This window comes from Tinamus guttatus, unplaced genomic scaffold (genome assembly GCF_059628265.1).
Source record: "Tinamus guttatus ecotype Peru unplaced genomic scaffold, ASM5962826v1 Tinamus_guttatus_pri_ptg000403l, whole genome shotgun sequence".
Classification (NCBI taxonomy): Eukaryota; Metazoa; Chordata; class Aves; order Tinamiformes; family Tinamidae; genus Tinamus; species Tinamus guttatus.
Genome location: NW_028288937.1, coordinates 283600 through 501908, shown reverse-complemented (window position 1 = coordinate 501908; position 218309 = coordinate 283600). Strand labels below are relative to the sequence as shown.

The 218309-nt window shown below is 48.5% G+C and overlaps 12 protein-coding genes across 15 annotated transcripts; 3 read left to right on the top strand and 9 right to left on the bottom strand.

Moving 5' to 3' along the window:
- The first annotated feature begins 3104 nt into the window (after positions 1-3104).
- ABHD12 (abhydrolase domain containing 12, lysophospholipase) lies at positions 3105-30029 on the top strand. The gene is made up of 13 exons (XM_010217688.2): positions 3105-3335; positions 17638-17762; positions 19496-19601; positions 21654-21773; positions 24037-24067; positions 25805-25850; positions 26631-26760; positions 26924-26961; positions 27116-27195; positions 27531-27613; positions 28755-28833; positions 29135-29262; positions 29415-30029. Exons 1-13 carry the CDS (start codon positions 3190-3192, stop codon positions 29452-29454), a joined length of 1152 nt encoding a protein of 383 aa, XP_010215990.2. The 5' UTR covers positions 3105-3189; the 3' UTR covers positions 29455-30029.
- A 2239-nt stretch (positions 30030-32268) lies between these two features.
- PYGB (glycogen phosphorylase B) lies at positions 32269-45377 on the bottom strand. The gene is made up of 20 exons (XM_088531259.1): positions 45108-45377; positions 43585-43686; positions 42428-42506; positions 41507-41610; positions 40217-40348; positions 38289-38400; positions 37526-37608; positions 36919-37062; positions 36492-36584; positions 36235-36381; positions 35948-36111; positions 35472-35586; positions 34656-34757; positions 34381-34528; positions 34066-34124; positions 33587-33728; positions 33167-33381; positions 32825-32952; positions 32675-32748; positions 32269-32450 (listed from the first exon to the last, which is right to left on the bottom strand). The coding sequence occupies exons 1-20, from the start codon at positions 45348-45350 to the stop codon at positions 32296-32298; spliced, it is 2541 nt and encodes an 846-aa protein (XP_088387385.1). The 5' UTR covers positions 45351-45377; the 3' UTR covers positions 32269-32295.
- A 1187-nt stretch (positions 45378-46564) lies between these two features.
- Positions 46565-57409, bottom strand: ENTPD6 (ectonucleoside triphosphate diphosphohydrolase 6). Of its 2 annotated transcripts, none has more exons than XM_088531258.1 (14): positions 57075-57409; positions 55644-55720; positions 54682-54825; positions 53915-53990; positions 52618-52653; positions 51351-51439; positions 50703-50782; positions 50190-50254; positions 49743-49844; positions 49114-49254; positions 48168-48224; positions 47302-47414; positions 46929-47071; positions 46565-46830 (listed from the first exon to the last, which is right to left on the bottom strand). In XM_088531258.1, the coding sequence occupies exons 1-13, from the start codon at positions 57331-57333 to the stop codon at positions 46967-46969; spliced, it is 1344 nt and encodes a 447-aa protein (XP_088387384.1). In that variant the 5' UTR covers positions 57334-57409; the 3' UTR covers positions 46565-46830; positions 46929-46966. The 2 variants fall into 2 exon arrangements, with proteins under 2 accessions (XP_088387384.1, XP_088387383.1); XM_088531257.1 differs by having other exon boundaries at positions 46565-46815.
- A 15587-nt stretch (positions 57410-72996) lies between these two features.
- Positions 72997-74960, top strand: VSX1 (visual system homeobox 1). Its single transcript, XM_088531261.1, has 5 exons — positions 72997-73351; positions 73443-73521; positions 73601-73724; positions 74399-74579; positions 74686-74960. Exons 1-5 carry the CDS (start codon positions 72997-72999, stop codon positions 74958-74960), a joined length of 1014 nt encoding a protein of 337 aa, XP_088387387.1.
- Positions 74961-77480: 2520 nt separating this feature from the next.
- PEX6 (peroxisomal biogenesis factor 6) lies at positions 77481-90474 on the top strand. The gene is given in 18 exon segments (XM_088531256.1): positions 77481-78332; positions 78864-79027; positions 79671-79754; positions 80831-80933; positions 81118-81254; positions 81349-81460; positions 82334-82542; positions 83129-83321; positions 83731-83807; positions 83918-84050; positions 86188-86393; positions 86484-86545; positions 87049-87157; positions 88204-88320; positions 88670-88747; positions 89811-89950; positions 90268-90344; positions 90346-90474. Coding segments are annotated over 18 exon segments (2913 nt in total). The 3' UTR covers positions 90406-90474.
- A 1458-nt stretch (positions 90475-91932) lies between these two features.
- Positions 91933-93558, bottom strand: GNMT (glycine N-methyltransferase). The gene is given in 10 exon segments (XM_088531255.1): positions 91933-92153; positions 92233-92338; positions 92474-92616; positions 92950-92998; positions 93000-93064; positions 93141-93268; positions 93343-93371; positions 93373-93417; positions 93419-93481; positions 93483-93558. Coding segments are annotated over 10 exon segments (885 nt in total). The 5' UTR covers positions 93552-93558; the 3' UTR covers positions 91933-91965.
- Positions 93559-94073: 515 nt separating this feature from the next.
- On the bottom strand, positions 94074-96159 carry CNPY3 (canopy FGF signaling regulator 3). The gene is given in 9 exon segments (XM_088531254.1): positions 94074-94295; positions 94377-94494; positions 94587-94642; positions 94645-94708; positions 94850-94946; positions 95134-95167; positions 95170-95239; positions 95241-95257; positions 96039-96159. Coding segments are annotated over 9 exon segments (774 nt in total). The 5' UTR covers positions 96145-96159; the 3' UTR covers positions 94074-94083.
- A 498-nt stretch (positions 96160-96657) lies between these two features.
- Positions 96658-97378, bottom strand: PTCRA (pre T cell antigen receptor alpha). The gene is made up of 4 exons (XM_088531240.1): positions 97327-97378; positions 96953-97261; positions 96834-96872; positions 96658-96770 (listed from the first exon to the last, which is right to left on the bottom strand). The coding sequence occupies exons 1-4, from the start codon at positions 97376-97378 to the stop codon at positions 96658-96660; spliced, it is 513 nt and encodes a 170-aa protein (XP_088387366.1).
- A 1592-nt stretch (positions 97379-98970) lies between these two features.
- Positions 98971-113192, bottom strand: POLR1B (RNA polymerase I subunit B). The gene is made up of 15 exons (XM_010217049.2): positions 113113-113192; positions 112681-112848; positions 110747-110893; positions 110293-110425; positions 109128-109264; positions 107856-108079; positions 106697-106868; positions 105699-105870; positions 104584-104865; positions 103808-103941; positions 103219-103389; positions 102510-102666; positions 101364-101560; positions 100734-100987; positions 98971-99970 (listed from the first exon to the last, which is right to left on the bottom strand). The coding sequence occupies exons 2-15, from the start codon at positions 112795-112797 to the stop codon at positions 99088-99090; spliced, it is 3180 nt and encodes a 1059-aa protein (XP_010215351.1). The 5' UTR covers positions 112798-112848; positions 113113-113192; the 3' UTR covers positions 98971-99087.
- Positions 113193-116610: 3418 nt separating this feature from the next.
- TTL (tubulin tyrosine ligase) lies at positions 116611-127734 on the bottom strand. The gene is made up of 7 exons (XM_088531276.1): positions 127500-127734; positions 124684-124762; positions 123139-123371; positions 120743-120878; positions 120377-120646; positions 119776-119919; positions 116611-117788 (listed from the first exon to the last, which is right to left on the bottom strand). The coding sequence occupies exons 1-7, from the start codon at positions 127654-127656 to the stop codon at positions 117674-117676; spliced, it is 1134 nt and encodes a 377-aa protein (XP_088387402.1). The 5' UTR covers positions 127657-127734; the 3' UTR covers positions 116611-117673.
- Positions 127735-129726: 1992 nt separating this feature from the next.
- Positions 129727-138777, bottom strand: SLC22A7 (solute carrier family 22 member 7). Its single transcript, XM_088531239.1, has 10 exons — positions 138347-138777; positions 136788-136891; positions 134862-135016; positions 133827-133995; positions 132629-132746; positions 131794-131900; positions 131493-131707; positions 130926-131034; positions 129868-130074; positions 129727-129790 (listed from the first exon to the last, which is right to left on the bottom strand). Exons 1-10 carry the CDS (start codon positions 138746-138748, stop codon positions 129727-129729), a joined length of 1650 nt encoding a protein of 549 aa, XP_088387365.1. The 5' UTR covers positions 138749-138777.
- A 9718-nt stretch (positions 138778-148495) lies between these two features.
- On the bottom strand, positions 148496-215402 carry TTBK1 (tau tubulin kinase 1). Of its 3 annotated transcripts, none has more exons than XM_010217440.2 (15): positions 215295-215402; positions 205339-205497; positions 200790-200937; positions 195126-195199; positions 192070-192210; positions 190573-190677; positions 180227-180292; positions 179431-179523; positions 178606-178731; positions 176908-177062; positions 175926-176145; positions 173631-173806; positions 171396-171954; positions 150033-151597; positions 148496-148931 (listed from the first exon to the last, which is right to left on the bottom strand). In XM_010217440.2, the coding sequence occupies exons 2-15, from the start codon at positions 205444-205446 to the stop codon at positions 148505-148507; spliced, it is 3963 nt and encodes a 1320-aa protein (XP_010215742.2). In that variant the 5' UTR covers positions 205447-205497; positions 215295-215402; the 3' UTR covers positions 148496-148504. The 3 variants fall into 3 exon arrangements, with proteins under 3 accessions (XP_010215742.2, XP_088387377.1, XP_088387378.1); XM_088531251.1 differs by lacking the exon at positions 215295-215402 and adding an exon at positions 205630-206111; XM_088531252.1 differs by lacking the exons at positions 190573-190677; positions 192070-192210; positions 195126-195199; ... (1 more) ...; positions 205339-205497; positions 215295-215402 and adding an exon at positions 183414-183549.
- Positions 215403-218309: the final 2907 nt, after the last annotated feature.

The following is a 218309-nucleotide window of genomic DNA, read 5'->3' as shown; positions in this document are numbered from 1 at the left end:
CATAGACCTGAAGGAAGGTATCCTTGCCCACAGGGATAGTTTCCACTTTTGCTCTACCCTATTCTTGGTTTATGCCTTGAGTTAGGGAATCTTATTTCATTTCTTAGCTTTTACTCTGACTGGACTTTCCTGTTCCGCCTGTAGTCATCCTCTTTGTCTAATCATACCAGCTTACTAACTGCTGTGAAAGCCTGTGGCAGCACCTTCCCCAGGCTGCTTTGCATTGCTTCGGTGATAACGGTTTTGGTGCATGCACATGGTAGAAGTACATCCTGCTTGGTCTCTAACAGCAGAACCCCAAGTTACGGGAGTTTCACCAAGTCCTGTGAGCTAAAATCACTGCGTGCTCAAGGTCTGGATTACTGGTGAAGCACTGAGCTGCTGCGGACAAATAGATCTAGGAAGCGGTTAATTTCCCACCTGGGATTCTGTTACAGTGACAGTGAACAGATGCAAGAGCAATGCTGGGAATCAAGTTCCCCTGCTCAAGTTTGATGACCTAGGAGAAGCTCACAAAGAAGGTTATGGTTTATGAATGACCCTCGCCTTGACAAACTTCTCCCATTAATTCCACCAGGATGCAAACATCACTAATTCTGCATTAGAAATGGATGATGTGCATTGATTTCTCTGAGTGGGCACATCTTTGATGCAGTATTCCTCTCTCGCAGCAACAACCACAAGTACTGATTCCAAATGGGAGAACCTCTTTTATAGCTTATAAATTATGTACTAACAGTACAGAGGCCATTTATAAGTCTTAAAAATCTGATGTGATGAGAGACACTAAACAAATACACGTTTATGTACCATTACAGAGTTAAGAAAGAAAAGCCTATAACAATGGTGAGATTGGCTTAAGATCACCACAAGTCTTCCTTTTAGAACAGAGAAAAAGGCAATCTGTCTTGGGACCTATGCTACAAAGGCAGAGTTTCAAGCAGCACTGCTAAGCTGTCCTTGCAAATAAACTTCCTCCAGAGGATTTATGATGCCTGGGAGCGTTCTCCTCCAAAGCATGCTAGGCAGCTGGCAACACCCTCCGCACAGGACTGCGCTGTCAGTGCTAAGGAGCCCAACACAGCCCTTGAGAAAAGGGGCAAAATCAAAGGAATGGGAACACTTTCCTCCACTGTTCAAAGACTGCAAGAGAACTAGCAGCGTTTCTGAAAGCCTGCTTGTAAATTTTAGGAATTACAATTTGGCAGAGAGAAAACCTCTGAGAGGTCTCAAATGTTAGGAGAAGCTTCCAGGGGCATGGCCAAGCACATGGTACACTAGAATCTGCCTTCTGCTAGCTATCCATAGTTGCCGAGATAATCAAGGCCCGTATTTTAACGGCGGCATCCTCCTTTCTGGTCTGCTGTCCCTTCTTTGCTCTTGCAAATAATTCATAATGCTACATTTATTTGGAATGTTTATGTTCCATCAAGTATGGGATTCAGTTTGCAGCAAGACAGAGGAGAAAGATGCAAGAAAGCTGAGATCACTTCTGGTTGAAGAAATAAATATATATGTTTAACAGTTTCTTCACTTTTTTATTTTTGAAGAACATGGGAGAACCCTGATATATCAATCCCATGTACTGCAATAGTGGCAGTAGGAAAGCACATGACCATGGCTGCTTTTTCCAATGCACTGCTATCCCGGGATAGTGTAATCCTCAGCCTTTGCTGCCACTGGAAGTGATGTTTTACTTATTCTGCCCCATTTCCCTCCACTTGTTTCCAGTGAGGATTTCCCACTTTGCTAGGGAAGTCACGTAGAAAGAGAGCCTTGCTAGTATGTGCCTGCAGAGACCCAGGGATGGGGATGATGCATTTTCCAAAGTGTTATGGTACCCTTCCCAAAAGACTATAGAGCAAATGGAGGTGTGTGCTGTATCCTTGAAAAGGTCATTTTCTGCTTTAGGAAAAGATTTTGAGCAGGACAAAGGAGCCTGTGTCTTTACAAATGTGCGAGTTACTCCACACTCACATTCTTTGGCAAACAGGACTAGGGAGTATAGGCAGAGAGGTCATGCTGTATGTATGCAACTGGGTACAGTTGACCTCTGGGGAAAATAGGAGGCAGGCAGAGATCCTTATCAACAAACGACTGCCTAAACAACCTTTGTAGAGTAGGCGAAAGTGTAATGAGCTAATGAATATTCACTTTTACACCCAGGGGAGGCATAAAGTCACTTTAATTAGACATGTGATGTCTGACCAGGAAGGGGGAACATATCAAGCAGCAACATAAGTTAGGTGGGAAGGCTGTAACTTCCGAGTACCTTACTCAGTGGGGAAAAGCATACCTTAGTCAGGGAAAATAGGATACAAGGATACAATTACTCCCGTAATTTGAGAGACCCCGCAGGGGTATGCCCTGGTGGAGTCTCCCTTTATTCGAATAAAGTTTCAGAACTCCTCTCTCTCCTTTGTGGAGATTTGGTTCTTGACAGCAAGATTTTCCACACAATTACCACTAATTTCCGCTAAAATATAGTGGAAGGTGATCTGCACCTCTGGCTGTGCAGAATCCCAGACTAGGATTAATGGTGTCATCCTTGTCCTTGTTGCTGGGTTGGACAGTCACGGTTCCTGCTAATTTTGCCTCTCTTTCCATCCTTGTGCCTGCCTGTTTCTCTGTGCTCCAGCTCTGGCAAAGCCTCATACCCAGCCTTGCAGGAACAGTCCTGCTTCTTGCATTTCCTTACAGGGAAGCTGTCTGCTATGCCTGGGTTCACCCCTCTTCCCTCATGCAGCAAGCTGGCGCCCACTCTGCAGCACTTGTTGCACTCTGCTTCCAGCTCTGCCGCGTTTCCAGTGGCCTCCACGCCCATGCCCACGCTCCTTCCCCTTCCGTTTCCCTCCCCTTCCCCTTCCTTCTCCCCCTTTTCCCCGTCTCCTTCTCCTTCCCCGACCTCCACAGCCTCGCCTCAAGTGACCAACAAAATGGCGGCGGGCCCTTTTGCCCGTTTCAAAGATGGCGCCGCAGCGTTCCGTGCCGGGGCGGGACGAAGGCGTGGCGCTCATCTTGAGTACGGGCAAGCAGTGGCTTTGTCCTGAGCCCTTTGCAGTGGGCGCGGGCTGGCGGGGGCGGGGCGCGGCTCCGGGCGAGCGGCCGCGGCGGGTGCGCGCGCGCGCGGCTCGGTCCCGCTCCGCTCCGGTCGCCTCGCGCCGTCTCCGCGGCTCCGCTCGGCCCGGCATGAGGAAGCGCAACGAGTCCGTCACGGTAGAGCATGAGCGCGCGGCCGCCGCGCCGGCGCCGCTCGACAAGGGCTGCAGCCTGAGGCACAGCCTGCGCCTGCCCCCCGCCGCCCCCGCCGCGGGCATGAAGCGACCGCTCGGCAGGTGAGGGCGGCCGTTACCGCGGGAGGGCCGGGGTGGGGGGGATGGTACTCCCGGGACGAAGTTAGTGGTCGCTAATAAACAGCATTTTATTTTAGTAATTTTATTCTTTATTTATTTGATTTGATTTAGCTGGGCTGTGTTCCTCCGCCTCAAAATAATAATAAAGCACCACACCGTCTGCAACGATGGGTGATGCTCGCCGGTAGGATCCCCACGGGTGCCAGGCCGCGGAGGGAGGTGGCGTGTCCTGCAGGGCCTCGGAGGGGTGTCGTGGAGAGGGGCCACGGCCGCGGTGTGTGCGATGCCGCTGGGTTGTGGATTTTTCCCAGATGGAAGGATCTTTGGTGACTGAGTTAGCACCGAGGTGGTAGCTGACGCCAACAGCATCCCCTGGAAATGTAAAGGTTGGTGCTGGGTGTCTAGAAAAGCAGCCAGCATGGCTGTTTGTCTGGTAAATTCTATGAGAATTCTACTGTTGTTGGACAAAATTAACATTTGAAAATAACTTTTTTTTTTTTTGTCTGATCCCATGTATTGTTGTTATTATTTCTCTGTCCAAGGAAAGTTCTCTTAAGATGCCGTTGTTTCCTAGTGAATAATAGCTATTATTCAAACCCGTGGCTCAGAGGTCAACCTTTGGGATGCTGTCAGCACCCTGCTTGTGTTACAATAAGCTTTTCCTAGTGGAAAATGATGCTGGGTCGATGCCTTGATTTTAATAATGACAATGGAGCAGACACTGCAAGCGTTCTGCTGTTACTTTTTTTTTTTTTTTTGGTAAGAATTGAGTGTATTTATTCCATATGATGAAGTATGTAACTTCTACGACCAGGGGTGTATTCAGATGATGGATTATTGAGTGTTTTGGCCTTACAAGCGGAGATCTGTGCTCTTGACCGATGCAGAGATGTCACTTTAGTCACGAGCATTGAATTGGTCCTGAGAGCACTCAGATGGAGCTGTCGGCCTCCATGTGTTTGATGGAAGCTTTCACCAAGCACAGCACAGGTATTAGATAATAGTGTGCTCAAAGGCAAATGAAAAAGTAAGGAGAATACACTCTCCCTGTGCAAATAGCTTTCTCCTCCTCTTTTCTCCTTCAGCACTCTTAAAAGAAATGGTCATGAGGCATTTTTTTTTTTCCTCACTCTCTTCCATGTTGAGCTTTTACAGCCTGTTTCAGGAGTCCCTGAAGTCCCGTGTTTTGTGCCTGGCACTGCCTTTCCTAGTGGAAAGGCACTGCTTGGCACTGGATAACATCTAGCAGTGCTTCTCAAACTCTTAAAATTAGAGGGAAAAAAAAACACTCAATTTGCAGTCCACTTTCCCTTTTACTTTAAAAACAAACCAAAAAACTATCTCGCCCCAAAGAACGTGCACATCCAAAATCCTATGGACTGTCCTGTGCCAAAATGGTGTTTGTCGTCAACAACAAAAGCGCAAAGTCAAAATGTGAATCTTAGTGTGTGTGAGTGGGAGTTACAAATGGAAGCACAAGTGCTGCTTGGAGATATGGGTGCTGCCCAGAACAGCCCCCTGAGTCTGGTGGGGCTGCTCTCTGCCTGCTCTGCTGCCTTTGGCGGTGGGAACCAGCTCTACTTGAGGAGGAACGTGAGGAAGGCAGCTGTGTGCTCACTTGTGACTGCCTTCCAGCAGTGTGTGGCCAGCAGCTTCTTGTGCAAGAGCTTAGATGCTCCTATTTTGACATGCCAAATAGTGCTGTTATCGCAGCGTTTCTTACTTCACTGGATATCCATCCATGCGTTACATTACTCTTCCTCTCCAGGTTGGTCCACTTCCAGAAAGCGGAAGGAGGAGAAAACGCTGGCAGCCGTGAGGTTGCTGCAATGGTGGAGGAGGTGTAATATCTGGAAGTGAGATTTAGTACCCTCAGCAAACTCTTTGTAGCTACGTGTTGGTGGGTGAAATAGCTGGAGTCAGCGCTTCTGGTGGCTGCGAGTTCCCGTTCGGGAGAGCGGGGCTAGCCGTCAGCATTCCTTGCTGGGGGTGGTGGGGCTCTCTGGGGCTTGGGAAAAGAGCACGTGTTTGACTCCAGCGTGTGGTTTTTCCATCTCTTTTAGGAAATGATGTCAGCCACCAGTTTAAAGCAAAGTGGGAGGCGGAGGGGGGCAGCCAGGCCTGCAGTAGCCTAAAGGGGTTGGTAGTTCCATGGCCAGGTGTGTGATCTAATGGCCTGGAACCCAGTGGGGATCTGTAGGGGCCATGATAATGATGCTTTTTTTGCAGTAGCGACAGGGGATTTAAAGTACTCTCAGGGTTTGTTGCCTTCTCAGGTAAGGTTAAATAACACTGTAATCGCAAACATAAGTAATGTTTGCAGAATACACATTGACTTACAGCAGGAACTAATTATTCCAGCAGTGGGTTTTTTGTTTTTTTGTTTTTGTTTTTTTGTTTTTTAAGTTTGACAACATCTGAACTGTCCCATCATTCTGGCTCAGTCATGTCATCACCCAGAGCTCTCTCATCCGAGAACTGCAGTTCATACTGTAGAGGTGGCTGTGCTCTTGAACTGTTCTGTTGTGTAAATTGTGCATGTGCGTATGTATGTATAATGGAGATGAATACCTGTGTGGGCTTTCCTTAAGTGGTGTTCAAACCGAAAGAATGAAATAGAGGTATTTCTGCCTTTATTCCATTCGGTGGTTGCTCTGAAACTCTCAGTTTGTTTCATATGGCAAATCATTCATTCTCGGATGTTTTTGTCTGCAACTGCTAAATGCAATATTGCAGTAATAAAGCATAATGTAGCGCAAAAATGGATTTCCAGATATACGTATTGTGTGGATGGCCATTCCTGTAACGTCTGAGTTATGATGTGTTTTCCATTGACGGTGTTAAACTAAGTGCTAGATGGTTATCGAGGTAGCAGTGCATTTTGTGCATAGCAATCACAGAAAATGAAAATTTGAAGAATGGCTGCATGGCTCATTTTTGCAGTACGTGACCAGGATGTTTTGAGGAAATGCACTTGAGCAAATGTGGGTATAGAAAAACTGTATGCGGGGGCACAGAGAATAAAGAAAACGGTGAGTTTAATGCTAGCTTTGCTGTCAGAGTAGATTCATTGCTCACTTTTTCTGAACCCTGGCCCCTGTGGCAAATGGACACATAATTATTACCATCTCTTCTGTGACCTAGTCCTGATCCAGGCTTTATTACCTGCAATCACTAGTCACACCTTAAACCTGAGAGGAACTGAGTATTATTTTAGCCGTTCCTTGCTTTCCTGCCAATCCCTGTTTGCAAATGCTGAAAGTTACTGCTCTCTTTGTCCGCCCTGTGAAGACCTGCACACACCAGGTGTGTAAGTGTGTGCCTAGGTCCTTGGCTGTCTGCGAAACCTGCTAGCCCCTGGCCTGTCTTTTCAGTTGCCTTGGCCATCTGCACTGTTGGCAACCCCTTAGTCTTGGCACAGGTCCGCGCAAGGTTTGTTTGTTTATTTCTTTTTGTCATCCTTCCTTTGGCCTTCAAATCTCTGTATCCCACAAGCTAGAGCTCGACTGTCTGAAAATGCTGCTCTCTGATGCACTTGCATCCTCCTACAGGTGTCTTTGTGATCAAAAGTTTCTCTCATTAGGTCTATTTTTCCTGTGAGCCTCTCCTGTTATTTCTGTAATAGACCAAAGTATGTTTTGGGGTGTGTCTGCTCTGTGCTATCACATTGTGATACCCAGGGCCCAGTGACTCTGCTTTGTTGCCTTGTGCCTGATTTGTAAATTACTGTATTATTAATAATAATAGTTGTTGCTTTTTAATTCCTATCAAGTCTTCTTCTGTATAGGAACTGCATGAATTGCAGACCTGTGCTTGTTTCACCATACCTAAACTTATCCATGTGGGTACTCCTGGGACCCAGATGGACTTTCATTCACTCACGGAAGGAAGATTCCTTTGTGGGGACCAGGATCTTCCTAGTCTTGTGGTGTTTTCTGAACCCCTCTACTATTTCCAACTGTTCTTGCTTTCACAGAGAATCTGTGACCTACTTATGGCAAGTTCATTTTTGAAGGTGACTGACTTTCTTGCTATAGATGGCATGCTGTTTCTAAGCAGTTTGGTTTGCTGAGAATCAAGTGCTCTGCAAAATGAGTCACAGGACATAGGTCCAAGTCCATAGGTTTCCTCCAGGGTGCAGTAATATGTATTTCTCTTTTTCAGGGCCCTAGGAAACTCTGAAGTGAAGCCTCAGGTGGCATCTATGCAATTTTAATGCTACGAGTCAATTTAGGGGTCAATGGAAGAAGCTTTGGCAGCTAAGTATATATTAATGACAGTAGATTTCCCCGTGGAAAGGTGGTCTGTGAGTGGAAAAAAAAAAGTGACTGGATTATCAAGACGACTGGGTTGATGAAAGCATGAGTGGTAAAATTGTTTCTCCAAAGCACTTGACTTTGTCCTGCCTCTTTTTATTCAAAGAGCTTGCACTGTTTATGGAGTACATATTAGCTGTATTGAAAACTGGCTCAGGGACAGGTCTTGAGAGTAGCTGTTAATGAAGAGATAACAACTGGGAATTTCTCTTGAGACTTTCTTGGTTCAGTGGTGAGTAATTTTGTCTCACTGGGATGGCAGACGTGCAGTTACTGCTGGTAAAACTGGAGGGGAAGCAGAGCAGCAAGGCAGTAAATAGGACGGTTTGGGGAGCTGCATCAGCTGGAGGAAAGTACAACAGAACGTGGGTTAAACGGAGCTGCAGGCAGGGCAGTGCACTTGAGGAGAGTGTGAATGCTGTAGCTGTAGGTTGGGAATCGTGTAGAAACAGAGGCAATGCATGAAGTCCCTCTAAACATTCTGCAAGCTGCCCGTGTGTCCTGGCACGTGGGCCTTGCCCAAGCTCCACACCTAGAACTAAAACCCTCATGTAGCCCTTGCACTTTTGCCTTGCTAGTGGCTGCTTTCCGTTTCTGAGCAGTCAAGTGTTGGTGAAACAACCCACCACTGAGCTTTGGAAACCTGTCCCTTCCTTAATGAAGGCAATTTAAACTTGCAAGAAGAGTTTTCTAATATTAGACTTAAAGTGCCTTGATGATTGAAATCTGATTATTGAACTGAGCTAACGGGAAGGGCTGGCTGTGTTTACTTCTGAAATCACAATGTTTGTTTAACTTGGATTTATATCCCTGCAAAATGATGCGAGAACTCTTGCTACATACTGCAGCAATAGAAAAGATGAGACAAGAAAATTAAATATTGTCAAATGTTTATTTTAAGAAAGATAAGTCCCACAGCTGCGTTCTCCTTGCCAATCTTGTTGAAAACAAGCTTTCAAATCCCAGAAGGAGAATTTTAGAAATTGAAAAGAAAAGCAAGGAAAATCTCAGCCATTGACATTTTCTTCCCCTGAAGCTAGCAAATACCTCCTTCACAGGAGGCCAGGGAAGATTGTGATGTGTAAATCACACTTTGTGGAATTTATTTTAAAAAATTCTGCCTTCGGAAAGACCGGTCTTGCTTTTTTGTTAAGTCCCTTCCGCATGCGAATGGATGCAAAACTGTGCTAAGCACCTGTAACAATACAGTATTCCTGAACTAACAACTCCTTCCAAGCCAAGGGGAAAATGTACTCTATCACAGCTGGGAAGACGAAAAGATGGTTTTCCATTGCCTTCCTCTTGATTTATTAGGAGTGGTGCTTGAATAGCAAAAACTGGTGTTTTTTTCCAGGCCTTTCTGGAGAGAAGTGATCTGCAGGCCAAACTGTGGGCCTTTTCCTTTCAATTGCAATACACGGTTTGTCCATCAAGCAGAGCGGATACAAACATTTGAAGTCTCCAATATCCTGCTTTCTTTTAATCTCTCTTCTGTTGTTCTGAACATGAGTAACAACATTAAATCAGGACTCGCCATCTGAAAATGCAGCTTAATTCATCTCGCAGAAGAGACTGGTGTTGAATACTAGTGAAATGGGGTCATAGGACCCCTATTTTGTGACCTCTTCTTGTCACTAAAGGCATGCAGAATAAAGCACTTGTGGTGTAATTGGGAAAAAAAAGTCTGAAAGAATTTTTTTTTTCAGTGGGATACATTTAAGCTCTGAGCAAAGAGCTGCAAATGCATTTCTGCTGTCTAGAGATTGCTTTGCCATTTGTTGGCAGCAGACCCTGGCCTGAGGCAATTTGTCTGAGATGCCTACACAATAGAGGGGCATAAATGAAGTTTGGAAGTCAGTGCTTCCAGCTGGCAGCATCCGGGGCTTGGGGATGGAAATGTGAGCCAGGTGTTAAGGATCTTGGCTGGATTTTTACGCGGCATTCTCCAGGTAGGGAAGTCTGTCTCCTCCCCTAAAGCAGTCTGGTGGGCCTACCTTGCTTTTTGCTTGGTCTCAGAGTAGCTGAAAAGTGTAGTGCTGCTGAATAGGAATGGGACACAGTTTGTGGAAATATCTGTTACATGGTGATTAACCTTTTCTTTCTGCTGGCAGTAGCTTTGTGTTGCCTCTGTGTTAGTGTCCTTTTTTCTCTCTCCCTTTACATACCAGAGTAGAGACTTGTGTTTTGAACTCCAACAGATTGCCTAGGATAGTGCTTGGAAATGTCCAGTTTCCAGGCAGCATCCAAGTAGGAAGGCTGCTTTTCCCCTTCCTGGCATACACTTGATTTGCGAGTTTGCTCTTCAACAAGCTGCTACCTAAAGCCACAATCCTTGAATAAAGGATAGGTTAAAGCAGGGATGGTTTAATCTTTCTGGATTAACTGTTTGTTCTGTATCTTTTGGTACATCTGTTCTTTAATTGAGGCTGTCACTTTATGGGCTGTGTACTGTTCATTAAGCCTCTTTTAACCAGGTCACAATTGCAGAGGGCATCAGTGACTGCCAGCTAAATGTAACTGTGCTCAGCTGACGGTCACCATATGTAATGTTGTGGCTCTGGTCAGTGTTGTGTTTGCTTGTGTGTGCATCCCTAAAAGAGAACTATTCACTCATTGGAATCAAAATGGTTTATGAGTGCTGTTCTGCATCTAAAAGGTGGCAGCACCACAGCTAATACAGTTTTTTTTTTTTTTTTTTCCCCTCCTTTTATTTGAACCTTTCAGGAAAGCATGGCTCCTGATCTCTGCTTCTGACCATCACGCCATGATGGTTACAATGGCCAACATGACCATCTTCATGCATTTAAAAGAAAAAATGACTACAGAAATCAAATGAGACTTCTGCCTAAGTGCTTAAAAGACAGCCAGCGTCTGCCAGTAGTGATAGATCTCAAGTTGTATCTCGATGGTTATCTCCAAATTCTTGCAGCCCTTATATGTTTACAAAGCTGTGCAGCTTGATCATATGTACCCGTTTATAAATGTGTATCCATAGTCATAAAGTCTCAGTGAATTCCTGTTTTGCTGCAGGGTTACAGGCATGCAAGTCCAGCAGGCTTCTAGCGTGTTAAGAGTGAGTTTAAGTTACGGTGGGGGAGGTGGCTTGGCTCTATTGTATGCTTTTCTGTTGTGCCATACATTCTGCAGGTTGAAACTGTGAAGCATGATATTTCGGAACTGATTTTGTTCTTGAAGCAACACTTTCGCAGCTTACTCCTACAGTGTGGCAGTGAAACACCATTGCTTCAATAAAGCAACATCTCAAGCTCCTGTTTTGTACTTTTGGCCCCGTGTAAGTCTTTTATGGTCTCTTTTTTTTTTCTCTCTTTCATTTGCAGACAGCCTTGTGTTACCCCAACTCGTGAGCTAGTGAGGGGGTTGTGCCTTAAATATAAAATAGCTGTCAGCTGTGAAATAAGGGGAAAACTTGATTTCAGTAAACACTAGAGCAAGTGTGATTTTTTGCATGCTGCTGCACAGGAGTACCTCAGTGCCAAACTTGACAGCAGTCTATTGTGGGTGATACCTGATTTGACCAACATCAGCTAGAAAATATTACTGGGACGTTCTGGAGAAATATATTCTGAGACTTTAAACAAAAGCATCATACTGCAAAAGTTCTGGCACAAACAAAACTACTGTTGCACAAGCTGCATTTTGAGCCAGCCAACAACTTTAAAATCCCAGTCTCCAAGGCTTCTTTTTTTTCTGTCCTTAATGCCAATTGTTCAATTGTCTAGGGGGTAATTATTCAGTGTTTGCTAAGTACTTAATTTAACAGAAGCCTTTGCTTCCTTCCTCCTGAAACTTAGCTTTCAGGTGAGTGTAGTTGCATACAATTCATGCTAATACCAGTTTACCAAAGTACTGAGTAAGAACATAGCTCTTGCTTACACTCTTAGGCTCTGCTGTCGGTATACATCTTAAATCAGTTCTGTATTGCTGAATGTTCAGTTCATTCCCCTTTCTCAGTCTGTGGTAAATACATAGGCTTCCTACAATTAGAATATAAGTTATATATGGGGCTAGAGTTGCAAACTTCTCTCCCTTGAGGAAGGTGCCAAAATTAGATAAGCTGTGGCATTACTGTCTTGCAAGAGAGTCAGTTTAGGCAGAGACACAAGGGAGAGGAGGACCTGAGGCACAAGGGAGAGTGCCCAGGGCAGGCAAGTGAGATGTAGCTCACGTAGCCCTGTCCTTCAGGGTATATAAATGCTTGCCAAACCTCTCCTTGCCTTGCGTCATTTGTTCTGCTTTTTGCAGACCTGTTTCCTTGCCAAAGGCCTATATGGTACCTGCAGGCTGCTCTTGTTGCTCCTGCTCATCCACGTTGTATGCCAAATAGCCTGCAATCACCTTATGGACTTCCTTTCCTCTTCTCCCAATTGCTTGCATGACTTTCTCTGGCCTTGCATTGCTCTCAGCTGATCATCAGTGTCTTTCTGTTCACCTGATCCCAAGCGCCGCTGCCTCATTCCTCCTTCTTGCTGCACCAGGATCTTGATTCTTACAGGTGCTGCCCGAGATGATTCTCTCTTCCACAAATTGAGCTGGTGTTAGAGTTTCCATAGCTGGAGCTCCCTTGCCCTTTCTGAATAACCCAAATTTACTGAGGTACCTCCTGCTTTTGTAGTCATACCATGTCTCTTGGAGAGGTGGATGCCAAGTTCCTGTAAATAGTTACCTAGAGGACCTCCTTCTTGCTGTTGATCTGTTTGGGTTAACGATTAATAATTTAATCCGAAGGAGCCACAGAAAGACTCTGAGAGTCTAGGCTGTAAGAGGGGACCTTGGTAAGGACATCAGCTGGACTGGGGAGTTGGGGAGCCTAAGAAATTTCGAACCTCTGCTGTGTTCATGGAGCAGCCCTGCCTGAAGCCTTTACCCCAGCCAAAAGGAGATGCCTTGTAGGCAATGTCTTGCTTTAGGGCAGAAAGCCTCTAAGAAGGCCTTAGGATTAAGTGGAAAGTTTGCCGTGAACAGAGGCATCATAGGGAAAGGATGGTGCTGAAGATGAGTATGTTTTAGGCCACAGTGCGTGGTCGCTGCAAGCCACTTCCAAAAGCAAAGATGGAGGTGACTTCTTGGCATGGGCATTGGGACCATGGCTGATAAAACCTACTACCCACTTGAGAAGCTCCGTGATGTGAAAAGCTGATGTTTCATGATATGCATTTGCTAAGGTGCAGTTCATGCCTTTGTCATGATGAACTCCTTTTTGTGGCCACGTGAATGTGTGGCAAAAATATCAGGCTGCACATAGGTATGGGCGAGAAGGGAAAATGGAATAGATGCTGTGGTTTACTCAAATAGAACTTAGCAAATGAATTTAGTTAACTTTTCTGATTTAGATGTGATGTGGAAGGATTTTTTTTTTCTTAGGATAATAGAAATCCATTAGGGCTAATGCAGCCAGTGTCATAGGCATAGGGTGCTGCATGGGACATGCTTAATGACAATAAGGGGGTTACAGAAAATGCTACTTAGCATATAGAGAAATTATTCTGGTTTCTGTTTGCTGGTACCACATTTCCCCAGAGCTGTGTACACAGCTTTTGCTTAGTCTTTGTGATTCTGCTGCAAACAGAGAAATAAGTTACTGCTTACCATGGCTTCCTGCTGTGCTTTAGAAACACAACATACAGTTTAGTAGAAAAAAATACCTTTTTTTTTTTTTAAATACACCACAATAATGGGAAAGAGTAAATTATAGTAGCTGGGGATATTTTCTTGTGGTTGGAACAATATGAAGTTGCCAAATGCTAACTTCTTTTTTTGGCTGGGCTAACACTTGGTCAAGGCTCATTTGAGCTGTTGTCTCTATTGGGGCACCTTTGCCTTCTGTCGCTGCTGGTGATGTCTCTGTTTAAGGTATCACTTATACTCTGAGGAATTAAAAAAGGATCATGTGCATTTGAAAGCATTCTTAAAAAGAAAAAAACTCATTTTCTTTTATGAAAACCTGCGGATTTTAAACTACTTGTCTTTCCATTGCTTTATTAAGGCCATTATTCCTGATCATTTGTCTTTTAATTAAAAGAGAAAGAGCAGAATATCCTAGCAGTTTGCTTCTGGATAAAATCAAACGAAGAAGGCTGCTGGAGCCTGGAGCACAGTTCATGGATGAGGTGGGCAGGTAGCCTTTTGCATGCCAGGCCTTTGAAGATGAAAGGCTTGCTCCATCCTGATGTTTTAAGGCCAATATTTAGGATGTATGGGTGGCATCTTGGATGCTGTAGTGACAAAAGCTATTGGATCAGACACGAATTTGCCTGCTGCATCTCCAGTACCTTTGATGACAGGGAATGGAAATTTTCCTCTGTTTAACTGGCTGATGCTTCACTGTAACCAGTCTACCAACTCTCGCTTTTATTGCTTGGTTTTGTATGGAGTTAGGTTTACACTTGTAACAGAGGCAGTCAGCAAACAGGACCAACCTTTCCTAGATCTTAATAGCTGAAATGTTTAGTTGCCTTCTGCAAGGTCAGTAACATTCCTTACAGTCTACCATGTCCTTCACGCACTTAGCATGTGGCAGGAACAATATATTCTCCGCCTGACTTCAGTTTCAGCTTGCCTTTCACTTGCTAGCTGGTTGTCTCTAGTGCAAAGGAAATGGCAATATAATATGCCAGTGAATTGCAGGTTTAGGGTTTTTTGTGCATGTGTGTTTGTGTTTGTGGCCTTGTTCAGAGCCTCTGGTTAAACAGTTTGTGGGAATGGGTGGTGTTTGACAAATTGTCATGCCGTTTTTCAACATATGTTCTGCATTCTTGTTCACAATGTCATATCTTCATTCTTTCTTGTTTGTTTGTTTGTTTTCCAGGAGTTTAAAGCCTTCAAAACTTCCACCACCCATAGAAATGGGTGCAAGAGTGGCGAAACTGCAGTTCAGTTTTTGAAAGGGGCTAAGTGCAGCAGTGGAATATTTTCTCAGAAAGTGCCAAAGTTCAAGAGTATAAGGAAGTGTTTTATTATTTTTTTAATTACTATTACTAAGCAGCAACAAATGAATCTGGTAGACTATTAATTTTCTCGTTTTTCAGGTCTTTCAAAAAGCGAAGATTTCTAGGAATTAAAATAAAGAGAGAACTCTAAAGATGCAGATTCAAGACAACCTCAGTCTGTGTGTTTTTTGTGTTGTTTTGTTTTATGAAAAAGGCTTGTGAGAACAAGTGCAATGCCATTGTATTTGTCTTGTTTCCAGCACTAGACTTTGCTTATGACCTTCGTAGATGGTTGCTCAACCCCAGATGTAGCAAGATGAGTTTGGAGCATTTGCTTTTGACTTCCGAGTTCTTTTGCAGTGAACTGATGTTGTTTAAATGGATCTTATTGCCAAAGGGAGAGGTTGGTTGCTCAGCTGTTCAGAATCACAGTACATATTGTTGTGTTCCCACTGGCTGGAGTGACTGTTTTGAACTGATGCGGGTGGTGGGCGGAGTGTGGAAAGTGTCTCGTTGCTTTTGTGTGAACACACCAGAGAAAAAAATCCTGTGCAGGACATTTATTTCATGGGATTGATTTTCTTCTGCAGAGCAAGAGGAATTTCATTTAGTTAAATTGCTCACTAAAGGTTTACCTGATAACTCACCAAAGTGCAGAAGTAAAATTTTCTTGGATTTGTCAGCAGAAGAGGAGATGGTTATTGATGGATCAAGAGTCTGTCCTGGTTGCATTTTAACCAGATATCTCTGTGGTGATGAGGTGTAAATGGCACGTTGCTGGTGAGCATTTGGCATACTTTAAGGGAGGGGTGTTTCAATCGAGTCCTCTGAAGAGAGAGGAAACTAAAATCATTCCTAAGGTCTGATGACGTTGCTTGGAGAACATTGCCTTCATCAGCAATTTCTGCTCCTGACTTTCGTAAATTTGTGTCCAAGTCATGCTAAGTGTTTTGCCACCTGGATATTCTCCAGACCTTTGTTTTGATGAGCTCTGATTGTGCCTAGAGGTGTCAGAGCGGATCCTGGTGATGTTCTGAAGAGTTTGAAAGGTTTATTTCTGTCTGATAGCCTTGATGCCCGACTGTAGGGCTAAATTCCTGTCTCGTGTACAAGTTCACTGCGTGGGTGCACTGGGCCCTAGAAGAGCTTGCTAGAAGCCACCGTTGCCCCTTCGTAGTGCAGAGCCATCGCAGGTGGTGAGGGCAGAGGTGGGAGGGCACGAGCAGGCTCTGAGTAACCAGCCAAACAAGAGGAAAAGGAGATTTTAGGAAAAGGCACTTTCTTATTGGAGAAAGCTAAAATATGTGCTGTGCTGAGAGGTCAGCCGCTGAGTGTGAGCTGCCCTCCAGTGATCCCTCCTGCCCTACTCTTCTGCCAACCTGATGCTCTTCACAAAAATGCGTGTTCTGTGCAAGTGTGTGGGTGCTTGTGGGTAGCTGGCTTGAATTTGAGACAGGAGAGTGCTACAGCTGTGGTTAGCCCCAGTGTAGCTTTGTGTATGTTTTGCCAAACCCTGTTTTTTGCCCACCTAGGGGTGGGCAGGCATGTTTGGCTGACCTTGCAGTATTTTGCAGCAGATTGCTTTCCCCACCAGGGCTTGCAAGGCCCTCAACATGGGGTGGATATGTCTGACAGGCTCCTCTCCAGGATGCCTGGACACCTGAGAGCACTGTGTCCAAGCTGCAGTCTGTGGAGGCAGAAGCATGTTGCTCTAAGGCTTTGATACTCACTACCTTTCTTCCAAAACGCCCAGTTTTGCACTGTTTCGCTGACAATCCCTTGTCTCTGCTTTCCTCAGGGAATCAGGACTTTTGGTGCAGGGACAAACCATAAGCATTAAAGTCTGTTGAACCTTTCAGCTTGGGCTCATTGCGGCTGGAGCTGGTATTTTAGTACTCTTTCTATCTATCTATTTAGTACTCTATCTATCTATCTATTCTACTCTATCTATTTAGTACTCTTTCTATCCCATCTCTGGCAGCGCACTGGTATTTCTTGGAGAAATGTTTACAGGGACCATCTACAAGCCCTCTATTTGATTCTTTGCAGTAGCTGACAGAGGTCAAGAATTCTTAAGTGCTGCCTTGGAGCAAGTTAAATGTGCTGGTACCCAAAATCACCAAATAGGAGATGAATGATTTCCTGCTTCTCGGAAAAACCCCTCTCTGCTCTCAGCTGCCAGCGATTCCACCTGCAGAGAACTGGTTGTCCGCTGACATAGAGCATGGCTGGCTTGTGTGTGTGTGTATGTAATTCTGCAGCAATAACATATATTTTGAGAGAAGTTACTTAGCTTCTGCTGTGTGATACTTTAATCACCTTTCATAGCTTACTCTTCCCAGTCAAAATACTTAGGAGAACACAGAAATAAAGTTTTGGAAGAATTGTGCCAAACTCGGTCCGGACTGCTAGCAAATGACGCCACAGATAAGAAATCTTTTGGTGTTTTGTTTCTTAGACTTGCTTTCCAAGGCATTGAAAGGTAGGAATCCTTTTAGTTGGACAAGGTATAACCTCTTCTGCAGTCTCTATGTGAAGTCCTGTGTGATTTTTATCAGCCTAGGTAAGGCAGGCTCATTACAAGCAGTTCATCAAAATTTATGAAGGTCTAACTTAAAATCTCCATTACAGTGATTTAAATGGGAAATGTTATCAGACTTGGTTTTGGAGACAAAGCTTAGGTCTTCATTTTATGATGCATTTTCCCAGAGATCCTGAAATCTGTAAAATCAGCAGAAAAAAAAAGAACTGTTACAAAGTATTTTTAAAATATCACTGGAGAGTTTCTGTTCCCTTTTTCTAAGCTGCATATCATCAGCTGACGGTTTCGTTGTTTCCCGTTCTCTCAAACAGCTGAGACTACATAAACAGTTCGAAAAATATTTTTTTTTTGGTTTTGCTTGTTTGTTTGTTTTTAAGAATAAATGAAATGACAAGTTTTCACATGCACCAAGCATTGTGCAAATTGCTTCCTCAAACTCCCGCTGTGCTGAGATTTTTTTTTTTCCCCCTTTTCCACAGGCGTTACGGTTTCTGGTTCCGACTGCGAAGGTTGCTCATCTGGTTGCTGGGGGTGTACATAGCCATTCCGTTTCTAGTAAAGCTCTGCCCTGCTATCCAGGCAAAGCTGGTCTTCCTAAACTTCGGTAAGTGCTTGAACCTGTCCGAATGGGTGAAGGGAGGAGTGTTTTAATCTGTCATTCGCTGTGGCTCTTTTCCCTTCTTTTGAAGAATGAAGCTTTCACGGGGTGCACGTTCCCCAGGTAACAGGCTGCATAGCATTTTCTGTGGCCCAAGTAGCTTTTGTTGTATGGCCTTGATCTAAATAAAGTGCTTAAACTTCAGGTAACTTTCAGCTGAAAGGGTTTCCTTCAGAAAGCTGTGCAATGTGTCAAATGCATTTTTTTCCTGAAGGGTTTAACAAAGATGTGTGAAGGGAGCAAGCAGGTGAAACTAAATCCAGTGTGCTGTTTTTCCAGGCAGTAGTTCTTCACCTGAAAACATTTTAGGAGACTGTTTTGTCTGGAACAGAAGAAAATCCCAAGTGGCCCCCTCAGAGTCACTTTTGGTGGTTTCCTGTTTCGCATTTATACTGGGTCAGAACATCCCTGTGGTTGATGTGTACTGGCTGAGAGGGTGGCCGGCTCCCAAGGAGATCTGGACATCCACAGGGTGTGAAATGAGGGAACCTGAGTATATGAGGGCCACTTTGCAGTCTAAACTTGTCTTCTGATCCTTACTCCCATTCTACAATGAAGTTTTGGAAAACCTCATCCTTGAATTGTTAAGGCTGCGGTGGACCTCTGTTTTATGGGAAAAGCCTAAATAAGTGGGAAAGCAGAGCCGTTAAAACTGCATAATCCTCTCAATAGGTGTCTAGCATCTCTCCCGTTACTTGCATGTGCTAGAGACTGCCTAGAAAAGCCGCATGGCAGCAGTGAATGGAAAACAGGCACTTGGATTAAGCCTTCATTTAACATGTTGCTCAGTATCTGTAAGATGTGGCTTGTGAGCCAAGCCATGGGAAACAAGATGCTGAGAGCTTAAAGCAGATGTTTGTCTTTCCTGATGCTGCTCGTGTGTCAGCCGTCGCATGTAACAAGCGATGAGCAACAGTGTGTTGCATAGGTTGGGAAAATAAAACATTTGGAAGAGTGGAAGAGCTGGATTCACCTTGTTTTCTGGGGTCTGTTCCCAAAGAGCTGATATTTCTGGCATAATATGAACTCTTTTAAATGCTGTGATGTCTAGAAGGTGGCCAGTTATGTGAGAGTCTCCAGACAGTGGGATAACAAGCTGCATCTCTTCCTTGAAGGCTGAGGAGGGCAGTATTTGACAGTTTATCTTACTCTTACATGCCAACAGCAATGTGCTGTCTGCTTCTGTAATGTAGTATTTACTTTAAACTGTAGTATTACAGAGGCTGTAAAACCACTTGTCATCTTGAAACACACCTCTGGGCAGTACTCTTTGTCCCAGATGACTTTGTCACATCGCTAAGTTGACTTGCAGCTCTGATGCAAAACGTTTGCTGAATCAATGAATCTGTCCCACTAATGCAGCAGGAGTGACTGACTGGCATTGGGAAGCTGTACAAAGCAGACAAGGCAGAGGGTTAAATTTGTGTTACAAAAAACTTTAGCCTGCTCCCTGTTTTGGAGTTGGTTGCTTCTGCTTTCTTACCTCACTTTCTTTGAGGTTTATATTCAAGTCCTAGCTGTTGCCTGTTTATATTTTCACACAGAAAGATCTTTCCAGTAGAGCAGAGCAGTTTGTAGAGCTTTTCAGTGCCTTAGTAAAGCTGTTTTTAAGGAAATAAAAGTAAAAATTAAAACATTTTAATCTTCTGTTTTTTTCTTTGTATCTGTTTTTTTTCCAGTGAGGGTCCCATATTTCATTGACTTGAAAAGACCACAGGATCAAGGTTTAAACCACACCTGTAACTATTACCTGCAGCCAGAGGAGGATGTAACTGTTGGAGTCTGGTAACGAAACCTGTTCTATGCAGCATGTGCTGTGAATCTTTAGTCATCCTTTTTGCTCTCACTGTTGCCTGCATATCAGCTCTTGCATGGTCACGCATGGTGGCAGTCATTGCTTGCTCTTGTTTGTGGATGACTGTTTTTCTCTAGCAAGTGACACAGTTGATGTTGACAGGTATGCAGATTTGTGGAGCTTCAAACTCAACTCACTGGCACGTAAACATGATTGGAAAATCTGTACGTTCAGAAAAACATCATAGTTTGGAATGGCAACAGTTGTTGCCCTTGGTTGCTAAAAAGATCATGCCTTTAGATCAGAGCAGACCCCATGAATTAGAAGTTTTGTCATTCAAGTGCTGTTCATATCATACTCTGTTCCACAAAATAAATATGTGGGAATATGGGGGAACAGGATCAAAGTGTTCAGAGTAGGAGGAAGATTAATCTGTGTATAAAATATATGCAAGGTTCTGGAGAGTGGGTAAGAAAGGAATGCTCTATTTGCTCTCTTTTAATGAAACAAGTGACATTGTTAGAGCCTCGCTTGTTATTTCCACCTCACAAAGAAGGATTTCTGGTCCAGGTCAGAGTAGTTCATCCTAGCTCCTTGTTACCAGGATCTGTAGCTCAGATGACAGGTTCTTTCTCCACTTTCAGTGCTTTCAGTATTACTAGGCCAGTTCAAACTAGTTTCCGCGTCTTTTTCTGTCAACCACTTTCTATTTAAAGCTCAACACCAGGAGTTTTAAAACCATGAAAAGTTCATGCTGCCTTTGAAGAGGAGATGCCTGCAATGTGAAGATGTATGTAAGGGCAGCAAACGGAGAAAAAAAAAAAAAGTTAGCCTGTCAGGTGTGGAGAGAAAGAGGCTGCTCCTTAATAAAGCCAGTGCAGTTAGATGTGTGAGCAGTGTGATTTGGAGTTTGCTGTTATGTGCTCATAGCTGTCTGTGTTCAGTAAATCTGTGGAGTTTTTCAATCTTGTCTTGACTTGAGGGTATGTGAGCTTTTGAGTGGGCCAGGGTAGCCTGCAATATAAAAGCAGTTCTTCCCTATAAGTGAATTTCACGGAAGGACTTTTTAGAAGTTGAAACTTCAGTCTTTCCTGTCTAGACTAGTAAATCATATTTTCACTTTGGCAATTTTATCTGCTAAGCTGTTGAGTAATTTTAGATTGCAAATCTTTATTTAGAGTCTGTGTGTGTGTGTGTGTGTGTGTGTATACGTATATATATATATACATATATACATATATATATATACACACACACACACACGTATACATATATATATATATATATATATATATATAATTTTGCTTTCTCTCCACACATATATTGAATACCTTTACCAAAACAGGTCTTCCTGCTTTTGGTGGCAATTCAGAGTTCATGTCACTTGTCTTCATGCTTATTAGAGAGGTTTTTATGAAAGCTGGGAGTTCGCCTTGACAGGGCGCTGTTGGGTTTTCTGTTCACTGTACTTCTGTAACAAAGTCATCAGTTTCTTCTGTCCTGTTTGAGCATGCAAATTTTTTGAGGCAGATCATTTAGTGAACCTGTGAGCCCCACGGCTATGGGGGATTTTGTCCTCCTCAAACTCCGTGTCTACTGGCTGCATGCACCCAGGTAGCCTTTCACACACATTCCTCCCAGTGGTGATTTGTCCTATGAACTTTAAATCTGGGAGAAAGGTGCTGTGGTAGATGGGGTTTGTCATCTTTCTAGAAGAAAGCCATACAAGTACTTCAGGAAAATAAAATGCCCGAGGCTATCATCACTTATTTTCCTCAAATTTCTACAGTCAGCCATGCATCCTACTCACCAAACATCCTGTCAAAAACAACTGGCTTAGGGGGTCATTCCAAACATCTGCTGACCTGGCTGGACCTAGGAGTGTATGTGCGTGAGCTTTGTCATTCTGGGTGTCACAAATGTGACACAAAACTAAGTGGCGCAAAACTAAGGACCTGCTAAGCTGACCAGAAAAACAGTATTTGTGGGGAAAACTCTGATCAACAACAGGGCAATACAGTTATTTTTATTTCTGTATCTAGGCACACAGTCCCTGCAGCCTTATGGAAGAATGCCCATGGGAAGGACCAAGTGTGGTTTGAAGATGCTCTGGGTTCCAGCCACCCCGTAGTCCTTTACTTGCATGGCAATGCAGGAACAAGGTGAGGCACAAACAGCGAGGCCTGTGTTATAGGCTGTCTTTTTTTGGCCTGCCACAGCTTCAGCACACCAATAAAATAACTTGAAAGCAGCTTGGTGTTCCTCCTGTCTTTTAAGAGAAAAGTATGTTTTAAGAAACTGAAACTCCATTCAGTGAATGTGGAAATAGATTTATTGCAGTTACTAGAGCTCTGGGGTTTGCTAATATATTACTGCTATATTTTCTCTATCTCCTGTGTTTCCTGTCTGCTGGAGTGACAGGAGGCTGTGACACTAACTGGGTCAAGTAGGGAGATACCTCTTTTCATTATAACGGTCTCTAAATCAAGATGTGGGAAGGTGGTAGTGCTTCCTTGCGTGGTTTAAGTGCATTGAATAAACTTTCTGTTCACTTTCATGAGCTTATTTTAGTAGTTAAGACATTTTGAGAATGCCAAATCAGAAGGAAAATCAGAAAGAAAGTGGGAGGTGTGCTGGATTTGTTTTATTTTGTGTACATACATGGCTTCTGTCTACAAGAGGAACAGCTTCCCTATATTTTGTTTGCAGACAGTAGAAAACAACGAGCACAGTGTAAAAACTGGATGTTTCCCCAAATCATGTTCTTACTGTCACATCCTGTCGGAGATGTGAGTGCTGTTGCTGAGTTCTTTTGAAGGAGATATCCTCTTGAATACCCTGCTGAAATGCTCCCACATCCTTTCTGTGCTACAGTCTCTGATGTAAGGCAAACAGGCTGTGTTTCACCTCTGCTGATAGTGAACATTCACTAGCGTTTACATCACAGGAACTTCACCCCTTTTCACCTAAATTCTTGCCTTAGCCGTGTTCTTCGGTACAACAGACATAACCTGGGAGATGCACGCTGTGAGTCAGGAAATGCACAAGCAGACTGGGCTTTGGAGCCTGGCCTTGTTGTCTTGTGCTGGTGTATTGCAAGGTTGAATTGAATGGTTGCATTATTTTTCAAATACTGCTTAGTTTATTTTTCTTGCCTTTACTGAGTGGAGCAAATGATACTAATGGAGGCTATTTGGCAGTTGTGATGGTGGTAGATTGGGACCAGCACTTTTATTACTTCTGTATTGATTACTTTTATCTTTTGGCTCTCTCACACGCTGCATATAGCTGACCAAGTGTTTAAGCAGTCCAGAGGTGTTTTGCAGTACTAGAATAAAGCTTGAGTGTGGATTAGCTACGTCATATGGCATCTAAATTTCAATTTATAGAGAAAAAGACATGAACACTGAATCTTCAACTCTGACCAGTTGTCTCTGTTCAGCCTTTTGCACGTGTACGTGCTTTTCGTCCCCGTGCTCAGGTGAGGAGACGGGTTGATGGTGGAGGCATCTCACCTCAGAGAGTTGCCTGCTGCAGCAGCGCTGCTGGTAGCAGCACAGGGGCTTCAAAGCCTACAGGGACAGACTGCTGGGTGTGTGTTGCAGGCTTTGGTAAAGGCAGATTCATTGAAAAAGGCATTTTTACCAACAATGAGAAAAGATTTATAGGGATGAATCTTTTATCTGGAGTACTGTGTCTGGTTCTGGACTCCCTTGTTCAAGAAGGGTGCGGAGCTAGTGGAGAGAGTCCAGCGCAGGGTTACAAGGATGATCAGGGCCCTGGAACATCTGCCCTGTGAGGAGAGGCTGAGGGAGCTGGGCCTGTTCAGCCTGGAGAAGAGAAGGCTGAGAGGGGACCTGATCAGTGTCTATAAATACCTCAAGGGAGGCAGTGAGGAGGATGGTGCTGGCCTCTTTTCAGTGGTGGCCACTGACAGAACTAGAGGAAACAGCCACAAACCGAAGCACCAAAGTTCCACAGAAACTTAAGGAAAAATTTCTTGACATCGAGGGTGACAGAGGCCTGGAACAGGTTGCCAAGCGAGGCTGTGGAACCTCCTTCTCTGGAGATCTTCCAAACCCGCTTGGACGCAGTCCTGTGCCACGTGCTCCTGTGTGTGCAGGGGGGTTGGACTAGGTGATTTGTAAAGGTCCCTTCCAACCTTAAGGATTCTATGATTCTATGGTAAGATTATATTGAAAGTCGTTTGGATGGAATTAGATAGGTCTTTTTTTGTCTTCTATTTTCCTGTTTAAGAGGGCAAATGGGGAGTAACGGGGAAGAAAATGGCAGATAGGACTTACAGTGATTATCTGGCGTATTTGTGTTTAACCAGAGATGTGGGGCAATGGGAAAGTCTGTCTTAGGAAATTTAATTTTTTTTTTTTTCTTCTTCATCCTCTCTTCACGAATCACTTTTGCCAGAGGAGGAGATCACCGTGTGGAGCTTTACAAGGTAAGTAGCGGCGTGTGCTGTCCAAGAAGCTGCATGAAGGCTTCTGAAATGTGCAGATTTTAGGCTGCCCGTGGCTGCTCACTGCCAACAGGCTTTGTGCCTCCTCTCTGCATGTCTGAAGACAAGGCAGAGGAAAAGGGGGCTGTGAGTAGTTAGTATCTCGCATCATGCCCTTCCCTGCCTTTCTCCTTATAACTTGTGTCAGTGTTGACACTTGAAAAGCTTTATTGCAATGCGACTTCTTATGCAAGATCTCCTGCAGCAAAGTCTTTTCAATTCAGGTCACTTAGGCAGCAGTGTTTGGCACCCCCAGGGAAGTAGGTGGCTGTTTCTTTTCCCCTCAGAACTAAGGAGCTGCTAAAGTGCAGGAAGTTGGCACCTGACAGTTGAGGTGAATGTCATATATATGGTGACCTAGTTAGGCATTTTTCTGGGGATGAGCATATGCCACACTGTGTTTTGTGCTGCCTAAGGCAAGCAGAGAATCGTTTCAGATTTTGTCTGGGCAAAAGCACGTTCCCAAAGGCTGAGCCCACATGTGTGGGTGCACGTGGTGCAACCTGGGGTGCCCAGTGACAGGATGAGGGGCGCAAACGGAAACACAGCAAGTCCTGCTTGAGCGTGAAGAAAAGCTTCTTAAATATATATGCATCGTCCAACGTATGTGAAAAGCACTGTGTGAGCTAACCTGGTGTGTAACACGGGAGGTGCAGGTCACTGAGGAGAGCATATGGTGCAGAGGTGCCAGAAATCTGGGGAAAAATGGCCCTAGACTGAGAAGCAGGAAACCATATCCATTGTAGTCCTCCAGCCAAGGACTTGGGAATCACAGCTTACCTAATCCCTTCTCTTTCCTGAATGTCCTCCCTTTCAGTCATCTGAGCTAATGAGATCTGAGCTAGCAATAACAACTTGAGCTGCAAATATTTCAGTTATGCTAAAAATAAATTTGTGGTATTACATCAGGTGTGTCTCCTTTGGTTCATTTGAAAATAAAGTACAATGTAATACTAATTTCTTTTTTAATCATTCTGAGGTCATTCTGAATCCATGAGAGCAAAAACACTTCAATCTTTTTGACTTTTTTAGCTGTAGATCTATTGGATTTTTACCATGCAATGGTACCTTGGAATAACATAATCATTTTTACTAAGGCTTTTTGCAAACAAGTTGGTGTAACGTGGGTATTTTTACATCCTTTCTTTTTTATTGTTGCTAGGGTTTTGTTAGGGTTGCCATCGATTGTGACATAAATCTTAAAGAAATTGTGTGTTTCCAGTGCATACATTTAAGCCTTTGGGACCTGAAACAGCCTCCTATACATAAGCCTGATATTCATGCATTTGTATATTCACCTGGGTAGTGTCCAGCTGCAAACTTCAACAATCTAAGTGAAGCCCCTGTTGTACTGTTTCAGTGGAAAACCTGAAGGAATGCGTATGGGAAAAGGACACAAGAAATGCACAAATCTTAAAGGCAAAACTGCGGAGGGGTGAATCTCCCTTCAATGTAATGTTGGCATCTAGGGTAGTCTGGCTTGAGGACCAGGAAAAAAACAGAGTAAAACTGTCAGTCTGACGTGCGTAGTAGCGATAAGTTGAAAGCTGCTGCTTTGCTATGCTGGACTGGTAATATAAATGTAATTTAAATTGGGTCTCTGCATCTTGGCTTGAGGCAAGTGCGTGCCTGCTGTGGACAGGTTTGTCATAGGTTTCTGCATCTTTCTCTCCCCTGCAGGTTCTCAGCTCCCTTGGTTACCATGTAGTCACATTTGATTATCGAGGTATGTAGAGTGCAGTGTGGGTTGGAGGATTTTTTTGTTGTTGTTATTATTATTATTATGAAAACCTTTTAGTGCTCTCTTTCTGTAGAAGCAAGTGCTTTGACCTCTGGCAGACCGTTGCTTTATAAACGCTTGCTGCCAGCTAATTGGATGTAGTTGGGTCATCTTTTTCCTCATGGGGCTTTGAAGGGCTTAAAAGATGCTTTCTTTCCAGGACCCATGCTTTGTTCTGCATAGCATTGGCATAGCTTTGAGGTCTTCCCTATTTTTTCTGTTGCTATCCACCTTCACTGCCCTTACCGTTGTATCTGGAGGCACTTGGCCTTTAGCTGCTGCTGTGGGAAGAGGTGAGGGGGTTCAGTTTCTTTTTGACAGGTGGAAGCTTTGCCCAGTTTTTGCCTAGCTGAGGCAGGTGGTACCTCATTGCTACCATCCTCAGCAGAAGCTGGGATCATTTTGCATCTCTGCTCCCTTAGTGTCTGCAGCTGTTTTTTTTTTTGTTGTTGTTGTTCTTAATATTTAAACCATGACTGCAGTTCAGTTCCGTTCAGGAAAGCAATTTCCCCCTTCTCATCTTTATTAAGAATTCAAGAAAAGTTTCTTTGTAGGAGCTTGCCTTGCAGGTTTTTTTTTTTTTTTTCTCCAGTCGTGCTGGCAATAACTTCTGCGGATGCTCATTAGATAGCAGAAAGAATACGGGTTGTTTGGTCCTCAGCAAAAAAGCTGGCTGGTTTTGCTGGGCCACACGTTCAACTCTTACAGGGACTGTTTGTGTTTCAGGCTGGGGCGACTCCATAGGTAGCCCGTCCGAGAGGGGAATGACCTACGATGCCCTGCACGTCTTTGACTGGATAAAAGCAAGAAGCGGCGACAACCCTGTCTATATCTGGGGGCACTCCCTGGGCACGGGGTAAGTGTCCGATCCTGGGGGGACGTAGCAACTCCTGAAAAACACTGAATGTTGGGACAAGGGCGCTGGTCAAGTTGTACATCTTTGAGGATCAGCGGGTGCCAGGTTTTGGTGCTTTGCAAAGGATCTGCACCAGATAAAAACCTGTTGTTCTTCTTTCCAGGGTTGCAACGAACCTAGTGAGGCGCCTCTGTGAGAGAGGTAAGTGTGGAGGGCAAACGTGCTTCGGTCCCAGCTTTGCAGTCGCAGTGCTGTCGCCTTCGGTGTGCGGTGGCGACGGGCGCTGTCCTGTGCTAGACCCCAGCCACGTTGGCCGTCTGCCCCATCGCGCTTCACGTTGCCTCTGGCTTTTCAGAAACGCCTCCGGATGCCCTGATACTGGAATCTCCCTTCACCAACATACGTGAGGAGGCGCGAAGTCACCCCTTTTCTGTGGCAAGTACACAGCGGTTCTCGTGCTAACAGCTTGTAGCTGTGCCCCTAGGTGACAGCTTCTGGTCAAGATGCGGCTGAGCTACCTGCGTGCCCGACGTGGCAGCAGTGGTAGCCATGAGAATCAGGAGCAGAGCCGCATGTCCGAGTGGCTGCTAGGAAGACCTGGGACCATGAGGGTGTTTTGGTGCTATAAGCAGTACCCAGGTTGTATGCGGAGGCTGGCAAAGAAGGGCAGAAGTTGGGACTAGAAAGGGCTGTAAGAGGAGGGAGGGGAAGAGGCTGTCTGTGTAATTGTCCTGTTCAGGCCTGCCACTGACACCGACTCTTTTTCTCAGATATACAGATACTTCCCTGGGTTTGACTGGTTCTTCCTTGACCCTATCACAACGAGTGGAATTAAATTTGCAAATGATGAGAAGTGAGTTCTCTGTTTATGGGGGGTTCAGTCCTGGCTGCAGTGAGCCAGGGTGTACACATGGATCCTGGAGGTGCATGGGACTGCCTGCTCCTTTCCTGTGCTGACGAAGCAGTAAACATCCTGAAGGGATTTCAGCAGCTCTTGTAGTCATGGCTGCAACATGGCTTTGCACAGGGGGCTCTTTCTCTTACTGTGATTTTTTGCGTTAATTGTTCTTTTTTTAATAAGGAGAGATTATGAAGGAGAGCACAGAAACTTCCCAGGGATGTGCTAATGCAATCCGTGATCTCCCACATTTGCCTTTCCTATGTACATTACACATCAAGCAGCAGCGTAAGGACATTGAAAGTGTGGGAAGATCTGTCTGTTGTGCATTTACCTAACTACTAATGTACACCCTGTGCACAGTAACAGCACGCTGAGGCTTTTTATTCGAGAGCCTGAGCACTTAGGAGTTTGGCTTCCTGTACCAAAATCAAGATGTTTGGTGACCTTGCTCTATAGTGGGGTGAGCCCCTTTTCCCTTGTCTGAAAAGCAAAGAGTTCTTCCAAGGATGCTCTTCGCTCATTGACTTTTTGTAGATTGAGATAACGGTGCCCAGGAAATAGCATTTGAGATCTAAACTGCAGTGAATGACCTGCAAGGAGGTTGTCACTGCAGTTTCTTTGAAAATCCAGCTGTGTTGGCGTTAGGGTCCTGGGAGCTCAATGAGGGCCAGCCTACTCTTCCTAGCTGTTCTGAAACCTTGCAGTTGTTTGCATGCTGTTTCTTTCAGCTAGATTTGACGCTGGTACAGAGATCTCTGTCGCAGAGGTAATTTTGGGAAGGGAGGAAAAGGCATCCAGGATGCCCGCGGCTGACTGCCTGAGCTCAGCGCTCGGTGTCACTCAGCAGCGCTTATACACGGTTGGGAAGCAGGCAGGGGTTGTAGGTTAGTCAGGGAAGGGGAGGAATTTGAGGCTTCCCTAAATAACAATTCCTTCTAGTTAAGTCCCACGGTTGAAGTCACTCACATGTAGCCGATTGACATAGGCCAGCTGTGCATTTCTCGCTCCAGAAAGCTAACCCCAGTGCTCTGCTTTGCGAGGTCTGACGGAATGGTTCTTCTGCGCTGTGGCAACATTTTCTTCTGTTTGACAGTGTGAAATACATTTCCTGCTCCCTGCTCATCCTTCATGCTGAGGATGACCCCGTGGTACCATTTCATCTGGGAAAAAAGGTATGTGACCGAACTGATGTGGTGGAAGGGATTGGTGTGGTGAGAACAGCATCCCTGGCGTGTTGCAGAAAGCCGGGGAAAAAGACTGCGGTGGGAGGACGTGCACAGAGGTGTGTGGCTCAAAGGGGTGCAAATTCTGTGGTGCTGGGAGTGGGAAATCATAGTGAAATTGAGCTTGAGCCAACAAGCCTGGTCAAGCCAGGGCTCGTAAGCCACTTGTAAGGAGGGAGCTGGCTGTGGGGAGTTCGCTGGCTTTGGAGTGATGTGTGCCCTTCCCCTGCCTCTTTGCGCCTGGCCTCAGCTTTACAACATCGCTGCGACATCGCGGAGTTTCCGAGACTACAAGGTGCAGTTCGTCCCGTTCCACACAGAGCTCGGCTACCGGCACAAGTACATCTACAGGAGCCCAGAGCTACCTCGAATACTGCGGTAAGGCCCCGGGCGCAGGGTCTCTGCCAGCACAGGGTGGGGGCCGGCGTTTGGGAAGTGCCTTTGCAAAGGGAAACCCTCAGACCTTTTATTTGCCTGTAGCTGTGAGTGCTCAGACCTTGAGAGTCACTGCTGTGTCCTTCCCTTTCCAGGGAATTCCTGGGAAAATCTGAACACGAGCATCAGCCCTGAAGACCAGCTGCTTGGCAGCATTGATTTTTTCCTTTCTTTCCCTTCCCTCTCCCTCCTTTTCTTTCCCCTCCTGCCTGTGGCTTGGTCTGCCGTTTTTCCATCCCTTGGCACGAAGGAGGCCAGGGATCCTGCTCTGGCCCTGGCCCGCACCTTTTGGCAACCCCAACTCCCAGCGTCCATGGTGGTAGAAGAAAGAAGTTGCAGGCTTTGATAGAAATGGAGGAGTAAAAACAACCCAGGAGCTGGTACCAAACAAGGGAAAACAAACAAACAAACAAACAAACAAAAAAGTGAGCACAACAGAGCCTTGTCAGTGTGGCATGGTGCTGCTGAGGACAGACATTCCTAGGACATGCGTGTCAGGACCAAGGGTGTTTTTCACCTTTAAATGCTGCTGTTTTGGGATCACATGGACTCATTTCCTGCAGACAAATGGCTTTTTCCATGTCTCCATGCCACAGCTGTCGTGCTTATTCTTCCTAGGAAATATGTGTTTAGCCTTTCCTTTTTGTTAAGTGGCTGTAATCGCAACATGCTGAAGATCTGAGTAGTGAGCAGGGTTTTTATTTGGCTCTTCAATGAGTGTGGAGCTAATTGCACACATTTGGAAATAAAAGTTTTTTTTTTCTTTTTTTTTCTCCCCTTCCATTTCAAACATATATTTAATGGAAAATATTAGCCCTCTTTTACCTTTTCTGGACGTGTTTCTTTCTGAACATTCCTGTTCCCATCCCTCATTGTCCTTTAGGAAACTCCTTCTTCACATACACTTCTTGATTTGGACCGAAGTGATTTTTTTTTTTTTGTAGACAAATTGTAAACTTGGGCATTCAAGGCAGAGAGTGGGGCGCTGCTTTCTGCCTCATCTCCCCTCTCCACAAATGTCCAGACCAGTTGTCTTCCATTCTCCCTGCACATGCGCAGACGGCGACGGGCTTCCTTGGACTGGGAAAGGGCCTTTTATTTTTTCCTCTTTATTTATTTTTTTTAAAAAAAACTTTGTCTGCCTTTTAATCCATTTTGACAGATTTTCCTCTTCCTAGTGGCTATGCTATTTGCTTGTAGCTAAAAGCAGGCCAGGGAGTGCAGTTCTTGGGTCTCGAGAGACCATCTTGCTGCTGTGTGTTGGAGTGCAGCGACCGGGAGGCGGCCGCGGACGAGAGCCCCCGTCTGCAGCGAGCGGCCCTGGGGACCCCCCGTTTTGCGCCACCGGTGAGCTCTGCGCAGAGACGGGAGAGGGCCCGGGTGCCGGCTCCTCAGTGTCCAGCTGGGCACTTGACCCTCAGCCCCTCGTCCGTCTGTCCGGGCAGCACCAGGGGCTGCAGCTTTAGTTGCTGGGGCTCACAGCAACTTGGGCCGCCTCGAGGGGCCGGGCGCTAGCGCAGGGTTGTGCAGCGTCGTAGAAGCCGCTCAGCATGCGCCAGGTTAGAGTTGCAAAGCAGGTAGTAGCTTGTTCTCGTACTGAGATTCTTCTGCTGTAGCGTGGTTATCCCTGAGGTTTCTGACCCCCGATACTTACAAGCTAACCGTGCCACTTAAATTATGTTTGATGCACTTATATTTATTGCACTGACGGAACAGAAACGCTGCCGTGGCGGCGCGGGGCAGCTGAGGCTGCTGCCAGTGCCCGGCCTGTGGCGGGACAGGGCCCGGGTGAGCCTGGCACGGCCGTTCCGCTTAGCCGGCTGGTGATGTGCTTGGAAAATGAACCTGAAATGTTTATCTTTACAGAAAGTGGTGTAGTTTTAATAAAAAGCATTGACTGCTGCTCACCATGGCTTCACTTTTGCCTTGCCTGAGATTGTCTGGGGGGGCCTGTTCACCCCATGAGCCGGGGCAGGACCCTGTCCCCCACGAAGCTGGCGCAGGGGACACAGCAGGAGACCAAAGCAAGGCCGGAGTAGTTGTTTTAATGAGTTGCCATCACACAGAGGTGCATGGGTGCACTACAGAGCACTAGACGTGTTAAACGCGGCCCTGGGGTGGGGAAGTGAGGCTTGGTCACTGCACCTGGGTGAGGATCTCACAGGGTCACCTACAGGGGGAAGGTGCATGACGAGCAGCACCAGCCCACCCACTGCATGTGCCTATGGCTGCTAAAACCAACAAACAAACAATAAAAACCCAGGGTGGTTTGGCCACTGGGCTTTTAATTAATTTTTTAAACAACCTAACTAGGTGACTAGCTGTGGGAGGAGGAAATGTGCCAGGTACCTTTTGAAGGGGCCATGCTGGCTCGAGGACCAATGCCCGGGGTGAGTAGACAGTGAGTTCACCGGGCTCTCGCCATGGAGCTGGGCCAGTGCGTGAGTTGCTGCTGCGCTGCGGCACCTCAATGCTCAAACGCCCTTGGGGGTACTATTTTTCAGTCAAGTATTGCCCCTGCTTTGCATTACCACGGTGAGCAGCCCTGTTCATGCTGGGGGTGCAAGAGGGAGCCACCCTCGCGCCCTTCTCCCCAGCCTCAGGGCTGGCACTTCCTGCTCAGAGGTGGGTGCAGGACACTGTCCCTTGCCTAAATCTGCTGGCGGGGAAGGGCCAAAGCTGCTGGCGGGCGAGGAGAAGGCCAGGGGAGCGCTCTCACCAAGCATGGGGCACAGCTCACCAAGACGTGGAGCCCTGGGCTCCCTAGAAGCGCTAGGCAGCACATGCGGGCTGGGTACAGGGGGGTTAATGCAAGTGCTTTAGCCTACGGCCCTGCTCCCATTCCTCCTGGCGGCCAAGGCTCCTCCTGGGAATGCCGTCCTCCCTTCCCCTTCCCCTGAAAGGCCTCCTTTCTCTCCGAGAAGGGCAGAGAGGGCCGCTCCGGCCGGGAGCCCTTCGCTCGGGCCTGCCCGCCGCTCACTCCCGGGGCAGGTCGGGGAGGGGTATTGGTTCCCTTGACGGCTCCACACCCCAGATCTCCTGGGCATACTCTGTGATGGTCCTGTCGCTGGAGAACTTGCCCGAGCACGCGATGTTCCTGATCACTTTCCTGGTCCCATTCCCGGGGGGTCCTGGGAAGAGCGGAGGGAAGTGTGTGCGGTCCGTCCTGCCCCCAGCTCTGCCTGGGCTCTCAGCCTTGCAGGGCATCAGCTGGGGTGCAGGGAGTACCACTGATTCCAAACCTGCAGCGCTCTCCCCAGGCTGACCCACCGCTGCAGTGGCTGCAAGGTGGCCTCCACAGAGCAAGCTCAGCCTAGCTCCTCCCTGCCACAGCCCAGGACCCCAGCCCTGGAGCTCCTTACCAGGAAGAGCTCGTCCACTCGGCCTTGGCATTTAATGTAAGCTTCATAGTCAGCGAACACCTTAAACCTGAAAGCCAACAAGGTAGAGTGAGGCCGTGTGGACGGCAGCCTGTAGGATGCGTTGGCTGCGCGCCAGGACTTACCTGTCGTCGTTCATGAGCATGTTGACGACGTCCTTGAAGCATCCAGGGTCTTGAGGGGAGAAGAAGCCACTGCTAATCTGGTCGATAGCCTGTCTCAACTCTGGCAAGCGCTCGTAGTACTCCCGTGCGTTTGTACCTGCGCCCAGGGGAGGCAGGGTCAGGAGGGAAGAGCATGTCTGCTGCCCCGAGGCCCAGAACCCACCAGGAACAGCCTCCAGCTACAGCTACACCCATCTCCATTCCCGGGGAGTCCCTCCAGAGTCCACTGCTTGCCATGGCCTGCGTCCATGCCCAGCATGGCCCTGTCTGACCGGCCTGCGCACACGTTACCCTCTTCCCCAGCACCAACCCGCGGCGACTCAGGGCCTCCACCTCCTCCACCCGCATGCCGAAGATGAAGAGGTTTTCTTCGCCCGCCTCCTCGGCCATCTCCACATTGGCCCCATCCATGGTGCCGATGGTGAGGGCCCCGTTCAGCATGAACTTCATGTTGCCAGTGCCTGAAGCCTCAGTGCCAGCTGTGGAGATCTGCTGGGAGAGATCAGCTGCCGGGATCGCTGCCAGGTGTAAGAGAGGTGGGAGTTAGCCCTCAACACACCACAGCTTTCCACAGCCTGGGCCCCAGGACAGCAAAGCAGCTCACAGCAGCTGCTAGACACCCTGCTAACTCATCAGCTCCAGCCCACACAGCTCAGGGATGGCGCTGACATAACCCCCATCTGTGTCCGCTGCCATCCCCTCCATGGGGAGCTATCGACATACCTTTCTCAGCCAAGGATACCCGATAATTCTCCAGGAAGATCACCTTGAGCTTGTCCCCCACGTAGGGATCATTGTTGACAACCTCGCCAATGGATGTGATGAGTTTGATGATCATCTTGGCCATGTGGTAGCCAGGGGCTGCCTGAAGAAGAGCAGCGCAAAAAGGGTGAAGCTTTTTAAGGAAGGGAGAACAGGAGAGGTGCCAGTGCAGGTCCTCCCTGCAGAGAGAATCTGGGCCTGCACCTCTGCTGCAAATCAGCAGAAAAACCCTCATGGAAGGAAAAATCCTGAGCCAGAGGGAGGGAAGCATGGGGCCTTGTTTTGCCCAACTGCCCATGCAGGACTTTCCTGAAGAGCCACCCAGCACCGAATGTGCTGGCTAACCCAATGGGAGGCCAGCAACGCCCCTGGCGTGGGGCAGCACCTTCCTCGCATCCCACCTGAGCCACGTGTCTACTGAGCCTGGGACACGGTTTTACCTTTCCTCCAATCATGATAGTCCTGGGCACGAAGGATTGGGATGGATTGCTTCTGATGCCTGAAAGAGCACAGATTCTACTGAAGCAATGATCAGCTGGGCAAAGCTCCCTGCTCTCACTGGAGATGAGCACTCCCCTTTAGAGCTCTGCATGACCTTTCAGGGCTTCCTCCTGGAGAGAAGCCCCTCATGGCAGGAGAACAGAGCCAGGCTCAGCAGCCTCCAGTGATCCACCCCCTCCTCACCACCCGTCAGCACCCAAGGTGGTGTCACAGAGGGATTTTTTGGGGAGTGGGGAGCCCTAGGCAGCACTTACGGTTGTAGAGGGTGATAGCATGGAGGCAATTCAGCAGCTGCCGCTTGTACTCATGGATTCGCTTCACCTGAACATCGAACATGGAGGAGGGGTTGATCTTCACCTTGTATTTCTCCTCCAAGTAGGCCGAAAACTTCAACTTGTTCTCCTGCCAAGGAAATCTGATAAGAAGCAGGCATGGGCTCCTAGGCATTGTATCAGACATGGGCACTCACTGCTGCGGTGTTCCTGGGAACATGCTCGTTCCCTATCTCCCCACCCGCACACCATGTTACCTGTTTGACTTTTGCCACGTCCCTGATAAAGCTCTCATTATCCACGAAATCTAGTAGCTTCCTCAGTTGGCTCAGATCCGTGATAAAATCTTCTCCGATTTGCTAAAAGAATAAAGCAAGATAGGAATGTCCCACCTTTAAGTCTTCTCACCTGGTCCACAATTATGTTTCCCTGACAGATGCCACTGTGAAGGGAATGAAGAGACACTCTGGGCAGGAAAAGGAACACAGCTTTTTTTTTTTTTTTTTTTTTTTGGTGAGGTTACTGCTCTCTGTCACCTGGAAGGTTCGGATGAAAAATGATACATGCAGAAACCCAAAGAAGTCCCTCTTTCTTGAAGAAATTTAGAGGAAGCATGTCTGCACACACCAGGGATTCCTGGTAGCTGGAGGAGCTGAACGGCAGAGCTTAAAAATATGTTCAATTGCAGGATGTTATTCAGCCATTGCATGTCTCGGTATGAGGGAAAAGCTGGTCCTCCAGAGCCTGGTTCACAAAGGACCCAAGGCTGTGGCTGGACTTCTCAGAGAGCCCTGTCCATCTGTGAAGCTGGATGCTTTTGTGGACACCTGTTTCCACAGAACATGGCGCTGCCCCACAGGTTGTTTCTAGACACCATGAGGGGACAGAAACAGGCTGAAATTTCTCTAATTCTCAGCCAATTCTTCATCTTTAAAGCTCATGACTTTAGAGCTCAAGTCCTACCAGCCTGTACTCACTCCCAGCTGCCAGGAGTTAGGCTTGGGCTCTGTTCAGGCTGACACGAAGAAACAAGCAGATGCAAAGAGCAAGAAGAACCTAAGCTTGTGACTCACCTCAGCAATAATGTCAGCTAGTCCTGGGTTGCAGAGCAGGAGCCAGCGCCTCGGTGTGATCCCATTCGTCTTATTCTGGAACTTCTCTGGCTCCAGCTCATGGAAATCCTTGAATCTGGAATACCAGGGAGCAGGAGCCACTCTGAACCAGGCCTCTCCACAACCCAGGACTTCAGCTGAGCCCAGCTTCCCCTACATATGCTCTTGCCTCAGGGCACTCTCTCTAACCTCTCTATACTACCCCCAATTCTCAGTATTGCATCTCACCTCCTCCCTCAGCCACAAGGACTAGGGTTTCTCCAAAAGGAGAGGAGTTAGATGTTGCAGGCACACAAATGAGTCCGTGTCACCCAGTCTGTCATGCAGAACAACCCAAGCAGACCTTGATATCCCTGGCGAGACCCTTAGACTTGCAGGCAAAGCTCACTGAGCGCAGAGGAGAGGTTTGCGCACACCTTGGACAGCCCCCGACTCACACTGAGCTCTTCACGATGTCCGAGTGGATACGGGCCACGCCGTTGACCGCATGGGAGCCGATGACGCAGAGGTTCGCCATGTTGATGCGCTTGCAGGCCCCTTCCTCAATCACCGACATCCTCCTGAGACGGTCATTGTCCCCCGGATGGAGAGCTGCCACACGCTGCCAGGATGCACAAAGCAAGAAAGGGAGATTAGCGACCCAGATGTAGGACCTGGAAACACTCCCATCCTAAGGAAAGGTATGTCAGACTCCCCCTGACCAGTGACCAGTCCAGGCCCTTACGTCCAGATGCTCTTGGTTGAGGGCATAAATGATCTCCAGATGACGTGGCAGCAGCTTTTCAAACATGGGGAGCGGCCAGCGCTCCAGGGCTTCGGGCAGCACGGTGTGGTTGGTGTACGCGCACGTGCGCTTGGTGATCTCCCAGGCCTGAGCGCAGACAGCAGGTTACCACGCGCCCGGAGGGGACGTGAAACCTTGTGTGCAGACAGGGCGGCAGCTCCTGCGCCCTAAGGTCTGGGGTGCATCTCACAGCTTACTTTGTCCCAGTCCACCTTCTCCACGTCCACCAGGATCCGCATGAGCTCCGGAATGGCCAGGGCTGGGTGGGTATCATTTAGCTGAATAGCTACCTGCAACATAGACAGGCCGGGCTTAGATCTCACAGGAACAAGACTCTGGTGGCTTCCTAGCACAGCATCCTTCAAAGACAGGGTTGGGGGTCAGCCCCAAGTCCATTCTATGGCTCACAAACCCCTCAACCATCCTAGTAACAGAGGGAGCTCTCAGAAATGGAGCTATTTGACCTTTGCAAGTTTTGCTCCAAACTGCAAATTTTCTCCTGGGGAGACCGAGAGATCACCCATTTTCCAACTCAAATGACCAAGATCTTTGTATACTTGACCCTGTCTGATCCTGAGCATCCTGTTCTCCATAACGATAGGCAGCTGTGGCCCACTAACTCACCTTGTCTGGGAAGGTCTCAAAGGACGTTCTTACAGGATCTCGGCAGCCAAATTTGGATGACTTGAAGCGGCGGATGATGTCCTGGAGGGTAGCAGCCACTACAAAGTACTCCTGTTTCAGCCGCAGCTCCTTGCCTTCGAAGAACTGCATGTGGAGGACACGGAGCCATCAGTGGGGCAGCAACCAGCCCCCTAGAGCTGCTCCTGCCCACTCTGAGGGGCTCCCGCCAGCCCTTACACGTTCAGCGCCTCTGCAGGGCTACTGCGTATGTTCCTGGGGCTGCATCTCACGGAACTGGACCAGGGACAGGGGCTTGAAATCCCCATGTTGGACTAGGAGCAGCCCAGCTCCAGGGGATGGTGCTGCTCATTCAAGATGTAGGTGTGTGGTCTCAGGTGCCTCCAGAGGGCATCAGAATCCGTCACATTTTGCAGCGACTCACACAGAGCAAGCACAGCTCCCTCGCTCTCTGCTAGAGCCTTTGCAGGGTTTTTGGACTTCAGACTCCCCCCAGTAGCCTGTGTAGTGTCCAGGTACTCCAGCAATAAAATGACAAGGAGGCAGATCCCAAGCAGCAGCACAGAGAGGAAGGAAGTCACTCACTCACATTGTCATTCGGGTACAGGACTCTGGAGATGTTTTCTGCCAGGTTTCTGTCCAACACAGCCTCGATGTAGTCACCCACATTGACTGCAGCACGGGAGAAGTACACACAGGACTGCAAAAGCTATAGCAATTCAGGCAGGTACCAGACCCTGTATCCTTCTCCCTGTTGTGCAGGTCCTGAGCAAAGAGCCCTCACCTCCTCCTAGTAACGACTGCAGAGATGTTGAGCAGGAACATTAAAGCCAGTTATAGGGAAGCATGAATGGGAATGTATGTGTGCACAGCAGGAAAGACAAGAGACAGGATTAGAGAATAGCACATCACCACACAGTTTCAGAAGATGCAGAGATTGGGAAGAACAGATGGAAACAGAAGACAGATGGAAGCCGGAGAAGCAGATGGAAGCACATCCTAGTGCTTGCAAGCCTAAGACAATGACTCAGATCAGTTTTGTCTAAAACCATCCCCCTTCAGTAATGACCTAGCCTCGATCTCTAGGGTAGCTGCCCTGCCTCTGCTTTGCATCACTCCAGTTAGAGCCTGGGTGCCAAGGCTGAGGCAGGCATGATAGGGATGGAAGGAGGACAGGTGGGTGTCCTGCTGCACGGGCGCTTTGGAGGTGCCGTGATCCGTGGATGCAGCCACAGCTCTGTGTTTTGGTGGGATCCAGGTGTTATGGAAGAAACAGGCCAGATGGGAAGAGCTGTGCACACAGAAGCAACCATGCCCCAGCCCAGAATAGAGGCAGCAGAGACAGCACTTACACTCCTGCAGATTGAAGTCGTTAGGTGCTTTCGCAGACCACAGCCTCATGGTGTTCACCGTGTTGTTCCTGTACCCTGGCACAGGCGTATCGTAAGGCATAGCAAGCACAACCTGCAAAATATTGCCCTCCAGTAAGCAATGTGGTGTCTTCACTGACACAGGAGGGGGAGACACCTCGCAGCACAGAGGAAGCCAGAGAACAGGCAATTCCTGGCTGCAGAAAAGATCTCATCCACACTAAAACCCATGTGCTGAGGTTCATGGGCTTGCTCGCTCTCATGGGCACTTACAACAGCTGCTGTGAATGGGCTAATAGAAGGACCAGAGCTGTTTGCATCTTTACAATGCAAACAGGAGCAAAGGTGCCATCCTCAAAAGGTAGCAGAGTTGCAAGCAAGCTGCTGACCTCCCTGTACCAACTGGAGTGCCTCCCATGCCAATGTTCCAGGACAGCTGCCACCTTTTTGTTTCCACCCAGGACAGACTCTGCTGCACAAATCCTACCCACTAGCCCCTCAGCACACACTGAAGGCACCGCTTCCCCCAGGCAGTGGCACGGGATGCGTCTGAGAGCAGAGGGAGACGGGCTTATGAGGCAGGCAGAACTGGGCAGATGATTGGCACACTGGCCCTAACAGCCTTTTTGTGTGTGTGTGCTGGCACCAACACTTCCCTTCTGGGGAAAAATCAGCAAGAGCTCAGCATCTGAAAGCTAATATTACCAGCTCTGAACATGGAAGGAATGCAAGCCCGCCCCATCTAAGCCCCGGGCCTGGGGCACCCATAGCATCAACAGAACGATGCTATATTTGGACATTGTTTCTTGGCCTTTTTTTTTTTTTTTTTGGTGAGCCCTTCCAGCTCATTTCCTACAAGGGCACCGGCTGAAAACATACTTTCTGGTACGAAGCAGCTGTTTTGCACTGCACAGCTTGGGCTGCCTGAAGCCTGGCAAGCAAAGACACCCCCCGCAGAAGGCTGTTTCTTGCCATTGACAGGGCTGTGACATTGGAGCTCACTAACACCACAGCTTTGGTCCCTTGGACTGGAGCTGGTTTCCTACTCTTCTGAACAGTGGCTCTGTAACCAGGCTCAGCTCTTGGCAGAGCGGCTGGCGCTGAAGGGTCTGGCTTGGCTTTATGACTGTGCATTCCTGAGACGGGCAAAACAGGCCCAACAGAGACCCTTGGTCAGTGTGGGAACACAGCTGGGCTGCGTCCCTAAATCTCCGAGAAATTCATGAAGCCCTTCCTTTCCCTAGGCAGTGGTTAAAGAGGAAAGGCCAACACACTTTCAGCCCTCTTCACAAATGTGTGCCTATTTAAAGCTTGCCTTCCTCAGCTGTAAGACTGGGATACATTTATTATGCAGGCAAGTGTTTGCCCTCCCTGGGTTTGCCCTGGCACCAAACAAGGCCTCCAGACTGACTGGGAACTTGAGCCTATGCTGCGAGCATCCCCTGTCAGCACTCCATCCATCAGGCTGAACCGAACAGGCAAGGGAGGAACTTGCTCCAGTGACAGAAGCACCCAACAGGTTGCTCCAAGGCTCTCCCAAACTGCAAACCTCTACCAGCAGCAGCAGAGCGACCTGCAAAATCACTGCGTTTGAGCAACGGGGGACAGGAGCAGCATGGAAGGTGCCTAATGCAGTTGGCAGGGATTCAGCTCTCTGCCAGCATAAATCAGGCTTTGATTCCACCCAAGGATGTGGGATTGCACCCAGGAAATCAATTGAGAATCAAGTGCTGACTGATGCGAAGTCACAACCACGACTAAATATTTAGATATTTAGATGAATCACGAAATCACAAGTCTTGCCAAACTGGGAGAAGAGCAGAGTCTGACAACAGCCCGCACAGGGGAAGCCTCTCCACCTTCGCACCGTCCTGTCCTCTTCAGGCCCGACACCAGGGCTGATCTCTTACCTGGGTATCGATCCACTTCGCTCCCTGCGGGGTGTGATCCACGCGGCCGTAGAAGTGCACGGGCAGCATGTATTCCGGGCGCGCCTTCTCCCAGGGATTGCCATAGCGCAGCCAGTCGTCAGCCTCCTCCACCTGAAAGCAGCCATTTAGGGCCAAACTAGGCCTTTCCGAAGAGAGCCTTGCCTTAAAAGCCAAGTCCTAGTAAGCTGACTTTGGAAAGGAAGATGCACAGGCCTCTAGAGGAGAGCTAGGCTCTCCAGAACACGAATGACTGCATAGATCAGCCTCTTACACTGGCTTTGCAGAGCTGCATTGGTTTATACTATCCCCACGGAACCCTACGCTCAGTGCATCTCAAGGACTTTGCATCCAGTTTGAGAGGGACAGCGAGTGGAAAATAAAAAAAAATGAATTCAGCAGCAGTCAGGGCTGATGTGCACCAGAAAACAGACAGGCTGAGGCACTCAGAAGAGATGCTCTGTGCCCACAGGCGTTTTTCTGACAGTGTAGGGCAGCCTGAGATATAGCTCAGCATTACCCTCCGTGTTCTTTTTAAAGTAACATCTAGCCAATGCAGTCGTCGCTATTCTCCACATCTGTTTTCACCATTTATGGAGCCCAACACTGCAAATTCTTTGTGGGGAAGAAAGAAAAAAAACTACCTCTCACCTGCACTGATTCATGCAGTGCTGTTTTAAGGAGAAAGAAGGTCCTTTATGTACATAATCAACCCAGGCCTCCTAAAGGAAATTATTTCCAGACATGCACTAGGGATAGCTGTCATTTGGGGCATAAATCCTAATTCGTATCATCAGGGTAAAGTGAAATCAATCCCAATTTTTCTTAGTGAATCCTTTGACTGTGCTGCAGTAGAGTCCCTGTTTGATCCCCTGCTGCTAGTCTCCTAGGGAATGGCAAGGAGCAGCAGCACCCGCTCCTTCATCCCATCACATTTCCCTTCAGTCCAGGCATCTTCAATTCGGTCCCACCACAGTGCCATTGCTGCCCTGACTCCTTGCCCAGGTCAGATGGGACTCTCAGGTTGTTGCATCCATGGAGTCTCGGGGAGGGACTTGGATTTCGGCTGTGCCACACAGGCACCACCTCGCCATGGGGGCCAGTTGGTGTTTGCCCCGGGTGGGAACCTGCTGCACCTCCAGAACCCCTCAGCTGATACACAGCCCACGTCACCACAGCACTGCCAAGGCGTTTTTTGTGGCCAGGCCTTGTCCACAGGCAGAGTTGACCACTGCAGGGAAGGGAAGGGGTGACTTTGCTTTCCTCATGTACCTGCCAGCCGTCAACAATCTTCTGATTGAAGATACCAAACTCATAGCGGATGCCGTAGCCGTAGGCTGCCAGCCCCAGCGTGGCCATGGAGTCCAGGAAGCAAGCTGGAAGAGCAGAGCATGATCACAACATGAGGGACCTCACGCCCAGCACACGCTGCGCAGAGGGGAGAAGAGCCACCACAACTGATGCCACTGAAATCTCGTATTAAACAGAGGAAACCTGCAGGTAGGAAGGGCCAGGCTGCAGCATGGCCTCAGTGCCAGGCACGCCGAGCTGCCACAAAGAGCCCCAAGGACAGGGCAGCTGCAAGTGGGGGCATCAGCACCAGGCTTGGTCTAAGGCAGCCTGGCAGATAAAGCAGGGCTTCTGCACCTGCCTGGCTGCAGCACCAACCACTTAACCATTATCTCTTTCCAATCATCATTGCAGGACTGCCCTAGCAAGGACCAGCCCTGGCATCTCCACTGTGTCAGAGAGGCCTTGTTCCCTTGTTTTCCTTGTTCACTTATGGGGCAGAGAGGCCTCGTTCCCTTGTTTTCCTTGTTCACTTATGGGGCAAGCAAATTGAAAGAGCAGCCAACATTTTGTCTACATGAGAGTTGTTTGGGTGCCTCAGGGTCGTGCGAGATTTTACAGGAGAGGCTTCAAGGAGCCTTCTGCAGCCCCATTCCAGAATGCCACGCTTCAGTTAGGCATGGATGCCTCTCTTTTGGAGAGCGGGACAACTTCTGGCAGGCTGGGAGCACAGAGGCTGGCCGCGACACATGGGGGCCACGGCCTGCGCGCTGTCCTGCAGCGGGCGAGCGACAGGGCGAAGGGTGGTCAGGGGGCTGCAATGAACACGCGACACGTTCGCCAGGAGGGCACAGCCCTTGTGCAGCTGGCGTTGAGGACAGGGCTCCCCTTTCCCCGTGTTACCTGCCAAGCGGCCCAAGCCTCCGTTTCCCAGCCCAGCATCTTCTTCAATCTCCTCCAGTTCCTCCAAGTCCAACCCCAGCTATTGGGAAAATAACCACAGAGGAACACACTGTCAGGATCTCACCCCTCACAGGCTAGGAGGCTGCTGTCCAAGAAGGGCAAACCCAAGCCCCCAAACAACCCATCTCACATAAAATAAAAAGCCACAAGGGGCTCGCTCTGTACGCACTCCTCCACATCTTGCCCATTGCTGGGCAGCCTAATTACTTGGAAAGTGACTTAGCTCATCATCAAACGTCACCTTCCCTTGAACTGGGAGGTTTCCTTAGAGACACGAAACAAAACACTTGTCTTCTGGCAGTCCTTCAAGCTGCGAGGCCTGTCCACTGAACTTGCCTTGCAAAAAGGATGGCAAACAGCCAGACGGAGCAAAAGGGGCTCCAGAATCCTGCCTGCTTATGCGGTCCTCCCTTCTCTTTACATCCACCCTGCCTTGAGCAACGCCACGGCCACGGCGGCAGCTTCTTCTTGCAGCTTTCACCATAACTCTGCATCTTCCCACACCACAGCCACTCTGCAGGAGAGCTTCTTGACTGGAATCCAGGGGTGAAGTGGTTGTCTCATCTTCTACATCTCTTGGGCAACCTGCTCTTCAACTCAACCGCTGGCAGCCTCTTTGGGGGCTGCATGCCCTTGGAGGCTGCAAGCCAGCAGCACGTTCGCAGAGCTGCTACCTCTCAGAGGACAGCAGTTGCTCACTTTGGCGTGAGGGTGAATGACAGGGAGTTGGGCAGAGAGCACAGTTGTTCCCCAAGCCCCTCCACCAGTGCTCCAGCTCTGTTCAACCAGGAAAGCCCCAGACACAGAGTGATAGGGGTGGCTAAAAGTGTAACACAGATCAAGCCAGGGTGGGGAAGGGAAAGATTTGGGATAGGAAAGCCCCAACATCATCTGTGACAAAGATCACTGTCCTCCTGCAAGCCTGAGTAAAAAGGCCCTTGTCTTTCTGGCTGACTTGGTGCTAACAGTGGCTAAGGTTTTTTTCTTTTTTCCAGTGTGAATCCCTCCAATGACACTTTAACGTAACAAAGATACCCAGGCATGGAAAAGTCTGCCTAAATCTCCGGTGGGGGGACAGTCCTGGGATAAGACTTCACCTGGTAAATGGCTTCATCACACGCGTTCTCCAAGCCCAGGTTCACCATCGTGTTCTGCAGAGTGCGGCCCATGTAGAACTCCAGGGACAGGTAGTAAATGCGCTGGGGAGGCAAAGGAAAACAGCAGCAAGTTACACACCGCTCCCTTCATTCGCTTGTAGGAGGATTGCTCATCAATTACTGCACCAAGTATTGTTACTAAAGTCAATTAAAACTAAAAAAAAAAAAAAAAAAAGAAAGAAAAAAGGAGACTTAAGAGCTTTCCTGAATAGGGATGTCTTGCTAAACAGGCCCTCGGCGCCTGTTTCTGAACAACACGCACCACAGCTTGTTTGTCGGGATGGTTGCATGGGACGCTGGCCAACTCTTTGCTGCACATCTCCCTGCCAACAGCCTTCTATAGAAAAATCTTGTTGCCTGTTAAGTGTTTCCCTAATTAACTTGGGGCAAGAATTATCTAGGATGCCAAGCAGTACATTTAAACATAGTTAGCTGGGCAGCTTGGTCCAAGTGATGCTTATGCTGGATTTTTAATATTTTCTCCTGTGGAAATCAAGCTGATCCCGAGCCAGCTGAAAACCGGGGAGAGCCTCCCACCCCTTGCATACTTGGCCAGATTTCAGGCCAGGCCTCTTCCTGCTAATGATTTTCCAATGCTGCTATCACATTTTTGGAGCTGTTGGAAGATAAATGAGTCAGGTCACCCGTGGCAGAAGGGCAGGAGGCGGCAAGGGAAGGGAAGGAAAGGGAGAATGCAGGGCTGGGCATTTCAGTGTCTCAGCTTAACATTTCCCAGGCCATTTTCAGCGCTCAGGGCTGAGAGTTTTGTCTCCGGCCAAACAGGACGTCTTGAGGGTTGGCATCTTTGGACACAGATGCTTCAAATCCACCTAAGCCTGTTAAGTGGCTCGAGCCCTAGGGCGATACAGCAGCAGATTTCCTTGAGTTCATCTCGCCATGAGCTGCACGCACACATCTTACTGTCAGACAAATAGGTGCTGGGGGTCAAAGCACAAGCAAGCAGCAAGACTGGTCTGCAGCGGCCTTTCCAGTTTCGGAGGACCGCAGCCTACGTTGTGAAAGCTAATCAAAGCTTATCTGTAGGGTGGACATCAGCAAGAAACACCAAACTTTTGTCCTTGCAGTGGGGATGCCCCATGGCGGTGAGGCAGTGCCGTGCGTGGGGAGACGGGGCCGTGGCGATGCCCACGCCAACGCGGCTCCGGTGATGGGCACGGAGAGAGGGGACGCTGCCACGGCCGCGCCAGGGACACAAGGTCATGGCAACGCCTGGCGTGGCGGCTGTGGCGGTGCCCACGGAGGGGGGAACGGCTGTGGTGATGCCCATGGACGGGAGATGCGCGGTGGCAATGGCCATGTAAGGGGATGTGGCCGTGACGATGCCCATGGCCATGTTGATGCCCGTGGAGGGGAACGTGGCCATGACGATGCCCATGGCTGCGATGATGCCCGTGGAGGGGGGGACACGGCCGCGGCAATGGCCGCGGAGGGGGGCCGCTCACCTTGGGGTCCTTCTCGTAGTAGTGCTGCTGGGTGCGGATCCAGCGGCCCACGAGGTGGTCGCGCACGGTGTGCGCCAGCGCGAAGTAGTAGTCGCGGGGGGTGGCCACGTTGCGGTCCTTGACGAGCGTGAAGTGGAGGTGGCGGTTGAAGCTCCTGCGCAGGTCGGCCACGTCGCCCACCCCCGCCAGGCCCCGCACGCTGATCTGCTTCCGCCGCTCGCCGTCGCTCCGCGGCGCCGCCATGGCCGAGGCGGCCCCGCTCCCGCTCCCGGTCCCTGCCCGCCGCCCGCCCGGCTCTGCCGCAGCCGCAGCCGGAGCGGCCCCGTCGCGCATGCGCGGGGCGGCCCCGCCGGGCAGGGCGCCCCCCCGGCGCCCCCCGCGGAGGCGGCAGAAGCGGCGGTCTGAGGAGGACAAGATGGCGCCGGGGGGCGCTGAGAGACCCGGCCGCCGCGCTGTCCCCCCTCCGGCACCAGCGTTTATAGGCAGGGAAGCGACCGCGGGTCTGTCCTCGGGCTTGGGGCGCTCCCTCCCACTCGTGGCCACCCAGCGCGGCAAGGGGCTGCTTCCCTGGGTGCCTCAGCAAGCACCCAAGAGCGCGTGGGTCTGCGCCAAGTACCCCCGCGAAGGCCACACGTGCGCCCAGGAAGATCCCTGCTGGCCCAGCAGGACAAGGACAGCTCCCCGGAGGTGCCCACAGTGCCTCGCGGGAACCACGCTACAGCTCGACGCAACCACAACCAAATTCGCTCCTCCAAGCAAGGAAGGGGCAGCCAAACACTGTGTCACTGTACACCTTGCCCAGGCAGGAAGCTGCACTCATGGTTTATTCTGGTGGCTGAATCTCATTTTTTGGTTATTACATCAATCCAGCATTGCCAAATCCATGCTCAGCCCCATACCAAACACCCAAGGTTTTTGTCTTTTGAGATCCAGCAAAGCCAGTGTTGTCTTCCTGCCCCTGTCTCCCAATCACCAGAACCGCAGGTGCTTCTGTACTCCATGGCCAACTGGTTTTCATTGCCACGTGTAAGTGAGCACTGACAGTCCCACAGAACAGGTAAGGCTGGAAGGGAGCATTGGAAATGCCCTGCATAAGCAGGGTCATGTTGCACATGATCACATCTAGGCAGGTTTTGAATGTCTCCAGAGAAGGAGACTCCACCACCTCTCTGGGCAGCCTGCTTCGGTGCTCAGTTACCCTCATAGTCAAGAAGTTTTTCCTCAAATCCACATGGATTCAGTTTGTGCCCACTGCCTCTTGTCCTGTTGCTGGCCTCCACCAAGAAGAGTGTGGCCCAGGTTCTCTTGAGCATTGCTAGTCTGGCAAGCGAAAAGCAGAGCTGAGACTTCCACATGGTGTTTCAGACACACACATCAATGCACTGTCTTCACATGTACACCTAAATTCATCTTCAAACAATCTAAGTAGTAAAACAAAAACAATCATCACTGAAAACTGATGTCAAAACGAAACACCCTGAAATGAAATCAGCATGGTGAAGAGCTCTCTCTGGAGTGACTGTTTCCTACACCAGCTTCAGCACATCACTAGCAAATATTACAGGCACATTCCACAAAGATTTTTTTTTTTCCTCTCATAGAGATCATAGATGTCCTGCAGAGAGTCCTAGTTTTCCTTCAAAGATGATGTGGGTTTACATCAAGTTGACTGAAGATGCCATATGGTCAAGGCTTATTCTTTTCTCCACTGTAAAATAAAGAGCTAGTGATGAAAGGGACTTGGCAAGGGCAGAAAAGGAAAGGCTCCCAGCTTATTATAACCTCGCAAAGAATGCGGGAAGCCAAAAGCAGGCCCTCTACCAGATTCCCCTGTGTCGGGCGTCTAAAAACTGGGGTTCTCAAAAGCTGCCTTCAAGGAGCTGCAGTCTGTTGAGTGAGTCAATGTAATGAAAAGTGGCTCCCAGAGCCCAGCTTGTTTCAACGTTGTCAATTTTCCGTGCAAGCTGCAGGGAGAGAAGTGGGAAAGAGAAGTTAAAATCTCTGGGAAAAGGAGATGCATGCAGGGTGAATATTGCACTGAAGGTTACTGCACTAGTTACCACCATGCTGGGGTTCCCCCATCCCAGCCGTAATCACAGGGCATATGCTGTAGCAGGAAATTAGGGACTGAGTGGCTAAAGTCACCTTGGCATCTTTCTGCCCAGTCTCCCCTGCAATCAGTTTTGTACATCACCTTGAAGACTTGGCTCTTGGCAAAGCCTAGTTCTTGCAGAAGCCAGGTGATGTATGTGAGGTCCATGCAGAGAAAAGGGCTGCTTCCTGGTGTGATTTCCATGGTCTTGCATACTGAGGAGGATGAAAACAGAGTAAATGCATAGTGTGGGCTCAACCCTAACATCAACCCAACTTTAGAAAACCTCAGACTGTTAAAACACCTCTCATTAGTTGGTTTCCACAGGGATAGAACCTATTTACCCTCTGTTTGGCCTTCCTTGAAGTATTAAAATGACATAGATGTGTTAGCACAAGCAGTAAAGCTCTGGCACAGTAAAAGACCAAGGTATTCTGTGTCTCCCTCAAGACAGCTGAGTTTTTTTATACTGCTCATGGAAAGACAGAAAAGGCCCCTATTTTTTCTAAACCTAAACTTTAAAAAAAAATCTAAGGAATTTCAGATGATGTTAAAACCTTGGAAAAACAAGAATTGGAAAAAGAAAAAAATATCAGCCTTGTCCTGAACAGTTTATGCGAAAATGATGAGAATGCCATACCTCTCTTGAAAGCATGATTTCACGAGAACTATTAACTGGCAAGTTTATTATTAGCTGTTCCCGAGGGATTTTTTTTTAAAGGTCAATATTGTAAAATGTAGCTGCAAAAAGCAAGAATTGATAGAAATAATAGTTAAGATTTTCCAAAATAAACAGAAATGTTGATTGAGATGCTGTGCAGACAGGTGGCCTCCAGAAGATGGCTGCTCAGTTTTTACTTAAAACCGTACAGAAAAAAAGCCCAGCTTCTTAGCATGTTACACATTTGCCACTTGAATATGAATTCCCATGTAATTACCAGTCCTGATTGATTTTATTCTCTACTCACCATATTTAGCTGCAGTTTCAAAGTCACTGAGAGTTAGGCTTCCTCCCTTTTCTTTATCTAAATACAAAGAAAAAAATCAGGATCTGTTTTATGGCTTGTTTATGAAAGCAATTGTAGATGCAGGTTGTAAAAACACTGGAAATTGAGCTGTGAGTCACGGAAATCAATGACAGAAATCACACTATTTTAAGGCACAAGAATGTTGATTTCAGGGCTCTAATATGCATTGAAAAGCCTCATAATAAGCAGAATTTCTCTAGTTTCCTAACAAAAATCCTACTGATTTTACAAGCTCTCTTGTTCTGTTGCAATGTCTGTGCTGTCCTGTTCTGTTGATGCCTCAACACAATAATCATATTTGATGAGATCTGAAAGGACAGTGATGCTCTGCAAGATTAAATATGAAATTCTTTGGGAAACAAAGTGATTTGAGTAGGGGTAAGTATATGCAGAGCAACCTAAGATCCTATCACCTGCTTTCTATCACTGAATATGACTAGTATAGCAGTGGAAGAGAGATTCTAAATAAATGTGGAAAATACACTCCCTTTAAAAAGCCATTGGAAGCAAAATACATAACACCCATGAGTGCAGGTTTTATGTGTTTTATCACCCAAGACAAGACCTGGTCACTTCTATTGGAGTCTTTTTTTTCCTCTTTTGGATGGTAGTGTTAATCAGACATCAGTGACTTCTAAAATGTGGCCAGTTTACTTAAAAAAAAAAAAAAAAAAAAAAAAAAAAGGGGCTTGCAAATCTTATTTCACAATCCCAAATCCCATCTCTAATGGAACTGAATAGCATTTGATATCCAGATAAGACCTGGACTACACTTTGGTGTAATAAAGGACTCGGTTCCCCGGCAGCTTAGCAGAGTACAAGTCATAGCTATCATTTTTTCCATTACTTGCCATTTAAAATGAAATGAAAACAGAAACAAGCCTACCTATGAGACCAACCTCTGCTGCAAGGTCATAGTAGTAGGAGAAAGCATAAAAATCCAGATTCTTCACTTCCTCAGTTTTATGTACTTTTTGGTAGAGCATCTTTGCCACTTTAGTGGAACAAGACTCGTACAAAGGTTCACCTGAAAGAAGGCAATTATAGGCAGGCAGTTAAACATACACACAATTTATTTAGACTCTGCAAGGAGACGGACTCCCTTTTGGACAACAGCACATCCTCAATTCTTACAGGCTCAGAGAGATCTGAAATAACAGGTCTGCATCTCTTTCCAGGGACAACATTTACCACCTTCGGAGTGGGGGATAAGCATGGAAGCATGGGGGATAAAAAGCACTGTTTCAGACAGGAGGATTTTGAAAGACCTGTTCAGGAAGCACTCAACTCCTGCTGTAATACTGCTAACAGCTTTATGGAGTGGACAGACATGCCAGGACACAGAGCAGGAAAAAACAGCACCATCTCTTTAACAGGTCAGGCCTGAGAGGAAAAAGTCATATACAATGACACACAGAGAATCAAGTGTCTTTCCAAGTACCCAAGAGTATTTACTTTATTCTGCAATAAACCTGTTTGCCTGGTAAGGAATAGAGAGGTGATAAGGCACTATACCTGCCTTCTGTCCTTTAATTTTGTACACTATCTCAGCGTGTTCCCACTCAGATTTGAAACCAGGTGATAAACAAGGGCTGATCAGCTCCTCACCTTCTCCTACTGCAGAAATAAAAGGAAGTAGCATTAGGAAAAAAAAATAGAAGTTAGTTTTAGATCCCTCCCCAGCCCTCTTCCACACTCCCACACCTTCAGCCATGATCCTTCCAAGCCCCAGTACTGGTTCAAGTGTCCCAAGTCCTGACAAGGCTGGCAAGAGTCCCTGCCTCCTGGGATGCAGCAGTGTCACCTTCTGCATCTGTCTCAAACGTGCCTGGGTTAAGTGACAGGAGTGCACGTACCACATTGACAGCTTGAGCTCCACAACAGGGCAAAACACCCTATTCCCAGGCAGCACCCAAAACGCACGAGCTCAAAGACAAGACTGCAGGAGTGCCCGTCACTTACAGGGTTTTACCTCAATTCCTCCTAAAATTGCGAGCCTTGCTGACATCAGTCCGAGTCCCAAGTAACTGCAAAGGAGAAAAGCATCCGTGAACATCCTCCCTCTGCTCCTGCACTGAGAGCTTGGGCAGGACATGGCTGTCTCCTCTGTATGATCCCAGCAAGATGGTTTGAGTCGGCAGCTAACACACATAAGAAGAACAGCGTGTGACAACCTACTGCCACATTAGCCCATCTCTGGCAAAGGCTGACACACCAGCAGGATAACCTCTCCTCGAGCAAAGCACAGGGAATAGTCTGTCAACTCTATACTGGCTCTTTAGAGCACATTTCCTCAACCCTTTTCTTAGCCCTCCCCATGCTCGGCTTGTAAAGATGGTTGCTCTGCTCAGGTCTCTCTGTTCTAAGGACTCGCTCGCACGAGACCCCAAAGACCCCACTTCAGCAAAACAGCTGCACCTCACTGGCTTCATTGTAAGCTTTTCTTTCCAGCATGCTCCCTTTCCCAAAACTAACCTGTATGAATACAGCTTATAGGTGGTGTTGAACATCTGAAATGAAGTTGCATGGCCGGCTGGTGATGCCTGCAGAGTTTCCTGGAAGGAGAAAAAGTCATCAGTGCAAAGTTTCTGCCTGCAAAAGTAAACAGCAACAACACAATCCTCCAAAACATTAGGAAATCCTCTAAAACAATCCTAGCCTGGTCCAGAGAGGAACGATGTATTTATGAATGGTTGGATTTGACCATGGATACATATGACATCACCAAAAGACAGCTAAAATAATAACTTCATGTGATGGAGTCCAATCTGGTTATATTTCTACTTCTATCCACACCAAACTAATTAAGAAGGAATCCTTATCTCACAGGATGCGAGAGTATAGTAAGAGGCTGAAGCTCAGGCCATGCTGCTGTTCTTGCCTAACTACTCATCCACTAACGCTATCTCTGTCAATTCAAAATTTCCACATTCACCGCACTATAGAGTTACAAATGCCCCTGGGACCACCCCAAGGCAGATGTGACAAAGTGACCTGGACTTTTCCATCAGAAGTGTGGCTTCATGTGCCAGTGACAAACTGTGTCTGCTTCCAAGGGAAATAAATCATAGCACTCACTGCTTTAGCAATGGCATTTCACTGCGATGAGCGTGTTCACATTACCTCAGTGCGTGGGAGGAAGGTGATCTGTGTTGATCCACCACCCAAATCCAGCATTCCTACACTTCTCTTCTGTGGATTATTTAAGCTGCCTGTAATGTGGGAAAGAACAGGAAACAAACAAACAAGCAAAAAACCCACAGTGGGCACTGTAAGAAGTAGGAAACTAGAAATGAATAAAACCATAAATGTGCAAATACCATAGTCTAACTCCATCCACCAGCTTCCTGTCAGTACTAGACTAGGGTCACCCAAAAGCCTTCCCAGTAAGAGTTTCTTTTCCTTCTGTGTTGACTGTTCATGCCCCAATTAGAGCAGCTTTGATTAGTGGATTCCTATGCATTTTTTTTCAATGAACATAAGGCTCCTTTCATGCATTTCACTCTGGTAACTGCTTTGTAACACAGAAGAATGTGGTTTTCTTGGCCACCTCGTGTGATCCTTTAGTGGTACTTTCCAGATTCCTATGGGTCTGGGAATAAGTGGCTGAAAAGAGCTGGCCTAAGACACCAGCTCTCTTCTCATTTAAATCCGGTTCTTCTCAGTTAGGCCCTTCAAGCATCACCTTTCTGACAAGACTGACACCAAACACCTCTGTGTACTTCATGAGAGCAGGTGTTTTAAGATCTCCAACCTTCCCGATATTTCCTGCAATCATAAAAAGTTCTAGGGTACTTGTGTAGTCCTCAGGACAATCCATGTGATAACAGAGTGCTTGGATAGAGACTGGTTTACTTTTTTTTTTTTTTCCCAGAAAAGCTTTCAGCTTTATTTTCTTCAGCTATCTTTAAAAACAAACACCAGTACAAACACTAGTGCTATTTTTGTGCTATAGAAGTACTTCCTTATAGATCTATAAGGAAGTACCACAGCACTTTCTCACAAGCACTCTGTGCACCTATCAAGCAGGTCCAAAATTTCTGCACTAAAGAGCAAGAGGCAAACTCTAAAAAGGAACAAAGTGTTCTGGTACCTTCCAGGGAAAGCTGAAAGAAAGACTACATGCAGGGAATTAATGAAAAGAAAGACTACAAAACTGGCTAGGAAAGGGGATTTAATTCCTCACCCTGGAATGGCCAAAACTGTAATGGCTTAACTGGACCAGGCCAAAAAATGGTTGTTTCCTTCCTACTCCTCCACCTGCTTTTTTTTTTTTTTTTTTCCCTCCCATTCCACCCCAAATAATGATCAAATCCCATACTGGAGCAGAAAACAGCATAAATCTCACAGAATCAGGCATACCTTTATGCACATGCTCAGGCAACCATACCTGTTAAAAAATTTATTGTGATCCAGGCTGAAATGCCTATTAAGGAAAAGAATCAAAAGACACACGGTTGTATCATGGCATTTCATTTCATCTGACAACAATATCAGATTAGATAAGCCATTATAAAAGGTCTTCCTGTTTAGGATATGTTTTGCTGGAGGCTTTTTTAAAGTTTCTCCAACAGTTTACATGGACCATATAAATAATATAACCCACAAATCAGAGCTTATCAAACACAGGAAAGGACATCAGAGACTGCCTGCCACAAAGTCCCTTCTCCTCCTTTCATAAATCGGCTATTACTAATTCAAAGTCTCAGAAGGGTGTCTGTCTGATGGACTTTGATTCATTGCAAGGCACTTCATTTTCCTTTTGAATATTCAGAATTCTTTTTCCTTTTTTCTTTCCAGCATTTTTGTGAATGTTCTGCTTTGTTAGACTGTTTCTGTCCTTTTCTTGTTTTACACATCTTTCCCCCATAAAGTGAATTAATGGGCCTTATATTAACAAATCTAAATATTTATCCATTTTGTTAAAACTAGAGGCCTGCTGGGGAACAAGCTCCAGTTCAATCTTTGGCTGAACCAAAGCTGTCGCATAAACTTAATGAACTATCAATGAACTTTAAACAAAACCTAAAGATCTACTTTCTTCTATTGAACAACAAAAAATAAACCCATAAACAGTTCCATAACAGCAATGAAGCATTTTGAAGCTTGGTTTCTAGGCAAATTAAAAACATATTTCAACATTTGCTTAGAATTTTGTTAGAATTTTGACATGTTTCTTCAAATTCTTTTAAGGCAAGACTGATTCTAGGTTCTATCCTCAGCATTTTTTTTTTTGACTGGCAATTTAATTCAATACATTTTCTTCTCTAGAGAACTTTTCTTTTCATGATCAGTTCACATTCATACTCATCAGACTAGTTAGAATTAACATTATGACCAATCACTTCCAGAGAAGTCAGGGGCGCATTGTCAAGCACATGGCATGAAAAATCAAGTGTTAAAGACAATCTCAATATGTAGATATTCAGAAAACTTTCCAGAAGTGCTGATTGTCTAGCAGCTTTCCAGCCATCCCACAGGAATTGTCAGACACTCATTGCTTTAGAAAACAGGCTAGAGTTGCAGACTTCCCATTGAAAAACACAGCACAAAATCTCTTTGTCAGGCACTGCCCAAAGAAATATAAAAAAGTAATCACATGTGGGTTCCCATAATAGCCAGTGAGGGTTCGTCACAGCGAGGCAGGAATGCAGGATTTCAGAAAAGGCCTCCAGAAGTTTACCTACCTTCATCTGTTCCATTCATTATGGACACACAGTTGTCCCTGACAAAGAAGGGGGAAGCCTGAAAAATCTCCTTTACCTGTAATGCACGTAAAAGATACACTCAAAGATTTTTTTTTTTTTAAGACATTGGTTTCAACATTTCCCTGATCAACACTGAAAACCTTTTCATTAGGCTACGGAGTCAGATCATCAGATTTCTTTCCAGTCATTGAGAGTTCAGTGAAATACAGAGAAAAAGGACTACAATTGGTGCACATCTAATGAACTTCTCCCACAGATTTAGGGCCTAGGACATCATATTTTATTTCTTTTTATATTAAAGATAAATTCTATTTTACATGCCTATAAATACAACATACATTAATTTTAATTGATTATAAAACAGCACAATCTCACAGCAACAAGCTGCTAACATGGTAAATCAAGTAGCAGTTTTTCCAAGAATAGCTAGGTCCTGGTCAAGGCCACCAACACTCACAGTAGGAACAAGCCTGTGATAAGTCACAAGTGTCTTATCACACTTGTGTTTCACAGGGAGGCTAATGTTTACTGCCATCCCAGGCTTACCAGGAGCTGTCGTCATTCTTCTGTGCTTGCACTACAATTTCTCACCCCATCTGAGATGAAGTAGCTCTGCATTTCTTGCAGAGTTAAACCGTAGCAATGACTCATATACCTTAACATAAAGGAGTTTCTGCATCTTACACGTGGCGGGGGGCAAATTTTGCTGTACAACTTATGGAAAGCAAAATGAAACAAAGCAGTACCTTATTCAGCAACTTCTGAGCCTTCTCTCCCGGCAACAACCGTAAGCCAGCAGTTGCTTTCAGGACCAGAGGAGTGAACTTCCACAGCTCCATGGGAACTTCATTCTTTGCTACTTCCAGGAGCTCTTTTATGCTCTGGCCACTCTGTGAGCGCAGAAAGAACAAAAAGTGCATCTTAGAAATTCTGAGGGGTTCTCTTTATAAGGGCGAAAGGGAGTTCAAAGGTAGGATTCACGGCAAATGTTGAACGTGGACAACTGAACATCACAAGGAGTCCAGAGAAGGTCAAGTCAATATCTCACACAGCATAAGAACTGAGGATACAACTGCAATGATTCAGAAACAAGTCAAAAACAAACAGGAAGTGCTACTTTTCTGAATGGTGTCATGCAACTCTTTGCCATTAAATGTTTTGGCTACCAAAGGCTCAAAACACTATGAGACAAATCCACAGAAAAGAAGGTCTTCAGAGCCAATAAAACACTATGAACCGGGAGCAAGCTTTGGCTCAGGAAGCACCAGATCGCTGCCAGCCGGAAAGGAAGGGAGGCAGGAGAGAAGTCACTTAACACTTGACCTGTTTTATAGACTGTTTCCTTGAGAATCTACTTTAGTTGCTCTTGGAGAAGGCTCTGCTCCAATCCAGCAAGACTCTTCTTTTTATATTCTTAAGTGCACAGTAAATCTTACAACAGAGATGGGAAAAAACATCTACTGTGCTTAATTTACAGCTTCATCTAGCAATCACCCAGCAGAACCAGACATACATGTATAGATAGGCTTCTTGACCTTCTGAGCACTGAGCAACTTTCTCTGTGGGACGGTATCATCTGGAGTCACCTTCTTGGAGCTTCCTGCACTGAGGCAGTTCAGTGCAGCAAGCACAGCAAGCAGTGATCTGCAGAGCATATCAAGAACAGGAGGATGGGCACACGTTTTGACAGAAGAAGATATGAAATTACCTTTTCAACATCATCAGCATATGCAGACAGACCTGGCTTCAGTGCTTTAAACGTCTCATGGTTTAACCTGGGAGTCTCTGTTCAAAATAAGCAACCGAACAAATCATTTTGCATTCACAAAAAAAAAAAAAAAAAACGCAACTTCATTATATGCTAATGGCAGTCATATGAAGCGTTTGTCTAAAGAATTAGCAAAGGCCACCCTGCCTTTCAAAGACAGGCTTTGTTGTGGAATCAGACCAATGCAAAAGCATTTTTTAAAATCACAATTATTTTCCAGGTACTGGTGCCCAATAAGCTTTTTTTTTTTTTTTTTTTTTTTTTTTTTTTTAAGTGCTCATCACACAAATCACCAGATGGTTGTGAATTCTCCTTTGCCTTTTACCTACCATGTGCACCTTCCCAAACCACATGGGTAACATGAACCAAACTTTCCAACAGGCTCCAACATGGCTGAATTCAACTTCAGCAAAAGCCATGGAAGTTTTATCACTGCTTTCAATGGTAGCGAAAGGAGCGAGGGCTAAATATTTCGGAAGCCTGAAGGACAGATAGCTCTGCAGGAAGATTCTGAGAGCTTGACAACAGCTTTCTCCTATACCCAAGCAATCTCCAGAAAGTCTCTTGCAATATTCTGGAATTATGGGAATTGTCTTTAAAGAGAATCAGGCATGCAAGAACCCAAATCTGTGAGTAAATGAAAAGAAGAATGAATTAAATCCATGTGTGGGCTGTTGTTTAACACCTTTTGTTGCTAGGCCTTATGCTCAGGTTATCCTGCAAAACTCAAGATGGTTTCCACAGACCAACACCACCACACACCATACTGCTAAACCCCAAAAATCATCCTCTGGATTTCCTATTTAATAGCATTCATATGGGTCATCTTTAAGTTTCACAGACAGGGATGGAAACAAACAAAGCTTGCAACTCCATCAGAAAACCAGAGCTTTTTTGTCCACTCGTATCTCGTACCTCAGCAATACTTTCTGTCCCAGTGCAAAACAGAACAATTTTAATTAAATGCCGAAATCCTACTGAATCCAAGACTGCACAAAGTCAGACAACACAGGGAGAAGCAACTCCCCACCAGAAAGTGGAGACAAAAAACAGCATTGTGTTGAAAACCTTGGGAATACGACATTTCAAACCTGCTCCTCTCTTCTACCAAATAATGTAATGGCAAACTGCTCCTCCTCAGGACACTGCTCTAGGGGCTGCTCTGAAGCTGCCATTTGGCTAGCTTTGTGGCATTACAGCCCTTCCTCCACTGTAGAATATCTTCATAATGGGATTTCATCTAGACTCATATACTTGAACCACAATGTTTGTCCTAATGGCTCTCTAGGAAGAGTTGGAGAACAGTTGTGCAAGCAATTCCTAGGAAAGAAGTATCAATAATCTGCTCCATTCTTTACGGAAGAATCTTACCTTTCGGTTGCTGTGTAAATTTAAAAATATGTATGCGAGTTCCAGTGCTTCCTGCATCAAACATAATCCCATAAAAGACTGAGAGATCTGTTGTCACTGCCTGATGGGTCGATTTGTCTCTCCTGCTTTCAGCAATGTCTTCCGTTGCTCCTAAGACTGGTTTAGAGTCCAAGTGCCATTTTATGTATGCAACATAAATAGCTATGCATGCCAAAATCCCAAAAGCAAAGAACCGCTTTGATATCTTCATGGCTTCCATTTACCAGGCGTATTGTTCCTCCCCTTTATCAGATGATTCATTCCTTCTCTTTCACGCAGAACAGGTGGTTCCCACACGACACCTAAAACCAGCAGAAAAGAAAGACATGTTTTTCTCCCTAAACCTGCAAAAGGCATTCTGAAAAGACGGATGTAAGAGCACGCTGGTTGTTTGATGAAGGCTCAGCAGTAAACTTGAGCACTCTGTAAACACTTACGTGCTAGTTGATTTATTACCTGTGCTGGAGATGTGATAAGAAGGCTTGGCACGACAGTGACAGTATGTGCGCAGCCCCTGCACCACAGCCAGGGAGCAAGGCTTACTCACAGGGAGTGACAGACCACAGCTTGCAAAGGAGGAGAGTTTCTGCCTGCAGCTCCTTCAGTATCTAGAATAAGATGGCCATCAGCCACCGTTTTCATTGCCCAAATCTATCTTGATTACTCCAGGGAAATTTGCAGTCAGGTGCTTAAATTTATTCCACTAGGACAAAGCAGACTATTGCATTCAAAACCCTGGGATGTGAATGCAATCCTACGGCTCCTTTCCAAACCTAGCAACAAAATCCCTTTCCCCCACGTTGCTTGTCCTACCAAGGAGTTGTCTCCACGGCTGGGCACCACTGCACATCGTCTTCCTAACAGCTCTGGAGGAACATATCTATCCTCTTCAGGAAGCAGCTTTCAGCACATCAGTGAGATCTACAGCTAGTTTCAAAACATGGAATTGCATTTCCCTCCCCCAGTCCACTGCTAATGATGCCTAAGAAAGAACAGAGCAAGGGGAGTTCAGAGGAGCTAAATAGAGTCAAGGTGGGAAGGGACCTTCCCTTAGTCCAACCTGCTGTGCAAAGCAAGGCAGACAGGGAGACCCGCCAGCCTGCTGGGGGCTTTATCCAAACGCATCTTGAAAATTTTTAAGGACGGGGATCCCATAACATTTTCACTGAGCTCTGAAGGGAAAAGGAAGGCCACCCCGGACCATGCTGGGGAAGCAGAGGAAGCAAGCTGCATGCCCCCGGCCAGTTCCTGCACCACGCTCCCAGGAGACAGCAGCAGGTTAATTTTAAATCCATCGGGAAGAGGAAGGAAAGGAGGAAGACCCTGAGGATTGGAAAAGCCCCTCTACCTTGGACACCAGGGAAGAAACCCCCAGCAAAGTCCCGCACCCCTGCACAGGTGAGCCGGGGCTGAGGAGATGGGGAGGAGAGCACCGTATCACTCCTTTCCTCACAGGGCCGCGAGGAAGGCAAAGCGACCATATTGCCAACATGACTTCAAGCGAGGTTGATGGCTTCATTATCTTTTATTTTCACACGTAAAACCTTTTCCCGACGCCCAGAGCAGAACCTGAATTTCAAGGTGAGGAACGGCGGCGCGAAGCCGGCGCAGCCCCGCACGCGCGGCCGTTAAACGGCTGCAACGGCCCCTTCCGCCATTCCCTCCCCCGCAACCGCCACGGGCCGCCCCCCCCGCCGCCCCGCACTCACGCCGCCGCCGCCGGCCCCGCCATGGCGCCGCCGCTCCTCCCGCGCGCCCAGTGCGCAGGCGCCGCCGCGCCGGCCGCTGCCGTTCGGGGCCGCCCTGCAAGGAAATCCCCTCCCCAAAACGCGGTCTCGTTCTCAGGGCAAATGCGGCTCTTCCGCGAGACAGGAGTTTTGTTATTATTATCATCTATTTATTTATTTATTTTGTTGCGTTTGCAGCCGAAGCGGGAGAGGATTGCGCAAGGGGAGTAGCGGGCTGGGCCGGCAGGGAGCAGCATTTGACCGGGATAGTGCAAACCAGTCCCATATAGCTGATATGTGAAGGCCCTTATATATATGAGTGTGCTCGCCGGCTCGGGGGACGTTTAGCTGCGCTGCAGATAGTGTGAGAGACTCTTTAAACAACAACAGCAACAACGAAAGAGTAGTACTCATTTTCTCCCACAAAACATAATATATGTGCACAGAGAACAGTCCTTAGTATGTTTTTGGACCAAAAAAAAAAGAGGAAAGAAGCCCCCAAACTTGTCCTGTCTGGGGCTCCTGGATATTTTACTATGGATGTTTACTAAGAACTATGATATTTTTAAACGTTTTGGATGATTTAAAAGGGTTTGCATTTGTTTTTGTGGTGTACACAGCCCTGTGCGCCTTCCTAGGATTAGCTCAGCTAATCTGAGGTAGTCTGAGGTTTGGGGCCCCCTTTCCTAATATAATGTCTCTGTATTGCATTAAGTGTCTGCAAGTTTACATTGAGGCCTCAGCATGTTTTACATTATATATGCACAAAATATGTATTTTTATAGATATAAATAAGTGTATACATATATAACGTGTCAGAATGTAATTTATTTAGAACTAGTTACTTGAGGAATGATCCTTGTTGCTCCAGTGTTGGGAGAACCAATGTGTTTCAGAGGAGTTTCTAGATGAGCAAAGTGTTTCTAGATGAGCATTAGTAAACAGAGCTCAAATGTAAATTGCACCAGTCTGAGAAACTGTATAAAGGAAAAGGTTGTGTCAGCAATTGAAGTCGTGACTATTGCAAACAGTAAGAAGATACTGTTGTAGCTGCCAGCATCAGACCAGGGTTTGGGTCCATGCACTGAACACGATGGGTGTGATGTGTTGTGCAAGCTAGGTAATGGCTTATAAACATGCCAAATTATGTGATGTGCTTTATTTCCTCACAGTATTGCAGGGGCACGCAGAAATTGAAGCAGCCTGATGTGCGGCCAATGATGGAGTTAACCTGATTGCCTGCAGTTACAATACCTGCATTAAAAAAATAAAAAGGTAATGTACCTTGGAGCATTTCTTTTGGCACATGGCTGCATCAGGTAAACATAGTTGCACGTGGATGACTTTGAGCATCTGTCTGAGAGCTCCTGTTGCTGTAGTAGCAGCTGCTCTTGCTAGGTGGCTCAGTCCCCTGGCAGTGTCCTGGATCCCAGATGCTCTTCACAAACCTATTATCATTAATATTATTACACATCAAAGTTATGAAAGAGTAACGGGCTGAAATACTTTGTTTAAAGATTTTGGAGCCAATTTGGAAACACACGAAGTAGGTAGCATTCCAGGAACTCAGTTTTAATGGTCTGAAGTTACGTCTTTTTGTCTTCTAGAATTCTTTTTATTTTTCATTTTTCCAAACCAGAAATATTGCCTAGCAATAAATTTGAAACTGACATACTCCTGGATTGTACCAAGTGTGCGGATATTCTGTGCTCGCTCTGCAGGCTGCCTATAATAGGGCTCAACAGGTGTTAGTAGATGAGCTCCACCATGTTTTGCGACTGCCTCTTGGAGGGTCTCTCCTGGAGGATGCCTTTGATATTTTCATTTGCGGCTGTGGCACCACAAAATAAGGAAAGCCAAGGAGGACTTCTTGGTGCTGCCTGGGCTCTGCAAGCCAGCCACAGGAATGAGCTGTAACTTTGCAAATGCTGCCTCAACGTGGTGTTTTAGGTGCCCTACAGGCTGAAGTTCTCCAGAAATTTTTCATGACCTACATAATTGACCTATATTATGCGTCCATGTCTTAAATAGGTTACACCAACTAGAAATATGAATGGAAATGGCCTAGTTGTTAGTCAGTTATACTGAGGTGAGTGCCTGTTGTCTGCAATGACATGAGAGGACCATTTCTAAATTTTGCCCCCCACCTCTGTGTTTGACCTGTGCCTTGGACAGTGGCAGTAAAACTTGAATTGATTCTTCTTTCAAAGAAAAGATGTAAAATTGTTGTTATTGCTTTTCTAGGCAGGGAAATACTTGCACATATGTGTTAATATGCAAAACAGTTAACTCTTTGGGAAAAAAAAAAAAAAAACACGAGGGAAAAAATACAATAAGATTTTCAAGCCCTTTACTAGTAGGGCAGCAGGTAGGACCCTGGTGTGCATTGCACTTGAGTTGCTCTGAATTTAGGCATTCTGGGGAAACAGCACTACCATGCCCCACTAGTACTTAAGCATCATCTGATATGTGGGTTTATTTTTCCTTGCACTTCTGCCCCGTTGCAGCTAGTCAATCCAGAAGGAATCGCTTGAAGCCTCGGCTGATGGTGAAATTTGGTGAATGACTGAGATTTTTGAAAAAAAGCTTCTGGATTTAATGGAATTGCCCCTGCTCCCAGCAAGGATACATGTGGCATTGTGCACATGTGGATATATGCCCAACGAGGTGCAAAGGCTGGCAGAATGGCCTTGAGGAGCAGATTTGGAAACCAAATGTCTGCTGCTACAACCCTACCAGTTACACCAACCCTGCTGTGGGACAGTTCCCACTACCATGTCCTCACTCACGCAGGCAGGACACAGAGAAGTATCATCTAACTCAGGAAAACTCCCATTTTTATTTTCTATGTTCTCCATGTATTTTGCACTTCACAAATAGGTTGTTTTCCTGGTTTCATGAGAAGGTGGGGAAAAAAGCACATGGCTTTAGAAAACATTTTGTGCACAGTGGGCCCAGGCTGTGGCAGCACAGCCTTTGTTCAGCTTGAGGAACGAGAGGAGCCGAAGAGACCAAAGACTGAGACGCAGCCTTATGGGTTTGCTCTGTGAAGCTGTCGTGTCTGCCAGACTTTGGCTTTTTAACTTTTAACACTCTTAGCTCTGACCTTAATTAAGCTTTGAGGAAGGAGACTTAAATAGCTGTCCACAGCTGCTGTCATCGTATTTATCTTGGCTGCTGATCAGTGTTGCAGAGGAAAACATCAGAGAAACACTGACTTTAATTTAGAGTAGCTTAAAAAAAAAAAGTGCAGCATTGTATCTAGAGAGTTACATTCAGTTTAAATGTCTGCATTCGATTTGGGTGCAGTATTTTTCCCTTCTTGGATGAAGGCCTCCCCTGAGGGCCTGCCAGCCGTCCTCGGGGTCCCTCCTTGTCCCAGTATTTCTTGGAGAGGAGGTCACTGCGTGTCCACTGCTGCTGCTCCGTGTGGTTTTGCATGACCCTGCTCATCAGTGACGAATGCTTAGAGCCTCCCAAGGGGGAATGATCCAGAATTTCGCTTTTCCTCTGACAAACAATGAATCTCTCGTTTATTAGGAGATGCCAAAAATTTAGTTGCAAAGTAAACATAATGCACCTTGAAAGAAAGGGAGTCTTTTCAGGGGTTTTGTTTGTTTGTTTTTGTAACCTGGGCCAACTGCTCATGACTAAATACAGTGACAGCCCAGTGTCGACCTTCAATCATTTATGCCTCAGGAGCTGGAGAAGGAATATTGTCTAGTATTTCTAATATCGGAGAAGGAATATTGTCTTCCTTGGACAAGCAAACTAAATCAAGGCCTGAAAACTTTAGGATAACTCTCAATTTATAAGCATTATTTTTTTGTCTTAGCTAGTGAACTCAGAAAGCTCATCAGTTGCAGAAGGGTAATTGAAATAGCCTGAAGGGGCCTGTACATGGAATTTTCTGAGCATAACTTTGTTGAGTAGTTTGCTCTGGCCACCAGCAGCTGCCGCCTGCCCCTAGAGCTGTTCTCTCTGGCCCATGAGGGAAGCAAAGCCCAGCCAAAGCAAGCTCAAAAGGACTTGCCCAAAGGTAGCAGAGGTTGCCTGGCTTAAGGACCAAAGAGCCAGAGAGTTGGATCTGCAGCCTCCTGCTTATTAGAGGTGCTGGGTGGCCTTCTACATCCGTGAGGGAAGCCCTTCCCAAAGGACATCTGGGCGTTCGGAGAGCATGGCATCCCAGCGGAGCGGCCAAAGCTGCGCTAAACCTTCCCTTGCCGTCCCGACATAAAGGAATGAGAAACGAGTTGGGTTTGACCCAGCACCAGCCCGTGTGCCGAAGCCACCTCGCCTCTCGCTTGTCCTCCTGAACGAGTGGGGTCTGCATTTACCAAACGAGATGGTCGGCCCTGCCGGGCTTCCCTGCGTTAGTCAGTTAACAGCCAGGAGCCTGAAAAATGGGCCAATCTGTTTCCTGGGAGAAAAGCCACGGGGCAAGCCAATTAGCATCCCGGCCCGCACTGCCTGGGGAATTTAATTTAGTTACATGAGTGACCTAAGTACCCAAATATTGCTGTTTTGTTATGGAGAATATAATGTTTGTTAAATGCCTGAAATTCCCTTGAGGCCCATATGCTGCCGCTCCTCGCTGCGTCCTCCCGAGCTGGCAGGAGCAATAAGGCAAAAGAAACGTTTTGTCCTGCACATGGCCCCGGCATTTTGCTGTCAGGACACGGCAGCTGGACGCGGGCAGAACAAACCTTCGCCGCCCGGAGTGGGCGGGAGAGCTGCCTTCCGCGATGGCCGAGATAGTCGCACACTTGAGCAAGCCCATTGTGTGCCCCGAAAACGTTGCAACCGCCTCTTGCCGGGCAGCCGTTCGCGGACAAAAACGTCGGCGGCGCCGGCGCGCGGCCGCCCCGTCTGCGCGGCATATTGCGGCGGGGAGGTGGGGGCGATTAGCTTGCAAATGGCCCCTTTGCAGCTCCGCACGCAAATTAGTTGCGTTACCCCCACGGGGTTTCTTATTATCGTTGCTATTCAGAAAGGGCCATGAATAAATAAGGTAATTTGGTCAAACGCCCTTCCCCCCCGATGTGCAGCTCTTGCTTCTCTTGAGGGCAGGGAAGCAACAGAGAGAGGCCCTGCATGGAAAAGAACAGTTCCTGGTGAGGTCTGTGTGGGGGTTTGAAGCCTCTGGGTAGTTACTGTTATAATGATGACATGTGGACATGCGTTGTACAAAATTTTTTGATCATTTAAGAGCTTTTTCTTTTTTGAAAAAAGAAAATGTATTAGAGCCACCAGCTCATCCTGCGCCACTGATGCATGTGTTCCACACTTTCTGATGTGTCCCCAGTTCTGCAACCAAACCATTCATTAATTTCTAAAGAAATCCCATGCTGGAATTTCAGAAGGTTCAGCAGCGTGTTCCATTCAGTTGCTAGGCAAAATATATTTGGGCTGGTTTCATGACATCAGTTTTATTCTGGTCCGAATTTGCTGGCTGAGTTGAACCAGTCTTGAGCTTGGAGAAGGTGATCCTTGAAGATCAGCCAGCTCTCTTGGACCCCTCTTCCTTCCAGGGCCATAACCCATGGGATTCTTCCAAGCAGGTCTATGAGCAGGATGAAGTCTGCTCTCCTGAAGCCGAGAGTTGCGATCCTGCTTTTGGCCCTACTCCCTCCTTGCAGATTCTTGAATTTGACGACCTCGCAGTCACTGCAACGGGACTTTCACGTCTTCAACCAGTTCTTCCTTGTTGATAAGGGTGGCCCAGCAGAGCCCCACTGCTCCTTGGCTTCTCAGCCGCCTGATGAGCTGAGGGAGTTGTCCTCAATGCTCAGATCAGGTTATCATCCTCACTAAGACCTCCTGGGGGCTTTTGAGTGACCCACAAGCCTGAGAGCAGGGAAGACAAGGCTACAGCTTCTGTATTGTGCAGGGCTTCCCAGCTGTCATAGTGTCTACCTTGGCTGTTCATAGCTATGATAACCAAGAGCAGCACATTATTTTGGCTGCTGTAAATTATATTGGAGAACACCTGGTGAAAAACGTGCCCCTTCTTCCTTATCCAGATGGATCTCACTTCAGAAGGAGAACATGTTCCAACCGCAACAGTTTTTTCAACATTTTCTTCAGTTATTTTCAGATAACATCCCAAGTGTTACCTCTCAGTCTTTTATTTCATTTTTTTCCCCACAAAGGTATAGACTTGCTGTAGCTTCTTTTTTTTTTTTTTTTAATATATATTCTAAAAAAATCCACTTCTGGACATGCGCAGATTTGTTTGCATATTTGAGCTGTCGCCTGTGCTGTTCAGTACTCAACTCATTTTTGAGTCTCCTGCAAATGCTGCTGCTGGTGATTTAATGCTTTTTTCTATACCTCATTGGTTAGCCCAGTACTTCTTGGCTGAGGAGACTGTGGAACTGCTGAATCATTTGGTGTTGATTTGAGGATTTAGCAGTTAAATAGATTAAAGCCCAGTTCATATGGGCACCATCAATGTTGTTTAATACTAATTTCTTTCTACAGCAGACTGCTTGACAAGATGAAATCAAATTCATTTGAGAAGTTGTATTATTTTATCAGTACAGTCACATTCTTTGAGCCAACTTGCGATGCCATGTAAAGGGCTTATTTGTTTTTCTTTAAGACAATGGTAAGCAGGATTTCCCTGGTGCTATGCTAGCTTTGCCAAATTCTTTACAAATTAAGTCCTATATGAGCAAAAATTTAGCAAATTATAAAACAAAGCCATATTCTGAACCATGAATGGTAGTTCAACAAGTAATATATTGCACTAAAGCTAACAGATAATATATTGCACTAAAACTAACGAGCAATATTTGTGTTTGGTGACGGTAAAAACACAGATTTCCTTCTTAAGTTCTTTGACTTTCTTATTCACATATTTCCATGGTATCTTTATATTCCAAAATGAGTGTTCTCCATTTCCTGCCTGCTGGTTTGTACTCATTCTTGCAATGATTTTGGTGAAGCTACTACAGCTTAGAGCAGGTAAGGATGCGATCCCACATCTCATACCTTTGAGAGTCCCAACATCTGAGGAGCTCAGGGGTAAAGAAGAAGCTTTCCCAATAAAGAGAATAAGGCCCAAATGCTTTGGAAGAACTGGTAACCGCTGCATTTTGTTAAGGACATGCAACCAAAACAATAATCGGATAAACGACTCCCTTTTTTTGTCGAATGATTATGGAGCTGCATTATGTGATTTGGTATCTTTTCCTCCAAAATCTCTTCATTTCAAACCAGCTTGCGATTTTACTCTGCGCCATTAACACCACCGTATTACACGGGAGTATATTTCACAGGGCAAAATGTGTGGAATATGGATTATGTTATCAGGAAATAAATACAAAATTTCTCAAGTTGGCCTTGACTCGGTGGTAATCAGGAAATTGTTTCCTCTTAAGCTACAAGGGAGGATTGGATTCTTAAAAACTGCATAGGGAAAAAAAATGCTTTCAGGGTGATTTCTTTACAGGGAAAACATGACAGTCTTAGAGCTAAACACTAATCTTCAGGAGTCTGTTCCACGTGAAGCGTGGGGGCGATGAGGTTCGCGGCCGCCGTAAGTCGGCGCAGTCCCATTAGCTGGCCCAGCTGAGACAGTTCACAAGAGCTGAGGACTCAGCCCTGCTGCTTGGAAAGAACCATCATTTCGCTCTCAAAACTGGGTGAAAGACCGTAACAGGATTTGGGGAGGGCAAATAATATCAGAGAGAAAATAGGATGGGCCGGGACCGAAGGCGGCGGCTGTTTCATCTGCCGTGTGTTAAGACCTTTTTATATGGGGACATCCACCACGGTGGCCATCTTGTCTTATAGTGCAGCCCGAGGCTGTGAACCCTTTTTATTACAATTTAGTATCTATTACTGTAGTGAGGTTAGACTCATGAGCAGTACACCTTTAAAAGCAAAACTCCTGAGTTAATCTCCTTTAAAGCTCTGTATGGCATTAATAGCTATAATCTAACCCTTCCAGGTTATTCTAGATGCACATACGGGCATAAAACCTTCTTTGGGAGAATTAGGTATTTTCTCATTGTGCACGCTAATATCTTTTCACTGAATGTCACCAAATTTCCATGAAAATCTATGTAAGTCCCCCCCGGCAAGGTGCAGTTTAGATGCTCTATAAAATGAGATCCTGCAACCAAGGAAGTGACCTCTCATCACAGCACTGATGCCTCCGAACTCTTTCCTTCTCCTGGAAGGTTGAGGCATTTGTGGGCAGCAGGATGGTGGAGTCATCCTGAGATGAGGACCTCTTCCCAGGACCAGCAACCTCGCGCTTTGACGTGAGGTGGATCGGGGTCCACCAGGGCAGGTTTGCAGCTCTGTTGTCTGCAGAAGACCTTGAGTGAATCCCATGCACGGAGTCAGCGAGACGCTGGGGCTGCCGGTGATTTTTGTCCCTTACGAAGGCCCTGGAGGACCCTGCGTGCAGGTGGTGTCCCCGGTCCATCCTGCGGTGTCTCAGCCCATCCGCAGCTGCAGATCAGTGCTGGCAGAGATGTAATCCCATGCAAACCTTGACAACACAGTAACTGGAACAAAGCTACCCCTTCCCTGTTTTCCAGTATGACTTGAGCATTAACATGGAGAAGGAGCAAGGCAGCTCCGTGATGCTCTCACCTGCTCTGGCTTCATCAGGTTTGTTCTCTGCAGCGTTGTAGGATGGGACGTGGCTTGGAGAGGAGCTAAACTTCCCCAAACACCCTGGATCTCTTGAGCGGCAGTGTAGTTCAGCCGCCTATATCTTAAAAGCGCCTTTGAGCAATCGGGGAGGGAAAGTCAGCGCAAGGGTTAAACACTTTATTTAGATAGCTTTGTTTGTTACGTTAGTGCTTTGCTTGTTCTGAGAATTAATGGAAGATAAGCTAAAAGTTCATTTATAAGAGTATTAAAGGATAATTATGATGGAGTAAATGCAGCAGGTCAAAAGGCATTACGATGAACAGATTCATAATATAGGGCTCGGGAAAATAAGCTAAAATGTGCAATGCCTAACAGCACTCCCCGAATGCCATGGAAAGCTCCTTCCTCGCTCTCCCCACGTCTTTGGTTTCAGGCTAAATTACAGCCACGCTCATATATAGGAGCACGGAACAGTAATCGATTGCAGCAACTTAAATTAAACTTTTGGGCCGGCACAAATATGTGACCTTTTAATATCAACAAAATGATAAAAAAAGATTTGGTAGGAAATCTGTTTCAATCAGATTAGAGGAGAAGTGGGTAAAGCTGATTACAAGGCCGCTAAACACAGTATTTGGGCAGTATTTGTTCAGGAACAATAGCGTTAATTCTACTTTAACAAGTATTATCTGAAAAATCAATAATTAATGGGAACCCATTATCAACTTGTAATTTAGCGCACAGATTAGGCTGGGGGGGAAGTGAAAGCAAGGGGGTAACCTGCTTTTACTTGACCTGGCGGGCTGAGGGATTAATTGGTGACAACAGGTTTCGTTTTTTGGGTTTTTTTTTTAAAGACGTGGGATAAATAAGTCAATTTTGGCTGCTTGCTGTTGGGCACCATCTCACCCTCCACAGCCCGAGTTGTTTCAGCTCCCGTGCCCAGCGCCGCTGCGGCGCCCGGCCTGGAGAGGAGATGTCATCAGGAACGCTCGTCCCGCGGGAGAGGGAGCGGGTGGATCTCCACGGAGCATCCCCGCTCCTTGCCCGTCTCCGAGTGCCCCCTTCCTTGCGGAGCAATGGGGCGCGCGGTGGCACGTGCGGGAGCACGTGAGCGGCCGCCTGGGCGCCGCCGTCGGCTCTGTGTGCAGGAACAGCCTGACGTGTCCCCGGCACGCGCCTCGGGAGCGCCGTGCGTGCGGCTCGGCACCGGAGCAGGGCGCTGCAGCAGATGCCGAGCAGATGAGGGGCTTGCAAAGACCGCGTGCGTCGCGGCGCTGCAGATGTCGGATCACCGCCCCGCACGCGGAGCTGCCTTTGGGAAGAGGCGCCTCGCCGCTCGCCGACCCTTCGCATGGACAGAAGCGAGCGGCGGTTGGGCCTCGTTCCCACTCGGCTGCCGGCCGGCCCGGCCTCTCCTCCCGGACAGCAGCTCCACTCCAAACACAGAGCGGCCCTATCTTGCTCCGACTTTGCACTGCAAAAAAGGGCCTGTCTGGTGCTTCCCTTCAGCTCCTGGGCCCCGGTTCAGCTGGGGACCGTGGTGCTGCAGCACCCCAAAGCTGACACCAAGCACAGCAACCCCCGCGATCGCATTTGCTGCCCAAGAGCAAACTTAACCTCAGGCGCCTGCTCCACCTAAACAGGTGCCCACACGTTGCCTGATCTTAGGTTGCCCCAAGACGTGGCCTGCAGCCCGGGTCACGGTGAGCACCGGCTCCATGGGATGATAGCAGCAGAGGGAACAGATTGAAGGCAGATTGTGTGGGTGAAGTTGCAGCAGGCTCCACGGCCAGGGAGTGGCTTCAGAAATGGCATTTAATCATTCAACATTAACACAAGACATCTGTCACCGTCCTCAGCAGTGACGGGGCTCCCCAGCAAAACAATATGTTCTGGCGCTCCTAATCACTGGAAAAACACTACTTTTTGCAGAGAGTTCTTTTAGTGCCCAGCACAAATCCTTCTATTTTATTATAGCAATCCCAGCCAAATCCTCCAATAAATGGAGTTTTTATTAATGTGCAGCTGTTAAACGAGAAAAAATAAAACTCAGAAATAAAAATGAATCCCTGAATAATCGGGCTGATCCAAAGCAGTAAGAACAAGCAGGCCGAACAAATACTTACAGCTTTTTGGTATTATTTAAAAACATGGTTGGGGCTTTTCTTCCCCCCTCTGTATTTTGTTTATTTGTTTGTTTTTTGCATAGGCCTGAATAGATTTTGCTCAGGAAAAAAAGGGGAAAAAAAAGGAAAAAAAGAAATCAGAGCCATTTCCACAGTCCTGTGGACCGGAAAAGCAGCAAGGAGGAGTGGGAATCCCTGAGAAGAGGGTCCCGTCCAGTGCATGTGTCCAGTCCAGTCAGACTTTGGCCACAGCCACCAGGATGGCTCCTGTCACCAGGGACAGAGCTGTTGTCACCTCAGGGTGCTGCCTGGTGACCCCAAGTGGCAGGGAATGCCCCGGGCCTCCTGCCTAGGAAAGGGCACCACCACCTCCGTTATTCCTTCTGATTAAACTGAAGGAAAGCCCCAGTTATTCTCCTTAAAGCCAAGAAGTTAAGCTCTTTGAGCGGGATGTGCCTCACCTCATGCTCTCCTAAACCACTTGGTCCACTCAACGACACCATAGTAATTATATGTCCCTATAGGGTATATAATTACATAAAATACATAACATATTATATATTATGCACAGGTATATATGTGTGTGTGTGTATATATATATATATACACACATATGCTTGGCCCTCTCCTTGTTGAGGTGAGCTTCTTCCATGGCTACCTGGATGAGTGGATATTCCCAGTGCCATGGTGTTTCCAGGACCTGGCAGCACCCACACAGACCCAGCTCCCGGCACTTGTTCCCGCTACTTTCAACCAGCTGTCAACAAACACCTAAGGGAATCGGGAAAACAACCCCAAAGTGGCGAGGGAGTGAAGAATAAGGAACCGCGGCAATCCCTAAAGGAGCAGCCACGGCCGCTGCTCCCCGCGTGGGGCGAGCGGTTAATGAGGAGCTGCGCGCCAGCTGTCGGCGCGCGGCACTTCCCAGCACTTTGATTAAATCTGTGGCACTCCAGATGTGCGGCCCTGGGCCTCCGTGCGCGCTCAGCTATCGCTTCCACTGCGACTGCTCTTCTTTTTAATCAAAGGCAAACGCCTCAAGGATGGAATCTATGCAGGGGAATTAGGGGAGCAGGACTCCAGGGGTGCTGCATGGTTTTCCCCTCTCTCTGGTCTTGCGGTGTCCGGGAGCATCTTCCAGACGGAACAGCCAGAAACTGTCAGATGGCAGCGACTTTCCTTTATGATTGACCTGATTCATATCTAAAGCAGGGGCTGGGAGGTGAAAGCTGCCTTATCCCATTACTAATCCCCTAACCCGGGGCCTGCGATACCTTTGCTGACGGTCCCACCTCACCGTGTCCCCTCCACGGTGCCGCGGAAGCCGGCGGGGAGCCGAGCGCGCGGGTGCAGGAGCACCCGGCATGGGGCAGCACCCAGGACGGGGCGAGCAGAGCCCTGGCCAGGAGCCTTCCCGGAGCCACTGGGTGCCACCTCCGCGTCCCAGCCTGGGCACGCGTGCGCCTTGCCCTTGGTGGCAGCAGCGGCTGGGGGAGGGACCCGGGGGAAATTAGAGCAGGGGCCGACGTTTGATGTTCTGCTCTTTAAGCGATTAATAATCTTTCGGCGTTGGAGAATCAGCGGAAAATCTTCCTCCCGGAAAAATAATGAGCAGAGAAACATTTACTGATTAGTCTAATCCCAGATCATCCTATCTGATGAGCGTATATCAAGATATCCTTTAACTGATTTATTGTCCCAAACCCTGCTGGAGGTGCCCATCTCCATCATGGCCGGGGAAGCTGAAGGGTGGCAGGGCATGTATCCCATCCCGGTCCAGGTCCTGGTCCCGGTCCTGGTGCCGGAGGGTTGTCTCTGGGCCTGGAGCATCCCTGGTGCCCATGGCATCCCCCGGGGCCGGGCACCGCTGCTGTATCCAGGCCAGCACGCGCAGATTTACCCGCTATTTCTGCATCTATCGGCTTTCTCCCCAGTTTGGGCTTTTATGTTTCATAAACTGATTAGGAGCAATTATGTCTGCTTTATCCCCAAACTTTCCAAATGACTAGGCCATATGCATATTTAAGGCTTCATCATCTCTCCCAACAGCTCAGCCTGAGCATAAACTGCTGAAATCAAGCTGATTCTGGGGCAACGTCAAAAATTAGGGTTTTATCCACTAATATCTGCTCAGGCAGGAAATTTGTTGTGGGTGGTGGCCGGATTAGGGCCTCTAATTACTGCGGCAGATCCTCCCCCGGGGGCAGCAGTGAAAGTCTACGGTTCCAGCGCTGCGGCGGCTGCAGCCAAAAACACCCAGGGAAAAAAAGTGAAGGTGCCCAAGGGGGACCCCGGGGTGTCCCGTCCTGACCCCCCCGCCGTGGCAGGGCAGCCCCAGGCGCTTGATGCTCTTGATGCTCTGAGCATCCCTGTGCCCAGGACACACGAGGTCCCCACCGAATCGCACAGGGGCGGGTGCAACCTCCCCCCTGCTTTCCCCTCCTCCGTCCCCCCTTGGCAGCTCCCGTTTGCCTTTCTCGGGGCAGATCCCCAAGCACCCCCCGCCACCCGCTGCCCTTAACGGAGCGCCCGGCAGCGGCCACGGCAATTATCCTAAATGAAAGTTATTGTTCCGCTAATCCCGGGAACAGCTTGCAAGGGGAGATTTGGGTCTTTCTTTAATAACGCAAAGTTAATGCAGAGTCCCCTTGTAATTATCTTTATCAGAGGGACCCTCGTTTAATCTGGCCGGACGGCGGGAAGGCCGGGATCAGGCGGCCCGTGTAAGCCCGTTGTAAGTCGCTTCCATAAACAGATGAAGGGAAGAGGATGGAGGGGGAGGGAGGGGTAAATAAATAAATAAATAGATAGATAAGAGGAAAAAAAAATGCAGTCCAGGTGCAAGAATCTGGGAGCAAAATGGAGCGAGGAGGCCAGGAGCCTCCCAGCAGTCCCCATGTCACCCCCTGGACCAGGACCTGGGTCAGGCAGGGTCCTGCCCCATGGACTCCCCATCCATCCCCGTCCCTGTGCCCAGGGTGCTTGACGGGGGGATGGAGCAGACAGGCGGGACGCCCCGTCTGGGTGCAGGACTGGCGGGGGGCACTGGGGAGGATGCAGCGGGGACAGAGAGGCCACGGGGAAGGGTCCTGGGAAGGGACCCAGGGTGACAGGTGCCAACTGGTGGGGGGGGGGTGTTGGATGGGACCCGGGGGACAGAGGGGAGGGCAGGGGAGGCGCGGGGAGGGACCCGGGGCAGGGCCCTGAGGGAGGGGATCGAGGGGACCGAGGAGCCCCGGGGGAGGGGACCGGCGGGGCGGGGGGGGCGCTGCTGGCCGCTAATCCGGGGGATTGGGAGTTCCCCCCGCGGCGGCCCCGGGGTGTGATTGGAGCCGGGGCCGGTGGCGGGCGGATAAAAGGGGCGGCGGGCGCCGGTGCCCGCCCGGCTCGGGCCAGGCGGCGGCGGCGGCGGCGATGCCGGGCCGGGCGGAGCCGTCGGGGGGCCGCGCGGCGGTGCCGGTGCCGGTTCGCAGCGCCCTCCCGGAGCGGGGGGCGCGGGCGGGCGGCGCGGGGCTGCGGGCCAAGGGCTTCGCCATCACCGACCTGCTGGGGCTCGAGGCGGAGCTGCAGCCGCCCCCCGGCCCCGCCGCCGCCGCCGGTGGCGGCGCCTACGAGGGCGGCGCGGCGCTGGGGCTGGGGCTGGGGCTGCTCTGCGGGCTGGCGGCGCCCGGCGGGCCCTGCCTGCTGCCCGCGCCGCTGCCGCTGCTGCCCGCCCGCGGGCCGGCCCCGCCGCCGCCCGCCGCCCGCCGCCGCCGCGAGCGCCTCTCCGGTAACCGGCGCGAGGGGGCGGGAGGGGAGGAGCGGGACGGGGCGGCCGAGGGCAGCCGGTGCCAACGCGCTTCCCCCCCGCACGCCGCCAGACGAGGACAGCCTGTCCGGGGACGGCGGCGAGCTGCGGCCCTCGACGGCGCCCGCCAAGAGGAAGAAGCGGCGCCACAGGTAGCGCCCGGGGGGGCGGGCGGGCGGGCGGCGCTGTCCCCGCGGGGCTGACCGGCCCGCTGCCCTCCGGCCCGTGCAGGACCGTGTTCACGGCGCACCAGCTGGAGGAGCTGGAGAAGGCGTTCAACGAGGCGCACTACCCCGACGTGTACGCGCGCGAGATGCTCGCCGTCAAGACGGAGCTCCCTGAGGACAGGATACAGGTAGGTGGCCGCTGAGGACCCCCGCCACGCACCCACAGACTGCCCGAGGGGGAGCTCCTTCTGCCCTGCCGCAAGCCCTGTCGTCAGGAGCAGCTCGGCTCCAACTCCCCGGGAGCCAGCAGCAGTGGGAGCTGCAGAGCTGTCTCCCTCACACCCCCTTGGAGGGCTCCGTGGCCTTGGGGGTCCCAAGCCTGCCCTGTGGAGCAGCTCCCAGGATGGATCGGGAGTGTTGGCAGGAAGGTGGGCAGAGGAGCACTGAGCATCAGCACCTGCTTGGTGGTCCCCTAGACTTGGGAGATGTAGGAGGGCTCCAGGATTAGGAGGTGTAGGGTGACCTCCTGTGCTCAGGAGATGCAGGTGACCCCACGAAGGGGCCCTGGGAGTGAGCACAGCAGTGGGGCCCCCTTGCAGTGCCCGTGGCTGGGAGGACCTTCTCACACCGTGAGCAGCCTCGTGTAATGTGTGCTCCCCTTCCCCTCTCCTCCTTCCCCTCTAACACCCACGTGTGTGCCCTTCCCGACCCCCTCTCCTCACGCACTGCCCTGGTGCCCCCTTCCCGCCCCCGGCCTGGACACGCGCTCCTCGCGCGCGCGCCGGGCCTGGCGTGCCGGCCGCGGGGGCCGTCTCCTCCACCTCTCCCACCCCTCCGTGCTCTCCTGGCGTTACCCCTGAAGGTTTGGTTTCAGAACCGAAGAGCCAAGTGGCGCAAGAGGGAGAAGTGCTGGGGCCGGAGCAGCGTGATGGCCGAGTACGGCCTCTACGGGGCCATGGTGAGGCACTCCATCCCTTTGCCCGAGTCCATCATCAACTCAGCCAAGAGCGGCCTGGTGGGATCCTGCGCCCCGTGGCTGCTGGGTGAGCGGGTGGCCGCGGTGGCCGAGGGACGGGGACGGGTGGGAATGGCCTGGAGCTCCCAAGGTGCTGAGGTGGTGCCCTCTGCTCTCCTCCTGCCCCGCGCAAGGCATGCACAAGAAGTCCATGGAGGTGACTCACAAGGCCGAGAGCCAAGAGAAGCCGACGGAGGGAGGCTGGCAAGAGCCGCGGCCCGGGGAGGAGCGCCAAGGGAAGGCGGCCGCTTCCCCGAGGGGCCGCGACGCGCTCGGCAGCCCGGCGGACGCTCCGGAGGACGCGGCCATCGACCTCTCCAGGACGGCCAAGCAGGAGAAGGGGAACGTGGTGCTGAGGCCGGGCCTCAACAGAGACCCCCCCGCAGAGCTGGAGGATGGGGACCACTGAGCCTGGACTGCCCCCGGGGAGCCAAGGCCTCCCAGCTCCCAGGGAAGATGAGAATACTTACTGATTTTATATATATATTTTTCATCAAATGACTGAACTTTTATCAGGATTCAGGGCATTCTCAAACTGCCCCCCACTCCATCCCTTCACTTCTCAGCAGAGCCGAGATGCAGCCAGGGAGGGTGTGAGGGGAGGCTGCATGTGGCCTGAGAAGCGGTGCGAAAACAGGACCACGGACAGGCTCTTGGAAAGAGCCTCCCTCTCCCTTCCTCCCGCTGGGATGCGAGCGCTTCCCAGCCGGCCACGCTGAGAGCGGCGACGTGATGGGAGCGGGTGCAAAGGGTGGGCACCTTCTCCAAGCACATCCAGCACCCCCAGGGCAGCTCCCTGTGCTCCTGGCGTGCGACTCTCCCACCCCAGGGAGCGACAGGGTTTTAAACACGGCAGAGTCCGCCCTCCAGCGGGTAGAAGCTGACGGACGTGTCGGTTCGTGTCTGCCGAGGATCCAGCCTCCACTACAGCCTTACCACTGGATTTACACTGTGTAGCTCCCTTAACTCGCGCCTGGGGGAAGAGGGAAGGACATTTCTATTTATGCAATGATTTTTTTGTACACGCCTGAATGTTTTCTGACATACTATGCATAAGAGAACTGACCTTTTATTGTAAAGCAAGCCATAGCACCCGGGATCAACTAAGTGACTTTGTGAACCGACATAGGATAATATTTTGTTACGTGTTTGTAAAAAAATGTAATGTCCGAGCCATTCCTTGGTGGTCTTATTTATGTCTAAAAGCACTTTAGTGATCTGGGTTTGTTTTATTTTTTTTTCCTGAATGTGGCTCTCCCTGTTTTGTCCATCACTTATTTATTACACGCCCGTCAATAAAACTGTGGTGTATCTTTGGTTTTCATGCTCTGCAGTGATTATTTTTATTGTTATTATTTTCCCCTGGCTCTGGGCAGATCATCTGCTGTTTCCCTCTGCCTGCTCGGAGGGCAAAGCAAAGCCCTTGTGCATCCTCAGGTCCAGTCAGTGGCCTCCACCTGCCAGAAAGTGACTGATTTGAGCCACTTTAAAGGTCCGAGCTACCACTGACAGGTTTGGAAACACTCCTGAACAGAGCAGCTGGCCCGTTCCTAGGGGCAGTCACTGGCAGAAAGTTGTTCTCTTCCCCCAGGGCTCCTGGAAAAGCTCCTTTGTACAATTCAAGGGCATGTTTAAGGCTGCTCACTGGGGCTAGGTGGATGCAGCAGGGGAGGTTTTGCTGACCCAGAGCCTGGGGAGGCCACCGTGACCACCCACCTGCCGGCGTGTCGCTGTCTGCATCGCTCCAGGGCCGAGCTGGCACATGTGTGTGCTCTGACAGCCAACCTGGACCCCCTCCAGTTTCATCTGCTGGCCAAAACATAGCGGGGAAACCGCTCAGGGGAAAAAAAAAAAGGTTTTATTAAAATCTGAGTAATCCCAATTTGGAAAAGTTCCTAATACCACTCAGTACGTGCACGGCCACGTAGTGATGCTGCTACCTGTCCCTGCCTTCATGGCCGGGCTCCTCGTGCACAAACGCACATTAGGCTCTGCATGAGGTAAAGAGTGGCTGGGAGTTTGCCGAGGCGAAAGCAGAGCTAAAGAAGTGGCACCTGCAGATTTCCTGCTTTTCTCTGCCCTCGCGCTGGTCAGGAAAACATGGCAAACACAAGCAGAAAACTCTGCGAGCTGGGAGCGTGTGGGGAGACCGGTTCAGGAAAGGACGAGCCAGGGCTTATTGCAGCAGCAATTACGCTCCGCGAGAGCCGAGACTTAGCACGTTGGAGGCCTAATCCTGCCTGAGCAGCATCTGCAAACCCTTTATTTGGGCTGCGCTGTGCTGGCACAGGAGGTCTGCTATCTTTTTTTTTCCCCTGTGCAGATGGCCTGGCTCTGTGCTCCGCTCCGGCCGCAGCGACGCACAAGCAGCGTCACTGCTGTGGGTGCAGCAGCCATGGGACCGACGCAGCCTCCTTCCCCGTGGAGGGAGCTGAGAGCTGCCCCCCAAGGAAGGGCAGCGATGCCGCTGTCCTTGGTGCATCATCACGTTTGCGGCAGCAGTAGGAAGTGGGCAAAACACGGTTCCTGCCTTCGCTTCGGATCCGATCTATCCTGAGATCCGGGGCAGATGAAGCCACCCGTGGTCCCTCCAGCAGCCTTCGGGTCATTGCGGCAGCACCGAAGAGCCCTGGATCGCGCCAGCGGCTGCAGCTTGCTGGGGCGGGGGGTGAGGCCACCTGCTAAACCAGAGCGAAGGGATGAGGAAAGGTGGGGGGAAGTAAAACGAGGTAATTTTGTCCCATTTCTTGGCATCAGGCTCGCAGGCCGGCGCTCGTGACGGGCTTCGCCCCGACCCTTGGCCCCGGGTCCTGCGCGGCGGGGGATCCCCGCAGCCCCCAGCCCGCCAGGGGCGCCCTCCCCCGGCCCGCCCTCTCTATGGTGCCGCCATAGAGCTCCGGGCGGAAGCGGCGCGGCGGCCCGGGGCTCCATGGCGGTGGCGGTGCTGCGGCCGCTGGAGGCGCCGGCGGCGGCGGCGGAGGCGGCGCTGCTGGAGGCGCCGGCCGCGCTGTGCGCGGCGCTGCGCGGCCGCGGGGCGCTCGTGCTGGCCGTGCGGCCGGCGGGGCGCGGCGGCGCGCAGGCCGTGCTGCTGGGCGCCGCACTGCGCGAGACGGCGGCGGCCGGCGGGGCGGCGCTGCGGCTGCGGCGGGCGCTGCTGCGGCGGCTGGGGCTGGCGCCGGGGCGGCGCGTGGCCGTGTGGCCGGTGCGGCGCCCGCCGCCGCTGGCCTGGGTGCTGCTGGCGGGCGGCGAGGCGGCGGCGGCGGCGGGCGGGCCCGCGGTGGTGGCGCGGCGCGGTGAGGCGCTGCCGGGCCCCGCGGCGGCGCCGCTCGTGCTGGAGGCGCGCCCGGCGCTGCAGGGCGTGCTGGGCAGCGGCACCCGCCGCGCCGCCGCGCCGCCCCTACCGGCCCCAGCGGCGGCGGGCGGCGCCCCGTGTCGCGCGGCGGCGGCGGCGGCGGCGGCTCCGCTCGTGTCGCGCTTCGCGGCGGCGGGGCGCCCGGCGCGGCTGCGGGCGGCGCGCGCGGCGGCGGGAGGCGGCGGCGGCGGCGCCGAGCTCTGGGTGAGCCGCGGGGCGCTGCTGGCGCTCGGCCTCTTCCACGGCGAGTGGGTGCGCGTGAGCGCGGCGGGGCGGCAGCACGTGGCGGCGCTGCGGGTCCGACCGCCGCCCTGGCGATACCCGCCCGCCGCCGCCGCCGAGGTCGCCGCCGAGGCCGCCCTGCTCGCCCCGGCGCTCGCCTTCAACCTGCGCTGCGAGCCGGCCGCCGCCGGGCACGTCTGCGTGCGGGTGAGCCCCCACCGGCCACACAGCACCTCCCGGGGGGTCCCGGCGAGGCACTGGGCGCTGGTCACAGCCCTGCGGCTTCGGGGACACCCGGGTGGCTCCAGGAGGATGGGCACGGTCGGCCCGGCGCATCCCCGTGGTGGCTGCTGGGTCCCCGTGGTGGCATCGGGAGCAGGGGGATGTTGCCCACCCCGCCTATGGCCTTTGGGCACCTGGGGATATGCTGGGCCTCCCGGTGGTGGCACTGGAAGCCATTGGCTCTCCAGCCGTGGCCTCTGGGCCCTCTGCAATGTCCCGTCTGTCCCCATGGTGGCACCGGGAGAAGGGGGCTGGTGGCCACCTCACTGTAACCTCTGGGTCCCCAGGGATGTGCCAGACCTGCCCTTGGTGGCGCTGGGCGGAGGGGGCTGGCGGCCACCCCGCCATGTCCTTTGGGTTCCTGGGCACGTGCTGGGGCTCCCTCCCCGTGGCGCTGGAGCCTGGCGGGGCAGGCTGGCCCTGACGCCTTCCGCTCCCGTGTTGTCCCCTCCGCAGAGGTACGAGGTGGAGAGCGGCCTTGACGAGGGCCAGGAGAGCTGCTCCCGGCTGGCCGTGCCGCCCTTCGCCAAGGAGCTGCACGTGGAGATGGTCTGCTCGCCAACGTACAGCGCCGCGGGCCGCTACGACCGCATCCTCTACAAGCACTTCGAAACGCCTCGGTAAGCCAGGAGCCCTCTCGCTGTGGCAGCCAGATCTGATACACATGGATCATATGTGTTAAGCTGCTGATAAATATATGCGTGCTGAACGCTTCTGAAATATTTACCTGCGCCGTTTCCTCCTCCTGAGCTGGACTTGCCTGCAGCATCTCTGCTCCCGTCCTTCACAAGATGTCCTTAAGTCTCCTTCCCTCTTTGTGATTAATGGTTCCAACACTGAGGTCTGCCAAATGCCCCAGGACACCCTCTGTGTCCTGTGGTGGGTTCATACGCCAGGATTCAACTCTGTATACATTGAATGGTTGGTCAGCCGGCTGTGTTAGAGGTCTTCTCTCGTGGCTTGTCCCCCGAGCTTCTTCAGAACTAGGTTTAGCTGTTCCAGGCCTAGGGAGGTGATGCTCTTTATAATTAATAGCATCGATCTTTTGTATCACTGGCAGATTTTTCATGGATTTACACTCTAAATCTTTATGTGGCAATTTATCATTTTGGAATACAGGAGAAGGAACAAAGCACCACGAATAGATACATTCTTTGTAAAAACATGTGTGGCATGGTGGGTTGTTTCTCATTGGTGAGACTCACTGTATGTATGTGTGTATGTGTATATATATACATATATATATATTTTTTTTTTCTGTAGGCTTGTCCAGGAGGGAGACATCATATGTATTCCAACATATGGATGTGCTGATTTTTTAGAAGAAAATTCAGACAAATTTCTTAGGTAGGTGGCAATAAAGTGTGGCTCTATTACATGGATAGAGAAAAGGTGTTTTTCCACTGTCGATGCTTTTGAAATGGGGCAATGGATTCACTATGACCTGAGGACAGTCAGTGCCTCATAAACCGAAATGGAAGCTAGGTTTGCTTATGCAGGACAAACCCTAAAGTGTGGACGTTTCTGCACTTTAGAATAACTTGGCCTTGAAACAGTTCTGTGTTGAATGAGAAAAATTACTTTTGTATCAGAGTAGGGTGTTTGCATTAGGGTTTGGATAGTGGCAATATAAATGCCTCAGTTTTTAGCCAGTGAGGTAACTGAAGAGTGTGATTTAAGTATTTGCCTTGAATGCTTCAGGATATACCAGCCACATGTTCATCTTCACTGCATATTCCAAACTTTCAGAATTTTGGTGTGCTACCATGCTACCATAACAAGTGTTTTCTGGGCTGTTTTTCTGAAGGAGAACGGACCACAGGAAGCACAAGTCTCCCATCTGTACGCTTAGGTATTTGCCCTATGGCAGACAAAAGGAGACAGCAGAGTTAATGGGGCCTAGAGAGTTTCAGACTATTGTAGGATGCACGTAGGACACTCAAGAGATAGAGGAAACTTTTGCAGGTCCTTTAACAATCTGTCCTGTGGGATGTTGGTGGAGGAAGCATTTTCCCAGCCAGGTGTCCAGGACAGGATCTGTGCTTGGGTTGGGGTCTGTTCTGCAGCTCAGAGGACTCTGCAGTACAGGGTTTATATGCAGCACACCGAGCTCTGTGCGCTTACAGTGAAGGAACTGATGGCAGAAGAGGAGCTCTGCTTTAGGCAAAGCAGACAAAATGGGAAGGTTGGGACACTAGTTCTTGTGAGCTAAAGCCAGCAGCAGAAGCTGTACCTGTTGGCAGTCACATTGGTCTCCCTAGCCAGTCGGTGCTATGGAATCTGCAAAGGATCTGTGGGGGTCTTGGCAGAGAGCAGGAGTGTCCATACTTACCTGTGCCTTTCAGCTGGCTTCTGGCAGTGAAAGGATTATTCTTGTTGTCCAGATTTGACTCAGTAATTTAGACTGCTTGCTCTTCCTTTAGATGGCCCGAGCTTTACTTCAAAGTGAGGAAGATTTTAGGCATGGTAGAAGGCGAGCAGTCTGAGGGTTACCTGGTGGACACCCAGAACACATCTCTGTACCTGGTAAGATGTCAGTGGAGAGCAGGGCGGGTGTTCATCTGAGGCTGAGGTTGCACTGTAGTGGTGGCAAAGGTGCGTTGGGGGACTTGTGTCTCCTGCACTTCAAAAAGGGCATTTGGGACACACTTTGTCGCTTGATGTCTTTTCGCTGTTGGTATTTCACAAGAGTTATATTCCTTCCTCGCAGGTGGGATCAACCAACAGTGCTGTCCCATCTTCCCCAGCCTATGGCAGCCATGAGCTGTGGAGCAGTTTGTCTCCTGCTGGACTCTCTGATGTTGTGAAGCAGCTCTGCAGTGCACTTCGGCCTCACCTGAACAGCTCGTGAGTTTAAGCTCCTCCTAGCAAGGCTCAGGAGAGCTGGGACCCTGCTCCACAGTCCGCAGAGAACTGCCTGTTCCCCTGCCCTGTGTTGCAGGGGAACTGCGCTGAGCGGGGCGGGCAGCATCCTCCTCTCGGGACCAAGCGGCAGCGGGAAGCTAACGGCTGTCAAAGTTGTGTGTAGCTGCCTTAACCTTCACCTCTTCAAGGTAATTCCTTGTAGGGACAAGTGGATTCCCTACAGTCACAGAAATAGCCTTTAAGATAACAAAAACAAAAAGTTCGCAGTCATGACAATGACCCTCCTTAGAAGCCATTCCTGTGCGTGCATGCAAATAAAGGGAGTGCACGTATGCTGAATTTGTGGATTCTGTTGGATATAACCTGAGAGCAACTCTGTGGATCAGTTCAAAGGTCTGTCTGATGGGATGAGGCTGTAGGTGCTCCCAGGGACGGCTCCTATGCAACCGCTTGGCACCAGGAGGCCAGCACTGCCAGTTCCCAGCAGCGCCGTGGCCGCTGTTCAGGGCTCAGCAGCTGCCTCTCCCTTCTGAGTGGCTCCATCCAGTGTTTGCCTTGTAAACAGTGTCTGGGCCTCCAGCCACCTTTTTTTTTTCCTAATAACCTTCTACCTTTCTCCTGCACGCTGAGCGCATGTCACAGATGACTGAACAGCTTCCTAAGCCTTCCCCTCTGCTCTTTGCACTGTTCCTCCAAAGCATCTTGTTCTCCTTGTGTTGACCTCTTGCATGGCTCTCCCATCCCTTCTGGATTATGTTGCTTGAGCAATTGCATCAGCTTTAGCAACTACTCCAATTCCTTGCTGTCACCTCTTTGAGACAGGAGCTGCCCTCACCCCTCATAGGGAAGCAGCCATTTGCCTGTGCTAGGAAATCTGGAATCCTTCCCTGTCTATTTTGTGCCTCATCAGCTGTTTCTGACAAAGTGTGTCTGGGGAATGCCCACCTTATCTCCCCTTTCAGAATTGTGTTGCTGATGGAAAATGCTACATAAGTGAGGGCTGCTCTCAGCCCCACGCTTGCCACCCTAACAAATTATGACTTGTGCGGCTTCTCTTGCAGGTCGATTGTGTTAGTTTGTGTGGTGACAGCAGTGGAGCCACGGAGGAGAAAGTGCAGGTGGCCTTCACCCGGGCCCAGCAGTATCACCCGTGTGTGCTTCTGCTGAAGGACATAGAGGTGCTTGGTAGAGACCGAGATGGGCTGGGAGAGGACTCCAGGGTCATTGCTACCCTGAGGCAGCTGCTCCTGGACACAGATCCTGCAGTGAGGTATGGACCCTGCACATTTGCTGTGGGTACCTGGTGTTGTTGTAAACCTGTGGGGTCTCTCCCATATTTGCTTTGCTTATTTCAGAGGCATCTTGCTCTTGCAGCTTAGGCGTTGCAGGAATCGAGAGATTTTATCCTCTAAAACTGTGCTGGTTCCTGACTTTACTCAGATGCATGTGCAGGGAGTTGAACTAGATGACCTCTAGAGGTTCCTTCCAACCTTAAGCATTCTATGAGCAAATATGGCATGTTTTAGTGGGGCTAAAATGAGAAGGGCTGCAGGACGTGCAAGGTTGCACTGGGTCTGTGAGGCCAGGCCCCAGGAGAGTCCTGCAGCAGATGGCAGGTACCAGAGAGGGAGGCATCGAGGGAGGAAATAAGATGTCTCTTGAGGGGACAGGACTTGCAAAGCAGCCCAGAAGTTAAACTGGAGGAGAGTGACTATATGAGAGAGCTTTGCTAGTGCATGCGGGTGTCACAGAGGAAAGGCTGCCCTTTGGAGAACAGGGTAGCGAGGGGGGTGGCCATGGGGAAAGGGGCCTTTTTGTAGAGCTGAGGCCATGGGCTGTCCCCCCTTTCTCTGCAGCCGCCCCGTCTCGGTGATTGGCACAACGTGCAAGCCCCGGGCTGTTCCCACAGACGTGCAGACTGCTTTCCTTCACGAGGTGAAAATCGAAGCCCCTTCTGAAGAGCACAGGAGGTTGATGCTGGGTGCGCTGACCGCCAGCCTTCCTCTGGGCAAGGAAGTGAGCCTCTCCAAGCTGGCCCGCAGGACCGCGGTGAGTGGGACCGTGCTGGGGAGCGGACGGGCAGCCCCGAGGCTCGGCAGGCCACGAGTGTTTGCCAACCTCCTCTGCCAGGCCATGGAGAAAAGGGGCAGTTCCCAAAGCCCCAGCAGCTTCGTTGGTGGATAACTGGTACTCAGACGTTGGGGTGCTGTCAGCTTTTGCTGCAGGGTTTCCAGTGCCAAAGGACTGGAGATCTTTAGCAGAGGTGCTGGTTGATGCTAGAAGGGTACTCATCACCCTGCAGACTGAGCTGAGTTAAATAAATTAAGCTAAAGACTTGAACATGGGCATAGAGGGGCAAGAATGCCTTTGCAAGAAGTCTCTCTGCGTTCACCTTGTGCGCCTTAGCTGGAGCAGCGGTCAGGGCCTGAGCTGATGCTGGTGGTTTTCTCATTCGCAGGGGTTTGTGCTGGGAGACTTGTGCGCCTTGCTGTCCCACAGCAGCCGTGCTGCTTGTGCCCGCATCCAAGCTCTGAGGTAGCGTAAGGGCAGGGCGGCAGGAGGAGGTGGCTTGGCAGCAGCAAATCTGATAACGCTGGGAGTGGAGCGGGCAGTGCCTCTGTCTCTCACTTGTTTTCCCTTGCCAGTTTTCCAGGTGGACTGAGCGAGGAAGTGGAGAGAGATTTTTGCACTGCTGGCTTCCCTGTGCTGGAGGAGGATTTCAGTGTAGCGCTGGACCAGCTACATGATGCCCATTCGCAGGCAGCGGGAGCCCCAAAGGTAGGTTCCTGGAGCAGAGGTGAGGATTTGAGTCTCTAGAGCTGTGTGGCTTCTCATCTCTCCCTTTTGCAGGCCTTGCCAAACCTGGGCTCTGCTCTAACACGTTGCCTGCTTATGTGTCCTCTCACATCCCCCACTTTGGAAAATAATCCTGCTGTGGTCTTCCCCCACTAGTGATTTTTTCCCACTGTTGACCTTTAGTCTGGGCAGGGAAGCACTTGTGGCTCTAATTGGAGACTGTTTAATTAGCTAGTGTGCTAGCAGTGCCAGACTGTATGGTGCCCCTCAAGGAGCAGAGGTGACTGGTGGACTGGCTGCCTTGTTCAGGTCTGTCCAGCCAGCCACAATATAGGCATAGAGAGGCTGGGGCACAAGCTGGTGAAGGAATTTCCACACGTACATGAGAGGCCTTAAATTTGATCCGTGGCCTTGGCTACTGCTAGAGCTGCTGCAGGCTCGTCTGACAGCTGGGCAGTTTGAAGAGCTGGGAATTCCTTAGGGAAATGGAAAAAGGGCTTGAGAGAAAACCAGTTGGGTCAGCTCCTCAAGGAGGGGCTCGATGCAGCTCTGAGCCGGTGAAACAGCATTTTCCTGCTAACGTGGTGTTGGGCCCAAGTGAGAGGATGAGAACCCCTTCTCCACACGCTCCAGTCCAGTCAGCTGAGCTCAGTGCAGGGCAGGAAATGCTGGTCTTGGAGCAGCATCTTCTCCCCAAAAACATTTGCAGTCCTGACCCGGGAAGGTGTCATCTTCCTGGTGTCATCATCCAGGTGCTTCTCTGGGACTGTTAATCTATTCATTAACTTACTAGAGGCTGAAATAAGCTGTACTTTGAGGCATGTTTGCTGTAGTAAAAATAACCATGAAGTCTGCTCTGCAGTGAGCTGGGTGAATGGGAGCTAATTTTGCTGGTATCTTAACAATTATTTATCAATTTCTTAGTAGTTGGCTGCAGTTCAGAAAGCCCGTTAGCAGGTTCCTGGATACTCTCACATATATAACTTTCAAATCCCCACTTGTATTTTCTTGTTAGTCCCACATTTGTTTGCCGTTAAAGGGATTATCAGCTTAAGTATCCTAGAAAAAGCTAATATCAAACCTCTGATTGCTAGCAGTACTTCCAGCACATCCTGGACTTCTGATATTCTCCTTTGAAAACAGCTTTTCTTTTTTTTTTTTTGAGTATTTTTCCATCTCCCATGTTGATGTTTATAGAGCTTTTTTTCTGGAGAGGAAGCATAAGCAGGAGTGTGAGTAAGAAGGCAACTCTTCTATTCATAAACATCGAAGAAAGACAGCCTGTGACCTTTTGCTTTAAAAGGTTTCTTTCTGGAAATACTTGCCTTGTCTGGCCTGATTTTCCTGGAGAACTTGCTGGACAGCTGGAGTAATCTCAAGTAGTGAAGGAATGAGAACCAGAATGGCTGCGGGGGAAGGAATTCTGCTCTGGCCTATTTTTAAACTCCTTGGTCATGCTGACACCTGTTCCACACCCGGCCAACAGCTGTGGGGAACTGTGTTCAGCCTTTGCTTTGTGTGCGTGCTCCAAGGGGGGCTGCTTTTGCTCTCTGGAGAGATACATCATGCAGACTCTGGTGTTCCTGCCATTTCTAAGTTTTGAGTCGGCCAGCATCCTCTAAGAATGTTTGACTCTGCAGAAACAACAAAAGTGGCAGTCGCTCACCCCCTTGCTGCCTTTGCTTTCTTTGCTTTCTTCTTTCTTTGCAGCTGTCCTCTCCCTTGCTTTCTTGTAAACATCTTTGAGTTTTGGTCCTATATTCCCTTCTTCAAAAGCAGGAAATTTTCCATCTGTAGAGGACATCTGTCCTCACATCCTCCCAGGACAGAGGTCCTACTAGCTCAGGGTCTGTCACTGGGGGGTGAATGCCCCTGTGCAGTCTTAGGGCAGCAGAACGTGGGCTGTGCAGCTCCTTGTGCCATGGCAGAGTGTGGGAGAGGGTGGCTACAGACACTGGGAGATGTCGTGACAGGGATGCTCAGGCCGTGCGGTGCAGGGCTGACTTGCTGCAGGCTGGATGCAGCTGATGACAGCAGGAGCACCAAGAGATTGATGCCCCACGAGCAAGAGCTCAACAGGCTCAAGAAGAAGTGCTAAGAGGGACTCTCTCTTGCGCAGATCCCCTCCGTGTCCTGGCAGGACGTTGGTGGGCTCCAAGAGGTGAAGAAGGAGATCCTGGACACTATCCAGTTGCCCCTGGATCACCCAGAGCTGCTGTTGCTGGGTCTGTGTCGTTCTGGCCTGCTGCTTTATGGCCCTCCTGGGACAGGGAAGACCTTACTGGCAAAAGCCGTGGCAACCACGTGCACCATGACCTTCCTCAGGTGAAAAGCTGGGGTATCGCGTGGTCAGAGTGACTTTCTCCTGGCAGCTCACAGTTCTCCTAACTGTTGTCTTTTCTCCCTGCCCTGTAGCGTGAAAGGGCCAGAGCTCATCAACATGTATGTTGGGCAAAGTGAGGAGAACGTGCGCAACGGTGAGCCCGAGTGCCCTGCTCCTGGCACAGTGGGATACGGGGACTTTTCTGGGGTGCTAGAGGGAAGGAGCTCGTAGTTCACCCCACCCCTTACCAATTCTTCCTCGTAGCTGCCACCGAGGGTGCAAACCCAACCGTCTCCTGCACCCCCTCTCTTCTCTGCCTTGCTGCAGCCACTGCTGCTGCTCTCTCTGTTCCTGCTGCTCATCCTTGGCCTTGCTGATGGGACAGCATCCCCTCTGAAACCCAATTCAAGCCTCGGGGGCCATCGTGTGAGGTGCTGCCCTTGGGGAGCTTCTGATTTGGCTGAGCCCTTTAAGCAGGAGCAGTGATTATTGGTAAAGTGGGATGCAGCTAGTTTCCCTTTAAGCAGGAGCAGTGATTATTGGTAAAGTGGGATGCAGCTGGTTTCCCTTCACAGCTCCTCTGTGCTGGTGACTTCGTGCGTCCTGGTGTTCTCACTCAGCTCTCACATCCTGCGTGCTCTCTCTCTCTCCTCCCAGTGTTTGCCAGAGCCCGAGCAGCTGCTCCCTGCATCATCTTCTTTGATGAACTGGATTCCCTGGCCCCAAATCGTGGGCAGAGTGGAGATTCAGGGGGTGTTATGGACAGGTAAGATAGCACAGAGCATCCTTAGGAGAGCAGATGTCCTTGCCTGAGCTAGGGGAGCATGGGATGGCCTAGTGAGGCAGAGTCCGTCTCGGCTCTCCTGCTGTCCCTCTTTGCTCCCTTCAACTCCCCTGCACAGCCTGTCTCCTCTGAGGCTGCCAGTACTGCTGTTTGCATTGCAGCAGATCCCTGATTGCCCAAGCCTGTTGTGCAAACATTTGGTTAAGACGGGGCCCCCTCCAATAGCTTCTGTGGCTGCTAGCTGTTCCCTTTGGCCTCTCCAAGGTCATTGCTCTCCTCGCTTTAGCTGCTGTTTCCCTGTAGTGGGAAACCTTTCAGCTGCCTTTGGTTGAAGGAAAGTTTGTGCAGCTTGGATGTACCCAGAAACAAGGCAGGTTCTTCCAGGTGTCTTTTGCTGAGCTCATGTCCCGTCCTCATCTCTATCCATGAGGATTTCCGCAGAATGGAGGATTTGCCAGTAATGCCGTGGGCCCCAGTGTCTATCTGCACGCCCAAAACAGCACAGAAGCTTTTTTAGGTGTGGGCCCAAAGTGGTCCCAGAACCTTGTGGAGCCATCCCCATGCCAGGAGGTCTGGGTGACGCTCTGAGGTCACTCTGCAGCAGCCCCCAGGTTTGAGGTGTGCACCACTCGCTGGCTGGCAGCATCCCTGGCAGAGACCGAAAGCGCAGAACGGCATAGCAAGGAGGGTTAGTGTCAGGGAATCCAAGGCACGGCCGTACGCACCTGCCTGTGGTTGGTCCTTGTTGCTGGTGTCCATGATAGCCCGGGTAAGCATGTGCAGCCATCCTGGAAGGGTTTAGGGCCAAGGAGAGGCTTTTAGGGCTGTCTTGGCACTAGGGGGTTGCACTCGCTCTGCAATGTGCCTCCGTGATCACTGGCTTCCCTGAGAGATGCGAGTAGCCGTAGCAGGGCAATTCCAAAGAAAAAAGGTAAGAGCTGGAAGTCAAGACAGGGACCCGTGGGTGGATGCGTGCCATAGTGGGCAATTTGCTGAGCCCTCGTTGTGTCTCCTCTCCTTCCTTGCAGAGTTGTCTCCCAGCTCCTGGCTGAGCTTGACGGACTTCATTCCACCAGAGGGGTGTTTGTCATCGGAGCTACAAACAGGCCCGACCTCCTGGACCCGTCGCTGCTCCGGCCGGGGAGGTGTGTTGCATGCTGCTCTTCCTTGCTTCAGGGTAGTTCCCTGGAGTTGCTCAGGCAGCGGTTGAGCTGAACTGGGCGCAGCCATAATCCTGATGTCTGCAGTTAGTCCATGCCGGGGCAGAACTTGCCCTTGTTGGATCTCATGAGGTTCCTGTGGGCCTGTTTCTCCAGCCTGGGTGGTGAGGTCCCTCTGAAGAGCTGCCCTGCCCTGCAGTGTGTCAGCTGCTTCCCCTCATCCTGGTGTCATCCACCTTGCTCTGACAGCAAAAGGTTTCTAGTGCACAGGACTGGGTCCTGGAGAAAAATTTATCTTGGCCCTTCTTTGACTGTCTTTTCTCTCTGCTGACAGATTTGACAAGTTGGTCTATGTGGGCATCAATGAAGACCGGGAGTCGCAGCTGCAGGTGCTGAGTGCTGTCACCAGGAAGTGAGTGACCTTGTCTTCTTGCAATCCTGCAATGGGCTGTGGCCTTCCTGGCTCACATGTGGGCTGCTGCAGCCTGGCCTTGTGTCTGGGCCCCGAGAACACCCAAGTCACTGTCAGGCAGCCAGTAGGAAGCGCAGGACAAGGGCAGGTTTTCTGCACAGTGGGAGCAGAAGCATCTCAGCCCCCTGAGTGAAGGCTGGAGGAGCTGGTAGAGTTCTCCAGTCACCGTTCCCATGTCTTCTACTCAGGGAGCTCAGCCAGCTCCTCTCAGTGTGTTGAGGCTGCAGGGCACTAGCGTAGCAGGAGTCCCCACTGGGGTCCTGCAAGGTTTCCTACACGTTTCCTACAGTTTCCAGGAGCAAGTGCACAGGTAGCTCTGTATGGAGGTCCCCCCAGGACAGCCGGGTGAGCAGCTGATCTGCCTCAGCAGGGACTTGTGAGCTGGGGTGCTGGGACTGCTCCTCCCTGCAAGGATAACCCGGTGGGAGAGGCTGGTCACGAGCGCCTTTCCACACCATGTGGTTTGGCAGCAGCACCCTCCGGCACGGCGTCTGCATCGTGGCTCTTGCGAGGCCGTTTGGTGGCAAGGTGGTTTGTACCAGCAGTAATTAAATGTGTTCTCATTCAGCCCTGGCTGCAGGCTGTTTCCAGGTGTGGAGAGCACTTAATTTCCCTGAGCCAGAGTAGAGAGCTGCTTTTGATCCTGCTCAGCAGGGACCAGGACCTTGCTGCAGGGATGTCTCGAACAGGAATTGGCCATATTAAAAGAAGAAAAAAAATAGGAAAGCTTTTTTTTTTCTCTCTCTCTTTCTGTTGCTGTTTTTTTTTTTTTTTTTTTTTTTTTTTTTTTTTCACACAGAGCACATCCCACCATGGAACATGACTCTAGTCTCCAGTTCCTCCTGTCCTATCACTGCCTGACACATTTCTCCCAGTCCCCAGTCTCCCCGCTCTTGCTTTCCCTCTCCCCGCTCTTGCTTTCCCTCTCCCCGCTCTTGCTTTCCCTCTCCCATTTTTTCTCTCCCCTGTGGCTCTCACACCTATTGTTATTTTTTCTTTGCAGGTTTAAACTGGATCCTTCCGTGAGTCTCCCCAGCATCCTAGAAAAATGCCCTGCTCGGCTGACAGGAGCAGACATCTATGCGCTGTGCTCGGATGCCATGATGAGCGCTGTCAAGCGCAAGGTGGAGTGGATTGAGGAAGGTGAGAGCCTGGCCCCAGCTTGGCCCATGTGTTGGCGGCTGCCCTGCGGAGGGGACACTCGCTGCTGCCACAGGAATTTGGCTGGAAAAGAAGAGGTTTTGGAGCGTGTCTTCATGCTGGGCTGTGTGTTGCTGGCAGGCAGTCGCTGCGTGTGGGGGGTCACCTTTCTCTCCAGTGCTTGGCCGCAGGGGAATGGGCAGAGGAACCTGTGACTCCCAGCCTGCTGGCAAATAAGAGCAGACTGGAGGGGGGCTCTTGGGACATGCTGCCCGGCCCTGCTCTTTGCTCTGAGCTTGCTCTTCCTCTCTCTCATGCAGGGCTGGATACAGAGAGTTCTGCTCTGGTGCTGACCATGGAGGACTTCCTGCAGGCTGCTGCAAGGCTGCAGCCTTCGGGTCTCTGAGCAGGAGCTGCTCAGGTACAGATTCATCCAGCAGAAGTTTGCTGCCTGCTAAGCCCCAGCAGAGCTAAGAGTGGAAGAGATGAAGCCGTAAAGGACTTGGGAGACATGAGACAGAAACAGGCACCTTCCTTCTATCACCTCTCTTGTGCCTGGCTGAGCGAGTCGCCATGCCCTGCAACGGTGCTCAGTGTGGTGGTGGGACCTGTCACCCCCTCGGACTCAGGGGAGCTCCCCACGGGTGCTTGGAAGCATGTGGGAAGCCGGGAGGTTTGAGGGCCTGGAGAGCATGGGAATAGCTGAGTGGCTGACAAGGCCACCCATGTGAGAGCAAGCCCAAACAGTACCAAGTTGGGCGCAGGAGAAGGGTTCTGGAGGTTGTCCCTCGTTGGGGCACTAGTCCCCAGTGAGGGGATGGTGGCCAGAGCGTGAAGGAACAGAGAGTGCTGCTGCCACAGGCAGCCTAGGCTTGATGTGGACTTTGAAAATAAACACAGGTTTCTCGTCCAGCTTCTGCCTCTGCACGGTCAGCGTGGGGCTTTGGGGCCTTTGCTCACCACAGGCCTCAGGAAAGGGCCCTTTGAACCCCCTGGGAAGGTCTGGGTTGTGCAAAGAAATGGCTGTCCTGGAGGAAGTGGGGGCATCTAGGAACAGGGCTGGAGTAGAGGCCACCGCGCCGTGGGCACTGGTTCCTCTGGGAGGTGCTCGCTGCCAGGACGAGACCCCATGGTGGCCTCCTCCCCTCCTCCATCCTCACCGAGGGACACACAGTGTGGGAGCCGCACGTGCACTGTGGCTGGGCCTGTGCTGAGAAAGCGAAATCAAGATCCCCAGGCAGAAGCGGCTGCCTCAGAGCCACCCCACCTGCCTGCAGGTGCGGCTGGTGGCAGCTGGAGGGTGAAGCCCAGGGCTGGTGCCCGCCGCACGAAGCCGGGTTGTGCTTGTAAGGAGCTCCCAGCTCTGCTAATACCTCCCGTGAGCTGTGCAGTGCCTGAGGACCAAGGCCGCGTCCTCCCGCGGTGAGGGCCGCGCTGCGGGTGCTGCGCCTGGCGGACACCGCTAGCCTTGTTTGCTTCGGCTCTGACGCCCGGAGCGTTGTCGGGGCAGGGCTGCCCGCGTCTGCAGCTGGGACACACCGCGGTGCTCAGCCACAGCAAACGGTGCCGCCTCGGCCTGCGGAGCCTGCAGGCCCTCGGGGCCCAGCAGGGTGACGCAGGGAGGTGCTGCGCAGCCCGGCACCCAGCGCGGCCAGAAAGGGTGAGGACGGCACGTGGTGAGTGGGGGGAGAGCCCTCCCGCAGGTGGCTCGGCGCGAGGGGGGACGTGCAGCAGCTGCCTCTGGCGGGGGTGCCCCAAAACCCCGCGCTGCAGGGAGGCCTGGCTCGTAGAGACAGAACCGCCAGCACCCGGCCATCCCCTTGCCCGCCACTGCTCCCCTGTCCCCCGCGGCCCTGCCCTACACGGACACACAGACCCAGGGCTGTGGTAGCTGGCACGAGCGCCCTTCATTAACAGGAAAGAGTCCTGGTCTTTGGTGGTGAAAGGCACCATGGGGGGTGGTGTCCCAGCCCTCGTTACGCTGAGGTCTCTGTGGCCGTTGCTGCAGCAGCCCAGCTTCAGGCCGTCTTCTTCACGACATGGATGAAGTAGCAGGGGATGTGGGCCTGCCCCGGCGTGTAGGGCTGGAAGTCGCCCAGGACGCTGTGCTGGCACTTCCCCTGGAAGGCACCTTTCAGCAGGGCTGTGAAGGCCTCCAGCTGGTGGGGGTAGTAGGAGAGCCGAAACTTGCTGAGCAAGGAGGCACCTTGTGTGAGGCTAGTGGTCATGGTGCTGGGGCCACCACTGGCCTCCTGAGCCCCCGCTCACCTCAGCTCTGGGGATGCCCCGGCACTCCTCGGCCGGGACCTGCACAGTGTAGTCCAGGGTCACCATGTGAGCCTTATTGTTCACCAGCAGCACCGACGTGGTGATGTCCTTGGTCAAGTCACTCTGGGGACCGCGGGAGAGGCCAGCTGGGTCCTGTGGGCGCGCAGCGTCCCTTCCCTCCCTCCCTCCCCTGGCCCAGGGGCGGGGGGGTGGCCGGAACTGGGCTGAGTCCCTCCCTGAGCCTGGTGCCACACCTACCTTGTAGTAGATGTTCTTGCCTGGTGGGGCACAGCCCGTGGCCAGGATGTGGTCGTAGTTGCGGTGGTCAATGACCAGGACCCCGCCGGGCCGCACCATGCTGGCAATGTTCCTCAGCGCCAGCTTGTGATCGCTCTGGTCCCCTGGGGAGCAGAACATGGAGGGGTGGGTGGGTGGGTGGTGTGTGTGTGTGTGTGTGTGTGTATATGTGTGTGTGTATAATACATATATACATATATATATATATTATATATATATATAATATTATATATATTATATATATATAATATATGCCCTCCCCCCCCCCCAAAAAAAAAGACACCTAAATGCTTGGCCTCAATGGGCCCAAGAGCTGGGGTACCTGCTCAAGTGCAGAAGCCACCTCCCTGCGTGCGCGCGCGGACACACACACACACACACACACACGCCATGAGTTCCGGTACAGTCTCAGCCCGCACCCTGCCCCTGCGGCTCACCTTTGAAGTCGGGCAGGTGGGCAAAGGAGTTTCCCAGGCAGATGACAGCGTTCGAAGCCGTCCCCCGGCTTCTCCAGGTCCCGCTCCAGGGTGAGCCAGTTGGCCTCCTCGATGACTGCGGCGCGGGGGGTGAGAGCGGGCCCGGCCCGTGCCCCCCCACCACGCCCGCGGTTCCCCCAATGCTGCCGCACCCCATCGGTCGAAGGGCTCCTCCTTGCGCCGCTCCCAGCGCTCCTTCAGCGCGTACTTGAGCATCTTGTCGCTCGCGTCGGCGCTCGTCACCTGGAAGCCCTCCTCCAGCAGCATGATGGAGTCCACCCTGCGGGCAGCGCGTGAGCCGGCCCCGCCGCGGGCCCCGCAGCCCCCCGCCCCGCCGCCGCCGCCGCCTCTCACCCGGTGCCGCAGGCCACGTCGAGCACGGATGCGGCAGCGGTGCTGGCGGAGCAGCGCCACGAGCCAGCTGCGGTACCTCGGCCGTGCGGCTCCGCGTGTCGCCGATGTAGAGCTGCCACACGCGGGCCGCCCGCCCGTCTCGCGTACTGGTCCGGCAGCCCCTCGGCCGCTACCCCCAGCGAGCGCGTCCGGTACACGCTGTCCACCATCCCGCCGCCGCCGGCCGCCGCCGCTCCGGGCCGCCTCCCGCCCCGCCGCGCCCGCGCGCCCGGCCCCGCCCCGCCGCGCCAATGGCCGCCGCCGCCCCCGCGCACACCCCCCGCCCGGCCCCGGGACCCGCCCGAGCGAGGCGGCCCGCCCCCGGGCCTTCCCGCTCGCCCCCCGCCCCACCGGCCCCGCGGGCAGCGAGTGGGGAGCGTCTCTCTGCACGGGCAGCACCGGGAGCCAGCGCCGCCCCCCGGCCCCGCCCCGGCCAGCTGGGCACAGGGCTCCGGAGGCGCCAGGCAGGCGCAGGTGGTGCCGGAGCGGCCGCGCTCGCCCTTGGCCGCAGCCACGCCGGGCCTGCGGTACGGGGCGCTCCGGGCCCGCCTCCCCTGCGGAGCCGGGTAAGGCCTGCACGGACACAGCGCAGCCACGCTGGCCCTTGGAGCAGTCAGGTACATGGCTCAGGCAGATCCCCTTTCCTTCAGCACTCGCGGGCCTCGCCGTGGCCCAGCAGCACGGAGCGCGCGGCCCCTCTGCCTACAGCTCGTCGGCGGGGCTGTGCGCGAGCGGAGCCTCCTCCTGAATCCCGCTCTCCTCGGCACTCTCTTTCCTGCCTGGGAGGCCGCTGGCTCCTGCGCTCTGCTCCTTGCTCCCTTTCTTCTTCTTCTTGCCGCTCTTTTTCTTGCTCTGCTTCTCCCCTAGCCTGGCCAGGTCGCCCTTCTTGCCCGTCCACGTCTCTGCCAGGCAGCCTGGAGGAGACAGGGGTGGAAGGAGGTGCCAGGCTCCCCTGGAGCCCAGGCAGCCGCTGGCAGGGGGAAGGTCCCACTTACTTGCATCCTTCCCTTTGAGTACACGATCAGCGCAGAGGAACTGCGAGAGGTCTTCCTGCTGGTGGTGCCGGTACCAGTCCTCGATGACGTCCTCGTACTCCTCCACCAGCACGTCGCACTAGCGGAGGGAGAGAGGGGCGCCCAGCTCCAGCACAGCGGGCCAGCGCAGCCCGTCCGCCCAGGCTGAGTGCCCCTGCCCTGGGACAGTACCTGCTTCTTGAGGTCGGCCACCTCCGCGGAGGTCTCGTTCCACAGCTCATAGGGATGTCCATCACCACCTTGACGCCCTTGTGCACCAGGTTGTGCAGCGTCTCGAACGTCTCCGACATGCCCTGCGAGAGCGGGGCAGCCTCCGTGAAGTCAGGGCTTCCCCCGCACTGACCTTGGAGCCGGTGTCAGCTCCTGACACACACACGGATGTGGGCATGGAGCAGGGGCGCTCTCGGGAGCGTGTCCCGGAGGACAACCCTCACCTTCGCAAACCTGTTGCTGCCACTCCGTTCCTTGTGCAGGTTGTAGTCCAGAAGCCTCTTGCAGATGTTCTCCGTTACCTCAATTAACCGCACGTCCCTGCACAGAGACAACAGGAGGGATGAGCTGGGTGCCATGACCGGAGCCGCAGGCACAGGAGACTGGAACGGTGCCTTGTGCTGCCCAGACACCCTGGGAAGCCACATGCAGCCATGCGGGATGTCCCCGTGCATGAGGGGTGGCAACAGAGACCCCCATTGCCTCTTGCCCCATCTGAGTCACTTACGACTGTGTGTACTTGACGGGCGAGCCCTTCCCTCCAGGAAGCCGTACTTCGTGTCGATCACTTCCTTCGTCTTGCCGGTCTCCTCGAAAGCGGATTTCAGCTCCAGCGGCCACGAACTTGCACACTGCGGGGCACAAAGCATAGCGGGGTGTCAGGTTTTACGCCTCTCGAGCCGGCGACCAGGGCTGCTTTGGAAGCAAAGAGCTGTCGTGCAAGGAGGAGACTCCTTTGCTACAAGACAAGGACAGCTCTGATTCCAAAGGAGATGCCTTGAGGTGTGAAGGCTGGAGTTGATGCTGCAGTACGAGCTGGGAAGGGAGGGAACTGCTCCCCATAACGTCACCCACGGGGTGCCTCCGGACAGCGTCACCTTCCATACACGAAGGCTTATCCCTTCTCCTGGCAGAGGATCTCTTCTGACAGCGACAGCGCTGCAGTGGCCGCACACTCCGAACATGGAGGTGTTGCGCCGAGAAGGGCCCTCCAGCGCCCGGGAAGGTGCCAAGGAGATGCAGGGCCAGGGCTGAGGACAGGATCCTGCCCTGGGGCTGTGTGTGCACCCAGCGCTCGACCCCGGGGCAGCCTGCAGGGCTGGCGGCCTGGGCCCAGGTTGAGACGGCGGCCGCAGGACGTGTTGCGAGGGGAGCTGTGAGCCCCGGTCGTCGCGCGCGGCACCGCTCGCGTCACACCAGTTCGTATCTCTCTTTACGAGCGGAAGAAACGCTTTATTTCCCCTGTAACAACCAGCCCAGCAGAGCCGCGGAGCCCGAGCGAGGCGCAGGCAGCGCGAAGCGGCCTGGGCGCCTTCCACAGCCGGGAGGCGGGAGCCGAGCGCGCCGCGGCCGGGCGGCTCGGCGAGGCCTGGGCCCGCGGCAGCGCGCCGGGCCCCGCGCGGCCCCGCTCACCCTCGCACTTGCTGGGCAGCCGCACCCAGTCCGCGTCGTCGCCGCCGCCCGCGCCCAGCAGCGCCGCCGCCGCCAGCACGGCCGCCGCCGCCGCCGCCGCCGCCATCGCGCCGCTTCCGGGGCCGCGCTTCCGGGAGCGACCCCCATCCATCCCCCCGCCGGGTAACCAGGGAAACCGGCGGCGCCGGCCAATAGGAGCGCGCCTCGCTTCGCTCGCGGCCAATCGCCGGCGAGCTGCGGGCAGCGCGCGCGCGCCCTCCCCGGAGCACTTCCGGCGCCGCTGAGGCGGGGGGAAGGAGGGGGAGGGGAGGGGCGGGAGGCGCCGGGGCGGAGCCTCCGCCCCGGCGCCTCCCGCCCCTCCCCTCCCCCTCAGTGGGACCCGCCCCTCCCCCACGTGGGGGTCCCCCAAAGGGGGCTCCCCCTCAACCCCCCACATAACTAGGGGTCCCCCGTCCCCAACCGAATGCGGGGTTCCCCGTGGAAATGGAAAGAATCAGAGGTTTCCCCCCAAAATGTGTGTGTCGCCCCCCACCAGCCCCGCCATAATCTCGGTTCCTTCCTGCCCCGCTCCCCGCTTTGCCCTGTGGCCAGCCATGCACGGCGGGCGTCCGTGGGGCCTTCACGCGGCGGCGAGGAGCAGGGCGGTGAGGAGGGCGTCGAAGAGCAGCACCTTGAGCAGCAGCAGCCGCATGGCCACGAGCAGCGCGACGGCGGCGCAGGCGCGCGGAGCCGCTGCAAGGGAGGAGGCCTCAGCGCGGCCCCGCGCCGCCCGCCCGGCCCCGTGGGGACACTCACCGGTGGTGGGGCCCGTGCACGGCTCTGCGGCCGCTGCCCCTGCGGGGGACAGAGAGCGGCTGGGGGTGCCCGCCACAACCCGCAGCCCCGTGCAGGCGGCAGCAGCGGCAGGGCCTTACCGGCGTCGTCAGCGAGGGGCTCGGAGCTGCGCCACGGCGCAGCCGGGTCGGTGCCCACGTGGCAGGCGAGCGGGCGGGCGGCGCCGTCGGGCAGCGCGGACACGGTGGCGGCGGTGCCGCCGCGGGCCGCGCCGCGGGCCAGCGCGCGCAGGGGGCGGCCGCCGGCGCCGATCCAGACGGCCGCGGCGGGGGCGCCGGGCGGCAGGTCGCTCGCCACGCAGGCCACCAGCCGCCGCCGCTGCCCGTTGGACGCTGACACCGTCAGCGGCGGCGACAGCGCTGCGAAGGGGCCCGAGGCTGCCCCACCACCTGTGGGACAGGGATGTTAGAGCCCCCCAGCGCTGCTGCCGTCGCCCCCCGGGCTGGATACTCACGGGGCAGGAGCAGGAGCAGCAGGGCGAGCAGCAGCAGCCCGGGCACCCCCATGGCGGCGGCAGCGCCTCTGCGGCTGCCCCGTAACCGTCGCCTGCACCTGTGCGCGGCGGGCGCCGCCGGGGCCCCGCTGCGGTCGGGCTGGCGGGGGGCAGGGGCGGCGCTGGGGGGATCGCGGTGCTGCAGCGCGGCCGGGCAGGCCGGCCCCTCGAGGAGTGACCCCAGAACGAGGGCACGGCCTGTCCCTGCAAACACGGGTTTTGTCCCCTCGACACCTGCGCTACCCCCATCAGTGACACCCCCCCCATCAGTGACACCCCCCGCAGCGGTGGTACCGCCCTTCCCCTCCCCCCCGCCGGTGGTACCTCCCGCCCCCCGCCGCGGCTCCGCCCCCCGCCGCGGCTCCGCCCCCCGCCGCGGCTCCGCCCCCCGCCGCGGCTCCGCCCCCCGCCGCGGCTCCGCCCCCCGCCGCGGCTCCGCCCCCCGCCGCGGCTCCGCCCCCCGCCGCGGTCCGTGTGGCAGCGCCATGGCGGGCGCCCCGGCGCCGGGAGAGCCGCCGCCGCCATCGCCGGCAGAGTCGCCGCCCGCCGCGCCGCTGACCGAGGTGCTGCGGCTGGTGCGGAGCGGGCAGGCGCCGCCGGGCGTGCGGCGGCCCGGGGCGGCGCCCACGCGCGAGCCCCCCACGGCCTCGCGCCTCTCGCGGCCGCTCAAGCCCTGGGAGCGCCGCGAGCCGCCCGCCGCAGCCCAGCACCGTAAGCAGCCGCCGCGGCCCCCGGCCCCACTCCCCACCCCGCCCCCGCGGCAACACTAGGCCCGAGACCAGCTTTAAACCAAACGTTTTTTTATATAGATATAGAAACATAGAAAACTCTGAACAGCAGGTACAAAAAGTCTCCCGCTGCTCCCAGCGCCTTGCCCTGTCCCCGCGGAGCAGGCGTGGGAGAGGGGACGAGGAGCACAAGGCCGGAGCACCGCCAGGGGCTGGGCTGCTCCACGGGACCCGGCGGGTATCGAGTGACTTGGGGGCTGCCACCTCCCCTCCCGACACAGGGCACCCCCGGCCGGGGGAGCCGCGGAGCCCACCAGAGCGGCCCCCCTCTTTTTAAATCGAAGTGGAAGGGGCACCGGGAGCAGGGCCACGCGCTGAGCTCACCGCCATGGCCCGCGCCGGGGACGGAGCTGCCTCGGGATCCCGCCTTGGCTTCCCGGCGGGCTGCGGCTTCCGGAGCTGCAGCTAGCGCCTTTCGGCCTCTGACCACCGTCCGAGGCACGTGTGACGAAATAAAAAAAGATAAGGCAGGTCCAATCACTTCAGCGCGTAACCATCATTAAGGCATTGGTTTTGCAAATTTCTTTTTCTTTAAAAAAAAAAAAAAAAGAAAAAAAAATCTTGCTTTGTTCTGCTTTGTTCCTTTCCAGCATTCACTTCATGCTGTTTTATGACCTTTTCATCCTCACAGCTGCAGCCCGTGCTGAGGAGCACGAAGAAGCCCCGCTGCTTTCCAGCCAGCAGCCTCCTGAGAGCAGCGAGGGCGCCGCGTGGGCTCCAGGCTCCGCGGCGCAGTAGCCCGCGCTCCTTTCCGAAAGCTGAACGGACTTTGCCGGCTCCTCCGTTCCAGCCCCGCAGCTTTGCAGAGTGCCCCCGTCCCAATGCAGTATCAAACTAACCTTGCAACTGTTTGAAGAACCCAAGAACTGTGTTAACGCTCAACACCCTCCAGGGCAGGAGGCAGGACTTGCAGCAGGTGCCCGCGCTGGCAGAACTACTCCACGTTGAGGGTTGTTTTTATGTTCATGGCTGCCAACTCGGCCACAAAGTAGCAGAAGACGTGCGGGACAGGGACAACCTCGATGCTGTCAGCCTCGCCGCAGAGGGAGCACGAGTATCGCCGGTTGCTGGCCACGGAGGAGAAAGGCGGAGGCTGCTCGAGCACAGGGGACGTCATGCTCCCGCAGCTCGCGCACACGTAGGCTACGGAGCCATCGGAGCAGTTGAAGAGACGGTCCTGCAGCAAGAACGACGTGCCGTGGGCGAGCAAAGCGTCGCGCTCCATCTCGCCAAAGCGGATGCCGCCTTCCACGTTCCTGCCTTTGATGGGCTGGTTGGTGACGCTGTCTCGGGGCCCTGTTGTCCTCACCTGGAACTTGTCGGAGACCATGTGGCGCAGGCGCTGATAATACACGACTCCCACGAAGATGTCCACCTCCAGCTCCAGGCCGCTCACGCCGCTGTACATCTTTTCAGTCCCGAAGAAGTTGTACCCTGCGCTCTGCAAGGTCTCCCCGAAGTATTTCAACGCGGAGTTCTTTTCCGTGAAGGTGAACGGGGTGGCGTCGTAGCAGACACCGTGCAGCGCTGCGGACTTCCCTGCCATGCTCTCGATTAACATCCCGATGGTCATACGGGAGGGAAACCCGTGAGGGTTGAAGAGGATGTCCGGAACCATCCCGTTCTCCGTGAAGGGCATATCCTCCACTGGCCAGAGCTGGCTCAGGATGCCTTTCTGCCCATGGCGGCTGGCAAACTTGTCTCCTACAGTTGGATTTCGGGGCACTCTCACGGTGATGCAAGCTTTCTTGAACTTCCCAGTGCCACGGTCATTGCTGCACAACCTGACGTTGTCTACGATGCCGATTTCCTTGTTCCTATGGGGAAAGGATCACAGCAAAGGTTGCAGGTGGGCTAGTGATTTTTTTAAGCTTGGAAAAGGAATTGAGGGAAAATTGCTTTGCAAGTTGCAATAAAACAACGTGGGACTGCTGGGGACCACTGCAATTCTAGAGAAAATACCATTCAGTAGTGAGGGAAATCGGACTGCTAAAGAAACAGAGCTGGAAAGCAACACATAGGTGTCACCTACATACCTTTGGTTTGCCATTTTTAAATACTAGAAGGAGAGCTTTGATTTTCAGGGAATCAAGTGTCATCCATGATAAATAAATAACTGAATAAACCTAGTACATCTGTACAGTCATCTGACATAGAATCCCAATGCCAACTTCTTTTGCTCTAAAGGTGGCTCTGTCCATCAGTAAATTCACTGTCTTGGTGGAATATTAAAATAAAAAACTGGGCTCAGAGCAAAGTAGGGAGGAAAGCTCAGAGGATGAAGGGAGGAGTTGACACAGCCTTTGCCAACAAGCTCCTCTGTTCAGTGAGGAGCAGTGGAATGTTTCTCTTTTGTGAAGCTTTCAGCACAAGCCATCTGCCCTTTTGGAGGACAATTAACAAATACGTAGACTTTGCCCAAATTCCGTGAGAGTTACTTTTTTTCCTTCTCTTCAAAGATCCCCATGACTACATTATTTGCAGGGCTGTACCTGGTTTATAGCTATTCCTTTGCAGGGTCCAAATGCAAGCAAGGTACAGACCATCACCAAAACTTAGCTGTTATGTGGCTGCACTTACTGATAATACACAGTGAAGGCTTCCCCAGTGCTGAGGTTCCTGAAGCTGTAGAATGGGTCCCCTGGCTGCAGGATGGAGCCAACATAAGGCAGTCCATCAGCATCCAGCTTCCCGGCGAGGTTCAGGTCACCAGGCTTGATACCAAACACTAAGTTGTCGCCTCCCCTGTTGGCTTTAAGGGAAAGGTCAATGCTCTCCACCTTGATAACGCTTCCATAGGCGAACCCTCTCTCCCAGGAAGATTTGTTCACAATCTAAAAAGGAAGGAGAAAAAAAAAAGACTTGCTAATAACTTCAACATAGAAATGTTTTCCCTTCTGCATTTGTAACATCACCTTCCTAAACTAAAGCTCCCAGTAAGTCAGCATTCCCACAGATGCAGACAACGTCCTGCAGCTTCCATTTTTTCCATTTCCTGGACGCCTACCACCTTGCACGAAGGAGCTCTGTTCTACTCTCATCATCTCTTGCACTACCTGCATTGGGCAAATGCTACTTACATTCCTTTATCTGCCCTAACAGAACCTGTGGAGTAGCAGAAACGGGCTCCCCTCAGCTAGATTCTGCCCTGCTTTGTAGTTTCCCACATCCCACTACAGAGCAGCAAAATTCAGTGGTTTGGCTCCTTACCATAGCGTCTTCCATGTCATAGCCACTGTAGGAGATGACAGCCACGACGGAATTGGTTCCAATCGGATAGCTGTCCATGTCATAGTAATCATACATGCTGGGCCTCACCAGGGGGCTCTGGGGGGTGTGGAGGTGGTACAGCTTGTTATCCGAGCGGTCCCTGTAGTTATAAACTGGAAATCCCATGGTTTGCTTTCCTATAAAGGAAGAAATCCAGCTGTACTTAGGATCAACTCAAAGGTAACCAGCGATTCATCCTTCAGGTATCTTGTTAAAAACAAAGCTGGAAACACAGGAGGATTGTCAGCCTTTATAATCCTTGGAATTTAACAATTGCCCTAAGACCTGCTACAAAACCATGTTGTAGCTGTTGTGTTTCTACAAACCACAATATTCAACTTTTTTCCAATCATTAAATAAATAATATTTGCAGTTTTGTGCCTCTTACAGAAATTCCAAAAACCCCAAATGGGTCTTGTTGAAAGTTTCACATAGTGAAGCAAAATTTACATATTCTCAGGCCAAAAAATAGCATTTGTTGCAGTATAAATATACTGGCAGAGAAAACAGATTTTGAACGTAGTGACATTGGAAAAAAAGGAAAAAGTGGTACTGTTTCAAGGCCACTTTTCTGTTGTATTACTGTCCTGCAACAAATGGTCTCCCCAAAGTTGCAGAGTCAAGGCAGCACAGTCGCTCACGGAAAACAGACAGCAAAGAAGCCCCACGCTACTGCAGAGCATTTACTCCAGCAACCAGTTAGAAATAGGTCAACCTACCTCACTCACAGGGAGAGGAGGACTGTTGGCAGTGCAGTTATCAGATATTAAAACCACCATAAAGTTGTAAGAGTGGTTCACCTTCCCTTGTTTGTATGGTCAACAACTATGAACCGAAGAAAGCTCCAACCCTCCAACTCACCCCCCCAAGAAAAAAAACAAGCAAGCATCAGTGCAGCAACTCTGTAATGCTTGCTGGAAAGCTGTCAGGATGATACACTTGATTTAATTTACTTTTTGAGACAACTGCTGGGGCGAGGGGCTGCTGTTTTGGAGTGTAAAGAGACACACTGAAACAGATACAGGAGAGATTTCTTCCCTTTCCCCTTGCTTGGGGACTCGCAGCGTTAGCTGCTACAGAACGTACCCATCTGGCACTGGTACATGTTTCGAGGGCTTTGGTTGTGGTCGGAGAAGGGGATGAGGTTGGCCACCACGCTCAGGATGCTGTGAGGGAAGAGCTCCTGGTGAGTGGTCACTCCGGGCACGACCTCCGACTCCAGGGCTGCAACGTTCATGAAGATCTGCAAGAGTCAAAACGGATGGTGCCCATCTGCCTTGTTCTTTTAAAGGGAGGAAAGCAAAACAAAGCTGCCTCGCACATCTACTCGTCCACTTTGGTTTTATAGCTGTGATCTTTGTCTGCACCTGACTGTATTAGCAGTCAAGAAAAATACCAGACAACTGTCAAACTGCCCATCACAGGGTAGAGCACAGGGAAAGCAACTCGCAGACGAGGAAACTGCTAGAACACATCGCTTTTCATATCTCCCACTTTAACTGAAGTACCAAGAGGTAACACATACGACAGCAACAACCCTCCTCAAAGGCTTCATAAAGTTAAAACCAAGAGTTTTCAGCTATCCAAAAGATACCTACAGTTCACATGTAAAGAAACACGCAAGGAATCAACATCGAGATAACCAAAACCCCACTTTGTCACCTATTCTAGCTCTTTGATTCAAATTTCCATGCCTCCTTCTCAGTTCCTTTCACAAGTATTTTGGAAGATACCCCTTTTGAAGCAGGATACCTATGCAATAGACAGTACTGCAAAGCAAACACGCATGCTCTACCTGTTCCAGGGTACCAATCCATTCCTTCCTTCCATAGGACAGATTTCTGACAGGCCGCACCATCCGGCAAGGGGTAGTAAAAATGAACAACCCAGGGTACAGGCTTGGTTTTCCTGTCTTTGGGATAAGAACCACTTCTGCCCGTGCAGGAAATCTCTTCTCTTGTGTAATCTGTTGGCACAAAGAAATACCAGTTTAGAAACACAAATCAGCACCATTTTAGCTCCCACAGTGAGAATACCAGCTGCAAATATAGCTACAATATAAAATGGACAAGAATAGATTTTTAAAAATCCTATTTTTAGAAAGATTTTCACCAAGGAGTTACAGAACATCTCTATCTTAAATCTTTCGAGGAAAAAAAAAAGTGCCTGTAACAATAAATAGTTCACAAACTGAGAGACCAAATATATGGACAAACTGAAATGCTCACTCCCATAACACCATCCAACCATATGCAACCTATAGAGTCAGTGGAAAAAAAAATCAATAACAGGAGGTTAAAAAACAACAAAAAGGTTCCAAGCGTGTATTTTTGACTAGCGTATCTTGAGATTGTTTAACTACATCATGTTTTAAACAAGACAACCTTGAAACGCCGGAGGGTTTCTGCAATCTGCGGAGCCAGCTCCTGCTCCACCCAGCCCACCACAGAGCCGTCCAGCACAACTCGGTAACACTCTGCGTAGGGCTTGCCTGGAGTGCCATCAATGGGAGTGACACCTGTGAGGGCAGGAACAGCCAGAAAAGCAAATGAAACCGGGAGGTTATTTCCACAAGAAGCCTCAATTGCACCAAAAAGCATTTCAAGGCATTAACAACCATTTATACCATTGTGCAACGTAAAAAGGCAGAGCTGTAGGTTACCTAATGGAAAACATCAAATATACACAACCAAGTAAGGCACTTCCCCTGCCCTTACTTTTCTGAATTAAACCATCTGACTACCACAATAATTAGCTATAATGTAATTCAGCAGTCACCAACAACACTAAAAAAGTGACTGTTTCGCCCAATATCTTTGCTTGTACTGTGCCCTTTCTTGGGTTTAGGTGAACGTTTTCACTCTACAGTATACAGCCTCAAGGCATAATTTTGAACATTGCATTCTCCAAAAAGTTTTAACACTTAATAAACACAAGCAGAAGTTTCCAAGCTACTTATTATGCTTACATATATAAGCATAAGTTTAATGGCCACTTGCCATTAGACAGAAGCACAATAAAAGCATGTTTACCTCAAATTCACTTTCTGATTTCAGTAATTTACAGTGACGGTACTTGGAGAACATTTCACAGATATGGGTTTAAAGGACAAAAATGAAAAAAAGAAGACTGCCAAAGGAAGAGAGCCAATAAAACATACCTAGGGAACACATCAAAGGTGGAAGGTCTATGACAGACACCATCTCTGTGACTATTTCACACACAGCTGTCATGTGGTTCATGAGACCACAGGGCTCTCCATCTGGGGTGTCCACAGGGCACAGGAACCCCCAGGATTCGGGCAGGAGTTTGCGCACAGTCGTAGTTCTCATCTGGGAAAACGCTGAGCCCCTGTGTATGCAGCGGAAGTGGGAAAGGTAGCGAACAAAATTCAGCTTGTCTCCTACCACACACAGACCGCTGTCCTGCAGCATGCCCAAGCCTTAGGGAAAAACAAACAAAAAAACAATTTGGGTCAGCATGTAATACTATACTTCTCTTGTCAAAGCTATATGTCATTTTAACATTTTTCACTTACAAGACCTAGAGAGGCTCACCCAGTTCCAGACACAGAGGTACTCAAGAGTCTCAGTGAACTGCAGTGGCCAAGAGACCTTTAAATTTCAAACTGCAGCTTAAAATCCAATTCCTTTTTTTAAAAAAATAAGTCGCTCCCATCTGCTCAATGAAACAATCTGGGAACTTGTACCTAGTATCCAAGACATTTTGAAGAACTCTGAGTGTCAAATGAGTGTTTCTGGTGGACAGCCAATTACTTCATCACACTAGATGGCCTAGGGAAGCATCATGTAATCTGAAATTTACAGTTTAAGTGCAGTTTCTCTGTTTGAGCTCACATGACAGATGGTGCAACTGTGAAAACATTTGTGTCTTAAATTGTACCTAAGGAAATAATCTTTGGGAGAACAAATGAAAACATTTGATGATTTTGCTGATGCTAAATTTAAGTTCATTTATTTATCTGGGAAGAGACACAATTCTAATAAGGAATGTTATGTTGTACCACGCAGAAAACCTATATTTGTGTAAAAATGTCACCTTTTTCTCTTAACAATCCTCTTCCCCCAACCACTATCTCCCTAAATTCATTTACAGAGTATAACATGTACATAAAAACAGTTACTTTTAATTAAGAGTTCTTCAGTTTTCTGTACTTTTTTTCTCCTCATTCTTCTTAGTAACAACAGGAGGGGAAAGAAAAAAAAAAAAAAAAGAAAAAAAGAAAAAAAAGGCTTCCTGAGCCTGAAGAGTTACCAGTTTTAGACCGCAGGTTACCCGTCGCAAGCAGATACTCAAATGGCTTGGTGAAGTCCGCTGCCAGGCCGAAAGCTTTCATCAAGTTGTCTGTATTCAGACTGATATCTGCCTTTTCTGCTCTCTTCTCCAAAACAAATCTAACAGAATGCAACCAGCTTTCAAGCCTCTCCTATGGTTTGAGAGTGAGAGATTTACATTTATAACAGGAAAATGATGGATCAAATTAGAACTTCACATTTCTTGTGTGCAGGGTTAAGTATATGGGACAGAAATCCTTTGAAATCAACAGGACGGACAATTTCAAGTGACTTAGCATTTTTTTCAACCTTCAACACTGCCTTCATCCTACCAGGGTATTCACAGGATCATACCAACAGAGACCTGCCAGCAAAACGCATATCCAGATTTCCTGTTTTCTGGTAGCAGGCCCATACAGTACTAAAATGCTTCACAGAAAATACATTTAATTTTATTTCTAAGTCACTGAGAAACCTCAGAGAGCGGCAGTTTTATTAGCCTTTCAACAAAACAATGCTAGAGAATATTTTAGTCAAATGGGTGAAACAAGATGCTGTTAAGAATGAGTTAGCTGGTAACTCTGGGAAATATCTTTCCTTGGAGATCACTACTACTTCACAATGTTTTTCATGGTTTACTCAAATTTTTCCTGAAAGAAAAGGGGCAGAGTATTTTCTTGCACACTTGCCACATGAAACAGCAGCAAGCCCACAATGAGACAGATTAACTGCTTTACCACTAATATATCACTTGATGCAACAGAAGTATGTTGCCTCCAAACCCTTTTTGAATACAAGAGGGATAAGATATTCCTTTTCCCCTGGACTCGCACCCTGTATGGGGCACTTTCATTTGTTCCAGAAAGCTCTGAGGCTGTTTCTTTCAGAATTTATACAGACTTTTATTTAGCAAATTTAGTATGCTATTGTACTAGTGTGACAGCCAAGTTGTCTGGTTTAAATCCCTCAAGATCTCACCTTTAAAAACATAAGGAAAAGCTGCCCTGGGGTAAGCACTTCTTGATTCATCAGACTATCTGGGTTATCCTCCATACACTCCCCTTTGGCAAAGGCATGGAGCTTCCGGGTCATCATACAAAGCAGGTAGAATTTTTCGGTTCTGTTTGTCAAGTGGATGCAGATACACTTGCTGCAGAAAGAGGAAAAGGACAATTAACACCATTCTTTCATACCAGCTGTTTTTCAAGCTCATCATAAATAATCTCAGACCAAATTCCTTAGTTGAAAAAAAAAAAAAAGCTTTCCCACGCATCCTTAATATTATGTGAAAATTTCACGAGAAACAGATTTAACATAGAAATGACCATCTTGTTGTTACAAGAGACTAGTTTTATCAGGAATACACCAAGGTCAGTTTTACACACATTAGACACCTTCACATGTAGGCAGTTTATGTATGCAATGCAGACAGGCAAACACAAGCAGGTTGCCTTGATATTTTCAGTCATCTGACCACTTCCTATTTACAAATATTTAAAAAGACCTGGGAATCACAAGTGATCCATTTTAAAAGCTTACTAAGATGTCAAAGAACAAATACACACCTTACTGGGAAAAAAAAAATACATAGTTTAACGCTTGTGATGCTCTAACAGCCTCAAAGCTAGCCCTTCCAATCCTACCCAACTTTTTCCGTGGAAAAAATGGGTTTTTAAAGCATCACCTTGTTTGTACTACATAAAAAATAAATGCAATTCTCCTAATAGTGGTCAATGGCTGCACGAAACAGCTGATATTAAGTGCTGCAAATTGCAGTATTTCCTTTCAACAAACTGAGCCTTGATCAGTCACAGACCTCGTTCTGTCTGCTCTTCTCTTTCTTCATCTGGAATATTTATGATTTTCATTAAATACACCATAAAATCATATCTAAATAAGAAATGGTAAGGTCTCCTGAAAGCAGACAGATCCATTTTGTGGATGCTCGTATCAGTCTGTAGAAAACCTATTTCTGAATACCACGGATCCAGATTATCATTAATATCTGGAAGTCTTGTCAAAACTGTCCGTCATTTTACAAGCACATGGGAAACTCTTAACAAATACAATTTGATACAACACAGCAGCTTTCTTAAAAGTTGCCTAAATGCACACACACTCCTAAACGCATACACACTTCAAAAGGAAGTCAGCAGCCTGCTCGTTGCTGTACCACTCAGGAAGGTTAAGTTTTACTCGGAAGCTCCTTCCCAGGTAATCGAGGACCTTTTGCTGTGTAAAGCAGCCTGCATCCAATACCGCTCTCATCATCTCAGCAACACAGTTCACATAAAAGGTGTCATCTTCCTTCTCTTTGACCAGCTCTTCAAATATCTGGTAGTCTGAGAAATTAACTAGTGCCTGAAAGACAGAAAAGTAACAAGTCAGGAAACAAAACAGTTGCAGCAATGTCTGGCCCTAAAATAAAGGAGCAGGAGCAAATCATCCCATTGATTTAGGTTTTCACTCCTCTAGAAATACCCTTCCACCATGCAAAGCGTAAAGCTACTGCGCGGCTGAAATTCAAGGGAAGGACAAGGCTGCACAGACCCTAATGATGATCATGTGTCCTCCAATCTACCCCTGGGAAAGACAAGTGTGCACCCAAAAAAAAAAAAAAAAACCTCAAACCAAACAGGCTTCTTCTGTTTAGGTATTGTCTTATATTTTTGTAGAACAACCTCACTTACAGTCATGAATTGACTATTGTCTCAAGCTACTCATTACGCTCATGCAAGTCAAAAAGAGATCAGTGTTTTACAATGAATTCTCTTTAGCTTCAGCACTTCACTACTAAAGCTCACTCTTAAATCCAGTATTCTTAGCTCTTAGTTTTATAAGTTTTCAAACCATTTCTTTAAGTCAAGGGGAAGGTGATTGCCTTGCCCACCAATGACTTCTGTATCTACTGACAATATTCACTCATCTTTTAAGTAAATTACTTCTCTACATAAAAGACAGAAATTTCAATATTTGGATGGAGTCAAACTTCTGCCTGCTGTCTGAAGAATATTTTAAATCTATCCACAGTACTCAGACAGACCTGTCTTTTTTTTGTTTGTTTTTGTCTCCCAATTCTTAATTCCTCACAGTTCCAACAAGAAACGGTACTTTTTTTTCCCTCAGAAGAGACAGTTCACCAATTTACATTTAGATGGGTCAACCTGACTGAACTGATTAACATTGCTTATTCAGTGAACACTTCAGCCATGATGGAGATTGACTGAACTGTTCCTTATTCTGCATGAATCATTCTTTTGAAGAAGGGGAAAAAAAGAAAAATGACTGAAAAGGATGACTGAAAATACCTTGTATGGAATTAGCTACTTAATCATTACTCAAAGAAAACAAGTGTTTAGCAAAACTTTTGTCTTTGCTCAACACAGAAAGCACAAGCATAGTTACTTACCTTCAGAGCAAACCCCAAAGGCAGGAAAAACAACTCTTTCTGGAAAATGAAGTTCAACATCACACAACCATTTTCCAAGTAGTGAAGGTTCATATTTATTGCAGTGTGCTCATCCTTAACACAGTGCAACACTACTCCTGTAAAAAATTAACACAAGCAAAGAGCAAGGTGAGCTGTACAGAGCCAACTGACCACATTCCTGTGACGTGTCCAGATAAGTAAGAGTTACAGGTTTCATTATAAAAATCTAGGCATTTCATGGTTTAGAACACAAGGCAGAGAACAGTCGTCCATCTCAAATAAATATGTCAGCTCAGATCAGTTTTTAATGGACATATGCCTACAGGGTAGCTGGCATACTTACTGAGAGGCTCAGAAAATGCATAAGGGTTTTAAGAAAGGGAAAGCCCCAAGTCTCAACTGTCCTGTCTATAATTTTAGGTTAAGATTACAGCAATATAACAAGAACTTCTCTTAAATTCACTCTGGCTCAAGTTTCATATCTCTTGGTAGGATGGTACCTTTGATGCAGTGTCTCTTGGTCCTACTATGTCCTGTTCACTACAGGGCAAAGGAAAAATAAAATGAATGGGAACTGTTCAAACTGGCACTGCCTCCAAACTCCCTCCTGTGGAACTGCACGTTTCAGTCAAATCAGCAGGTGATAACTTCTGATTTAGAAACATAGCTGATATGACTTAGCTGATTTTTAAACTTGCTTTACTGAGTATATGCGCAAAACCTGCAGGACAGCCAAGAGTCCGTCTAATCTGCTTTACATAGATAAAATCTGCCACCTTGAAATGCAAAAAAACAAATTCAGTTAAATGACTTTAACAGTTTATGCTGATTTTTACCACAGCTTTAGTTATACCTTCTCCATAACAAACGCTTTCATTTACTGCATGGTCTAGAACACAGTTTTCTGGCTCAGCACAGACAGTTCATGCAACTTCCAGAAGAAAAGAACATGCCTCATGCTTGCACTATTACAGTGTTTTTGATCCCTTATTTTTCTGTGTAGTAAAACTCATCTCAAAATAAAAACATTTTGCAAGAGCTGCACCAAAGCAAACTATCAGAATATCAGTTACAGTTAGTCAGTCACTCCTGTTTGTCCTCTAGGAGTTATTTGAAAGTTGCTGCCAGAAATTCTTCAGCTTACCGTACTCTGTGAAACCAGGGCCTCTGTTTTTCCACTTGTGTCTTGTCATGGCAAGAGGGAAATTCCGCCTGGGCATAATCAACATTCTAACAACTTTTTCTAAGCCATTAATTATAAAGTAGCCTCCCATTTCCTGGCAGAAAAAGAAAAATGCTCACTGTGTGTTTATAAACTCATAATCCAGCTTTTTATGAGAGAAAAAAAAAAAAGCTTGCATTATACAGTTCAAAATATATCTGAGCACCGTGTTTAGAAAGGCTGCACTTGCCACCACTGGCTATTAAATTTAAGTTTAGCATGTCCACTCTCAGCTACATGGTCTCAACTACTGGCAGCAGTAGAGAATTTATACAATGGAAATGTAGGTATTAGCTAAAGTCCTTTAAAGGAAAGCAGGCTTTACACATTACTCATACCAAGCACAGATTTTCTCATTTCACAAAAATACACTTACCTCTTCTTCCTCGTGGTGCTGGATGAGCTCTTGAGCAGAAAAATTATAGAGGTTGCACAATTTAGACTTCACCATGATTGGAATATACCCCAGGGGCTGTTTAATGGTCCCTTGTGGAATGTCATTCACCGACCAGCTGATGTCAGCCTAAAACACCACAACATAAAGGATTAAGGAAATTAAGTTGCCTGCTTTCTTTTCTGCTTTATTAATATTGTGCGCCTGATAAAACCCCAATAAGCACACTATCATTGTAGAGAAAACATGATAATCATAATAAAAAGCAGAATTAACGGATTTAGTGATAAATATTACGCTCTGGAAAACAGTCAACATTGGTTTGCGGACAGAAATCGGACAAATCTAGGTCTATGAAAAGAAACTACTAGAAAAAGTGGAAGAATACTGTAAATGCTCAAGGGGAGAAGATCAACAGCAGAGGCCTACAGAGCTTTTCCCTAAGATTCCAAAGATCTTTGTCTATTTAAAATGTTTTCTTAAGTGATTTAAAAAGAAGGAAAAGAGAAGAAAAAGATAGTTTGCTTAAGAAAGTAATTTATTTACAATAATAAGATGTAACAGAGAGCATATGGAAGGATCCCTTGTCTGTAAGGTGATAAAATGCAGAGTGAGAAAAAAAAATCTTCATTTTATTTGCAGAATGATGGGCTCTAAAGGAGCTACTGCCACTCAGGAAATAAATTTTGTCATTACAGTATGAAAATACCAACTCAAAAGAGTAAACAAGTCTTGGGAATTACCAGAAAAAGGAAAAGCAATGTCACTGTGCCTCTCTAAATCCATGGTGCACTCTACAGTGAATCCTCTGCACACTTCTAGTCTCAAGTATGACCAGAGGTTCCAGTGACTTCTGTGCAAGGAGCTGCTAGAAGACTTTTTAGCTTAGAAAAGTGGGGTCCAGAAGGATCTGCTTAAGATTAGCACAGTGAAAGCAAATAGGGAATGATTATTCCCCGATTCCTCCTGCACAAAAACAGGGAATGGGACAACTAATCCAAGCACGGTGCAATGCTTCCCCAAACAAGGTACAACAAACATGTTGTGCTGTGACTGTCCAACACACAGATTCAAAAAGCAAATAAACAAATAAAGTTAGGAAAGAAAGAGTGAACCGATTTGGATATATATATAAACATATATAAGTTATATATATATGAAGTGTCTGTGAAGAATCTGTGAATGCTGTACTATTATGTTTTGACAAGATACTGCATTTGCAGCTGCTCTTACCACAGTAAGTTACAATGCTTCAGAGAAAGAAAGTGACGTGAAATTGCACATAATCATTGTTTTGCAAAAGACTCACGTAAATCTACATCTTAGACAAAGTTACACAATTTTAGTGGCAAACAGCAAAAGTCTTCTGACGCTATCACAATGCAATAACTGATGAACATGTGATACAAGCAGGAGAAATTTATAACTCTAGAGCAATACTGATTCTGAAGCCTTGATTCCTACAGAAACAAGATTTGCTTTATCACATTCTCTAAGACTAGACAGGTCTCCTTCCAAGACCTTCTGAGCTGGCTAGCTGATTTTTTACAGAAATTAGACAGCAGAATAAGGAAAATGACTAAGGTCCTATTAAAAAAAAAAAGACAGAGAGGAAAGAGATTTTTCCAAAACGAAAAAGAAAATGCTTTTGCTGTGAGCTTATACTTCACCAGAAATCAAGACTCCATGCAGGACATAGTTCTTCAAAATACCTGCAAAGCAGGTGGAACCTGAAAATGACCTGTAGCTAAAGTTGGAGCAAATCTGAGGAGAAATGAGAAGTAAGCTTTAGTTAGCGTTGCTCTCATCGAAGCGGTGATGCTACGTAACTCTGTGTAACAGCATAATATGTACAAGACCCTGGAAAAGAGCGGTGGGCTCCCTACAATCCCAGGTCCCTTTCCCCCTCCACTCACGGTGACTTTCCCCCGATACGTGCTCCGCAGGCCCCTGCACTCCGCCGGGTAGACCTTCATGTCCTGGCAGATGGTCCCCTTTGGTACCATTGGGGGAGAGATGGAAATCCCAACCATGGCCAGCGAGACACGCTCGCCTCTGAGGGCGAACTCCACCGGGTGGAGATCCTGAAACAGAAAGGCGATCATGCTTAAGTATATATGTGTTATATATACATATATATATATATATATATACACACACACACACAGATATTAATAATGTATGTGTTAAATATGTATAAATATTTATTATACGTAGGTCAGAAGAAGAAGGGCTGCCACAGCGTCGTCTGCCGCTCTCTCAAACCACCCCCTCCCCACCGGCTTCCTTGACTTGCTCCCAGCCCAGACAGCCCCAAAATCCCCCATTTTGTCCCTCGCTCCCTCCACCTGCACGGCGCGGTAGACGCCCTCGCTGATGGCGTAGTTGAAGGAGTCGATGTGCGCCGCGGGCAGGTCGCGGCGGGCCTCGCCACGGGGCAGGTCGCGGCGGGCCTCGCCACGAGGCCGGTAGCGGGGCCGCGAGCACAGCCGATGGGGGTCACCGCCATCCCCACCGCCTGCCGCCATGTCCGCCGCCATGTCCGCCGCCATGACGCCTCCCGCACCGCCGCGCCGCGCGGCCTGCTGGGATGCGGGGGGCGGGGCTAGGAGGGGCGCGCAGGGCAACGTGCGCACGCCCCGCCCCCTCGCGGCGTTTGCTCCGCCCCCTTTTGCCCGCGCAGGCGCAGCAGCGCCCCGAGTAACGACCGCGTGTGCGCGCCCCGCCCCCTCGCGGCTTTTGCTCCGCCCCCTTTTGCCCGCGCAGGCGCAGCAGCGCCCCGAGTAACGGCCGCGTGTGCGCGCCCCGCCCCCTCGCGGCGTTTGCTCCGCCCCCCGCCTGCCCGCGCAGGCGCAGCAGCGCCCCGGGTAGTGCGCGTGGCCCGCCGCGCTTTGTGCACCTCAGAACTGGGTCCCTCCGGTGCTCTGTGCCCCCCAGCCATGTTCCTCCACGGCTATGTCCCTCGGTGCCGTGTCCTCCCCGGCCCTGCCACCCCCGGGCCATGTCCCCAAGGGCCACGTCTGTCGGAGCTGTGTCCCCCAGCCATGTCCATCTCAGGCCGTGTTCCCCCAGCGCCGTGTCTGCTGCAGCTGCGTCCCGCCAGCCGCGTCCTCCCCAGGCCATGACACCTGCAGGCCGGTTCCCCCAGGACCGTGTCTACCGGAGCGGCGTCGCCCAGCCGTGTCCCCCTCAGCTCATGACGCTTCCAGGCTGTTTCCCGCAGGGCCATGTCCGTGCCCCGCCTTGTCACGAGGTGCCAACGTCCCCTGGGTTGCCCTCCCCAAGCCGCGTCCCTCCCGTGTACCCCAGCGCTCCCACCACTGGGCGCAGGACACGTGGAGCCTTCCCGGCTCATGTGCCAGCCCCGGGCTCCCAGCAATGCAGTCTCTGAGATTTGCTCTTTTTTTTTTAATGGTGGTCGAGGACAGATTGGAATACAGATGCCCGAGGACCAGCCGCACTTGGAAAACACAGAGCAGAGCCCGGGCACCAGCAGCTCTGCGCATCCACCCCAGATTCGGCCTCCAACCCTCCCAAGGCCGTTGTTTTCCACGGACTATTGTAGCCAAAACTGATAACGACACACAGTTATTAACTTTAAACTTACAGCACAGCGCCGCTTTCCTGGCGGAGAGCAGCCCTCAAAGAACAAGAAATGTTTGGACCAGGGCATGCAAGCAGTTCCAAAGGTTTTGATTATAGTATAGAATGGGATGTGGGCTGCTTGGGCCAAGCTGCTTCCCAGTTTTCCAGACAGCCCTGGGGTTGTCTGCAGGCTGCAGCTGGCCATGGGATTTCGGGAACCATAGTTAAGCTGGGATGGGGGAAGCTGTATGGGAATTAAGTGTGACCCAGGCTCCAGCTGGACCAGACCCTGCTGGAAAACACAACTGGAGCATCTGGGTTTGAAATCCTCTTTGGACGGAGTAATGGGAGTAATGGGAGATAACTGCTAAACTGAGGCAGTTGAGCAGCACAAATACACTGTTTGGGGAAGTATCTTAGTGCACCCTGAGGTGAAAAAGGAGGAAAAAAGGCCTTGGGGCTGTGCAGAGGTTCCTCAGTCACTGCTCCTCCCGGCTCTATCTGCTGGGCTGGTAAAAGATGCTGCTTTCCTCTGTATCCAGGCTGCTTTCCTAGCCCAATCCCACCCATGTCATATACGCCAAGGAAAGAATGTTTTGGTTTTTGAATTCATGGCAAAGGGAAAATAGAGAGGGGTCTAGCACCCTAAGGATTTTTCATTTCTTTACAATCTTTCTTTCTTTGGAGACCTGGGAGCTTTACAAGTCACATTAAACACCTTTTACAGCCTACGTTTTACCTGGGGTTGTTAACACTAGGCTTCATCTGGTCTGCAGGGTAATTTTAACACCTGTGAGCTTCTATGAGGCCTTCCCTCGTACCCCTCTTCTCCTCGCTTATTGTCCACCATCTCCCCACTACATTCCAGCTCATAAACTGAAGAGTTCACAGTCCCTGCTCTGAAAACACAGAAGGTCCAGCAAAGCCAGAAACCGGACCTGGCATTTGGGGTGTTGCTGGCAAGAAAATCCCCAGCACGCAGCAACCGAACTGCTTTCCAGCTCCAGTGCACCTCGTGTCTGCCATGCACCACGAAGGCTCCAGTCCATGCAGCGCTTGGAGCACTTGTCTGGCCTTGTGGGATGCTTCTGCTCTGCAGCGCTTCTTCTTACAGGTTCGTAGCTAAGGGTTCATAGCACGTTGCAACGAAAGTCTGTCCAGCTACAGCACAAAAATCCATCACTCCGAGGAGAGGTGGGCGCTTCCATCCTGCTTACAGAGCAGGGCCGCTTGCGTACAGAGCTCTGCACTGGCAGGAAGAGCTGTGAAATCTCAGCCACGAACATAGATGAGTATGAGCAAAGATCTGGGATCATTTCAGGGAGGGAGATATCACACTTGCTTGATTCCCATTAAACACAGGCAGGCAGGAGCTTGTAACCTCCACAAATTCTTCTTGCTTGTTTGCTCTGGGTGACACGAACCAGGTCTGGTTTATTTCATTGCCAACCATCTCTCCTTGCCAGAGGCCCGACCTCAGCAGCACAGCCTGCTCTCCTGCTGCAGTCAATTAAAATACACCAAGCTGCATTTTTCCATGATGCTTTCCTATGCAGTGCTGGAGGGAAGTTCCATCGACTACCATCTCTTTCCCACCACGTTGGGCAGCAGCTCCGCGTTGCTTGCACAGGGGCTTATTTATAATCTGTGCATCACCATATTTAAAAACATGCTACCTCAGAGCGAAGGTACATCCTCACATCTCATGCAAAGCGTGTAAAGAAACCCCAAACTTGGTATCGCTGATGCACAACCCAAATTTTAATGCCTGTGAGCGCTCAGTTCTTTGCAGAGCTTGCTGCAGCCTCCCAAGACTGAACTGTTTAACTTTGTGCCTCGGTTTGGAAAATTTGGGACAGAGCGCAGGCCACGGAGTGCCCAGCAAAGCCAGCAGCTCCCACGCAGCCACTGCACTCTGCAGAGAGCCCTGACGTAGGAGGGATGCGCTCCCTGGGCTTAGGCTAAAGGTAAAACGAAAATGCCAGGAATTTAGGATACACTCAAAACAGATATGAGTTCTGAAATTCAGGGATCTTAAGGAATTCTACCCCCTTCCTCCCAAAAAACTGCCTTCCTGTCCCAGCTGTGTGGCAGACCTGTACGAAAGGGGTCTCTGGGTCTATAAGACCTTACACATCTTGCCCTCAGCTGGGACAAAGCAGCACACCCTGTCCAGGGTGGAAAAGCACAGTATTTGTTGAACAGAGGAAAGTGAAATGGTCTGGATCAAAAGGAATAAAAATTGGTTGGGTTTGAAGGCATATAGTTCAGTCTCAAATGTATTAGGGTGGAAGCTGAGAGAAGAGCCTGTATTCACTGTAGTGTCTCCAAATAAACTTTCTGAGACCATTTTCGGTTGAAATACTCCCAGCAAGACAGCGATGCCAGAAATCCTACAGCTTGCAGGTCAGCACTGAGGGGGACAGGCTACTTTTTTCATATGGGATCCAACTGCATTAGACTTGGATGGAAACAGATTCAAATCTTATTAGGAAAAGGGATAACTATAAATAAACAATAACTATAAATAAACAATAACTATAAATAAACAAAGTTGCCTTCCTTGTCTGGATTAGCTCACCATCCGCAGTTCAGCACCCTTTCAACCCGTCGTTGCCTGGGTGTTCAGCCAGCCAGCTTGGAAAATGACCTACGGAGACCAAATTCTCAATGTTCTGGTTTCATGAATCCTGTGACACAAGAGAGCTTGTTCCTGTCCACAAAATAGAGCAGGAACAAAGGAAAGGAGTCACCTATTTGGAGCTGAGCTAAGGCACTAAGGATGCAGTAGGTGAGGAAAGAAGAAACACGTGGGAGGAGAACAACTTCCCAGCCACAGCATCCCAGATGATCGTTGTACTCTTTGTTCAATTGCCTTAAAAAAACAAAACAAAACAAAACACAATGTTTCTCTATAGAAAAGGATGAGCTAATTAGAGTATTGTTGTCTCCCTGTTGGGGTTTCATTTTAAGGTAATTTTGCTGTTCTCCCAGAGAGATTTGTTTCAGATGTTGAAGTCACATGAGCTGCTTCTAAAGTGAATTTTGGTGAATGCAGACAGATTTGCCTGAGCAGTTTTGGCTCGTCATGTCACGGGAGCTCTGTCTTGTTGGTTTTCCCCATGATTTTCAAAAAAAAAAAAAAAAAAAAGAAAAAGCCACCTGTCTCTATCCCTTTTTGGCATGATACTGAAATAAGCCATCGAACTGCTCTGACCCAGTGGGTGCAGTCTCTCTGCAGTTGGACTCTATGATCTTGAAGGTCTTTTCCAACCATAATGATTCTATGATTCTCTGTACTCAGCAGAGATGCTCCTGTCTTCATCACAGTTTGATAAAGATTGATGGCTGGCTCATCTTCTGCCCGGTGTCACTGAGGGGAAAAACACTAGAGATGGCTACATCCACGATTCCTTGGCACAGCTCTGCATACAGCTTCCTAAGAGACAAGAGAGAAAGACAGTAAGATGCCCAAGCAGTGTAAACCAGCAGGACCACAACTTCTTTTTTTTTCACCCAGCATTTTCCCAGTGGGAGCCATAGAGAAATCTTTCATCTCTTCAATTTCCTCTCCTTCCACCCCAGGAACTGCCTTCTTTTTTTCAACAGTCTCCCATTCCCAACATTGCTTGCTGCCAGGTGGGATCACAAAACCTAAGTTTACTGTCAGAACAAGCTCCTAAGAAGAGTATTTAGCACCCCCAGGCCTCATCCTTGAACCACTATGGGATGCATGGCATGAGGTGGGTAGCCCCTCTGACCAGTCTCCCAGCTGAGGGACTCAGGAGCATCATGCCAGACCCCATACATGGGGGGACACCACCCAGATGGGCTGTTCTAAGCAAGCATGGTCTGAAAAAATGGTACACTGTCATGTAACTGCACTCATTAGCTTGTGGGCCAGGCACAGAGACTTTGCCGGGCCCTTAGGAAAGAGTTGGGTGTGTTTCATCACGGCAATGTGGATGAAAAGAAAGAGGCCATACAAGGTGTTTGAGAAATGAGTTAACAGCAGCTTTGTTTTCTGTTGAAGGAAATACTTGTGCAATCTCCCTGAAATGCTAGCATCTGGTATACTTTTAGTACCAAAGTTGCTCTTACTAGGATTAACAATGTTTTTCACCTTGTGCACCTGCCAGCGGGAGGGTTTTTTGACTTCCTTCTGCTTTCAACAGCCATTTTTTTTTCTCCATTTTGAGTACTGTGTGATATCAGTGTTATAAATTAGGATAGTTGCAAGAGATGGCGCTGCAGATAGTGCAGGCCTGGATCAGTTGCCTTCAATTACTTTCAAGTGCCCATGTAGCAAAAAGCAAACATGCATTTCTGCAACCAAAATACACATAGCAACAGCCCCTGCAACAATCTTTAATAAAATTCAAGAAGTATTTCAAAGGCTGCAACGATTTGGCATAGCAGGGTGAGTCTCCCCATCCTTTTTGATCCAGTCCATGTGCAGCTGCAGACTGTTGATGCTAACTAGATCTTGACAGATTTCGGAGAGGTGCTGGATGATCACCAGCTGCTTAAGCCTGAGCGCTAGGAAAACCACCCAAGAATTTGGACCACGTTTTCCTCAGCCTCAGCTTTCCAAAGTGCCTTTAACTGGGCGCTGATGCTAACACCCCAGTTATAAGCATGCATTATCCATATGCGTATGGAAGCCAAAAAGAATGACCTATAGGTAACACAGTGTTAACACTATACAAGATGACCCCTCAAGGAGATAAGAGAGAGAGTAGGGGAGGAAAAGAGAGAGTAATGAAGCAAGAGGGTGGGGGGAACAAAAGGAAAGGAAGAAGGATGGAGAGGAAAGGAGAGAAAAGAATTATCTGCCAAGATCCAGTATCTCCCACTGAAGCGACCATCACCTGCAGGTATATGAGCAGTGAGACATATCAGACCACGTACAGCTTTCGATGAGCTTGTACACAGTACAGATGCTCATTTAGCAAAGACTTCTAGTGTCCTTCTCTTCTGCAGTTGTCTCAATCACGGTGTAGCAGCTCCTGCTGGGTAAGTCTAGGTATGTTCATGGCCATGGTTGGTTGTCACAACCTCCCCGTTGCTGGTGGAGGCTTCGATCCAACATCTGCAGCATCCACAGAGTACCTGGAGTCCTCATCTCTACAGATTTATTCTCTGGCTTTCAACAAGTGCATTTAATGCTATTGATTTATCTAATATTCAGGTGAAGACCAGGGCTCATCTCATATTAGAAAGAAGCTGTATACCAAGCACAGAGGCAAGGACAACAAATCTATATTGACTGGCACTTAGAGCCATTTCTGGAATGGGTTAACCTGGAAACCCCCCTGCCATTCACTTTTTTTCTGCCCTTTTCTACCCAGGTGATACAGTTTTGGGTGAGCTGGGTGATACAGTATGGTCCTACTGCAGGTGTATTACAGAAACTGATTACTCACTGGGCACAAGCCGGAGCCCCATTGACCTCTATCAGCCAGACTTTCAGCTCCTCATCAACCATGAAGTCAAAGCCAAAGAGCTGGAAGCTCTGGTAGTGAAGATGCTTTGTGCTGATTGCAGGCTCTATACACATAAGGCAGCTTCTGTGAAGGGAGAAAAGGAAACCCAGGATTAAAAATCCTCCAAATGTATCAGTTGTACTGCAGCCTCCAAGGGTGCACTGTGCACAGCAGTGGAGCTTTTGCAGAGCAAATCCTGCTACGGAGGATCACATTGTCATGACCTGGTTTCTCAGTGGTGGCTGGTTTCTTGTCCCAGATGATAAATCCCCTCTCCCTCACCAAGTGAATTGACTTGTGGCAAAACAGAGACATCTTGTCATTAGCCTTCACAGCACCTTTAAAGCCCCTTTTCTCTCTTTCCATTGAGCAATGACAGTGGGGTGTTTATGGCCTTATCTTAAATCTCTCTCTGGCTCACAATCCCTGGCCCTTGCAACTGAAACACTTCTTTTGTCTGCCTACCTGTTAACTCAGCTGTTTCCATACATTGCTCGCTACTAAGGGGTTATCTTGCCATACCCACAAGGCAGCTGGTTACCTTATTATGTGTTTGATTTGCAGTAAGATGCTATTCTCAAGTGTGGTATTCAGGGCATCCATCAGGTACTGGTTGAACTCCTCGAAGAACATTTCGTTCCCTTCCTCATACCGCCCGTAGTTTTTGGAATATTCCTTTTGAATGCAGTGATTGGTCAAGTGGCAGGTTTTGTCCTGGAAATTAGCACTGTTATATGGTTCGGAAGAGGTCCGCAGGACACCCTCTCTGTAGAGGTAGATATTATATTGATGATCCACGAGAACCCAGCTCCTGGGGGCAGAAGAACAAGCCCAAGCCTCAGTGGCTTAAAAAGACACTACACAGAAACGCAAACCCATGTCACACAAGCCATGCAGAAAAGCCTACCTGATGTCAAACTTGCGATGCCCTGGCTCCAAAAGCAGAGGCTTCTCTAGGTATTTTTGAATCACATGCACTTGTCCCTGCTCATCTATGAAGTCCAGGAGTTCTGCAGCTTCTGAAGAAATCAGGATCCCTTCCCCTGGCACAGAAAGGTAAAGAAAAAATAGGCAGAGGATCCTCCTACCTTTGTTGCTTTTTTTGTGTAGCTTTTTCAAGGCTGAAACAGACCATGTTTCACTGTCCCCAGTTTGGGGGGCAAGATTTTTAGAAATTTGTTTGTGGGGTTTTTATTTTGTTTGTTTGAGGCAGGGGATTTGATTCTCAGTTCAGACTTTCTCCTCCCCTGAGCTGTCTTGCATCTTTCTCTGACACATAGTCACACATACACATGTGCAAACTGTTCCCCTGCTAAGTCCACTTAAGTCACTGTTAAAATGATCGCTGAATTAGGCAAAGGACTTTTTCAAAACACTTATCTGTGTTTTCAATAAAGAAGTTAGACCCATCCTTCAAATGCTGTCAGCTTTTGGTTGAAATTGTCATTGTTCATTTCTTGCAAAGTCCAAATATGAAACCACTCTTGCAAAGCAATAAAAACAGAGGAGATCCCTTCTGTGAACTGATAAAGGGATGGCATGGTGCCGCAGTAGGTATGAAGCAGCTTAGGTTAAATTGTTCAGTCCTTCATTTTCTGGAGGAAAAGTTAAGCAAAAAGAGACAAACGCTCTTCAAGGAGGCTCCAGTGAGACAGCACTGGTTTGGAGCACATGTAGGTAGGTTTTCACAGGCGCATCCCATGGGAGTCACATCTCCTAGCTGGGGCTTCCGAAGGTCACTGCTGAGACAGTCCCACAGTGACTTTCTGCATTTGCTGCTCTGTGCTTTGCATATGTGCTAGCAAGTTTTGGTTTGTTTTTCAATCATTCTTTGGAAAAATGTTTTAATCCCCTGATCACAGGGCCACGGAGGGCTGCAGGGCCAAGCAAATGCACAACCACAACCAAAATGTACAACCACAAGCCTAGACACTGGGAAAAGAACAGAACTAACATATTTTAAAACGAGTATGGCCTGCAAAATTTGCAATGGAAAATCAGCAGGCATCAGTCTGGCCCTTGAAAGACGGTGAATTGAGGAGGGAGGTTAACTTAACTGTGTACCTATCCAGCAGCCCAGAGAGGCAACAAAGTAGCTTATGTGGAGCCACTGTCTCTTTTCTCAAAAACCTCTAACCCTAGTTCAAAATTTCCCAACTCTTAAGTCAGGACATGCAAAACCTTTATTTTCCCTTTTACGTTTTTTAAGCTTCACTAGAACTGTCCTGAGCCAGGAGCTGTCTGAGCCAGATTTGCCTGGGCAGTTAATGGCAACAAGCTTTCTTCATTGTTGGAAGTAATCCTCAAATGTTTAAAGGTGCCATCTAGAAGATTAGGATAAGGCTCTGCTTTCCAGTTTAATTCCCAGCTTGGGTTCTGCAGCGCATTGATGAATACAAAGGGTTACTTACAAAGAAAAAAAAAGAAGAGGATGGCATCACACTTGATTAATGTCTGTGGAGAGTTTAAACCTCTTCCTGCTGCAGTGAACAACAGCAATGGCCTTTTCAATTGTTCAGACTGGTTCCTTGCCAGAGAACTAAACTATACAGACTCGTTCTCCCTCAGTGGAGTGATGAAAAGACTCATCTCTTCTGCCTCCTTGATGAAGATAAACATGCTCTTCTGATGCTTCTGCGTAGCAGAGCCAAGAGAGCAGAGAACCCTGCAAGAAGGACAGTTATAACATCCAGCCTCCTCAAAGCCCTCTCTGGCTTTCACATTCCCCGTTGATTTCTGTAAGATTTCATCAAAAGCGACTGCAAATATGCATCGCACTCGTAGGCTCGTTCCCTTTGAAAAGACAAGGTCATTATTCAGGCTTGGCTCTGCTCTGTGGGGTCTACACACACAGCAAGGCAAGTTTTATGCAGCAATCCTGACAATAGCCAAGAGACGTTAACAGTTTCTGCAGTATTACATCGATAGCTGTGTCCAGCTATAGCTCAATATTTCTGTGGAACAAGCAGTGTGATGACCCTAGAACAAGGAGGGACACAAGACTATGCAGATACCTATCGTCTCCTCCTCCCTGAAGGGAAATACAGATATGGCATTGCGTGTGTTTGCTCTCATACCTGCCCCAGAGGCTGGGAGGCAATTTGGATGCACTGAGTTCGTGGCCACCCCTCACCACGATCACGGCCAGGCCACTGAGTGCCAGACATTTGGGTTCTGCTGAGAAACTAGCAGTGGCATTTCTGCCCAGCTGAGATCAGCCTCAGATGCAGACCAAAGAGTAAAGTTGTCGAGTAAAAGAGTAAAGGGAAACAAGAAGGTGCCTTGTTTTGCTGCGGAACGAACCTTTGGCACCGGCCGAGGACTTGGCGATCCACACGTTGCCCTCCCCGCCTTCCCGCCGCCTGTTGTAAGCGGCCAGGAACACTTCCCGCTCATCTGTCCGGGTGTTGTTTATGAGATGACGAATCCCATTCTCTGCAGGAGCCACAGGGGTCTTCAGGTTTGTTGGGTAAATCACGTATGACTCAGGGAACCACGTGCAGGACTCGGATAGTTCAGGACTCGTCTTGATTAGCCTGGGTAAGGAGAGACAGGCAGTTAAGCTTCAGTGCATCCCCACCGGGAGGGTGAGATTTAGTAAGTACAAATGCTCCTTAACTGGGCCCTTCTGCTTTGTGATGAAGAGCAGACAACACAGAGTGTGTGATAACTTATTATATTTTTCTTAGACCCTTGAAATTAGGGTTTTCCTACAGAGACCATAGTATCCCCATGCTGCAGCCAAGCCTTGCGCTTTGAACCAGACCTGCACTCTTCTGTTAAATGTTTCTGGGGTATGATGGATATCAGGAAGCAATTGGCAGAGAAGCTTACAGGGAACTGGAGCTTGCGATGGCCTCCCTGTATCATCCCTGCACAAGGTCACTGGGAATGCTCCACATCCAAATGGGAAGTGAAGGTGAGGTATGCTGCAAAGTGCAACAACATATCGCAAGGGGAGCTGTAATCACAGCAGGGAAAAGCGGAGCCAGAGCAGTAACGTTCTCTGTTCTGCTGCTTAGCTCTTGATCCCATCCCTATTGCAACCAAGAGAGGTTTCCCAAGTGTGGATCAAGACCACTGGGAAATTACTGAAGGCAAGGACACATCTTAAGTGCTGAGATTTCTGGGATTCCCCTTGTACTGTGCAATCCTGGCTCCCTCTCACAGTTCTGCCTCAAGATGCCAGTGAACCCTCCTCGCTGGAGGCCAGACCTGTTTTCTTGCCTTTGTTTCGGAGCCGAGGGAGCTCCCTGTCTCTCCAAATGTTGGCCTAACAGCCAGGCAGAGCTGGCCCATGGGCTGTGGCCACCAGCAGTGTGAGCTCAGCCCCGCTTCCACAGGAGAGCCTGGCACAGCTGGTCCTGCAGAAATCCCTCCCAATGCCAATGGAGAGACCTCTGAGCATTTGTTTGGCTGATAAATCTGATTAGCCAAAGGCACATTAGTGCCTCATCTCTGTATGATATTAGAGAATAAAAGGAACAGACTTTAATTCACATTTTATCTCTCTATAAGGAAAAACACCAGATACTCTTTTTTTTTCTTTTTTGTTTTTGATTTGGCCCTTTCTTTTACTCCTATCTGACTGAATACACTCTAAGGTTTCAAGCAGATGTAATGCAGGAGAAATTGCTTGTCCCCTGAAGCTACCCACAGCTCTTTGTGCACGCAGGCAGCTGTAGAGACCAGCACAGGAGTCTGAAGACAGCACAAGCTACCACAATCCCAGGGCACATTTTGCCAGCTGTTCTTGGCAAAACGCCCTTAGAACAGGTTCAGCACTTGCCAATGGCTAGAAGAAAAATTCCTGCCAATCCCACCCAACATTGCAGGGATTTTTCTTACTTCACCAGAGACGCTTTGCGGCACAACTTGTCTGCTCCCCTGTAGTAATTCACCAGCTGAACAAGTCCGGGTTCATGGCCTACAAAGGGAAACAGAGTTGAGAGAGACTTCTTAGTTAACGAAGGAAATAAATCAGTTTGGTGCAAAGAACCCCAGTAGTTGGGAAGTGAGGCAATTTTCTCACCATTTTAAACATGACACTCCCATTTTCCACAGAACAACTTCCTAATTCATACTGGGAACTGACAGAATCACCCTGGCAATGTTCCCCGTTTGCTAGTTTTTAAAGGTCAGGATTTCCAGTTACTCTAAGTGCAGTGCAAAGATGCAGGGAAGTGCTCTGTGACACTAACACCTCAGCTTAGGAAACACCCTTGTTTTTCATTTACAGGTGAATTTCCTTCGCTGGGAGATGTTAGAAGAGTCTTGCTTCCCTATAGCAGTACGCAGCAAATTCCCCTCTGAATAGCTGGGGTGGGACGGGGCCTCTGGGGAATCTCCGCTCCAACCTCTGCTCCAAGGTTGGCCAGGTGAAGGCCTAGCAGGTCCAGGAATGGAGACCCCACCGGTTCTTGGGCCCTGTGCTCTTGGCTGCCATCCTGTGTTCCCCAGACTCTCCTCATGGCCTCTGCTAGAGTCACGTCAGGATGTCAATGTCTTTCTCACGCTGGGGAAACCCAAACTGGTCCCTGTACCCAGCCCAAAGTGCCAGTCGGATGGATATACCCCTGTTCCTACTGGACTCCACGCCACAGTCTGGCACCCTTCATGCTCTGCAGCTACATGAGCACCTGGCTCAGCTGGAAGCTCTCGAGGGACAGGATGGCAGCAGTCATTGAAAGGGTAGTGCAAGTCTAGGTGACACTTGTGAAGTCTCTAGCACACCACCAGTGAGGCTGAACATGTATGTGAGGAGTGAGTGACACAGCAGGCGACACCTGGGCCCCTGGTGACAAGAGGGGAAACATGATTAAAAAAAAAAAAAAAGTGTTTGGGTTTAAAATGATACCTGGGACTAGTGGCATCCCCCAAGCACAACAGCGTGCGCTGCTTCTTCACCTTCTCTTTTCAAACAAATGCTTGTGGGAGTGATTTAGACCCTGAAACGGGATCCAGAGTTTTAGTTACCCTCCTTGGTGCCTGCCTGGAGAAAAGGCCTGGAGCAAACGTTACCTTGAAGCACAGCTGGCTGCAAGATCTCAGGTATGACCATGTATTTCAGCCCCCAAATCATGGACCTGAACTGGGTCACTATTTTATTCTCCAGTCTTTAAATACAAGATAGCTGAAAAACACCTTCTAGCCAAAGTTCTGTAACTTCAGATATTTCCATATCCAACACTGCCAGACACTAATTTCCTGAAAGAAATTAGTACAAACCGCCAAATTTATTTCTGCTTATTGATTTTGCCTGGCTCCCAGGAGAACAGAGGCTCAAATGGGAAGAGCAGGGCTCTGAGTGTCTTCTGCCCCACAGAAACCAGCCCATCCTCTTAAGGGTGATGGAGCAACGGAGCTGCTGCAGGAAGGGGGATGGGAGAGGCGGAAAAGCTGCTTGGAACCCCCTGCTGCGGGATGAATCTGCTCCCTGTTGGTTTGCTGAGCACCTCCGTGGAGCAGGGACATGGGGCGGGCGGTGTCACAGCAGCGCGGGTCTCCCCGGGTCCCCGATGCCCACACGGAGCCCGGCTGCTCCGGCAGCTCCCGCTGGCACGTGCCCAGCGCCGGGCAGTGACAGTGCACGTCTGCGCGCCGCGGCGCGGGAAGCGCCCATGGCACCCGCGGAGCCCCCGCCGGCGGCGCCGCTGCTCCGGTCCCCGCGGGGACGCGCTCCCGGCCAGTCCCTGCTTGTCCCGGGGGGTGGCGGCTGCATGGAGACCCCGGGGCCAGCGCTTTGACCCGGGCCAGGGGGATGGAGCGGCCGGGGGCGCCCGCGTGACGGGCCCGGCGTGTAGCTGGGGACTGGTGTTCAGGGGAGGTGACAAGGCTGAGGGACCCCACTGTGTCACCCCGGGTTGCATGGGGGGTGACAAGTCATGGTGTAAAGCCTGGGGGACCCCGCTGTGTCACCACGGGTTGCATGGGGGGTGACAAGTCATGGTGACAAGCCTGGGGGACCCCACTATGTCACCCCGGGTACCATGGGGGGTGACGAGTCATGGTGACAAGCCTGGGGGACCCCGCTGTGTCACCCCCCAGGTACCATGGGGAGTGACGAGTCATGGTGACACTGTGTCACCTCGGGTCCCATGGTGGGGTGACAAGTCATGGTGACAAGCCTGGGGGACCCCACTATGTCACCACAGGTACCATGGGGGGTGACGAGTCATGGTGACAAGCCTGGGGGACCCCACTGTGTCACCCTCCGGGTACCATGGGGAGTGACGAGTCATGGTGACACTGTGTCACCTCGGGTCCCATGGGGGATGACAAGTCATGGTGACAAGTCTGGGGGACCCTGCTGTGTCACCCCGGGTCGCATGGGGGGTGACGAGTCATGGTGACAAGCCTGGGGGATGCCACCAATCGTAGGGGGGGGGGGTGATGGGGACAGTCCCTGCTCATGGTGGGGGCTGCCCCGGGCAGGTCACAGGACACGGTGACAAGCCCGGGGGACCCCACCGTGTCACGGGGGACGCCGATGCGGTTGGACCCTGCTCATGGTGGCGAGCAGCCCGGCCCCGGGGTCCCTGTGCGCGTGTGGGGGGTGACAGCGCACGGCGCCGAGCCCGGGGCCGCCACCGCGTCGCGGGGGACCCCGAGGGGGCCGCAGGGAACGGGGGGGCGGCTGGACATGGCGCCGGGGGGGTCCTTACCGAGGCGGCCGAAGGGCAGGCGGTTCCTCTCGCCCAGCATGAGGTTGAAGCGCGGGTTGTCCCTGCGGAGGCGCCGCCAGTGCCCGCTGGCCAGCAGCAGCCGCGACACCTCGGCGTACACGCTGCTGTTCTCGTCGCGCACCACGAAGGTGTACATGGCGGCGGGGCGGCCTCAGCGCCGCCGCCGGCCCGCGGGGCCCCGGCGCGGCCTAGGCAGGGCCCTGCGCCGCCACCGCCCTCGGCCCGGCCGCGCCGGGCTCCGCATGGCCGCCCCGGCCCGCCCCGCGCCGCCCCGCGCCGCAGCGCTGAGCTCATCGGGGCGGCGCCGCGCGGGAGCCCGGCGGGATCCGCCTGCCCGCGGCCGGGGCGGTGCGGGGATCGTGCCCCGAGGCGCGGGGAGAGCCTGCAGTGTGGGGAGATCCTGTGTGCGTGGGGTGATCCTGTGTGGGGGGCGATCCTGCCCCGTGCGTGGGGAGATCCTGTGTGTGTGGGGATCCTGTGTGTGTGGGGTGATCCTGTGTGGGGGGGGATCCTGCCCCGTTCGTGGGGGGATCCTGCCCCTAAGTGTGGGGAGATCCTGTGTGTGGGGGGATCCTGCCCCGTGCGTGGGGGGATCCTGCCCCTAAGTGTGGGGAGATCCTGTGTGTGGGGGGTGATCCTGTGTGTGGGGTGATCCTGTGTGTGTGGGGCGATCCTGCCCCGTGCGTGGGGGGATCCTGGCCCTAAGCGTGGAGGGGGATCCTGTGTCGGGGGTGATCCTGCCCTGATGTGGGGTGATCCTGTGTGTGTGGGATGATCCTGTGTGGGGGGTGATCCTGGCCCCGTGCGTGGGGGGATCCTGCCTCTAAGTGTGGGGAGATCCTGTGTGGGGGGTGATCCTGCCCTGATGTGGGGAGATCCTGTGTGTGTAGGAGGTGATCCTGTGTGTGTGGGGAGATCCTGGCCTCATGCGTGGGGGGATCCTGTGTGCGGGGGGATCCTGCCTCCGTGGGGCAGGTCGTGCCCCCGCGCGAGGAGGATCCTGCCGCGGGGGTGCGTGATCCTCCCTGGTGTGTGGGGAGATCCTGTATCCGGGGAGGTCCTGCCGCGGCGGGGGAACCTCTCGTCCCGGTGGGGCTGCCCGTGCCCCTGAGCGCGGCGGATCCTGCCCCGGGGAGGGGGGAACCTGCCCCGGGGGGGGGGGGAGGAACCTGCCCCGGGGGGGGGGAGGAACCTGCCCCGGGGGGGGGAACCTGCCCCGGGGGGGGGGGGGGGAACCTGCCCCGGGGGGGGGGGAGGAACCTGCCCCGGGGGGGGGGAGGAACCTGCCCCGCCCCCCCGCGGGGCCCCGCCCCTGCCGAGAAGCAGGAAGTGACGGAGCGGAAGCGGGCGGGGTGCCCGGGAGGAGTTGGGGAAGACTTGGGAGGACCCGGGAGGATCGGGGAGGACTTAGGAGACATGGAGGAACTCGGGGGGTCCCGGGAGACCCGGGAGGACTTAGGAGACATGGAGGAACCCGGGGGGCCCCGGGAGACCCGGGAGGACTTAGGAGACATGGAGGAACCCGGGGGGTCCCGGGAGACCCGGGAGGACTTAGGAGACATGGAGGAACCCGGGGGGTCCCGGGAGACCCGGGAGGACTTAGGAGACATGGAGGAACTCGGGGGTCCCGGGAGACCCGGGAGGACTTAGGAGACATGGAGGAACCCGGGGGGCCCCGGGAGACACTCGGGGACTTATCGTGAATTCCTCACGGCCCCGGGCCTTGTGGCGCGCACATGTTGAGGTCACTCCCTTTTCCCTCGTTAGAAACGGGGTCCGTTTTAGAGTCGCAAACTTATGAGTGTTTTTTATTGAGGCAGTCGTTGAGAGAGGTGCCTGCGGCTGTGATTGCCCCGGGGAAACCCTTTCCGCAGGCTCTGTGTGTGGTGGAAGGAGGAGATCTCTCCCTTCCCACTGCTGGTGGTGCCAGTCCAGCTGTTCCAGTTGATCCGTGCAGCACATGGAGCTCCAGAGACAACAGGAACCACCCGGGAGACTCTCAGATCCACACAGGACCCTGAGAACCGCCCAGGCCTTGGACCAGCCACCAGCCCTGCGATTGCCAGCTCTGTCCCCAGAGTCCCCTGAAGGAAGAGTCTATAGGACAGCAAAGACTCTTCGTTTTTGTTTATTTTTTATTGAAAGGTCAGAACTTGGCTCCGGTGTGCAGTCCTCTGTGGCATCGGTGGCCGTCCCACGTAGGCGCTCACTTGGGCTGAGCCTGTAGCGGCGTGCCTTCAAGAGCGGCGTCCTGCAGCGGCTGCTTCACCCTGGAAGCAGAGCGAGCGCGTCGGAACGACGCACGTAAACCCGGGAAGCCCCCGGCGCGGGGCCGGGGCTGCCTCACCGCGTCCCCTCCACGTCCTCGACGCCCTCGGGCAGGCGCGCGTGCAGCGTCTCCGGGAGCAGGAAGGCCGCGGAGCCGCAGCACGCCGCCGCGCCGCAGTACGTCGCCTCCGGCAGGGACGGCCACACGCTGTCCAGCAGGAACACGAGCGGGGCCAGCGCGCCGCCCAGGCGGGCCACGAAGGACGTGTAGCCCATCCCGCTCTGCCTGCAAAGGGAGAGGCTGCTGCTTTCGTGCCAGATCCGGGGCCCTCTGCTCCTACACTTCGATACGTACTGAGGCTTCCCCCCTCCAGGCTTTTCTTTTGCTCGATTTTTTTTTCTAGGCTTTTTTTTCCCATCACAGAATCATACTTCCCAAATAGCAAGAATATCTGCTCTGCGAAACAGATTTGCTCTGTTTATGCAGAAGCTGAAGTTCTGCACTAAAAATGTCTACTCTGAGATGATCTCGACTTTCAATGCCTAAAACCTCATGAGTATTTTCTGTCTGTCCCCTAGTACATCCTCGTGTGCTGAGGCTAAACTTATGTCCCTCTGTCTTTTAGGTGCTTCCAGGCAGGCAGCCAGCATGGAGACTCCTGTGAGCATCCTTGGTCCTGCTGTAGCTATAACTGAGGAGAACTCGGAGAGATGCCCAAAAATAAATCCTGGGACCTACTCCAGTCATTAATTTGCAGTAACAGAATGGCATTCTGCACTTGAAATGGGATTGCAGGACCTGCTTGTCCACATGCAGAAAATATATGGCAAAAAGAGCGTGTTTTTGCCTTTACCTGTCAACATCTTTCAGTGTTGGAAAGAATACCAACCTATCTGAGAAGAAAAGTAGCGGAGCAATGTGCCTACTGTGCTTTAAATATGCATCGTTCTGTGGCTACAACAGCCTAGTGAAAGGTAATTCCCTCCACGAGCCTCAGCGATATCCCAAACCATGCTCCAGCTAAAGCATCACTGTTACCTGAAGATCTTCTACATGAGCTGTCTTCTTTTCACCCTTTCAGTACATCTCCCCTTACGTGGGTCTGGCTGTGGGCTGGGGCGAGCAGCGTCCCTTACCTCAGTACGGTGGGGTAGAGCTCGGAGGTGTACAAGAAGACAGTAGTGAATGCAGCTTCAGAGAAGCCTTTGCCCATGATGGCTACTACGGAGCGCAGGGAGGTGAATGCTGGGAGGAAGGAGAAGACACTTAGGGCAGCGGTCAAAAAGCAGCCCCTAAAAGAGGCTTATGTGGCCTCATGTGGAAGGGGAGAAGATTCCGAGGTCCTAAAGGCAAAGTAGGGAGCTGCTGTCTCTGAAGCCTGGGGGAGTAAATCTAGTGACAAACTATTAGCCGAGTGGGAGCTGAACTGGTGAAAGGAGGGCTCCCAACATCTTCCCCAAGACGCTGTCTATAAGATGGGCACTGAATCACTAAACCCTGGCTAGCCTGCCTTGCAGTGACTGGAGACTGTTGCCACCAGGCATTTGGGCTGGCCCACATGAGCAACCTTGTCCCCCCATTGCCCTTGTCAGTAGGAGGTATCTCTGTAGAGAGTTGCCTGTGAGGAAGAACTCCCTTTCTCCTCTAGCAGTGCACTGAATGGAAGTCCCCTTTTTTAGCAAGTCAACAGACAAGGCTCTCACACTTGGGGATGATGATGTTGGCTCCTATGCAGAGTCCGGTCAGTATGAGGGTCCACGCCTGACTCCGCCGCCGTCCAACTCGGTTCACCAGCACATACATGATCAGCTTGGCTGGGATCTCAATGATGCCAAAAACAAATTGGGAGAGATACATGTTGAGCCCAAAACCAGTTAGGTTCATGCTCATGCCATAGTAAGAGAAGGCAACACCAAACCTGCGAGGAGAGTGTGGAGATGAGAATTAGGTAAATGGAGCCAGGGAAGGGAGGACAGATCCCTCACAGGGAGCGACCCTGCTTACCACACCGCGCCAGAGCAGAGCGAGATCTTGCGCAGGACCGGTGTCCTGAACAGGCTGAGGTAGGAGTAGCTGTGCCCTGACTTCTCCGTGGTCATCCTCTTGAGGGCCTGAGAAAGGTGGAAAGAAGAAGGAAGTGGTTCAGCTGCTGCACATGTAGGGTCTGGATGTGGAGCCCGGGGCAGGCTCGGGCTCCTGGCCTTCCCTGCTCCAACACTGTCTTATTTATTTATTTGTTTATTTTCCGCACACTCCCATTGCAATTCTCTGGACAGACATTTTCAGAGGCAAGTCGTCTTGTGTGTTTTTATAGATTCTCTCTCTCTTTTTTTTTTTTTTTTCAGACCTGTCCCTCTTCTCCTAGCCCCATCTCTTCTCCTACCCCAAATACCCCACACAGCGAGAGCGATCTCCTCACAACACTGACCATGGCATTAGCGGAGTCGAGCGTGGCCAGTTCCACTCTTACCCGCGTGGCTCCCTGCCACTTTTGTCACATCCTGGTAGGGTCACATTGACCACCTGATGATGTATCCCAGGACAAAAGCGCAAGCTGCTCACGAGCCTGCACGTCCTGCCCTCTGTTACAGGGGTGAGGCCTCTGCCTTGTTTTTCTGGGCTGTGCTTCTCTCTTGCTGGATGTTCAGGCCAGCATCCAGTGCAGTGAGGCTCATCATGGCAGCAGGAAATGGAGAAATGCTCCTTCTAGTGCAGGGGGAGCTCTGGCCAAGCTGATGCCTTCTCTTTAGGGATGGTTGTGAGTGGCTTTGGGTATCAGGGAAGTAAAATAGAGAAAATGGGAGAACAAAGATGTGTGTCTGGGTCTTCGGGCTCTCACCTCTGTCGAGATGGTGAAGTCTTTCCTTCCGTTCACCCTCGCACATCGAAGCAGGTGCCTGCGAGCCTGTTTCACGTTGCCGTTGGCTATGAGCCAGCGGGCCGACTCTGGGACCCACCTGGTATGGGGAGAGAAGGCAGCAACCCGTTGGCACTGAGTGTTGTCCAGCCCACACACACAGCCCTGGCCAAAGAGAGCGGGTCTTCTGTGTGGGGGAAACAACAACAACTTATATTATAAATGCACACACAAACACGTACATACGCGGTGCAGCCAGCCTGGAGGGGTGCGTGGGTGTCCACGGGGTGCTGAGCCCCACAGAGGCCGCAGTGGGGATACCCCACGGGTGTCTTGTTAGAGCAGCCCACATGAACCTCCTACCAGCCGAGTCTGTCCCCAGAGAGAAGGGAAAATCTGCTGCTTTCCAGGCAGGGAGGAGCGTGGAGGCCACACTCATCCCCCAAGCTGGTGCTGCTGCTCCTCTGGTCGCTGCTTTGCAGTTTCCAGGTGAAAACAGATGGGGAACTTAAAGCCTTGAAGGAATATGTAGGCAAAGTTTCTGCCAAAGCCATACGCTTGTCAAAATCTGTCATTTGCCATAGGGGACTTCTGCAGAGTTTTCAGTCACAGGAGCTTGCCATTTAATCCAGTTGGTGATTACAAAGAAGGAAAGATGGCATTTTGCACCCATTGTCATCATCTCCGGGATATAATATTATGTCCTGTGATTGCCTGATATCTCCATCAAATTTTAACGTACTGTCAACAATATTTGTAGAATGGGCTAAATTAGATTTTGACTCTGTACTTCAGGGAGTTTTAATTGTGCTGCAATCACTGCCCTTTTGGGTACCTAAATACGGATCAGACTGCAGTATAACTGCTGGGATAATTGGTCTCCGTGAAAGACCTTAACATAAACAAAAGAGAAAAAACCCACAGCTGCCATGGAAAGGAACGGGCCCAAATGTGCCTACGAAGTGCAATATTTCCCAAGATTCAGTTTTTATAGTTATGTTATAGTATATAGTTATAGTATAGTTGGTTGTCCTTGGGGGAAAAAAAAAAGAAAGTTCCCCAAAGTGAATGGAATTTAGTTGTCAGGAAGATGAAACCTGAACCACTCCAGTTTTCCAGAGCTGGAAAATACCTGGAAAATCACACCCAGCAGCGCCGCGGGCGCGTTTGACCCACTCACCACAGGCAGACGATGCTCAGGAGACAGGGCCCGGTCACGGCCACCAGGAGCCAGCGCCAGTCCCGCACCAGGTACGCGGCCATGGCCAGCAGGATGTTCCCGATGCTCCAGAAGATGCTGGTGAGGATCCCGGTGAGGGTGCGATGCTCCACGTCCACCCACTCCATCCCTGCAAGAGGGCCGCGGCGCTCAGCCGGGACACCAAGGAAAAGGCCTGCAGGGCTTTGTCACGGGGCAAAGGGAGGCAATTTGTTGGCTCTTTCTGTTTTTTTCCTCTCAGAGGCTTCCACTGCTTGGCTGATGTTTGCCACATTTAAAAACCATCAAAAAAGGGAGCCGCTGGCGAAGTCGTAAGCGACTAAAATACAGCCTTAAAAGAAGAAATACTGGACAAAATAATAAGCATCACAGTGCTGAAAACATCTTATGTGATACTTTTAAAATTCCATGCAATAACGTCCAAATGATTTTCTCCATCAGACTCATCCATTTCCCCTCTAATTATATCTTGCCTGCACAGTTTCTCTGCCTACCTGCTATGCAGGTTAAATAAATATATTAAGATATAACTGACTTACCTATGGAAGCTACCCAGATTCCATAGGTATGTAAAGCCAGAAGATTTTATTTTAGTTATATTGTTACTTTTTTTTTTCCCCCTTAGGTTTGGCTTTGCTTTGATTTTTGTGGTGCTTTTCCCTTCCTTTTGAAAAACACAGACGGAGCAGACGCACGGCTTTGGAGCCTACAAAAACCAAGCCCAAGCAAAGCCAAGGCTGGGAAGGGCGAAAAACCCCTTGAGCGGCACCATCCTCCTCCCGCTGAAGACACGGACACGCTAACGCGTTGCCCTAGGGGTGCTTGAAGGGTGAGGAGGCCGCATCGGAGGAAAGGGGTAAGCACTTTTGTCTGTGTTTTATTGTATTACTGATGGTCCTTAACTGAGATTAGGTGGTTATTACAGTGGATTTCGTGTTGTTTAGACTGAAAAGGGGGTCTGGGAAGGGGTGGAGGCCCCGCGAGCCGCGTACGCACCCAGGGGCAGCACGATGAGGGAGACGCCGCTGAGGGCCGCGCCGGTGAGCGTCCGCGTGGCGGCCAGCATGGCGTAGGAGACGGAGGCGGCGCTCAGCATCCCGAACGCCAGCGAGCCCAGCAGCGACAGCAGCAGCAGAGCTTTCCGGCCGTACCTGCCGCGAGCACGGCCCGCGTCACCGCGTCACCGGGACCGGCCCCGGAGCAGCGTCGGGAACGGGAGCCCCGTTGTGGCTCTCTCAGGGGCCAAATGATGAGCGAGCACCCAGTGACCAGACCCACCAATGCCGTATCTGGCTCCCAACAGAAACAAGCACATTTGTTTTTTTAAGAGTTTTTCCTAAGGAGCATGTCAAACATTGGATTCCCTGCAGGATACAGGACAGCGATTTATGGATTCATCACCAGTGGGTCTCAGCAAATGCAGCCACCTGGTAGGGAAAACAGGGAAGGCAGCAAAACTGAACTGCCGGCTACAGGAAGGCTGCAGCAAATGGTGGAGTTGAAATCACCTTTGAAGAGAGGGAGGGAAGAGCCCAGCTACTGAAAGATTAAATGTAAAAAAATAGAATAAAACGATAAATCACAGAAGCACAGCAGTAAATAAAATGATAATGCATGTGTTTGTAGAAGCGGTTTAGAACAAATAGCAAGATGAACTGTAACAAAAAGCCATGTGGGTTTTCAGACCTGGGCACTAGAGAACCAAAGGATGAAGTATCTAAATTACTTTTGTCTCAATGAAGTGGGACCTCTTCGTGCCTCTCTGTGAGAGAAAAGGAAGGTGGCAAGTGGGACATCAACTTATAAGAGGCCTTAGGGGAGATCTGAGGTCTCATAGATCTGGCACTGATACTTGATAAAATGAGTAAAAATCAGGTTAAGATTTAGAGTTCAGACGTGCATAAGCAAATAGTGGAGGAGTCTGCTTAGCTTCTGGAGGTGGTACGGTACCTTTGGCTCTAGCAGAGACATACTCCTCTGCCTTATTTTATCCTGCTGCTTTTCCTGGCTCTGAATTTCTTTTCCTCCAGCCGAGAACCTTTTTAGATATGCACTGAGGCGCAGAGTTTGGAAACCAGCCAGCTGCCTCAGGTAATCATACAAGAGTGTTGATAGATGCAGAGACATGGATGCAACAGCACTAAGTTGCTGGGGTGCAATATAAGAAAAACCCACAAACAAAACAAAAACCCCAATTTTTGTTTTCTGCCCTTTCTGAGCTGTTTGACTCTTCTGGCTTATGCTGTCACATTTTAACATTCAACAAGACCAATGGGAATCATTCGCACTTTCCTCCTGGGAATTCCTGAGCTCTTTCCAGAGGAATGCCACCCTGCCTGTAACTTCCTGGACTCTTAAAGCTTTCTTGTCTCTGCCTCTCTAGGAACGACAGAGCCAGTATTTGCTTTCTTGAGACTCTTTCTCAGATGTGGCATGCATTTACTCCAGGCCCCTTGTTTGGGTGTCCTAAACCAATTTCCATATAACTTTCAAAGATTGAACTGTTTTGGTGGGTTGTTTTGGGTTTGCTTTAACTAGCTTTCTCTGTTTCAGACAGGTCTCCTCTTTTGAACTCTTCCTCAAAGAGGACAGTGGATTTTGGGGTGGTTTGTTGACCAGAACCGTGTGGTCACTGCAGTGCAGATTACTCCAGCTGGGGCCAGAGTTGCTTTGCTGGTGGCCTCCCAACAGGCCACTCCACAGAGCAGGTAGGGACTGCACCTAACACAGTCTCTGTGTAGCTTCTCAGGAACACTTCGGTCTGGTTTTCACTGCAGGGGCTCAATTCTTGCTTCACAAATGTTTTTTCTTTCCCTGCCTGTCCAGTTATCCTCTGCAGGCTGCCAGTTTGTGAAGGTTTTATCACAAAACAAGCCCAGAGCTGTGGAGGGAGGAAGGGGAATAGCCCAGAAAATGTCAAACCTGTCCGAAAGGTGTCCAAAGATCACAGCCCCCACCGTGACACCGATGAAGAAGAACGTTGCAGTCGCCTGGTTCATTCCACGCTGCTCACACACCAGGTCCCACTGAAACAGAGGCCAAATAAACCCCGAGTGCCCAGCCCAGCCTCTGCCACCTTCTCCTACCCCTTCCCTGAGCAGTCAGCTCTGGTGTCTTGCAGCTTATACCTGCCAGGCTTGACTGAGCGAGAGGTAGGACCCCAACCTAAACTGTGCATAGGACACTGCCAAAGCCTCACAAAACTCAGAAGCCTCCCAGTTACTTAGCCCCACCGTGACCGCTCTGAAGCTCTGTGCTGAGGAGGAGGAGGGCGGAGGGGTGCTCAGACCAAATGGTCTGTGCTTCCCAATATGCACCTATCATATATATATATATTTTTTCCCCTGAGTGGTCTAGACATATTCCTTCAATAAATTAATGAGCATCATCTTACTTTCTTGGAGGCGCAAATGTTGTTAATCATTGCCATCCTCCCCGGTGAAGTTAATTTTCTGTGTGTGCATAACCCAGCAGCACTTATGCTAATCATCCACCAGCCTCATGGTGTCTGTGACAAAGCCAGACAGAATTTGAGCCTTCTCCCCCAAGGACACTTTGCCCCTTCTCCTTGATATGGCACAGAAATGTGATACAGATAATCAGATCGTGGAGAGGAGGCACCAACTCGAATTTAAGGTTTGGGCTTGGAAAATATCTCGAAGCAGTAGCAGTCCTGGTCTTATTTCCAACCCCGCTTTGCCTGAATTGTCCCTTTTCCCCAGATCCCCTGTGTGTTGGGCCACCTTCAGTGGAAGGAAAATCACAACCTGCAGGTAAAGTATTAACTCCCGGAGGGATGGCTGTCACACAGCCCTGGCTCGTGGTTAACGTTTGACCCGCGGGCGCCGGGGGCAGGCTCAAGGTTACAACCAGGCAGTGTGCTGGGTCTCAGAGGGAGTGTGTTTTTTGGTGAGGAACCTCCTATAACTGGACAGACAGTCTCCTAATCCTGTGAAATCTTCCAAGACGAGGAGAGCATGTGTTGGGGTCCTGATGTGGCAAAGCCCTCACCCTGCTCTGGCTCCACACACAGCGCCCTATAGGCTTGATGAGCACCTACTGCTGGGCTTCCCTGTACCTGTTTTCTGAGAAGAAAGGCACAGAAATCTGAGGTGAAGAGGTGCAGCCAAGGGAATAGGAGTTACAAAAGTGTCTGGAAAATCAGAAAGGCCACTCGTGCTCACATGAAATCCTTACAGTGCAAATGCTGTGTGACCCAAAACAAAAACCCCATGATCTCGTCTCACTATCTCTCCACCTGGAAAAACTGAGATGCTCATAATGAGAAATATTGGGTTCTAATTCTCATCTTCAGAGAGCTTCCCCATCCCAAGTTATCCTCTCTAAACAGGTAATTTCAAACAATTATTAAAATACAAAGATTCCCCTCTCATTTGGTGCGCTTAGGAGAGAGCTCTCCATCTGCTCCTCAAAACAATGAGCTAATTTCATTTTCACCCAGATCAAAGGCAAGGGATTACCTGGGTGGCTATGGTGGAGGCAAACTGCGAGTGGTCATAGACCCATCCGTGCTTGCAATGCTCAATAATCGAGTCATTTTCTGGTTGCAGAGAGGAATTGAGCAGGAGGTAAAACTGAGGCTGCGAGAACATCTCACAGGACCTGAAGGTGCCATCAGGCTCCCGGGGGATGCTGATGAGTAGAAGCTCCTCCGTGGTGAAGTTCACAAATGCCTCTTGGTGTGGAATTGCACAGTGATGAGAGGGAGTAGCAGCGAGAAAATTGTGCAGCAGGAAATGCATGGGAAGATTGATTCTTGGGAAGCAGAGTAGAAGCAAAATCAAGACCTGGAATCGGCCAAAGCCACCAATGTCCAGCAAGAGATCTTCGAATTTCATTTCTTTTCTGTGGGGTTTGCTCATTCAAAGCAGCTAAGTACCAAGGAGCAGCTACATGAGCTTGAAGAGTGGTCTCTGTCCTTGGAGCTTGACTCACACGGCTTTTTGTACAGCCGTTTCCTTGGACTTTGAGACCTTGCTGAAAGGTTGATATTCCCACGGTGACGCTCCACATCTGTGGTCGAGCCAGATAAATCCTCCCGAGTGCACAAGGCACAACCATATCAAGCGGACGCAGAACAAGGTGCCTTCTCTTTTTAGGGGTGTTTCTTTAGAGCCCTCCTGTTTTGTTTTTTGAGCAGGAGACCCACGGTAGGGAAGAAGGCCGGGGGAAGCTCTTTGTTGAAGCACCATCATTTCTCGCCACATCAAGACACAAGACAAGTGCTCTGGATAGGCTGGGCGCCTCGCACAGCTCGTACGTGCAAGGCAATGGAAGCCACGCTGGGACCCTAGATCTTGGCTCTTCTCAGCCATTCACATTTAACTAACACATTGCCCCATCTTTGCTATGAGCATCTTGGGACAAGTGGACGAGAAGGAAACAGGAGTGAGGGAGGCACCAGAAACCCTGTGCCTGCAGAGTTATAGTTTAAGCTGAAGTTGAACTAAAGGGCAAATTGCTTTTCTTCACCACTACTCTAAGAGCAAGGAATAAAAATGCTCGCTGATTCTCCATTACATATTCAAGCTTCAGAACAGCTCTAGCCTACCCATCAGAAATGCAGTTATATCTCAAAGCCCAGCAACTCCTGGGGCTGCAGTTCGTACTGCAATTTCTCAAAACGTATGTCAGTGGGTTGCATTTTTTTTCCAACCTAGATGTATTCATTTAACTAGTTTAGCTCATTTAAATTCATTTAACACATCCATTTAACTAGTTACCAGATTTAGTTAATGTCCAACGCGTGTGATGGCTGTGCAAGCGGTGTGATCCACCGTGCCCTGCTGCTTGGCTAGTTAGGCTCAGGACCTGACTCAAACTGCCAGGCTGTGGTGACAGCAGGCTGAGTTCCTGGCTGCTGTTTTCACATACAAAACCCTAAAGAATGGACTTTTTTTTTTTTTTTTTTTTTTTTTTTACTTTACCTATGTACAATTTTCTCCTGCAATTTATCGCCTCTCCTCTCTTTCCTTCTCTCTTTCCTTCTCTCTTTCCTTCTCTCTTGTTCTCTTTCCCTTTTCAGAATACTAGTTAAGGTAGAAGATTACTAAGGTATTTAGTCTATTTTCCTCATCATTTTTAATCCTTTTGCCAGTAACAGATGCTAGTTTTATAGAAAAGTTTTAACATAGAAGAATATCACTAAATAGACATCCCAGCTGCTCTATATCGCCCAAAGGTCACCTCTGGGATGTGAGGGACGTCGGGGCAATGATCCTGCCCTGAGCAGTGTGACACCAAACTGGGGAGAGGCATTTGGGTTCCCAGGAGTTATGGAGAGGGGGATCATCAAACACCACCTGTAGAGCCAGGGGGGCAGCAGCTCCTCTCAGCTCTCACTGCGGATCAGCTGGAAGGTGGACTAGTCTGTTGGCTGCTGGTGCTGACGTTGCATTTTCCTCCTCTGCAAAAGCTGCAGATTCTGAAAGTCCTCCCTTCAGTTATGCCTGACTGCCGTAAAAACGCGTGGACCCTGTTCCCAGCGCTCGGCTCTTCCCGCTGGGTTTGGACCCTACGGGACCGTCTGTTGGTGAGGACGGGACTGCAGCAGCGTCCCGGCACCGCGGGGCTGCCCTGCTCATCTGCTCCCCGGCCTGGTGCGGGGGTGTTCAGAGCTCATCCATCTTCGTTTCCTTGAGTAAAGGGGAAGGGGGGGTTTGCCCTTCCCTTAGTAAAACTGGGGCAAAAAGATTTCTCCCTAATACTTTGGACTGAATCATCGCCTTGCTAGGACAGCACCGGTGAGATAAAAAGAGAGAAAAATGGGTCCATAAATGACTCGAGAAAGGGGAGTGCCCAGGGAGGAGACAGCACGAGGGCTCCGGCTGCAGCCCCGGAGCCAAGCATGGAGAAGGCATGGAAGCGCCTTGCTCAGAGCCAGCCCCGTCCAGCCTTCCTGGACGTGCTCACTGGTGACCTCCTCAGCCTGTCACACTGCGGGGACGCAGCTCCAACACACTCACCTCGATACAGAGGAGGAAGGCCGCAAGAAAGATGGAAGAGCTGTGATAGCCTGAGAAAACATGAGGTACCCCACTCCAAAGCAGGGCTCCTTTTGATCAGGTTGCCCAGGGGCTTATCGGACATCTCACTGTCATCTCACTGTGTCTAGTAGCCATTTACCACTTCCAGGAAAGCATCAGCCTCTCACCTCAGTCCCCATCAGGATTCGTGGTTGTTCCAGCCACTTCTTGGCACCGCCAGCAATCCCAGTTTCACAGGAGATGCCCCTGGCTTTGAGCCTCATCTGCAGCCCCGCTGTGGCTCACCCTGTGCCGATGCCAACCCCGAGCCCGGGCATTCCTGGCCCCTGCTTGCTCTCCAGCCCTGCTCCAGGGAAAGGCCTGGCTTCTGAGCCAGGCTGAAGGGCTGGAAGCCTGAGATATTTTCACATTTTACTGCTTATTGCTCCCTCCTGTGAGCCCTTCCACAGGTGAGTGCAACCTCGTGCCCATCTCCCCGTGCTCTGGCCTCACCTTGCTTCAGGGCTGGCCAGCGGCACCGTCACACCGTGGCATGCAGGACATGGCCTGTCCTGGTTCAACCTTGTCCTTGATGCCACCTTTTTTTCCCTCTGCCACCACCCTGCCTTGCTCCAGAGTCAACCATGGAGCAAGACACTCTGGACTCTTCTGACTTGGTGGACACAGGGCACCTCCTCTGTTGGAGACCGGTCAGGAAGGAAGAAGACAGGCAGGAACCATCGTAACAAGCCCTCTTGCCACTAATTCATGTGGTCCTTCTGCTTCCCATGCTGACCCCCAATAAATGGGAGAAGACTCCAATGAAAAGGTAGACAGGCTTTTAATGGCATGATCGAGAATCCCCTTTTAATAACAAATCTAATGACAGCTGTGTCCGATATGAACAAAAAAATGGCATCATCATATATATATATTTTTAAGACATGATTTGAAATTATGACAAATGCCAGGTGGATCTGTACACAGACAGGGCCTCTGTGATGCATGCCAGACTTTATGGCCAATAAATTTGCCATGCATTTGAACCCGGTTTTGGCTCCTTGGTCGGAGTTGTACATTCGGTTTGCAGTGTGTAAACATTCTAGAGCTGCTTCCCTAAAGAATGAAATGTGGAGAGAGACGTAGCCTTGAGACCCAGTTGCATTGCCAGGCAGACAGTACCAAAGGGGCAAGAGTCCTGTCCCCGGGCCTAAAATCCTTGTGAGGCCGTCAGAGACGCTGTGCCAGGGGCGATGTCTCGAGTGTAGAGCCATGCTGTTTTGTTAACAGGAGATACGCAAAGCTATCTGCATTTCCAGCTCCAACTCCATTCGGAGAAGCAGCAGCCCAGGTCCCGTAAGAGCAGCGCCACCGACGCCGGGTTCCATACCTGGTCTTGCGCCCGTGTCCCGCAGAGCTCCTGCGCCCGCCGACGGGAGCCGCTGTCCGAGCACACAGGGAGCAGCAGCCCCTGCCTCCTCCGGCGGTGACGGCCGTGTCTCTGCGCGGTGACAAGGCCGGGCAGCCCCGAGACCCCGCAGCTGCCCTCTGATGCCACCAAAGCGGCACCCTCGCCAGCGTGGACATCCTGCCTTTGGAGCCACCTCTGGTTTTGAAGCTCGGGACGGGAGGTTTCTCACCATGCCTCCTCCTCACAGCCCACCCGTGGATTTGCTGTGGTAGCTCTTTTCCTCCTTCTAGCAGAGGGCACCAGCGCCCACCTTAAACCAGTTTTCCACATATTTGCACCTTCAGAAATAAGTGGAAATAAGTGTTCCTCCTTGTAACCCGCACAGCAGTCGGCACAGTGCCGGGCCTGCTCTGGATGTTGTGGCCAAGTCTGCCTCACACTTGGCAGAAATTCAGGGGGGACCATCCTGCAGGGAATAAACATGGACTTTGTAGGGAGAACTTGCTACAGGAGGGATGTTAAGAACATGGGGTTAGGAGAGTTATGGTGTAGAAACTGGTTTTGGTGGCTACACCAGTGTGGGCCCGTCAGGAGTGTTTCATGGGATCCTGGCTGTGTGATGGCACCACCACTGCCTGCAACTGGCCTAACCCTTGGCCCAACAAAGATGCAACCAGCAGAGCTCATGGAGATGCTGCCAAACTCTCCCCTCATCGTCTGGCTTTGCCATCACTAATAGTGTAATCCCAGCCCCACAAAGCTCAGCAACAGGCTGAAAGAAGAGAAGTAAAACCCCATGGAAGGGGCTGCAGAGAAGCCAGGGGCCAGCAAGCAGCCAGTTCACGTGCCCTCTCCCCACACAGTATGACACACCACAGTCAAGGCTGGCTGCAAACCCTGCGTTGTGACCCCAGTCTGTGGCTGTTTGAACGGGGACTCCTAATGAAGCCAGCAGCTCACTGGAGCCCAAACTTGCCACATCCACAAAGGGACTTTCACTGTGTTCACTGGGACATGATGAACTTGGCCACAGATGAGTGAGGTGTGCGGTAAGACCTTCAGTGGGCATCAATGTTTGTGCACACAGAACAGGGATGGGATCATGCCAGGGGGTCAGGAAACTGTACAGGGAGGAAAGGAATGTGCTAAGGAACCGACGAGCTGCTATGGGAGCTGGTCAGGCCATAAACAGATACTTATCCACCGTCTTATAGCGCATCTATGCTGAGAAAACACCTCTGTGCTGGAAAGGAAAAACATCATCATCTTGCCCTACCCCAGCTTGCTTTGGCGTTTCACCACGCACAGCCCCGCGCGCGGGCGGCCACCCGAGACGCGTCCCGCGCAGACACGCGCGTCACTGCAGCGGCTGCTGCAGCTCCGAGGGCTACACGGCCACTGCGGGTTACCCAAGGCCTGGGCTCATTCCCCGCCGAGGACCCGGCTGCTCCTGCGCGGCCTGGACGTCCCAGGGCATCGGGGCACTTCTTTGAAGGCAGCAGTCTCCTTTTCAACCTTTAGCCGCTACATACAGTGGGCACTACTTATATTATATTGTTATAATAATATATATATTATAATATTCTTTACTTATAAAGGGCAAGCAAAGCCTCCTGCCTCTCACAAATTTCAAGCACAACTGACTCAGAAGTGTCTCCTACTAAGACACCTTTTGCACCAAGACAAGCAGGAGCGTATGCGCTGCCGACAAGATGAATCAGTTCAGCATCTCCTGCCATATGTTCCAGTCCCTCCATGGCATTAGTGTGTCCAGCACCATTTCTCTTTCTGCTCCTTCTTATGGCTTCATGTTGAGAACTGCCTTCCCAAAACACCACTTGGCACAACCTCCTCTCATATCCCAGGTTCTTTGCATGCATCTCCTGGTCAGGCAATAGCCAGTGACTCTTTAAGCCAACCGGCATCCTGTCTTCTCAGCTGGCAGATGAGAAAGCAGGCTGGGTTTTTTAAGAGCAAAGCAAAGCATAACACAATGCAGAGCATTTGACAAATGCCATGATGTTAGTCTCAAGGACCCTCTTGCTCCCAGCACATGCACAAGGCCCCACAGTGCTGGACCCCGGGCATATCCCAGGAGAAATCCCATCTGTTCCTGCTACCCCTCCCTTTGCTGCACTCCAGAAGCAGCGTCTGAGCAGCCCTTGGGCTTGACAGAGCCCGTGCACCATGTTTCAAAGCTGTTTCTGAGAGGTGGCAACCCTTGTGTCCTGCCGTGCCGGAGGAAGACCGGATCTTCTGCCTTACCCCTCAAAGACCTAACTTCTCCCTAATAAGACAGACCTTCCTCCAAACAGCCTCCCATGGTTGCCCCAATAGGACAGGTGCCCTCCCAGGCTCCTTGTGGGATTAGGGCAGAAGACAAGACGCAGACGAGCTGCTGACCGTCTTGTGGGGCAGTTTTTCACAGCAGGAAATGTAACCTCTGCCTCTAGCTGTGTCAGAAATCCCTCCTGATGGCCACACGGCGGGACAAGGAGCTCTCCACGTAGTGTGCAGACCCAGCAGTGTCCCCGGGGCTGCACTCACTGCTGAGCAGCCAAAGGGCAGACCCTTGAAAATGAAAGCAAGGGGAGAGATCCAGAGCAGATCCGGAGCCACCTCCGGCCCTCCTGAGCACTCCGGCTGCTAACACAGGGCTGGAAATCCAGCCCTACATCAGGCAACACGGTGTGACTGGCTTTGCTGGGAAAACATGACTGTGTGGAGCCTCTCTGGATGGCAGCATGTTCCTGTGGGCAGCAAACTCTTTTTATCCACTTGACTGGCAAAGCCCAGCACCGAGGATCCTATTAACAAATAACTTCAGTGGAGGAATGAAAGAGACAATATGAAGCACTTCTGTGATATCCAGCCAAGATCACATCATCGCCTGCCACTGGGAAGGGGAACAGGTCCAGAGCTCCAAAACGGTGGGACACACTGGGACAGTCAGGCCTTGCAGGAATGCGAAACTTTGGAAACCTTTCAGGGACAGCATCCAGCAGCTCCTGTGCTGGATATGTGGGGAGAAGGCATTGCTGTGGCCAGACAACTTCTACTGCTCTCAGAGCTCGTGGTGCAGCCATCTCTCATCCAAAACGACCAGTGGAAGTTCCACGTCATGGACACTGTGTCCTCCTCCCGCTTCCACACGGAAGGGTGGATGGATGGATGGATGGATGGATGGATGGATGGATGGATGATGGCCACTCTCCCCGATGGCTGTGGGACCAGCTGCAGCCTCAGCCCAGCCCTGTCACACAACAGGGCACCTGAGGAAAGGCCGGTGTCTTCTGCCTTGGGAATCTTTCACCAGCTTTCAGAATCTGTAGGCCCTGTCCGGTGGCTCTCCACCATGCGACAGCTCTGGGGAGTGTCTTGCAGGAGCGTGAATCTTGGACACACCATCTACTGCATCCCACCAGGGGGATGGTACCGTGGTGTACCCACACCCTGCCTGCTCCCTGTGGCTGGGCTATGGCAGGAGGACATCTTAGAAGACATTCAGGTTTCTCAGAACATCTTTTCATATGAAAAAGTTCTCGCATTTCTTATGAGAGGTTTCACAGGCTAATTGCTTCACAAACAAAAATCTCTTCTATTCCTTAACTTGCTTTCATGTGCTAGACAGAAGAACCCCGTTCTGGGAGCTTCCTTCCTCATACAACACAGACAACTCTCTTCTAAACCTTCCCTTGAATAAATAACATTGGTTGTGCTTTATTAGCCCCCCATGAGGAGGCAGATTTGCTGATTGTGTAAAGAGCTGAATAGTTGAATATCTTTTTGGCATGTGCATACAAGACCTGGCTGGAGTGGCCTTCCCTGACCACGTCTGACTAGCTGAACACTCTAAAATGAATAATCCTCCAACAAATAAATACGACTGTCATTACGGTTTGTATATGTGGAAAAAACTGTGTTTGGGCTTACAGGGCCTTCTAGTTTCTAAACATGCAGGCCATATTTAGGGTGTAGTTTGACCTGCTCTTCAAAACCACATCAAGTCACGGTGCCCTCAGGAGTGGGCACATGTCCTGCCCTCTTCTTCCCCCGCTTCTGGCACAAGCATTTGTGCCATCTGGCCTCACGAGCTGACCCAGACTGTGCTGGGCCACACTGACAAACTGACCCTGCAAACCAAAGCGTTTGTTTTCACACCGAATCCACATTTTCCATCCTCTTCACCAAAGAGCTGACACAACGTAAGGGAGGCAGGGCTGTGCAGCAAAGCAGACGGAGCTTGGAGGAACTGCCTCTTCTGATGGCAAAGACAGTTCAACTCATCAAACCACAGCCTGGGCTCAGAAATTCCAACGCCCCTATGCAGTGATGAGGACTGGGATCTGTGCTAGATGCTGTGCTTCTTCCTCTACTCTCCAACTTCTATGCAAAGCAACAAACACCTTGACCTACACGAAATAAACTATTAGCATCGGCAACACTGGTACCGTCACATAGAGAGAGGTAATTCCCTTCATCTCTTTCCAGGTATTTCCCCACTGTGACGTCCAAGGAGGACACTCTTCTCCTAGCCACACCATCACAGCTCTCATACTCCAGAATAGCTCCTAAAGATGTGAACTGCTTCAGGATTCCCCAGGCACCATGACCGTGAGTATGGCTGCCTATAATAATATATACATATATGTTCAAATGAATCAAGTTTATTACTGTCCAGATTCCTCCATCATCATCTTCCTCTGTCATCTGCAATTACTTGCTGAGACTGATAGCTGCAGCTGCAGGAATGGCTAGATAGAGAAGCCATATTTTAATCCTGCCTTGTGCAAAGCCTTTTTTTAGGCATGACAATACACGATGCCCAGAGTATTTGGGTATTTGTTTTCTCTTATGAGACACATGGGAAATTTTGCTGCTACTTCGAGATCTCACCACACTCAGACAAGTATCTCAGTGTCAGTCCTCCTGCTTCACACTTGCAAACCCTCCGAATGAGTCTGGGGGCAGAAGAGCCAGGGCTGAGTTCTACGTGAGACCTACGTGTCTGGTAATGCTGTTTGAAGAGCACGGCCCTTCCTGCTCCGTTCACGTGCTCACGCAAGATGTGGAAGAGCTGAGCACTCAAAAAGAGAAAGACATAACCCCATGCCCCACCTCAGGCAGCGCTGTTCTAGGTCGGAGATGCTCAGGACACCCCAGGTGTGCCAGCAAACCTCTCTTGGCAAAGCAGCAGCTTTGAGGCATACTACAGAATAATTACTTCCCTCCCTGCTGTGCAGGGGAACTTTCAGCCACGGTGCCCAAATTCACAAACACCAAGAGTGTGACAACAAAACACAAGGAATTTAGGTGCAAGGGTTGCCCGAGGTAAAGGCATCCGGTGACTATTCCCATCTTCGGGCTGGAGCTGCGTGTGCCGGACTGCAGAACCACAGCACTAGCCGTGCTCAGGCCGGGAGGCCCCCAGGGAGATGCGGGCTGCACGGGCCACGGTTTGGTGCGGGAGGCAGAGGTGGCTCCATACGCGGGTGCCCTGATTGCCCGGCAAGTTGCAGCCCCTGCGTCCACCTAAATGCCCCCTCGCCCACGCGCCTGCTGCGAGCTGTGTTGGAGCAGGTAGGAGCTGGGAGCACCCCACAAGGCCTGTCTGTCTTCCTGAACCTGCCGGCAGAGACCCCCGAGGAAGGGCGAGCAGAGCCCCCCTGCAGCCCTGCCCTGCTCCCCGCAGCTCACGTGCCTTCCTCTTGGCCATGCTCGTGGTGATCCCCTGCGCACGCAGGCGGCAGGAGCTGAGCCAACACTCGGGGAGAACGTGGTGGCCGGGACTGGGGTTTTACTGGCAAGGAGAGAAGAGGGAGCTGCCTGGCGGACAGGAGCCTTCCTCTCCAGCAGGCCTCACCCTCGTCATCTCTGCTCCCGTTTCCAAAGCCCGGCTCGGCGCGTGGTATCAGCAACGGCTATTGCTAACGGAGAGAGGGGGATGGCAGGGAGGGAAGAGGGCCGGGCGCTAGGTAGGCGGCCCGGGTCGCTGCTGGGGGCTGTGCATTAGCAAGCGTCAGCCGGGGACGGGTGCTTCCCTCGAGGAAGGCTCCGTGGCTCAGAGGCGCTCAGGCCCGTGGGAGCTGCTGGCGACAGTGTGGGGTGAGAGTGAGTGAAGCGCTGAAGTACGGCTACTGCTATACACCTGTGGCGCCCGCGTGGAAGGCTGTGCTGCAGCATCTCGAGTGTATCCTATATGCAGAAGGTACCCAGTCTCTTGGGCTGGCAGAAGAAGATCATTATCTGGCCGCTGCCTTACTTTCTGGGGACGCCTGCTTTCCTTTGGTTGCTGGACTTTGAGTCTGTTTTTTTCCTCTTTGTCCCTTTTTGGCCACACCAGGCGAGGGCAGGGAGTCTCCTGTTGGCCCCAGGGCTTGTGCCTGGGGCTGAGGTCGGGGGGAAGGCGGGACTCGCTGAATACCAGTCCCCGGCTTACGCTGTCGACAAGGAGAAGGGCTTTCCTTCCTAGAGGGCAACTGGCTCCTGGGGGTAGCACTGGGGTTTCTTGAAGGAAGGATGGGACTCCGAGGAGGTGCACAAGGAGGCCTCCGCGAGCCGCTCCGTGGCGGAGGAGCAGTGGAACTCGGTGAAGAAGGAAGCCGGCTTTGCATCTGGGCCGGTCGGGAGTCGTTGGGGATACTTCCAGCTGGTCTCTGTGCCTGAAGCCTGCAGGGAAAGAGAAAACGATGAAGAATTGCTGCACTGGGCTATGGGCTACTGGTAGCATTGGCATGCAGGCTGCTGCGCAATCACAAGGTGCCTCCAGCAGTAGCAGAGCAAGATCTCTGCTTTGGGCACAAGCCAGGTCGCAGACGGATCGTTTGGCTTCTGATTGTATCTCTGCTGGCAAATACACTCACCCAAACAGGCCTTCTACCTCATGTCTCACAGAGGGCAGATTTGCTGAACCTGTGGCAGGGTCACAGCAGCACTTCTGCTCCTGGACTTGATGTCCAGCCACAAGGACAGGTGGAAAGTCAGACACTAGGGTGCACGGGGACAGGCTGAATTCAGAAGACCCAGCTATACCTACATTCCCATGCTTATTCAACAGTGAGATGGAAACCTCTGAGAAGAGCCAGACACAGGGACATGTAGGAAATTTAAACCACCTGAAGGTGGCCCACATTGTTCCAGGTCACCACCACTGCCCATATGTGTGTATGTATCTTTCTCTCTTGAGCTTTTCACATGCTGGTTGTCTTCTGAGGCAATCAGCTCTTTGGGACATCCACTGTCCACAGTGGGACAGTCAGCACAGGTGGATCAGCTCTGTTGAGGCCACTTGGAGCCATGCAGGCGTAACTCAGAGAAGGTTGAGGCCTATCTGTCATTCCTAGTTCTGTTCCCTGAAAGAATTCTCAATCATACAGAAGCAGACCCCAAAACAGACTGTGCTCTTCACTGAAAATCCAGGGCCCACCTATGAAATCTCTAGCCCTTGCAGTAGCCAGGACAGGTCTCCCTAGAGAGACAGGGTCATGCCAATTGTGCCACAGAGCTAAAAGCCGAACTCAGGAAGGATCTACTGTTAGCAGTACCAAACCATGAAAGGGTATGGATGAAAGGATGGAAGGATCATGGAAGAGAAGAGGGCCCCAAAGCCAGAACAGGTGAAGAGGGACTTGGCCAGATTGAGCTCAAGAAACTGTGTATTTCACTTGCAGATGAGCTGAAATGATTGCAGGAAACAGGACAGGTGAGAAAAGCCCTCACTGATTCCTGAGCAAGTCTAGCATTTTTCATTACTCAGAATCTTGGCCTTACCTGTAGGCAGCAGCTCCATCTTGCAGGGAGCTACAGAGCACTGGCACGGAAACAGGCATGGAGCCCTCAGACCTCATTGTCTCTAGTGGTGATTTCATCGGTGTGATGGGCCGAGGAATTCTGCTCTTTGTGCTTATGTGTTTCTCTGCTTTTCCCAGGAGGGCAGCCTTCTCCTTCCCTGCCTTTCTTGGGATGGAGTCATCGGAGTCGTGGGTATCCTCCTCAGAACCAGTGGCTGAAAGGGTTTCTGAGGCCCGCCGCCGCTCATCGCTGGAGGATGCTGAGGAGGAGGCCCCTGAGGCCAGCCTAAGGAGACGGTTTTGCCTCTTCTCCATCACTAGCCGAGCCAAATCAGGGTGCTTCGCCCTCTTATAGAGCCGGTCTTTGGCTGAGAGTGAAGTTGAAAGGTCTGAGCCAGTGTCCTCCTCAGAGAACAAAATGGGTATCCGACTCCGGTACCTGGATCCCAGAGGTCTCCTGGGGCCCTGCTGTGGTGCGTCCAGAGGGATTTCTGCTTGCTTAAGGTGTTCTGTTATGGGTTTAGTCTTCTCAAGCTCGTGCTCTCTGGGAATGGTCTTGCCAGGCTCTTCCAAATCTAGCAGGGGTGCCACTTTGTCCAAGAGCTCCAGCTTTTCCTCAGGAGGCTTTGCTATGCCTGCTGTCTCTGAGGTGATTTCAATGGGATTAGCTGAAAGTGCACAGCTTTCCGTCTCTGCCCCTTCTAGGCCGGAATGTATGCTCCCGTTCTCTACCAGCACCAGGTTTTCCTCCATCTCTTCTTCAATAATGATCTCTTCAAACGGACCAGGAGGGCAATAATCCTCATGCCTCATCAGTTGGCCACTGGAAGACATGACATTTAGGTGGGTCTTTTCAGCAATATGCACAAATGTGCGCTCAACTTTGGTGAAAGGGGAGGAAGTTGTAGCCACCGCCATAGGAGGCTTTGGTTCAGATTTAAGGACAGAAGACAGAGTTCCTGGCTCGGATACATCTAACTGGCTACCCATAGGTTGTGGCCGCTCGCTCTGAGGTGTTAGAGCAGCAAGAGTCCCCAGATCAACTTCTGGAGCCAAATCTGTGGTCACCGGAGACTTTTTCAGATCACCTGGTGAAAAGAGCACTAGTGTTTTTGAGCCTTCCTCCAGTTCCAGGTCCCCATCGGCAGTGGAAGCTCGACCCTTGGAGCCCTTCTGGTCATCAGCCAGGAGAGTGGATGGTGCACACTCCTGGCTGCGCTCCGTGCTCTTTTGACTCAGGTCACTGCTGGAGCCACTGTGCATGTCGATCTCATCCCCTACTTCCTCCTCTTCCTCCTCTTCCTCCTCCTCTTCTTCCTCCTCTTCTTCTTCTTCTTCCTCTTTCCCATTCATTTTGAGGTGAGATTCAAGGGGTTTGCAAGGAGCAGTCAAGACAACATTTGAGAAGTCAACCTTCTTGATCCGCTGGGGTGCCTTAGGCTTTTCCCAGTAGTCTGACAAATCTTTTTTGAAGTCTTGATAAGGCAAACTTAAAGGCACCGCCTTGGGCAGACCATTCATTTCAAACGACTTCAGTGAATATGCCTGGAAAAAGAAAAATAGGACAAAAGAGAACAGTTAGTAATCAGACTTTGCAAAAAACACATGAAACCGCAGTTTCATGTGTTGCCCCAGCATGTACTGGGAAGCACCAATGGAAAACATCTAGTCCATCAATCATTCGATCAGTGCCAAACTTAGGCACTGAGATTCACCAAGACGCTTCTCAGCACAGAACCTGCCAGAGGAGTTTCTTTGTTCGCAGTTCTTAACCTAGACCGAAAAGAGCTGTTTACAAACAGTTCTTGGCAGGGTTTGAGGGTTTCCCAATCTTCTGTATCGCATATTCTCTCTTTCCTTACTGGAGTCATTCTGCAACACTTTGTTATGCCCAGGCTGCATTGAACTGCTCGGAAAGTTGAAGGGGCCTCTCTACAATAACCTAGGTTATAACCTAGTGCTTCCTAACCACTTTCCAATACTCTTTCGTCCTGAGGGCAGTACTTTTTGTATGTATGTCTTTTGTGCTCCATCTCTACATTATTCATCTCTCCCTTCTGCTTCCCCTTCCCTCCAGGAACTCCTAGTTCTGTTTTCTATGGGTTTTACTCTTTGTTCTCTCCCCGATCCTTCACTAAAATGATCATTAGAGTAACTCATGAATGCTGACATTGAAAGTATCTTTATAACCTCTGGCATGTCAAGCCATTAGAGCAGGGTAAGGACAGAGGAGCTCCTTGTCTGTCTGAACCACTGACGGGAACGACATTTCTCCAGCTCTGGTCTGTGGAGCAGGGGCTGCCCACAGCACTTCAGCAGTAGCCTGCAACATGCTTGCAAATAACAGCAATAGAATAAACATCCATGTGTTCATCCATACGGACCCACACGACCAAACATGGGACAAAATAAAGAGCAAATGACCATCAAAGTTAACCTCATTCCTAATGGGTTGTAAATGACAACCGCAGTGGAAGCACTTCACAGGATGAATTTTTAGAAAAACATTTAGGTCACCCTTCAGTTAGGGAGCCTGGGAAATGGCAGCCTCTCCCTAAACTCCAGCAGGTGATGGATAATGCATCACATCTCATCTTTGGAAGGTCCTAATAACACATAGAAAGGCTCCAAACACCGTCTTTTGAAGTGATGTTTTACAGACTCAGAAGATGCTTAGACTATATATTAAATATTCCTGCAGTCCAAAGCCCTTAGTTTGTTAAAGCAGGAGTCAGGTTCTGAGGATGTTGGTCTATCAGCCTGAGCTGAACTTCCCCTGACTCCCTCTACTCTTTGCCTCAGGATTGCAGCTCTGCAGTTTGGCCTGCAAAAGAAACTACCCACTTGTCTTCCTCCCTCAGGCAGTTCTTGGAACCAATACTTGGCATTGCACTGAGCTCCCCACTGAAAAGATAACCCTTTGCCAACCACATTTTACCTGCTGCTCTACCTCACTCCATTTCCTAGATGCTGTGGCTGGTGGTACAGCTGCAGGGCCCCCCTTTCCTCCTTTTCCTTTCCTGAGGTTGCTCAAACTCACATATAAACCTTCAAACCTCCTCCCTTGCTCTTCGCTTGCGTCATCCCCGCTGCTTCCTAGTGCTCCGTGTACATCCTATGTTGGTTGGAACCATCAGGCATAAGACTGAGGTGCCCACGATTGAGCCTTGGCATCTTGGATGTTTTAGCATTTTTTAGGCTGCTTTTTCCTGACCAGCTCTTTTGCAACACATCAGAAATGTTTTTTTTTTTTTTTTTCTGAAAGGAAATAAAAGTTTTGGGTGTATATATAGCACTATGCAACGAGGTTCTGACCCTGGCTAGATAGCAGGCCACTGCTGTAATATAAATTAGTTTTCGCCTTCTGCTCCGGTTCCCCTTTGCTGCTGTTCACTCTTGCTGCAGGTGTTTTCCTAACCTCCATGTAACCCTGGCTGTACAAATTCCATACGGTACTTAGCACAGGGACTGCCTTTCCGTCTGTCATCCCATTTTCCCCATGGATATGCTTTTTCCCTGTCCAGATGCTGCACCCAAAGCATCATAGCAATGGCTTGGTTTACACCTACCTATAGGAGACTTGGAGTGTTTTGACAGTGCAAATGTGCCAAGGAGAGAATCAAAGTGCATAAATAGCCCCCAAAATGAAAAACAAAACAAGTTATTCACAAACCCACCTAAAAGAAACTTTACTGAAAAGACACCTAGGTCAAATACTTTTTTTAATGCATATTTTCTTACCTTAACTGCTATCATCATCTGAAAGTGTTAACAAGAAAGAGAGCCCCAGAGCATCAAAGCCTGAGACTGTCTTCACTGCTGACTTAACATGCCAACAGCTAAGGAGCAGAGTGATCTAGCCTGTTTCTCATGACCTGCAGAGATAGCAGAGCCGTAAGGAACCTCTGAGGTCTCTCATCCAACCACCGCTCAAGCAGGACCAACTTAGAGCTCATTGCTCAGGACCTTGTCCAGCTCAGCTTGAATATGTCCAAGGATGGAGGGGCCTCTGTCCTAGTGTTGGACCATCTTCACGGTGAAATATGTTTTTCTTGAATGTCTAATTTCTATGTCTAAACTTCCCTTCCACAACTTGTGTCCGTTGCATTTCATCCTTTCAGCATTCACCCCTGAGAAGAGTTTAGAATCACCCTCTTACTTGGTAGTTCAAGGAAGAAGTAGGATCCTGTCCTGATCCTTCTCTTTTTAAAGCTGGACAAACCCAGCTCTCTCCACCTATGTCTTATCCTTCTGGCCTCTATCACCTTGATGACCCTCTACTAAGCTCACTTCAGTAGGTCAAGCTCTTTCACCAAGGAGAGCACAACCAGACAGTGCGGCCCCTCCAGCGTGTGCCAAGAGCGTCTCCCAACACTCAGCGTCTGGTTTCCCTTCCCAGCCCAGTCTTAACTGCTGGCTCTCATTTATCACTTGAGCAAGTGCTCCCTGCACCGTGTTCCCACGTACCCAAGGATGAGCAGAGTCCACAGCAGACACCCCTTCCAGGAGCCAAGGAGCAAAGGGAGCGGAAAACCAGAGCAAGAAAACCAACAAAATAACCCAGCCATCACCAAGGTGCTGCCTTTGATTCTTTAATAAGGTTTTGGTAGTATACAAGCTTTTTTTTTTTTTTTTTTTCCTTTTTCTCCCGATTGTCTGGATTAACATACATGGATTTAAAAAAGGCACAAAATCCATTGCACAGCTTCTGTTTTGTTCATTTTTGATGACATTGCCTGTTCATTGTGATTTCAAGTGTAGGATTTTACAGTACTCTGCAGCATTTACAGCGTAGTCTACATACAGGTAATCAGTGCATGCTTTTATACAGGAGACAGAATTCCAATTCTCTCTCAGGATTTTTATATACACAATAATACAGTGGTTTTCTTCTGAAAAAAGCTTTTAACTGGTCTTGCATGCTCGGTGTGCAGAAGAATTAGTGCAAGCATATAATACAGTGTTATTGCAGTACAAAAAGGGGTTTCACCTTAGGCTCTAGAGGGATTACATACAGGAAGAATAAAAAGACTCTGGGAAAACAAGCTTTGGACCCCGTTAGTCATCTGTGTCCTTCCAAACCACCCCCTGCTCCCCATGGCCTTCAAAGCAGGCTGCTTCCCCTCCATCTCCCTGCTGCCCTCCTCCTGAGATGAGCTTCTCCTGGCCCACCAGTTGACGAGGACTTCTAGGCCACTCCAGGAAGCCCTTCTGCTGTGTCCCCTAATGCTGGAGACCTGCTCGAAGGGGACCTTCCTGAGAGCCACTGCTTCAAGCCAACTCAAGTCCCAGGGGATGTCGCTTCTCAGACAAAGCGCAGAGCAAGACCGGTTACCTACACTCGGGTCTCCTCTCAAGAGAAATAACTTTCTAGTTGAACAGTGATGGTTAAATGTGGTTTGGACTCTCTCCTGCTTGGCAGCAAGGGAAGTGCAGCAGGTGACACAAGGTAATGCAAAGGAAGGATATGCTGGTCCCTGAGATTCTTCATGGGAGCTGGAAAGTCCAAGAAGCAGAAGTCAAGTTCCCAACATGACTTTAATCACTCCGTTACGTATGGGAAGAGGCCTTAGTCCTGAGAGATGCAGATGGCAAACAGACTGCAAGAGCTGTAGTCCAGTCTTCTCAATAACAGCTTCACTTTGGATACTATCAGGACCTTAGCATATCCTGGAAGTGACATTATCCTCTGCCAACACAGACTAAGCTTATTTGGGACCGGGAGACCTGGCAGGATTTACAGTAGTGACTGGAAAAACGAGAATCTGAGTTTCTGAAGCAGCCTTTTTCTTCAAACTAGCATCAGATGAGGTAAAAGTAGCAGGGGTCTTAGAGCTGCCAGGCTTGCTTTCGGGATCTCCATGTTCCAGGAATCAGCACCATAAATGTCAGAGAGACGTTCTTCTTTCTAGCATCTTACCATCAAATGCTTCAGAAGCTTTCTCTTGTTTTTTCCCTTGGTGAACATGACAGTCCAGTCCAATGGTGGATTAAGTGCTCTGTTCCTCTCTATTTGTGCTCTTCATGTGTTGTTGGGCTTGTGCCACTTTTCCTAGCATCTTGGATGGAAGCAACAGGGCGGTAGAGGTGCTACATCTGCCATTTACCTTCCTAAATTTGCACCCACCAGTCTCTCCGGCCAGTGTCGGCACAGAGCTACTTGTCTGAGGAGACTGATGGGTCACCTCATCTTTGTCACTCAGAAGAGACTCAGAAAATGGCCAGCGATGTGGAAGGAAACGATAACCTAAAGGTAGTTCTAGCCCCTAATTGTAAAGGCAACTTAATAGCAGCAAGAAAGGAGAAAAATTCTGAAAGCCAAATGTCTTCCTTAGTCATAAAAATAGCCATAGAGCAGCGGTGCTGAACAGGAACCTGATCTGGCTTTTCTTAGGAAGGACCAAGCTCAGAGAAATCCTCCTCCTTCGACTCATGGTTCGGAAGAGATTTGCAATTGCTGTGTTTCACGTTGCCAGATCAGCTAACTGCGCTCATAATTAAACTGATGATGGGGTTGTTGGAGGAAGCCCTGGGGATTCGTATGAGGCAAGTGAGGTAACCAACCTGAAGCACTTTGTGTATGAAAAAATAAAACCTCCAAACATAAAGCCATTTTCTTCTTAAACGCTAGAAAACATGCAAGTGAATGTAAAATGGGGATTGCTCTCAATCCCCAGGTTACATGGTTAGCAGCTTGTTCAAAATGTACATTCATTGTAATATTATTTCCTCCACGGTATGAGTAATATAAAGGATTTGCAATACATGAAATAATATTTAGGACATTTCCCATAAATTAATCTTTGTGCCGTCCTGTGGAACTGCAAATGCAGATCTGTGTTACAGTGACCCAGACACAAAGCACATGTTACAAAAATGCAACAAAAAGGAAGATAGTATAGCAATGATCAGCCTTTACACATTTATTTAATATCTTGACATTACCCAAAATATATGTTTGCATACTAGTAAATTAGGTCCCAAGTGGCAGCACCGTTCCTATGACCAGAATGCTCTGCCACCAGCTGGTGGCAAGCAGGGGTGTGCGGATGCTACAAGACACTGCGCTGAGTGGGACGGGGCAGCTCGCGGGAATCGTTTGCTCAAGTCTCCGTCATGCAAAGGAGGCCGGCGGTGCCACCCAAGGCAGCGCTGCGACGCCGTCTTTCCAGCAGCCCTCGGAGCACGCGGGTGTCTGCGGAGCGGCCCATGACCGCGGCTAGCACAGAAAGGCTTCTCCAAGGCCTGACCAGGCATGGCCATTTGGACTGCACGTGGGCATCAGGAGCAACCACGGGACACACGTCCAGCTAGAAAGGGAAGCTCCACCAAAACCCATCCCAATGCCATGGGCGCAAGAAGCTTGGCTCTCTTTGGGCAGCCTCTACAGTGACTGTCATCTCCAGTCACTCTGGGAAGGGAAGGCAACTACACGGTAACCAGAGCAGGAAGAAGGACACCCCTTGTTCTCAAGTTGAGAAATATCTAGGGCAATTTGTTCACTAGCAACACCAACGGGAGTTTAGAGATTTGCAAATTATTCATGCTTTGCAGGAAATGCAACTTAATTTTTCTTCATCCAGCCTCTTGGAGCCCTTCTGTTACTGCAAAGCAGAACTAGACAAATGCATGACAGCTACTCCACACAGTCCTTACATACATCAAAGGCAAAGAAGAAAAATAAGAAAGAAAAGGTTCTCTTCCAAATACTCTGGAATAGCAGGACATTTTCTTATTCCATGTGGGAGAATCTCAGAATGATCTCTGTTCCAGGGAAAGCTCTGGGGTTGGCATGAAGAAACCTTAACTAATAAAAGGGGTCATTCACCCAATACTCTGGCTTCTATAACAAATCAGGTTGTCAGCAAAGAACTATGTGGCTGTAACGCCAGCGTGATGGGAGACCATGGAGACCTCCACTTAGGCTAAAGGAAGAGATGCCAGACGCACTCGACAGGCCTTGTGGATATGCCCCAGCAATCCCTCCATGTGAGCAGTGGGAAAATCTCCCTCTATTTTCAATCTTGTGCCACTACTAAGCACCTAAATCCCAAACACACAATAGCGCTGAACATTAATTGATGGAGGCAAGAGAAGGACGTGCATTAGAAAACAGGGAAAGGACAACTCACGTTTTCAGTGCTCATTTCTAATCTTCAGTCCAACAGAACATCCTGTTCGTAAGCTACAAGCTAGCAGAGGACTAAACTTGAAATGATTATGTTTTCTTTCATTCATTTGTTTACACAAGATCACAGTGCCAAATTCAAATAATGCTTTTTTTTTTTTTTTTTGAGAAGAGACCAAGTGGAATTCCTGTTTTTTGGGGGGTCAAAGAAATGCGTCAGCAATCTGTTATATTTGGACTACAGGTCCCAACATCCTGAAAAGTTCCAGTTCAAGAAACAGTGTTCTGTCTCCTGAATTTCTCCCCAGAAAATCAAATTCTCTTGTCTGGCTTCATCCTATGAATCCCCTGAAGAGGATTTATGTGCTGCTCTCGCGCTCCAGAGGGCCTCGCGTGGCAAAGAGCAGAACTATCATCTCATGTGGAAAATACAGCGCTTGGGGGATCTCTTGGGTTAGAGGCTATGGTACTATGACTATTAGTCATAAATATATATATATATAGCATCAGTACTATGGCTTTTAGTATCCTTTCTGAATAAACTCCGGGAAGGCTGAGATGTTATGAAAGCAAAAGACAAATGAGGTAGTTAAATGCTCTGCAGTGAACTCTTTGGAAGAAATGCTTGAAGCACAGAGCAGAGCCATCTGCCAAACAGCATTTTTGTTTTTCCCCTCTAAGCGCTCACAGAGCAGAGAGCTTAGAAAAGGAGATGTGTATTAACTGGCTTTAGAGTCATCTTTGGGAAAGAAATACCATCCAAGCATTGAAGAGTCAACCTCTGTGCCTCGGGAGGAGGATGGGAGAGCTGCTGAGGAGGACATTACTTGTCATCACCAATCGATCTGAAACAATCTAGCTCTTTCCAGAAGTCCTGCGTGCGAGAATTACATGTAAAAATCGAGATTTTTCACACCAAAAAGGAAAAAAAACAAAAAAGGCTTGACAAGTTCTTAAAAAACATCTCACATAAGACTCAGTTTCTGACTGCTGCAGAAGCTACTAGAGAGCAAACTCTTGGAGCAAGCTGCCAAAAAGGGAATATCTGGATAATGGAAGAAATGTGAGTCTTGTTTAAACCAAGATGCTTTGATGGCTTAATGCCAGCGGCACAGTCTAAGGAAGGGGAATATCTGTCATTTTCTGTGCCAAACTGAGGAATATAAATCCTTAGGTAAAATATTCATCACTCTGGGATTTCAACATAAGATAGGGCATAAGAGGAAACCCTAGTCTGTTAAAGTTTAGAATTAGTGAACCAAGTGACACCTCTGTTGCACTTGAGTTATCCTTCTGTTTTGACTGCTGGAAATATCCCTATTTATGTCTATTTTTATTTGGATCCTCCTCTCCACTCCCAGGTGCGGGAATGCCAACAGACATTTTTTTTCCACCCCAGAAACTGTGCAGATGAAGAACTTTAGGGAGTTTGCTAAATCCCAAGGAATCCAGGTTTCATGAAACTCCTGTCCTGGAAGTGGAGGGTATCTTCCATGATCATCTTTGAAATCCAAGTGCCTTCAACCAACAGCACCCCCGTTCCTCACATGGTTTACGTGTAGAGCTCAGGCTGCTCCAAGCCAAGACGGGCACCATTTTTCACAGTTTCCTCCAAGGAAATCTGGCAGAGGAAATGCAAGAGGCTGGCCAAAGTGCAACAGGGAATGTGTGGTGCAACATGAGATCAGAATGAGGTTCCAGAGACAAATCTGGCAAATATGTGGGAACAGCAAAGGCAGGGACCCTGGAGGAGCAAATAAGAAGGTGAAACAGGGGATACCACAAATGGCAAAGGTGAGTGTGTGGAGTGGGACACCAGAAGATGCAGGAAAAGAGAAGATCCCAGAGGAGAGCATTAGTCAGGTCTGGGGTCAACTGCCTCATCTCAAGCCAGTCTGGAGCCTAACGCCCGAGGCCGGCGTTCCTCCCTGCGCTGCGGAGGTCATGACTAGCAAAGCCCCTCGAAGCGCAGAGAGTCCCTGCCGCCTCCCCGGCCTCAGGAGGGGACCTGCACTGGAGCTCTCGTCCTCAGCAGAGACCCTAGGAAAACAAAGGCACCTAGAGCAGCTTCCCAAACTCTCCCCAAAAGTCATGCGGATGCAGGGTTTGGAGACATGAGCTGAGCTGCCTCTGGCCTTGAGGAATCACCACGGGAACAGCAGCAGCTACCAAGTCTTCCCTTGCAGTCAACATCTTTCGTGCTGAAAGAAAACAGCAGCCCAGCTGGAAGGCTGTAGGCTTCCACAAGGGCACTTAGTCCGAGGAACACAACTCTCGGATCAGTTTGTCCCTTTTAGAGCAACGATCTTGCAGCAGTCTGGGCCATTAAAACGCCCAGGTTCAGAGCCACCACACAGAGAGGGGGACAGAAAGCAAGAGGGACTTTTCATGATGAAGAGATGCAGAGATGGGACTGCATCACCCCTGTGGCTCTCCCAGCATGCTTCTATTTCACACGCTACCAACACTTTAATCAGAGGGTCTTTAAACAGTGAAAGAGGTGATGCAGTGTAACTCTTCCACTTACCTGCCCCTCAACACTGGTAAGGAAAGAGCTTGGCAATGATGAACACGGCTGCTGCCACACATGAAGGAGCGGAAGGGGACGGATGGGATGGCACGGGCACAGGACGGTGTCGTTGGGAGAGTCGGCACTTCTCTCTCCTCCCCTTGCACACAGGCCTGGAGCCTTCTGTGTAAAAGGGCTGCGTGACAATTGCTTTGTGCTTTCTATTTTTTTTTTGATAACTGATTTTTGGATATTTTTACATTTATCATCGAAATCATCGTGAAAGACAATCAATAAAAGGCATAAAATACAAACCGAAGAGGGTTTTTAGACTTGCGCTGTAACTGCATTTCGTATTAATTTATTACACTTCCGTCAGTATAAAAAGAAAGCTATTTTCACATTTCTTTAATTTTCCAGCTGCTGCTTAGTCATATGTGGATTCCAGAGTACTTGTTACAGCATTAGATGAAGATGATAAAAAACCTTGCAAACTGACTATTTATAAAGCCCTTTTCAAACTAATGTAACAAAAGGATTCTGTTCATTAGCACTAATTATTTTGCTTGGAATTAATTTTCAGAAGCCATACAGACCATTTGTGTCCCAAGGTCCTAGCAGAGAACCCACATGATGTTTTAAGCAGTTTGCTTTAGAAATACGCACCCTAACCGAGAGAACCTACGCAGGGGAGGGTATTCAGTGCATCTTTTACTAAGGCATTTCAGTGAATCATCACCTACCTATGTCTTTTGAATGAGCATCGTGTTTCCAGTTGGAGCTTAGCTAACTTATCTGCTATTTTCTCTTCCAGCAATTCAATCTCTACCTTTGCCGAGCAGATTAAAAACTCTTTCCTGTTCTCTGCAGGCTGGTGTCTCTAAACAGTGAGCATGTCACTTGGTAGTGTTGTCTTTAAGGACAGTCTTCTGCAAGCTCATCCCACAAGGTCGGTTTTGCAAAAACTCCTATTTCTTTTCCTTTTCCAGGTGATAAAAATCTTTTTAATTTTTTTTTCCATATGGACCCTACTATTGATCTCACCAGTACAGAAGATTTCCCTCTCCTTGATACCCACGAAAGACTTGGACTAGCGCTGAGAGAAAGCCAGGAAATAAGCAGCCCTAACAAAAAACATCCCCTTTTGTAAGTGATACTGGGATCTAAACATGCTTTGTCTGGTTAGCTAGTTTTCAACTTATTTATAATTTTCATGAGACAGAAGCTTTACTGAAGTCTGTGCCAGTCAATTATCAGTCAGACGTTTGATCTTGTCAGAAGAACAGTACCAAGTTTATTTGGAAGAAGTTTTATATATAATCATGAGTAGTATTAGGTAACTTACTGCCCTTCAGGGTTTTGGACAGAGCTACATGTGAGCTATTTATTGTATTGGCCAAAACTGTCCGGTTAGAGTTTATTATCCTGTCCTGATATCCAATTACCTAGTTTTATCCTGTTTATTCCCCTCTTCTTTCTGGAAAACTACTTTTTTTTTTTCTATTTCTACAAAATTTCCTTCCTAAAATTGATCTTGCAAAGCAAACATCATTTTTCTTTTTTTTTTTTGGAGACTACCAGCCGAAAATTAGTAAGTGCTACTGATTTCAAATCTCCTTCCTCCAGATCCTGCTGTTGCAGCCAGGTCAACTCTACTGACCATGGGAAAAACGTCCTCCTCGTTTCCGCAGCGTGTCCGCTCACCTTCGGAGAGCAAATTGGAAGGAATTAATGTAACAAGAATGAGCGTGGGAAGCGGCAGCTGTGACTATCTGATGTTAGCAGGTAAGGTGAGGCAGGCGGATGCCTGCCTGAGCGTGTCCTGGGAGATGCTCAACGACCACGCCAGGTCCTACGAGCTCCAGAAAGCACCATCTCACCCTGCCTGGAACTGCACTTCTAGATTTGCTCAGAGAAGCACGAATTTGAGGTTAGGAGATGTTGGGCAGAACTGCTACACCTCCAGAAATCAGAAGCTAGAGGGACGCATTCACCATAACTCTGCTGGAAACATCCTACCTACTCAATCTGCTGCTACTCGTGAGCTTCCTCTCGACACCCAGCCCGGTCTCATGTTGCTCTCACAGCTGCCAAAGTTTTCCATCTGCTTTGCTGCCTGCATCCTGGGCTCACCTACTTTCCATAAAGTATTTTCCCTTTGACTCGCGCTCTCCTAAAGCCCTAAGCACCAGGACTGTCTTCTTTAAGCTTAGCACCCGTAACACCTCTTCTCCTGGAACCCCAGACCAATAGATCTGTTCAACGGAAGACAGCGGCTACATTAACTTAAATACAGAAGATCTCCACACAACCCAGTGCTTTACGCAGCAACTATACTGAGAAGGGTGATATATCCCTTCGGATCAGGGAAATAAGGATGCTTAGACCAATTTAAATCAAATTTGATGTCCCTTGGCCTCTGAGATTCAAGGCATTTTCAGAGAAGAGCTCCAGGGGCTCTGAATACAACATGCTGAGGCCAATGCTCCACCACCACGGGTGACCTAATTAGTACAAAACAAAACCAAAAAAACAAAAAACCCAGAAAGTTGGTGTTGCTCCAGTGTAAACCAAAACCCTTCTCTGGACCAAATTGGTTATCCTGGGACAACGTAAGGCTTTGCCAGCCTTCTGAGGTTCTAGAGAAATGGCAGAAAAATACTTTAAATTCCTGAAAATTCCTTTTTTGTTTGTTTGTCTGTCTGTCTGTCTGCTAAGAACAGTTATTCTGGGCTCAGTGTAATTGCCAGGTTATTTCTCAAGTGAGATCAGTTATAACGGGCATTTCCAAGCAAGGCCAAGAAGCAAGGAGGCCAAAAGCCAGAGGTGCCTAAAATTTCTGGAATTTAGAAATAGCATCATATACAGCTGGATCAGTAAGAAAATCCTTGCTATCCAAACTCGTGACAGTCTGAGCCTCTGGGGGAAGGCAGGTAGATTGGGAGCAGCTTAGGCATGGCAAACAGACAACCTGGTTCATGGAGTAGAGGTAAAGCCAGAGATGGAATAATGTGGTTGGGAACAAAACTGCAACAAAAACAAGGCAGAGGGAGGGTTGGATCCAGAGCCAAAGCAACCAAGAGATGCATGAATGTAACTCCACAAGAGGGACGAATCCTGAGGTCCTGCCTCAGGTGAGCTTCCAGTGCGAGTCTGCCTGTATGGAGATGGAGTAAAACGGCCTACGGCTTTGGCCCAGGGGAGACGCCACCAAAGAAGCTTGAACCGAGCGGCACGGGGAAGGCAGCGCTCGGGCCCCTCCGCTCCCGTCGCCAGCACGCGGGGCTCCCGTCCCGTGCGAGCATCCGGCGAGGCAGCCCCGGGGCTGCGGGACGCGGCGGCGACGAGCCCTGCGCTCCAGCTCTGCCACCGCGGACGGGTTCACCACACGCATTCGCATCTTCGGGGAGGCCGCAGCCCCCAGGCCAGGCTGCCGGGAGGTTTAGAAAGGCAGATGGTTGCAGTCTCGGTGGGGTCTGGTTGCAGGGGCTTTGGACGTTACAGTACCTCAGGCCAGTGTTGTCTGGGATTCAATATTGCATTAAGTGGAAACACGTTTGTGGGCAGGTGGGCTCTATTATTGCATTATGGAGGCTGCTGCTTCCCTGAACGGACTATGTTTTGTGTGTGAAGCGGGCCCACACCTGCTGGAGCTGGGACCTGGAAATGCGCAGGACGGAAGGCATGAGTCTGTGGTTTCCTGCCGTGAGGGGCATGTGCCTGCGGTGGGGCATGCGCACGGGGCTGCTCTCCGCCGAACGGCTGCGCTGTATGAAAGTACCACCAACGTGAGGGTAGTGTTCTGTCTCCAGGGTTGAGGAGGAGAAAACGGAGGACGCCAGTCTTCTCAGGGGGCTGTACCTCGGGAGGGAGTGCTGAGAAGGCCTGTCCTCCTCCAACTGAAAAAGACCAAGAAGAGTGGAGGAAAAGGTGTCAGGCAAAGACTTGACTCGCCCCTGGTTTGCGCTGCGCATGCTGCAGACATCTTCGCTGGCGGATGGAAAACGCTTTTGCTCTACGCTGGGCCTTACTTACTGTCCTGGGTCTATATATTCCCAAAGATCCTACGGACACCAGCCTGCAGTTACAGCGGGCCTGCCTTGCCTTCCCCAGCCACACGGGAGCGTGAACGGCACCGGGAGCACCAGTCCCCTCTGGCTACTGGGAAAGGTCTCTTCAGGCCACACACCTCTCTGCTCCTCTGGCATCGCTTATCTCGACATGCCCTTAGGCTAATCACACCTCTTCCCTGCAGGTAACTGTCAAACTCACAACTTAACTTGGAAACCACGTGTACGAGAACGCAAAAACCCTGTCACTAAAATCATTACGTTTATTTAATACAGAGGGATTCCCAGAGGCCCTCTCATGGCTCTTACTAAAAGCTGCCCCAGGGCAAAAGCAACTTTGGGGGCTCTTAGTGGACGTTCCTGCTCTTACACTTGTGCTGACTTCCCAATTTCTCTTACAGTGAGTACCTGCAGGGGGAGTGTTGTTGCTTCCAGGTTTTGTTTTTTGCAGGGGCAACTGGAGGACAGGCAACATGTGAACAAGCAGGCAGGGTGTAATTACCTGCACTAATTTCAGAGCCACAGGAGGGCAAAAGCAGAAGATAAAGGCTTAGATCCCCTTTCTGCGATGCTGGCATGGCAAGGGAAGGGAAAGCACACTCAGAGCTCAAGGTCTGAGTTTGTAGCATGATGAGATCCCAGGGCCAAACTTCCCTCTACACAGTGAATGAGAGAGAGAGAGGCAGGACAGGAGTGATTTGCAAAAATGCTAAGCTCTTCTACAGCCTTTCACCTGTGCTATGCAAAGGGCACCTTCACGAGGATGCACAGGCCTCTGCCTCCAAGACAGATCTTGTTCTTGGAATTACTTTTTTTTCCCCCCCTCTCAAATCCATCTCCTCCCTTGTAATATACATTTATTTTGGGAAGTCTCCGTCACATTTCAAGATGTAACTGGGAAACATGAAAAGGCAACATGGCCTTTTCTTGAACTAATACTGCTCTGACTGAAAAGTCACCCTTGAAAACAAATCCTATGAGGAGAAGAACTGGGCTTTATCCTCATCACTCATCTACAGCCTCCAGGATCTTTGCAGCATTTTGAGGCAGGTACCTTGTCTTCCAAAGTACCCAGGTGTTTCTAAGTGTCCAAGAACTACTCAGCTTGCAATGGGCATTAAATGTGAAGAGCAATTATCCACATAGTCCTAAATGTATCCCACTACACAGAACAGATTCACAGCAAAAAAAACATGTAACGCTGTGACTCAGAGTACGAGACACAAATTCTGGAGAACAACTGTAATTGCTCATTAAGGCAGGCATCTCCGTGCTTGCACGGTGTAGAAATTTGATCCTGGGTGTATATTATTTGCAAGCTGCATGGACAAGTATAATGGCTTTCATATTATTTGATTTTGCATAATCTAATGCATAGATTAGACGTATTAGGGCTGCAGCATAACTGTCTGATAAATTAGAGTCAGAGCTGGAAGGGCTGCCCTCCTTTAGTCCTGCTGCTGGCAGCCACAAGCCTAGACCTCCTGCATCAGATCCATCCTGCTCTGTTTGGACAGGAACCATATGACAGCTCTCATGTGAAATCCTAGAGAACTGTGATGTTGATAGGGCTCAATAGGTCTTAAAGAAAATATTAAGTGTACTTAAGAATTACTGCTGAGCTTAAGCTTTTGACTTTTGTATGCTGTGCATTTAATATGCATGCACTAGCTTTATTTCTGCTCTAGCATCATCCTTTCACTGAGCCTATATTCTTAACACGTGCAAGAATACAAACCCCAAAGGGAAAGAGCATAAGGGCAGGCGGGCAGCTCTGCAAACATCCTTCATCATGAGCTGGCAAGCTCTTCTCCTTGGCAGGGAAACGGGAGGAGGTGCATGCCAGGGAATGGCCTTGGCTACAACTGGTAAAAAGTGCAGTTTTATGGGAATTAAACTCAAGTGATGGCCAATGTGAATCTATCTCCTTTTTCACAAATGCTCATTTCTCACCACTGCAAAATGGCCCCTCAGGTCCCTTTGGATTAGCTCACAGAAGGTGCTGTAGAAGGGAAAGGAAACCAAGACACTTAGCCCCCTTTTGCACCTCATTCTCCCCTCCTGCCTTCTTACCTTAACTGACCTGTTCTGCCCAGTGTTGTGCATCTGCTGGGCTACCTTCTTCTGCTTCTATCCATTGCTTCATTGCTTCAGCCCCCCTCTTTGTTTTCTCTCCCACCTCAGAGCCAGTAAAGTGCTTGTTTTTGCCTTCTCCTCCTCCTTTCTACTTTAGGAGTACTCTGGGAGGGCCAAGTACTTCACTCCTCACTGCTCCAGGGTCTGCAAATACCATCAACTGAAATCCTTCTCACCTTTCCCTTTTCAGTGCAAATCAAACAAAATTCTAACAGGCCTGGGGCAATCCCAGAGCTCTACACCACCTAAGTCAAAAAGGTGGTACAGATCATCTGAAAAAATAGAGCCCTGGCCTTGTTGTGAGACATTTTCCTCTTTCTCCTTGCCCTGGTGTGAGGACCCAACATCAACAGAGGGAGGCAGCAACATACTGGGGCCACTGAAGTGGTCACTCCCTGAAAAAAAAACACGGCTAAATAGCACTGAGGAAGATTTTTTTTAAGGGTGATTCAAAATACACCTTTAAGTTGGTGAGGAGCCATAATCATGTCCCTCCACACTGTTCTTGATGCTGGGAGATGGGAATGGAGGCTCGGGAGAGACCTTACCCCTCTCTACATCTACCTGAGAGGAGACTGTAGTGAGGTCGGGGTCGATCTCTTTCCCCTATAAATAACCACCTATAGGACAAAAGGAAATGGCCTCAAGTTGCACTAGGGAAGGTCAGGTTAGATGGTAGGAAAAATTTCTACATGGAAGGAGTGGTGAAGCACCGGAACAGGCTGCCCAAGTGGTGGAGTCACCGTCCCTGGCAGCGTCCAGGAAACCTGCAGATGAGGCACTTAGGGACAGGGCCGTGATGGCTTTACAGCTGGACCTGATGATCTTGAAGGTCTTTTCCAACCAAAACAATTCTACGGCTCTATGAAAGCAAAACAAGCTCTGCACTTTGCAGAATATATCCAAGGATAGACAAGGATCTCCCCAAGTTCCTTCACTTTTTTTTTTTTAGATGGAATAACGTTTAAGTAGTCAAGTTTAGACAGGCAAGTTTTTTTTTTCTCCAAAAGTTTTCTACAACACCAATAAGCACTAGCAGTAAGAGAGAATCAGAGCCAGGAAATACCTGTGTTCACAGACCCATAATTGGAAGAAATGGCTGAAAATCCTAAGTTTACGTGCATTTGTGTTTCATTACAACACAGAAGCTAGAATCAAGTTGCCATCACCTCGAGTTTACTCAGCATATTTGAGAACTTCAATAAATACTTGAATCCTATTTCTAGCTGTAGATATATTTTTGATAGCAGCAGGAATCCTATGCCAGGATAAATACGTAAACAGAAGTTCTGGCTCAAGATTTCCTTTACTTATTTTTAACTATACAGTTTTATCTGCATGTTACTTGCATAAACATCAGGAGAGATTGGTTACTATGTTACCAAAATATATGTGAAGATTAAAGTAGAGTCTAAGAGGTCTGCTAAATGGTGTTGCTGCATGCTGAGCTGGTGAGCATCCCAACACCTCGAGCCAGCTGTAACCCTCTGCCTTGGATGGGAGCAGGTCAGGCCCCAGCAGAACTGCTCAGTGATCAACAACCTCCTGATCAAAGGGCTCAGCTTGCTGCCTTTGCTGAGCAGTGCACAGAGGGGAGGGCTTGCACTGGACTGAGTTTCTTCACAGTCCTGACACCCTCCACACCTGCGTTTCCCGTGAGGGCAGCGTTCCACTGCTGTTCTCTTATTGTCAATTGAAACTGGAAGACAGCTAACCTGTGAGAGTATTCCAGACAGAAATTTACCCAGGCCATTCAAAGCTCTCCATCAATCTCTTCTATGCGTCATTTTCCCTACAGCAGTGCCCACAACAATTTCACCAGGTCACCACCACCTGTCACACCTGCACTACAGCATCCTTCTGTGATCTGCCTGACCCCAACAAATCCAGACATCTGCACAAACTGCTGACATCAAAGTGAGGATAATCTGGGGAGCTACCGGCCCCTCAACCTCTCCTCAATCCCTGGGAAAGCTGCGAAGCAAATCCTCAGGAAAGCCATTTCCAGATACATTCACAACAGGAAGATGGTTGGGAGCAGTCAGCACGGACTCGTGAAGGAGACCATGCCTGACCAAGGCTGACAGGACTCATGAAGTCCAACAGAAGTTCAAAGCCCTGCCCTGAGGAGGAATCACTCTGTGCACCAGGGACTGACCAGCTTGGCAGAGAAGGAGCTGGGGGTCGCGATGGGCAGTAAGTTGAACATGATCCATCCATGGGCCTTAAAGTAGAGAAGGTCAAGTGCATCCTGGGCTGTAGGAGGATGCAGGCTGATGAAGGGGATCATTCCCCTCTATTCAGCACTGGTGAGACCGTACCTGTGTCCAGTTCTGGGCTATCCAGTACATGAAAAACACAGACATCCTGGAGCGAGGCCAGTGAAGAGCCACAATGCTAACTGTGGGATGTCGTGTCTCATACAAGGAGAGGAAGAGAAAGCTGAGCCTGGCTAGCTTGAGAAAGCTCAGTGGAGATTTCATTAATATGTATAAATACCTGAGAGGAGAGACTAAAGATGATGATGGAGCCAGACTCCTCTCAGTAGTGCCCAGTGAAGGGATCAGGGCCACTAGACACTGGGACAGGTTGCCCAGTGGCAAAGGAGTCCCCATCCCTGGGGACATTCAAAAATCCAACTGGAAACAGCACCGAGCAACCTGCTGTTGTAGACCCTGCTCTGAGCAAAGGGGTTGGACCAGATGATTTCCTGATATTCTGCCAGCCTGAACCATTCTGGGATTCTATGATAATCCAGCAGTTGCTGTCTTTTTCCAAGGAACAAGTAATGGCTCACATACTGCAGGAACAGAGGAAATCCTCAAAGCAGGGATTACGCAGTTGCTAAGTACTGACACCGAAGCATGTCCACCGATTTTAGCGAGAACAGAGAGATCCCAAACCCATACAAGCAGGTCCATGGCCTTAGGCATGGTAATTCTGCATTCAAGTGGCATTTTCACCTATCTTAAAACTCAGTAAGGATTCAAAGAAGAGAAAGACTTACTCATGAACACACTGTCTAGTCACAGTTTCGCACAGACCCAGAGCAACCTGCCAGCAGACACTGAGGCTTTCAATATTTTCATTAACCCTTGGTCAGCTGCTCTTTTCCCTCATCAAAATGCTGGTTCTTACCAACTGTCCCCCCATCTCTGCTCTCCTGAAGGAGGTTTTTGCACTCCCTTATAGACCCACACAAATTCAGTGTTAATCCAACTAAGTACAAAGCTACGCACAGGAGTAACTAGACCATGTTCCAGAACACAAAACAATTCAATTGCCTGCTGGAAAACTGAAGCTGCCTAATATATTAACAGCAACCACCCATTATCTTTGTTTACTGACAGGAAATTAATTTACTGTTTGCCTGTGTAGATGATGTTTTTAGGTGACTTTTTTTTTTTTTAATGCTCAATATATCAGTGAAGTGTCCCTGCTCCTTCTTACAGTAGGTCAGTGCATCTTGAATTTGGTTTGATTCTTTTCAATAGTTTCTTGCATCATTCATGCTTTGCTGCCAAAACTAACAGTCTTTGCTTTCTTGTATCTCTCTGGGATCCAGAGGACAGAAGAGTCAAACAAGGATGGAGAGAAGACGTTTTTTTACTATGGTCCATCCAGTTTTGGTACCACTCGTGTTACCAGTCTAAATGTTCTGCTGAAGAACAAGCTGGTGAAGGAGAGCACAGAAGGGAACAAGCAAACTGCAAAGGCTCCTGCAGGAGGTGGGTATCGCTGTGTGCTGTCCCTAACACAAATGCGCCCCAAGACCCAACTTGGTTTGCTGGATCACATGTACATGGGATTATATGTACATGGGAAATCTTCACTAACATATAAATTTCAGCCCTTAGCAAAAACAAAATCAAAAAAGTTGTCTACGACTCCTGGAAAAAAATGAAGGAGCTAGTGAACATTTCTATGAGTAAATACCTGGTAACAGCAATGCCAGTCCCTGAAGTAAGATCAATGGTGTGTGTGTGCACACTGGTTACCCTGAGCTTTGCATTAGGTATTCCAAAGAAAGTTTGACTTGGGAGTTATTTTGTGCTCTGCATCACACCAGGCCTGCTCACTGCTGACAAGTGATTAGATTCGAGGGCGCTCTCTTGCTATAGATCCTGCTATTGCTCACTAAGAAACTAGGTGGAGAAGACTTGGTAGCAACATCTCCATGCAACCAAATCACTGTGGGACAGCAATAAGAGAACTCATTCAAGATATCCACAATCAGATCTATGCTCTCCTCCTGCCCCTGTGCCAAAATGGCTGAACAATCTTGATAACATTATGTCCTTAGTAGAGGATAACATTACTAGTTGTAGGGAGCACCTCTGAGGTGTTCACAACACTTGCAGAAAGGGTTTCACACAACAACATCCATGCTGGAAATCACAGCTTTCTCCAGCAGAGCTGAGGTCTCCCAAGACAATGATCATGCTATGCTAGGCAATGTGATACAGATCGGAGCAAAGGAGACTTTGTTAAGGATCTTACCTGTCTCTGAGGACCAGTAGGTTCGGACTCCCGTCTCCTTTGTCGGGTGGCTGGTGCTGAGTGCAGGGGGGAGTGGGCTGGACTTCCAGTCTGCTGTTCATGTTTACTGTCAGATACTGTTTGAGAAGGTCCTTCGTGTCTGTGGGAACTGTCCTCCTCAGTCACGGGCTGCATACCCCGACTTCGCCCATCGTGCATCTTCGGCCTGACTGCAAGGTCTGCCCCCAAGCGCCTCCTCTCCTCACCCTCTTCAATAGGTCTTAGTTCCTCAGGTTCCTCATCTGTGGTTCCAGAGGTGCTTGGCTCTGCACCGGGATGAAAGTCCTTCAGTTCTGTCTCCTTATCAATGATAACCCACTCCTTGCTATCAAAGTCCTCTTCCTCTGCCAGGGGTACTGAGCGGAAAGCATTGCTGAGGGCTTCATGTTCCACTGAAGCAGACACATCCATCCTACCACTTGCCTGCCGGTCTGCTTGGCCAGTGTCAATGGACAACATCTGGGCTGGCTGGGAGGAACACACCAGCCGCGATGGGGAGCCAGGCAAATCCATTCGAGACCTGCAGCCAGAACAAGACACCGTCAAAAATGCATCAGGTTTGTGGTTAAAATTGGGGGTCGTAAGGCAGAAACCCTCTATAGTTCTCGCTCATTTCTTGCTATGCTTCAGACAGACAGACTTAAAACATTTCTTTAGAATCTACATAAAGACATTGCCCCTTAAATGCTTCAATTTCAGCATCTTCCTTGTAAATGACAGTACAAACCAGTGCTACCCCACAACACCAATATGCTCTTCCTTCTTGGAATGCTCTTTATTTTTAATTAAAACAACAACAAAAAGAAAGCTACTCCCCGACTAGATGTCCCTGCTGGAGCAGGGCAGTTGGACTAGATGACCTCTAGAGATTCCTTCCAACCTCAATCATCCTGTGATTCTATCTCTTAGCAGTTTCTTTACTGGGTTTCAGCAGTTCCTTTACTGGATTCCTATAGGATCTTCAGCTCTGCTGCACTCCCACTAAAGTGGCTGTTGAGGCCTCCACAGTGGTAATAAGTGTCCTTTGAAGAGAGTAAGAATATTTGATCTCTACTGTGCAGCAGGAATTTCACTGAACTGCTCAACAGGCATAGGCGATCCCAGGAGAATTTGAGTAACAGGAAGGAAATATGGCAAATAGCCTTTGTCAAAGGTTATCAAGATAGTGCAATGTTCACTGACACAGTTTAAATAGCAACAACTTCCAGAGCCATGCAGAAATATTTTTCAAGCACTCCCTAAGCCCTGATGGCCAAGACAGCCCCTCAGCTAGAAAAGGCAGTTGCAAAGATCGTAGCTGCGCCCAGAGGGGCTTTTTGATCCTGATTCATTCCCAAACACTGTCCCTCTTTGTCAGACCTTGTCCCAGAAGAAGGCCTGTATCTTCCCCACCTCATTTAGACGGGCCATTTCACCACTAAATCATACAACTGCAGTCCATGCCCTTATTTTCAGTGGGAAAAGGAAGAGAGAAGAGCAAAGGCTGTGAAGGGGGTGCCCAACAGAGCAGTTGCACCTGCACTTCCAGTTGCCCTATGTCTTGTAACACCTGTATTTCCCAGCATACAGTACTGTAAACAACTTATTTTCATTGCTATTTTTGCTGTCTTTGGTTTCTTGTTCTTTTCCTTGCTGTGAATTTGAGTTAAGATATTCCTATAACCCTCAAAATCAGAGTTTGCCTTTTAGGTATAATACGTATTTTGTGCATCCAAGCAATTACAATACTTTATACTGAAATATGGTTATTATTCATTAAAAATAATAGAATAATGGAACCACCTTATCAGGGTCTGTCATCTAGCTCCCAGAACATGTGCATCCCAATATGTATCCTAAGAAAATACATTCTTATCTCCCACCTAAATGACTTTGGTCAGTGACAGCCTAGTGATTATGTAATTTCTTTCTCAACCCTCTCTTTGCCTTCACAGATGTCTCTCCCCCTCCATTCTTGGGGTCTTTCCCATTCAGTGACATCTTTCCTACTGACTCTCCTTACGATCAAACATTTAGCTGCTCTGGGAGATCAGTGCTTCATCACTGAGGTCATAAGCCAAACCCAGGACTTTTCCACCCAGAATTGATTTTTCAGTGACTGCTGATTTAATGAATGGCTTGGTGTCAAGCGTCAATCCTCAAGATGCTATTAGAAGCAAGGAGCAGAAAAGAGGAGGATACAGAGGGCGAGCAAACCTTCTTTCGTGTAGATCTGCTTTGCCATCAGCGGTGGAGAGGCGCTCGGACTCGGGGCTGTTCACGCGGCGGTACCTCAGGGAACGCGCTTGGGCGGTGGGGGACTCGGGAGGCACTCGGACAGGGGAGCTGGGACACACACCATTTCTCTGCTCCTCTTCTACCATGCACTGAGTCTGCAAGGGATAAGCACAGGAAGTCTCAAAACCTGATCACACACATTGATTTCCCATCCTTCACCATCGCTCCATGCTTTCCTCCAGGACACACCTGCACAGCTGATCCAAAACAGCCAACCTCCCACCCACCTTTCCCTACGTGACCCCTAACTGCTTACCCAAGATCTGCTGTATGAAAAAACCCTTGTCTGTTTATACCTGTCTAAGTCCAGACAAAGCAAGGTGCATAGTTTTACTGCTGATGAACAGAGTATAACTAAGTCAACTCCTAATTACCAGGGGCTAAAAGCAAAAGCCTCCAGGCAAAATCCACCACAAGCTGCAACATCTCTTAGAGTTTTGCACAGACCCAAGGTCAGCAATTTGGAGAAACAGGAACCTGAACACGCTCTTAGACACTGAGAGTTCATAGAGAGCTTATACTCTATGTGCTTTCTATTTTCATATGATCTGAGTGAATTTGATTTTTTAATTTGGCAGCAGCCAAAGGAGCAGAGTAGGTGGCTGCAGCACAGTCTTCCTCTGCTCTCCACAGTGATGCTTCCTCCTGGGAGAGGAGACCTTGGTTAGACACAAGTGCCAGGTAGATCAGTCCAAAGTGCAGCAGTAGTCTAGGGCTTGTGCTCAAGCCAAGCTGTGAAACTTTGGTGGCTACAAGCTGCTTCTGTGCAGAGGTGTGGAGCGAGGTGCTGGTGCAAGCTCCTAGCGTGGAGAACATTTACCTTTCGCATGCCCTACTCAGTTGACCTCTGCTAATGCCCACAGGATCTGAACGTAAACAGAATTTCCAGTCCAACATTGCTAACCAAGAGCTGCTGTTAGTGGTAGGTCACACCTCTGTGTCGGTACAGGATGTACAGCAAGTCAGTGCCCATCATTTAGCATGTTTAAACCATTCAGGCTGGGTTTGGACTGTGTAACTAAGTGCCCTGTGTAGCTGTGGGGAGCTGGGAGAGCTTTCAGGCATTCCTGCAGCAGTACAATAGATTATAGGGATTTAATGTGTAATCCATGGAGGACAAAATACACAAGAAGGGAAGTGATAAAGAAAGAAAAAATGGGTTTGGGAGAGAAGCAGAATGCTGATGTTTTAACTGTTGAGAAACAGGTTACTTTTAATATCTAAGACCAGAGAACGGGGTGAGGGTATGAGAGAGAAGAAAGGGACTTACGGAAAAACACTGAATGAGAACCTTGAACGAGAACCAGCAGAAGAACCTCCATTAGATGGGAGATGCCCTGATACTACAAGTCAGTTTTAGACAGGTTTCTCTGCTAACAGTATTAAGATGAATGCCACAAATACCAAATTACTTAAAACATGTAACTGAGCTAATATATAATCTTACTTGAGGATTCTCACAGTTACCATTTAATATGGAATCATTCAACTGAGATGCTTTCAAGAAATTACATCCCATTTACAAGAAAGGACAGAAACAGCTTGAAGATTATGAGGAAAATTATGACAAGCTAAGAAGTCTAACATAATCTTTGAATACAGAAGTACAAGAAGATTAAGTGATGCTTCTCTCTCCTCAGAAAGACAAAGCTTGATTGCTGGTGCTAGATGCACCAGCTGATCTAACCTTTCATTTTGTAAGGGTAAAATCAGATGCTGTTTATAAGACTGTGCTAATCCTGGACAGTTAAAAAGCTGGAAGAGAAGATCACAGTGCTTATGATGCTAGGTGTAGAAAAATGTGGCTTTAAAGACATCTCAGGCTGAATTTACTTGCCCAAGAGTTTAAGAGACAATAAGATTTTGGCTTATAACCTCCAATATTGGAGTATTTCTGATGTCATATCAGTTTCAAAGACCAGGATTCCATTGCTTACAGTATCAAAATACTATATGATGACATAAAATTGTATGAAAGATTCACTCTAGCATTATTGGGTCCAAAATGGCATTTGTGTCATATGAAACTCAAATTTATTCCCAATGCCTTTCGTTCTACCAAAAATTTTTGGGCATTCCCCATTTCCACCAGGAGAGACTCTCTGGTCTGCAGTATGTTGGATGCTACAACAGTGCTTCCAGGTGGCTTTTAGAGGTCTATGAGCCCCCTGCCCTAAGTCCAGCAGCCACAGGAGGTAAATAAATGTTCTTTACTTTGCTGATGCTGATCCTGAGTTTGTTGCGATTCACATCGGTCTCTTCCCAAACTTCAGCCTCATTGAAAGCAGTGTTTGGAGCCTGGCCAAGACCTTCTGTTGGCCGGCCTGACAGGATGGGAGGCGCATTCTCTTGATCACTCAGATGTTCACCCTGTAGGACATCCTCAGTGTTTTCACGAAGCAAGTCCCCAGGTACAGGAGTGACATTAACCACCCTAGAGAAGAGACAAGAAGAAAGGTAAATTTATTAGTATTTGAAGAAACAGACCCATCATGCTGTCACACAGCATTTCCTCAATAGTTTTTAGCATTGAGCAGAACAGGTGATTCAGTGTTATCCAGGGTAGCACAGTCTTAAACTGAAGCATGAGAGGATCCTTACAACACCCTGGCACAAAGACAGTGAGATGGATCAGCCAAAGAGTCTTGGAGATCTCAGGCTTCACATGTCTTTAGAAGAACTCTCCAGGAGTGCCTGTTATACAGTGCTTAATTTAAAAGAACCTTCCCCCCGTTTACATGAGGCTTAATAAGCTTTACAGTGTTTAGCTTCTGTAATATTAAGGTAATTTTATTCCTTAATGCCAGCCCCAACAAAAAGCAACAACATTGACCAAATTGCTAAACCTCCTCAATTTTTAATTGGACTTGTTTCACTAGACACCAACGTACTTAATGCACCTCTAGTCCAGCACATGAAACACTGTGAAGGACTGGGACATATTTTAGGTGTGACCAGCACACACACACACTCCAGAACTCAGTATCACTAACTCACCCCACCACGAGGCACTCTCAGAGAAGTTCCAACCATCTGTGTCATGTAATATGCTAAATATATAGAAAAATATGGGCTTCATAATCCTGGCCAAAAGCAGATCTTCCTTCTCAGGACCATAATAGACCTTGAACCTTTTCAAAAATTAACTTGTCACTGAGCACATGCACAGTCTCACCAACATGATAGCAATACTCACCCAAACATGGCTGCTGTTTGCCTAGTGTTTTGCTGCGGAGGAGTAGAGGTGCTAGTGGACAGCAAGATATCTGTACCAGCCTTCTCCCAGTCAAAGGCTTCATTTTCAGTAATGCCTCTTTCTTTCATGCTATTCTCAAACACGGACATGATTAGCTAGAATAAATTGACAAGCACGAGTTATGTTAAATAGCAGAGTGTCTTTCACAAAAAGCTAAAGCATGAGCACTAGGGCCAACGGCAGTTTATCATGTCTATCTTGTCTATGAAAGGTACCAACAAACAAAGAGCAAATGTCACAAAATCATACTGGTTGTTTCCCAGGCTGGTTTTGGCTTGGTAACTGCAATTTCTTTAAATCTGCAGAAGTGCATGCAACATTTTGACACTGATTTGATTAAACCATGCAGTTGACTTCTTACTGTAGGCTTTACTCTAAAGCCTGAAATTCAGCTCAGCCTTCCTGCAGATGGATCTTCCGTTTGATGTGCATAGCCCGAGAGAGAACAAAACTCCTGCCAACACTGTTGTTACCAACAGCACTGGACACCTGGGGTACATCACTTGTTACTGGCCTCCAATTAGATTTTGTGCCACTGAGCACAACCCTCTGAGATCAGCTCAGTGTTCAGTACACTGATCATCTGGCCTGTACGTTACCAGCTTGTCTATGAGGAGGTAATGGGAGAGAGATTCAAAAAAGCCTTGCTGAAATCAAGGCAGACACTGCTCTCCCCTAATCTACGAAGTCATCTCACTGTAGAAGGTTATCAGGATGGCTCTGCCTGATTTTCCCTTTGTGAATCCATACTGTCTACTCCCACTCATCTTCCCGCCCTTCATGTGCCTGGATTTTTTCGCCAAGATTTATTGCTCCATCATGTTTGCAGTGATCGAGGTGAGGCTGGATATCTCACAGCTTCCCTAGGTACCTGTTCCTTACGTAACATATTTTATCTGGAAAGTGTATTTTTTTATTCATTTAAGAGTAACAGTTGCTATGCAGCAACTCATAAGCAGCTAACATGCAGAAGTGCTGCTGGAAAGCTTTGGGATAGGTTTGTTGGAACACCTCCTACCATCCTCCCATTCATCTGATGCATTATCAACAGGATCAGGCACTCAAATAAGACTGCACAGATGTTGTTTTCAGCTCTTTGGCTATAAAGCACAGTGTAAACCACTGTGATATTAAAAAATAATAAAAAAAAAAGTTGCCACAGTTAAATTGTGTTAGTTGAGCTGATAACTGATCATACATGCGCTGATAATTAATAGCAAATGGGAGACAATAAAAGATATATTAAGGTGAATGTTGATGGAAAAAAAAAGCCAGCAGAACTAAGGCCCATGCTAGTGTGCAAGAAAGCAAAAACAACAGTGTGCACTGCTGAGCTGTTGGCAAAGGCGCCTTGCAGACTTTGGCAAGTTGTGCTAAAATTCCGTCCCATTTAGTGTAACTCGCAACCGTATTTTTTAATAAAAGCTAAAAAGTATTCTGGTCATTGGGAAAAGCTTACCCAAACAATTTGGGTAGAGTCAGGGAGAGGAAGAAGAAACACTGAGATGTTGAAGTAATGGGATTATACAGTCCAACCTCTTACTCCCGATTCCTCAGCATGCATGGAAAAAACCCATAAAATCCAACTGCCAGTGCAGGGTGCCTTGCATCACCTTGGGAACAAATTAAAGCTCCTACCTGATAGTCTGGCTTGGTGAAGTAGTCTAGGCTTGCAATATGATCCAGAAATAGGTGGAACTCTGAAGGCATGTGTTTTAGCAGCATGCGGTGTTCATACTTCTCTTTTATCATGCCAACTTGCTCCTGGAAAAGAGAAAACCACCCGAGTCAAAATCTTTCATTGCTTCTTATTCATACTTCCTCAAGTCTTATGGTTCCTAGAGTACCATCCAGCCTCATCACTCCTAGAGCACAGCCTCTCCTCGGATCCAGCACTTCCATTACACTTTCTCCTATTTTAGTGCCTCCAGCAAATTTAAGCTGATTATTGCAGGGAACTCCTGAGTCAAACTCACTTCAGAAGCTGTCCCTCTGTCCCTTCAGAAGAGCTTTCTGCACTTCTGTCCCACAGGCTTCCAGGGGTTGCTGTTTTGTCGCACAAGGCTCTTTCAAGATAACAAATACTTTAATTCATTTAAAACTTACCAGGTGCAAAAGGGTGGGCTTGGGGATGTGGGAAGGAAGAGTTCTATCCTCTTTCCATTGACTCTGTTTCTTTGTGAAATCTCATCTTAGATCTATCTAGATTTCCCACTTTTGTTGTTTGCTTTGTACCAACAGAGTCACTTGACGTGCATATGAAAATACTCAGGTATTCTCAATAAGGTAAGCTCCACACTATGCATCAGCACACACAAAAGCCAGTTAGCATCTAGCAGCAAGTCTGGATGAAAAACAGCCTTTTTACTTCCAGAAAAAATTGCACTGAGCTGCAGAAGGTGGATTAGTAAGAGCCACAATAACGCAGGACCCTACCTTAAGTGCAGGCACTAGGTTTCCTACCTTATCTTTGATCTTTCGCCAGGGGAGCTGACCAACTGCAAATTCTACCAACATGTAAAAGAGGGACCACAGGTCATCGTGTCTACCCATCTCCTGGAGAAAAGAGAGATAAAGACTGAGCAGCAAAGTTCCACACTGCTCAGCAGAGCAGATGTGCTTTCTACAAGAGCAACCTCATTTTAAGAGGCAGGAGGAGAGGTCACACAATCCTTCATACCATTGCAGAACCCAGACTGAAAACCAAAGATGCAAAATCAAGCATTAAGTGATATCATGTATGCACTTGAGTAACCTCCAAAAACACAAACATACAAAAAAACACAATATGTAGAGAGCCTTTCAGATATTGTTATTTTTTTAAGCTAAATATCAAATTATTTTCCCAAGACAGCAGTAATTTACAAGGACTTTTGTAAAACACTCATCATCAAGCACCACAATATTTTACAGATCTCTAACACCTCCTTCCAAAAAGGTTAAATCCCTTGCAGATTCCTCCAAAGAAAAATAACAATTTAAACAACGCAATTCCAGGAAAGTTACAGAAAGAGGCTCTTACAACAGGAAAAACTTACAGCAGTGCTTTGTGAGCAGCAAGAGGATTCTCTAGACAATCATTGTAACAAAGGAATCAGTAGCACAGAGTTCCTGAGGAACCCTGACTAAACTATTTGGAGAAGCTTTCCCTTTATTTTTTAAATCCAAAACTTCTACTTTATACCTCTGCTTCTGAGAACAGCTTTCTGGAAAGAAATAGCCTTGCTCTGTTCACCCCTTATTACCCCAAAATACTCACTCTGTTTTTGTGTGCATTCACCGACGCGTAGCGGACTGTTCCCCGAAACCCAGCAACGTTGCGAGGCTGAAGGAAGATAAGAGGGAATCTCAGAGACAGAGCAGGATACTGCAAAAATCCCCCACACAGATAACCCTGAGGACTTCCTATCTATGTCTATGTTGTGTCATCCGAGAGACACCAAGCTGCTCTTGATACCTTCACTTGTTCTGTCAGTCATGCTTCCAACTCGGTTGCCTCACAAGGGCATTTGACCATACAAGTTCACTCACTGAAGATATCATTTTTCTGAGCAAGGAGTTAAATAAAATCCAACCAATCCTTTTAGCTTTGCTAAAAGGACTTCGTTAACAGAAGTGCTTGCAGCAAAGTTAGGGTTCAGCCCAGGCATCTTCCATCACTATGCTACATTTGGGCAGAATAAACATATCATTAAGAGCCTACACTTACAGAAATTTAAATGCATTCATAACAACTCTGTATAGCCCCACTTAGGTCAGTTGATTCTTTTTTATTCTTTGAGCTGTGCCTCTACTTTTAGAGTTCAACCTTCAATTCTACAGCTTCATTCCAAGCTGTTCTTCTCGCAACTCAGATACATACAAACCAGTCGCTTCCTTTTGGGTGCTGGAAAGTTGCTGAGAGTTTCCAGACACTCTTCGCATGAAGCTCTGAATGTTTTAGAGACAAGTTCATCAACACTTTGCCACTAAAGTACAGCCCTAGCGGTGTATAATGCTGTTCTTAAACTACAGTGACTCTGAGCAATAAAAGTCAGAAGTCTGCGTTATAACTCTAGTACGTTACTCAAATTATCCTCAAAGAGAACCCATACACGTCCCATGCAGAATTTAATCTTGAGCTATAGCTACTCATTTAGCAGCATGTAACAGCTGAGATATTTTCCAGATAATGCATCTGTTTCTTCTCAGAGCATTCACTGAGAATTCCCCCTGGCAAGTGACTGCAAAATATTCTTCAGCCCTCCACTGGAGGGTGAGAGTTTCTGAAAAGTAGAAAAATTCAACCATGGGAAGGTATCTGTTGGAAGTGACCATCGGTGGAGACCTTCTCTAGCCTTTCCAAGGCAAGAAAATAATCTTCTTTTCCATTGTGGAAGTTGGTCTGTTTGGAAATTTTTTGTGAGACATGGGATAACAGCATATTATAATTCTAGTGTGCAATCTGTAACACTTTCAGAGCAAATACCTTGCAGTGTTTGTAATTCAGGGGATGTCCTCTTTCAGGTTCCTTACCCACCTCAGTGGCTTCAGCTGTCAAATGTGAATTTTTATGTACTGAAGCCATTGCCACAAGTGGTGGCTTCAGTATGGGTAGGACCATCTTTGAAAGTCTTTAAATCAATTATTTTTTGCGGTGTTTCTAGACTCTAAATGGGATGCGTTCTGAAAACAACTTCTAGATGGTTTCAAACGTATTCTGCTCCCCTTTCAGAAAAGGAAAAAAAATGCCCTGCCATCTTTTAACGTGCCTGTGGCCCATGGCCGTTGGGAAAGGGTTCATCACCCCAGCTCTGTGGCTGGATCCAGCTGCCTCTCTCCGATCCCGGGCGACGTGCGGAAGAGAGCACCGCGGCTGAGCAAGGTGTAACACTTTGCCATGAAACCCTCACACAACACAGGCCTTGACATCGTAGCTTTCCAATTATTTTGGCAGGATGTTTAGATCTTTAAACAAAACAGGCAGATGCTAGCTGCATGAGCAGCATCTTTTCCTTGGAAAGATTGCCTCTCCTTGGCTGCCCTGCCAGTCACAAGGCAATAGCTCATGCCTTATGTCTGTGCCACTAATCACTGCAGTCAAATGGAGAGCAGGAGGCACCACACTCTTCATCCAAACAGGCTGCCCTGCCTCAGCACTCGCCGTGGCTCACACTGAATCCAGAAGAAACGTTGGTGCCAGTTGGATATGCATCAATGTTCATTTTCCAGATCGTTTCTTCACACGTTTCAATTCTTAATAAATTTCAACCCACTCCTGTGTAGCTTCGACAGCAGAGAAGGGCTTGGATAAACCATTCCAACTTCCCTGACATACCCACATTCAACACAGTGTGGGCTACACAACAAAAAATGTTACATCTTCATGCCCGAGAACTGAAAATCTAGCAGTTAGGAACTTCAAACTATTGAATCATGTGTAATCCAACGGATTTGAATCCCTGATAAGATGGTAAAGAGCTAGAAACCAGAAATGCTACATGCACATTTTTTTTTCCTCCATCAGCATTACTATCAAAAATGCTGATCAGGGTAAAAAGAAAAAAAAAAGAAAAAAAAAAGAAAAAAAAAAAAAGGCTCTTCCTGCATGGGGATTGCACCCAGCGCATAAGCCAAGGGCCACATTATACAGAACTGTCAGGGAGACTCCAGATCACTTGTGTGAGGCACCTTGCCTTGTGTGAGAAGTTAGGTTTAAAATGAGTTTTAGCCTTGGAGAATGTGTTAGAACAGCCCCACAGAGCAAAAAGCTCTGTGGTCCTTCCAATATACATTGGCTGTATGCATTATCACCAGGCAGGGCAGAATTAGCTAACAAAATACTGCGCATGGGGGATGCATCATTCCAAACTGGGAGCTTTTTTGCACCCATCAGCTTTTCCCCACTGTTCAGGTCAAACACTCACGATGGTCTGTGTTTTAGGTGCCTCACTGCTAGGCTTTTCCTGCGTAGGAAGTTAAGTTAGTTAGGCTTTTACAGGGGATACACGTCTCCACCTCTGCTGTAGTGTTGGTCACATCACAGACAAATTCTGCACTTCTCGTGCACATTTTGAGTTGTTAATTTGAGCAGCAATGCTTTCCAGCATCATTAATGACAGCATTTTTTTTATCCCAAGAATGAGTCAGAAATTAATAAACAGAGGAAGTCTCTCCTTGACTTTGCAGCTACAAAAGGCACAAAAGAAATCACAGTCTCCGGCACCCTCCCAAACATCTCCCAGCCCTTTGGGCAGAATCCCAAGTGTTCCTGGCCTCTGCATCACATTTAGGCAGCTGTCACGATCCGGCTGAAAAACAAACATATCATGAGGGAGGGAAAAAAAAAAAAGAACAAAAAAGGAAAAACAACAAAAAAAAGAAAACCAGGTGTAATTTGGAATCCCATATATAACAAAAGCACAAAACAAAATGAAAACCCAGAAGCATGATGATGGCTCACTCACAACTCATAGCAGAGATGGTTACGAGCAGCGGATGGGAAGTCAACGCATCAAACACAGCCTCAAAAGAGCCCAAAAGAACTGTAAAACAGAGAGAAACCCAAAGAAAAACATGATAAAAAATAACAAAATGAAAACAAACAAACAAAACAAAAAAGAAATTAATAAAAAACAACCAAAAGACACAATTCAATATTACACCCCTCCTGACGCTTGAGCCTCTTATTTTGTTGCTGTCCTTGCCCGGTGCATCTCCTTGGCCTGGGGTGGTTGCTGCCCGTGCTGTATTTGGTTCTAGTTAGATGCAGAGCCTGAGGAGGCCTCGGTGCTTTGTGAATTCTCTGGAAAGCGGTGAGAGGGGTCCCTCTAGAGCCCAGCTTCCCCATCGCTCGCTCCTACCGCGAGCCACAAAAATAAAACCCCAGAGCTGCAACAGGCACGGGCCAACTGCAGGCCGGTCCTCTAGTTCTGTCATGGTTTGGGAAAAATACCTGTCACCTAAACCTCCCCAGCTCAGCCTCAAAAGCCAAACTGATTAAAAACAGAGTGAGTGGATTCGCTCCTCACAAACACATCCTGGCCCTTAATAATTTGCTAACCTGAAGAAAGACCTTGGCTCAGAGATAGCTAATCCAGCAGAAATCAAGCAACCCCAAGCAAATCAACCCAGTTCTCATCTGAATTTCAATATCCCTCTAACCTCAAAACGTGCAAGCTCTAAGATACCTGCACATTTTACAACTCTGTTCAGTTTTGAGAAGATTACTTGACAGTCCTGTACTAATCTTTCCAAAGTCAGAGACATCCCAGGGATGAAACTTTAAGCAAAGCCATCTGAAAAGGATCCATTTTGCACTGATATCTGAATATTTATTAGCTAAAGAGAGAAAATGGGTGACAATTACTCTGCAAGCTGTCAGCAAGGGCACTTGCCTGGTGGAGAGGGATTTGACGTCCACATCAAGTCAATAGTGACTTGCCCAGGCGTTGAAGCCCCTGTTCCCTCTCCACCAGACAGGAATAATTCTGTTCATCTCTGTGCAGCCCAGCAGGAAACATAATCAGAGCTTCGTGTTGAACAGCTTTAACCAGAAGGAATGACACAGTGAGACGCAGCCTATCCCTGCTGCCGCTTGGCAATATAGGAGCTCTGAAATGGAAAATGGGAGCTTGGCACTCAATTTCTTCAGGGGATTTTAGCCTGGATCTTCCTTCCCTCTGTAGTAGTCTTACGAGCGACTTCTCTGCGTTTTTCTACATGTTGCTGTTAATGCATGTGGTGAAAATGTTGCTCTTCTGAGATAGCTACTACCAGCTCACACAGGGAACATACATTTGTCTTGTTTTCTGCCTTAACTCCTGGGGCATCTTCAGAGCTGCCACCTTGCACAGACCATCCCATAAACGGCTGTTTCCTGCATGCCCAAACCTGCACAGCTGACTGCCTTAAACTCAGCTGAACCTTATTTATTTTGCTACACGTCAGCTCATCTGTATGGTGGCATCTACATGCTTTCCCATAAAAGAATTTGCTTTTCCCTCATTCATGCTATCAAATAGTACTTCATTGAAATCAGGACAATATAACCCAATATACATCCGATGCAAAGGTCCCTACTTGCTAATATATTCATCAGCTAGCTGCTTTCCATACATTTCATTTTAGCTGCACTGATTTTGTGTAGTTGTAATGTTTTAAAGTAGAATGTCAGCTCTCTTCTCAAGTCCTAGTTTGCTCCTCCTGTTTATTCTGTTGTAAAAACATTAATCTTATCAGTAACATTACACACACGTTTCAAGTGCAATGCAAAAAAGCAACTGGGCTTCCAAGTTCGAAGAATTGGGGGTCTTAGGATGCAGGTGTTCATATACTTCTTCTTCTCTCATAGCTCATTTCCCAGAGGGGAAAAACTACTTAGTAGAAAATATGTATAAAAAAACAGAGTATTTTTATTAATGCAGGTACTCTTTCGCTCTGGCACATTGCCCACTGCAGTAAAGTTTATTTTTAACGCTGTGCATAGACATGCGGAAAATAAAAGCATTTCTCTGTTAGCTGACACATTTCTGCAGCCTCTGCTGCGTCGCCGACACGGGCTGCGCTCTGTCCTCCCTAGGCTCCTTTCTGCCCACGGAACGGCCCAGGATTCCTGCACAAACACAGGATCCCCAGCAAAGCCCTGCAAACTACCGCAGTGCAGCGAGAGGGAGACGCGACCCACGGGCGGCAGCTGACGAAGCTAAAAGCGGCGCTTGCCGAGCAGCACCGCGCGGGGCCGACACTCCTGGCAAAGCGAAACCTCGCCTCTCGTTACAAATAAATAACGGAGCAGCTTGCTGGAATTTGAGCCTCTTCCAAATAGTATCCTGGGAAGCACGGGGAATGCATTTCCATAGGCGAAGCGTTACATGCAGAGGAAGCGCTCTCTGGAACTCGCATTAGTGACAAACTCGGCAACTTCTGCAAGGACCAAAGAGTTAAGCACCCAAAAGCTGACCCACGCAAGCACAAAAGACCTTCTTGTGTCAGAAGAAAACATCTCCATTGCACGTTGTTCACTGTGTTATCCGTATAACAACGTGCATCTCTTCTCTTCCCCTCCTGGTTCAAAGTGTCCAGCCAGACCCTACTTCTCCCCATCAAACATGTTCTGCTCATCCGGCTCTTCCCTAGGAAAACAGCTGCAAGAGGGAAGTTTTTTCTTGCGCTCCCTCTGTACCAGACACTGCCAAGAATTTAAAAATACAGCTTTCCAACCCACTCTCCAGTAGTTAGCTCGCTGTCCTACAATACACAGCGATGCAGAATGCCTACAAACACACTGCTGGATGGCAGAGGTGGGCAGGATAACCAGGACACCGACAGGAATAAAACTGCCCCATGCCCCTCTCTGAATGATGACAGAAGGCTACATCTAGAGGCAATAACAGTTAGATCCTCACAAAGCTCTCTGCATCCCAAAATATCAGTTTTGTGATAGAAATTCTTCTGACCCACCCCAAAACACACATTTTCATCTGTGGGGGAAGGCAGTGGTCTTGCAGGAAGCAGTGCAAGTATTAAGGGAAGGAAATAATCGCTTCCCCTGGCACAGCAAGACAAAGTTTGCCATTTTCTTCTCCAACGAGGCAAATATGGGGCATAAGCTTTCTGCAGGAAGAACAATCCTATGGAGAACACCACCAGATTTCTTTTAACTTGTCTGTGTTTCTAAGCAGTTTTTATCTGTACCATTTCTCTATTTTTCCACAGGCAACCACAAAGTGAGGGCAACTTCAAAAATCTCAAAGGAGAGGGGCTAAAAAGTAAAGCACTGTAAAGCCCGCTGTCCTAATTTGAATTGAGGGGACTGGCAGAGATGGACTGTGCTGCCAGTGCTGCCACCATCACACTACGACCAACACTAAGAGAAAAGCTTTTTGTAAAAACAAGGCTAACAGACACTCAATTCGACCTCAGGTTAGTCCCCAAGTCTCAGGCTTTCCTTCAGGTACTCTATGTGAAAAGCCATCTCCACCCTCATCTCCATCTCATCAGATATCACGACACTGATCTGTTTTGTGTTCCTTTCCTGATGACTTCCAATATTTGATCGTCTTGAATGCTGCTGAGTATCACACCAACGTTTTCATGAAACTATTTCATAATGTTAAGGTCTCACTTCTCAATGGCATCTGTCAGCTCAAAAGCCATCACCATATATGCAAAATTAGAACCAGCTTTCTGTCTCCATGGGCATCACCTTTCATTTACCTACAGTGAATACAACCTGCTAAATTGTAGTGCCACCTTTCTGTTTTATAACAGCTTTTGGCAATCTTTTCCACCATTGGCCCTTACCGTTACCCCGGGGCACTCCGTCATATTACTGCTCTTTAGACTGCAGTTCTGCTCTGCAGATGGACTCCGTGTTACTCTTTCCAATGCATACTGACTACCTGTGACAGCCTGTGCCATCAAGTCAAGAGCTGTGGGAAGAGATGAGCAGATTATGCAGCATCAAGGAGGACAAGCAAGACATAGCAGGGTTTTCACAGAGCCACTGAAAGAGGGGATTCTGATCCCCAAAATGCAAAGGGGGGACTCTCAAAGGAGCAACAGATGGGGACTCCCAAGAGGAGGGAAACTTGACTTTTGGCAACCAAAGGAAGGCTCCTACTCCACAGTCATATCTGCAAATACAGACCAGGATGCTCTGGAAATAGGCAAAGAGGAACAAGACCTGTCAGAGGAGGTCTCAAAGCGAGCTAAGCCTAAACCATATGTCTGCACCAAGAGAGGCTGGTGATGCTGAAGACTTGCCCCTAAGGGAAATGAGACATCTGCTCTATCTGTCCAGCTGAGTAACCGTCAGAGACTTCTACAGCCCTCGAAAAATACCAAGTAATCAGAGTGTTGAGAGCAGCTACGGTCCTCTAAGAGGGCATCCTAGTAAGGGATACTAGTTTTGTTTTCCTAGAAACACAGAATGAATTTGGATTCTACTGTGCCAAATGGCTGATAACATCACAAATACTGAAGCATCAAGTTGAACTTCCAGGTAGCATCCTTCCATAACAACCTAGCAGCAAAATAGCTTGTTAATACTCAGCAGAAGCTCAGCAGGGCACCCACTCTCCAGGTAGCAGGTTCTGTGCTAGCCCTTCAAAGAGGGGCTGAAAAGCCAGAGTGGTTACAACTGAAGAGAGAAATTAATGCTCAAAGATCACGGAAAGCAGAAATGCCCTTCAAAGCTTCAGTCAGGCTCTAAGAAATGAGATCAAGACCTTCTTAGAGCCAGCCTATGCCAGCCTACATTTACCAAGGGGTTCTTTGCCTCTTGACATCCGGAACTTCCATAGCATTTGGCATCTGTAAATTGCACAGAAATCAGTGCCAATACTTCTCTAGTGTTTTACTTTATGGAATTGCTGCTTTGCCCATTTTCCAAAATCAAGAGACAACTAACAAAAAAAAAGAGGAAGGCAAAAATGTTTAAAATAATCGTAAAGGCGAAGTCTATCATTTGTATCACGAACAATGTCTGAAAAGCTGACAAGCAAGACTGAAATTATGAATTTCAGAGGGCGTGAAAAAACCAAATACCTTTGATGATATTATTCATAAACTATGCAATGCCCTTGAAACTGTAGAAAAATGCAGGAAAGCTACTCAAATGACAACAAAAAAATCTGTTAATAAATGAACATGACAGAAAATTCACACATTTCCAGAAAAGCAGAGACCTTCTTCCATCCCACAATTTTTTGTATTATATCTCAGAGCTGAATCTCAGAAAAAAAGGACGATCATAGCATGATCAGGTATAAATCTAGGAACTTTATTCCTCATAGATAAAGGAACTGAAAGAGAATGAAAAATCCACTTAAGCACAGTTTAAAATAGTCTCTCTTTGGTATAATAAAAGATTAATTTTGTAATTTAGAAAGATATGTATAAGATAACACTAGCTAAATACATCTGAAAAGCAACTTTTTTCCTAAGCGAGCGTTCAGGCCCAGCTCCAGAGTAGCTGGGGAAGGCTGTTTGCCAGGCAGTGCTTCACCTCCTCCATGCTGAGATCGTCACCACCATCTCAGACATCCCCAACCTCATCCTGCCCAGAGCTGGCTCGATGCCCTAGAAAGAACTTGGAGCCTAAAACTCAGTTGAAGAGGCAGTCCAAAGAACACCAAAGGCCAAACCAAAAACCTCTCACAGTGGAAGCACCAGGCTAAGCCAAGCCTATTACAAAGGGGCAGAGTAGGTTCTCCCACACCTTTGGTTTAAGGCACAAAAGGAACTGCCAGATCAGCACACTCCTCTGTCATTAACTCTGTATGCACACAGGGAGCTGAATCCCCAGAGCTTTTAATCTTCGCTTGCTTGGATCTACTTAACTAAACCAACTAACTGTTTCATCTGATTAAATTTCATGTCACTTGTTTGCACATCCCACGTGAGACACTGCTGAATCCTTTGCTCTTAAAAATGGCCAGACGTGATATAGTGCTGCTCGCCCAAACAGGGCCTGAGAACACTCTCTATATAGATAGCAAATTAAAAATGAAGTCATTTTATATTACTGGGAGAAATGAAAGAGAGTTCAAAAGAAGAAACAACTGGAAAAAAGTCTTAGTTGTAAAGAAAGAATATAATTCAAATGATGGGACATGAAATACAGGCATAAAACACAGTTGCTTCATTGAAAGAGTGAGCAAAATATTTAGCAGAAAAACAAGTTTCAGGAGTAATGTTTTATTCCATGAAAGGACTGAGTTCTGACTACAGAAAATGGAAGGAATGGAGAGGCTGCATTTGGGCCATCTGGAAAGACTTAAAGAAGGGGGGGAGAAAAAAGAGCCCTCCCATCTGTGTTCATCTGCCCAAGGCAAAATGCATTCACTTGCTTTTATTTCCCTCCCACATTCTTCAACCATTTCCTACATTACAGAGAGTCTCTGAATTTAGCCCTTACAATCAACACTATCTGGAGCAACTAATATCTTGCAGGTGAGAAAGATGTGCAGGCCAAAAAGTATAAGCCTAGGATGATAAGCAGAGAGATGAGAGATTATTAGAGCCCTCTGTGCTTGCACTGTGTTCCAAAATAAATCTAGGAGTGCTCCGACAGCAGCTTGTTGGGATACAGCACAGCCTACCACATCCAAAGCCGACTGTACCCTCATGGGTGACTCCAAATAACATGGTGAACTGAAAATGGAATAGCTCAATGTCTTATTTTTTGCTCCTCTCCCTCCCCCCCTTTTTTTTTCTCTCCTCGATAAAGAACTCTAAGAAAGCACCAGCCCAGCTCCCCAAATTGTGCTCCCAGCGAAACAAAGAAGGACAGTCCTCCAGGGCTACAGATGTTGCATAGGCAGCACTAGGCTTGTCCTCTTGCTTGGCAAAGGTGTTCTGCAAGAACTCTAAGCCTGTGGAAAACATGGTTGGCCTGTGATGGTGGTGGGGAAATCTATCTACCTCTACCTTACGAGACAAGAACAAGCATCTGTTCTCCGATTCCCAACTCGGTTGAAGTCACCTCCTGCTTCTCACCTTGCAAAAAATGCAATTCAGTATAATAACCAAGCATAACAATCCAAGTCAACAAAATAACCAGACCTTTTATTGACCCAATCAGGAGCGGAACTGGAAAAAAATCACTTGAGATTTACTTACTGGCCGGACTTCACCAGTGGTGTTGGTGTACTGACGAGCCAGACCAAAATCTAGCATGTAGCATTTCCTGTACGTTGAAGGTAAGCGGCCCATGGCAAAATTGGACTGGACAAAAGAAATTAAAAAAATAGAAAAAGTCAACACTCGATTGGATGACAGCATCTTGTGCAGAGTGGTGATTTGCATACAAAATGTTGCCATACAGCACCACACATCTCTGGTGGTAACAAGTCAGAGAAAGGAATTTTGAGATACATCTCACGGAAAGAACTGTTGCCATATTAAGAAGTTCACTATGCAGAGAAGTGGCTGTGGAGCCTCAAAATAACTAAAATTCACATTAGCTTAGCTAAATTTCAGCTGCTATGAGAAAGAGTTACATTTCACACCACTAGCTCTGCAGCGAGATCTCCATCACTTGCATAACAGGCTGGAGTTACTCGCAGACAAAATGTTTCCCAGCTTCTCTTCCTGATTCAGCATGCATTACCCTGCCCTAGCCCCAAAAAATTAACTAAAAACCTCCACCCACAGTGGCGCATTCCCTGGATGTCTCTGAACATTCAGAGGCACCTGGAAACGCTTTCGTTCTTAGTGAATAAACTGGCAATAAGCAAATGAAGCAGCCATCATTTAATGCCCATCTTAAAGCTGGGTGCTGCACCATGACGCTCTGCTGCTGAAGGCTTTAAGCCCAGCCCCATTAATGACTAGTCACTAATTTGCAGAAAGGGGCCCAGACCAAACTGTGGGTGCAGCGCTACATTTTTCAAAGGCTATGAGGACAGGAGAGCAAACCTGAAGTCCTGCTTTTGTTTCTACTGGCAGAATTCAGTACAACAGCCCTCCTGTAGTTTGCACAGGGGAGGTTTTGGGGAATCCTTAGCAGGTTTGTATGATGTTTCACCCCAAAACAGGGAGACACACTAAGACTGAGATCCCAATACACATGAAATTAGCAGGCTGACACCACAAGAGGCAGCTGCTCCCAGACACCTGCATATGCAGAAGGAAAGGGTCAGCTGCTCAGGCATCAGCACATACTCTGGAAACTGCCCTCCGTTTTGAGGCAATTGCTCAAAAAAATGGACAAGATTATTCAGTTAAATTGAATACATGAAATCACATTTATTTATGTGATGGGGCACACAGCAAGAGATCCATTCTGAACCCATTTTATAATAATAATGTGTTGGAATCCGGACAAATATTCAAAGTTAATTGCTTCAGCATGTGATTTTGAGTGGGACAAGTATGATTAACAGTTACTAAACCACAATGGAGCGGTCTCTGCCAAAGAAACCTAGTTTGCTTTGCAAAGGAATGACAGTACTATATTACTATTGTCTACCCACAGAAAATAGGAAGTAAAAAGCAGGTCTAAAAGCGTCCACTGTGGTCTGCCCATGCTCAAGCCATCAGGATAGCTTTATTAAGTCAAGCAAGGGACAGACAGACAGACACACAACCAGAAGGAAAACTTCCAAAACAACATACAGGCTTGATGTCACGGTGCAGGAATCCCACAGAGTGAATGGCTTCTATTGATTCCAGAATCTGTTTGCCTAACCGCAGCGTCGTGCTCAGCGTGAAGGTCCCCCGAGGCTGACTTCTTCTGAGATCTGCAAGATTTCGGCCCTGAAACAGTCAATACAACATTTAAACTGGCACACCAAAGCACAGTATTTCACCGTTGCAAGATCTAAGACACATCCCAGCTAAAGTAAAAATGCTAATCAAACAGGTGCTTTGCCTTATGTCTCATTTAGTTCTTGTACCTAGATTCCCAACACTTCATTTTAACTTTTAAATGATACATATGCTCATAAGAAGATACCAGGCTGATATCCTTGGATGGCAGCTGACTGTTACTTAGGAAATAGGCACACTAAGAGGACCAGAAGCTGTGAGCTAGCACACTATCACAGCAGTTTTGGATTTGTAAATGAAAAAGAGGGTTTTACAACGTCCTCACAATGACCTTACAGTGTCCTTCCCTCTATGACAGAGTGCCCCCTTCTTCTACAGAACTAAAACAAACATCAGCTCACCAAAGCAACCAGGCTCACAGAACACACATCAAAATACAAGTTATAGGGATATGCTGGTTACCACTACACTACAGAACCTATCCGTTCTGCTTCTGTAAAAACGTACACACTTATAATACAAATCCACATGTATTCAAAATAAGTTCACAACAGAACATATACAGGAGAGATTCTAAACATCTGATGAGAAAAACAAGGTTGCTGTCCAAACCAGTGAAATGTTAATCAATTCATCCACCCACTTCTGATCCCCAAAGCCATTAAGCGGCCAAGTGTAACTTGGTCTTTTAGCAGCTGACCTGTTGCTCAAGTTGGTTTGTTCTCATTTCACCTCAAGGCTCTGGGTCCCTTGACCAACCACACTTACTAAAGGCCAGTTAAATTTCAGGATCTAATCCTGGTCCCAATGAACACAGCTGGTGACAAAGGCATTTGGACAGACAGTTTGCTCTAGGGCACACATGTAATACAGATTGGAGCCAAGGCACAGCAACTGGCCAAGACTTACTGCTTAGTATGAATGACAAAATCACTACAAAAGTAACCTGGTCTTCTTTTTTTAATAAAACTTTTTGTATACGTGACAATTTTATTATGGACAGATAGATTTTGTCACTTCTGCCTTAAGAGCTGAACCTCTGAACTGATAGCAGATCTTTATTTTCACTGTTTCTTGGGCATCAATTTTCTTATCTGATAGCAACAGAGGCAAGGCAGATTTTTTTTTTCAGAGCCATACATTGAAATAGCTATTTATTAAGCCACAGTTTTCCCCTAGCAGGTTTAGAAGTCGGTCTCAAGGACCAGTTCTCCAGCCCCCAAAAGAGCCAAAAGCATGGGAATGTCATGATGGGCCACTACTGCCTCAGGGAAAGATGGAAAATTAGCAGAAAATCAGTGGTTTGCAAATAGGCCCTATCGCATTGGCAAAGAAACAGCAGATGCTCCAAGTTGAACATCTCAGGGGGGAAGTTCCAGTTGCAGTGACTGAATACAATTCCTGCACAGAAAGGGAGAAGGGCAATGTGCTGTGGCCAAAGGGATACACAAGCTGCCTATTTGGAGACAGAAGGGGATTTTTTTAGCCTGATGAATGGTGGTGTAAAACTAGCTATGCTTTAAACAACCAAGAATGAAACAATTTCAGCATTGCCAACTCTAGCAGCTCAGTCACTTTGCCAAAACCTGTTAGGAAGTAAGGGATCCTGTGTAAAACTAAATTTATTTCAAGATACAATCATATTCATTAGGCTTGTTAAGGACAGAAGTGAGGGGTTAGAAATCCTCTTGCCACAAGCTCCAAATTAGCTCCAAATTAGCTCTATTGAAAATCCTATTCACACTCAAGCTGCAGCTACAGCCAGATTTAGCTAGAGAGCAGAAGCTTCTCCTGTCCCCAGCATCAGAATTGGTGATGCCAAAAGTGCACAAATTCAGAGATATACTGGTTTCACACACCCATGTTTCATAGTAGCACCACAGCTTAAAAGAATTAGGGGTTTGTTTTAAAGTATTGTCAATTTGAGTTTTAGTCCATGCTTGAGCACTTAATTTTTATGGAAAATAAGCAACTGTCCGAGCCTTCACAAGGCATTAATGAAAAAAATGGATTTTTCCCACTTCTCCACATCCTGTGTTAAACACCCTGCGTAGAATTCATTTCCCATCTCTCTCACCACCATCATAACCTCCTTCTCCCCTGAGCAATTTTACATCTTCTTAATTGTTCTTCCACATGCCTAGAAAACTCCCAGTTCACACACGCACTGAGTCGTTCAGCTCCCCTTCCTGTTCCTCTCTTGTGACATCCAGATGGAAGTTTAATGTTAGAAACGGGACACAGGGTCTGCTAGCATCTGTTTTATTTCCTTCACTAATTAAAAATAACCCTTCAGTTTATACTATCAGCTTCCTTCTTTTACCTGCTACTTCCTCCTTCTTGCTTTCCTTCTATCACTCAGATTATACATAAAGAAACATGACACCTGCTCTAAGTTCTTCAGAGGAAGGTTAGCTTGATATTGCATAGAGTGCTTTGAACAGCAAAGCTCTGATCACACAAGCTAGAAAAAGAAATAGAGACAAGTGCCCTGTCAAGTTTTATATCAGGTGCTGAAACAGGCCAGCATCCAAGGCATCAGTGTCACAAAGCAATGGCTTTAGTTTGAAACTATTCCCCTCCGAGCTAGAGACAGTCCCCATCTCCTTAAAGGCCTTTTTTCCACATGTTTTTGGCTCAGGCATAAATTCCCATCTGTTTCTCACCACGTTTTTTTTTCTCCTGGAACTATATACTGCAGAGGACAGCTGCTTTTGTGGCAGTACCACCACATTTGGGCTCTGAAGATCTACCATGTAGGCTTAGTTGGTTAAGTTTTAGGCTGAACCATGTACCTGCTTTCAATGTACAACAAGGTCTCTGCTCCACAGCTTGACCTTATTGTCATACTGTAAATCCTTCCCCAGGAGGCCACCTCTATTTGCAGGGAGCACACAACTCACCTGAAGCTGCATGACCACGTAATTAAACTTCTCATTCCTTCCACAGCCAATAAATCTGCAAACATGATCTTTCCCTGAAAAGAGAAGAAAAGGAAACAACAGAAAAAAGATGAAATGTAAGAAAACATAACTACAGAGTGATCATGATTTTTAGAGGAATAATTTCTAATAAAGGGCTTGCAACTGTAAATGACATCAAGCAGAGTTCTGCAGAGCAGACCGATTTTGGTTCCCCTTTCTCAACTCCCTGCCTTAGGAGGGTACTAGGATATTCAACAAGAAAATTTTAAAAAGCCTGTGAAAACAGCTGCAAGTAGAAACCAGTCACTGTCATGGACCTCGACTCCTCAAAGCGATGTTGTGGAGCATGAGTGGAAGCTGACAGACTGCAGCTTGGAGAGCTGCCACGTGCCTATGGCAGCACCACCGCATCCATCGCCTTCTCTGAACTAAAGCACGGGCAGCAGACATGACTGTGTGGGCTTCACAGCTCCGCCGCACCACGCTCCAGCTCCCTAGACCACCCTTACTCAGGAAAGGCTCACTTCTACTCACTGCCACCACATTTGGCCCATGAGTACTGCTTATCTCCAAACAGCTGAACTTAATGCTATTTTGATGCATAGACAAACTCTAAAGCTTGACTGCTAGCAACCACCTGAACAAGGAGGATGGTTATGACAAGCTCTATTAAAACAATGAAGCTGCTAAAGGCGATTTCAAGATTAAAGAAAAAAAAAATGTGTGCAATTACATGCCAAGTTCTTGCACTGAGTTACAAACACAAACTATCTCTATTCAAGCAAAATCAAAACCAGCCAGTCACCAGCCAATGTTCTGCCATGTCTTCTTTTCATCATGTGGCTCCAGACAAGACCTACCTTCAAAAAAAAAAAGTGCAGTATGTTCTGGAGAGAGTGAAGGTTGTGGTTTCAGGTCCTGTCCTGTGATGTATTTGTGCTCTCTGTTAGGAAACGTGCAAATAGTGCATGTGTGTTCCTCTACGAGCAAACCGTTGATGACCAACTGAAAGTTGATGTACACGATGCTGGTGAGCAGGGAAGAGGGTGGGTATCACTGCATAGCTTTGCCCTGTATTTTCTGGCAGAATTTGAGCACCAGCAACCAACTCACTTGGACTCCGCTTCCTTCTATGGCTCTGTCCCATCTTCCGCAAAGGTCTCTGAAGAGGCTAAAATTTGCTCTCCTGATGTCCAGGGTTTTGCTGCTACTTTTTGCCCTGTTTCCTTCTCAGAGGACCCTCAACTCCACCATCTCATGGTCACTGAAGCCAAGGCTGCCCTGAACCTTCACATTCCCATCAGCCCTTCCTCATTATGTAGTAAAAAATCCAGCACTCCTCTCCTCCTTTGCTCCTCCATCACCCATGTCAGGGAGTTATCACCAGTGCTCTCCAGGAACCTCCTGGATTGCTTGTGACCTGCTCTGTTGTTCTTCCAGCAGATAGCAGGATGGTTCCTGGAGGCTACTCCCAGCTCTCTGTAGCAGACCTCACTGACTTCCTGATCAGGTAGCCCATAGCAAACACCCCCAACAGTATCACCCATGTTAGCCTGCCCGTTAATCCTTACCCATGAACTCCTCACTCATTCATCATCCATCCACATGCACAGCTCGATTTAGCTGCTCTTTCACGGCAAAGGTGACTCTCCCACCTTGCTTTCCTGGTCTGTCCTTGCTAAAGGACACACAGCAGCATGCCAGTCACGTGAGCTATCCCACCATGTGTCCATAACTGCAACGAGATGATGGCCCCATGACTGCACACGGACAGCTAATTCTTCCTATTATTCCCCCTGCTGTGTGCATTTTGGTAAAGGCAGTCGAGGCACTTCAGAGCAGTTTTGAGCACAATGATTTCCCAAGAGGAGTATAAGGAGATCCCCCATAGTCCTTTCCTGTAGGTAATTCCTTAGCTGCATGCAATTGCTGGATGTATCCCTACTTGGGGTACGCCATCCCATTCTGCTGACCACCCTGTCTCTGCAACTCTCCCTTCCCCAACCTTCCCTAGTTTGAAGCCCTCCTTACCAAAGTGGCCAGCCTGTTGGCAAAGCTGCCTGTGTCCTGTTTCAGACTAATTCAGACTAATTTTCTCCCCATCTTCCTACATAGTCCCACAGACATGGAAACCAAAGCCCTGCTCCTGACACCCAGTGATGCAGCCAGTTGTTTACCTGGAGGGTCTGTCTACTCCTCCTCCCATCCTTCCCACTCCCTGGCAAGACTAAGGAGAAAAAGACATCTCCAGAGCCCTGTAATCCTGCTTGATATTTTCCAAGTTCCCCTTGGCCATATTGCTGGTGCCCATGTGGAAGAGCAGCAGTGGCTAATACACAGACAGGTAGACAAACCTTGGCAGTCTTTCCATGAAATTTCAGATCTGAGACCCTGGCAGTCAACAAACTCTCCAGATGAGAAGCCGGGTTGGTAGATGGGTACCTCTTTCCCCTGCAGCAGGGAGTCACCCACAGCAATCGCTCGCCTCTTCTTTCAGGTCTTCCTTCATGGCACAGTGGCTGCTGCCTCCATTGCTTCACTTGAAGCCGTGCCCAGCTTTTCCTCAGTTTGGAGGACACTGAACCTGTTCATCAACTGCGAGTCTTCAGGAGGAGCAAGGGCCTTTCTCCTCACCTGACAGGTGACCAGTTCCAAGCCTTCATCTTCTATGGAGTTATGACGTAGTGTTCCTGTGGCACAAGGCCTGTGTGCATCCCTACTGCTGTGGGTGGTTGAGACTCTAGAAGCAGCTGTAGGGCCTCTGAGAACATGCCATGCTCATCTCGGAGGCTAAGCAGACTGCTTGCTTACTCCTGTAACTGAGCACCTTTTCTACAGAAAAGCTGACTGTCAGTGCCAGCCTCATGGATAGGCCCCAGGCACTCCCTGCAGCCCTTCGTAATGGAAGGAGAGTTATCCTCATCACCCTCTAGCTTTCCTTGGAAACAGTGTCTGTAGCCTGGGAAAGTTGTCTCACCTACTGTTCCCTTCCTCTAGAAGCAACGCGTTTCATTTCTGGACAGACAAACTAGGTGACTTCAGGGACTTGTCAAGACAGCTTGAGACGGGGAGTTTCCAACACAGAACAAAATGAAAGCCATGCTGAAAGTAAGGTTTAAAAATAGCTACATTATTCGACAGGAATCAGCTATGATTTCAACAGCTGGGTTAGCCTTGCTCTTACATCTGCAGAAAGTGAATGAATTGATGGGCATGCTTAAAAACAAAGGGCTGGTCACCCAAGAGCAAAGTGTAAACCTGCTGGATGTTGCTGGCATCATTTCTTCTGTTCCTTCTCTGGACCACTAAGAGCTTTGATATGACCAATTGCCGTTAGAGCCTAAACAGAGCCAGGCACAAGCATTCAATATAGGATCCAGAAGGCAGATTTTGAATCTTACTCCATCCATCCCATATCCTCCCCTCATCTCAGCGTACCACACAGAAAACGCAGGGCCCAAATTTCAGTTCAGCCAAATGCCCTGGCAAAACAGTTTGGGCTGAGAGGCTGGAGCTGCTTCAAAGTGCCAGCATCTGCCTCCCTGCACTAGCACAGCAGCTGCCAAAGGCACTACCCTGACTGCCAGGTAGCGGGGTTCCATCCACCAAGCAAAATGCTGCGGGAATAAGAAATTGTCTGCAAAGGTAATAAACTGAAATGCAGGGAGTTAAGACACCACTTTAACAGAAACAACTTGTGTATGCAAGGAACTAGGATTGGCAAATGGCAAAAGGAGAAAAACAAACAGAAAACAAACAAACCCCACACATGCAAGCAAGAACCATTTTCTTCCCTGCTTTGAATGGGAAACTCTCACCTGTCCAATCCCTGGCAGTAAATGGAAAGTAGGTAACACAAAATTGCCTCACTGACTGCTCGAATGAGATCAGGTGCTCAGAAGCTACAACGCTTGTGACCAGGCTGCATCTTGCACAGCTACTCAATATGCAGAGCAGCTCTGCACTGCAGAATAAAATCCATCAGAGTTCTGTGCAATAAGACTGGCTACACAGACAAGACGTGTTTTACTAAGAAAACGTCCTACTGAGCAGGACGTGGGAACACTCTGCCTGCTGCGTTCCTCATGTGACAGATGCTCCAACCCCTGAACCACTTTTGTGGACTTGCTCCAGAAGGTCCCTGGCTCTTGTGCTCAAAAACACAGCACCTCAGAGGAGGTCTCGTCTGTGCTCAGTAGAGGGGAGGAATCACCTTCCTCAAACTGCTGGCAGTGCTTTTCTTAATGCAGTCCAACGTTGGCCTTCTCAGGCCTCAGCAGTAGAAGCAGCCTCTGCCACTTGCTTTGGTGAGAAATGCCATTACCCGACTTCTCCATCATGTTTTACCCAAAGCCTAGAAGGGCAACTCTGCTGCTGCTTCCCAGGGCTCAAACAGCATAAAGATGTGGATAGTAGATTAGAAGGTGACACGTGTTCCTCCCAAATAACAAGTCAGAAGAACTTTGCCTTTGGCAAAAACATCTAGATCTATACAGATAAAGTAAAGGCATCATAAAAGCATCATATAGCTAGAAAAATCAAGCAGAATATGACGACTATACAGGACAGTTGAGAGATACTAAGTGGCATTGATCTCACATGGCCAAGCACAAATGCATGTGATATTAGAAAGTATATGGAGACTCTCCAGGACAGCCTTAACCCGACTAGTTCCCCAACTGTGTTGTGGAGAGCGACAGTGTAGAAAGGACATGGGCAGTGATCTGCAAAATTATGTTCCTTACGTAGCTTTTTCCATTGCTTTGGTGGTCAGAAACTGTCTCAGAAACTTTGACTGCTCATATTAGTGTGCAGTCCAAACAGATTGGGAGCTGACACTGACAGAGCTGGCTGCACCCGAGTTATGTCCTGAAGCAGGTCTGCACCCGGGGCTAGTGGCCAGCCTGCTCTGGCCCAGACTCTGTGAAGCTCTAGTAACCTGCGAGATCACGGTCACAAACGCCGAAGGAAAACAGCTTTTAGTCCATTAGCGTGCATAATACTAAACTAAATATTACCTCTTTGCTGGGTTTTAAGAGTGATTTCAATGCTCAGTCCCACCAGAGAAGCACAGCTAAATTAGACACATGGCTGTTCTGTTTTTTCACCTGAAAAAGCACCAACTGTCATCTGAACCCTGTCACCTATGGTAATACCATCGACCAACTCCTGGATAACAGTGTCTCTCTTCAAAGATCATCAGATAAAGCAGCAACTTTAACACTATTTATTGCTTAAGCTGGGCAAATAGAAAACAATACCCTGGCAGAAGGCAACTCCCTTTTCTTCAGTTTCCTCAGAGGAAGTAGGGAAGGGACCTGCATTAAAGGAAGGCCCCTGTTTGGTTGCTTCCCAGGCAGCCTGGGGTCTGTTTATAAGCTTTGCCCCACAAAACCCAGAATCTATAGAAACTGTAGGTAGCTGATTTTCACTTCTAGACCAATACATAGCTGTTTTAGGCAAAATTAAGCATATATACTTAATTCAGACTAAAATAATTAAATAATTCATAACAACTCCCTATCACCAGTCCCCACCCCTCATTTGCACCTCTAGTTGCTAATTGCTAGCATGCACAGTGACCTTGAACCATCCCAGAGTCCACAATGAAGAGCTCTGGTTCTTGGTTTCTTGACTCCTTACCTTGCAGCTTTTTTAGGACAGCCACTTCCATCTTGAGAACTTGCTTGGGCTGCTGGGCTGATTCCACCTTCAAGGCCACATTCTCACGGGTCAGTAGATCCATTGCTTCATAAATCTCCCCGAAGCCACCACCACCAATCTTCTTCAACTGGAATGGTAAAAGAGGTTTGGTACAACGCACAAGAGAGATGCCATCAAGGTGGCCCTCACAGAGCCAGGCACTTGTGTCTTTGCTGCATAGGGAGGAAGAAGTTCAGCTCTGAAGTCTTTTTCGTGTTGTGCCTCCTATAAACTCAGACTTTCACTTGACCCAAAGGAGAGATGGGCATGTACCACCCAAGAGGAAAAAAAAATAAGGAAATTGTTAGATACAGGGTCAAGAGAGAAGGGAAAAATCTCATGAAAAACATCTAAATAATAATCATGTTAGGCCTCACTGTTCAAGGAATTATTCTCTTCTCATCCCATTCCCCACTTTCCACTAGTCCATAACCTGCTAAGACTGGGGATACCATTTGATGTCACCATCCGGGTTCACCTTGCTTAAGTCCATGAGTCTATATGCAAGCTAGGTGTCCAGGTTTCCATTACAGTTCATAGAGTCAAGATAAATATTTCCATCTATTCCAGCACCAATATTTATTTCCACTGCCATGTGGACAAGTAAAAATAAACTGCACCTCAGATGTGCTTTCAGTCCTTTCAGCATCTCATCAGTGGACACCTCAGTCCCGTGGAGCAAATGGTTACTATAAAGTCACTCTATTTGATTTTTGGTGTGACAGTCTCTGTTTGGGGGGCTCTGGGGACTCTGCAAACTGAACTTCAGGACTACCAGATGCCAATGCCAAAAAAATCACCACGTCCTGACGGGACAAGGGAAGCTGCTATCAAAAGCCTCCCCAGATATATGGGCAGTTATGCAGGACACTGCCAGCTTCATTTGAGGTCTCTAGATTGCCCGAATACCTTGGAAATAATTTGGTTCTTCCAGAGCTTAGAGCAACAAAGCAAAAAACACTACTCCAAAAGATAAAATGCAGCTCCACCAGGAAAAGGGAAATTACATTGCGACTGGCTAGAGGAGCCCTCATATAGTCAAGTTTGGAGCTCCAGCAGCTCAACTCAGTGGCCAGTTCATTCACAAATGGCTACCAGCCCTCATCTAACTGTATAGAAGCTTGGGAAGAGCAGATCTACTTATGTCAGATTTCGAGTCCACTCTGCTCAAGGAACAATTATGGTAAAACAGGCAAGAACTGAAAAGACTATCAAGAAGTAAACTAGTCAATCTCAACGATCTGAAGACCTGGCAAAAATCTCAGTGTAATTATGCACAGAGCAAGGAGAGACTGCAACGGGTTTCATGACTGGCACAGTACTTTCCTTGTCCCAAATCTGCTCCTAAAATACATTTCCTCCATAAATGCCATTTATGACCAAGGCACAGCAAAGGAAGAGTCCACGAGACTTTGTGGGACTTCTAGCAAGGTGTCCAAAATAAACAGGACAGGGGCAAGTATAACCAGAAGCTCGGGTCAAAAAACTCCAGTCATTTGGAAGGAACCAGGACCTGCTCCTGACACACTACATGCCTGTGGGCAAAAGTCACTGCATGTATTCAAATGTAATGCAGGAGCTGCCAACTCTGTCTCGCTAACAAGTCTGAATACCCAATACAGAGAGATTGGGAGAGAAAAAGGGAGGCATCACTTCGATATCAATAGCTATGCATAGTTCAAAGCAAGTACAGCTTATATTTGACTTGGATCCTGAACAAAGTCCACATCATACAATGCAGATGTGCATGAAGTCATCCCCGGGGACTCTCAAAAAGTTGAATGGTTACCAATACCATCCAAATCGGAGCTGGTCAAACCATCAAAAATATCTGCAAGTAACGAATGAGGCTCAAAAGACTTTGGGTCTGACAGTTTTGATAAAAAGCAGAGCTCTCCCAGTCCATCTCCTTCTAAAACAAAACAAAACAAAACAACAACAACCACATTGCTGTCAGTCAGCCAGACTTCACACACTTAGGGAGAGGCAGAAAAATTGAACTATCACCAGGCTAAATGCAGATAATTTAACATCTTCATTCGTCAAAGTTCTGTCAGTCGGCATATGGAGAGAAGAAAAGGAGCCTAAGGAATACATTAAACTGGTTTAAAATTAGAAACTGGCTCCATGCTGGACACCTGCCATGCCTGAGAACGTGGATGCCCAGCCCAGCCAAGGGAGAGCTACAACGGGAGGATAAATTACACACAGAGCCTTCTGGCAGCGAACCCCAGCTCCAGCTAAATAAGCCACCCACCTGCTCGAGCGGGACTCATCACTCACTGCAAAGCTCGGGCTACTTGCAGGTTAGACTCAAAAAGGTCTGTGATAAAGTAAAAAAGGGCAGATTCCCTGCCAATGCAGACACCCCAACTCCGGGCTCGCTCCCCAACTATCTGCTTCCTTTGGCCAACAGAAAATCTCAACAGTTCAGCTAGTGTGAGGCCAGATGTTATAAGCACAGCTGGGAATCACAATTTCTCTTCGCTATTTACACCCTTGTAATTTCTCAGGGCCTCCAAGGGGGAAAAATTTGATGACCTCCTCTGCAGTATTGAAGGCTGCAATTCTAGTGTGAACCAACACTAGAAAACATCAAAAGCTGTTTTTCTAGTCTGGATTGTTGCTAGCAAAATAGCTGCACGCCTCTGTACGCCTGAAGCAGGGGAGGGCTAATGGGTAGAGCATTTAGCAGCCCCCAGAATCAGAACCGCAGGACGCTCCAACCACTTGAATCTGTATCACTGAATCACCGCTTTCACTAGCCTCACAGAAACAAAGTCAGTTTAAAGTGCTCCCCTGGGAGCATAACTAAGCCTATTTCAGAGGTGTTTCAGGGCTTTTAAGAGCTCTGATGTTTCCAGGTGCAAAGTTACTTTGTTTAGGCTGTGTTAAAAGTTTTCATCTCACCATTTAGTAGAGAAGCTTTAACACCCCTGCCCAGGGCAAAGAACCTTCAAACCTGATGAACAGTATGAGCAGGTACAGCCCAAGTTAACTAGGCTGCAGAGTGATGGGAGAGGATACGGGACGGTGCCAGTGGCACAGGTACAAGCACGGGCACTGCAGTGATAAACACTAATAAGGACTCATCCTCTCTCCCCCTCCTGGCTCTTCCCCAGGGTGGCTGCACCCCTGCACCTCAAGGAGGGCTCGGCAGCAGGAACACGTCTGACTTCAGCTTTGCCATGAACGTGCACCAACCTGGCCAAAGTGTTGAAAAATCTCCGTTTGTGCCCAAGGAGAACTGACTCAAAGCTAGAATCAGGACTTTAGAGGTGCATTAGCACAAAGCACATTTCGTGTCCTACACGTCAGTTCAACTGCAGGCGTGTCATCCTCCCAGAACAAGTGGATGTGGTCCAGGCCAGAGCTGCAAGAGCGCAGCGGGGTTTCCCTGAAATTGCTCCAGACACCTTCTGGGGGGGACTCAGCTCCGGTGGCTAATCGCACAGAAAATAGAGATCCTCCATCTGCTCTCAGGAAGCACGGAGAAAGAAAAACAGGTTGAATTTTTAAATATAAACAGGCTGGAAGGAAAAAATACTATTTTTTTTAAAAAAAGACAGGCCAGGCAAAAGTGTGAAGGTTGTGGAGAAAGCAGGGACAAAATACTATGATGAACAGAGGCAAGCAATGGGAGAGGAAGAGAAATGGAGCAAGGTGGCCTGTGCAAGAACATTACACATGTCTAGAGGATCAGACTGTCCCCATGTCTTTCAGACTGTCCCCATGCCTCTCCCACAGTCCAGGAAATAAGATAATTAATTTGAAACTATATCCGTAAAAGGAATTTGATCATCCTCTCTTATATCACCTGGTAAAAGCATCAATAAAGAAGTCATTAGTATTTGTGATACAGATACTACAGCAATGAATAACACAAAAAATGATTTTAAATGGCAAATTTGTGCTATGAATTTAAATAGATAGCGAGACCTTCAGCCACAGAATGGATACGTAGAGGATGAAATGGTTACTTAATTCACTGACCCCATCCAGCTTATATATTGAATGAGGCAGCTGTCCCACAAAACAAACTCTTTTAACCCATAGTTTTAAAAAGGTATCATAATAAATTTACATAGAAGTTATATTGACAACTTTAATTACGGATTTTCTAGCTTTTGGTGTGGCTAATATTATAACCACAAATGTTTCTTTTAAGCTCACTTTAATGTAACTTATTTATAGCCACATCTCTATTATTTTTTGCAGCAGTAGCTTTAAATCCAAGTTTCTAACTAAAAGATGACTCAACAGTTCAATCCTACCTAAAAACCACAGGCTGGTTTAGTCTTCTAAAAATACCAAACAGCCTAAAAAGCATTACAGCAATATTGACTATCTTCTAGCATCTGATTGACATGTTAAACCAGACCTTTTCACTGTTGCTTGCTGGAGCTCAGGGTTAAACAGGGAAATGTCTCTCTTCCTACAGGAGCTCTGTGTAGAGCACCAAAGGAAGCCCAAAGCCAGAGCTACTCACCACTTTCCAGCGATCTTTGACCACATAATTGGCCGGCAGGATGTCGACCTGTTCCCCTCCTCCACTCATGTTTGGTTCGTCCTTGATGACTGCTGCTAGGCACTGCATTTGCCAGCCAGAGAGGATTTTAGTAGCTCCCAGTTTAAATGATCCATTTATCTGCAGGAAAAGAGGGGAGGGAGGGAGAAAAGACAATTAGTGGAGGTTGTGGCAGAGGTGCACGCTGCATCTCCCCGGGTCTTGCTCATGACTCAGTCAGAAACAGTCTCTTAGGAAAGGAGGCAAACTCACCTTGCAATCGCCTGAGCTCGCTCCATGCATAGGCTTGGCAGACGCAACCATGCTTCAAGTCAGCAGCAAAAACCAAAAAGGGGGACAAGTTACTGGCTCTACCATGCAGGAGCCCAGTGCTCTCAGGCCTCACAGCCAACAAGTCAAAGGGAATCTAATGCCAGATTATGCTGCGAGAGCTGTAATTGCACCAGGCAAAAAGCTCTTGCTTCAACAGAGCAGCTGCTGCACTGGTAGTTTTTATGGTTGTCACTGGATGGCATCCAACACAAATCAGGCAGGTTTGCCAGGTACTGCATTCAATAAGCCTAAAAGCAGCTGAAAAGGGTAGAAGGGCCTTCAGAGAGCCAGACACTATCACCGTGACGGACAGCCAAGCAAAGAACATGGGGATGGTTAGAAAGGGCTTCAGCCATAGGCAGATTAGTCCTTCTTGTAACACCCGCTACTAAAATTATCACGTTAAAGTTCAGAAAGATACCTTATTCTATGGTGTTTGTATCTCATCCTCTGTCTTTATAGGGAGTTCAGAATAGCCTAATCTGAAATTAATTTGGGGTTTGAATATTTTGATTTAATTCTTTTACAGAAGTGATTTTCAAATGTGCATTAACTCCACTTCCCTGGAAGCAAATGAATTGAAACAAGACCTTCCTCGGGCATTTTGTCTCTTCCTGTAAGATAATTTTTGGCCTTGGAAACAGTCCAGACTTCATGAATCTTTTATTACGTTTTCTTGGCAGTTCTGTCTTCCTTTCCCAAGAATATTCCATATTTTCCTCCCTAGAAATGATTGTCACTGCAGTGCTCTGACTGCAAAGTTAAAATCAGGTTAAAAATCTACAGACCAAATTAGGAAAAAAAAATATTAAAAAGACTAGAGCCAGCCAGTCAATCATCACACTTTTCCATGCCAAAAAAGAAAAATCACTAGAAAATGGAGATAGAATAAAGGAAAAAAAAAAAAGGCCACTTCCTAATAAGAAAAGGACAGAAAAGGAAGGATAAGAAGCAGTCAGCAGGTAGCACACACGAAAAGGCAGTAGATAAAAACGTTACAAAGTGCAAGACATACAAAGGATGATCAGAGACAAGACGACCAATGTCTCAAAGGAAGATCTGGTTCTAAAAATGGAGGACAGCTACACCTGCAGGAACCCAACAGCAGACCAATGCTGCAAGAGGGCTGCACGTTCACATACCCCAGCTTCTGCTGGAGTACAATCAAAATGATAACAAAGAGAAGAAGAAATTGAATCTTAAAGACATTTCAGAAGAAAAGATGCTTTGACATGCTCCAAGTCCTCAAATAAAAAGGCCAGCAGCTGCAGGGGTTAGCAGTTCTTCCAGCCTCCAAGCACTGAAGGCAATAAGCAAACTGGAAAGCTGTCCCCTGAGAAAGGGCAGACTGTGCTTGGCAGCACAACGTATGTATGTGCTGCTTATTCCCAAAGACCAGCCCTGGTGCCATTCCCTGGCTCCTTTCTGCTACGGCAGAAGAGCTGCACTGCCTGCCCTAAGCTACCAGTGACCTTGCCCATGCTGGATGCCCACAAAACTATTTCTAAGTTGGACATCATGAGTTTCGCATGCTGCATTAGAATTATTTGCTAGGTTTTTCTCCTGTTCTTTAATAAGAGTCATTTAACCACCATCAACGCTGAAAGAATATGAATGAGCCCAGCACTGACAGGAGTAGAGGCAAGGATGTCCTCTCTGCTCTTAGGAGTCTTTGCCAGACATTGCTCCATGGAGAGAACCACAGCCCACTGCAAGCCCTGGCTTGCAGGCAGCTGAGGATCTGCAAGGTGGACTTTTAGGCACAACAAAGAGAGAATTTGGGAGTTTTTCCAAAGATATAAAAGGTCAGTAATGCTCTAATTTCCACTTTGAAGCAAAGTATCTAAAGCGCATTGGACACGATGCATTTACTAGTGAGGCATCCACATAATGAGATTTCAGCGTAGTGATTTATGGTGGAAAAGTAATTCCAAGGAATAATTTCAGAAGAAGGGCAGAGCATGAAACTTGATGTCCAAAGCTGGGCAACACAGAAATGCTTTTTCTGGTACTCTAATTCACTTTCCTTTATCTATTCTGTACAAAGACATAAAGTTTGTCATTTAAAGAACTCGCTGCAAGAAGTTTTACTGGCTTTGAAACAGAACAAAAATCTCAATTAGAGTGGGACAAACGAATCATCTCTCATTTCAAATTCTGATAAGGAAATTATTCTCTTGGGGCGCTACTGCAAATAGCGGCCATTTGGCAATATGAAATTATAGAACAAAGTTTTTTGATCTGCTCTGCTTGGTCTAGGCAGAGTGATGGAGGCAAATCGAAAGTCAATTTAATTACAGCCTGAGCCAAATTTCAACATGTTTTAGATCACAGTAGCAGTACAAAGCAGTGCTAACACACCAAAAATCCATTCCTGGGGCAGTTGTTGGCTCACCTGAGTAACACTGCTCCGTGTCTACACCCAAAACAAGATGTAACACACGTCACAGATCTCCATAAATGCCACTGAGAAGAAGGGGTGAAAGTCACTTTTGAGAAAAAAAAAACTATATTACATGTTTAATTTATGCATTATTTTAATTTCCTCTAGATTATTATAATACAGATTAAAGACCGTTTGACTAACATCTGAGCCTGCAGTTTGCTGCCCTGCTACAGGCTGAATTATCTTGCTAGAGCAGGCGCGGAAATGAGGGGATGAAGGTGGATTAGTGGAGGAGAGGAGAGGCACTGTGGTCTCTTCTCCAACACACAGCACAGAGCAGGCATCATTTCCCAGCACTAAGAGTTAAGCTGTGCTCGTCGAAAGAGAGATGCAAGGATTATAGCGTTCTTGATCGCCAGGAAAGCTTTACCCAAGTCAAATAGGGAACAAATGTTATGAACTCTTGCCATATCTGTGTAAGTTCTGGCTTTAAGAGATACAGCCAGTGCAGTGTAAGTGTACAGAACTTGAAGACAGAGACTGAGAAGCCAAAACCCTGACAGACACCACTTTTCCCATAGGAAAAGTTGGTCGGACAGGAAAAGATTGCACCCTTTTCCCAGGAAGCACACAGAGCTCAGCAAGCTGAAGATGCTCTAAAACTGGTTTCCTAGAAACATGTGAAGCACTATGAAAGCAGCCGTGAGAAAGAAAAAAAGAATCTTAAAAGGTTTATAAATCTGGTGTTGGCCTTTTTAATTTTGTTTAATAAGCTAAATAAAAAAGCACGCTGAAGCATGCCACACTAAACATTCGGCACGCTGCTCTGCTGGTTGTGCCTTCTGCTTGGCATCAAGACAGCTCCAGTCAATAACACACAGGGCTGAGGGGTCTCTTTTTAAGGCAGCCTGCAAGAAAACTGATGCAACAGAGCAGCAATTTTTGAGCTAACATGAAAATCCAGCAGAGAAACATGATGATGATAGGCACGGAAATAAGCTCTGGAAGAAAGCCTGTAAGAGAATTATTTCAGTGAAGGGCCTGATCCTCTCACCTATTAAGCTGGCACATTTTTCTTAGATATCTCTGCCCTGAGATATTTCTCAGCTCCTGTATTTATCAGCAGGCAAACTCAAGAGGAAACAAAAGTAAGTGGCAATTCATACAGCTTGTTAAGCTGCTGAAGTCCTTGTCACAGGAGCTGTAAACACTAAAAGCTTAAATGGATTCAAAAACAGTCTTGACAAATTCATTAAAAAAATCCATCCATCAAGCACTCTCACACACAAAGATCCTGTCTTTATCTTAGAAATCCTCTCAATAATAAATTACTGAATGTGATAAGAGTATTCTGAGGAGTCGTTGTATCTGCTTTCCTTTATCCTCTACCAGCCAAATTTGGGTCTGGGCTTGGGATATGCCTCAGTATGGACAGACTTGTGTTTTTAAATTCTTTCCATCTTGCCAAAGTAACCGATGCATCTCCCTGATTCCTCCAAAAAGGTTAGAGATCAAGCAATAAAAAATAAATTAATAAATGTCACATATTTGCAACCTAATCACCTATCTTATAAGATTCTCTCTCATGTAAGCAGCACTTTAAATATCTTTTCCCATAAAACTGTTCACACATTTTTACAGGATCTTCACATTCTTCAAATAAATTGTTTTTGGAACCTTTCTTGTAGAAATCTCTAATGCATATATGAGAAGTTACTTATGTTAGGTGCATTTCAATCCCAATATACTGTGGTAGCATTGCTGCAGCCAAACCCAAGCAAACATTAACTTGAAAATTCAGACGCAAGGTGGTTGTTAAACAGCAGAACAAAGCTAGGGAGGTCTGTCTCTCACCATCTTACTAAAGGTCCTGGATATTCTTAAGTGTCTTAATCTCACTGCTGAAGAATTGTAATATCCCTCTTTATCTCAAGGCACATCCTCACCTCTGGAAGCCTACAAATTAGAACAATTAGAACAAGTGAAGTTTATTTAGATCGCTGAAGCCCAGGACCTTCTGGGCTTGACCAAAGTGTCACCCCACCACCAACACAGGACCCAGCCGAGCAGCAGATCCCAACGGTGTTTCTAGAAAGCTGATGCAAACTACATTTCTTCATAAGGAGAGACAAAACTAGATATTTGCAAAAATATAGAACCCCAGCCAGCTGCAGTCTAGAAAACAGTTAAATCTCTCTTTCTGATACTTAAATGGGAGGTCAAAACAAAAATTGTAACTAGAATTTAAATCTGACCAGGCACCATGAATGTTGGCTTGAAACAGCCCACAAACAAGCAACTTCAATAGCATTAGGCTGGAATGAAACCATGGGGCAGGGAATAAGAGGAAAACATAGAAAGTAGGACAGGGAGCGCGTAAGAGAAAAGACAGTGGCGGTTTGGGGTTTCCAAGGACAACTCGGCAGCAGAAGGGGGCTCAGTCAATGCCAGCATTACCCTGGGGCCTACAGTCCCTCCTGGTTTTACAAATCTCACCTGCTTCCAAGGAACAATTCCAATCATAAAAGTGAAATCTTCCACATGAAAAAATAAAAAGCCTTTGCATAATAAAGTTGTATCACACATAAGCATTCTATTGATACAGGAGATATGCCTATGACAGTATAGGAAACAAGTTGATTAAGAAATACAGCCATCTGTCAGCCCTGCAATACATTGTACCTCCTGCAGAATATGAAATAACAACTAAAAACAGTAAAACATACACTGCTTGGGCAGGTCTGACAGCAGGAGCTTCCAAAGTATTCAACTGTTTCCTGTAGACATATATTGTTGTTCGTTCCCTGCTTCTGGTGTAGCAAATTCTTAGATAGCAGACTCAAATCCTAGCAAGCGAGGCTTAAAGTCTCCTTCTCTAGGAGATATTCTTCTCATGGGCACGCAAGTGCATCAACTTTACAAATTCTGGATTTGTCTTTTAAAGCACCTCATTTCTGAGCAAAAAAAAAAGGAAAAAAAATGAAGGTGAAGTTGCACAATATTAGGACTATTTTTCACCCTTCCATTACCATTCATGACTGATGTGTCTGTGACAGAGAAAAAAATAGTGCTGTAATCAAGACAGACAAATCTAAATTCTTTGTTAACAACAGACTGCACTAAACAGAACGTACAAAAATATACTAAATATGATAGCAGAAGCTCCCTAACAGCACTACGATACAACCTGGTTACGCAGCCAACCAAACGTAGTTTGGCCGCTGCAATGATTCAAGTCTCTGAGTATGACCTAAGCAAAACAAAACAAAAAATTTCCAGACCATAATTTCTTATTGCCAGGGATTGTATGAGCAAACAGTAAAAGCAGTGGGCGATTCCTGTTCCAAAACCACCTATCTGCAGGGAGAATCAACACAGTTGCTTTACCACAGCAAATCTTTAAGCATGTACAACAGGAAAGAGCACCTGCACTCTTGGCAGTTTATCTGAACCTAAGCTTCTACTATCAGTCTCTTGGAAAAAAAGGAGTAGAATTTGAGAGGAATATCCATTACCTTCCAGTCTCTCTGACAGATTGATTCAATTTTTGATCTAAACAGGAAATTAAAACCTAACATCAAGAAATCATAACCAACACAGCTTCTACCATTGTGGTCAACATTTGCCTGCAGTTTAAATATATGTACCTGAAAACCTAATACTGATCCCAAAATGCTTCTGACACCATCAGGAACATCTCACAGAGGCACATTTTCACCAGCAAATCTAATCCTAGAGCAGTTTGCTTAACTGATGCTCAATATAATCCAAAGGGGATTCAGCTCTGCCTGGAGCAGGCTTTTGTGGGAGCCTGTTATTTATCTTTCTTCAAAGGTAGCCATTCTGAATCCCTCTTCTCTTTACAGCTGTGGCCAACCATACCTTCCTTGAGACCTTACTCTTGGAGAACAATTTGTACCTTAAATAACCTACCTTAAACAGACATTTGGTAAACTGCTAACACCTGTTACTTAATGTTCTCAAACGGATCCTAGTTTGGGGGTTATTAAAATGTTCACAACTTGAGGCTAATCATTTTAAACATCCATACCAGGAAAAATAGTGCTCATCTCACCCATTAAAACCATTATATTATAGAGGCATGTCACCATAATTATAAAAGATTCAAAGAAAGCTATCCAGATGATAGGAACACAATAGCAAGTACCTGCTCATAAATTACATTGTATTTGATATTTTGATTAAAGTTCTGGGAGCTGGACTATTTTGCAGGGAAATCCACGTGTTTATAGATCTGCTACATAGCCCTTGCTGCCAAGAGTTTTCTGAAATTTAATAAAAATTAGGATAAGTGGCAACTGCCACTTGCTGCACTGACATGTCATACCAAACTAAATAACACTAAATGGGACGTAAAAATTCTTCTAGCTTTCAAACCCACTGCTGATCACAGCAAAGCTTCTGTTTATAATTAGTCAGAAGAGATCTCCTGGGACTGACAGAAATGTTTTATCTTGTCAGCTCTTAGTCACTTAAGATCATCTCTTGCCAGCACTTCTACTGCTATTTTTTTTTCTCCTTCTTACATGCTTGAAACATGCTCAGTGGAGAATGCTCAGCTTTCCTATGCACCCTGTTTTGGCAAAATTTACAGTTACTTTTTCTGATTCACAGCCTTACATTTTTTTTTTTAGTTTGCTGACAGCTGCTGATGTGCCTCAAGGTGATGTCCTCATAGCTGACCTACTTTTTCTTGTATCCTTTGGGAATCCTCATATAGTCCATATCAGAGAATATTTGGGAATATTTGGGAATCTCCATATCAGCCACATCCAGCACTTTTTCCTCAAAGGCAAAAACTCAAATCCCCAAAGCCATAAAACTTGGTTTTAAGCTTGGAAGTTCAAATTTCGTATTTATTTGAAGGGTCTACAGTTCTAGAGGAATTTGTTTCCTTTGCAGTTGATGTAAAGATAATACTAACAAAAACTAGTAACATGAAGACAGGTAATGGCTGCTGCCCATACCTGTTTATGTTTGAACACATCTTAAAAAAATAAAACTCTTTTATATGCAAGCAAGTTTGCTTTCTTCTTTCTGCACTGCCTTCTAAGTTAGTTATCAAAGGAGAAATGGTGCTCGTGTCACTAAAAGATTAAATACTAAAAGATTAAAAGATTATGGAAGAGCTCTACAGATGTGTCTTGGTTGCCTCTACATAAGCCATTTCCACGTGTGTCAGTGATGGTATCTGTTCCACAACCCTCAGTACCTGCTTGCAATTTCCTAACCCACCCAAATAATTCGCTCCTATCCACATTCTATAATAGGTTCTTTCTATCTGCTGAGTTTAATAGTTCTCTGAATACGTATCTTCTAATTTTACCATTAAGTCTTTCAAAATATTACACTGGATCACTGTTCTTGGCAGAAAAGTCTCTTGAATATTATTCTAGCAGGAAAAAAAAATCAAAAATGTGTTTTTTCAGGACAAACTCAGTGTCATAATACATATATTTATTGTGACCTTTAATTTGCCAGAGCAGTACTAGGTAACTGGATACTGAGAATTTCCTATTACAGAACACAGATGGTCCAAATTTGTTTCTATTTAAAAGAGCTGTATAATTCAGGCGCTATTGCTATCTAAAATGAGATTTTTTTTTTATCTGAACATATGACATAAGGTTTCAATTCTGTTCATAACTGTATTAAATTTTTGGAAAACTACATTAGGTACATGAGTGGGCAAGTGCTCACAATTTTTCAAACTGATCTCAACGTGAAAAGGGTAATTACGCATTTTGTGCTCAACATGCCAGTGTAAGCTGGCTACCAAGGAGCATTTTTAATGATACTCCACAGACAGCACAACTGCTACTTCAAATCCAGCTGAGGCTGGTCGGGGTGGGAGGGTAAAGGAAATAAGGAAATCATTTAATTACACACACACCATAAAAAACCAGCAACAACAAAAAAGAAAAAAAAAAGCAATAGCAAAAGAAAAAAAAAAGTTTGGCAAAGAAACAGCAACTGCGCTAAAAATATCCTCTCCTGAGTTGGCAGAAAAATTGCAAATAGGCTGCAAAGACCAAAGCAATCGGATAGCCCCGAGGCTTGGAACCCAAACGCCTCCTGTCATTTCCCTTGTACCAGTTATCTTAAGAGTGAGAAAACACTTGACTAGCTGCACTTTGGATTTGCACCTTTTACTGGGCTTTGCATCTTTTGAAGGCAAAGTCCCTTAAGCCTTGTCTTTGCTGCATACAGATTCACTATCCCGGCTCTTAATGGATACAGGAAGCAAAGAGACAAGAGAAGAACAGAGTCAAGCAAACCCAAAAAGTGCATCCTAGGCAAAATGCCTCTCAGTACAACCAAACTCAAACATCTAGAAACAAGTCATATAGGTCATGCCTACAGGCACAGCATTGCTACAGATACAAGTAGAGAAAAGCAAGGCAATTCCATCCTTGTCCCTTGTCTACCACTGGTGAGACAGAGTAGAATACTGTCTAGTGCCAACATCCACATCTAATGGTCCCCGAAAGGCTGAAAAAAAATGACTTTCTAGCCACTTAAAAAACTAAATTCTTTAAAGTGCATGAATCTCATCCAAACAGCAAATGAGAAGCAAAGCAATTCAGTATAGCAGTAGCTCCCTATGGAGAAAAACCAAAAAACTACAGGGCTCTCCCTGTCCGCTCATCTGCTGGAAGTTGAAGCTAGACAACTCCAATTTACTTTTTTCATGTGAGTATTTTTTTTTTCTTTCAGAAAGCACCTAGAACAAGGGAGATGGTACATTTTAGATCTCTTGTTCTTTTCAGATCAAGGTTGGGCACTTTTCAAATGATATACTTTAGCAGCTATATACTCTACTTTTATTTTTTATTTTATTTTTGACAGAGAGGATGGTTCTTAGATACAAATGAATTATAGTTGAGAATGATTGGCACAGTAGTACACTACCTACAGTCCCCCCTCCGTGAGGCCTATGAACAGACATTGATCCTGGAGCCACAGCTGCAGGTTCCTGGTTAGCCAATCTATAAACTACCTGCAATGAAGAGAAACAGTTTCCCTCTCCCCATCACCATTCCGCACCCAGGAGCCCACCAGGAGGAAGCTTGGTGGCCTATTCCAGCAGCAAGTCTCCTTCTTATCATTATGGTTGTCATCTCGGCCTAAAGCTGCTTTAATTGATCCATTCTAGAGGCAGTTAAACACAAGTGCCAGCACCACAAAGGAGCAGTACCTCAGATCCATTTCAGCATCTGTCAAGCTGCTCTCCACATCTCTCTTGATTGCAGAAAGCCCTCAGCCTTGCACGAGATCACAGGACGCAGCCACTTCTGTTTCAGAGCAGCGGAGTAACTCTGAAGCCAGCTTTTCTTTTCAAGGAAAGCAAAATTTAAAGGAAACAGTTAGTTTTGTTAAACTACTTCCTAATCCCTAAACTACTAAATTTTAGATTCTAAAGCATCAAGATTCTGTTAAAATAATTAAGACATGGAATTAAAACAGTTGACACGTCATAACACAGCGTTGCCCCAAAGACGACTGTTTTCTGACGTATTTCGCATGATGACAAGCCACTCTTCCTCCTTCATAAAACGAGGAAAGCAAAACATGCAATTCAATGAGGCACCAATCTGAAAGAGCATCAACCCGACACCTAAACGAAGGTAAAAGCTATACAGCTATACAACCTCTTTGTTTGTGTGAGCAAAGCAAACCGCAGGAATTTAAAGGATAGTTTGCCTCTAGGTCAACCAGATGACAGAGTTCCCAGTCCCTAACTCCAGACAGTCAGGTATTAAAGTGGCACAGAGGATATTGGAAGGCAGTTTTGCAAGAAGACCTGGTTGTATAGACCTCAATCATTTCTCCCCTCAAGTAAGGTCAGCAAGGAGAAGATGAACAAAGAAATGACTGTTTGTTGCTTCTTCCAACGCCTTGAACACATGGCACTAGGCAGCTCTAGTGGGTGGCAGGTTTGAAACAAATGCAAAGCACAGTTGGGCCTGCTGTTCAACGCTGTGAAAATTAAGGTTTACACTGGGTCAAAAAGTAACTGGACAAATACAGAGAAGAAAACCAACCAACCCACCACCCACCTCCTTGCTGTAACTAGTAGAGGACAACTGAATCAAAAGGCAAAAGCTCTATCACCAAGTCACTGACTGGAAGCTGAGAAGGGACTCCTGGAAAATGGCACCATCCCATGGGCTCTACACACTCCTGCTGCCCCCAGGCACCCAGTGCTGGTCACCCAGACAGGAGAACGCGCTCTGGGGTCCAATTCAGCACCACCTCTTTTATACCGTATCGTGCCACGGAGCAGCTGGTGAGCATGCTCCGTATGGTTGCCAGCGATATAAAGGCCAGATAACCTGGACAAAATCCCAAATTTTGTAATTTCTGATGAGGATATGAAAGAAATAGCAAGAAAAAGAAGAAAAAAAAAGTCAAGAGCACTTTCCTTGGTACTCGCATGGAACCCTCAAAAGCAAACAAAGCAGACAGGCCTGCGTATTTGTACAGAAACAGGCCTCAGAGGTAAGATGAGTGAACCAGAAAACACACATTCAAGCAGGAATATTAAGCAGTAGGTACCTCAGCAACTTGATAAAAGGACTGCATTCCCTGGCCTTTCTGGGTACAAGGTACATAGAAAAAGACCAAATAAGACAGATAAAAGTCTCAAATGAGATAGATAAATGAATTGCATCAAGACTAAGTGGGAAAATGCAGTAGTAGAGCTACACCGTTGACTGTCTGACCAGCATAGTATAACAGCCATAATTTATTGAGGGAGAACAGAGAGGTTGTGCAGCCGCAGGCAACTGCAGTTTTGTCATGGAGTTCAGGACATGTGACCAAGATGAAATTTTAAACAGCAACTAGAAAGAGCCAACCATAATTTTTTGAGGAAAAAAAAAAGCAATACCTTACTACTTCTTTATGAGTGCATGGGACCTGGTTCTAAATATTACTGAGAAGCATTCTCTAATATTAACAATGATACACTCAAATTTGGAATCTTTTTGCGGACAAGAAAAATTTGCTACAGCATTGATGATTACATACTATATAAAGAACATTTAAAAAGCAGCCAATAAACTGCTTGCAAGGGGCAAAAGTATTGCCTGGACACTCTATTTCATTGACACTCTACTGCAGTTGGAGCAGAAATACCACCTAGCAAAAAGACCTGTCTTTAACAGATTTGCTTTTCCTTGGTCCTTTTAAATGCAGCAGTTTAAATTCTGAGACCTTGCACAAACAAAAGGTTTATATACGTAAATATATAAAGGAGATATATGCAAAAAAGGGAAACAGAACGGCACAAGCTCTTCCAACTTGCATAAAATATCTTCAGGAAAAAATAAAGAGATGAAGCAAATCACTAAGGATATGAAAGCTACATGTTTCTGTTGTTCCCCAACATACCAGATCTGAGACCGGTCAGAGAATCTACCGGATGGCAGACGAACAAGGAATGAAAAGATTGCACAGAGAAAAGATAAAGGAAGACACAAAAGATTTTTTCCCTTTGGTTTACTTTAAAGAGCTCTGCAGATGATACGGAAAATGAGAAGAATGTGCACTGGACACATTCAGAGAAATTAAAAATAAAACTGGAAAAGAGATGGGAGAATTCATGCTTCATAGACCTCTGCAGGACTGAATCTGTTAAGGAAGATTCATATCCTCCTAATCTTTCCTTAAGTATCATTTCTTGGTCACTGTTCGAGAAAGGACTGGACCAATGTGGGCTTTTGGCCTGACCACTCAGGTTCACAGCCCTATAATCGAGCTCTTTTCACCAGGGCTCAACTCACCTGTTTTGCTAACTATCTTTTCACACGTGACTGCCAAGCCACCAAAGGCTCTGGCCTGATGGCACGTCTTGCAGCGGTTCCTGTCTCACGGATGGTAGGGAATCTACCTCCTACTGTACTTTCACCTCTCATGCTTGAATCTGGACCCCTTTCTATGGCTGGGCTGCTCAGTTTCTCTGCAGGGAAAAAAACCCTGCAGCCACAAGCATTGTCTCTGCTCACCACCGTACCCCTACGGCTCGAGTGTCATGCGTCGGCCCAAGATCTGCAGCTTGTTCTTTTCATACCATTCAGCAAAGCGCAGACAAGGCTTGACACAAAAAGGAAAGGTTTCCAAGCACAGCTTACTTGATCACACCTACAGTCTGTCACTGTCAAAGTCTCCCTTCTCAACTACAAAAAAAGACCTTTCTCCATGTGAACGG

Bases quoted from the DNA above. Each gene is read 5' to 3' on its own strand.
- TTBK1 (XM_088531251.1), bottom strand. From the start codon at position 205,680: ATGGTTGCGTCTGCCAAGCCTATGCATGGAGCGAGCTCAGGCGATTGC. The intron at 171,955-173,630 runs GTTTGCTCGCCC...TTCTGGCTGCAG, and splicing joins GCAGATCTACACGAAAGAAG to GTCTCGAATGGATTTGCCTG. The intron at 148,932-150,032 runs GTAAGGCCAAGA...CTTTCCCTGCAG, and splicing joins GATGGAGCTGCTGCCTACAG to GCTTCAGGCACAGAGACCAG.
- PYGB (XM_088531259.1), bottom strand. From the start codon at position 45,350: ATGGCGGCGCCGCGGAGCGACGGCGAGCGGCGGAAGCAGATCAGCGTG. The intron at 40,349-41,506 runs GTACATGAGGAA...GGCTGCTTTCAG, and splicing joins AGATTGTTGACGGCTGGCAG to GTGGAGGAGGCTGACGACTG. The intron at 37,609-38,288 runs GTAAGTGCTGTC...CCCGTGCTGCAG, and splicing joins CGACTTCAATCTGCAGGAGT to TCAATGTGGGTGACTACATC.
- ENTPD6 (XM_088531258.1), bottom strand. From the start codon at position 57,333: ATGGAAGCCATGAAGATATCAAAGCGGTTCTTTGCTTTTGGGATTTTG. The intron at 55,721-57,074 runs GTAAGATTCTTC...TATTTTGAACAG, and splicing joins ATTTACACAGCAACCGAAAG to AGACTCCCAGGTTAAACCAT. The intron at 52,654-53,914 runs GTAGGTAAACTT...TTTCCTTAATAG, and splicing joins AATGAATGGAACAGATGAAG to GCATTTCAGCCTGGATCACA.
- POLR1B (XM_010217049.2), bottom strand. From the start codon at position 112,797: ATGGTTGGGATTTCCATCTCTCCCCCAATGGTACCAAAGGGGACCATC. The intron at 108,080-109,127 runs GTAAGTAACTAT...TCTGTCTTTCAG, and splicing joins CTTTGGGGTTTGCTCTGAAG to GCACTAGTTAATTTCTCAGA. The intron at 106,869-107,855 runs GTGTGTATGCGT...CTCTTTCTGCAG, and splicing joins GCTGCTGACTTCCTTTTGAA to CAAGTGTATCTGCATCCACT.
- VSX1 (XM_088531261.1), top strand. From the start codon at position 72,997: ATGCCGGGCCGGGCGGAGCCGTCGGGGGGCCGCGCGGCGGTGCCGGTG. The intron at 73,522-73,600 runs GTAGCGCCCGGG...CGGCCCGTGCAG, and splicing joins AGGAAGAAGCGGCGCCACAG to GACCGTGTTCACGGCGCACC. The intron at 74,580-74,685 runs GTGAGCGGGTGG...GCCCCGCGCAAG, and splicing joins CTGCGCCCCGTGGCTGCTGG to GCATGCACAAGAAGTCCATG.
- TTL (XM_088531276.1), bottom strand. From the start codon at position 127,656: ATGTACACCTTCGTGGTGCGCGACGAGAACAGCAGCGTGTACGCCGAG. The intron at 123,372-124,683 runs GTAAGAAAAATC...CTCCTTACCCAG, and splicing joins CGCAAAGCGTCTCTGGTGAA to GCTAATCAAGACGAGTCCTG. The intron at 119,920-120,376 runs GTAACCAGCTGC...CTCCCTTCACAG, and splicing joins CAAATCAAACACATAATAAG to AAGCTGCCTTATGTGTATAG.
- PTCRA (XM_088531240.1), bottom strand. From the start codon at position 97,378: ATGGGGGTGCCCGGGCTGCTGCTGCTCGCCCTGCTGCTCCTGCTCCTG. The intron at 96,873-96,952 runs GTAAGGCCCTGC...TGTCCCCCGCAG, and splicing joins GCCCCTCGCTGACGACGCCG to GGGCAGCGGCCGCAGAGCCG. The intron at 96,771-96,833 runs GTGAGTGTCCCC...CCTCCCTTGCAG, and splicing joins GTGCACGGGCCCCACCACCG to CGGCTCCGCGCGCCTGCGCC.
- SLC22A7 (XM_088531239.1), bottom strand. From the start codon at position 138,748: ATGAGCAAACCCCACAGAAAAGAAATGAAATTCGAAGATCTCTTGCTG. The intron at 131,035-131,492 runs GTGAGAGCCTTG...CCTTCCTCCCAG, and splicing joins CAACATCATCATCCCCAAGT to CATTCACCTCCCTGCGCTCC. The intron at 130,075-130,925 runs GTAAGGGACGCT...CTCCCTTTGCAG, and splicing joins CTCTACCCCACCGTACTGAG to GCAGAGCGGGATGGGCTACA.
- ABHD12 (XM_010217688.2), top strand. From the start codon at position 3,190: ATGAGGAAGCGCAACGAGTCCGTCACGGTAGAGCATGAGCGCGCGGCC. The intron at 24,068-25,804 runs GTAAGTAGCGGC...TCTCCCCTGCAG, and splicing joins ACCGTGTGGAGCTTTACAAG to GTTCTCAGCTCCCTTGGTTA. The intron at 29,263-29,414 runs GTAAGGCCCCGG...TTCCCTTTCCAG, and splicing joins GAGCTACCTCGAATACTGCG to GGAATTCCTGGGAAAATCTG.